At 42.4% G+C, this 283,924-nt stretch overlaps 1 protein-coding gene and 2 pseudogenes across 2 annotated transcripts; 1 reads left to right on the forward strand and 2 right to left on the reverse strand.

The window, feature by feature from the left end:
• Window positions 1–72,031: 72,031 nt before the first annotated feature.
• Window positions 72,032–72,874, reverse strand: LOC140713212 (small ribosomal subunit protein eS4, X isoform-like; annotated as a pseudogene).
• A 25,958-nt stretch (window positions 72,875–98,832) lies between these two features.
• On the reverse strand, window positions 98,833–99,631 carry LOC103240754 (mitochondrial transcription rescue factor 1 pseudogene; annotated as a pseudogene).
• A 35,771-nt stretch (window positions 99,632–135,402) lies between these two features.
• On the forward strand, window positions 135,403–243,380 carry CNKSR3 (CNKSR family member 3). Of its 2 annotated transcripts, none has more exons than XM_008007652.3 (13): window positions 135,403–136,067; window positions 195,383–195,546; window positions 203,652–203,854; window positions 204,872–204,959; window positions 212,827–212,868; window positions 215,710–215,829; window positions 218,118–218,177; window positions 223,321–223,389; window positions 223,650–223,796; window positions 232,307–232,431; window positions 235,886–236,094; window positions 236,589–236,678; window positions 240,588–243,380. In XM_008007652.3, the coding sequence occupies exons 1-13, from the start codon at window positions 136,016–136,018 to the stop codon at window positions 240,884–240,886; spliced, it is 1,668 nt and encodes a 555-aa protein (XP_008005843.3). In that variant the 5' UTR covers window positions 135,403–136,015; the 3' UTR covers window positions 240,887–243,380. The 2 variants fall into 2 exon arrangements, with proteins under 2 accessions (XP_008005843.3, XP_037857054.2); XM_038001126.2 differs by lacking the exon at window positions 135,403–136,067 and adding an exon at window positions 136,102–136,265.
• The last annotated feature ends 40,544 nt before the right edge of the window (window positions 243,381–283,924 follow it).

Consider the following 283,924-nt stretch of genomic DNA (forward strand, 5'->3'; position numbering starts at 1 on the left):
TTATCCTTTTAGGAAGCTGCAAAACTGTTCTCCAAATGGCTGTACCATTTGTATTCCCAGCGGGAAACACATTCTCACCACCATTTGGTATTATCTGTCTTTTTTAGATAACCGTGCTGATCAGTGCATAGTGTTATCTCATAGTTTCTAATCATCTTTTTAAAACATCTATTAAATTTGTTGAATGAGGCTAGTTTTTTCTCTGTCCCAGATGACTTTTCTAATTTCTAGGTATTACAAAAAAATCCTGATTTAGTAATTAATGTGCTCACCCCCATGCATTAATGAAAACTTTCAAACATTTAAAATGAGGTGCCTCTGTCTTTTCCCTCCACTCCCTGCCCCCACACAGCTAAGGCAGGAGCCTGGGGGAAGGCCCGCAGGTGGCTAGGTGTGGCTGGCTTTCCTTCTTTTCCTCCTTCCTCATTTGTTTTTGTTTTTTGCTTTTGTTTTTTGTTTTTGTTTTTTGTTTTTTTTTTTGTTTTTTTTGAGACGGAGTCTCGCTCTGTCGCCCAGGCTGGAGTGCAGTGGTGCGATCTTGGCTCCCTGCAACCTCGGCTTCCTGGGGTCAAGCAATTCTCCTGCCTCAACCTCCTAAGTAGCTGGGATAACAGGTGCTTGCCACCACGCCCGGCTAATTTTTGTACTTTTAGTAGAAATGGGGTTTCACTATGTTGGCCAGGCTGGTCTCAAACTCCTGACCTCAGGTGATCCGCCTCCCTCGGCCACCCAAAGTGCTGGGATAACAGGCGTGAGCCACTGTACCCAGCCCCCTCCTTACTCTTAACCTCTCCCCTTAATTTGCTACTATGAAGGTGAGATAGGGAAGAGGCAGGGAGCAAACAAGTCCTTTCTCATCTGGGACTGTCATGAGGGGCACAGCGTTTCCAGGGCTGTTGGGTTTTAAGGTTGACTCTATGTTTACCCTCATTCCATTCTCCTCTCACAAGGCTAGCTGCTTGCTTATTCCCTTGGGGGCTAGAAATCTGATAATTACTTCTTTTCTTTGTGGAGCTATTTTTTGCCCCTGTAGTTTACCCTTGTGGGTAGGACCTAAAATAACCCCCTCATATGAGGCCCACATCTATGCCTTAGAAAACATGAACTCATCTTTGCCCTCTAAATTCTGTAACCACTGGTGACCCAACCCCACCATCACTTCTTTAGCTCTTCCATCTTAGCCAGCCGTCTCTTCTCTCTCACTTGAGGTTTCTCAGCAGACATCAGGAAACAGTCACTGACAGCCTAAATCAGGAGATCCCAAGGGGCTTGGGGTGAAGGATGGGCATCTCCAGTGCTGCCACTTGGCAACTAGGCAGGGGGTAGGGGTGGGCACAGGGAACACCCACATCTGAAATATTCCAGTCTCCTTTCTTTTATATCCTTAGTGAGGTGAGGGATTCAGAGTTATATGCCTGTTTTTGTGAGAAATCCTTTAGGAATTTGCATCTTGTTTGATACTTCACTCTGGTGTATCGATTGTATCTTGAGATAGGTCTGGGTGATAAGATAAGTCACTCTGGCGTATCTATTATATCTTGAGATAGGTCTGGCTGACCTAGTCACAGATAGGTCCTCTGTGTGTGTGTGTGTGTGTGTGTGTGTGTGTGTAAAAAAAAGTGTATATATATGTGTATGTATGTGTGTGTATATATATAACTATTCCTATTCAATCTTCCTAGAGTTGTAAAACACAATTATTCTGACGGCATAGAAACAATTATTTTTTCTATGTTGAATATGTATCTGCATGTATGGGTATATATACATGCATGTATGTTACATATATTAATATATATGATATATATGCATATACATCTATAAATTCCCCAACAGAAAAAGAATGTTCTTTTTCAGTCAAATAAAGGGCAGTGGTTGAAGTCAGAATAACTGTGTTGGACACTTCTAGGAAGATAGAACAGGACAGCAGTGGGTCATGAGCTTTGAGTTTGCTGTCTAGTTCTATGTGACTTAGATACACTTCTTAACCTCTCAGGGTCTAGCTTTTTGTTTGTAAAATTGAGGAAATCGTACATTTCTTTTTGGATATTGTAAGGAATTTTTTAAAAAGCACATGAGGCCGGGTGCAGTGGCTCATGCCTATAATTCCAGCATTTTGAGAGGCTGGGGTGGGTGGAGCACCTGAAATGAGGAGTTCGAGACCAGCCTGGCCAACATGGCAAAACCCAAACCCATCTCTACTAAAAATATAAAAATTAGCTGAGTGTGGTGGTGCACACCTGTAATCCCAGCTACTTGGGAGGCTAAGGCAGGAGAATCATTTGAACCCAGGAGACAGGTTTCCATGAGCCAAGATTGTGCCACTGCACTCCAGCACACAACTCCGTCTCAAAAAAAAAAAAAAAAGATAAAAAAAGCACGTGAAGACTACTCAGCCCAGTGCCTGGCGTGTAGTATCTGCTTCAATTACTGTGAGTTACAAAGTCTGATGACTGCATTAGTCGGCCAGGGCTGCCATATAAAGGACTAAAGTCTGAATGGCTGAAACAACCAAAATTTATTTCCTCAGAGTCCTGGAGGCTAGAAGCCCCCACCTCACTAAGGATATAAAAGGATAGAAAGAAAGCAGACTCAATGATCTTAGATATGGATATTCCATGTGCCTCCCCACGCCCCGCTGAGTGGAAGCCTTGGAGATGCCTGTCCCTCTCGCCAGGCCTCCTAAGGTGGGGCCTCAGTGGGGTCTCTCAGTTTGGGCTGTCAGATGACTGCTTGTTCTGTGATTCTCACTTGAGAAATCTAAAGTCTAAAGAGAGAGAGAAGAGATGCCTGGCTTATGGATGGAAGAGCCAGAACAGATGGATTTTGGGGGAATACAATTCAGCCTATAACAACGATTAAAAAGGAAGAAACAAATCTGTTGTTGTTCATGGACTACATGGTTGTTTAATAACAGAGCAAAAGGCTCTGTGGTTAAACTATTAGGATTAATAAACAAATGTATTGAGTTGCTGTATATAAAGTCAATATACAAAAATCATTTATGTTTCTATAAAACAGCAAAAAACAGAACTAGAAAATAGAAATAAAAAATATGATTTACATTAGCATAGAAACCACCAAATGCCTTGTAATAAATTTAATAAATGAAATACAAGACTTTCTCACTAAAAGAAAATTTATTCATAGAATTGAGAGAAATGAAAGAAGATCTAATACATCCTGTTAATGGATGAGAAGACTCAAAATTGCTGAAATATCAGTTCTTCCAAATAGACTTAGAGAGCAAATAACGTCCTAATAAAAATCCCTGCAGGTTTAATTTTGTGGAAATTGAGTTGATCTTAAAATTGATACAAAAATTCAAGGGGGAAGAATAGCCAGGACCGTCTTAAAGAAGAACAAAGTTGCAAACTTCCACTGCCAGATAGCATGACTGTAAAGTTATAGTAACTAAGGCAGTATGGGATTGATACTGTGTTAAGATTTCCTAAGGCGAAGACCAGGGTTCCTCAGGTTGGGTAATTCACTAGGAATACTCACTATTTAGTTGTATTCGTGGCTGTGACTTACCACAGCAAAAAGATACAAAGCAAAATTTTGTATTCCAGTGAAGGGATACAAAATAAAAGGACACCAAGAGCAAAGGGAAAGGTGCATGGGGTGATGTTTGCAGGAAAATACGAAAAACTTCCAAGAATTCTCTTCAGTGGATGCGCTGGGGATCACACAGGATGTGTTTAACTCTCCCGGCAAGTTACGACAACGAATGTAAAATGATGTTGCCTATCAGGGGGGCTCATCAGAGACTCAGTACCCAGGGTTGTTGTTATTGTTGTTTGTTGTTCTTTTTGTTTGTTTGTTTGTTTTTGTTTTTGAGACAGAGTCTCCTTTTGTCGCCCAGGCTGGAGTGCAGTGGCATGATCTCAACTCACTGCAGTCTCTGTCTCCTGGGTACAAGCGATTCTCCTGCCTCAGCCTCCCAAGTAGCTGGAATTACAGGCGCCCACCACTATGTCCAGCTCATTTTTGTATTTTTAGTAGAGACAGGGTTTCACCATGTTGGCCAGGCTGGTCTCAAACTTTTGGCCTTAAGTGATCCTCCTACCTCGGCTTCCCAAAGTGCTGGGATTACAGGTGTGAGTCACCACGCCTGGACCCAGGGTTCTTCTTAAGGGCTTTTCACGCACCCAAGTTCCAGACTCTCAGAAGGAAAGCAAGTGTTCGGCAAAAACTGTACTGTTTGTAAAAATACTTCAGGCGGAGTGAGCCAAACTTATCCATTCTGAGAACGGTGGGAACCCTCCGCAAATCTAAGTTCCCAGATTCTAGCCAAAGGCCAACCTTCCATGCAAGCCTATCAAAGGGTAGCATTCTCAGGCCAGCTTTGTTAACTCTTTTATGAGCAGGTGCAAAGATGGAAAAGTAGAGCAATAAAACAAAGAGTCCAGAAACAGTTCTATACATATATGGTCACCTGACGTATGACAAAGGTCATTCTGATACAGTGAGGAAAACATGCTATTTTAAATAAATGATGCTGGATCATTTGAGGATATATATGAAAAAAGGAAATCTTGCCACTTACTTTGCATGAGACCCAAATACCAACTTCAGATGGGTTAAGAAAATAAAGTTCGAAGAAAACAACATGCAAATGTCTTTACGACTTTGTAGGAAGGTGTGCTTAAAACTGCAGAAAAAGCTCTAACCGTAAAGGAAAAGATAGATACATTGGACATGATTATAGTTGAGAACTTATCAAAACATACCATTATGAGAATAAAAGAAATCAGTGGTGGAATGGGAGAATATAAGTATCGTCTATAAAAGATTGAATGTAGAATATGTAAAGAACTCCCACAAAGCAAAAGCAAAAGAAAGACAATGTGATTTTTTAAAGTGGACAAAAGACTTAACCAGGCAAACCTCTAACAAAAGAGGATATCCATGTGGTCAACAAACATACGGAAAGGTGATTCGATTGCGTTTCCTATGCCGTTGTAACAAGTTGCCACAAACTTAGTGACCTATGGCTGACTCCTTAGAATATTCCCAATAGAAATGTGCACCAGCGTTCACCAAGGGGCATGTTCTAGAGTATACACCGTGGCTCTATGTATAATAACTCCCAACTGGAAACTGTCCAAATGAATACATTGTCAGTACAGTAAATAAATAAATAAATAATAAATAAATTGTGGCACGTTCGTACAATGGAATACTAAGCAGTAATAAGAATTAAGGAATTGCCACTATTACATGGATAAATCTCCTGGATACAGTCAGGTGTCAATAAATGATGAGACTGTTTTCGTTTCCTTTTTTTTTTTTTGAGACGGAGTCTCGCTCTGTCACTCAGGCTGGAGTGCAGTGGCACGATCTCGGCTCACTGCAACCTCTGCCTTCTGGGTTTAAGCGATTCTCCTGCCTCAGTCTCCTGAGTGGCTGGGATTACAGGTGCCCGCCACTATGCCTGGTTAATTTTTGTATTTTTAGTAGAGACAGGGTTTCACCATGTTGGTCAGGCTGGTCTCGAACTCCTGAGCTCATGATCCACCTGCGATGAGGCTATATTCTGAAAAATGCATTGTTAGGCAATTTAATCATATGAAAATCCTGGAGTCTACTTAAACCTAGATCATATAGCCTACTATAGATCTCGGCTATATAGTACAGCCTAGTGCTCCTAGGCACAAATCTGTACATCAGGTTACTATAGTGAATACTGTAGGTAAGTATAACACAATGGTAAGTATTTGTGTTTCTTTCTTTCTTTTTTTTGAGACGGAGTCTGGCTCTGTCGCCCAGGCTGGAGTGCAGTGGCCGGATCTCAGCTCACTGCAAGCTCTGCCTCCCGGGTTTACGCCATTCTCCTGCCTCAGCCTCCCGAGTAGCTGGGACTACAGGCGCCCGCCACCTCGCCCGGCTAGTTTTTTGTATTTTTCAGTAGAGACGGGGTTTCACCGTGTTAGCCAGGATGGTCTGGATCTCCTGACCTCGTGATCCGCCCGTCTCGGCCTCCCAAAGTGCTGGGATTACAGGCTTGAGCCACTGCACCCGGCCAAGTATTTGTGTTTCTAAACATAGAAAAATACAACAAAAATCTGGTATAAAAGATTAAAAAATGGTACATTTGTATAGAGGACTGACCATGAATGGAGCTTGCAGGATTGGGCGTTGCTCTGGGTGAATCAGGGAGTGAGCAGTGAGTGAATGTGAAGGCCCACGATGTGACTGCAGGTTTGGACTGTAGCCTTTATGAACCCTGTACTTAGGCTACACTAAATTTATACAATTTTTCTTCCTTCAATAATAAATTAATTCTAACTTACTGTAACTTTTTTACTTTATAAATATTTAAATAAAAAAATTTTTGACACTTTTTGTTTGTTTTGAGATGGAGTCTCGCTCTGTGCAGTGGCATGATCTTGGCTCACTGCAATCTCCACCTCCCTGGTTCAAGCGATTCTCCTGTCTCAGTCTCCCGAGTAGCTGGGGCTAGAAGCTTGCACCACCACGCCAGGCTAATTTTTATATTTTAGTAGAGATGGGGATTCGCCATGTTGGCCAGGCTGGTCTCAAACTCCTGGCCTCAAGTGAACCGCCTGCCCGGGCCTCCCAAAATGCTGGGATTACAGGTGCGAGCCAGTGCACCTGGCCAACTCTTTTGTAACAACACTTAGCTTAAAACACAAACACATTGTACAGCTGTACAAAATATTTTCTTTCTTTATATTTGTACTCTATAAGCTTTTTCTATTTAATTTTTTTTTTAATTTTTGGTCTTTTACTTTTTAAACTTTTCTGTTTTAATAACTAGGACACAAACACACACATTGGATTAGGACTACGTAGGGTCAGGATCATCCATATCATTGTCTTCCATTTCCACATCTGGTCCCACTGGAAGGTCTTCAGGGGAGCTCTCATCTCCTGTGATCACAATGCCTTCTTCTGGATGCCTCCTGAGGGACTTGCCTGAGGTTGTTGTACAGTCACCTTCTCTTTTCTTTTTTTTTTTCTAAATACATAGAAGGAGTGCAGTCTAAAACAACAATAAAAAGTATAGTCTAGGCCAGGCACAGTGGCTCGGGCCTGTAATCCCAGCACTTTGGGAGGCCGATGGGGGCAGATCATGAGATCAGGAGATTGAGACTATCTTGACTAACACGGTGAAACCCCATCTCTACTAAAAATACAAAAAACTAGCCAGACATAGTGGCATGCGCCTGTAGTTCCAGCTACTTGGGAGGCTGAGGCAGGAGAATTGCTTGAACCCGGGATGTGGAGGTTGCAGTGAGCTGAGATTGCACCACTGTACTCCAACCTGGGTGACAGAGTGAGACTCCATCTCAAAAAAAATTTAAAAAATGTATAGTAAGTACATAAACTAGTCACATAGTCATTTATTATCAAAGTACTCTGTACTGTTGAATGTGCTATCCTTTATACAACCGGCAGCAGAGTAAGTTTCTTTATACCAGCGTCACCACAAACATGTGAGTAACTTTTTGCATTATGATATTATGATGTCACAAGGTGATAGAAAATTTTCAGCTCAATTATAATCTTATGGGACCATGGTCATACATGTCATCTGTCGCTGACCTAAATGTTATGTGGTGCACAACTGAAGCATGAAGCAAAAGCATTCAGACACACAAAAGAATATACTGCAGTTATACAACTTTCAAAAGCAGGCAAATTTAGTATATGGTATCGGAGGTCAGAAAAGTGGACCCTTGGGAGGCGGTGATGAAAAGGAAGGAGCAAAGAAAATGTGGCACATATACACCATGGAATACTATGCAGCCAAAAAAAAAGGATGAGTTCATGTCCTTTGCAGGGACATGGATGACACTGGAAACCATCATTCTCAGCAAACAAACACAGGAACAGAAAACCAAACACTGCATATTCTCACTCATAAGTGGGAGTTGAACAATGAGAATACATGGACACAGGGAGGGGAACATCACACACCGGGGCCTGTTGGGGGGTGGGAGGCTGGGGGGGGATAGCATTAGGAGAAATACCTAATGTAGATGACAGGTTGATGGGTGCAGCAAACCACCATGGTACGTGTATACCTATGTAACAAACCTGCATGTTGTGCACTTATACCCCAGACCTTAAAGTATAATAAAAATATAAAAAAGAAAAAGAAAAGGAGGGAGCAATGGGGAGTTTTGTCAGTGCTGGTGATGTCCTACATCTTGATTTGGGTCTGGTTACACAAGCGTGTTCATTCTAAAAAATTCATCAAGTTCGCTCAGAAATTGTGCAGTTTTTACATGGATGCAATACTTCAGTAACAAGTTGTTTACTTACAAAACACATCATAAGTAATTAATATGCATAAAGTCTTTTGGAGAAATCTTTGAAAGGGAAGCAAGTCATTATCAAGTAAACTTTTCCACTTCCAACCCCACCCTGAAGTTTTTCACTTGAAGAAAAAAAATTATTTCCTTTTCGGAATCGTCATACTCTCCAGTTGAAGGCTGAGTCCAATTTTAAGTTTGCAGAGTAGCTGGAAAGTTGAGAATATCCTTTCAGGAAATGGGTCCTGAATTGTTTGAATGTGTTTCACAGGTTATAAAAACAGTCTTGGTGGGAATTTTAGCTTCAGTATTTAGTCTACTGCCAACTGCACTTGACTTAGAAACTCCAGTGACTAATCATCTCAGGTCCTGACAGTGAGAATTAAGATGAGTTTGGAAGTTCAGACAGAAAAGGGATCAGTTACTAGTAAGCCAATTTCTCTTTGTTGTGGCTTTTCAATAATGCAGACATGCCCAGTGGGTTCCCCCGACGTGTGAATGAAGATATTCTCTAATTACAAGGTTCCACACAACACTTGAAAGTTCCTTTTTATCTCACTGCACTTATTTGTTTTCTTGTTTATTTATTTATAAATATACCTTAAGAAATCCTGTGGTGAAAGATAGAAAAAAAAAAAAAAAGGCCAAGTTCCTTCCTTTGGAATCACAGAATCTAAATTTATGGAAACATTAAGAATCATTTAGCTGGCCGGGCATGGTGGCTCACGCCTGTAATCCCAGCACTTTGGGAGGCCGAGGTGGGCAGATCATGAGGTCAGGAGATCGAGACCATCCTGGCTAACACGGTGAAACCTCGTCTCTACTAAAAAATACAAAAAAAAAAATTAGCCGAGCATGATGGTGGGTGCCCATAGTCCCAGCTACTCGGGAGTCTGAGGCAGGAGAATGGTGTGAACCCAGGAGGTGGAGCTTTCAGTGAGCCGAGGTTGTGCCACTGCACTCCAGTCTGGACAACAGAACAAGACTCCGTCTCAAAAAAAAAAAAAAGAAATCATTTAGCCAGCCATGTCCATGCCTCCAGAGTGTTGGGGGAACCATATTTCTTTCTTTTCTTTTCTTGTTTTTTTTTTTTTTTGAGACAGGATCTTGCTCTGTTGCCCAGGTTAGAGTGCAGTGGTGCAATCATAGCTTACTACAGCCTTGGCCTCTGGAGCCCAAGTAATTCTCCCACCTCAGCTTCCCGAGTAGCTGGGACTCTGGGTGTGCACTACCATGCTTGGCTATTTTATTTTTTGTAGAGATGGGGTCTCACTATGTTGCCCAGGCTGGTCTCGAACTCCTGGGCTGAAGCAATCCTACCTCGGCCTCCCAAAGTGCTGGGATTACAGCCATGAGCCACGCACTTGGCCTGGAACCATATTTCTAAATCTTCGTGTTTGCAATATAAGAAAACTTCCATTTCAGTTCCTTAAAGGGAAGATTAGAAACATTAGGAGGATAACGTCTGCCCTTCTCTCATTCACCTTCACCTGGTGCCTTATCTGTTTGGTGTGATTGGGAGAAGCACTGAGTGGTTCCCTGTCTCTGGAAGCAGTGTATCCCAAAGCCGCATTTGCCGCTGGTGTGGTGAAGCGCTTCCTGACAAGGGTGCTGTCTCTGCAGGGAGGTGGGTTTACAAGTGTGTGAACGGAAACTCATGGCCATAAGTACTTGAAGATGGACTGGGGCTACAGATCCAAGCTGCCTTCTCCAATCTGCTGTTGTCTGTAATACAGCATCCATTTTAATCTCTTTCCTCCTAATTTTGTGTCTCATTCTCGACTGGGCTCATTCCACCTCGATTTCAGATGGCCATATAATGCCCGGCCACTGGAATAGGCTGCTCCTTCTATGAGGCTCAGGAAGCGTGTATGTATTGCCCTGCATAGTGAACAGATTACACTGCTAGAAAGAAAAGACTTGCTAAGTATTAGGGAGGAGAAAAAGGAGAGCGGAAAATATACAAAGAAAAACAAGAAAAATAAAGGAGTTTGTCTCAGTTCCAGCTGCTATAACAAAGTACCATAGCCTGCGTGGCTTTTCAACAACGATCTTTATTCTCTTACAGTTCCGGAGGCTGGGAAGTCTGAGATCAGGGTGTCAGCACGGATGAGTTCTGGTGAGGGTCCTATTCTGGATTATAGACTGCCAACTGCTCATTAGATCATCTTTTATAAGGGAACTAATTCCATTTATGAGGCTCCACCCTTATGACCTAATCACTTCCTTTTCTTTTCTTTCTTTCTTTTTTTTTTTTTTTTTTTCAGATGGAGTCTCACTCTGTCACCCAGGCTGGAGTGCAGTGGTACAATCTCGGCTCACTGTGACCTCTGCCTCCTGGGTTCAAGCGATTCTCCTGCCTCAGCCTCCCGAGTAGCTGGGACTCCAGGCGCCCACCACCAGGACTGGCTAATTTTTCTATTTTTAGTAGAGACAGGGTTTTGGCATGTTGCCCAGGCTGGTCTCGAACTCCTGACCTCAGGTGATCTGCCCGCGTCGGCCTTCCAATGTGCTGGGATTACAGGCGTGAGCCACCACACCCAGCCTGACTTAATAATTTTCTAAAGGGCCCACTCCTAATGCCATCACATTGGGGGTTGCAGTTTCAACATATGAATCTCCAGGGGTGGACACAACATTCAGAGCAGAATAAACATTGAAATGCTGGATTCAGGCATTCAGCTGCCTGAAGTTCTCATTAGTAGTACTGCTGTCCAAAAAGTCTACAAGAAAGTTGGCTTTATTATTTTTTTTCTGATGATACAAGTAATACAAAGAAAACTTGAGCAAGAGAATAGTATAAAGAAACAACTGAAAATGCACCTTAAATCTCCTCAACAGGGTGCCCACTAAATGTTTTGTGAAGGATTCTTCAGAGAAGGGACTTGAGAAAGTCTTCCAGAGTCCTGGAAATATACTATATTTTTATCTTGCTGGCAATCACATGGGCATATACAAAGTAAACTGTATCAAGCTGAACGCTTCAGATTGGTGCACTTTACTGCATGTATTTTATGTATTAATTTAAAAATACTCCAGATATCTCACTCTCTACGTACAGGAATATAATTCAATTATCCATACTGTTTTGTTAAGTGTTTCCCAAGGAATCCTACATTACGGAACTTTTCCTTAGTAGTACCTTCACTCATACATCTTTGTCTTAGATAGGGATATTTGGTGGCAAGTTTCAGAATCTTACTGCAGCTGTGCTATATGGTCTCAATTTTTGTGTCTCCCCATCCCCCAAACATTCATGTTGAAGTCCCACACCCCAAGGTGATGATATTAAGAGGTGGGGCCTTTAGAGAGGTAATTAGATCAAGGGGCCAGAGACCTCACAAATGGGAGTTTTTAGGGCCCTTAAAAAAGAAACTCAGGTGGCCAGGCGCGGCGGCTCTCGCCTATAATCCAAGCACTTTGGGAGGCCGAGGCAGGTAGATCACCTGAGGTTAGGAGTTTGAGACCAGCCTGGTCGGCATGGTGAAACTCCATCCCTGCTAAAAATACAAAAAAGTAGCTGGGCTTGTGTCCGGAGCTGCGTGGCCCGGCCATAGCGATTATAACTGACGACTGACGCCTGAGCTCTATACATTTCCACTTTATGCCTCCTCCCTAGATTTACTTTCTTCCTTATTCTGCTGTCTCATACGCCAGTACAAAATGGTGCTCTTCCGGGTTCTTCATCACCCATTTTCCCGCCGGGAAAATGATCAACTTACAGCGCAGGCGCCATCCCGCGCCGGGGAACATTACCAACCCACGGCGCAGGCGCAACATGACGTCCGACTGAAGAAACCAATACCTACCTGGCCACACCCACTGCAGGGCCACCATCATCGCCCTGGCCCAACCTCCACCCCGCCAGTCTATATAAGGCATTGCACTGCCACCAATAAACGAGACTTGATCAGGATACTGTCTTGTCTCCATTTCTCGTGTCTCTTGTCCCCCCGAGTTCCCACTCCCTCTTCTAGGGCCTACATTGACGATCCCGCGGGTCAGGACAGGCTTGGTGGTGGGCGCCTGTAATTCCAGCTACTCGGGAGGCTGAGGCAGGAGAATTGTTTGAACCTGGGAGGTGGAGGTTGCAGTGAGCCGAAGTCACACTGTTGCACTCCAGTCTGGGCAACAGGAATGAAACTCTGTCTCAAAAAACAAACAAAAAAGAAAGTTGAAGGAACCTGTGTGACCCTTCCACCATGTGAGGACTCAGTGAGAAGGCACCATTTTATTTATTTATTTGAGACAGAGTCTGGCTCAGTCACCCAGGCTGGAGTGCAATGGTGCCAGCTTAGCTCACTGCAACCTCTGCCTCCCCAGTTCAAGCAATTCTCCTGCCTCAGCCTCCCGAATAGCTGAGATTACAGGCGCTCGCCACCACTCCCAGCTAATTTTTTTGTATTTTTAGTAGAGACAGGGTTTCACCATGTTGGCCAGGCAGGTGTCGAACTCCTGACCTCAAGTGATCCGTCCGGCTCAGCCTCCCAAAGTGCTGGGATTACAGGTGTGAGCCACCTCACTGGGACGAGAAGGCACCATTTATGAGAAAGTCGGCCCTCACCAACACCAAGTCTGCTGGTGCATTGATCTTCGACTCACCAGCCTCCAGAACTGTAAGAAATAAATTTGTGTTGTTTTTTGTATATACCCACTCTATAGTGTTTTGTTGTAATGGCCTCAACAAACTAATACGAGCTAGTTTAAGAAAGCAGAGGAATTAATCTAACAGGCATTCTCACAGCATGTTAGCCTAATTTTATTTCTTATTTTTTAATTTCTTAATTATCTTTTAACAGATCTTCTGAGCCTTCTCCAATTTATTTTTGAGGAAAGTTAGGATTTCTTGATGATCTCAGGGTAGCTTCATGGTTTCCATCAGGCTGTTTTCTCACTGAAGGGGTCATTTAATGAAGTTTCAATTAACCCACGGAGTTCACTGTGTGCACAGTCTGTACTGCACAATATGGCTATGCCTGCAAAGTGCAAAGCAGGAGGATAAATATCAGAGAAGGTGACTTGTGTCTTACCAACACATCAAAATTGTCTAATTATGTGGGCAAATGGCAAAAATACCTTTTGTTACTGTCATTGAATTTCATCCAGTGAATATTGGATTGAAAATCTAATATGTGTGACATTGTGTTGGATTCTGGGGATACAACAATGAACGTGTCGTTTATACTGATCCTCAGTGAGCAGTGTAAAGTGGAATGCAGAGTCTAGTGTAAAGTGGAATGCCCCTGTTGAAATAAGTCCCCAAGCTGGCTATCTCTTGAGTTTCTGCTTGGCCACGGGTGAGGGCTGCACCAGTGTAATCTCACTGACCATTATGGTAGATGCCAAAAAGGAGGGACATGAATGGAAGTAGAAAGAGTGCAGGAAGGTAGAGGTCTGGAAACCAAGGGAGACATTTGGAGGTTGGCATAAGGTGACATGGGCCAGTAGCAGATCATGAAACCAAGCATTGATGCCAGAAATCTGAGACTTGGGTCAGAAAAAGAAGTGAATCTGGGGTATAATGTGATAGGGAATTAAAGTTCTAAAAGAGAGTATGAAGGGTGTAGAGGAGTAGGAATGAAGCCAAGGCAACTGCTGGCATCGGAGATAAGAGTGTCAGCATGGCTGGGGTCTGGTGAGGGCCCTCTTCTGGTTTACAGACTGCCAACTGCTCATTAAATGATCTTTTATAAGGGCACTAATCCCATTCATGAGGGTTCCACCCTTATCACCTCATCACTTCCGAAAGACTCCACCTGCTAATGCCATTACATTGGGGGTTAGGATTTCAACATATGATATTGAGGCTGAATACATTTAGGCTTAATGGCCAGGGGAATAAAAGAGAATAGACACTGAAGAGGAAAAAAGTATACATAGTAAATGTAGTGGTACTTCTGGAACCAATAAGAACCTGGTTAGGCCTAGCTGCAATCATAACAGCAGACCAAGATAAACTGTATTTGATTGTTTTATGTACCACTTCTATTGGGATTAAAAAAAGATAGAAGATTTAGTTTCTGGGTACTGGATACATAAACAAGGTTAGTCATCCCTTCCAAACAAAATATTGTATCTTCTGGTATTTTCCCAGGCACCCACTCCTGTCCACTTAGGTCACGTCTTGAATAGAAATGACAAGCAACTTGAGTTTTTTCATGATCAGGGTATAATTGTTACTGAAGATGCATTAAATATGCAACATAAGGCCGGGCGGGGTGGCTCACACCTATAATCCTAGCACTTTGGGAGGCCGAGGTGGGCGGATGACTTGAGGTCAGGAGTTCGAGACCAGCCTGGCAAAGACGGTGAAACCCCATCTCTACAAAAAATACAAAAATTAGCTGGGTACGGTAGAAGGTGCCTATGATCCCAGCTACCTGGGAGGCTGAGGTTTGAGAATCACTTGAACCTGGGAGGCAGAGGTTGCAGTGAGCCAAGATTGTGCCACTGCACTGCACTCCAACCTGGGCTACAGAGTGAGACTCTGACTCAAAACAAACAAACAAACAAACAAAAACCATAAAATACATCAAAGTATAACTCAGAGTTACTGGCAGTTGGTGGGTGGTCTGGTTTGTTAATTGTTGTAGAATAAGTCTGTTACTATCAACATGAAAAATGTGAAAACCAAACAAAAACTGTGGTCCAAAATAGGATATGGAATGCTGATCATTAAGAATGAGAAAGAGTGTTTGAAGAAGTAAAACACAGGTTGATTACTCTCTGGTGATCGTTCATGTTTAGTATAATGGTCATGGACTCTCTTCTCCTAACCCCTAAGCTGACATCTAAGCCAAATACCTAGCATGAAAGAGATGCTAATAAGCTGTGTTGAGCTTGATCCCAGTGGAAATTTCATTTCTATTGTTTCTTAGAATAAGTAGATTTATCTTGGCTTCCATTGTTCAAGGAAATGCTTTGATTCCTGCATTCTTTCCAGCCAAAGGCACAGGGAAGAATTCCAGAGTAGGAAGCAAGCTGTGTGTGTGTCTCTGCTGCAGACTTGGACACGTGCTAGGAATTTTCAATTCAGAGCTGATGTGGGAAAGTGGAAGACATCTTACTGTGAAACAAGCAAGTAAAACCCAGAAGCCCACTTCTCTAGCTGGTTCAGTAAGGGCCGGTGATACTGAAGTTTTGACTCTGTTGCTTTCAGTGTTCCATAGATGAAACACATGCATTTTAATTAAATTTCTCATTCGCAATATCTTATCAGAGAGAGACACAGAGAAAGAGATAAAGAATGATTGGTAGATAATTGGATAGACAGAAATAGAAAGGTTTCTATTGTATTTCTATTACTGATGAAGTAATTTTGATATTATTAAACATGGATACTTCCTAATTGCTTTGTAGTCAATTTGTTAGCACCATATATATAGTAGGTGGCCGTATCCAGTGCTTTAGGTACATAAGAATGAAATCATACTCACTGGAAAAATACTTGGCCAAAACACAGAAAAAATAAAGACTTCATTCTACACTTGGGAACATGCTGGAAGATTACTGGTGGTTGGGGTGTCCTTGCCTGCCATCAAAGTGCTTGAAAGATCCATGGTCATGAAATATGCATGTTAAGAACCCCAGTTGTGAAGAAGTAGAAAAAGAAGACAGAAAGTGAGCTGTACGTGGTGGCTTGCTCCTGTAATCCCAGCACTTTGGGAGGCCGAGGCAAGAGGACCGCTTGAGGCTAGCAGTTTTGAGACTAGCCTGGGCAACACAGTGAGATCCTGTTTCTACAAACAAATATAAAAAATTAGCTGAGCATGGTGGTGTGTGCCTGTGGTCCTTCCTAGCTACCAGGGAAGCTGAGGTAGGAGAATCACAGGAGCCCAGGAGTTTGAGGTTTCAGTGAGCTGTGATCATGCCACTACACTCCAACTTGGGCAACAGACCCTGTCTCAAAAAAGAAAAACAAAAAAATTAAAAAGAAAGGAAGAGGCCGGGCGCGGTGGCTCATGCCTGTAATCCCAGCACTTTGGGAGACCAAGGTGGGCAGATCACCTGAGGTCAGGAGTTCGAGACCAGCCTGGCTAACACAATGAAACCCCATTTCTACTAAAAATACAAAAAATTAGCTGGGCATGGTGGTACACTCCTGTAATCCCAGCTGTTTGAGAGGCTGAGGCTGGATAATTACTTAAACCCAGGATGCAGAGGTTGCAGTGAGCTAAGACTGTGCCATTGCAGTCCAGCTTGGGCAACAAGAGCAAAACTCCATCTCAAAAAACAAACAAACAAACAAACAAAAAAAAAAAAAAAAAGAAAAGAAGAAAAGGAAGAAAGAGAAAGAGAAAGAAATAATTAACTCCCATTAGTGGAATTCCTGACCCAGACACCTCTGGGCTTTTCAACGCCAGCTCAGATGTCGCCTTCCCCATCAGGCTTTCTATCTGTCTCTAGCTCCTTTGTGTGTCTGCCGCATTTACAGTTAGGGCCAAGAAAATTAACAGGTCGGGTGTAGTGGCTCATGCCTGTAATCCCAGCACTTTGGGAGGCCGAGGCAGGTAGATTACTTGAGCCCAGGAGATCGAGACTAGCCTGGGCAACATGGGAAAACCCCATTTCTACAAAAAAATACCAAAGAGTTAGCTGGGTGTGGTAGAGCGTGCCTGTGGTCCCAGCTTCTTGGGAGGCTGAGGTGGGAGGATTGCTTGAGCTCAGGAGGCTGAGGCTGCAGTGAACTGTGATCCCACCACTGCACTCCAGCCTGGGTGACAGAGTGAGACCCTGTCTCCAGAAAAAAGAAAAGAAAAGAAAAGAAAATTAATATATGGTGGGCTTCTAGTGTTTCATAGACTGTCGCTTCATAAGGGCAAAAAATTCTTCTTGTTTATCACAGTGCCTGGTAATAATATGTGAGCAATAAGTACTTAAATGATCTACAACTTTTGAAAAGTGACACTTTATTTTTCTTGTTCCCCAGTCATGCAGGTCCCTTCTTCAGAGGCAACTGTGACCAGTTTCTTGTGTATCCTTCCAGAGATATGGCTGGCATTTTCAAATAATCACATATGTAATTCTTCTCCCTTATTTCAACTTAAATAATAGTGTTCCGCATCTTACTTTTTTTCCTTCTGAAAATATTTCTTCTTCTTGTTTTTTTTTTTTTGAGACGGAGTCTCGCTCTGTCACCCAGGCTGGAGTGCAGTGGCGCGATCTCAGCTCACTGCAAGCTCCGCCTCCCGGGTTCACGCCATTCTCCTGCCTCAGCCTCCCAAGTAGCTGGGACTACAGGCAACCGCCACCTCGCCCGGCTAGTGTTTTGTACTGCTTAGTAGAGACGGGGTTTCACTGTGTTAGCCAGGATGGTCTCGATCTGCTGACCTCGTGATCCACCCGTCTCGGCCTCCCAAAGTGCTGGGATTACAGGCTTGAGCCACCATGCCCGGCCTCTTTTTTCTTTTTTTTCTGTTTTTGAGACAAGGTCTAGTTCTGTCACCCAGGCTGGAGGGTAGTGGTGTGATCACAGCTCACTGCAGCCTCAACTTCCTGGGGTCAGGTGATCCTCCCACCTGAGCCTCCAGAGTAGCTTGGACTACAGGTACATGCCACCAAGACTGGCTAATTTTTAAAGTTTTTGTAGAGGCAGGCTCTCACTATGTTGCCCAGGCTGGTCTCAAACTAGGCTCAGGGGATCCTCCCACCTCAGCCTCCCAAAGTGCTGGGATTACAGGTGTGAGCCACTGTGCCTGGCCTATGTTAATTTCTGCTGCACATTAGAACATAAGGAGCCTCCTTAATTTTGTTTTCGTTTGTTTAAACAGCTCTTTTGCATTCTATTCCATTATATGGAGTGCCATAATTTATTCAACCAACCTACTCGTGATTGACTTTTAAGGTACTCCTGCCATTTTGCTACTTTATATTATAATGGTATTAATGAATAGTCCTAAACTTATCACTTTATAAATGTGTGGATATAAATGTGGGCTGTGTGTGTGTGTATGTGTGTATAGTTGGTCAGGTTCAAAGGTATGCACATTTTAAATGTAGTAGTTATTATTAAGTTGCTTCTCTATGGGCATTGATTACATTTCAATCAGTGATATACAAGAATGTGCCGATATGCTACATTATTACACTTTTTATCTTTACAAATTTGACATTTGGGAAAAAGTATCTCAGTAAAGTTTAAATGAGTATCTCCTTCATCTCAAGCGAGTCCTCCTGAACATCTTTTCATATATTAGAAAGCTATGGCCGGGCGCGGTGGCTCACGCCTGTAATCCCAGCACTTTGGGAGGCCGAGGCGGGCGGATCACAAGGTCAGGAGATCGAGACCATGGTGAAACCCCGTCTCTACTAAAAAATAGAAAAAAAAATTAGCCGGGTGCAGTGGCGGGCGCCTGTAGTCCCAGCTACTGGGGAGGCTGAGGTAGGAGAATGGCGTGAACCCGGGAGGCGGAGCTTGCAGTGAGCCGAGATTGCGCCACTGCACTCCAGCCTGGGCGACAGAGCGAGACTCCGTCTCAAAAAAAAAAAAAAAAAAAAAAAAAGAAAGCTATGTATATTTCCCTTTCTGTGAACTGTCTGTTAGCATTTTTTACCCATTTTTCTGCTGACTTGTTCTTTTGCCTATTCATTTCTAGGATACTCTTATATATGAAAAAAATTAGCCTTTTGTCATTGATAGGAATTACAAATATTTTCCAATTAATCATTGTTTTTATGCAGTCAAGTTTTTTTCCTTTTTTTCCCCAACTTTATGGAGATATTATTGGCAAATAGAAAAATGTAATATTTAAGGTGTGCAATGTGGTGATTTGACATAAGTATGCCTGTGTAATGACTCCCACAATCAAGCTAACTAATATATTTATCATCTCAATAGTTACTTTTTTGTTTGTTTGTTTTTGTGATGAGAGCACTTTCCTTGTGTGAAGATCTACTCTCTCAGCAAATTTCAAGTATACGATAGAGTATTAACTCTAGTTGCCGCGCTGTACATTAGATGTCTGGAACTTAGTCACTCTATCAGCAAACGTTTGTACCCTTTGACCAACATCTCCCAATTTTTAGTCAAGTTTAGCAGCTCTTTATTGCATGATTTCTAGATTTTTTGAGTCACATTTGAAAACGTTTTCTTCTTTTCCCCAGAAACCCATTGCTTGCTTGCTTTAAAAAAAAAAAAAAAAAAAAAAAAAGCCTTCTTATCTAGAGATCCAATGAGCAACAGGAGGACTGTAATTATAATATTGTGCTGTGTACGGGAAACTGGCTAAGAAACTAGATTTTAGGGGCTCTTACACATACACAGAAACACACACACAGAATATGTGATATAATGGCTATGCTAATTTGCTTGACTATAATAACCATTTCACCATGTGTATCAAAACATCATGTACATCTTAAGTATATATGATAAAAATTAAAAAATAAAAAGGCCTTCTCCACTATGAGTTTTATTTTTTAATTCTTTCACATTTAAAATCTCTCCCTCTTACCGTATTAATTACCTTGCCATTGTGTCTATTGTCATAAAGCTAGTTGCTATATGAGTGATATGTATGACCCCACTATGGCTCTTCAAAGGAGCAGAAAATTAAATCTAATAACAGAAACAAATCAGTGTGCCCAAGAAGGTCACAAAATATTTAAAGTACTACCTAGTAGACTGTTAACTGTGTAAATGTTGTTTTACATAGTACAAGGTCTCCATTAGTTACTTTAAAATAAATCTCTATATTACCACTTGAAAAATCTGTTCTGCATAATTTAAAACTGAATTTAATTACACCTCTCAAAAGTAAACACGTTCGCAAAATCTCAGTGTTCAACATATTGGGTAAAGTGATTCCTTTTTTTTGAGACAGAGTCTCGCTCTGTTGCCCAGGCTGGAGTGCAGTGGTGCAATCTCGGCTGCAACCTCTGCCTCCCAAGTTCAAGTGATTCTCATGCCTCAGCCACTCGAGTAGCTGGGATTACAGGCATGCACCACCACATCTGGCTAACTTTTTGTATTTTTAGTAGGGACCGGGTTTCACCATGTTGGCCAGGCTGGTCTTGAACTCTTGGCTTCAAGTGATCCACCCGCCTTGACCTCCCAAAGTGCTGGGATCACAGGTGTGAGCCACTGCGCCCAGCCAAAATAATTCTTATTGATGTATTTTAGGATGCTTTTCCAAGTGAAGGAGGTCATTTTATAAGTTCAGATAATACAGAAGTTTTTTGGAACTTTTAAGTCCACCAGCGTGGGAACGTGGAAAGGATTTCACAGAGGAAAGACGGAAAAGCTCGAAGATTCTGGGGCCAAATTCAGAATGAAAATTGTTAATTTTCTCTGGCATTTTCATTACTTTTACAGAAACAAATTAAGGACTTTGAAGTAATAGCAGATAATTCAACTGAGTAAAAAATTTTGGTGTGTGTCCACTGAAGAGTTGACATCTACTGTGTCTTTCATTAAAATGCAGTGTAGGACAGACATGGAGTACTTATGGTAAGGAAGTTTAAGTTTTCTTAAGTAGGATTTCCACTGAAAATTCAGTTTAACTACAGAAAGTTAACTTAGAGATCATCATTAGTCAATCTTCTCATTTTGTTGATTAAAAACTCAAGAATCAAAAGATCAGATAACATGCAGACAATATTACTAGTGAATATCTTCTAAATGAAATATTTATGGATTCATAGAAGTGCATAAAATACATAAAATAAAAAGAAAAAATAAAAATGATTTAATCCATCATTCTTCCTAAGGGAAGGTAAAATGGGTTACCTTATAAAGAAAACATTTGAAGGCCGGGCACGGTGGCTCACGCCTGTGATCCCAGCACTTTGGGAGGCAGAGGTGGGTGAATCACTTGAGGTCAAGATTTTGGGACCAGCCTGGCCAACATCATGAAACCCCATCTCTACCAAAAAATACTGGGGGTGGTGGTGTGCACCTGTAGTTCCAGCTACTTGGAAAGCAGAGATGGGAGAATTGCTTGAACCCAGGAGGCAGAGGCTGCAGTGAGCCAAGATCATGCCACTGCACTCCAGCCTGGGCGACAGAGTGAGACTCTGTTTCAAAAAAATAAAAATAAATAAACATTTGAAATAAAATTTCAATATAAAAAATGTAAAGGCGTCCTTGAAAGCTCAACTGAGTTATTTCAGAACAAACAAAAATGATTTTACTAGGTGAAGAGTAAGTACATGGAACGTATTTTTTCCAAAAGTGCTCTCTATTAAGTTTCAAAGAGGATCATAATTTTCAAGAAAACCTAGGGCTTTCTGAGTACATTTTTGAGTTTTGAGTTTGACTTCTTGGAAGTCAACCATGGCTTTCCAGATAACATTCTTGTCAGGAGAGCATAAGAGGCTGGTTTAATACAGTACGAGGTTTCCTAATGAAAGTCAGTTTCAATAGAAATAACATTATATCCTTTCCAGTCACCAAACTGCCTTCCAGAATATGTACCCTTAGAAATGAAAAACAAGTATCGGGAACAGTCAGAGATGAATGGAATTCTTTTGGCCCAGTGTCCAGATTATTAGAAAACCAATAAAGTCAGTTGCCCATTTTGACTACTGGAATACTGTCAAGAAGCAAATTCAGGGAAATTCATCTTTGTGGGATTATTAAAAAAATAAAATTTTGAGAGCCAGGGTGCTGTGGTGAGAACTAAAACTGATGAAAATATTTAAACACAAAAAAGACTGTTTAGAATTTGTCACTGTTTCGTTATTTATATTGATTGCTTTTCTTCTTAATAAGAAAAAAAAAAAAAGGAAACTTCTCCAAAAGTCATTCGCTCTAAGCTTTAAATTAAAGTGGCCCTTGGAGCTAACTAAGGGGTTTTTAAAAACTCAAGCGAAGATTATTGAGCCACTGATTTCATGACTTGGGTTTTCTCTTTATCATTTGTTTATTAAATGGAGAGCAATGACAATTCAGGAAATTGAGGATAGATTGTGTGCCAAATATGAAAAAGGAAATAAGAGAGCAGAATTCTTCTGGGATGCATTCCTAGTGTGTGTGTTTTTTTTTTTTTTTTCATCTCTTGTTTCTAACAGAGTTGAACCAGCTCTTGTGGCATGAATCCCTTTAAATTCAAATTCTGGATTTTACTAAGCCAGACTTCCTTCTGTGAGAAAGATACTGTGTATTTAAATAGACTTTTATATACCTATTTATATACTTAATCAAAGAAAACATTAAATTTTCTTTCAAAATTTTGTTCTAATGAATTGAAGTCTGCAGTAAATGAAATAGGTCTTCATTTAAAAAATAACTTAAAATTTCCTTTTGCGCCTACTTGCATTCCTGTCTCTGCTACCAAAATATATTAATATAGTATATATTGTATTCTAAATTGTATATTGGATAGATACATTCAAAAAGTAATTTGGGAATAACATAATTTCTCTTTCTCCATGTTTGGGAACAAAATAAGAAATTCTAGCCACTATTTTTTAGGGTGGAGCAACGTGAGTTTTGGTAATTGGGTCTTCTCTGTTTACCGACTAGTGCTATTATTGGAATATAAACTCAAATAGCCTATACAGTCAGGAAAATGCTAAGGGAAGAGACAAAGACAGGAGTTCTCTGGTTGCAATTGTATCTCTATATCCCTTAGAAAGAAAAGATAACCTCAATTTGGCTGGCTTAACAATGCATCCATAATATAGTCATTCTTTCCTTCTCCTCCAAGCTAGAGATGTAGAGAAGAATAAAAATACAAGTTTGTTTCATTTTGTTTTTCCTTCTTGTGTGTTTCATAAAATCATCTCTGAGTTAATGTTTGAGTATAACATCTCTTGAAAATCATTCAAATATTTGAGAAGTAGAATGGAGTAAGGACGTTGTATTAGTCTGTTTTCACACAGTTGATAAAGACAAACTGAGACTGGGTAATTTATAAAGGAAAGAGGTTTAATGGGACCATAGTTCCACATGGCTGGGGAGGCCTCACAATTATGGCAGAAGGTGAGGGAGGAGCAAAGGCACATCTTACATGGCAGCAAGCAAGAAGAGAATGTGAACCAAGCAAAAGGGGCTTCCCCTTACAAAACCATCAGATCTTGTGAGACTTACTCACTACCACAAGAACAGTATGAGGGAAACTGCCCCCATGATTCAATGATCTCCCACCACGTCCCTCCCACAGCTCACGGGAATTATGGCAGCTATAATTCAAGATGAGATTTGGGTGGGGACACAGCCAAATCATATCAGACGTTTTTATTTTCATTGATTGAGGACTGAAACCAGACAGCTATCTTTCACCAGCATTACCTTGGTACAGTTTAAAAAGAGAGAAAAGGAAAAATATAATCCTTGATTTTAATTTGTCTTCCCACAAACTAGAGCAAAATAGTGAGGTATTTCTAGGCTGAAACAAGTATTCAGAATACAGCTGAATATAGGAAATCATAATATACCTTGAGAATAATTAGACTATTTATTCTCAAATTTGGATCTTTCACTTATTTTACTTCCTCCCTGTCTCTCTCTGTAGTCTTTGGAGTGATATTTGTAAATTGTTCCTTGTCAGCATTTCAAGTCCCTTGGCATGTTGGAGAGTTAGGCACACGTGAGTTTTGGACACTGCAAAGGTCACGTTTGTGCTTTTTGTTGACTCCTGGCAGTTAGAGAACAGGCCAGCAGCTCAGGAATTCAGAGGCTCCTGGACTTGGAGAGGCAGATGATGGGGTGGAGTCTGGCTGCCTGGGCTTGCATACCAGCTTCCCCACTTACCAGCTATATGACCTCAGGCAAGGTACCCAGTCTCTGAGAACCTCAGTATCCTAACCTGTCAAACGGGATAACTACTTTCTTTCTTTTTCTTTTTTTTTTTGAGATAGAGTCTTGCTCTGTCACCCAGGCTGGAGTTCAGTGGAGCAATCTCTACTCATTGCAACCTCCGCCTTCCAGGTTCAAGTGATTCTCCCATCTCAGTCTCCTGAGTAGCTGGGATTACAGGAACCTGCCACGACGCCCAGCTAATTTTTGTGATTTTAGTAGAGACAGGGTTTCACCATGTTGGCCAGGCTGGTCTTGAACTTCTGACCTCAAGTCGTCTGCCCAGCTTGGCCTCCCAAACTGCTGGGATTACAGGCGTGAGCCACTGTGCCTGGTCAAGAGGGTTATCATATGATAGAGTTTGGGTGTCCCCTCAACTCTTATGTTGAGATGTAATTCCTAGTTTTGGAGGTGGGGCCTGGTGGGAGATGTTTGGGTCATAGGGGTGGATCTCTTACGGCTTGGTGCTGCCCTCAGGAACTGAGTGAGTTCTCGCGAGATATGGTGGTTTAGAAGTGTGTAGCAGCCCCAACCCCTACCACTCTCTCTCTTGCTTCTGCTCTGGCCATATGATGTGCCTCCTCTCACTTCACCTTCCACCCTGAGTAGAAGCTCCCTGAGGCCTCCCTGCAAGTGGAACAGATGCAGGTGCCATGCTTGTACAGCCTGCAGAACCCTGAGCCAATTGGACCTCTTTTCTTTATAAATTACCCAGTCTCAGGTATTCCTTTATAGCAATGCAAGAACAGCCTAACACATCATAAGTATGAACTGAGATAAAGGTAGCTTGCTTAGAACTGGGCTTCATAGGCAGTAAGCTCACAGTAGGTGCGAGCTCTTAGTGCTGAGGCAGGCAATGCCACAAAAGAAGGACACTGTAAAATTCATCCAGATCTTGGCAATGTCTTGTACCTGATATCTGGCGGTGACTTTGCACCCAAGCAGTTCCTTGGATGTTACCCTGGTTGTGAAAACCTTGGGTTTTTTGCTGTTTTCCAAATGTAGTCCTTCAGCCTTCCAGTTAGTTTTGTGAGCTACTCAGTAACTTTCCAGAACATTCCCTTTCTGCTTTACGCTTGCCACTATCCATTCAGATGTGTACAACGTGTGACAATCAAATAAATGCCTGACTATAGTGTCAGACTGTTTTATTTCATGTATATATAAGCCTTTTCCTGATAAAAAGCGAGTTAGCTTCTCAACAACAAAGACTCTATCTTACCTTTTGTTTGTATCAGCCATAGAGCCTCGGGCTGTACTAGGTCCCAAGCCAGCACTGTGCCATGGTCTCCTAGCACCTGGGCTGGCACAGGGGAAGCCCAAGGGCATATCTAAAGACATGTTGAATGAAGAATGAATAAAGTATTCACTGGATATTACCTGACTCAGAGCTGACACTGCTGAGCTTCGGTATCAGCCCTGTACCATCCTACCTTGTAACAGGCTTCTGGTTATAGGTGAGATAGAAATTCCTATATTACTTGTTATTTTTGATTGGGTATTCTGTAATTGTAGCCAACACATCCGGACATTAAGGTGAAACATTGTTTCCCTAGGATCTAACCTTTCTTTCTTGTTATCCATCTACTGCCAAAGAAGTACTTCTTTCCTTTTTTTTTTTTGTGAAGGGATATATTTATTGAGTGTACTCTCTACAATGTTATCTTGGAAACAAATATTAACTTGCAAAGATTTTGTGTAGTTCATCAAAACGAACTCCATCTCCTTTAATTCAGGAGAATCTCTTTTCTGTGTGATGGACAAACATCACAACACACAGAAAAAAGATGAAAAACAAGATGGAGGCCGATGCTTTTATTTTGGAATATAACCTTTTATAATGTTTTTGCATTAGGTTTTGTACTAGTCAATTATCCCATTCATTAAGGGCTAACAAAGTGATTTGAATTATACATTGTCAGAAAGTGAAAATAAATGAAAAAAATTTTTCTATTCTGAATTGCCTCAATGGCCTGTTTTTACAGAGGTACTTTAGCTTGAAATAACAACTTGAATCAACACAGAAGAAGAAATTTGAGCATGCACAGAAAATCCTTAGAAAGAGTTCTCTCAGAGCATTTATCTGACCACCAACCTGAAATACTGATCACAAGCCAGATCATCTCTCTATGTTGTCTCTCTTCAAGGGGTGTTAAACTGCAGAGCAGCCAGGATGGAAAAAATTCAGATTTTAATAATATCCAGCTTTAGATGCCATCAGCAAGATGACATTTCCTGGAAAGAACTATGTTATTAAAGTATTATTATTTGGAGTGATTTGCGTGATATGATCAACAAAGAAAAAGTAAATTATCCAAATGGGACTTCTGGCAAGAAACTGCATTCTCATTAAAGGGGAAGTATTAGTGGGCCAGACACATTTGAGTAAACACTGAAGATGAACTTTTTTTTTTTTGAGACCAAGTCTTCCTCTGTTGCCCAGGCTGGAGTGCAGTGTCGCAATCTTGGCTTACTGCAACCTCTGCCTCCTGGGTTTAAGTGATTCTTCTGCCTTAGCCTCCTCAGTAGCTGTGATTACGGGCAAGTGACACCACACCCAGCTAAGTTTTGTATTTTTAGTACAGACAGGGTTCCATCATGTTGGCCAGGCTTGTCTTGAACTCCTGACCTCAAGCGATCTGCCTGGCTTGGCCTCCCAAAGTGCTGGAATTACAGGTGTGAGCCACTGCACCTGGCCAGAAGATGAACTTAATGTTAGAGAGGAGGAACTGCTCATGGAGACCAAAATAATTTGTAAGGCCAATAATTCTGGTTTCGCCCACTTAGAGAGAATCAAACCACGCTGACCATTGCCAAACTTCTTGGCAACCTTAGCCAGGATTTATATGTAAGGAGAATTTAAAAGTCAAAATAACAGAGTGTATATGATGTCATGTGCTTTATCATCACCATCTTTTAGATACTCAGACATAATGGCATAAACTCCGGAGCTCTGGCATTTCAGAAAAATACCAGAAAGTGTGTGTGTATGTGGTGGAAGGGAAGGCAGATAATTTCAAATTCATTACCAGGATGTCATCAAGATTCAAATATACTAAGTTAGAGCGGATAGACTTTGAATATATTACCAACTCTCATTTTGCCAATAAAAAAATACAATACAAAAACTTTAACAATGTCATTGTTGGGTTATAGTTATAAAAGAGACTACAGATAATTTAACGAAATGTATTCATTTTCATTTTTATAGTTTGGACAATTACTTTTGAAAAATATATAGATGAAAAAACAAGGAAAATTTAAGTTAGGTAAATGAAGTTCTGATACAGTTTCTTTTTTTTTTTTTTTTTTTTGAGACGGAGTCTCGGTCTGCCGCCCAGGCTGGAGTACAGTGGCCGGATCTCAGCTCACTGCAAGGTCCGCCTCCCGGGTTCCCGCCATTCTCCTGTCTCAGCCTCCCGAGTAGCTGGGACTACAGGCGCCCGCCGCCTCGCCCGGCTAGTTTTTTGTATTTTTAGTAGAGACGGGGTTTCACCGTGTTAGCCAGGATGGTCTCGATCTCCTGACCTCGTGATCCGCCCGTCTCGGCCTCCCAAAGTGCTGGGATTACAGGCTTGAGCCACCGCGCCCGGCCTCTGATACAGTTTCTTAACAAATTTCTGCCAATTGCTGCTTTATTAAATGCCAATATTATTTCCTTAATTATTCTATAAGCATAAGATTTCTAAGTCTTAGATGTTCAATGATCTAACTTCAGTAGTATTTGACCCAAATTATAAGTGAAAGACATTAAACCATTTAGAATTACTTGAAGTAGGGTATGAACAGTATTACTGAATAACTATGAAAGTACTGAGATACAACTATTATTTTTCTCTAAAAAAATTATTTTTAGTAGATAAGATAAAATACATTTTATAATCTAATTTAAAAAATATTGATAAATTATATGGCTGCTCATCTCCCAGGTTTTTTTTTTTTATTTTTTTATCCCTTTTTTGTTTTTTTGAGATGGAGTCTCGCACTGTTGCCCAGGCTGGAGTGCAGTGGCATGATCTTGGCTCACTGAAAGCTCCTCCTCCTGGGTTCAAGCAATTCTCCCATCTCTGCTTCCCCAGTAGCTGGGACTACAGGCGCATACCACCACACCCAGCTAAATTTTTGTATTTTTAGTAGAGACGGGGTTTCACCATGTTGGTCAGGCTGGTCTCACACTACTGACCTCAGGTGATCCACCTGCCTCAATCTCCCAAAGTGCTGGGATTAGAGGCCTGAGCCATTGCTCCAGGCCTATCTTCCAGGTTTTATACCAAAAAATATGAATGTCTTGAATTATATTCTTCATCTGCAAAAAAGTGGTAGTTTCACTCAGGAATTTGCTCGAAAAATTAAACTTTATGCCAAAATGCCCCCAAATCTAGCTGACGAGATGGATCCAAGAGTCACATTTTAACAGAAGAGGTGTGTTAGGAATTTACCAATTGGCCATAGGCTGCAGGTGGTGATGGTTGAGGACATGTGAGATGCAAAGAACCTTTGGCCAATCTTCGAAGTTTCTTTCAAATTTGTACTGAATAGATTCCAGTGGATTATCAGAAGACAGCCTTTCCTACACTTCTGTGTAAAATTCTTTTTAGAGCAGTCCAAGACACTAAGAAAATTGAATTATGTTCACAGATGTCAACCTCCCTCTCCCTCTCTCTCTTTTTCTCTCTTCCCGGCTCCCTGCCCTGCCCTCCTCTGTCACATTCCCTTCATCCCCTTGCACAGGATGCAGTGCCAGGTGATGCTAATTCTGAGTCTCTTTTTTAGCCCTTGGCCCAAAACTCTCTGCACCTGGGTTAATTTTTCTTTTAAACAATAACCTACACATAGTCCAGAGTCTTTGACTAATATTTGTTGAGTTGAAATATAAAAACAAATTGTTAAAAATGGGATCTGAGCCTTTAGGGCTGTTCATTTGCATTTGTTAATGCTGTTTGCAGCCAGTCTTGGCTCTGGTATCATTAGGTGAAGAGCAGCCTGTTCAGGTTTCAGTAACTGTGGTTGTAGTCCAAGACTGGAGCTCCCAGAAAATCAAAAGGCAGCATGGAAAAGAGAGGTCTGGGAGTTATTTTTTGCCTGGTTGTTTCGCTTTTGACTGGAACAATGTGTTCTTTCCATAGACGGAAAAAGATTCTGAATTTCAGAATTCACTTAGGGAGTTTTCTAACACCTGCATTAGGAAACATTTATGCACACTCAAAAATTTCCACATTCTTCTGCATTTTCTTCACCTCCTATATAAAATATGGTCTCCCACTGGGGCTTTCCCTGCTCGTTGTGCTAAACTCAAAGCTCAGTTGTTACCTTTATAATGGAATCTTGGGAAAGTTTCCCTTTTCAGGAGTGAGGCTCCACCTAGAAGCCAAAAGAATTCACCAAAGCTAGAAGCTGGATGTCCCCTTGTAAACTTCTGTGACCATATTTCATTGATTCTGAGGCACACGCTTTTTCAAATTATTATTTCCAAAGCTGGGATGTTTGTTTCAATTGGTGGCATCTTACGTTCTATAAAATACGGCATAACAGCCAACAATTTCTGTTAACAGCAATAATTTCATCTCTTTGGAGGTTTCCAAAATCACACTGCGATCCACAGTTATGGGGGTCTGAAATGCCTCACAGTAGCTGTCTTTGCCCTATATACTTAGAGCCCTGTGAATCACTATATGGCTTCCAATCCTCTTACGATTCTGTGACTTGGCTGGGCGCGGTGGCTCACTCCTGTAATCCCAGCACTCTGGGAGGCTGAGGCGAGCGGATCACAAGGTCAGGAGTTCGAGACCAGCCTGACCAACATGGTGAAACCCCGTCTCTACTAAAAATACAAAAAATTAGCCTGGAGTGGTGGCGTGCGGCTGTAATCCCAGCTACTCAGGAGACTGAACCAGGAGAATCCCTTGAACCCGGGAGGCGGAGGTTGCAGTGAGCCAAGATGGTGCCACTGCACTCCAACCTGGGCGACAGAGCAAGACTCCATGTCAAAAAAAAAAAAAAAAAAAAAAAAATCCTGCGACTTGGGGTAGGACTGTGGTATATCATTTGAATCAATGAAAGCTGGTTTTTGTTTTGTTGTTGTTTGTTTATTTTTGAAGACTAGCTCCTCATTCTTTACCTGTTACACATAAAACCCACACAAAATAATTACGGTTAATACTTACTTAGTGTGGACTATCTAGCAGGCAGTGTTCTAAATATTTGAAATATATTGTTACTGACTCTGTGCAACAACATGAGAAAGGTTCAGTTATTATCTCTGTTTAACAGATGCTGAAATGGAAACCTAGAGAGTTTAAGTAATCACGTTTAATAATAAGTATAGGAGCAGGGGTTTCAGGCCAAGCAGGCTGGCTCAAGGGCACATGCTCTTATCATGCATTTATGATAATGTAACTGATAAGCACATAGGCTACAAGGAGACAAACCTCAAGCTAATATCGCCAAGAGAGACTACCGTGGTGTTATTATCATATTATGTGATTTAGTTCTGAGCTCTGAACTTCAGGGATACAATGAAAACTCAATAGAGTTTACCATCCAGCTGAAGAAAAACCAACATGGAGACGCTCAGAGATAGACAACTGCGTCAGGATGTGGAAGGCAGGATATAGTGACCACCTTTGTTTTAACTTCTCTATGCTTGAGTGTTTTTAGAAGTTACCTCACATGTGTCATTGCCTTAACTATCCAACCCTATCATTCAGTTTTCCTCAGGCTTGTCTGAAAATAGGTGTTGGCTGTTTTTGAAGGTCGAAGCCAACCTCAAAGAGTAAAGATTTTTCACCACTGAAACATTTCAAAAGAATATGCTGTGGTCTGTGAAGGTAATTCTAAAAGAAGCTCTCCTACATTTTTAAACAATGGAAAGCTCACTGGAAAAAGCGGATGTTCTCCTGGACTGACCCCTTTAAATGTAGACATGCTCTTTAGATGCTCTAGTCATGGATATTTATTTTTAAATATGGTGTGTTTTATGGTTAGAGTTCATAGATTACTTAAAACAGGATTAACCTCTTAATACACTGCGGAGATGATTAAACTACATTCCTATCCTTTGCTTGCATTCTTCAAGAAAAGTAATGCAATATATTTTCCTGTTGGTTTTGAAACCACAGTTGGTAAGGATACCATTTGGTTTTCTATCCTAAAATTCCATTTATATGTAATTATTCTAGATCAAGATTGTGCTGTAGAATATATTCTCCTGACAAAAGAAAAACTCCAACTTATCCCATGAATAAAAAATAGATTCTATTTGAATAATTGAACAACATGCCAATATTTTCCCTTTATTTCTCATTTTACTTTATTAATCTATTAATCTATCAACTAGACTTCCAAAAGCTCAAGTAAAATGTCAATATATTTTTGTGTATTATTGTCATTATTATTTCTTTCTTTCTTTTTTTTTTTTTTTCTTGAGACACAGTCTCACTCTGTCCCCCAAGCTGGAATGCAGTGGTACGATCTCAACTCACTGCAATCTCTGCCTCCCGGTTCAAGCGATTCTCCTGTCTCTCCTGAGTAGCTGAGAATACAGACATACACCACCACACCCAGCTCATTTTTGTATTTTTAGTAAAGATGGGGTTTTGCCATGTTGGCCAGGCTGGTCTCGAACTCCTGACCTCAGGTGATCCGTCCACTTTGGCTTCCCAAAGTGCTGGGATTACAGGCGTGAGTCACCGCACCTGGCTGTCATTATTATTTTATACAAATGTTAATCTTGCCCTCTAGGTACATTCAGAGATGCAAAGTATCCTTTTGGTACCCAGTGAGGCTCCACTCTTTCCTGTGGGCCACAGGACAGGATTATGGAGATGGAGCCCTTGTGGAATTTTCAGTGACTGGCTGAAGACTGGAGTGTGGCCCAAGCTCCTTTCTTCCTATTCCATAAACCTATATGTTTTACTCCTACATGTTAAGTGGGTATTCTGATTCCAAAAAAAATTACCTAAAAGTCACAGAAACATTTTTAAACATTCAACGAGCAGCCACTTTGATTCTTGAATTGGGCATTATTTCCAATCAAGTAAATTTTGGCAAAATTTTTTTTAGTTGTGAAATGTTTATTAAATACCCACCATGTAGGCCAGGCATAATAATTGCATTTTATCCTTATTTCTCTGCCTTGGAGCTTGGATATTGCTGTGAATCTGAACAACATTTTTAGATTTCCTCATACCTGAACTGGAGGGTAGGGTGGGACGGGTAGTGAGCTGTTTTTTTAAAAATATATATTAATTTTTAAGTTTTCAAGAATTTAAGTTTTAATCAACTATAAATTTATATGAAACTGCTCCTCATTAGGGTAACCAAGGGTTTCAGGCCTGAAGAGAGTGATTTACTTATCTTAAGCAAGTGATTTATTGAGAGAGAAGCCTGTACCGAAGTGATGACACAGCAAGAGAACAAGCAAAGACGCGGCTTTTACGGAAGCCCAAGGGTGGCTCTGCAACGTGCGGGGCGCCCCCTACGGGGCCCCCATCCCTTAGCGGGGTTGTGCTCTGCAGCTCTGCCGGGGCCTTGCCGGACGCACATCACGTCCTGGAGGCAGCAACCTCCCAGGAGCGGAGCACGGTTCTTCCGAGAAGGAGGCAGCTGTGAGCCACCAGCAGCTGCCACTCACCACAGCAGTGAGGTGAAGGCACTGCCTGGTGAAGGAACTGGGCAAGGCGCCAACAGTGTCCACAACAGGCTCCAAGGAAGCCGGAGAGGGAGCGATCAGCAGTCATCTCAAAGAAATGAGAAACCGCCATTCGGCTGCCTGTTGACTTTTGGAATTATCCAGTTTAGATAATAAAGAGACATTAATTGTCTATTGATTGGGAAAAGTGAATCTGCACATAACTGTGTTTAAAAAATCAAGAGGCAAAGGGGACTTGAATAGTCTCACCATAGACTTTTGAGAAGCTGAAGTTTATTGCTAATTTAGTGAACCTGAGATCAAGTTGTCCATCTTCTCCTAAACTGCTTCAGGTAACTTTCTGGGGGAAGTGGAGGCTAGTTGAAGATAAAAAACAATGACCAGCAACCAACATCTGTTTTATTAGCAACTAAAAGGAAAGTTTTTTTTTTCTTTTTAAAAAGTAATAATTTGATTTATTTGATAAAATACCAGAACAACTGCATGCTCATTGGTATAATTCAGAGTTATAAGAGGTAAAGAAAGACAATCATTTCATCTCTACACACCCTCCTGAGGTTACCAGCATTAAGGGTTTAGTATTATTTTACCCATTTCACAATGTGAATATAAACACAGAAAACATGCAACATTCTTAGGGCTTCCTTTTCTATTTTTTAATAAAACAGAGTACTTTTTTTTTTTAAGTAGATACATAACATGGTCTGACCCAGCGTTCAGTGAGTGGGCTTTGTGCTTACTCTGCTTTCAAATGATTAAAAATCAAATTCCATGCGTAGGGACACGGAGGTAAGGGTCGTAGGATATCATGTCTGGTCAAGAGGAAATGTGGCCCTTGGTCAGGGGAAGAGGACTGAAACAGCGGCACTGTGAGGTTGATGCCCTTGACCGCAAGGTCAGTCTTTAGGGTTTTGAACTACTTAAGATCCTGACTATTTTGAAGTCACTTTGGCAGAGAGCTGACATGTTTTATTTTTATGTTTTGGACCATATCTTTGGAAGGCTATCTGTTGTTCTTCCTTATGACTCTATGCAGAGGCAGCATAAACATTTCCCTTCTTGAAAACAAGCTGGCCGGGCGCGGTGGCTCAAGCCTGTAATCCCAGCACTTTGGGAGGCCGAGACAGGCGGATCATGAGGTCAGGAGATCCAGACCATCCTGGCTAACACAGTGAAACCCCATCTCTACTAAAAAAAAATACAAAAAACTAGCCTGGCAAGGTGGCGGGTGCCTGTAGTCCCAGCTACTCAGGAGGCTGAGGCAGGAGAATGGTGTGAACCCGGGAGGCGGAGCTTGCAGTGAGCTGAGATCCGGCCACTGCACTCCAGCCTGGGCAACAGAGAGAGACTCCGTCTCAAAAGAAAAAAAAAAAGAAAACAAGCTGGTGTTTTACTTTAGTAGACATTATCCTGAATCCCTGAGTCAAGGAACTGTTTAGAACTGAAAGGAGATCACACAGATAGGGCCACCTCACTGTAGGCCAGTGAGTGTGAGACACGTGCCCTTGTCCACGCAGCACGTCGTTTTGTGGTTCTGATGGCTTGTCCAACTTCCTGGCACTTCATTGGCCCCACTTATGTTTTACTACTTTACTGATGAGGAAATAGAGGCTCAGAAGTTTACATAACTCTCACCAGGTCACACAGTTAGAACGTGGGATGCTCTTGAGTCTGGGTTTGTTTAACTCCAGGTGCCATGTGTCTTTCACTGCATCACATCCACCCAAAATCTTGTGCCCGGATGTTTTACCAACTGGTGGAAATGACGCAACTATCCACATGAAACAACTCTATCCGATACAGAGCTCAGAGAAACAAAGTGAGTCAAGATTGAAGTGGATATGATTAAAAGAAGGTAGGATTGCAAGCCACGAGATTTGAATCCCAGTGCAGCTATGTGGTCTTAGACAAGTCACCTAACTTCACTGGCCTCAGTCCCTCATTTGGTAATTAAGGGTGTGAGCAATAGAGTAGAAGTTCCAGTGCTGACATTTCGGATTCTGGTTGAGGAAGCTGGAAGGAAAGCCATATGAACTTGGTCTTAAAGGGAGAAGTGAAGGAATGGCTGAAGGACAGTCCAGATTGAGGGAGTAACTTAAGCAAAGGCTCAGAGATGAGTTCAGACACGCTATAATCCTGGGACTGTGATAGATGTTCTAGCATTTGTTCACAAAGTAAGTTAGTGCACTTGGACAAGGGCTAGACATACGCCAAGTAGGAAGTATTTGGAGACACGTACTTACCTCACTCATTGCTGTGGATCTCATAACCCACCCTGCCACCCCACCATAAAAGCTTTCTTGTTATCCACTCTGAGAAGGTGAATTGGAAGTTTAATAATTCTTAAGAGAAGCTTTTTCTTGTTGACAAGGAAAAAGATCTAATGTGGACTAGGGATTTGGGAAACTTGTGCACATGTGCTGAGTTAGGAGGTTTGAGCTTATCTCTCCTACTATCTGGTTGGGTGTCAATTCCACTGAAGCAATAATTATGAAGGGCTGATTATACACATGACGTTATGGCTAAAAGCAGCCCACGGCCTAATGAATCATGGGCTAAAGGACTGTGAAACTCCTAAGAGCTGTGAGCAGGAGCTATGGGAAGTGAGTGGCTAAACGAGGCCAGAGGCGCCGGAGAAGATTTCCCATAGTAAGCATTATTTGAACTGTACCTTGAAAGAAGGAAAGAGGAAGGAGGGAAAAACAAACCAGATGAACGGAAGGGCATGAGGAAAGGCACAAAAGCATGACGTACGCAAAGTGATCAGGAAATGACAAGCCCTCTCTGACACTGCAGGATCTGCCACATGGAGGGTTGGAGAAGGGACGTCGTTGAACATGGGCTAAGGTCTCATCGTGGCTCTTCGTGTTGGGAACAAATGTTTCTGAACTGCTAAGGCATGTGGATGACCACACCATGTCCTGTGGCGTAGTGTGGGATTCTGGGATTGTACCTAGACTTGTCACATTATGGTTACAGGACAGAAAAAATGAAATAAGCCATCTGACTGAAATTAAATGGCAAACTAAGCAGGTTTATTGAGGTTAATGGGCTAAAACACAGAAGGGTGTGGAACTGAGTAGGGAAAGAACTAGAATGTGGTTTTCATAAACACTTTGGAATAAAATTGTTTTGTACAAATAAATTCAGATCCAGTCAGAATCATCAGAGATGATTCAGTAGTTCAGGAAATACAAAAATCAATTTTTATCATGTTGTTCTGTGTTGAAACCTTGTTAATTGGTCTTTAAATTAAAACTAATTAAATGGACACACCCCACTTCAAAAAAGGCAGAGTTAAGTGATGGGTGTTTCTTAAAGTGGGTTTAGCACTATTCTTGGACTGGAGGGTTAGGGGTGCCCCCTTATGAAAATAATTTCAATGAATACTTAAAAGGTGATTCACTGTTTAAGAGTAGAAGTTTACACATTTATATTTTTCATCTGTGGGCTCGGAAAATTATGTATTATACATATCTAGGTTAGTGCTCATTCATTCATCAACCATTTATACCAAGTCCTTACTATCCTTGGTACTTTGCTGGTAAGAGGAAGAAAATTTCTGGGTAGAATGCCATGGGGTTGCTTAAGAATCTCAATATGAAGACCAAACGTCCAAGCCACACTTTAAAAGTATTATGTGAGCATACGCAAATTTTAATTGTATTAAATATTTCCATATGTAAATATTGGAGAAGTTGGGGCAAAAAATCGCACAGTTCCCCGAAATAAAGCTCTGAGAGCTATTTTTAGCTCTCCTTTCTTCCTTTATCTGCTCACAAACCACCCCACCCAACCCAACACGAATTCAGTCTGTCACCAATTCCTACGAAGGCTACCTCTGAAGTGTAATTGATTGGTGGTTTTTCTTCTCTTCTGTCTCTGCTTTGGGCCTATTGTCTAATGGGAAATTTGTTTACCTGATGAGACATATAAAGTCATGAATCTCCTTATTTGTAGACATTTCTGGATTTGTATAAAATAGCATTGCTCAGCACAATTTTACTCACTTTGTTCATCAAAGTACATACTAAATGGCTTTTGATCTTTTTCAGTCACATATCCAGATCAATGGTTCTCAAAGTGTTCCCAAGATCCCTGACATCCATGAAACCTTTTCAGGTGGTCTGTGATGTGAAAATATTTTCATAGTAATAGTAAAATATTATTTTCCTTGTTTACTTTCATTCTTTAAGAAGTAGAAAGTGGAGTGTTTTAGAAGCTACAGGACATGGGATGTCCTATCTCTGATGGCTAAAGGAAAGTGCCCTTAGGCATTCTTGTGTTTTAAATTTGTCTCAAGTTTTACTTATAATATATTAAAAATAGATATAACCCACATCAGTGAAAATTCTCCGGGTTCCCAGTAGTTTTTAGGAGTGTAAAGGGGTTATGAGAGAAACTGTGAGGATTGCAGGCCTACGTGAATGCCCTTCCATAACTGGGCTTCCTTCTTCTCATGCTTCTCTGATCTCACCTTTATTCTGATCATCCTCTACATGTCCTCCACACTGACGACAGAGTCATCTTCCTGAAACCCAGGTCTGGTAGTTGCTATGAATTTAGAAACTTCCAACAGCTTCATGTTTTGTTTTTTCTTCACAGAATGACGCCTTAGACCAGCACTGAGGTGCTGTCACAGTCTGGCCTAAACCGTTTTTTCCAGTTTCAACTTTCACTACACATCATCTACACTATCCCCTAGACATACAGCTGAGGTTGGCCAAAGACAGCAATTCAATGAGTATCCTTTCTTATACCTTTCCAGTTAAGATGAACAATTCCAGAATCTATAGTCCCAAAGTATAGCGTTTACACCTTTATTTGTCACTTACTTCAGTTTGACTAGTGTGATAACTGTGTAGCTCTTCCTCCACTCCTCGAATGTGAGTTCCTTAGGGACAGGACCTTGTCTTTTTATTCTTGAAATACCTCAGATCTAGATAGTGCTAGGCTTATTACATTTAATAAAAACAACTTTGTTGAATACATGGTTGAACAAATTATTGCAATAACCAGATTCTATTGTCTACATATGTAAGCATTTTGTAATAGGTGTGAATTTAGTTATACCATATTAAGACTGATTTTTTTTTTTTTTTTTTTTGAGACGGAGTCTCGCTCTGTCGCCCAGACTGGAGTGCAGTGGCCGGATCTCAGCACACTGCAAGCTCCGCCTCCCGGGTTCACGCCATTCTCCTGCCTCAGCCTCCCGAGTAGCTGGGACTACAGGCGCCCGCCACCTCGCCCGGCTAGTTTTTTGTATTTTTTTTTAGTAGAGACGGGATTTCACCGTGTTAGCCAGGATGGTCTCGATCTCCTGACCTCATGATCCACCCATCTTGGCCTCCCAAAGTGCTGGGATTACAGGCTTGGTGCCCGGCCAAGACTGATTTTTGAACCTATTTCCCTGATGAGACATATAAGGCCATTCATCTCCTTAGTGGTAGACATTTCTGGACTTGTATAAAATAACATTGCTCAGTGCATTTTTACCCACTTTGTTCATCAAAGTAGGTACTAAATGACTTCGATCTTTTCCAATCACATATCCAGCCTCAAAGCATTGAGATTTGCTAGCACTGAGATTATTAAATGGAATATGTCTTATGACTTTGGACTTAATTACAGTTCTGTTCCATCCCATTCAATTCAACAGGCACTTATTGAGCTAGCAGCTCTGTGGGCAGCTGCGGATATGGAGATGAACGATACAAGGTTCCCGCCTTTGAGAAGCTCACAGGCTAATCTAGAGAACAGCGAGATACACATGTAGACACAGCTCATCACGATAAGGGTAAAAATAGGGAACAAATGCGGACCAAAAAATGATGAATTCTCTCTCAGGGAGGTGGTGATATGACAGTAAGAAAAGGGTTTTCAGGGAACATACGTCTGAAGCTAGGATTTTATGGAGAAATTGGAATTTCTTAGATGGATGAGGAGTGGGAGTATAAGGGGGAAGGTTTCCAGCAAGAAGACATTTGTCTTGAGGAAAGTGGTTTAAAACAGTTGGAGGCCTTGATCACAAAGGTCTCATTTTACTTGTCTGGACCTGATCCTCTAAGTGCTAAAAAACTTTAAGTGAACAATTCTAAAATTATCTGGAGTAGTAACATCAGGGTTGGATGAAGTGTATGCCCGCCAGGAGTACTAATTTGGAGGGCTTACACTCAGTTGAGTAGATGAGCTTTGATATATTTATTTTGAAAATCAATTTATTTTTCATTTTCTGTATTTTTAATAGACCATTCATAATTGTGCATTATAGCATTTTAGACCACATTTCATACAACAGACATCTTTTTAAAAGCTAATTTCTTACTTAAGGCTTTCACTTATTTTACAGATATTTATTGACCATCTACTATGTGTCAGACACTTTTTCTGTGAACTCATGAAACACCAGTGAACAAAACAGACAAAAATCCCTGCCCCCATGCATCACACATTCTAGTTTCCTTACTCTACAGTCCCTTCTTAAGGGTTTGTGTGAACAAACTGCCCAGATATTAGGATGGGAAAGATGCTAGTGAAGTTAAAGCATAGTGGCTTCTCTTCCCTTTCTTATTAAGAAAACTTTGAGAGGTGCATTTGCAGGTGGATGGGTGGGGAAAAGGACATATTGTGGCAAGCCAGTAGGTCAACGGGGTACAACAGAAAACCCTTGCTTTTTCTCTTGACCCCTTTACCAGTGATTTAAAAAATCATAGTCTTTAGGCCAGGCACAGTAGCTCACACCTGTAATCCCAGTATTTTGGGAGGTCAAGGCAGGTGGATCACTTGGGGTCAGGAGTCCGAGACCAGCCTGGCCAACATGGTGAAACCCCATCTCTACTAGAAATACAAAAATAATTTAGCTGAGTGTGGTGGTGCACGCCTGTAGTCCCAGCTACTCGCGAGGCTGAGATGAAAGGATTACTTGAACCCAGGAGGCAGAGGCTGCAGTGAGTCCAGATCATGCCATTGCACTCCACCCTGGGTGACAGAGCGAGACTCCATCCCCCCCCCCCACTTAAAAATAGTGTATATTTTTTAGAACAATTTGAGATTCACAGGAAAATTGAGAAAAAAGTACAGAGAATTCCCGTTTACCCTCAACGGGTTTTCCCTATTATTAACATCTTACATTAGTATGCATATTTGTCACAATTAATAATCCAATATCCATTACATTAGTTAAAGTCCATACTTTATTTAGATTTCATAAGTTTCCCCCGATGTCCTTTTTCTGTCCCAGGATCCCACATTACACTTAATTGTGTCTCTTTAGCTCCTTTTGGCTGTGACAGTTTCTCAGGCTTTCCTTATTCGGGGGAGTTTTGAGTAGAACTGATGAAGTATATTGTAGAATGCCCTTCAGTTGAGATTTTCCTGACATTTTTCTTATGACTGTACTGGGGTTTTGGGTTTTCGGGAGGAAGACCACAGATGTGGAGTACCATTCTCATCAAATCATATCCATGGTACAGACTACCAAATGACTTAGCACTGTTGGTTTGACTTTGATCACTTGGCAGAGGGGCCGTTGGTCAGGTTTCTCCACTGTGGAGTTACCCCACACCCCCTTTCCATACTCTGCTCTTTGGAAAGCAGTCGCTATGGGCAGCCCACATTTAGGTAAGGAGTTTGCTTCACCTCCTTGATAGTAGAGTATCTATATAAATTACTTTGAATTCATTTGCATGGGAGATTTGTCTCTTCTCCTTCATTTATTTATTTATCACTGGTGATTTTTTATAGTGTCCATGAATCATGTACTCAAAAGGCATATTCACTGAGGGCTTACTATAAGAAGGCATTAGTAGTACATTGTTACTGAGCAATATTTCGTTTTATTTTTTTCAGAGACAATTCACTTAAAAATGAAGAACTTGGATTTCTTGTTCCACCTCCGACACTACTCTACTAGGAGGCTTCAGACAATTAATTTCACACCCAAGCCTCAGTTTCCTCTTCTGGAAAATTAGATGATGGAAAGGAATGAATTCTGACATTTTTTCCAGGATTGAAATTGTAGGGTTATATAATATATTCATAGACTAGGCTTCAAATTGTCTACGAAAGGAAATTATTAATATCTGTAGTGGGCAGGCCCAACTCAGTGAAATCTGCATTTCAAATCTTCCTTCTCATTGCCTTAGGAAATGTATATTTTGTCTGCCATATTATTTTCTTATGACTCAGAGTTAAAATATATATACCCAGTGAAAATATCAAGCGGATGAAGTTAACCTTGTTAGTAGCATATAACATTTTATGACAAAGAAAAAAATGCCAGACCATCTGCAAATGACTGTTTTATGGATTTAATAGAAACCACTACTTATGGAAAAAGCACCATGGAAGAAAAACAAAACAAAGGAATTCAAAATCTGTTCTGATATCAAATGGAGGTGGTATGACCACGAGAAGGCTCACGTGGACTCTTCCTCACTGCCATCTCTGTTGGGAAAAAGAAATATGAAAAAAGTGAAAAAAAGCAGGGGAAACCTGGGGGATGAAGAGCATTGTTTAAACTTGAGAGAAAAACGTAGAAACATTCATTTCTTGTTTCTTCTGATGCTCCTCTTTGGCCTAAAGGAAGGAGGCCCCGAGGAGGAGGTCTCAGTGTCGAGTGCCAGTTGGCACTTAGCTTTACTTTACGGAAAAGGCAAAGTAACTTTTTTTCTACTCTTTGCGAACTTCATCAGGCATTTCTGGGCAGCTGGAGTCTCTCTTTTCACTGATGAATGTCTTTTAATGCATTTCTTGCAAATAGCATTCAGTGGATGTTCTTGCCAGTGGTTTCTGGGAAGATTTAATCTAGTCAACTCGATAGTTGTCAAGGCAAATTATAGTTCAATATAATTCAAAGAAAGAGCACCATGACAGTCCCTGCCTCCACCCCGCCTTTCCGTTCCAGCTGTCCCACCTTGGGCAGGTCAGTTACCCTCCCTTGGCTGCAGTTGCCTCTGTGGTCACATTTTTCCTGCCTGTTCTGAAAAGAACGACACAGATGACCTCTGGAGGTCCCTTCCATGCCTGTGTTTCCTGGGGAACAGGTCCAAAGTAGCAAAAGTCAGGGCCCAGGTGATGCAGCCAGTGTCAAATTGTCACAAAGTGCCTGTGACATGCAAAGTGCTTTACTGTGCATTATTGAGGAGAGGTAAGTAAAATAGAGTCTCCAGGAACTTACACCTTGGTAAAAAATAAACAGTAACTCAGAGCAGCCTAGAAGAGGGCTGTGGTAGAAGGACAGGCACTCAGGGAGCTCAGAAAGCCTTTCTGTCCCCTCCCCTGAAGGCCCAGCCTGTCTGCTCTGGCTGGAAGGCGGTTGGAAGGGGAGGAAGGATGAGGGAGAAAGTGAGGAAGGAGATCGAGCTGGGAGGAGCACTGAAGGGTGCGTATTTTTTCCATCTAGCAACGATTGTGGGGGCCCGGAAAAGTGACTCCAACGCCCTACAGCAGGGTAGAAACTGGAGATCAGGCTTTTCTCAGTCTTGTTTTTGGCTCAGAACTGAAGTTGCAGGAGGAAGGCTGAAGACAAGGGGCTGTCGCCATCAGACCAGGGAAAGTCCCTGCACGTCAGGCTTTGTCACGATCACCAACCTCACCCAGACACAGCCAGCAAATGGGTGGTTCCCCAACATGTGGGCATGAGAAGAAAAGACCTTCTGTGCTAATGCAGACCAAATTCCCCCACGAGTCTGTGTGGGAGGCGGGCGGGTGTGAATGACAGAGAGAAAAGAAGCTGTCACTGCTGGGGGCTGTGAGGCAGGGCGCATGTCCTCTCTAGGTGGAGTAGGAGGTGAGCGAATGGGGAGGACCCCAATACTAAGGCGTCCGCTCAGGGCTGGGTGGTTCACATGACAACGAATACATGTAATTCTCATGAGGTAACATTCCCATTGGATTGATGAAGAAACACGAGGTTCTTGGGCCCTAAATAATTTAGTTCCCAGAGTTAATGGCAAAACCGGAAATTAAAACAAGATCAGTCCAAACCCACAGCCCAAGCCTTTTCCACTGCTCTCCACTGCCTTCTGTGATGGTCGCCTCCATGTTGTTTGAGGGACGCGTCAGCCCTCTCACTCACGCAAGGGATGCGGGGGTGTGTTTCTCGAATCTATCCACCTGATGTGCAGTCGGAAATTCCATTATGTGACATTCATTTTTCAGGGGTGGCAGAAATAATCTCTCTTTAACTAGTCCCTTTTTAACGTGCAAAGACTCCCCCGCCTCCGCCCCTACTTTTCCTGCCTCCAGCTGACGCAGAAGTACTTGCAATCTCTGCTTTCCCTCTCACCCAGTCCCCTGCAAACTTCCTTTCTATCTGGACCTGGCGAAAATGGTTTCTGAATAGTAGGGTAGCAAGAAGGTCCACCTGCCGTCAATGAGGTGGTGACCAGAGACTAAACCATCAATATTCACAATCTCATTCACAGAGTGGCTTCAAGAAGCGGGCCCCTTGGGGCACTCAGAGAGGGCCAGAAATTCGTCCTGAAGGAGAGGGGAGCTCCCATTATGCACATTCATACTAAGCTCAGCAAAGCTTTCCAGGCCAAAGGAATGAGGAATGTCCCATGCCACGTGTGGTTCAGAAATGAGCCAAACAAACTCTGTACATTGGTTACGTATGCACCTGTTGCCACTTTCAGAAATCTACAGTCAGTGTAAATAAGAACTGAGTGCTGATTGTCAAATAAGTTACACAGCTTAAAAAAAAGAAAGAAAGAAAGAAAAGAAAAAGAAATAATCCTAAGGGAATGACGCATCAATGTGATCACTCATTTTGCTGAACGTCATCTGTTTCCTCCCACCCCTTCCTGGACCCAGTATCAAGAACTGTGATTGTTCTGAGGTTTTGTCTTTCCTACAAGTTAATGAATTAGACTGTTATAGTTGTGTGGTTAATGGCAGAAGACATGAAACTTCAGGGTGAGAGACAAAAGACTGTATTACTCATTGCACAGTAAATAGTGTAAGCATCATTATGCTTGTGTGAGTTCCCTTGTCCCCAAGTCCCAGGGGGGTAATGTGCAGGGTCCAGATAGATGCTACACAGATAGTGGGTTTGTGTTCAACTGAGCAATAGTGAGGACCCCATGATTTTGTAGCAAGCAGTAAGAAAGAAAAACACTTTCACTTAGATTGAGACTTTACTTCACTCCTCAAAGTTGCTCACTGAAATACACCCCTCAGAAAGGATTTGGGTAGGCTAGGTGTGGTGGCTCATGCCTGTAATCCCAGCACTGAGGAAGGCTGAGGCGGGCAGATGGCTTGAGGTCAGGAGTTCGAGATCAGTCTGGCCAACATGGTGAAACCCCGTCTCTACTAAAAATACAAAAATTAGCTGGGCTTGATGGCACACGCCTGTAATTCCAGCTACTTAGGAGGCTGAGGGAGGAGAATCGCATGAACGGGAAGGCAGAAGTTGCAGTGAGCTGAGATCGCGCCACTACACTGCAGCCAGGGCGACAGAGCGAGCGAGACTCCGTCTCAAAAAAACAAAACAAAACAAAAATGGGGAGATCTGGGTCAAGACAATTTAGGACCTTTCTGTGTTCTTGACTAGATCCTTTTCACTTCGGAAGGGAGGCTTGTTGGACCCTTCCCATCTTGTTAGTTACTGAGTCTGAGTTGACCCAGTGCCAGATGGTAATACCACAAGACCTCCAGCTTCAACAAGTGCTCAGTACGAGGTTAAGAGCTACTTTTTTGTTTTTAAAAAACCATGTTCTTAGTGACTTCCCTTTCCCCTTCTTCTGACCATCTGGGAGGGGACAGTGAGGCAGGTGTCCAGGAGGTAGTGGGGTGATGTCCCGCTGGCACCTTTCTATATGCTGCTGACTCTGAAAGGGAGAACCCCTCTGACACTTTTGAGGGATGGAGAACTGCAAGCAGGTAACATATCCATTCCCTATACATTCAGATGTGGAAGCCACAACAATACATTGAATTGACCCAAGGGACCTCACACACAGTCACTTTAATTTCACTTCCCCACTGCAAGCCCTGTCCAGACTCTATGAGTTGAAACTGGCACTGTTTTCCCCTGCAGGAGTATGGCCAAAGGAGCATGTGAGTTAGTGGCTACAGCTACAGTGGCTGGGAGATCAGTGCTATCCCGTGTAGGAGAACAAGGAGTGCAGAGTGGAGGGGAGGCTGGGTGACCTCCCTAATGGAGTTGTTTTTTTTCTCCCATGAGTCCTTGCTCCAAGATTAGTGCCTGCGGACTGGCTCTGCTTCCTCCCCCAAGCACCTCTGGGCATTTGATGGGTGCTTGAGGTCACAGGTCCCAGTTTTTCTGTGCCCCGCATGTTGCCACAGTTCTTAGTACCTTTGGCCTCCACTGTACCCTGTACACTATCCCTGTCCCTGGCCAAGTTGGGCTGTGGCAGAGGCCAGGCACGTGAGCATGGCTAGCTTTGCTCTGTCTGGCAAGGCCATGCATCCACTTTTCTTCTTGATCAGCTGCTTGCCTGTGGCTCAGAAAACAAACTTCCACTGTTTTTTATTTACCCAGGGGTCTACAACGAGTGGCAATGTCCTCATTGCTTTTTTTTTTTTCCACATTGAGGACTCCTTGACGCAGCTGTCTCAGCCACGTTGCTCTTCACGGGGCCGTGGGGCTTGCTGTCTCATTGTCATGATATCATCTCTTCCACTGTCTGCCTGGAAGAGAGAGTGAGCCATGGGGTCATGTGGGGGGTTTGTTTCAATCTCACTTCTCACCCCGTCTTCAGTTACATGGTGATCATGGGAGACTCTTACTCCCTCACCTGCCTACTGCTGGGATGGAAGTGTCCACACTATCAGCCCTATGGAGTCCTCTCATACGCCTGAATCCAGCTCGTGGGGTCTGGATTGTCCTCTTCTAGAAAGTCATGACTCTGTCAGCATCTCATCCTCATTGCCATCCCGCTCAGATTTGGGCCATGTGTGGATGCGGATTGTCAATGGGGAAAATAAAGAGAAGAAGCCAAGTCAGGAAGGGCAGGCACTTTGGAGGGGGTGTAACTGCTGGCCCTACTTTGAGCTGCACAGAGACATTGATATATGGGAATAGAATTGAAACATTGAAGATGGAGGTGAGAATCAGGAGTAGTCATTTGTCTAAACGCCATTCTCTTTCATCTTCCCTTGATCAAAATTTACCTTATTCCTGTAAGAGGATGCCCTAAATTAACTGTCTTACTAGGTTCTTTCATTGACAAACACAGTAGATGATATCCTCGTTTGGAGATCATTTATTGAATCATTAACTTAAAAGTAAACCACTATGTACTAGACACTATGGTAGGCCCTAAGGATACAAGGAGCTTAGAGTCTATGAGGAGAGAGAACCAAGAAAAGATGCAGAGATGAGTCAGGCTACTGCAGGCTTCATCCCCACCCAATCCATACTCCTGGAAAGTAGCCACAGTCAGACCAACCTCTGTGATGGAGATGGGGTTGAAACTGGAGTGTCAGGCAAACGGTTATTCTCCTAATCATATCTTATTCTGCTTGGGGTGTATTACACAGTGCTTACAATGAACTTAAAAACACAGTTCCCTATAATGAAATTTGTAGGAGTCATTCTTATTTATCTTCCTATTCAGGAAGTCTAGGGAGTCAAAGGCAGTGTTTATTGTTTGACGGAAAAATAGGGAGGTATCTTTAACCACAGGCAAAATAAAAAGCAATTATAGAAATTCTGAGGCTCATGAAGTAAAAACATTCCACAACATTGGTTCTCCTCCACACCGAGAAATCAAGTTTGAAAACTGACGTAAATGTCGGGAATGCTGCTTTGATGGGCCCGAGTTCTTCACAGTGAGGTTAATGAGTGAGAGGCAGTGATGACAAATAAACATATCTAAGCTGACAGTAAAGAGAGGGTGACGGAATCCCTCTGGCTGGCAACAGACACGTTTGTAAACTCAGATTGGTCACAGAGGATAAGATGGCAGATTTGGTCCAGAATAATAACTTCCAAAAGAAATTGGGAAACCTAGGGAAGCTCTCCCGGTGAAACGCGTTCTTCTCTCTTACCATTTTCCTTTGTTCAGCAACACAGGCCTACTTGCCATTTCTTAACTGTACCTCCTCTATGGAGCCACCAGATATTCTGGTCCGATTGCCCAGAGCGCCCTCTCGCCCAAACACTCATTCTGTTTGGTAAAGGACTTTTAATCTTTCAATACTTACATTTTCATCTCCTTGATGAAGCCATGCCCTAATGCTCCAGCCAAAGACAACTGGATTTAAATCTCGATTCTGCTCTTTGCTACTGTGTGACTTGGAACAAAACTTAAACTCCTCAGGTTTGCTTTTTTAAATCTAGAAAATGGCTATAATATCTATTTCCCAGGACTGTTATAAGAATAAGTGAGCTACCCACTAAAAAGCATCCCGCACAAAGCAGCCATTGGATAAAAGTGAGTTCCTGCCCTCAGGGTGATCAGAACTTTCTCAACATCTCTATTTTACATGGATCCCACTCCACAGTGATTTTTGGATTGTAGGCTCCATAAAGATAACAAATATGTTTTTATTTATTAATTTACTTACTTGAGACAGGGTCTCCCTCTGTTGCCTGGGCTGCAGTGCAGTGGTGCAATCTCTGCTCACTGCAGCCTTGACCTCTTGGGCTCAAGTGATCACTCCTCAAGTGATCCAGCTCCCCAAGTAGCTGGGACCACAGACCTGTGTCACCAAGCCTGGATAATTGCTTGAAATTTTATTTTTTTTTTTGTAGGGACGGGGTCCCACCATGTTCCCCAGGCTGGTCTTAAACTCTTGACTTCGAGCAATCCTCCTGCCTTGGCCTCCCAAAGTGCTGGGATTACAGGCGTGAGCCACTGTGCCTGGCCTATTTTTAATCTTTGAATCACTTGTACTACCTAAACAAGCACTTGGCAGGACAAGGGACTCAATAAATGTTTAATAAAGAATAAATAAGTCAATAAACTAATAAAATAAATGAGTAATTAACTGAGATACCCTAATTCAGTAGGTGGGTTTTTTTTGGTTTTTTTTGTTTTTTTTTGAGATGGAATCTTGCTCTGTCACCCAGGCTGAAGTGCAGTGGCACCATCTTGGGCACTGCAACCTCTGCCTCCTGGGTTCAAGGACTGCAGGTGTGTGCCACCAGGCCTGGCTAATTTTTGTATTTTTAGTACAGACAGGGTTTCGCCATGTTGGCCAGGCTGGTCTTGCACTCCTGACCTCAAATGATCTGGCCGCCTCGGCCTCCCGAAGTGCTGGGATTACAGGCATGAGCCACTGCACGCAGCCTAATTCAGTAGTCTTTAAGGTGTGGTTTTTCAAGGGACTGCTTGTTGAGCCACATTGGTGTGCGTGTGTATGTGTGTGCACGCTCATGCACGCGTGTGCACACATGTAGGTATATGTGTGCTTGAATGCACATGCACAAACGTGTGTGCTGAAGACTCAGCCTTTAGAAGATGAGGTCAAAGGCTTGTCTATGTCAAGGTAGAAACTGGATTGGAGAATTAACTTCCACTTGTGACACAGATGTAAAGAAAGGCAAATATGTTTTTATGAATGGGCAGAGGACATATAAGGGTGGTGATGATGAGATTTTTATGGTATCTGTTTGCTACTAAGAGATGTATTTTGTTCTCACAAATATTGGGGAGTGACAATGACAATGACAACTGAGCTATGACAATAAACCCAGGCTGTCTATGACTAAAATATGAATGTTCTATATACTAAGTAAGACTGTCTTAGACTGTTAATGTCTGCTATGGGTTGCTGACTGTATAATCTTTTATTTAATGTTTTATAGCACTAGATCTAGATAATCTGGGGGCATTTGGTCTCAGATGGCCCTATGGTTATCCCTTTCACACTCACTGCCTGTGGAGCCTGACAATGAATAAAATATACAACAATAATTTAATCCCTTTAACCTACTAGAGGGAAAGCTCATGTTCCCCAATACCGAAGGTAGGTCTGGCACATTGGCCTTGCATTGGCATTCATGCATTCATTCCTGTTCATTAAGCAAATATATCTTGAGTCTATAATGTGTCAGGCACTGTTTTGGGTGCTGAGCAAATACCTGTGAACCCGGCAGCTAAGTTTAGAGGTTAAAGTTAAATATATTATTACTGAGCACCTACTAGGTTCCAGGCAGCATACCGCACTCTGCAGATATATCAAAAAAAAAAAAAAAAAAAAAAAAAAAAAAAAGAGAGAGAGAGACAGACAGACAGAGTGAGCGAGAGAGAGAGTTCTTGTTCTCCAGAAGTTTACAGTCTAGTGAGAGGAGACAAAAATAGGCATAGAAAATTATTTTTACTGCTGGGAATGGTGGCTCACACCTGTAATCCCAGCACTTTGGGAGGCCGAGGCAGGTAGATCACTTGAGATCAGGAGTTCGAGACCAGCCTGGCCAACATGGCGAAACCCTGTTTCTACTAAAAATACAAAAATTAGCTGGGTGTGGTGGCACATGCCTGTAATCTCAGCTACTCAGGAGGCTGAGGCAGGAGAATGGCTTGAACCCAGGAGGCAGAGGTTGTAGTGAGCTGAGATGATACCATTGCACTCTAGCCTGGGTGACAGAGCAAGACTCCATCTCAAAAAAGAAAAAAAGAAAATTATTTTTAAAATAGTTAATGCAATGATTAAAGACACGTGCAGGGAGTAAGTGAAGGATGGAACATATTGACCAGTGGAGGGAAGGTGGGTATCTTTAGAAGAGAATGCTCTGGTATCATGAGTGTTAATACTTAACAATCACTGTTCTTTCTTGTGTGGTTACTTTAAGCCTCTGCTTTTACCCCTAGGTCCCCAGGCATTACATAAAAGTTTCTACTGGATTTTCCAACTGTTCACAACTTTAATTTTGAAATACTTGCCTTGACTTGTTCTACGCATTGCATTCTTCCCCTTTTTGGTTTTTCAGTTTCTAGATTAGCTTCAAATCTTAAACTTGATGTTCAGATCCTGGGTTCTTCTGGACCACAGTCAGTTTTCCCTCCATCTGCATTTAGATTGCTTTAGTTTAACTCCTGCCCCAGTTTAGCCAGGCCCAGGATTGGGGATGGTCCAGCCCACAGCCATTTTCTGGGGCCACCCCAAATCCACGAGTAGGATTTGAACAAACCCAACTGATGTCAAATTTTGTTTCTCAAAATCTCTCCAAAACATATATTTCCATTTTAGACTTATGAATATAGATAGACAATATATTGAATTGCATCTTTAATAATTAAGGCTCTCATATTCTCTTTGGGCTTTATCAGTTTAAACGCTTGTTCTTATATATTACAGTAAATCTATATAAAATGTTTATTATATTTAGAAACCAGCCTATACACCATCAAAATATTTATTAATACTCTAATTTAATTAATCAAAGTGAATTTATTAAATGCCACTGTCAACGAACTAAGGGGGTGGCTGTAAATGACATCAGAGTTCCAAGTAGGTTAAAAAGAGTAAGAAAGTTGATTTCACCAGAAAATCAGCAAACAAAAACAACACACGATAGATACCAAATGAATGACATGAACAGCAAGCACTCTCGGAATTCAGAGCTGTGAGAAAGATCCCCACCAGATGGGGTGGAATTTGAGCTGGGCCTCGAAGAAGAGCTGGGATTTCAATAGGAAGAGAGGAGGGGCGAAGCCACTGGGCAGACTTGATGGTATGAACAAAGATGGAGGGGTCAGGAGGTACCTGTGGCTGGAAAACATCAAAGAGCTCCAGTTTTATTGATATGGCAAGAGCCTGTATTGCTTTCAGATCGTCATTGTGTTACAGTAAAATTTGAGTTCCCAGATAAGAATGACTGGCACTTTCTGAAGACCTATGTTGAAAAGCGGAAAGAAATATAATGGCACTGGGAGGTAGTTTGTTTAACTACACAAAACTTTAACCACTTTTTCACCATGAAGGAGAGGTATGGCTTTGGGATTGGACTTTTTATGTTTAGCTTCTCTACCAGGAAAAAAAAAAAAAATCTCTTTGGTTGCCTTACTCAGGTCACTAGAGGTCTTCTCTGGAGAATTACTTTGTGGATAATTTCTCACTGCCTAGTCAGATTAAGACCTTAAACTGAAGATAATGACATTTTCCCTGGCTTGTTGCTTCTGTCAACTCCATTGTGACAGCTTATATTTAAAAGGTGAATTTCATAAACTATGTGTCTGATGGGATTTTTAAGTTTGGTGTGAAATGTGTTCTGTACAGCGTGACTCAGAGGGTTTTGATTCTCTACAATTTAGCAGCCAAATGGTTTCCAGTTTTGTATCGAGGGAACTCTGGAAAGCCATATGACATAGATAATCTGGCTTTGAGGGCAGGTGATAGCCTGGAAGTCCAGACTTTTGGGTGGGTGCTATAGACACAAGGTCAGGGCCAAGAACACAGGTAGTGCTCCTCCACTGCAGCCCCTCCCTTATCTTCCCCCTGCTCTGTCCTTTACACAGGAGTGCAGACCCTCTAGCCACATGCTCTCCCTGAAAAACAGTCACCCACTGACCATTGCTCAGTTTTCAGAGTGTCCCCCCCAATAATACCGTTTTTGCTCCCTTAGGAAAAGGCCTGTATTGACCCTGGAAGTAGGCTCAGGATCATTTGGGCAGGCAATTAATTCTGGGTCCTGGATGCCTGGTGCATAGGCTACAAAGAGTGTATGGTGTGGGCTGAGAGTGGGGCCATCCCGTTTGTCCCCTGGTGTCCTCACCTGGTGAGGATGGGTGTGGTCAGAGAAGGGCCCTGTCTTAGTCCGTTTGTGTTGCTCTACAGGAGTACCTGAGACTGGGTAAAGTATAAAGAGAAGAGGTTGATTTGACTCATGATTCTGCTGCCTGGAAGACCAGGCATCTGATGAAGCCTCAGGGACTTCATGGAAGGTGGAGGGCAGCCAGTGCATGCTGAGACCACATGGTGGGGGTAGGGAAGGCCAGGCTCTTTTTAACAACCAGCTCTAAGGGGAACTAACTGAGCGAGAGCTCACTCATGACCACAAGGCCGGCACCAAGGTATTCAGGAGAGCTTTGCTCCCATGACCCTAACACCTCCCACTAGGTACCATCTGCAACACTGGAGGCCAAATTTCACCATGAGATTTGGAGGAGACAGACTTGAAAACTGTAGCAGGCCCGAATAGGACCCTCTAAAGCAGGGGCCTCAGAGCCCGGTTCTGTGGAACTACATGAAATTACAACCTTGAAGGAAAGGGGTCACTGAATCTAGCATTGCTACTTGGAGTGGCTGCAGGGAGGTAGCAGATCTTATGCTCATGAGGTATCAGGCCCTCTTGAAATCATGTCTTATCCAAAATAGAGTTCTTGCTGTCACACGGCAGAAGTGGTTTTGGCAAGGTCCACGGTAACAGCTGTGCATACAGGCATATGCTGTTAGACACTCTTCCCTCCCCTCCTCCACTGCCCTGTATCTGTTTGGGGAATTACCCAATTTATAGAAATCTGCAACCCCCTTTATTACAGAAGTAGAAAGTAAAAATTGGTATGTGTTTTCCCTGCTCCCACTGCAAACAGGGCACTAAGTAACGCAACTGTTCAGGGCAGAGCTTCTTAACCAGTGTGCTGTGGCCATGAATGGGTGAGAGGAATACTGAGATATGGAATGCTGCAGCCGTTGGAGAGGCCTGGTTAGGGCTTGGGGTGGCCAGTGCTCCTGGACATGTCAAAATATAATTCTCTATAGTGCCATGGCATCAAAAAGGCTGGAAAAGTGTTGACTAGGGCCCTGAACTCGGAGCTGCTGACACGTAAAAACAGAGACCGGGAAGATTCTCTCTGGGGCATGCTAGTGGTTGCTGCAAATGATGCATCACAAGTTACTCCAGGCTAAATTGTGGCATCCAGGACCAGCAGTATTTTCTCACAAGAGCAGTTCTGTGGCGTGGTTCTCCATACTTTCTGGCAATATTTTAAAATTTCAATAGATTTGTTTTCTGTTTACATCATCTGGAACTGTATAATAGCTCTACAACAATAGCTATTGTAATACACAGCCTTCCGCAGGGAAAGGCTATGGGAAGGGAAGCTTTCTTAGGGTGAATGCTTTTCTTCTTTGCACTCCTGGGTAAATCTTAACCAGCGGAGCCCCTTTGTTGGACGAAGATATCCTTGACAAGGTCCCAGCCTATGAAATGTAGAGCTTGAAGGACTGTGAGGATTCTTCTAGTTCAGTCTTCTCATTATACCAAGAAGAAGCTGAAATGAAATGACTCGTATGTGGACCCACGTAGTTAGCTCATGGAATCATCTCTGGACACTCGGAAACGTGCTTTTCCAAACGTTTCCCATCACTTACAAAAATGGATTCCCTCCCTACTCCCTGCCCTAGCGCAGATGCAATCCAAACCAAGAATACACTTTGAGCATTGTTTTCAAAGCTGAAGTTTCCAGTTAGTTAAAGTACTGCTGGAGAAGCTGCTCTACAATTGATAGCTTTGTGGAAACAGAAGGCATTCCACTCAGGTGAAACAGGATTTATTTCTATTATCTAAGAAGGCATTTCCTTTAGCAATGCCATCTCTCGCTTTTTAATAAAAACTTGGACCATTTCAATGTCTAGCTGTTCCTGGCATTCTCTTTTCCATAGGAAAGAATGCTCTCGATGGCTTTAAGCTAAAGCAAATACTTCTTTTCCTTATGCTTGTTAAATAAGCCAAATACACTCTTTGCTCCCTTGGAATTTTCTTGTATTTTATTTGTTCTTTTTTTTTTTTTAATGTGAAAAGTGTGCCAGACAACTAAGCAGATTGCTGGTTGTGTTTCATATGGATTAGCAAGAAACCTTACAGCTTCAGAAGGTTTCAATTAGGCAATTAAAAAAGAATTTGAAAAGAAGAACTTTTAAAAAAGTTTCTTGTTTGTTTTGTTTTGTTTCAAGCCAAAAGAAAGATGGCTGGGGATGGGAGCTGGGGAGCATGAGTGGGGAAACGGAGGAGTGACCAGCGGGCAGGAAAACACTTTAGGGGTGATGGATATGTTCATTATCTTGATTGTGGTGAGACTTCATAGAAATAAACATGCCTTAAACCCAATTAAACTGTAATTTAAAAAATATGTGCTATTTGTTCTATGTCCATTATACCTCAGTAAGGTTGTTCTTAAAAAATAAAACCAGGCTTGGGGTGTGGTGTCTCACGCCTGTAATCCTAGCACTTTGGGAGGCCAAGTGGAAGGACTGCTTGAGGCCAGGTGTTGGAGACCAGTCCGGGCAACACAGCGAGATCCCAGCTTGCCAAAAAAAAAAAAAAAAAAAGAATTATCCAGGTGTGGTGGTGCATGCCTGCAGTCCCAGTTACTCCAGAGGCTGAGGAGGATCGCTTGAACCCAGGAGTTGAAGGCTGCAGTGAGCTATGATCATGCCACTGTATTCCAGCCTAGGTGACAGAGTGAGACCCCCATCTCCAATACATACGAACATACATAAAAAATAAAACCAGTGAAACATCAGTTCAGAGTCTTCTGTAAAAGACTCAGGAAAGGAGAAAGGGCCAAAGGACCAGAAACTGCTGAATATGCTGTTCAAAGGCCAGAAAGGATGAGGAAATCATTATTAGTAACATGCTGTCCACTCAGCTTATAGGTAGGAGCCAGATCAGATGACTGATAGCATGGCCAAACGCCTTTTTTTTTTTTTTTTTTTTTTTTTGTTTGAGACGGAGTCTTGCTCTGTCATTCAGGCTGGAGTGCAGTGGCACGATCTCTACTCACTGCAACCTCCGCCTCCCGGGTTCAAGCAATTCTCCTGTCTCAACCTCCCGAGTAGCTGGGACTGCAGACCTGCAGCATCACGCCAGCTTTTCTTTTCTTTTTTTTTTTTTTTGAGATGGAGTTCTGTTGCCAGGCTGGAGTGTAGTGGCATGATCTGGATTCACTGCAACCTCCACCTCCCGGGTTCAAGCGATTCTCCTGCCTCAGTCTCCCAAGTAGCTGGGACTAGAGGCACGTGCCACCAAGCCCAGCTCATTTTTTGTATTTTTAGTAGAGATGGGGTTTCACCCTGTTGGCCTGGCTGGTTTTGAACTCCTGACATCGGGTGATCCATCCGCCTGCCTCAGCCTCCCAAAGTACTGGGATTATAGGAGCCACTGCGAACCGCTGGAACTGGTTTCAAATGCAAATCCGACCTATCACTCAGCCTCTGTCTCCCGGGTTCCAGCGATTATCTTGCCTCAGCCTCCTGAGTAGCTGGGATTACAGGAACATGCCATCGCACCCGGCTAATTTTTGTACAGACACGGCTAATTTTGTACAGACTCCTGAGTAGCTGGGATTACAGGAACACGCCATCGCACCCGGCTAATTTTTGTATTTTTAGTACAGACAGGGTTTCACTATGTTGTCCAGGCTGGTCTTGAACTCCTGACCTCAGGTGATCCCCTCACCCCCACCTCGGCCTCCCAAAGAGTTGGGATTACAGGTGTGAGACCCTGCGCCAGGTCCCAAACACCATTTTCTCATAAATGGTGCTTCACATGACTTCTTCCCAGGTCTGCTTTCACTCAACGCTTTGCCCTAGGTTTTCTGAGTTTCTTGATTACCTTTGCTTGGGATGGGAGATGGGCCTTCCTTAATGCTTTAAACAATTACCTATTTATTTTTTGGAGGAGTGCAACAAGGATTTATTAAATGTAATTATATAATTCATCTGAAGGTTCCTGGAACACATAAAATTTAGGCCAAACTCTCAACCATAATCTCTAGAGTGTTTCTCAAATTCTTATGTTTTACTGGAATTCACGGGAGTTCCATTGTAGAAGCTGCTCTGTGGAATAAATGGGAGAGAGGCTTGCAAGCAGAGGTAGAACTCCTGCTGAAGGTGGTTAGAAATTGGGATTTATATTGACAGCACAGACACCACCTGGGACTGTGCCTGGTCCCCTAGGAGATCTGGTCACCCTAGCAATAAGAGTCTGTGACCTTCATAAAAGTAGAAAGCAATGTGCCCAGTTCACCGTCTGCATGTGTGTTAGAGGCAGAAGCAACGTTCTCAAGGGGAAAGAGAGCCAGATCTGAGTTTGCTGGCTGAACTTACCTTACATGGTGCTGGGGAGAGAGCTGGGGGAGAGAAGGCAGGCGGGGATTACTCACAAGGATTTAGAATCCACCCCGTGACACAGATTGATAGCTCCCTATGGGGCTTTGGTGAGCCCTACACCTCTTAAATTTTCACATAAAGCTTCGACTGGAGAAGCATCTGAACCACATACCAGCAAATCTCTGGACACAGCAACACATTCAGACTCTTCTGTATGAGGAAAACATTGGGCAAAATAAGTAGGGCTTTTCTTCAATTCAGCTTCCTAATGGTCGTGATCTTTGCAGCCCAGAAAGCAAAACTGAAGCAGACTTTTTTTGGCGACTTGTTTTGTTTCGTTTTAAAAATGGTATAGTTGTTTTTTATAGCTTGTACTTCCTTTTTGGCACTCTTACAGAATTGCCACTAGGCCTAAGAGCTAGAATGGGAAAATGAAAGAGTAGATGACAGTGTCACAGAGATGCGAATTAGGGAAAGGTTTTCAATATGGAAATATCTTTAATATCCTGCCAGGGTATGAAAGCGACATGACCTTTCTTGGATAAGCGCTCATGAACCTACAATAATTAGGTTTTATTACATCATATTGAACAGCCTTTCCTAATACGGCAGCCTTTTCCTAATGCGGTAGTGCTCAAGGCTCTCTCTGATTTTATTCCTGCTTATCTCTCTAGCCTCGTCTCTCAACCTCACTTCAGTCATAGTGTATGTTCTAGATATATTCAACCTCTTCTAGTGCTCTTCCCCCAACGACCCACATAGAGGACAGTAAAGACATTAAGAAGAGTTATTTTAGTTCTCCAGTTCCTTTTTATTGCTCTGTTCTCTGTAGAGAATGTTCTTCCTTTGACCTCACTCCTTCTCTGGTTTGAACTCTCAGTGGTCACTGCTTCCAGGAAGCCCTCCCAAACTCCCTCTCTTACTCCTCCCCAGGCTGGGTTAGGATTCCTTCTCTTTGCTTCCTTAATATCTATGTAGCTAGAACTTTGTGCTGTATTATTTTATAACTACATATAAAATTTTATAACTACATAGTATTTTATAACTACATATAACTACATTCATGAGTGGATGAATCAATATTTGTCACCATTGGGCTAAAAGCAAATTAATTCTTTTTTAGACCACATCTGGCTCTATCACCCTGGATGGAGTGCAGTGCTATAATCTTGGATCACTGCAAGCTCCACCTCCCAGTCTCAAGCCATCCTCCCACCTCAGCCTCCCGAGTAGCTGGGACTATAGGCACGTGCCACCACGCCTCGCTAGGTTTTGTATTTTTAGTATAGATGGGGTTTTGCCATGTTGCCCAGGCTGATCTTGAACTGGTAAGCTCAGGCGATCTCCCTGCCTCCACCTCCCAAAGTGCTGGGATTACCGGCGTAAGCCACAGTGCCTGGCCTAGCAAATTAAATTTCTTAATGTATGAATTTCATCCAAACTTTATGTTTATTTTTTTAAAAATTAAAAAAATTTATCCCTATCACGGCTCACTGCAACTTCTGTCTCTGTGGTTCAAGTGATCCTCCCACCTCAGCCTCCCAAGTACTTGGAACCACAGGCGTGAGCCACCACGCCTGGCTAATTTTTGTATTATTAGTAGAGATGTGGTTTCACCATCTTGGCCAGGCTGGTCTCGAACTCCTGAGCTCAAGTGATCTTCCTGCCTCAACCTCCCAAAGTGCTGAGATTACAGGTGTGAGCAACCATGCCCAGCCTAAACTTTATGTTTACGTTAGATTACAAAATCATAACTGTATGACATTTAACAATTTAGAAAATTATGTTATTTGAAGAGTCACCCACTAAACAAAAGCATTCCTTCTCTAACGTTCCAGAGTCTCCATTTTATTACCACACTCTTTAGAGACTTTGCTCCAAGTCTGCGGTAAACTTAAGCCAATTTATTGCTTAGAAGTCGAAGTAGAAAGTTGTTTACTGCTGTATCTTTAAAGACTGACACAGGCCTGACATACAGTGGGTGCTGAATAAATGAAGCTTTATCCTAGTTTTTCTGTACGTGGTCCCATTTCTCTATTTCCTTTTTTTTTTCCTCTTCATTTTTAAAAATCAAAATTCCAATCTGTAAGGATGAGGGAAGGGCCTTCAGAGAGTACTATTTCAAAGGTGGTAAAAATCAACCTTTGGGAGACCATTGGTGCATCTGAAACAGTCACAGACTTGGTTTCCACACCAGCCCTTTCCCACCTTCTCACTCAGAAGCAAACTGGACTCTCATGGTTGGCACCGTGAATGTGGAGGAGGTGTTTCCAGGGCCCGATGAAATTGTACATGAACCTGAGAAAACAACTGGTTGACACATTTCCAAGAAAGACAGGTGTGCAAACGATTCCTGCTGAGCGTAGGTGCGACGCTGTTTACATTACTACTCTTGAGCCCAGTTTTGCTTTCCCATTTCCTCAGAGTAAATATGTGCACATATTAGATAGAAGCAGATGCATGGGATTTATGTGCAACTGTGTTATCAGACTGAGTAACACAGGCTTTGTTGGCCCCACAATAATGGATGTATTTAACTCTCAATTTATTACATGTCAGCTTTAGTTTTCTTGGAACTGAGAAATCCATGTATTTGAATGATTATTTTGAAGGAAAATGGTGATCATATAATGAATAGGAAGTGTCACTTCCAAACTGCCATTAGTGGGCATACAAGGACATTTTTTCCAATGTCCTTTTTAATTAAGCAAACACTGAAAGTATTTGAACAGCATCTTTATTTTTGAAGAAGTGCGTCATCTCAATTAGTGGAGGTCTGTAAATACTGAGGGAGAAAGTGGTTAGCAAAGTTCAAATATATTTCATTTTTCAATCTTCTGAAATATTGGTGATTATTATATGTTCAAATGGTAAACTTAAAAAAATCATAATTCCAAAAGCTCGGCATTAGAACTTAAAGTTTATAGAATCTGTCCCCCAAATTAATATCACTAGAAATTTAGCAAAAAGCAGGGTAACCTACCTTTTGATTTTCTGAATGCAGGCAAGAATGCGAAGCAGTCTGATCTGTTCATTAACAGCACATGAGTGTAATTATTTTTAGCTATACAGATAAACCAGTGGAATTTGACATGGATGGCTAGAATATTCAGGCTAGATTTCCTGCTTAATTATTCAAAACACAACTGAATACTCGAACAAAGGAAGATGGTTGTGAATATATCATTCAAAGTACAATAGGGTTGAGTTTTGTTAAAGTTTTCTTCTGTAGAAGCCCAAAACTTGGGAATTACTAATTCAATGTACAATAAGGAAGTATCATTGGATAAAATCCTTTCGTAGCTATCCAAGGCTGAGGCACGTGTGACTTCTGATTATATATATATTGGACATGTTAATTACAGTGCCTCCTGTCATTTTTTTTTTTTAAACAGTAGAAAACACACTGGCCATAGCCCCCTGCTTAGTGAGGCAGTATCTGACTTAGCTGTGCAGGCATGGCTTCTGATGGGGCCAACTTAGAGCATAAAACCCAAGGTCAGATGTGAAGGTTTTGCCCTATAGGAGGTTAGTAATTAGCTAAGCCAACCTCATTAATTTCCTTCAAAACTATTTCTTCTTCTTCTTCTTTTTTTTTTTTGAAATAGAGTCTCACTCTATCGTCCAGGCTGGAGTGCAGTGGCACGACCTCGGCTCACTGCAACCTCTGCCTCTCAGGTTCAAGCGATTCTCCTGCCTCAGCCTCCAAGGAGCTGGGATTACAGGCGCCTGCCACTGTACCCAGTTAATTTTTGTATTTTTAGTAGAGACGGGGTTTCACCATCTTGACCAGGTTGGTCTTGAACTCCTGACCTCTTGATCCACCCTCCTTGGCTTCCCAAAGTGCTGGGATTACAGGCATGAGCCACTGCACCCGGCCCCAAAACTGTTTCTTGGGGTGTAAGTCCCAAAATTCCTGGGGAATACAGAGTAGCTTCACAGAAAGATGGGGCAGACAGAGAGAGCAAAGCAGTGGTACTTTGAAAGAGAGACCACATGGGCCGTAAGAGAGGTGGAGAGGAGAGTTGTCTCAAGAATTACTTAATAGTCTCATGGCATTTAAGCTCTGGTACCCACCTATATTTATAATATATCCCCATTTTTACTAAGGTGGCCTGAGCAAATCTCTGCTCTTGGTAATCAAGGGTCTAATGACTATACTCAAGGGATAAAAATTAGCTGCATAAAACCCTACGGCCACTGAAGAGAGAGCAGTTGCTAACTAGAGGCTCTTAATAGAAGGATAAATGGAGAAAAGAGACAGGCTGGAAGTGCTAATGCCTTAAAAGCTCCAAACAAATGGCAGAGACTCTCCCCAGCCAATTCATGAAGGCCTCATGAGACAATAACCATATTGAGATCAACAATCATCGAAGAGGAGTTTCCTAAGATAATGAAATAAAAGTTCTAGCAATTATTTGTTTCTGTAGGAATTCCCTTCCCCATAATAATACATTTGGTCAAAAAGCTTTTGATTTTTTTGGAACTGCTATTTAAAATTTCAAGTACCTGGGTATAAATTAGAGGTACTAAAGATTTAGCTCACATCGACAGTTTCAAACAGATAATTAACATATATTCCTTTTAAATTATTATTTTCTCGAAGGCAGTAAATATGCACTTGTAAAACTTTTCTTTGTGAAATGTACAAAGAAATATTTAATCAATGCTTTGCATGGTAACAGTGGTGGTAGATGAGGATAATAATGAGAATGTAGATAATTATGAAGAAGAGCATAATTTCTGTCTTTTAAGTGCAGAACCAATTTGGCTCTCTCAACTAGAACTATTGCCTAATCTGTCAAATCAAGAGCCAGAATGACAAGGGGATGGATATTTTATTAAGGGTGTCATAGATGTGTGCTAATCTAAAAATGCTCTTAGTAATAGGTTTTTGGAATTCACAGAACTTAGAGAAGTAATGCATTGTAAAAAGAGATCAAAAAGATCACACAAAATTAATTGTGTACAGATTTATAAATTATATAGTAAGGCCATGTGCTTCAATTACATTGGTAATGTTAATTACACATAATTGCATTTCTAGTTCATGTGCTTATGTAATTTTACTAAAGCTTTACTACAGTGGAACAAGTTTCAGCACATGGAAATAATTTAAAAGTAAATCTCTAATAATATTATATAATAAAAAATTTAAAAATGCTCTTGCATTTTGATACCACTCCATCCACTTCCAAACAGTAAACATGTTCAACCAATTTTCTAATCTACAAATCTGGTACGTTTTTCCTAAAACCAACCAGAAATGGTGTTTTTAATCGTACGTAAGTCATGCATCAGGATGAAAACTATGTTGGTTTTTCTGACTTAGTTCCTAAAATCATCTTTGCACAAAAATTATTAGCTCTTCTCCCAAATATGAATATGACAAAATATACACATGAATACAAGTATCCAGACATGACATATAACCTCATTATCTTGTGTTTTCAATTCAAAAATTTGTATCCCCTTTTATATAACTTGAATCCTTCTGGCCAGGTTTGAATTTGAATTCCTTCAGACTTGGGACCTGTAAAACTCTGTGACCCCATGAACCTCGATCATCACAGTCTCTGTTGTAGGTAGACTCACCACTCATCAGCTGTGTGGCCTTGGGCAGCTCTCTGTATCTATTTCTCAGTTTCCTATCTATGATATAAAATGATGGGTTCAGTAGATCGGGTGTTCTCAAATAATGCTCCATAAGGCCTTGGTGTGTCTGTGAATACTCCCTGAGGACCACTGGGTCGGGTGGGCGCAGTGGGGCAGTAGTTGCTTGGGCTCTGGACTTTCTGAGGTACCTGCTCAAATGGAGTAGCTTTACTCATGCCTACCGGATTTATTGGACTTCTATATGAACTTTCATTTGACGAAAGAGCTAGAAGGCCGAAAAGAAGTTTGTAAACCACTAGTCTAGATAAAAGTTCAGACTCCTGCTTTGTCCTAGAATTACATTATCCAACTTTGAGTTGAAGTAATATAAAACACCTGAATGAGTCTAGCATGAAATAATGTTCAACAAACACCTATTGGATGAATGGAGTTCCTACCCTTAAGGGATTTATAGTCAAATGGAAAATCTTCTTCATCCTAGAAAATACTATAGTTAAAATACTACTTCTTTTATCCTATGGCCATTATGCTTTTAATTGTTTCTTCATATTTTAATTTTGTATGTAGCAATTTTGTATGTCTAGGGATTCTAGGAAGATGGCAGAGGAGAAGGCACCAGGAATTTCTCTCCCCATCTAAGCAAGCATTGTAATGGCAGAATCTGTCTGATGTAACATTTTGGAACTCAGGAATCTATAGAAGGTTGCAAATTCCAGGGGTAGGCTTAGGCAGTAAATTGCATTTAATGTTGGTCAGTTTCAGCTCTTAGCAGGTAGCAGCAGTACTCATCCTCCACCCCAGCTACAGGACAGGCACCTGTTCATGAGTTCCTGGAGTGACTTGTAGGCAGCTTGTAGGCGCTGGGGTGGGCAAAAAGGATCCTGTCCCCCAAACATCAGGGATCTGTGTTTGGATCACTGATTGCTTCTTCTGATCACAGACATACGGACAAAGAGGCTAATGGCCATTGTGTTTGCACCTCCCCCCCGTTTTTGCAAGCCCTTCCCCTCTAGCAGAAGTGATTTCCAGGAGATTTAAAAGGCTGGTGCCCTTTTCTGTCTCCCTTCATTTTTCTTTTTTCTCTCTTTTGGGTGCCAGACGTTGAAGACTATAACATTTGAAAACAACTGCATATATGGGGAGCATTAGAAAGTGACCGCACAGACCCAGGAAAAGACCCAGGTTCAGAAAAGGCCTGCAAAGACCTAAAGTTTACAACTGACACTAATCTTTGGCACAGCGACAGCCTAAAACATCAGAAACACAAGCAATAAAACATAAACACAAAAAACAGAAAATCCTGGGAAAGGGGGAGAACCTGAGTTCCAGAGTTAGCATATTATTAGATTCAGATGCCTGGTTTTCAACAAAAAATTGCAAAGCATACAAAGAAGCAGGAAAATATGGCTTATTCAAAGGAAAAAAGAATAAACAGAAACTGTCTCTGAAAAAGACCTGATGGCATAGCAACTTGACAAAGACTTTAAAATAACCATCTTAAAGATGTTCAACAAACTACAAGATGTAGAGAATGTGAAGAATAAGATGTATGAACAAAATGGCAACCCCAACAAATAGAAAACACAAAGAGAAACCAAAAAGAAATTCTGGAGCTGAAAATACAATAACCAAAATGAAAAACTCAGTAGAGTGATTCAAATGTAGATTTGAGCAGGCAGAAGAAAGAACCAGCAAACTTGAAGATAGGATAATAGAAATCAAGTCTGAGGAACAGCGAAAAAAAAAAAAAAAAAGTGAAGAAAATTGCACAGAGCCTAAAGGATCTGTGGGATACCATCTAATGGACCAATGTACACATTGTGGAAGTCTCAGAAGAAAAGAGAGACAGAAAGGGACAGAGAGAATGTCTGTAGAGATAATGGCTAGAAACATCCCAAATTTGATGAAAGACATAAATGTAAACTTTCAAGAAGCTCAAAGAACTCTAAGTAAGTTAAACTCAGAGACCCACAGTGAGGGACATTATAATCAAACTTTAAAAGCCAAACACAAAGAGAGAAAGCAGTAAGAGAGAAGCAACTCATCATATACAAAGGATCCATGATAAGATTATCCACAGATAATCATTGGGAACTTTAGAGGCAGATGACAGTGGGCCAATATATTCAAGGTGCTAGAAAAAAACCCAAATGAATTGTCAATCAAGAATCCTACATCTGGCAAAACTGTCTTTCAAAAGTGAGAAAGAAATTAAGACATTCCCAGATAAATGCGGAGGAAGTTTGTTATCACTAGACTTGCCCTCCGAGATCAAGGGAGTCCTGGAGGTTGAAATGGAAAGACACCAGATAATCACGTGAAGCTATGTGAAGAAATAAAGCTATAAATACAGGTAAATATATTGGCAATTACAAAAGCTAGCATTATTGTAATAATGATTTGTAACTGCATTTCTTGTTTTCTACATGATTTAAGAGACAAAAACATTAAAAGGAACAATTATTAGTCTAAAAGCTATTATTATTGTAAACTGATTTGTAAATTCACATTTTGTTTTTCATATGATTTAGGAGGTTAATGCATTCTGAAGAATTATTAGTTTATGTTTTGGACACACAATATGTGTCACACAAAATTACACAAAGATGTAATTTTGTGACACCGAAACACAAAAGAGGTGGGAATGGAGCTGTTAAAGGAGGAATGAAAAAAGACCTAAAGTTTACAACTGACACTAATCTTTGGCACAGAGACAGCCTAAAACATCAGAAACGCAAGCAATAAAACATAAACACAAATGTATGTTATTGAACTTAAGCATGTTAAGTATGTTATTGAATTTAAGGTATAAATTCAAGTTAGAGTGTTACAACTTTAGGATGTTAAATATAATCCCCATGTTAACCACAAAGAAAATAGCTATAGAATACATATAAGACGAAATGAGAAGGGAATTTAAATAATTCACTGTAAAAAATCAACTAAACACAAAAGAAGACAGCAATTCAGGAAGTGAGGGACCACAAAAAAGTGTAAGACATATAGAAAACAAATAGCAAAATGACAGAAGTAAGTCGCTCCTTATCAGTCATTACTTTAAATGTAAATGAGTTCAATTCTCCAATCAAAAGTCAGAGATCAGCAGAATGTATTAAAAAACAAAATTCAGCTGTGTACTGTCTATAAGAGAGTTACTTTACATCTAAAGACACAAATAGATTGAAAGTGGAAGGGTGAAAAAGATATTCCATGCAAATAGTGTCCAAAAAGGAGCAGGAGTAGCTGTACTAATATCAGACAAAATAAACTTTAAATCAAAAATGTTTGCAAGAAACAAGGACACTATTTATTAATAAAAGGTTCACTTCAGTAAGAAGACATAATAATTATAAATATTAATATTTACACACCTAATGACCGACCATCGTATATGAAGCAAAACTTCACAGAAACAGAGAGAAATAGTTCTATGATACCAGTTGGAGACATTAATACCCCACTCTCAAAAATGGACAGACCAAGACAGAAGCTAAATACGGAAACCAAGCACTTAAACAACGCAATAAATGGACTAGATCTAACAGACATACAGAACATTGTATACCCAACAATAGTATACACATTCTTCTCAAGTGCACATAGGACATTTTCCAGGATAGACCATGCGTTAGGCCACAAATTAAGTCTCAATAGATTTAATAAGACAGTTATATAAAATATCTTCACTGACCACAATGACAAGAGAGTTTGGAGAATGTAGTTTGCAGAATTCCAGTTTCCGTGGTACAGAGGGCTGGGTGTGGAGCTGAGAGACAAAGGTCACTAAGGGACTTTCAGTGTGCTGCTCCTGGAAACTCCCAGCTTTGGAATCTATAGTGCTAAATATATTAGAGGGTTTTTTTTTTTCCCCCACAAAACAATCATGATTGACTAAAAGGCATAAATGTATCAAAGACTTTTTTTTGAAATATCAAAGATATTTCACACCCTGCTAAAGGCATGCTAATCAAATTTATCCCTGACCCTAAACCAGAGGAGGCAACTCTATAAAGTTCGTCAGAATTGATATTCAAAATTATCTCAGTGGAAGAACTACGATTCACAAATCACCACGGTAAAACCTAACAAGAACAGATAAATGCGGGGTTTTCATTTGGGTTAAAAGAATCTTGTCTATTCACCCATTTTACATAAAGAAAACGTATGAACCATAAATATGATATGGACCATATGATGGGGCTCCTAGAAAAATTAACTGCAACTGTCAGCTGTACTAATAAGAACATACTTTCTATATCTAGGATGGTCATGCCACTACTGTACTCAATTTTATTTGTAATACTAGTAATTCCTTTGCAACTGTGAGCTCACTGCATACAAAGTTCAAATTTATAGAGGCCTACCTTAGCATATCATTTGGACAAGTGGAGGAATTTGTAGTATGTAGATATGTGAAAAATCCTACTTCACTTGTAGGTTTTCCATCAGAGTATTGGTAAAGATAACAGGAACATCAAAACATTCCTTTGTGTTCCAGACAAGTGATTTCATACTCCATCAGATCCAAAGCCCCTTTTTATAACTAGCTTATAATAATCTTTTCTCTGCCATGAAAATGATTTATTGATAAGGTAACTTAAACACAAATTGTTATACAATTAAATATGATGTCATACATAATATGAAAGAAAAATAAAAGGTATTTCAGTGTAGAAATTCTCAGTTGCTATATAAGAAAATGTTATCAAGTATTAATAGTTAGATGCTTGCTCCTTGTTACAATGAATAATTTCAGATTTATAATAAGTAAGAACAATATTCTACTAAATATTTCCTACACTCTGTCCTTACATTTGAAATTTAAAAATAAGGGTTAAATAAGTATATTTCTCTTATGACCCAGAATATAATTTATCTTCATGAATGTTCTATAGTTGGGTGGAGTGATCCATAAATGATGGTCAACTTTTCTTATAGTGTTGTTCAAATCTATTTTCTTATTGACTCTCTACTTGTATCAATTACTGATAGAAGAGTGTTGAAATTGCAAAATATTTTACTTCTCCTTTTGGTTCTATCAAGTTTTTATGTCCCTGGTACATAAACATTTAAGATTATTATGTCTTTTAGTAGGTGCATAAACATCTAAGATTGTTATGTCTTCTTGATGAACTGACATCTTTACCATTAAGAAAGTCCTGATTTTGGATGGCCTTGGTGGCTCATGCCTGTAATCACAGCAATTTGGGAGGCTGAGGTGGGTGGATCACCTGAGGTCGGGAGTTTGAGACCAACCTGACCAACAAGGAGAAACCCCATCTCTACTAAAAAAAAATTAGCTGGGCGTGGTGCCATGTGCCTGTAATCCCAGCTACTCGGGAGGCTGAGGTGGGAGAATCACTTAAACCCGGGAGGCAGAGCTTGCAGTGAGCCGAGATCGTGCCACCGCACTCCAGCCTGGGCGACAGAGTAAGACTCTGCTTCAAAAAAAAAAAAAAAAGAAATGCCGGATTTTTACTTCTAGGAATATTTCTTGTTCTGAAATTTACTTTATATGATATTAATATAGCTCCTTCAACTTTTGTTTTGTGTATTCATTGTATGTCTTTTTCCATCATTTTATTTTTACTCTTTCTGTTTCTTTATATTTAAAATGTTTTTCTCACAGGCAGCACAGTAGTTAGGCCTTGCTTTTTTATCTGACAATCTCCATCCTTTAATTGGAGTGTCTTTGTTTTATTTTTTAGTTGTTGCTCTAATTTTTATAATACATATCTAACTCATAGTTTGCCTTCAAATTATATACATATAGTATAAGCACCTTACAATAGTATGTCTTCATTTTCTTCCTTCTGTCCTTGTGCTGTTGTTTCTTACGTGTTATTGTCATACATTATGCTGTTTTGTCCTACATGTCTCCACAATACATGCTATTATTGTTGCTCTAAATAATCTGTATCTTTTAAAGAGATTAAGTTTGGAAGAAAAAGTATTTTATATGTTCCTACACACTCATCATTTCCACACTCTTCGCTACCTTGTGTAGATGCAAATTTCCATTTATATTATTTTCCTTCTGTCTGAAAGACATTTTTTCATGTAGCTTGTAGTGCATTCTTCTGGTGATAAATTCTTTCAGCTTTTGTGTATCTAAATAAGACTCTTTTATTTTCACTTTCATAAGCTATTTTATCTGGGTATAGAATTCAGAGCTTTTTTTTTTTTTTTTTTTTTTTTCAGTAGTTTAAAGATGTTGCTTCATTGCCTTCTGGCTTGCAAAATTTCTGATGAGAAGTCTGCTGTCATTTTTACCTTTGTTCCTCTTTGTGTAACGTGTCCCATCATCCCTCTCCTGGAAATTTTAAGATTTTTTTCTTTATGACTGATTTTATGATCTTTCTTAGTTTGAATTTCTTCATGTTTATTTTTCTTGAAGTTGCTTGAGCATCTGAATCTGAGACTTTAGAGTTTTCATCAAATTTTGACAATTTCAGCCATGATTTCTTTAAAGGTTTTTTTTTGTCTTTCTCACCCACTCTATTTGCTACTCCAGTTTTACATGGTTTAGACCACTTACCTTCTGCTATTCCTCCATACATCACTGATGCTCTGTTAATTTTTTCTAGTCATTTTCTCTTTGTGCTTTATTTTGTTGAGATACTATTGCTATGTCATCAACAACACTGATCTTCTCTTCTACAGTGTGTAAATTGCTATCTATCCTGTCTACTGTTTTTTCTTCCCTATGAGATATCATATTTATTAGTATTTAGTCAAAGATTTGAGAGAACGCTTTGCAAATCTTGAGAGTGAGCTCTCTTTCTCCCTCTTTCTCTCTGTGTAGCTTTCTCCTTTCCAGTACTTTGTCCCACAAATCTAGCCGCCTTGCCTTCCTTAACTTTGATCTCTGTTTCCTTAACTCAGTGAGACTGTTGGCTGCATGCTGTGGTTTGAAAACTGCCTCCAGGCAGGAAGCTGGGGCAATCATAGCATTCAGCTCAATTGATTCTCTTCTTTCAGGGTTCACAGTCTAGCATTACCAGTTGTTTAATGTCTGATAACTGTTGTTTCGTATATTTTATCTCGTTTTCAATTTGTGCATGGAAGAAGGATAATTCCTGTGGCCATTAATCTTTCATGAATGGAAGTGAAAGTCTAAGTAAATTTGAAAGTTAATATGTTATCATCGTAAATGCAATAGTTACAAAAACTGAGATAGCTGCTCTTTCATTGGTGCCTCCAATACCATAAGCATTTGTTGATGGTGATTTTCTTCAATAGTCCATTACTTTTGGTAAATTTCCAAACAAAACAAGTCTCAATCTTTCCTCAATTTACATATTTGCATTCCTGGAAATTCCATATATATTAACAAGGAGCAAAAATGCTTTGTGTTCATATGTAAAATGGAGTTAAGTTCTAGGCTCAGATAATATAAACAGGTTTTTCCTTATAGAAAAGTCACATAGAATGTGGAACCATAACCCCTTGGGTAAGACTGTGATATGGGATCCTTGACCCTTATTGAAAACTTCCACCTACATAATTCGTACCTTTCACACGTAACATATTTTATCTGTTGTATGCATAACCATGGAGTAGTCTTGAGGCCTACATGCTCTTGGAAAAGCAATAAATAAGGTATGTCTTCATTACAACTTTCATCATCAGGGAAAGGGGGAAGATACATGATGTTTTGCCAAGATAATTACTGTATTTTATAATAAGGGAATCTATTTTTAGTTAACATTTTAAAGAAGTACCTCTTTCTGCCAAAAGGCAATGTAAAATGTCCCCACTATGCATACAACAGATAAAAATATTTATTGAGTTCTGTTATGTGCTAGGTATTGAGGATTGATAAGTGACTCAGAGAAGAATCCCTGTCCTCGTGGAGCCTACGTCTACTATGGTTTGTGGAGAAAAACTGGCAATCAAAGGAAATGCCCACACATCCCTCAAATTCTAAGAGCTGTAACATCAAACATTTCCATTAACTAGTAAAACAAGTTATGAGAATTTTAGAAAGTATAATACAAAAGCAAAGCCTCTATCAAAATCTTTCGGTCAGGGTTCCACACTTAAGGACTTTGAGGAAATGCATAAACAAAGCTGCAGATGATTTATTTCGACTCTATTTTTTTTTTTTTTTTTTTTTGAGACGGAGTCTCGCTCTGTCACCCAGGCTGGAGTGCAGTGGCCGGATCTCAGCTCACTGCAAACTCCACCTCCCGGGTTTACGCCATTCTCCTGCCTCAGCCTCCCGAATAGCTGGGACTACAGGCGCCCGCCACCTCGCCCGGCTAGTTTTTTGTATTTTTTAGTAGAGACAGGGTTTCACCATGTTAGCCAGGATGGTCTCGATCTCCTGACCTCGGGATCTGCCCGTCTCGGCCTCCCAAAGTGCTGGGTTTACAGGCTTGAGCCACCGCGCCCGGCCTATTTCAACTCTATTAATAGATTCGAAGACATTTTCAACTAATCCTGTTCAACCCACACTTTGTGCTTTACTGAAACTGAGGAAAAAAGCTTCTCTCTTACTTTTGCCTAGTAAGAGAACACAGTTACCCAGGATCACCTTGGCTTTTGAGACATTATTGTTTTGGCTGAGATCCCACTTTCAGACCTCATTTCCTTAGATTTGGCAACTTGAGTTCTGGACTGATGACCACTTGGTCTATTTGGACTGATTCTCTGAGCTACCTACTCTCTATGTGGTGATGTGGCTTCAGCCCAGAGCCACAGGTAGAATGCACTTTGTCCCACTCCCATCAGGCGGCTGCAATGCCAATGTGGGACTATATTTGTCAATTAAAGATCCACAACAATATGAAATGTGTAGCCACAAAAATAAAACGTGGTGTCAGGAGCCCAGGGTCCAAATCTCTGCTCCCAAATCTATTTCATGTGGATCCTGGTGTAAATCAATTAATTTTTTTTCTTCTGAGTCTCAATGGCCTCACCCTTAAAATGAGGACAATAATAACCTTGTTCATCAGATTGCTATGAGGATTGTAACAAAACCATGTGTTCCAGAATGCTTTGCAAGCTACACAGTACCATAGTAACCTACACTGCTGTTGTGGTAAGTGATGAGGAGGAGGGTAAGTGGCTGGATGAAAGGACCCAAAGCCTGAAAATTCTATAGACCACTGACCTGCACATCTGAATGCAATGTACGTTTTGCTGCTTTTCCTGATTAGACAACAACAAGCTTTTGCTCTTAATGCTATTTCCACTTTTTACTTTTCTTTTGGATTTGTTGTCATTGATTCCAGTCTATCTAAACATAATTTAGTTTGGTGCCCAGGAGATAGTGAAAAAGCTGGTGCCCAACTTTTTCTTCTTTGGTGTGGGAGCTTCTGCCTGGGGCTGACCTCCTTCTCCGGGTTAAGGTCCTGTGTAGCTGTCTTAAACTGACCGACCTGAAGTAGACCCAGACACACCTGTAAACTACTTACCTTGCATGGGTGGTGCCAGGCCTGGGGCTAAGAGGGCATGCCTGCTCCTGTAATCTGTAAGGCCTGGTAAAACATGATTAAGGCTCTGCTTGCTGTGTGGGAGTCAACAATGCCATTATAGCCTCCCTTGGCAGATGGTGGGCAAGAGTTCCTGCACTAATAAGAATTTCTTGCTGGATCATCAAAATGCATTATCCTTTTGGGGTTTGGACCTTGTAGAACCTTATTCCTGTGTTTGAGGCTTCAGCATCTGTGTCTCATGGTCAGTCTGACCTCTCTCTAAACAAGAGATCTGGAAAGAAACACTTTTCCAGGAAATCATCCACAGGCAGTTGACTGACCTTCCACCATACCCCTTTCATTCCACCCCCAGCAGTTTCTCATGGATACTAAATATGTGCCTTGGGATAATTGGACTAAACAGGTTTGTCCGATTGTTTACAAGCTCCTTTCAGTTTACTTGTTTACTTGTTTCAATTTTGCATGGGCCATTTTAATATTTTTTTGTGGTTCAGACAAAAACCACATATATCACAGTGTTTTAGATTAGTTAGGATTCTCTATGATGTGATTAATATAATAATCCATTTTTGGCCTCTGTTGTGAATCAGATGCTTTATATACATGATCTGATTTCATCTTCATAATGCTCCAGAGTAGGTATTATTATCCCCCTTTTAAAGCTGAGGCTTAGAGGGCTAAACTCATCTGTTTAAAGCTATGTAGTTAATCATTATCAGAGCTGGAACTGGAACCTACCTGTATTTCAGTCCAAGTCTGTGCTGTGTCCACTATACCATACTGGCTCTTGACTCTTTACTTACTCTTTGGCATGGCAGCGGAAATCAGTACTATTAATATATGAGTTTCAGGTTAAGTTCCCTTCAACTTTTCTGTGCAGGGATAGAGGATAGGGTACAAATAGTTCCAGTTTTTTTTTTTTTTTTGGACGGAGTTTCGCTCTTGTTGCCCAGGCTGGAGTGCAATGGAGCAATCTCGGCTCACTGCAACCTCTGCCCCCTGGGTTCAAGCAATTCTCCTGCCTCAGCCTCCCAAGTAGCTGGGATTACAGGCATGTGCAACCACGCTCGGTTAATTTTGTGTTTTTAGTAGAGGCAGGGTTTCTCCATGTTGGTAAGGCTGGTCTTGAACTCCCAACCTCAGGTGATTTGCCTGCCTTGGCCTCCCAAAGTGCTGGGATTACAGGTGTGAGCCACCGTGCTCAGCACTTTTTTTTTTTTTTTTTTTATCATGCCACATTACTTTTAATTATGTACAAAGATCTAACATGTCACCCAGGGACCATTTCACCCACTGCTCTGTTTGGCCGCCGGTCTTTGTCTCTTTCTTCAGCAATGGTGAGGAGGGTACCCGTTCCTCGGGGAAGAGAAATCCATGGTTTGTTGCTCTTGCCAGTAACAAAAATGTTGGAAAGTCGAGTGGCAAAGCAGTTGCCATTGGCATCTTTCACATGAACCACGTCAAAAGATCCAGGGTGCTTCTCTCAGGGTGCTTCTCTCTGTTGATGATCACACCAATTCTTCCCACGTTGGCACCTCCAGTCACCATACACAGGCTACCAGTGTCGAACTTGATGACATCAATACTCTTGCCAGTCTCCAAATCAATCTGAATGGTATCATTCACCTCGATGAGGGGTCAGGGTAGCGGATGGTGTGAGTCTCATGAGTCACAAGATGAGGGATTCCTTTTGTGCCCACAAAGATTGTTCTCACTTTGCACAACTTGTACTTAGCCTCCTCAGGTGTAATACGATGTACAGCAAAGCAACCCTTGGTGTCATAGATCAGATGGAAATTCTCTCTTGTCTTGTCAATGCTGATGATATCCGTGAATCCAGCAGGGTAGGCTGCATCAGTTCAGACCTTGCCATCAATCTTAATGAACCGCTGCATGCAAATCTTCTTTACTCCATCTCCTGTCAGGGCATACTTAAGTCTGTTCCTTAGGAAAATGATGAGGGGGAGACACTCTCTCAACTTGTGGGGACTGGTGAATGGACGAGGAGCAAACACACCAGTCAATTTATCCAGCATCCAATGCTTTGAAGCTGCTACCAGCTTCAGATGCTTCTTGGGACCACGAGCCATGGCTGCGTTAGGCAAGGAAAGAGGACCTCTGTCTGCTGGTGAGCATAGAAATTTCGTAGTTACAGTTTTTACAAATCAATATGTTTCTTGAAAACATGCCAGGAAGCAGATTGCCATGAAGCAGGCTGAGCATCCAGGGCTACGTCCAGTTATTGATAGTGAGAAGTAAAGGAGAAAGCAATGAACAGTGTTGAATGATAGACAGACACCAAGCATCGACCCTCTTCAGTCCCTCTCCTCATAGTAGATGTGTAATCATTAAGAAACACAAATTCAGTTATGCCTTAACCACACTGTATACATTTGCTTTGATCTGTTGATTGTTTATGAAGTTAATGACAGTTGCCCCAGTAGACTACGCTCTACAGGGCAGGGAGCATGTCTCTTTCACTTACCACTGGATCTCTGTGCTTGACTGTGTCTGGCCCTGATCCTTTAACACAGCAGGGTTGTTCCTGACTCCAGATCTTTGTACAGCATTTTCCCTGGGTCTGGAAAGCAGTACTGCTGACCCCGCCACTGTCCGCCTACATGCCCCTCTTGCTCACTTCTTGCAAGATTGTGCTCAAATGGCCCCTCATGCAAGCAGCCCTCACTGACTACTCTTTCTAAAATAAGATTCTTTCTCTGTCCCTACCCCACATTCATCACCTCCTAATCGTTTGCCTTTCTTATTTAAATATTTTTTCCTACCACAAATCACCTACCCACATTATATTATTATTAATTTTTAAGACTCTGTCTTCTACTAGAATATGAGTTCATTGAAGGCAGAGACTTTACTGCTGTGTCCTTAGTAGCTACAATAGTGTCTGGATATAACACGTTTAGTAAATGTTTCATCTAATTGGTTAATACATAAATCCTTATTGAGTTAATGAACATCTCCTAAAATTCATCCCTCAGTTCTGTCCATAGCAGATGTTACGATGCCCTGAGCCACCCATTCTCAGCCCGCCTCTGCTTCAGCTGTGGCTGTGGTGGACAATTTCAGTGCATGTCAATGTTGGTTCACCTCAAGTGCAGGCAGAGCCCCTGGCTTTTCTCCACCAGCTTTCTCAGATGATGCCCGGGAAGGTGCCTTGCCGCCTAGAAATGCAAGGAGTTACTGTCCTCAGGGGCAACACTCACCAGGAGGGACGGTGCAGGATCTCCACTTCAGAGGGGCAGGTGTGCACCATCTACAGAGGGGCTCAGAGTCCCCATCAGCATTGACCCGCAGGGAGGAGGACAATAAGCTCTACCAGGTACCCTTCATGACCTTTCCCTTCTTCCCCCACCACTCCACCTGCGCCGTTGCTCTGGCTTCCTTGGATCATCTCTTAAATTAACCGTCTACCTCCAAGTCCGCATGGAAAAAATCCAATCCAAGAGACTGTCCTTTCCAACACTATGATCAATAACACAGGTGTGAATAATCATGGCATATTTGTCAAATTTGTTTAAAAATATTAGCAAGAGAGTTTGTAATTTTTTCTTTCTTCTTTTCATGTTTTCTTTCTTTCTTTCTTTCTTTTTTGAGACAGAGTCTTGCTCTGTTGCCCAGGCTGGAGTGCAGTGGCACGATCTTGGCTCACTGCAACCTCTGCCTCCTGGGTTCCAGCAATTCTCATGCCTCAGCCTCCCAAGTAGCTGGGATTACAGGCATGTGCCACCTTTCCTAGCTAACTTTTTTTTTTTTTTTTTTTTTTGTATTTTTAGTAGAGATGGGGTTTCGCCAGGTTGGCCAGGATAGTCTCAATTTCCCGGCCTCAGGTGATCCGCTTACCTCAGCCTCCCAAAATGCTGGGATTACAGGCGTGAGCCACCATGGTCAGTGAGTTTATGGTTTAAAAAAATTTTTTTTTTTTTTTACTTTTGTAGAGATGACAAAGTCTCACTATATTGACCAGGCTAGTCTTGAACTCCTGGCCTCAAACAATCCTTCTGCCTTGATTTCCCAAAGTGCTGGGATAGCAGCCATGAGCCGTGGTACCTGGCAAATAGTTTATGTTGCTAATGGGGTTTATAGTTTACCAAGTGCTTTCACTCAGGTTGATTCACAGATTGCCTAACAGAATCACGATTCAAATGAGAATTGAAAATATCTGGAAAATGAGTTGAATTCAAGAAATAAAATCTAATAGGAAAAAGTATAAAAGCCAAGCCTTAGGTTAAAAAAAAAACAAACCCACATACATAAAGGAAAGAAATAACCCAAACCTCACCCAGGTAGTTTTTCTTCATTAGGCAGTCTTGGCACTTTAACTCTTAAGTCTTGGCGGTTTCTACATCCCAAGTGGCTCTTGAATCTTTACACAGAACTTGTTGCAGCAGGAAAGTCCAGCGTGGGTCCAGGCTGTCCAGAAAGCCCCACTGTGGCAAACATGCACCAAATGACATCAGCTTTCCGAGGGAGTCCTAGACCAGGGGGGTGCCTGTGAATGCTCCACATGCAACTGCCCGGGAAAATTAATCCCTGATTCGTAGCAAATGCCTATTCCCGTGGTGTAAACTTCCACTGTAGCTGATTTTAAGCTGCCAACATGACAACACCAAATGTGGAGTTGGGAAGCAATGCACACAATTGGCTCTCATGAACCTGTAAGGGCCAGCTCCCGCATTTTAAAAGTAGAGAGCGTCATTTTGCTTCTTTATCAAGTACCACCCCAGTTTATTAGGGAGTAAAGTTTTGATCAACTAATTCAATGAATGACCAACAACATGCATACATGTAGAAATAGCTAATGAGGCCAGTCACGGTGGCACATGCCTGTAATCCCAGCACGTCAGGAGGCTGAGGCAGGCGGATAACAAGCTCAGGAGTTCAAGACCAGCATGGCCAACATAATGAAACACCGTCTCTACTGAAAATACAAAAAATTAGTCGGGCGTGGTGGCACACACCTGTAATCCAGCTACTCAGGAGGCTGAGGCAGGAGAATCACTTGAACCTAGGAGATGGAGGTTGTAGTGAGCCGAGCTTGCGCCACTGCACCCCAGCCTGGGTGACAGAGCAAGACTGTCACCCAGAAAAAGAAAAAAGAAATAGCTAATGAGTATGAGTTTGGGCAAAATTTGGTGAGTGAGCGTGAGTTTCCCAAAGTTTGGTGGCAAACTTTCCGAAAGTTTGCCTGGTTTTAGGGTCAGCCGTCTTTATAGTTTTTCTTTTGTCTAAAATCCATGGCCTCTGTGCGATACCCTAGATCTTTAAAAGTAGATTTACTCATTCGATATGTGAAGCCTGGGGTTATGCAAATGAAACAGAGAATTCTCACACAGGAATTCCAGGAAAATGAGACATGTTAATGGAAAGTTAATATTCCAATTCATTGGAACTTTCCATAGTACATATTCCTCAAAGGACCTGAGCTCACTTTTCGTAAGAGCACACAGCACTACAATGTCATTTAAGTATTGAAGGCTCTGTCCTAGCAACAGCTGTGCCTCTTGTCACTAATAGACACATTCTTTGGAACCTCTGGACACATTTTCACATGGACCACACCTCTGTGTGTTTTCTGCAAATGAGCACATGAGCATGTACCTGGGGATATGGCTGTGGCTGTCACTGTGAACACGTGTTCCTGGGTCTGCCCACGCTGGAGAGTTATCTCTGAGCACCCAGACATGCCATGCCCTGTAGTAAACTGCCTCACGGTGATGAAAACCCCAAAGACAGATGTTTCCTCCCGAACAGGGCATATCACAGAAAGTTCCACGAGAAACGTAAATAAGCAGATTTAAAAATAATACTCAGTTTATGAAAGATTTCTCCAGAGTATTAGTGCCTCATTACTGAAACCAGAACGTGAAAGAAGGACAACTGTTGGAGCAAATGTTTTAATTTAGAAGTTTTCCTCATTTATCCCAGATTGAGAATGCAAGAGATATGTAAAACAACAAAAGCAGCTCATTGTAAGACCACCCAGATATAAAATCAATGATTAAAAGGAGCCTTTGGAAGAAGGCTGTGAATATTCTTAATTATTATCAGGTCTCTAGGACTTTGTGTACTTTTTATTGAACTTGATGATGAACAAGAAGCTGATTGTTTAAGATACAGAACTCTCTTGACAAAGGTAACATTGATTTCTTCCCCTCTTTTAATAAAACACTTCTCTTGAAACTCTGAAAACCATGACTCTTTCACAACACCCTATTTAAATTTATTTTTCCTGAAAAAAAAAAAAATACCCAGTACAAAGCCTGTTAGCAAATGCAAGAGCAATATAATAATAATTCTTGACGGGGTACAGTGGCTCACACCTGTAATCCCAGCACTTCGGGAGGCTGAGGCAGGTGAATCATTTGAGGTCAGGAGTTCGAGACTAGCCTGGCCAGCATGATGACACACTGTCTCTACTAAAAATACAAAATTAGCCAGGCGTGGTGGCACATGCCTGTAAGCCCAGCTACTCAGGATGCTGAGGCAGGAGAATTGCTTGAACCCGGGAGGTGGATATTGCAGTGAGCTGAGATTGTGCCACTGCACTCCAGCCTGGGCAACAGAGTGAAACTCCATCTCAAAAGAAAAGAAAAGAAAAGAATCCTTAACATGTTTGAGGTACTTGCCTTATGCATTATTCATTGTTTCATTTAAAGTTCACACACAATTTCTAAGATGAATACTGTTGTTTGTAGACTCCTATTTGTTGCTGAGGAAGGTAAAGCTTAGGGAGGTTAAATGACTTGCTCAAAATCAACCAGGTAATAAGTGGAAATGAGGAAGGTTAGATTTGAAAGCGTGAAGTTCTTTTCTCAACTACTACACAAAGTCTCCCTAAGAGGTTTAAGGAGCCCCCCAAAATAACATCATGTGGGGGATCCCTTGTCCCTGTTAGTGACATTTTGTCCTGCTGAAATCTTGTTCAAATCGAAGGTAGCAATAGTGGGGAAAAGTAGCAGGGAGAAAGCAATAGAGTTTGAGTTGTCAGTGAGATTGGAAGAGTTTGAATTCAGACACCTTTAGTTACTATTAGTTTGGTGTAAAAGTAATTGCGATTTTTGTCATTAAAAGTAATGGCAAAACATCGTATTTGAATGAGATATTGAAAATGTCTTAGATATCTTATATTTGAATAAGTATGTTATTGAAATAAGAATATTTTGACACTAAAAGTAATGGCAAAAGCTGCAATTACTTTTGCACATACCTAATATTAATATTTTATTCCATTAATTTTTTCTTTTTTGAGATAGAATCTTGCTCTTTCACCGTGGTTGGCATGCAGTGGCACCATCTCAGCTCACTGCAACTTTGGCCTCCCGGGTTCAAGCGATTCTCCTGCCTCAGCCTCCTGAGTAGCTGGGATTATAGGTGCGCACCACCATACCTGGCTAATTTTTGTATTCTTAGTAGAGATGGGGTTTCACCATGTGGGCCAGGCTGGTCTTGAACTCCTGACCTCAAGTGATCTGCCTGGCTCGGCCTCCCAAAGTGCTAGGATTACAGGCGTGAGCCACTGTGCCTGGCCAATTTTGTCATCTTCTGATCTCCTTCTCCCATCCCATAAAGCTGAGTTATATCTTTGGCTACCGGGTTTTTTCAGGAGAGCATGAGTCCTTTGCATCCAAGCGTCACTGGCATTCTGCTTGGCTGGCTGTACCCTGGGACCAGCCCTCCCATCTGTAGTGTGACTGACTCACCCTTGGCTCCAGCAGCAGACACAGACCTTCACCATGCCATTATTTTCTTCTGTTTCCTGAAGGATATTATCCAGGGGCCAGTTTGGCCAATTAGACAATTCCACCATTGTTGAAGTCATCAAAGTTTCATTACCTAGAGACAGATGAGAATTAAATATAATTCTTGCTTGATGATGATAGTAATTGATAAATCCATTTTTTTTTTCCTGTGTCTCTGCAAAATTTGAGATAAGTTCTCTAGCACCTAATTTGAAACAGGGTAGCCATGTCTCCAAGGCCTAGGAAACTCCTCAGTTGATATCCTGTTCCCTGTGCCAATTATTGACCAAAGTAACATTTTCTCACACTGTTGAGATGCCTCAACTCTTGGCAAACAGGAATCACCTCAGTTTTTTAGCAGGTCTTTGGAAAGGTACCACACGGAACAGTGCAAGGCAGTTCAGAACTGGGTAAGTAGAATTATTTTCTACTGTATTTTCTATAAATGGACTTAGTTATTGTGGCTGTGATTGAATTATCTTCACAGAGTAGTATTTGAGGGGGGGATTATGAAGCAACATGGATTGTGGGAACTGTGTGTGTGTGTGTGTGTGTGTGAGAGAGAGAGAGAGAGAATGGAACAGGATGGGTGAGGCAATGTCAGCAGATATTTAACACAGAAACCATGCATCAAAAGTTTTCCTAGTATGCACTACTTAAGCATCCCTTTTATCTTGAAATTGTTAGAATTAGAGGTAAGAATTTCTTTCCTTGGGAAGGTCCCACTTATTATTTCTCCTCTTTTTTCCCCCCCTTTTTCTCCTATGTATCCCTGCCACTTGGAATGCTAATTTACACTTCTAATAATTTGTAGTTGATAAGTCACATCCACACTCATTATCTTATTGCTCTTTGCCCTGACCCTATGAATCAGAATAGACTGGCACCCTTGTACCCTCTCAATAAATAAGGAAACTAAAGGTCAGAGCTCTTGTGATGGGATTAAGCTCACATACACAGCAAATATGCCACCCACTGGAAGTCAGGTCATGTGAGTCTTTCTCAGTCCCCTCTCTGTTAGACACAGGGCCAGCTGCTCTGTTAGTGGCTGGGTTTGGGGGATTTTGTTTTTGTTTCTTGAGGGATGAGGTTTTGGCCTAAAAAGTAAGAGCACAATATCAGCCAGCCATAGAAACACAATCTGAAAAACAAGTATTACTTTCCAGGATGTTGGGAGAACAAATGTTCCATGCCACACAGAATTATACTGTTTGCAACTCTGTTTGGCACTTAAACGGAAATGTATTTTAAAATGATGGTGTCATCACTCTCCTGACATTAAAACTGACCAGATATGGAGTAATGCATTTGGGTAGCTCCAGATGTTGTTCGTCTAGTGGGTCATTTGCCCTCATTGTAGCCACAAAGTGGTTGCTGAACAACACTATCCTTGTGGATTTCTGGTACCTGATTGAAATTTTCCTGGACACTTTTCTACTTCCTGGCTGCAATTTAATTGATGCAGAAATATAAACTGAATGCGGCTTCTGGCTTTGACGTGTCCCCAAATTACAAGATGCTTTTCCCCTAAACCTAACAGCTGGCATCCACAGAAATATCTGAAAACATCCTTCAATAAAGTTTACCAAAAAATATCCACCGCAAAATGCTATTTTGACAGCTGTTCAAGTGACAAGCATCTAAAATGAACTTACTTAAGCCCTCTAAATTTTATATTTTTAAAAAGATGGATTGAATGAAATTGCCTCACCTGAATTGATTTATCTTTTATGAGTTCACACTTTCAAACCTAAATATTTGTCCTGAATTACATCACAAAAACCTATAGAAATGCTTAATTGTTCTTTTCTTGGGAATTATGATGAATTTTAAAACATATATTGAATTTATTTTCTTACAGATTCATTCATCTACCTCCCCATTCATGATCCATATTTGAACTTATATATAGCTTCGATCCTTGGTACTGTCAAAGACTACAGCTCCATGAAGTCTTTTTAAAAAAAAACATGTTTATAGATATGTAACATATATCATACAACATGTAACTTATATATCATACAATATGTAACATATATATCATACAATATGTAACATATCATACAATATGTAACTTATATATCATACAATATGTAACATATATCATACAATATGTAACTTATATATCATACAATATGTAACATATATCATACAATTCACTTATTTAAAGTGCACAATTCAATGGTTTTCGGTATGCACATCCATAACCACAATCAATTTTAGAATATTTCATCACCCCCAAAAGAGACCTCACACCCATAAGTCGTCCATGAGATAGTCTTTTTTTTTTTTTTTTTTTGAGATGGAGTCTCCCATCTGGCCCCCAGGCTGGAGTGCAGGGGCGTGATCTCCTCTCATTGCAACCTCAGCCTCCTGGGTTCAAGCGATTCTCCTGCCTCAGCCTCCTAACTGCAATTACAGGTGTGTGCCACCACACCTGGCTAATTTTTATAATTTTAGTAGAGATGAGGTTTTACCAGGTTGGCCAGGCTCCTCTCAAAACCTCAGGTGATCCACCCACCTCAACCTCCCAAAGTGCTGGGTTTATAGGCGTGAGCCACTGCGCCTGGCCCCAGCAGATTAATACATGTGTTTATCTTATAGAAATACTCAGAATAATGTTTCATCAAATATCTGTGCACCTGTGGCCCAGGCAAGTCAACAAATAAATTTAACCATCACGAGTCCATCCTTTATTAACTTGATTCCTATGTGCATCTCATTAAGCCATATTTAACCTCCAAACGAAGACAATAACAAGGTCATAATTCTGTTTAACATAATACAACTATGACGTGTACAACTCAGTATGCACCAATCCCTTCCCAGAGAGGAGGTAAAGTCCTTGAGTGATGTTTACTCTTCTCCTTCATATAACTTAAACACAATGATGTAAAATTAACAATACATAAACACTATGACAGAAAGTCAATATGTCTTATGTTACATGACAAGGAAATAAGAGAGGGAAGAAAACAAAGGTATTTGCTTTATTGTATACACACACATTCATAACAAAATAAGGAGGAAATACTCATGGCAATTACAGTCCTTGTTTTTGTAGCTGGTCATGTGATCCTAGCTGGTATTTATAACAACCCTCTTTCAGTACTCACATTTTGTATTTCCTTTTACCTTCAGCAAGCACCTTAGCTGGTCATGGTACGTTACCTGGTGGGTGGCCAAGACCTTTATTCCTGAAGGGTCTGGACCATTAGTAAAACTGCCTGGATTGGGTTGTTGTATCTTCCTGTTGACCTTAATCACAGGATATGTGATGAAGAGGCATCACCTTAAACACTAAGAGATGCCCTAAGGAATCTGCTATATTCCAGACATACTCTTCCTTACATCCATTGTGGAGCAGCAGTCCAATTTCCTTGTGGTTGTCAGGATTATTCACTGTAATCAAAACAGTAACTCCCTGTTTGCTTGTTGATTCAGAGGCATGAGGAACCCAAAGTGGCTGGGTGGGCATCTTAACTTCCAGTTCAGTGGAATTGTTGTGTCTTCTGCTGGAAGCATTCCCTCCTTTGGAATCAAGACCTCTAGACCTTTAGATCGTACAGTCTCTGGAATAGGAAACACAAACTTTGCTAGTAGGTTACCAGGGGTAATAGTGAGTGGTGCCACTCCCATCTCCATCCCTTGATTCCTGGACCCATGAAACCTGGCTATGGAAGAAATAGCAGCGTATATTGGATGCTGATTCAGAACATATATAGCCTTCTGGAGAACTTTGCCCCAGGCCTGCAGAGTATTACCACCAACTGGCACAGAAACTCAGTCTTCAAAAGGCCATCCTACTGTTCTGGCAAGGGAGCTGCTTCAGAATGCTAAATTCCATGAGCTTGGGTCCACTGCATACTTCATTTGCTGAGAAGTGAGTTCCTTGATGAGAAGTAATGCTGTGTGGAATACCATGATGGTGGATAAGTCATTCCATAAGTTCATGGAGTGAAGTCGTGGCAGAAGCATTCCACGCAGGAAGGCAAATCTGTATCCAGAGTAAGCTTCTGTCTAGTAAGAATAAAACCCTCAGCCAGGTAAGGTGGCTCATGCCTGTAATCCTAGCACTTTTGGAGGCTGAGGTGGAAGGATCCCTTGAGTTTAGGAGTTCAAGATCAGCCTGGGCAACAGAGGAAGACCCTATCTCTATTTTTTTTAAAAAAGAATAGAACTCTGCCCCTTCCATGAGGGAAGGGGTACAATGTAATCAATCTGCCACCAACCTGCTGGCTGATTACCTGGGGACTGATGTCGTATTGGGGGCTCAGTATTAGTCTCTGCTGCTAGAAAATGGAGCACTCAGCAGTCGCCTGCAGCCACACTGCCCTTGGTAAGTGGAAGTTCATGTTGTGGATCCCATGTGTTACCCCCCATCCTTACCATCATGGACACTTTGTTCAAGAGCCCACTGGGCTAGGGAAAGTGACTGACTGGTATCCACAGAATGGGTCATCCTATCTACCTTATTATTACCCTCTGCTGAGGTCACTTTTTGGTGAACATTCATGTGGGACATAAATATCCTTACATTCTTTGCTCGTTCAGAGAGATCTGTCCACATATCTCTTCCCCAAATTTCCTTGACACAAATTTTCCAATCATATTCCTACCAATTTCCTGGCCATTCAGCCAACCCGTTGGCCACAACCCATGAATAGATATATAATCACAAGTCTGGCTATTTCTCTTTCCAAGCAAAGTGCACAGCCAAGTACACTGCCCAAAGTTATGCTTCCTGGGAGGGCTTTCCTTCACCACTGTCCTTCCAGGGATGTCTCATGGAAGGGCTATAGTGTTGCAGCTATCCGTTTTCAGGCAATGCCTGGCTATCAGGAGAACTACCTGTAAACAGTAGGTCAAAGTCTTCTCTTCCTCTGTCAACTAGTCATTGGATACTCTATGAGGCCATAGGTGCAGGCTGAGAGAGAAAGACAGTATCTTATAGTAGGAAGCGGGACCACAGGCATTTGGGCACCTTTTTCATGTAACTTACTTGTGCCTTCAGGACTTGCATGGACTTAGTTACATATATACCACTCCCATTTGATGGCGGTATATACGTGACTTCAGGTGGTCCTTATTGACAGGTATGGAGAAAAAAGCATTCGTTGGATCAATAGCTGCATAGCAGGTTCCAAGATATGTGTTAATTTATTCAAGCAATGAAACCACATCAGCAGCACACCCAACTTTATGGCCTGATGTATTAGATAACACCCAGTTCATGATGGTAGCTCAGGTCACATGGTAACTTGGTGGCCCATGGTTAATAATTCAGTCTCTACTAGGGCTCACGAGCAGGCTAAGAACTGTTTTTCAAAAGGAGGGTAATTATCAGCAGAGAATGGCAGGGCATTGCTTCAAATCCCAAGGGCCAGCACTGCGATTCACTGGCAGAGGCCTGCCAAAGGCTCCAAACAGCACCCATATCTGCTGCAGACACTCCAGGCACCATCACATCTGCTGGGTCACATGGCCTGATCCAGCGGCAGAACAGCTGGTACAGCAGCCTGTTGCAGAACCTCCCCTTGTTCTGGATCCCACTCAAAACCAGCAGATTTTTGGGCCACTCGGTAAATGGGCTGGAGCAACAAACCAAATGAGGAATACGTTGCCTTCAAAATGTAAAGAAACCCATTGGGCACTGTGCCTCTTTTTGGGTTGTAGGCTGGGCCTACAACAACTTGCCAGGTACAACAAGTTAACCTTCACCTTAGAAAGGATATCTAGACATGCCCCCATGCCTCTGGACCCCTAGAAATTTCACTGACATAGAAGCTTCCTGAATTTTTGTCAAATTTATTTCCCAATCTCTGACACACAGCTGTCTTACTAATAAGTCTAGGGTAGTTGCAACTTTTTGGCTGGTAGTCCAATCAGCATAATGTCTTCAACGCCTGAAACAGTGTTGTTGACTGTTTGTGTACCCCACAAATTCACATACTGCACCCTAATCAGCACCCTGATGCGATGATATTTGGAGATGGGGCCTTTGGAAGTTAATTAGGGTTAGGAGAGGTCATGAGGGTTGGGCCCTTATGATGGGATTAACACCCTAATAAGAAGAGGAAAATGAATTCTCCTCTCTCTGTCTTCATGAATGTACCAAGGAAAGGCCATGTGAGGCCATAGTGAGACCCTACTGGGAGTCAAATCAGCCGGCATCTTGATCTTGTATTACCCTGACTCCAGAAGAGTGAGAAATAAATTTCCCCTACTTGAGTCACCCAGTCTACAGTATTTTGTTATGGCAGCCTGAGCTGACTAAAGCAAGTGTGGTATCTTGCAAAAGGGAAAGAAGATCATGATCCCTGCAGACAAAATTATGACATAGGGCTGGAGAGTCTTGATATACTCCTGAGATAGAACAGTGAAGGTGCATTTCTGGTCTTGTCAGCAAACTGAAAGCAAACTGTGTCAGGTGGTCCTTATTGACAGGTATGGAGAAAAAAAGCATTTGTTGGATCAATAGCTGCATACCAGGTTCCAAGATACGTGTTACTTTGTTCAAGCAATGATAATTCACTGTCACTCTCTGAGATTCATCTTTCCTTTGCCCAGCCCAAATAGGTGAGTTGAAGGGGGATGTGGCGGGAATACCACTTCTGCATCCTTTCAAGTCCTTGATAGTGGTACTAATCTCAGAAATCCCTCCAGGAATGCAGTATTTCTTGGTTACTATTTTCCTAGGTAGAGGCAGTTCCAATGGCCTCACCTTGGCCTTTCTCACCATCATAGCACTCTTTCCAGAGGTAGCTAGAACAGTGTGGGAATTCTGCCAGCTGATGTGTATATCTCTTTCAGTGATGCATTCTGGAACCGGGGAAATCATTACAGGATAGATTCGGAGACCTAATGGACTCCCTGTGAAATGGACTTGAGCTACAACTACATGGATTATCTGACCTTCACCTGGTCTATTTTGACTGGTGGGTCACAGTGACATTTTGGGTATTGTGGAATCAGTATTCAGTAGTCCCTAGAACGTTTGATTATTTCCTTCTTCTCAGTGCACCATTGGCAAAAAGCTGTACGTCCCTTTGGGTAAGACTGGAAAAAAGATTAACGTTATAATTTTTTGCAGGCCAGGAGCAATGGCCCATGCCTGTAATCCCAGCACTCTGGGAGGCTGAGGCAGGAGGATCACTTGAGTCCAGAATTTCAAGACTAGGACAACATAGGGAGAACTTGTCTCTACGAAAATGGAAATAAAAAAATTAACCAGGTGTGATGACATGTGCTTGTGGTACCAGCTACTCAGTAGGCTGAGGTGGGAGGATCACTCGAGCCCAGGAAGTCGAGGCTGCAGTGAGCTGTGATCATGTCATTGCACTCCAGCCTGGGTGACAGAGCAAGACCCTGTCTCAAAAACAAACAAAAGCCTTTTTTTTTTTTGCAGTATACTTGGATTCTTCTTCTAGGGGACCTGGCCTACCCTTCATTCAAGGATTCTGGGTCTGTAAACTGACTCAAGGCTGGAAATTGTTTGAGGGGCCATGCTCTTGTTATGATTCAGGTTAGGCTTTTGTTCACTTGACTTAGAACTTTTCTGTTTATAAGGTCAAGTAAGAATTTAGTAGGCCTATTATCTATTCAATTCCAGAAGCATCATCTTCATTGAGCCAGTCATAGGTCTGTGCAAGTCAAACCATTCTGATTGCTGCCTGGACCCTGTACGGTAACCATTCCCATCTTGCCTCTGGTGGTTGAGTGCTGCCCCTTGGCTCCTGCCACCCTGGAATCTAACTACTCCCATTCCATTTAGGTTTTCTAGTTAGTGTTATGGCTCCCACCGTCAGGTCTGGACCACTGAGAAGAGCAATCACAGAGTTCTTCAAGGATGCTGGGCTCCCCTCACAAATTTATTTCTCACAACAGTGGTGAAAGGTATATGTTTTGGTGGGTGAGCAGGTCTTAAATGACAAATCTACTATAACATTCCAATCTCCTTACACCTTTGAATCCCTTCCTCTTCGTAAAACCAAGGCAGATCTGGCATTTCCCACTTGCTCACTACGGGTCACCTTCTGGTCCACATTTCAGTCACACAACCAAACGAACTATTAGAGCCCTTTCTAATTTCCCAAGACACAACATTAAATTCAGACTCTCTGCTTTGTGAGTCCATATCAATAAACTTGATCTGATCCAGCTGCACACTCCTTCCACCATTATCCCACATCCTTAGTATCATTCCAACATATGTTCCCAGATTTCTATTTGTATAAATTAGAAAACTAAAGTAGTTCTTTTGCAGTATAGAATACCAACTCTTGGATCACATTTTGTGCATCATCTGTAGGGGCCTGTTGGCACTTTAGTCTAGTTGTAGGTCTAGAAGCAAAGAGGGATGATGGGACGGTCCTGAAAAGAATCAGCATTGTCTTGCATGACAACTGCCTCAGGGAGGTCATTAGTTTCCTCAGGTCATGCAGGATTAATTCTCTCAGATGGGGGTATGGAAGCCGCTGCTTCCACTGGGGGTAGAGAGGCTGTTTCCACTCAAAGAAGACTCCAAAGAAGACTCATCAGAATTTAGGGGCTCAATGTCCCCATTCAGTGTCTTCCATCATGTCCACATTCCAACTTGTAGGACTCACGCCTTCTCCATCAGTGTCCTCACTTTAACGGTAGACACCTTGTGATGCTGGGAGTTAATTTGTGTCGTAATCCAGTGAGTTGCAGGTTGAGATTCTGGGTTTGAGTTTCAGCAATCTCAGTTCTGCTGTAGGAGATAAGGGTCTCTTTCACAGCATACAGAGAAGCTCTTAGGTCATTTATGTGGTGCATGAACTGCAAATTTGAATCCCTGGACTCATTCTATCCCACCCCCACCAGTTTGTCCAGCCACATTAAGAGCCATCGGCCAATCTCACAATACTCATTATTTTGACAAAAATGTTCTAACGTATCGTATATGCAGTCACATATAGCTTTGCTTCTTGTAAGTAGTTGATTAGAAGTAGCCAGTGGTGATAGTTTGCATATCTCTATTACCAGAGCATGCCATGGACTATCAGTGCACTCTTTACTTCTGGAAATAGAGTCATGAGCATCTTTAAATCTAATTAGAGAAAACTGCAAATATTCCAGAAATTAAAACATTGTTCCTTTAGAAGCACGCTTGGCACCAAAATCTGTATTAGCCTGTGTTCTCCAGAGAAACAGAACCAAAAAAAAAAAAAACCCAAAAAATGTATCTCTAAAAAGATATTTGCTATAAGGAATTGGATCATGAAGTTATGGAGGCTGACAAGTCCTGAGATCCTCATTTAGCAAGCTGGAGATCCAGCAGAGCCGACAATGTAACTCCAGTCTGAGTCTGAAGGCTTGAGAACCAGGAGAGCCAACGGTGTTGTTCCAGCCCAAAACTCGCAGGTGGAGTCCCAAGAAGAGCCAATATTTCAGTTTGAGTCTCAAGGCAGGAAAAAATTAAAACAACGTCCCTGTTCTGAACCCCTTCTCAGGCAAGGGACGTTCTCTCTTACTTGCAGGAGGGTCGGTCTTTTATTCTATTCAGGCCTGAGATTGGGTAAGGCCCATCACATTCCAGAGGGGGCAATTTGCTTTACTTGGTTTATTGATTTAAATGTTAAACTCATTCAAAAACACTAAGAACAATGTTTGATCAAATGTCTGTGTATCCTGTAGTCCAGTCACGTTGACACATAAAATTAACGCTCATGGTCACCCTATTTTGAAGCCCACCGGCACTGAGAACTTACAAGAAACATTTAGTGTTTTATGTCTAAATATGAATAGCCAGGGATCACTAAGCATCAGAGGCCAAGCCTCTAAGATGAAACACAGAGTCCAAACAAGAGTAAGTTGAAGGAAACAGAAGAAATTGTCGAAAACAAACTACTTACTATTAGTTAATATCCTCAGAAAAGGTGAGAGTCAAGGTGCATGTAAGAATGAGAGTGATAAAACAGTTAACATTCAGAGAACAAGAAAGAGCCTCCTGGATATTAAAACAAAGATGGCACAACCGTAAAACTAAATATGAAGGGTGACATTGAAAAAAATCTTCCCCGAAGCAGGACACTGAGGCAGGAGTAGCAGCAAACAGGATAAGCAAATTAGAAGATCCATCAATAATTATATCAGAGTGAGATAACAGAGAAAACAAGAGGACAGGGAGATTATTTAAAGTTCAAAAAACCAAGACAGGCTGGGCAGGGTGGCTCACACCTGTAATCCTAGCCCTTTGGGAGGCTGAGGTCAGGAGTTTGAGACCAGCCTGGCCAACATGGAGAAACGCAGTCTCTACTAAAAATACAAAAATTAGCCAGGTGCGGTGGCGCATGCCTGTAGTCCCAGCTACTTGGGGGCTGAGGGAGGAGGATGTGTGGAACCCGGCAGGTGGAGGTTGCAGTGAGCCGAGATCATGCCATCGCACTATAGCATGGGCAACAGAGAGAGACTCCTTCTCAAAAACAAAAACAAAACAAACAAAAAAATCCCAAAATCTCAAGACAAACGATATTACTTTTGCTGAATTAAAGGACATGAATTTTCCTACTGAGTGGCCTACTAAGTGCTCTGCACAAGAAATGCAGTGGGGGGCGGGGGGTGAGGGGGTAAGTGACCCAAGCCAGAAGAGAACCCTTCTAAAGGACAAAATTACGATCAAGACAAGATGACTTTTTTCTGTGAAGTCAGGAAGACATGAGCTCAGTGTTTCTGTTGGCTGTTTCTCTCCATCTGTCTCATCCGGAGCAGAAATAAGAGATGGAGAGAGAGAGATGGAGAGGGAGGAAGAGGGAGGGAGGGAGAGAGAGAGAGAGGGAGGGAGGGAGGGAGGGAGAGAGAGAGAGAGAGAGAGAGACACTATGTTGGAATCTCTTGTTTTTGTCATTTATGAGACCAGACTCACCCTTCAGCACTTTCTTCTCTAGTATGTCTAGTATGATGGGAACTGATACTAATACGTGTGTCTTTTGGCCAAAACGTTTTGAGACTGTTTTCAACAGGAGTGAGATGGGTGGTCTGTAATCCACAACTTGCAGGAGCTTGTCACTGTTCTAGCCAAACCCAAACCCACACACGCACACACACGTGCAGGTTCTACTCCTCATCTGCAAATCACTGCTTAGAGGAAAGAAGTTCATTTACTCATTCGTGAAAGCTGATGTTCTTGCCCACTTAGTGCATTGCAGACACTGTGCTGGCAAATGAAGGAGGATCAGTCTCTGCCTTTAAAGGGCTTTTTGTCGAAAAGCATCCTGGTGAAGGCAGAAAAACAGGCAATTTCATGTGGCTGAGATGTTGGGCACAGCGCACAAGAAAGAGAGAGAGAGAAACCTGCCTTTCTTTCCTCCCTTTCCTTCCTCCTTCCTTTCTTCCCTCTTCCTTTCTCTCTCTCTCTGTTTCTTGTGGTAAGAGTACCTAAAATCTATTCTCTTAGCAAGTTTTCGTATATTAGCTACAGTACTCATGTTGTACATTAGCTTTCCAGATTTATTAACTCTTTGTACTCTTGTTTTTTTGAGACAGAGTCTTACTCTGTCGCCCAGACTGGAGTGCAGTGGGACGATCTTGGCTCACTGCAACCTTCGCCTCCAGGTTCAGGTGATTCTCCTGCCTCAGCCTCCTGAGTAGCTGGGATTATAGGTGTGCACCACCACGCCTGGATAATTTTTGTATTTTTAGTAGAGATGGAGTTTCACCATGTTGGCCAGACTGGTCTTGAACTCCTGACTTCAGATCACCTGAGATCCACCAACCTTGGCCTCCCAAAGTGCTGAGATTACAGGCATGAGCCACTGTGCCGGGCCCTTTGACTGCATCCTTTGACCCTTTGACCTACATATCCCCATTTCTCACTCCTCCCTAACACCTGGTAACCACCTTTCTACTCTAGGTTCAATCAGATTATTGCAAATGGCAGATCCTCTTTTCTTTTCTTTTCTTTCTTTCTTTTTCTTTCTCAGAGACAGTCTCACTCTCATCCAGGCTGGAGTGCAGTGGTGCCATCACAGCTTATTGCAGCCTCAAACTCCTGGGCTCAAGGGATCCTCCTGCCTCAGCCTCATGAGTAGCCGGGACTACAGGCACATGCCACCGTGTCTGGCTAATTTTTAAATTTTTTTTGTAGAGATGGGGTTTCACAATGTTGCCCAGGTTGGTCTTGAACTCCTGGCCTCAAGTGATCTTTCTGCCCTGGCTTCCCAGAGTGCTGATATTACATATGTGAGCCACTGAGCCTAACTCGCCTGTTAGAAACTTTAACAAAAAAGGTTTCTTATTGTATGAAGACCTCTGCAGCTTGCTTTTCTCATTCACCTTTAAGCTTCTCAAATGCCTGTTTTCATGAATGATATTTATCATCGAAGAAAACTGCAATGAGTAGAGACATAGTAAACCCATCTCAGCCACAAACCAGCATGCTGGCCTATGGGCATTTTCTTCCGGGGTCCCGAAAGTGCTCATGGGGCATAAAGATGTACATTTTCAGGCAGTTATTTTGGACGGCTGATCATTGGTCTTATACATTGATAATTGTTTTTCTCCCTCACATTAAACCCACCTTTATTTTTTAAATTTTTAATTGTATTATTTTAAATTTTAAGTTTCAGATACATATGCAGAACATGCAGCCTTGTCACATAGTTCAAGACCAACCTGGGCAACATAGTGAGACCCCATCTCTACAAAAGAAATTTAAAAATTAGCCAGACACGGTGGCATGTGCCTGTAGTTCCGGCTAGTCATGAGGCTGAGGCAGGAGGATCCCTTGAGCCCAGGAGGTAAACGTGTGGCGTGGTGGTTTGCTGCACCCATCAACCCATCACTAGGTGTTAAGCTCCACATGCGTTAGCTATTTATTCTGATTCTCTCCCTCCCCCCACTCCCCCACAGATCCGGGTGTGTGTTGTTCATCCATATCCCTGCAAAGTACATGATCTCCTTCCTTTTTATGTCTGCATAGTATTCCATGGTGTATATGGACCACATTTTCTTTTCCAGTCTATCATTGATGGGCATTTGGGTTGATTCCAAGTCTTTGCTATCGTGAATCGTGCTGCTATAAACATATGTGTGCATGTATCTTTATAATAGAATCGTTTCTATTCCTTTGTAAACCCACCTTTAAACATGGAGAATGTTTATTTAAAGTCCTCATAGAATCCTTACATAGTAGTAAAAAGTAGAAGACATTTAAATCTGAAGATTAATTATAACTTTTAAAACTCTGATTTGCCAACTACATACCTGGTCAGAATATTTATATAGGCTGGGCACGGTGGTGCATGCCTGTAGTCCCAGCATGTTTGGAATAGCAAGGTGGGTAGGTGGGTGGATTGCTTGAGGTCAGGAGTTTGAGGCCAGCTTGGGCAACATGGTGAAACCCCGTCTCTCAATAAAAACAAAGCAAAACAAAACAAATAAAAAAACTACTTATGGAGCAGTATCTGCTTGTATGAAAGAAAGACAAGTAATAAAATCTTGTCTCTTTCCCAGAAAATAATGATAATCATAAGAACTGCCAGTTTAAACCCTAGAAGAAATTTTATAAGGACACCCATCTCCCCTCTCAGGTTCTGGGAGAACACTTTTTGAGTACTGCCAGGCCTAGGGGTGGAATGGGGTTCCCAGGGTGCCCCAGCTGTGCCTGAAGAATTCAGGAATGTTAGATTACCCTCAGTTACCAAAACAGTCCTGTGTCAGCTAGGCCTGTGCAGAAAGGTGAATGAATGCCTGTGCTTTGGAATTCCACCCCCCACCCCACCCACCAGCCTTCTCTCTCGCTCAGTAATAAAGCAGAGCTCATGCTCATGCTCGCTGTGGGTGTTACTGCTCTTCAGGATTACACATTAATCCATACTGTGTAATTACTTTACAGCAACTTTGTTTTCTTAATTGTGCTGAGGCATCTGAGGAATTTGACACTGCTGTGGTGAGGTTGGCATTTGTTTATACCAACAACACACACCAGTAAGAAGCTTAAGCTAGCAAAAGCCTAATGCATTAGAGATGCCATGGCTCAAATATGAAATCATATCACGTAGCATATCTTAACCCGGGCACCAAGCTGTGATGTTTTATCATGAGTAAAAGGAGTCACTCCCCTTAGGCTAGGGCATGGTTAAGTTGAACACAGAAATGACATCACCTTGACTTTGCCTGGGCATTTGGCCACGTACCTCATATATGTTGCATCTTTAATAATGGGAAAAGTTATTCTGTGTCTTTCACCATGAGAAGGACAAGAGGTCAGAGCTAAATTGAATTAAATGCAAATCATCTTGAAAATCTGAAAATTGTGCCTCATAGAATTGGACTATAAAAACAGTCTTTATCTGAACCAGTGCAGAGAAGATCGAGATTGTCCACATTTCTCCCATTCTCTATCTCCGGATGACACTGTAGAGACCACTGAATGTGGGGCTTGTGGGAGAAACGGAAGCCTAGCTCCCCAAAGCCTCTGCAGAGATAGCAGGGGAGTGAGCAGAGCTCTGCAGGTGGACCTGTGGCTGTGAAGTTAAAACATTAGCCTCCATGGGCCCCAAAAAATGCACTACTGCTGTTTCCCATATACACTTTGCTCAGTAAAGTAAGGTCAAGGGTGCATGGAAGAAACTCAAAGTGGAGGCAGAACCCCAGGGCTAATCCTGACTCACTATTAACTGGGCTCTGTGGCATTGGGCATGAAGTAGAATCATTCGGGAAGTTTCAAAACATACGGATTTGCACCTTTAAAGAATACATTGTATAGTACTCTCTTTCCAGAGGCGTTAAGATAATGGGAAAACAACTGCTTCTGGGAATGGAGAGATGAGGATCTGAATCTTGGCTCTGTGATGGAATTTCTGAATTGCCCAGGCAAGTTACTTACCTCTTAGGACTCCCATTTCCTCACTCTGAAATAATGCCAGCCACGTCACAGAGTTAGCTCTGAATTAATGAGATGATATTTGTAGTGCAACTGGATCATTGCCTAACGTTGTAGTCCACTTGTGCTGCTATAACAAAATATCGTAGACTGGGCGGCTTGAATAACAAACATTTATTTCTCACAATTCTGGGGGCTCAAAAGTCTAAGATCAAGCTGCTAGCAAATTCGCTTTCTAGTGAGGGCTGGCTTCCTGGCTGGTAGACAGCCACCCTCCTTGCAGTGTCCTTATACAGACTCTTCTCTGTGTGTGCTCATGGAAGGGTGATCTCTGTCTTCCTCTTCTTAGAAGGGCACTAATCCCATCAATGAGTTCCACTTTGATAACGAAATCTAAACTTAATTACCTCCCGAAGGCACCACCTCCAAATACCATCACACGGCGGGTAAGGGGTTCAATACACCGATTTTATTTATTTATTTATTTATTTATTTATTTATTTATTTATTTATTTATTTTGAGACAGAGTCTTGCTCTGTTGCCTAGGCTAGAGTGCAGTGGTGCAATCTCAGCTCACTGTAGCCTCCACTTCCCGGGTTCAAGCAATTCTCCTGCCTCAGCCTCGAGAGTAGCTGGGATTATAGGCGCCTGCCACCACACCTGGCTAATTATTGTATTTTTAGTAGAGACAGGGTTTCGCCATGTTGGCCAGGCTGGTCTCGAACTCCCAACCTCAGATGATCCACCTGCCTTGGCCTCCCAAGTGCTGGGATTACAGGTGTGAGCCGCTGCGCCCATGGGGCCCAATAGACCAATTTTGAAGGGGCATATTTGGTCCATAACACTTCACAAATAGGAAGTACTCAGTAAACAGTAAGAATTATTACTGTCTGTAAAATGGGTAGGCTGGCTAACATGCTCTCTAGGGTATTTTCTAACTTAGAAAAAAATTCCGGATAATGTTATTAGCAACTCCTTTGCCCCTGCGTAATATCTTCCTTACTTCAGACTTCGCAAGAACGGCACTCCCTTCCTTTCTGTCTTGGAAATTCCTTCTATGTCTGTGAATTAGCGCCTCCTTTTATCCAGCCATTTAATCAAACACAACGTGCTTGTTCTATCTAATTGGTATCCTTCAAATCCATTCATTTCTCCCCATATCTACTGCTATGAAGAACTAATGTTTAGGCAATTATTATCCCTTGCATGAATTACTAAAATTGCCTTTTAACTAGCTTTCTGCCTTCCAGAATTGTACTTCCTGCTTTATCCGTGGGTAACCATGAATGGATTCCAGGTGTGTTCATTCCTTCAACCCTCATGGCGGCTGGGCGGGGTCTGGGGCCACCTCTTCCTATTCCCCCATTGTACCATATAATATTACCATTTTCCATGCATGTTGTGGGTGCAAAATCTGGGAGGCACTAGTGTCTAATCCACACTGTATACTGCAGCCAAAATGATCTTTGAGAGGAAAAGTCAGTGGCTCTTCGTGTTGCCTTTAAGATCAATTAAAATTTCTTAGACTGATAGATTCAGTTCACTTCATCAGCTTTAATTTATGTCAGGCTCAACAGGCTATCTTGAGAAAATATTTTCCGAATTCCTTTAATTCCTTTTTCTTTTTTTTAGCCTGCCAATAACTTAGCTTGGAGTAGTGAGCTTCTAGAATTTTCCCACAGTGTAGAGGAGACGCTCCTGCCCCCAGTTATAAATGGAGTCAGAAAAGGGAACAGGATGTGGGGAAAGTAAGAGAGCCCACTGGGCCGGGCGCGGTGCCTCACGCCTGTAATTCCAGCACTTTGGGAGGCTGAGGAAGGCAGTTCACGAGGTCAGGAGTTCGAGACCAGCCTGGCCAATATGGTGAAACCCCGTCTCTACTAAAAATACAAAAATTAGCTGAGCCTGGTGGTGGGTGCCTGTAGTCCCAGCTACTCGGGAGGCTGAGGCAGAAGAATTGCTTGAATCCGGGAGGTGGAGGTTGCAGTGAGCCGAGATTGGGCCATTGCACTACCGTCTGGGCGACATAGTGAGACTCCGGCTCAAAAAAAAAAAAAAAAAAAAAAGCCCACTGTACTTGGGTGGCTGAGGTAGAAGGATCACTTGATGCCAGGAGTTCGAGGCTGCTGTGAGCTATGACTGTACCTCTGTAGTCCAGCTTGGGAGACAGAGTAAGACCTTGTCTCTAAAAACAATAAAAAGAAAAATTTAAAAAAGAAAACCTACCAGTCTTCTGGTTCTGAGGATTCTTGGGAGGAGAAGGGAGAAAGAGTGTTCGTGCAAAATGGAAGAAGAGGGAGGAGAGGGAAGTTGCCAGTCCTTAAGTCTCTGGTGGTGGAGTGGGGCGGGGACGGGGGACAGGGATGTTAATTAAATTAGTGGGTTACACCAAGAGGAAGGAGGGGAGCTATTGCCATAGGCTTTCTAGGGCACAACCTCAGAAATATTATGGCAGTGTGGATATTTTTTAAGGCTCAACTTCAATTCCTATGTGGAACACAAGCCAAGTCAGTCGCGGGGCCTCCTGAGGCAGGGGGAGGTGAGCCTGGGGCAGGGGCCACTGGCAGGCTGGACACCAAGCTCAGGGGAAAACAGCCAGCAGAGCCTAAGTGAGGTGGAGTCCTGAGCAAGCTGGGAGGCCCAGCTCACAGGCTGCACCAACAGCTCACATGACAAGCAACTCCAGAATCATGACGGGGTCTGAGAACCCCGGTGTCTCCCTGAAACCTCACAGGTACCTCTATAACACACCCTTCCTCCTGTGCACCTGGACAGCCTCTCAAGAAAGAATCAGGGTCAGGCACGGTGGCTCACGTCTATAATCCCAATACTTGGGGACGCCGAGGCACGTGGATCACCTGAGGTCAGGGGTTCAGGACCAGCCTGGCCAACATGGCGAAACCCTATCTTTACTAAAAATACTAAAAATTAACTGGGCACGGTGGCAGGCACCTGTAATCCCTGCTACTCGGGACGCTGAGATAGGGAGAATTGCTTGACCCCGGGAGGCGGAGCTTGCAGTGAGTTGAGATTGCAGCACTGCACTCCAGCCTGGGAGACAGAGCGAGACCCCGTCTCAAAAATAAAAAAAGAAAAAGAAAAACAGAATCAGAAGAGGGGAGGCTTCTCTGAGATTGAGCATTTTTTTCCAAGAGAGATGTGGCATTCCCTAAACAGTCTATTTAAATCATTGGATTGTATTATGCATTTAACAGACTTGAGCATTAATTTACTTTTCCTTTGACAGTTGAAGACTGAGGAAAAGGACTAAAATAAAGAAGTTACCATTTTCTGCACATCTCAATTGGAGTGTGTGACACCCTTTGCAAACCTGTTATGTTTGTAAAGCTCAAAGCAAAGCAATGATTTAAGGTAGCATGCAAAACTGACAGTTCTCTTTTCCCATTTCTCCTCTTTACTTCTGCTTCTCATGTTTTGCAAAGTCAGCACAGAATGGAAGGCAATGTTCTGAGATTCCACATTTGGGCAATTGATTGAATGATGCTGCTGTAACACACAAGACTGGAGTGGAGTTGAGACTGGGAACCTGATGATGAGCTACATTTTGGACAAGTTTAATTTGACGTGATTGTGCATTACCAATATCAAGCTATGTCTTGCAAGTTGGGGGTATCTACTTGGAGCTAAAGAGATTGGGACAGGAGATATAGATTAGAGAGTTTTCAACATATGAGTGATAAATGAAGCTGTTGATATGTATGAGATCCCCTCCAATGAACAGTAAGAATATGTATTTTTGGTAGAGGAAAGGGCCAATGATAAAGACCGAGAAAAAGAATGTTTTTAGTAAAATGGCCAACTGGGAAAAAGCGACAGAGTTGTGGAAGGCAAAAGAAGTTTCTTTCTTTCTCTTTTTTTTTTTTTTTTTTTCCGAGATGGAGTCCCATTCTGTCACCCAGGCTGGAGTGCAGTGACATGATCTAGGCTCACTACAACCTCTGCCTCCCCAGTTCAAGCAATTCTCCTGCCTCAGTCTCCCAAGTGGCTGGGATTACAGGCACATGCCACCACGCCCAGCTAATTTTTGTATTTTTAGTAGAGGTGGGGTTTCACCATGTTGGCCAGGCTGGTTTTGAACTCCTGACCTTAAGTGATTCGCCCGTCTCGGTCTCCCAAAGTGCTGGGATTCCAGGCGTGAGCCACCGTGCCCCGCCGCCAAAAGAGGAATTTCAAGAGTTGGTGATAATCTGGGTCAAATTAGCTAATTAACTATTAATTCACTCAATGAATATTGAGCTGGCCATGTACCTGGTATAGTATTAGACTTGGGGGATACAAAGATGAAAAGACAAAACTAGCAGGGTGGTTGGGTAGGATGGGAGCTGGGGGAAGCCACTGGATCCTGACACCAGGAAATCACCCTGTATTTTAATAAAGTGATGAGATCGGGGTAAAGTTGTGGTAGCAGAGGAGTGGCTGGAAGGGAGAATCTTTCTGAAGAAAGTCTGTGGTGAAACGCAGGAAAGCAAAGGGGTTCCACAGGAACTGACATTGGAAAGAAGACATTTGAGAGAGCGGGAAACGTGCGTGCATGTGTAAGCTGAGAGGATCACACTGATGGGCTCAACGCATTCTTTCAGCAAGGGTTTATTAATAGCTATTTGGGAGCAGACACAATTACTAGGGGAGGGGAGGGTAACTGAGCAGTGAACAAAACTTCACCCTCAGGAGGTTTCCACTCTAGCAAAGGGAGACAGACAGAAAGCAAACTCAGAACACATAACGTGCTCATGTGTTGGCAAATGCTATAAACAACATGAGCACCAGGTGGTAGGGGAGAGGGGTACTTTATTGGAGGCCAGGCCTCTCCATGGTGTACGCTTGCACTGAGGCCTAAGTCACGAGGCGAGGGGCACCTGCACCGTCCTGCGGATGAACAGCCCTCCAGCAGAGGGAGAAGCAGGTGAGGAGGTGGGAGTGAGCCTAGGATGCTGGAGGGAAGGCAAGGCGGGGAGGCAGGTTGCAGGAAGTGAGGTTCATAGGTGGACAGTGGTCAGCTCCACAGGGTTTTGCAGGTCAAGGCAAAGGGATTAGCTTTTGTTTAATCGAAGTGCAAAACAACCGAAGGCTTTAGGCAGTGAACTGATCAGACTTCTTCTTTTTTTAATGGTAAGAGAACTTTATTTTAATAAAAATGTCCTCTTTTTCAATTCATCCCCTCCTCTACCACTAGAAAGTAGCTTTATTGCTAAAAAGCAATCCGTTTATTTTATTTATTTATTTATTTTGAGATGGGGTCTTGCTCAGGCTGGAGTGCAATGGCACAATCTCAGCTCACTGCAGCCTCCGCCTCCCAGGTTCAAGCGATTCTCCTGCCTCAGCCTCCCGAGTAGCTGGGATTACAGGCGTGTGTCACCCTACCCGGCTAATTTTTGTATTAGTAGAGACAGGGTTTCACCATGCTGGCCAGGCTGGTCCTGAACTCCTGACCTCAGATGATCCGCCCGCCTTAGCCTCCCAAAGTGCTGGGATTACAGACGTGAGCCACCGTGCCCGGTGAAGCAATCCATTTATTTAGACATTCTCTTCTTAGGCATTTTTAAGTTTTTCCACCGCTGTAACACCACTGCGTATTTTTCACTTTCAGTCTTCTCTTCAAACACTTTTTTTCCGGGAGAATCTGCATCACTGTCTCTGTTCCTGCTTCCTTATCCTCTCCAATGAGAAGATCCAATGTATCTCCCATTTTCACCATTCTGCTTTTCTTCCATAATTTTTCCCCATTCAGCCTGAGTTCACCTTTGCAGAATGCATCTTCCACTTTGTTTCTTCCAATATCCCGGCTTGTCTTCAGGACAGCGTCATCCTGAAAAGATCGCATTACTATTTCCAGGTCTTATAGTCTTTGACTATAGTAGGGCCATCCTCAATCTCCTCTTCCTGCTCACTCATCTCGTTCTGATCACTTTCTGCATCAGAGTCCTCTTCATCTTCTATGTTTTGCAGAGACTTTTTAGTAGATTTTTTAGAGCTTATATTACTTTTGAGTCTTATGGAAAATGGGAAAATATATTCCAGAGATATTAAAAGCCCCGGGAGTCTCAGTGAGAAAATATTATGGAAAAGTGTTTTATAATTTGGTGCATGTAACTTGGTACTAGAAAAATACAAGTATTGGTTCCAGGAAGTACAGGGTTTGTGTGACGAAGGTGTCCCTCAGAGAACACCCCAGAGTCCAATCCAGGTATCTGGCTTCCTTAAAACACCAGCGTGCGATTCAACACTAGTCATTGCCATGGCACTTACAACCTGTATGTCAGGGCCTCCGAATAGACTCCTTTTTTCCTCTGAGGTCCACAGCGCTTACTGTTGGCGAACCATCTGTTGGAGATGAAAGGAGACTCAGCGAGAAGAGTCAGGAGGCCTGCGGTGGGCGGGGCAGGAGCTGCTGGTGCTTGGACCAGCCCCAGGGTTTTGGCAGTGAAGATGCCGGGAAGTGGTAGAGCTGAGGACGGTTTGTGAGTGGAATTCCATCAGGACTTGATGGGTTTGGATGTGGCATTAAAGGGGAGCCTGGCTCAAAATAAAAGTGAAGTTGCAAGAGGACTGAATGATTGATAAAGAAGTCCCCAGAAAAGGAGGGAAAATGGGATTCAGCATTGGTGTGTGTGTGTGTGTGTGTGTGTGTGTGTGTGTGTGTGTGTAGGGAGGTTAAGACTTGATCAAAGTCTGGGCAACAAAGCAAGACCTTGTCTCTGCAAAACATTTTTAAAATATTAGCTTGGCGCAGTGGTGTGCTCCTATAGTCCCAGCTACAGGAGGCTGAGGCAGGAGGATTGCTTGAGCCCAGGAGTTCAAGGTCGCACTGAGCTGTGATCATGCCACTGCACTCTGGCCTGGGCAGTAGAGCAAGATCCTGTCCCCTTCCTGAAAAAAAAAATACAAAGAAAAAGTGAAGTTGCTGGAGGACTGAACGACTGATAAAGAAGTCCCCAGAAAAGGTGGGAAAATGGGATTCAGCATTGGGGTGTGTGTGTGTGTGTGTGTGTGTGTGTGTGTGTGTGTGTGTGTATGTGTGTAGGGAGGTTAAGACTTGATCTGATTGGGATGCTTCTTTTTAGGCCCAGACAAGAAGGAATGGAACTTGTAAACAGAGAAACAGTCTATGACTTTGACAAATTCCGGGATCTCTCTGAGCCTTTTCTGTAAAACAGAGGCTTGTTGTTGGGATTCACACAGCTCGTAAGTGCCCAGGGCCTGGCATAATGCCCGGCACCATAGCAGGTAGGGAGAGAAAAAGAGCTTTGCGATGGGGACAGAGGCGGCTTGAGGGAGCCCCTTTCTCTGGATGACATTCTCTTGGTGAACTAGGAGAGGAAATGATCCAAGGGCAGGGGCCTGGGGCAGGAGTAGCTTTGGAGGCAGGAGAGTGATAATATTTAGAAAGCTGCCGCCGAGGAGGTTGAGGAAGATCAAGGGCTACGACTTCTGAGATCCTTGCTGCGATTCAGTTATGTTTTTTTTCCCCTTGAAGTATTTTTTTAAGCCAACTGTTTCATTGAAAACTGAAAGTCTCTCTGTACAGCGTCCAAAAACAACAAAAGTCATATTACAATGATAAGACTTGACAGGAAAACAGCACTCGAGGGAGCTGTTCCTGGGGCACCCCGGGTAGGAGGCTTCTTTAGTGACACTGTCTTTCCCCGTCCACTGCAAAGACCGACATGAGCCTGGTCCAGGATGGGGACTCTGAATTGACTGTGCTATGTGAAAGGGACAGAAGGGTTCTGATGCCAGTTTACTTCCAATCCATATGTAGGTTTCTTTTACAGAGGGCCATGGGGCTAGGTCACATCCAATAAGAGGGAGTGAGGAATAGGCTAGCATGCAGTGTTTTGATATACAATTTATATGGCAGCTGAGCACAGTGGTTCATGTCTATAATCCCGCCCATTTGGGAGGCCAAGGCAGGAGACCGCTTGAGTCCAGGAATTCAGGAGTAGCCTGGGTGACATAGTGAGACCCCATCTCTATAGAAAAATAAAATAATTTTCTGGATACGGTAGCATGCACTTGTATTCCAAGTTACTTGGGAGGCTTAGGAGGGAGGATCGATTGAACCCAGGAAGTCAAGGCTGCAGTGAGCCATGATTGGGTCACTATACTCTAGCCTGTGTGACAGAGCAAGATCCTGTCTCAAAATAAATGAATGAACGAATGAATTTATAGGCACTGGGTCCCAGTTAGGATTTATTTTGATAGATTTTGTTACCCAGTTCATTCTTTTTCTACCTATTAAGAAAATATATATTGACAGCATTTAGTATGCATAAAATATTCCTGTCCTAAAGAACTGCTTAAAAATCCTAAAGAACTACTTACAAATTTCACTTCTAGGTAGTTTCCTTTGCACAACTAGTATGCATAATAGCACCATTGAAATACTGTGCTTTTATTTTCTCAAAGTCCATTACTTTTGGATGATGTAATTCAGTGAATTAAACATATTTGGTACTTCTTAGTTTCTTTCTATAAGACAATAAAATGACTGGGAGCAGTGGCTCATGCCTGTAATCCCAACACTTTGGGAGGCTGAGATGGGAGGATTGCTTGAGCTCAGGAGTTCAAGACCAGTCTGGTTAACATAGCGAGACCCCATCTCTATTAAAAAATGATAATAATAAGTAAAAGAAAAGAAAATGTATAGCGTTTTCATGTAGATATTAACAAAAGAAGCTAATTTAATCCATTGTGATACTGATTTCAGTTTTTCTTTTCTATAAATCACTATAGCTTATTTTAATGAAACAACTTGTGAAATTTCCTGAAGTACTGTTATTTTTCCTTCCCTTTGTTAATTTCACATACTTTCAAATTTAGTTTAGAAACTCGAGACTTCATTAACTTATTTCTGTATCTGTTAAAGTTTTTTATCCTTAAAAAAGGTTTGGGCCAGGCGCGGTGGCTCACGCCTGTAATCCCAACAGTTTGGAAGGCTGAGGGGGGCAGATCACGAGGTCAGGAGATTGAGACCATCCTGGCCAACATGCTGAAACCCCGTCTCTACTAAAAATACAAAAGTTAGCTGGGTGTGGTGGTGCATGCCTGTAATCCCAGCTACTCGGGAGGCTGAGGCAGGAGAATCTCTTGAACCAGGGAGTCAGAAGTTGCAGTGAGCCAAGATGGCGCCACTGCACTCCAGCCTGGCAACAGAGTGAGACATCATCTTAAAAAAAAAAACGAAACAAAACAAAACAAAAAAAGGGTTTGTTCCACAGAAATGAGATATTCAGAATGAATTTATGACTTTAGACTTGTGTTTCAGTTAGGAAGTAATGTCTGTGTTGACAAGTAGAAAAATACATCTTCAACAACACAGCTCTTTTTGGCCTATCTTGGAAAGTGTCCTTTTCCTGTTAATAGCAGTTATTAGAAGACTCGTAAGAAGAGATGGAAAGATATTGTGTGAGAGTTTATTAGTGACACTGTCTCCCTGATTTAAGATACAAGAAATGCATCCACAATCCAACTGTTCATGTTCTATCCAGATTCTAGGTTTGAAAATATGATCAGAGAGCAACGTGATTGCAATCCTTGGAATGTATAGTCTTCTCTAACTGTGTTGCTGTGACTCTCTTTGGCAGTCCAGGTGATACTGTTTTCCGTATTATTCCTGTTCAGTTAAAGTGAAGATGTAAGTTATGTAGATGTCAATGACACCTCTGTGTTGAGTTCTATGTCTATCAATAAATGATGCCACACAAGCAAGCTGGAAAGCCCTTTGCCAATTGCCAATGTTTTAACCTATATTAGGACAGTATTTGCTTTAAGTAATTAAAAATAATTTCTTGCTGTTTCTTGGACTGTGGTCAAATCCACAGAGTAAACGCTGAGAATATTAATTCAGATCGAACCTCCAAGCATGTTAAATTTCCATTCTTGAGGAAGTTAAAATGTTTATTATTTGGCAACCTTTATCTCCTGATTAATTTTACGATTCCTTCTTTAAATTCTGCCTTCATAATCACAGCCATATTATGGTTCGACATTTGAAAAACGGTAGCACATCAGCCATTGCATAGAGCATAGGCTGGAGATGGAGGAAAAGTGGGAAAGAAAAGCATTAGGAATCCAGATGTTCCGGTCACCGGAAAATGGACTTATAGTATCTGACATGGTGACAATGAGAAAACTTGTTTAGCAGTCAGGCTCGGGGAATCATGAAATTTCTGAACTCTAGATATTTCTTAAATTTGCATACTGTACAATCTAATACATCTCTCCTATGTTCATAGACGATGTAAGAAGAGGGAGGTGTTGTGGTTAGAGACAGAACCAGAATGGAACCCTCCAGGGTTCAATTCAATACTCTGTTTACTATACAACAAATCCTGTAAATAAAAAGAACTGGGGCAGGATTTTGCAAACAAGTGTCACCAAGTTCTCTTTGCTGATTCTCGTTTTGTTTGGAACTTGGAAACTCTGAACCAGGTATGGCTGCTCAGGTAGGGTCAAAGCGGGGAAGGAGTTGAGATTTTCTTTGATGTGTTTCACAGTGGTAGAGTCTGCACACTGGAACTAATTGAAGTTAAGAGACTTGGAATCTAATCCCAATTTTGACGTTAACAATTTTAGGCAAATCACTAACCTGTCAGTGGTTTAGAGGCTTCCATTGTAAATGAGTGATTTAGCCTAAATCAGTGGTTCTCAAACTTTCTGGCGTGCATCAGAATCACCTGGAGGCTTGTTAGAAACGACTTGGCTGTGCCCAATGTCCCCTAAGTTTCTGGTTCACCAGGTTCAGGTGGGACCTGGGAATTTGCCTTCCTCATCAGTTCGCGTTTTGTCTGAGCACCCCATGTTGAGAACCAGTGGCCTACAGATCATCTCAAAGGTCTTTTCCTGTGCGAAAAATTATTAATCTTTTTACCTCAACCTTTTCAGCAAAGGGAAGTTTATACTTTCATGGTGCTTGGAGTGGGTAGGGCAGGGAGGTGTTTGTTTTAATTTTTATTTTTTGGTGAGACAGAGTCTCACTCCTTCACCCAGGCTGGAGTGTAGTGGCGCAGTCTCGGCTCACTGCAATCTCGCCTCCCGGGTTCAAGTGATTCTTGTGCCTAAGCCTCCCGAGTAGCTGGGATTACTAGGTGTGTGCCACTACACCCGGCTAATTTTTGTATTTTTAGTAGAGTTTTGTGAGATCTTCCGATGAGAGACACAAGTGATTTGAAGTATTATTTTAATACAGTGTTATGTAGAAAGCCACAAGGTTGTTGTAAGGGGAATGTGAGATATTCTACGTATCTGGCGAAAAGAAAATGTGGAGGAACTCTATCATACTGAGTGCATTATCGACTTTAAAGTAGTGTCTTACCATGGAAACTCATCTCAAAACAAACTTTATTTATTTAAGTTGGAGTCAGTGGGAGTCGCCAACAAGAAAAAATAGTTGTGAATCAGAACATTAAGTGAAAAAACATAAAACAAGTATTTGATGTTACTGCTAGCTAAAGAATTCTTCAAGTAAGAATTTTTCAGTTACGTTTGATTGATTGGTGTTCTTTCATAGTTAAAATAGCATGAAGCCATGGTTTTAATCCCGTCTTACTCCTTTTTCGACCTTGAATGCAAATATGCTTGGCTTTTTTTTTTATTGCATTAAAGGCAATACTTTAATCATAACAAAGTAAAATGGGGAGTCCAAAGGTATAGTCAGTTCTTTGTTCCTACTAGAGATCAGTTTGGCTTGTAGCAATCTCTCTTCAGGCGTATGTATTGGCTGAGGTTAGCTGTGTATACTGGGAGTTTTAGGGATTACAGTTACTTTCTGTACTATATGGTAACTTAGTTGATAAGTGGACATACCACTTGCTTTTTACACACTGCTTATTTGTTTTAGGACCCGTTTTTAATCACAGATATTCCCAAGAGTTGGAAAGCATCTTGTAAAACGTAAAAATTGTATTTGAGATAGAAAAATATTCCCTGATATAAAATAATGTATTTTACATTTATTTAATCTAAAAATGACCTCAAATCTTATGCAGGTCACTTAAAAAGATATGACTTTTTTCTGGTCAAAGTTAAATGCACTGGTGATCTACTTTTGTCTCAATGAGATATGACCCTTGTAAAATGTAAATTTATAGAAAAGAAAGAAAATGAGCATACACCCCTCTGAGGCTTTCTGTGGGCTGATAGCAAAGCTAGTGTTTTACCTTGTTTTCATTGACACAGCAGGAGGGAAGCCGTGGGAGGAAGGGTCTTGCCATGAAAAGGAGCCTGGTTGATCATTTAAAGACCATCTGGGAAACTTGTTTGCAAAGAGCTGGTGGGTGCCCTGGACATTAAGTGCCTGGTAGGGCACAACCATTGTCCTCACAGAAACACAAAGAGGAGCTCTGCAGCCTGCGTCGAGGTTCATCAGAGCTTCAAGTTAAGACTTTCTTTTTTGTTTTAAGTCAGCTCGATTTGACATGATTCCATGGTTTTGTTTTAGAAATAATTCTATCAGAAATTTAAAATGCATCTCAGCATGGCTACAATCAAAATATTAGAGAAGTGTTGTCAAGGATGTAGAGAAATTGCACCCCACACACTTGGTTGGTGAAATACAAAATGGTGCAGCTGCTTTTGGGAAACAGCCTCGCACTTCCTCAAATGGTTCAATACAGAGTTCCCACAGAGTGGATTGGCCGTTCCACTCCTCTTTCTTCCCCTTTCCCTCTTCCCACATACTTTCGGACCAGAGTGTAGGCTCTGTGAGAACAAGGTCTGGTCCTTTGCGTCACTGTCTCTCTGCAACACATGGAATGAGTTCAGTACACAGCAGTGACTCAACATATTTTTAACCCAATAAATCAATAAGGAAGAGGCATACAAGTGAGGTCATTAAGAGCATGGGCTCAGCCAGGCGCAGTGGCTCACGCTTGTAATCCCAGCACTTTGGGAGGCCAAGGTGGGCAGATCACCTGAGGTCAGGAGTTCAAGACCAGCCTGACCAACATGGTGAAACTCCATCTCTACTAACAATACAAAAATTAGCCAGACGTTGTGGCACATGCCTGTAATCCCAGCTACTCAGGAGGCTAAAGGAGGAGAATTGCTTGAACCCAGGAGGCAAAGGATGCAGTGAGCTGAGATCCCACAACGGCACTCCAGCTTGGGCGACACAGAGACTGTCTCCAAAAAAGAAAAAAAAAAAAAAAAGAGCATGGACTCTAGAGTTCCTCTGCCTTGGTATGAATTCTGGCTCAACTTTTAACTGCAGGGCCTTGCATTAGTTTACTAGGCCTCTTTGAGCCTCAGTTTATTCATCTGTGAAATGGAATGCAAATAACACTTGGATTTTTGAGTGACAAGCACTCAGCAAAAGCTTATTAAAAGTAAAGAAAATTCATTTCACAAAGGGTTAATACGAATTGACTGCATGACCCTTTTTACCATGTAATATGGGGCATCATCTTTATAGATGAATAAGATGTGGTCCCTGGCTACAAGATTATAAGAAACTTTCACCCTAGTAGGAGAGAAATCTATAAAAGCCAAGAAACGACCTAGGTTTGTGAAGAATACACCAAGGCAAATGTACCACATTAGAAATCACACATTCCAGTGTTCCCAAAAATGAACACAAAGAGAGACATAGTAATTTTGAAATAAATTTCTCTCTCAAAATTATTGTGTCACCAGTGAAAATGTTGATTTCTATAAGTTTCAAGTGGATAGGTTTTGGTCATCATGAAAATTTTATTTCATGCCTGCCTAATGTATCTCATTAAAAAACAATAAAAAATTAGTACATTGAACTTAATGTGTCAGAATGAATTCAAAACTACAATGCATTTTTGTCTTCCACTCTTCCTTTACAATATATTCAGAGGGAGTATTTCCCCCCCGCCATCCCTAGATCGTAACTTGGGCCGGTCCTGTGATTATGGGGTTCACTGTTAGATAACTGCAGTCCTAGTAGATTGCGACCCCAGTATCTCTATTAGGTTGTCTTCTTCCTCCTAGACTTAGGCCATAGAAAACACTATAGTGGGCTGGGCAAGAGTGGCTCATGCCTGTAATCCCAGTACTTTGGGAGGCCGAGGTGGGTGGATCACAAGGTCAGGAGTTCAAGACAGCCTGGCCAGCATGGTACAACCCCGTCTCTACTGAAAAAATACAAAAAATTAGCTGGCCGTGGTGGAGGGCGCCTGTAATCCCAGCTATTCAGGAGGCTGAGGCAGGAGAATTGCTTGAACTCGGAAGGCTGAGGTTGCAGTGAGCCAAGACCATGCCACTGCACTCCAGCCCAGGCAACAGAGTGAGACTCCGTCTCGGGAAAAAAAAAAAAAGAAAAGAAAAGAAAAGAAAACACTACAGTAAAGAATTCACAGCTAAGAAACTTAACACCGTATGGGAAAACAAAATACAGATGGGAGACTGGGGCTATGACTTAATATATTCTATCCTTAGATTTACTAACTGTAGCTAATGACAACCAAATTAGGAAGAGTAGTTGGTACACAAGCTTCACAAACTTCTGCAGGAGTTGAAAGATCAATTATAGTTTGAGAATTGCAAAGTTTCTCAGAAGATTCTGAAACTCTACAGATGTTTTTAAATGTGTGGAAAATGGAATCATTGCAAGATGTGCTAGTTAGGGTGCTCCTAATTGGCTGTCTAACCACAGAGAAGTGTATCACCAACATCCTTAAAGGAGAGGAGATTCCCATGGGAGGAAGGGATGGAGGCATGGGAGGGGGCGTATTCTAAATCTCAAAAGATTGATATAGGAACTTTTGTAAGGAAATCATGGCTATAGCTTTACAAATAGTTTTAAATTTTTTAATTTTTTGTTTGCTTTTTTGGGGGGACAGAGTCTCACTGTGTCCCCCAGTCTGGAGTGCAGTGGTACGATCTCAGCTCACTGCAACCTCTGCCTCCCAGGTTCAAGCAATTCTCGTGCCTCAGCCTCCTGAGTAGCTGGGATTACAGGCGTGCACCACCACACCTGGCTAATTTTTTGTAATTCTAGTAGAGACGGAGTTTCACCATGTTGCCTCCTGAGCTCAGGAGGCTGGTCTCAAACTCCTGAGCTCAGGTGATCCTCCCATCTCGGCCTCCCAAAGTGCTCGGATTACAGGTGTTGAATCACCATCCCCAGCCACCAACAATTTTTAAAAGATCCTTTGAAGGAAATAGCTAAAGCAAAAGTTGACTGTTGTTAAGAAAATCACTGTAACCATAGGCTGTCTAAATAAAGGTTTACTGTTGTCATGATCAAAGTATATATATATATGTGGCTCCTTTGTACATATTTTATATATATATATATGGTGTATGTGTGTGTGCGTGCTTATCTTTCTATAGTCCTAATATTGGGCAAAGGAGCCAATTATCAATATTCTTCTCTCGACTTAAATAGTGGAGGTATTTTCACGACTCTTCTGTTAAGACTGGAATTTCAATGCTTGCCTTGTCTATAAAAGAGGCTGATAAGAGGTTTTTCTGTATAAAGCAAGTCTAATTCTGTGCAAATCCAAGAGAGATTCAGTTAAGTAAAAACCTTTGTGTGATAAAAATTTACTTAGCATTTATATAAAAACATCCCTTTACATATTTTTACATTTAATAAGAGTACACCAAATAAAAACGTTTTTATTAACATCTTATCCATTTTCAACCAATAATGAGTAATGAACCATTTCTTGTCATCCGATGCGCTTTCTCTCCTCCTTTCCTAAGATCTCAAATAAATTAGTTTTACTTAATTAAAAAAATAGATCCTACAGTATGTTTTCCCCTTTCTGGTCCTCCCTGCATTTGTTCAGTTGCCTCTCTGGCTTCACGACCCAGAGCTGTTATGGTCTCTTAGATTTCCAGCATGGTCCCCGGAGAGGCAGACCTGAATGCCTGAGATGGAAAAAGTTCCGACAAATATTTCCTTCAGCTATTTCATACAGTTAGGCATTGCTCAGTTTCCCAATCCCTGTGTTTAGCTGCTCCCAGGACACGAGGTTGTGTAGCCTTAGCTCTGCCCGTGATAGCTTCATGCCAGCATGCACGAAGCTCTGTAGTCCATCTCAGTCCCTGCCCTCCTAACATACAGAAAGACAGTATTGAGTATTAGGTTTGCTTTCCCGTGTTCTCTAACATTATGTCCGTGATCTATATAAGGCTTTATTACAAAAACCTCAGCTTCTGCTTTATCTATGTTTTCTCTCCCTAACTCACAATATCTATTTTTCCAATTATTCCCCAAAAGATGTTTTATAATTCTTGTGCAGTGCACCCACGTTTTTTGCCACCATATAAAAGTAAATCCACTGTACCAGAATCTGGCATAAAGAAACTTGTGGTTGGGGAAAGAATTTAATATTTAGAAGCTAAAAGCAAAGAAACAAACATACAAAACAAAACAAAGAACTCTTATTTCACTGATGAGCTTCTGAAATGTAGGATTTGCTGTTTTAAAATTATTAGTGGTTATGGCTAAATCTGTTCAGCAGAGTTTAATAACATATCATATAAGCATTCTCTGTCCTCCTTTCCTTTTTTAACCTAGAATTTTAATGAAAATACAAAACTTTTTGTTCCGCAATGTCGCAGTGCGTTGTTAAACGGGCAAAGGCCGTAACATCTCCTTATATCACAGCTACAGTGCTTGCGCTGCCTGACCCTTGGACTATGTTGTAATGCCTTTGAAATCTGGGCTGGATTTTATTTATTTTTGTATTTCCCCCAGCTTTTAACTTGTCATAAAATTTATTAGGGGCAAAAAAAACCTTTCTTATTGCTTCTGAAATTTTCCCCTGCTGGAAGATGATTTATGAAAGTAGTAAGGTCATTGTCTGCATATACTCCAAAAAGAAATAAAATTTAAGTTGTGCCATTAGTTGTTTATTTCAATAACATGTAAGATTGGGAAAAATAAGAAATGTGGTACCAAGACGGTCTTTCTAGACCCCTTTGTTACTAAAAATCACACAAAGGCCCTTTTGTTTAAATGTTTTGGTTGCTGCTGATGTTAAAAGAACTCTGAAATCACTACTCCAGATGCAGTTACTGTGGGCAAGTATTCAACACCCACCAACCTTTGGTCTTCTTTTAACTGCAGCGGCTCAATAAAAGGGGGAGATAGAAGACACAGAGAAGGGAAAACACACATGCACTCACACACCTCCCAAACACATTAACACGGGCTGTGCGGCCTCTGCGACAGCCTTGCAGGCTCAGCTGGGGTTTTATGGCCTTTGCTGGTCTTGCTGGGGACAGGGAACTGATGAGCACGGGTAAGAGGAGCACGCAGATGCAGCTGTTTGCTATTGTTGTCAAAGAAAACAATACAGTTGAGCTCCCGCATCTCTAGTGAGCAGCATAATCATCACAGGGACACACGGTCATTAGGCATCTATGTTTAACATTTCATGTAAATTGCTGTAATTAATATCATTGTAAAAAAAAAATCTCACACACACAGGTTCTTGCTTTGGCGTATTTGTAACCAGTCCGGAATGTTCCCCTGTGAAACCTACCATTACTTTCTGTCATTATCATCACCACCAGTACCATCTCCCCCATGTCACATGATCTAACTGCATTTACTCACAGAGGATTCGACATCCCCTTGCCTTCTGAGGCATGCCCAAGCTTAAATTCTGCCCACGAACTCCTCCCACAGTTTGCCTCCCCCATCCTCCCGCACTGCCCTGGCCACCGGAGCCCTTACACTGTGCTCTGGTCCCCAGCACTATAGAGTGGAAGGCTGCTGGCTGCAGAAATTCGAAGTGTTGGGCTGTTGAACTCAACACTGTGTAGGTAAGAGGATAACAATTCAATGGTGAAACAGGGAAGGGAAGTCAAAGTTCAGGGCTGGTCCTACAGGAATAAGAGGATCTATGTAGATAGAGGGCTGGCTCCCCCAGTCCTTGAGTGGTGATCAGCTATGTTGAAGAAGATGAGTGAGGAAGAAAGGAGAGCCTGGCAAAGCCCAGAATAACCCTCTGGCCCGGCTTTTTCACCCACCCACACAAAGCCACTGGGCTTCTGAACTGGTTCCCTTTCAGGACATCCAGGGTGCCAGGGGCATTTCTGACACCCTCTCCTAGTGTGGGGTCTGCCTCACATAAATATTCTATGTGGATATAAATGTTAGGGGGTTAATAATTTGACAGTTTTGTCTGGAGCTATATCATTTACAAAAAGTGTTTTCATTTAATCCTAATAACCTGGGGTGGCAGGCAGATTATCATTCCCATCTTATAAATGAGTAAACTGAAGCTCAGGGGAGATGTGGCATGGCTTAGGTCCTGCCAACAGCCAGTGGTTAAGTCAGAACCCGACTCAGTTCAAGAAAGCAGAGACTGCTGGGGGTCAGGAAGGCGGTGAACTCAGGGATAGAAACAGGGTGGGAATGGAAGGAGGAACTGCTGAAGGTGAGGGAAAGGGAAAGGAAAGACAGGAAATCCCCGAGACAAAACTGCGTCCTTCCCCATTTTGTTGCGTTAGACAGTTTATCTCCATCTCTGCAGTCAGTGAAAAGCTATGCACCAAGGTAATGTGGGCTCTTTGAGTGACTGCTTTTTCATCTCAGCAAGAATTATTAGCTGCAAATTTTAAAACCTGAAAAAAAAAGTCTCTTCTATTTTGGGGAACCCTTTCCTTTGGTTTCATTCTAGTCATATCATCAATTTCTGTTTATAAATGAATTTGAAGGGATCATGCAAATCCTTCAACTGCACGAACATCTGGCGTCCAATGTTGCTTCTCCGGGAAGTCTTGGAAGACTCTCTTTCTCTTGGAATAGCTGAGTTCTGTTGTTCTTATATTAACATCATCTATAAAATATTCTGCCATAAATTATTAAATATTGGACTGCTTTTCTGCTAATCTTGCTCTTTTCTAATTTTAAAATAAAAAAAAGTTCATTGAAAAATAGAATAAAACAATCTGTTGTTTTTAGCTAATAAAAGATTCTTGCCCTACTCTTAGCAGTTAGAGAATAGTTGTTCTTCTTTGGGACTTTTTTCTTGCTTCTTGCTCTTCCCTTGTGACTGCCAAGTTTAGATCATTCTTCAGTAAGTAGGGCCAAGATTATGCTATTTATAATGTATAAACTAGACCTCTAAGTCACTACATCAGTGGTCCTCAAACTTCTTAGTCTTAGAATCTCATTATACTCTTGAAAATTATCAAGGACTCCGAAGAGCCCTTATGTGGGTTTATGTGGGTTATATCTACCAATATTTACCCATAATAGAAATTAAAACTGAGAGAGTTGTGAAATATTTATTTATAATTCATTTCCAATAGCAGTAATAACGTCAACTGAAATAACATATTTTTTAAAATAAAAGTTACTGTACTAAACAAAAAGAATGTATGAGAAGAATGGCATTGTTTTGCACATTTGCAAATGTCTTCTGTCTGGCTTAATGGAAACAGCTGAATTCTCATATCTGTTTTACATTCAGTCTGTTGCAACATCACACGTCATGTAGGCTCCAGAAAACTCCATAGCAAAAAAGACAAATACCATCTTAGTATTGTTATGAAAATAATTTCGACCTTATACAGCTCCTGAGAAGGTCTTGGGGACCATCATGAGCCTCCAAACTATATACCCTTTGATAATTGCTATATGAAATCATGATAAGACTCAAAGGAACCTGAAGAGATCACTCTAATAGTATGAAATAGTGTCAGTATTAAATCAGGTTTTGATTTTGTGTGTATTCTTGTACTGAATGTATCACTCACTTCCTCCCTAACCTAATATCCATATGATTATTTGCTGCCTGCTTTCTGTCCCATTGTTCAGGTTTGATCCTTGTGGTCGTCTCAGGGGTATTCGTCTCAGCTTCAACTGAGAAAGTAGAATAATATATTGTTCCTGGCCCACAGAAGCGTATGTTTTACTTATTATTATTTCTTTTTTTTTTTTTTGAGACGGAGTCTCGCTCTGTCGCCCAGGCTGGAGTGCAGTGGCCGGATTTCAGCTCACTGCAAGCTCCGCCTCCCGGGTTTACGCCATTCTCCTGCCTCAGCCTCCCTAGTAGCTGGGACCAAAGGCACCCACCACCTCGCCCGGCTAGTTTTTTGTATTTTTTTAGTAGAGACGGGGTTTCACCATGTTAGCCAGGATGGTCTCTATCTCCTGACCTTGTGATCCGCCCGTCTCAGCCTCCCTTATTATTATTTCTAATTATAATTATCATTACTTTATAAATCAAAGGTTTATTTTGAAAGTCAATAATAATTTTTAAATTTTCCTTTTAGTGGGTGATTATGAATGTTCATTAGAGTATTCAATTACAATCATGATCTGCTCATTGAAGGTCATTCAAACAGTCTAGACTCTGTTTTCTAAAAAACTGGTAGAGTCGAAAACTCTACCAGTTTTCGACTGCATTTTCTGTTCACTCTGATGATAGTTTTTGCAATTGCTTTTGATGTTTTTGTCATGAAATCTTTGCCTATGCCTATGTCCCAAATGGTATTGACTAGATTTTCTTCTAGGGTTTCTATAGTTTTGGGTTTTACATTTAAGTCTTTAATCCATCTTGAGTTAATTTTTGTATAAGGTGTAAGGAAGGGGTTCAGTTTCAATTTTCATGGCTAGTCAGTTTCCCAGTACCATTTATTAAATAGGAGATCCTTTCCCCATTGCTTGTTTGTGTCAGGGTTGTCAAAGATCAGATGGTTGTAGACGTGTGGTCTTATTTCCGAGATCTCTGTTCTGTTCCATTGGTCTATGTGTTTGACTGTGTCTTCTTATTTTTCTGCCTAATGTTGTTTGTGCTAGACTTCCATAATCACACTTCTCCACCTTGCACCTGTCCACAGTCAGCCTTAACACAGGGTCTGGCTCCTAAATCTGTGATTTCTTTGCCATGAGGCAGGATACCTAGCTCAAGGTCAGCCAGTTTGAAATGGCCACGTGCCCTATCTTTTTATGCTTGATCCATCTGCCCTGTCATTCCTATACTGGATTCGGAATCATCTGTTTTTATGAAACTTCTTATCTCTTGATTCTTCTGCTCAGCTGGGATAATGGTGTAAGTTCTGATTCCCCTGGTTTTGATTTTGTGTATTTTCTTGTACTGAATGTATCACTCACTTCCTCTTTTACCTAATATCCATATGATTATTTGCTGCCTGCTTTCTGTCCCGTTGTTCAGGTTTGATCCTTGTGGTCATCTCAGAGGCATTTGTCTCAGCTTCAACTATTTATTCTTGGTGCTTAACAAATCTAAAAATTCTCATGTCAATAACGTATAGGTTTATATAAGAAGCCACTGATGGCTAAGTGTGGTGGCTCAAGCCTGTAATCCAAGCACTTTAGGTGGCCAAGGTGGGAAGATCAACTGAGGTCAGTTTTAAGACTAGCCTGGCCAACATGGTGAAACCCCGTCTCTACCAAAAACACAAAAATTAGCTGGGTGTGGTGGCAGGCACCTGTAATCCCAGCTACTTGGGAGGCTGAGGCAGGAGAATCACTTGAACCCTGGAGGTGGAGTTTGCCGTAAGCCGAGATCGCACCACTGCACTCCAGCCTGGGCGACAAGAGTGAGACTCTGTCTCAGGGAAAAAAAAAAAAAAAGCCATTGATGAACAATAGAGAACATAGAAATATCAGTCTCTGATATATGTGAAACGCATAGTGTACTCTAGCCGAAATGGGTCTGGTTAAGGCAGCATTATATAAAGGTGTTGTTAATTAGATTTTTCCAGGATCTTGATAGCAATTGTCATGAGTTCACCTAGTACAGATATCAGTGTAAAATAATGGCTATGACATTATTCAGAAGATGAAAGGATTTGTTGAGTATGGAATGAGAAATAAGTGTACTTTTCTACAGACCTGCAGTAAACAAATTCTAGTGGATTTACACTGGTTCAGATATCAACCTTCAAGTCCTTTTCAATAAGGAAGTGGTGATAAAACTAAGGAGTACAGTTTAAAAAATGTCTCTATTTAGTCTAGTTCAGTGTAACCTGGGCACTATTGACATTTTGAGTGGATAATTCTACATTGCTGAGTTTGTCTTGTTTATTGTAGGATAGTTAGCAGTATCTCTGGCCTCTACCTGCTAGATAGCGCTCCCTTTGACAATCACAAATGTCTCCAGACTTTGCCAGATGTTTTCTTGGTGGCAAAATCCCCCCCATTAAGAACTACTGGTCTAATCTTTATACATTTATTACAGTGTAGCCTAATTTTTGATTTATTTATGAAATGGCTACAAGGACATTGCACTTAATTTTATTTTTTTCATTTTTATGAAAATATTTTATTACTATAACTTATTTTCATTCTTTTATTTTTTCACCCCCTTTACCAGAATATGAACTTATCATATTTGCTATATATTCTTGTGTAGTTATTTTATTGTTATTAATTGTTAATGTTAATCATTATCCACTTTTCCCAGTAGATTTTTTTTTTTTTTTTGAGACAGAGTCTTACTCTCATCCAGGATGGTGTGCAGTGGTGTGATCTTGACTCACTGCAACCTCTGCCTCCTGGGTTCAAGCAATTCTTCTGCCTCAGCCTCCCGAATAGCTGGGATTACAGGCGCCTGCCACCATGCCTGGCTAATTTTTGTGTTTTTAGTAGAGATGAGCTTTCACCATGTTGGCCAGGCTGGTCTCAAACTCCTGACCTCAGGTGATCTGTTCGCCTCGGCCTCCCAAAGTGCTGGGATTACAGGTGTGAGCCACTGCGCTTGGCCATTCCTCAGTAGATTCTAAGTACCATGAAGGAAAAAAACTTTTTCCAAGGCCTGGCATGGTGGCTCAAGCCTGTAATCCCAGCACTTTGGGAGGCCGAGATGGGCGAATCACGAGGTCAGGAGATCGAGACCACCCTGGCCAACACAGTGAAATCCTGTCTCTACTAAAAAAACACAAAAAACGAGCCGGGCGAGGTGGTGGGCACCTGTAGTCCCAGCTAGTTGGGAGGCTGAGGCAGGAGAATGGTGTAAACCCAAGAGGCGGAGCTTGCAGTGAGCTGAGATCTGGCCACTGCACTCCAGCCTGGGCGACAGAGCGAGACTCCGTCTCAAAAAAAAAAAACAACTTTTTCCAGACCAATGTATCTCTTTGTCTATATTAGTGGCTGCCAACTGGTGGGTATTTAATGGATATTTGTAAAGAGAGTGAAAGAATTAATTTTTATGCTTGGATCAAGAGGCAATCAATATGTTATTGTTTATGGAAAACTGGAATAAGAGTCAGGTCTGGATTCAACTGTTGGCTGTACTGTGAGGACTTTGGCAAATCTTTTTACTTCACTGACTGTTTCTGTTTGTTTTTGAGTTTGAGACAGGGTCTTGCTCTGCCACCCAGGCTGGAGTGCAGTGGTACAGTCATGGCTTACTTCAGCCTTGATCTCCTGGGTTCAAGTGATCCTCCCACCTCAGCCTCCTGAGTAGCTGGGACTACAGACTTGCGCCACCATGCTCAGCTAATTTTTTAGACATTTTTATAAAGATGGGGTCTCTCTCTATTGCCCAGGTTGGTCTCAAACTATTAGGCTCAAGCTGTCCTCCTGCTTTGGCCTCCTAAAGCACTGGGATTACAGGTGTGAGCCACTGGCCAGCTTCACTGGCTCTTGATCCTCTCATAGGTAAAATTAGGACCCATTAAAGGTACCGTCTTAGTTTCCTAGGGCTGCTGTACCAAAGTACCAAAGTACTGGATGGCTTAAAACAGGAGTGTACTGTCTCACAGTTCTGGAGGCTGGAAGTTTGAAATCAAAGTGTCTGCAGGGTCACACTCTCTCTGAAGCCTGCAGGGGAGAATTTTTCCTGGCCTCTTCCAGCTCCAGGTGTTTGCCAGCAATCCCCGGAGTTCCTTAGTTGTAGATGCATCACTCCAACCTCTGCTTCCAATATCACATGGCCATCTTCCCCCTGTGTGTCTTTCTCCTCGTCTAAGGACATCAGCCATATTGGATTAGGATCCACCCTAATGATCTCATTTTAGTTCAGTTACATCTGCAAATCTGTTCCCAAATAAGGTCACATTCACAGATACTGGGGGTTGGGACTTCAACATATCTTTTGGGGGGACACAATTCAACCGATAACAGCTCTCATTCAGCCTTTTTTTTTTTTTTTTTTTTGAGACCGAGTCTCCCTCTGTCACCCAGGCTGGAGTGCAGTGGCACGATCTCGGCTCACTGCAAGCTCCGCCTCCCAGGTTCACACCATTCTCCTGCCTCAGCCTCACAAGTAGCTGGGATTACAGGTGCCCACCACCACGCCTGGTACTTTTAGTAGAGACAGGGTTTCACCATGTTAACTAGGATGGTCTCGATCTCCTGACCTCGTGATCCGCCTGCCTCAGCCTCCCAAAGTGCTGGGATTACAGGCGTGAGCCACCACGCTGGGCTTCATTCAGCCTTTGACTGTTTGAATATTGCTATTATGATTTTCTGTCTTTGCTCATTGTTCTTAAGTTATAGACCACCATCAATATGTAGAACAGAAGAATAGTTTAAATCCAGTTTAGTATTTAGGTTCCTGTGAAATGAACAGCTCAAATCTAATGGTGCCACGGGAATGTCTGGAGACTGACTTTGTTGAACTGTCACCTACACTTCAACGCTGTGTATGCCACATTGCTTTGCCTCTGTATATGGCCAACACCAAACCATGACCATCCATAAAACTTCTTCTGACAGTGATTCTGGCCAGTGGCAAAATCTATGCTCATTGCCTGACTGCACTACAGTCTGCAACAAGTTCACTTAAACTTTAATTACAAAAGAATATTGCAATGGTTAATTTTATGTGTCAGTTTGACTGAGTAACAAAGTCTAGATATCAGTTAAAAATTTCTGGGTATGTCTGTGAGAGTATTTCTGGAAAAAATTGACGTTTGAATCTGCAGACTGAGTGAAGCAGATTGCCCTCCAACCCCCACCCTGCAGTGTGGATGGGCCTCATCCAATTGGTTAAAAGCCTGAATAGTACAAAAGGAAGGATAAGGAAGAATGTGCTCTCTCTGCCTGACTGCCTGGGTTAGGACATTGGTCTTTTCCTCTTCTCAGACTGGAACTTACACCATCAGTGTTCCTGGTTGCCAGGTCTTGGGACTCAGACTGGAACTGTACCACTGGCTTTCTTGGGTGTCCAGCTTGCCAGCTGCAGAGATTAGACTATTCAGTTTTGATATGGTTTGGATGTGTCTCCACCCAAATATCATCTTGAATTGTAGTTGCCATAATCCCCACGTGTCATAGGAGGGCCTGGCGGAAGGCAGTTGAATCATGGGGGCAATTACCACCTTGCTGTTCTCGTGATATTGCATGAGTTCTCATGAGATCTGATGGCTTTATAAGGGGCTTCTCCCTTTTGCTTGGTACTTCTCCTTGCTGCTGCCATATGAAGAAGGATCTGTTTGCTTTCCCTTCTGCCATGATTGTAAGTTTCCTGAGGCCTCCCCAGCCATGCAGAACTGTGAGTCAATTAAACCTCTTTCCTTTACAAATTACCCAGTCTTGGATATGTCTTTATAAGGACAGTGAGAATGGGCTAACACAAGCCTTCGTCCCACAAGTTAATCCTTATAGCAAATTTCTCTCTCTCTTTCTCTCCACACACACACACACACATAAATTATATATAGATGTAAAAGTATTATCTCCTATTCATTCTGTTTCTCTGGAGAACCCAAACTAATACAAGTATATATGTAATATTATCTGACACAGTTAAGACCTGTAAAGCTAAAGCTGGACATATTCTTGTCAATAGTGAGTTATTGTAGTGTTGAAGAGGTTAAGTTTTGTAAAAAAGTTGCCTAGACTTTAATTCCATTTCCATCATTTACTGTGTACCTGTGGGCAGAGCACTTAACTGCAGTAAACCCACCTGTAAAATGGAGATAAAAATATCTACATCAAAGAATTGCTTTGAGGATTAAATGGCACAGACACAATGTCAAAAGGACTTGGCGAGACAATCTGAAGCTCTCACTGGCCAAAGATGGGAAAATTTGAACTTCTATAAGAATAAGAATTTCAATGGATTGAAACCTATCAAATGTGTTTAAAACCATAACTTTGAAAATTAGTATAATGAATATAAAAAGTAAGAAACTCATCACCTTCTAAGGATAATAAAGACCCAATTTTTATCATGAAAACCACATAAGGGGAACACTTGTCCTGCTTTTCCCATGTGAACCACACCACTGGTGACCAAATAGATGACAGGAAGAATCATCTTATAAAATTATTCCATTGCATAAATAAAAGCAAAGTAGTAGAATTAGAACATTACTAGTATGCAAACCTAATTAATTGATAGATCTGGGCATTGAGCACCAGCAGCTGCTACCATTAAAAAAAAAACAGTGAAAACCAGATATTGCTGCTGATAGGAAACCAATATACCCGTATAGATTTCCAAAGAGCTCCTACCTGCCTCTGAGGCTTCCTAGGGCTGCCATGACAAAGTACCACAAGCTGGGCCGCTTAAACCATGGAAGTTGACTGTTGCACCGTTCTGGAGGTGGAAGTCCAAACCAAGATACCAGCAGGGTTGGTTTCTTCTGAATGCGGTGAGGACTCCTTCCTCGTCTTGTGGATGGCCATCTTCTCCTGTGTCTCTTCATACAATCTTCCCACATCAGTCTCCACGTCCAATTTCTCCTTTTTATGAGGACACTGGTCATTTTGGATTTGGGCACATCCTAATGAGCTCATTTAAAATTTTTTTTTCTTTTTTGAGACAGGGTCTCACTCTCTCACCCAGGTTGGAGTGCAGTGGTTCAATCACAGCTCACTGCAGCCTTGAACTCCTGGGCTCAAGTGAGTCTCCTGCCACAGCCTCCTGATTAGCTGGGACCACAGGCGTGCATCACCAGGTCTGGCTAAATTTTTTTGTAGAGACGGAGTTTTGCCATGTCATCCAGGCTGGTCTCGAAATTCTAAGCTCAAATGATCCACCTATCTTGGCCTCCCAAAGTGCTGGGATTACAGGCACGAGTCACAGTGCCCAGCCTTAATGTTTTTTTCTTTTTCTTTTCTTTTTTTTTTTTTTTTTTTCAGACAAGGTCTTACTTTCTCACCCAGGCTGGAGTGCAGTGGTATGATCACAGCTCACTGCAGTCTCTAACTCCCTGGGCTCAAGTTAGCCTCCCGCCTCAGCTTCCTGAGTAGCTGGAACCACAGATGAGCACCACCATGCCCAGCTAACTTATTTTTAATTTTTTTGTAGAGATGGAGTCTTGCTATGTTGCCCAAGTTGGTCTTGAGCTCCTGGACTCAAGTGATCCTTCTGCCTTGGCCTCCCAAAGTACTGGGATTGCAGGCATAAGCCACCATGCCCAGTCTTATTTTAACTTGATTATGTCTGTAAAGATCCTATTTCCAAATAAGGTCACATTCTGAGCTACTAGGGGTTGGACTCCAATGTATTTTCTGCTGGGTGAAAAAATTCAACCCTTAACAGGAAGGAATTTTGGGATTCCAGCTCCTTGAAGCATGGTCTAGAAAGGATTGCATGTGATCCAGGTGGCCATGTCCTCTTACCTCCCCTGTAGGGAGGGCCATGGCTGAGGAAAGTTATAGGCACCGTCGCTAGTGTGCCTGTGGATAAGGCACTCTGTAACGTAGCATGTATAATTATAAACTGTGGCAAACTCTGCCCGGTCTTTTCCTCTGAGCCCTCACCATTTGAGGGCAAGCTGGCTCTATGACCTACTGCTAAGGGCTACAACCCTTTGCCTGAGGGCTTTCTCTGGCCAAAACAGTTGCTCTAATTCAGGAAATTAACAATTCCCTGGAAGCAACTCTCAATCAATGACTGCAGGGAGCTGATGTATAAATACCCCGCCTTCCTCACTCCTTGAAAAGGATAATTCTGAGGAAAGGCAAACATGTGGACCAGTATCAAAGGCTTTCCCCTGTCCTTTTAAAATTTCATTAGACGATATTTGTTTAATGTGAGAAAAATTAATGGTGAGCTGCTATAAACTCAACATTAATTTTATGTGTGCATATATACACATATATCTAAAAGTATGTGTATATACATACACATATATACATACATATATCTATATGTATGTGTATATACACACATATGTATATATACATATTTGCACACATGTATGTATATATACATATACACACACACACGTGTATATATAAAACAACTCCTGGACCTTACTTTTTAAGGTGGTAGAGGCAGACAGTAAATGAAATACATGAAGAAGGGGGATATCCATGTGACAGCGATTCTTGCCTGTTTGGTGCACCACTGTGTCCCCCAGCCAACACAAGGCCTGGTGCATGTGTGCATGAGTGATGCCTATTGAAGATGTTAACAGTAACAGAGCAGGGAACTGCAGCACCCATGGGGTGGGAAGGGGGATGAGACGGTGCTGTGGTTTGGCTATTTTTCCCCTCCAAATCTCATGTTGCAATGTGATCCCCAATGTTGGAGGTGGAAGTTGGTGGGAGGTGTTTTGGTCATGGGGACAGGTCCCTCCTGAATAGTTTGGTGCCTTCCCCATGGTCATGAGTGAATTCTCACTCAGTGTTCAAGTCAGTGCTGGTTGTTAAAAAAGCCTGGCACCTCCTTCTCCTATCTCTCTCTCGCTTCGTCTCTCCCCATGTCATCACATGCTGGCTTCCTGTCCATCCTGCCATGACTAAAAGCTTCCTGAGGCCTCACCAGAAGGTGAGCCGATGCTAGTGAAATGCTAGTACAGCCTGCAGATTTGTGAGACAAATAAACCTCTTTTCCTTTATAAATTACCTAGTCCTGAGTATTCCTTTATAGCAACACAAAACGGACTAACACAGGCGGCAGAGTCAAGATTACTTATGATGCTGTACTTCATTATCTTATTTTGTTCTTACCATGATTTTCCTTTCTCCCAATATTATGATTCTTTGAAAGCTGTCTATACCTGGCACGTGATGTTTCTCTACATTTATTTTTTAAAACAACTGAGCAAGGGAGAAAAGTGGATGTCACCTGACTAGACCCAGGCCAGTGACAACATATCTCACAAGCTCCAGCTTGCCATTGCCTCTTAAACAGAAGAGTGTCAGACAATTATTATTTTCATTGTCCCAGGCATCAATAATTCATAAAACATTCAACTGTCATTTTTTCTATTAAAGGTGGAATCCCATTATTAAGTCAGTTATTATGTCCCTGATTTATTCATGCACTATTATTTTCTCTGTTCATTCTCTTTTTCTCTTTTTATTTTCTGGGATTGCTTTCTTTAGGACATGGAAGTCAATCTGCTTTTAGCTCAAGCAACCCATACAGACCTGGTATTAACCTTGCTTCTGAAATCTTTACCTATTTCTGATTTCACTGAACTTCCATAGTTTCCATCTCTGGGATACAATTCAGCCAGGAAGCTGAACTCATACATAGTTTTACCAATTGCCTAATATAAGACTAGTGTGATAATCTTGTTCACTACAGTGCCATCTTTTTGTGGTGAATTATATTTTCTTTTGGAAAAGATGATCTAATTTTCAAAAATGTTATCTCATTTACATCACCTAGAACAGTAGGAGCTGGTGGTAGACATTCAACTCCTTGTTGGATTGATCAGGAGATAACTACAGGCTTTTTAAGGCTGTTTTAGACCTGAATGGTAAAATACAGAATAGCCATTTACTAGGCACTTCTTTAATGTCCAGTGAATGCAAAGAAAGTAAAAGATACAATGACGACCGTGGAAGAACACAGAGGAAATTGTACAGCTTGAATAAAGAAGCAATTTAGTAGAGAAGGATTCAATTGGACATGGTGGAAAATAATTAGATTGATTAGATGGGTCTTTAGATGCAAATAGGAACGCTGCTGAAAGAAAGAAAATGTACTGACCTGTCTGCTCCATGGCACACATAGGAAAGCAACAGCTTTGTGAGTGTTGAAAATGAACACTACACTATTTATTTTGGCTCATAGAAGACTTACCACATTGTACTCAGGTTACAGCTCCTTAGCATTTTGAAGTTGTTGATAGAGTTCATCATGTAGAGACCTTTTAGTACACTTCCACACCAGACTCTGGGGTGTTTGTGTATGTGTGTTACGTGTGTGCGCTTGGTAATTGTTTTTCTATAGTGCTTTCTCTTCTCATACTTGTTTGTTAAACACTATGTGTAGAAATTGTAGAATTTTATCTACACTTGAACCTTTTCCTTTTGTCAACAAATAGATTTCACTGGTACTGTATCTAAATAACAAAATCAACAGTAGAAAAGTTATTCCAGCTTTCAACTATAAATATGATGACTTTTTAACCCCTTTGCTGAAGTTTATTTAGCTGACCACTGATTAAGCACTAATCCAAAAAGTTTTTTATTCTCCACTTTTTAATCTGATACAAAGTAGGATGAATTCATCGAGTAATTCATACATTCAAGAAATATTTATTGATTTATCAACACTGTAAGTCTATGGCACTGAACAAAACAAACTTTTGCTTTTATGCAGCTTACATTCTAATGGGATGGGATTGACAATGAATATATTAACACATAGTGTTTGATAAATACAGTATTGTATAGTTATGTGACAGCAATCTTCATTTAGGGCCGGGAGCGGTGGCTCACGTCTGTAATCCCAGCACTTTGGAAGGCCGAGGTGGGCGGATCACGAGGTCAGGTGATTGAGACCATCCTGGCTAACATGGTGACATCTCTACTAAAAAAATACAAAAAAATTAGCCGGGTGTGGTGGCAGGCATCTGTAGTCCCAGCTACTCAGGAGGCTGAGGCAGGAGAATGGCGTGAACCTGGGAGGCGGAGGTTGCAGTAAGCCGAGATCACAGCACTGCACTCCAGCCTGGGCGACAGAGTGAGACTCTGTCTCCAAAAAAGGAAAAGAAATATTCATGTAGAAATGAGTGAAATATTCTATATTAGTTATCTCTTGCTGTGTAACTTAACAGCTTGAAACAGACTTAACAGCTTGAAACAATAAATGTTTATTATCTCACCCCATTTCTGTGAGCCAGGAGTGGCTTAGCTGGACAGTCCTGCTCAGGGTCGTTCATAGGTTGCAGTCAAGATGTTGGCCAGGGCTGCAGTCATCTGAGTGCTTGACTGGGGATGAAGGATTGCTTCCAAGGTAGCTGACTCCCATGGCTAGCAAGTTAGCATGAGTCATCGGCCAGGAGGCCTCAATTCCTCACCATGTGGACCTCCACGAAGGGCTGTTTGAGTGTCCTCGCAACATGGAGGTTGTCTTTCTCCACTGGGGTGTGATCCAGAAGAAAGACAGGCAGAAGCCACAATGTCCTTCATGACATAGTCTCATAGTCACATATCTTTACTTCTCCTATATTCTGTTGAAGCAAGTCACATCTTCACAGGGAGGGAAATTAGGCTTTACCTCTGAAAAGGGAAATATCAAAGAATTTGTGGACATATTCAAAAATTACCATAATTACCCTGATGCATTAAAAAACAAACGGTGTGCTTCAGAGACCTTTAAATTAGCCATGCCTTGTTTTATTCATATTGTTTGTTAGCATATAATACCATGTTATGCCTTGTTTTACATCTGTTGCTTATTATTGATTAATATTATTGTTGGATAAAGAATTATTGGCAATTTCAATTTCTTGAGCCTCATTCTTCTTACTACTTTGGTCACTTCTAAGCTGCCACCATCATTTAACATTTCCTTAATAAAAACATTTGAGATTTTTCTTTTTCATTTCTGAAATTGTGGATGAATTTAAGATCACTTGTTGTTACTTTACATTTGTATCAAAGACTATTTGCCTAAATGACAGCTATACTGGAATTACATGGTCCAGGGTAAAATAAAATCCCCTCTTAGTTTGATTTAGCCATTCCACAATGTGTGCATATATCAAAATATCATATTGTACACCATAAATATTTACAACTTTCATTTGTCAATTTGAAAAAATCTCCTCCAGTTCCCAAATAAGTTAATTTTGTGGTGCATATATTGTCTGTAGAAGTGCAGCTCCTATGTGAAGACCACTCAGGATTGTTTGTACATAAATACTGTAAGATGAAGTGAAAGTTTCCATTTTTAGTCAGCTACATTTTAGCCCAAAAACCTGGTGGGAGATTGTGCATGGTTGTTCTGAGGATATCAATAACATCTAAAGAAATGTGGGTGAAGGAGTAATTTTTTGGCTACTTGGCTATAATATTTGCATACTTGACTGGAACAAATAAGAGACTCTTCTTTTGTGGCCCACATGTGATGACAGTTACAAGGTTTATCTCTAAGTGACTGAAATGCTGAATTTGGAATTCATCAAGCTCGACTTTTCTCCATGACTGGACATCTTCTTTGAGCAGTCTTCCATGAGAAGCCCTTAGGGAGTCTTTAAAAGTATGGCAGCTCTACTGGAGGTTGACAATGATTAAGCCTTTGGACCTTTTAGGATAAAGGACTTTTGTCAACTACATAAGGCTCCCTTTTCCCAGAAGGGAATGCTTTTAAGTTTCTTAGTGGATTAATTAGTAACTGAAGAAAACACCATTCCTTGAATTGTTGCCACTTTTCCAACAAATAAAACAGCAGAAAAAAATGCTATCAGAAGAAGAAATTTTAAAAACCATATAAAAGATAATCAGTCAAATTTCAGACCTTGTCAATTATGTAGAGATTTCATTTGTACTAGATTCCACACTCAATAGAAGAAGCTGCTGTGGAGCCAGATGTTAAAGAGAGAAGGAGGAGTAGGAAAAGCACTGGTGAGGGAATTAGCATCCTAGTTTTACAGTGACATAGATTGAAGAGGATGGAAGCTCTTTGTCTTAGAAACATCTAATATTTTACACAAAGAGCCCTAAATAAACAAAGGCCAAGTGCTGATTAAAGCAATACTTACATTTGAGAATCCTTTTGGGTGAGAGGATGCATACCTAAGATGTATTTATGTTGATGTTAAGCAGCATTGCATTGGTTGAATTTATGATGACAGGACTGAGAAAGACATTGTAGATGATTTAATTATAGATGAAATGATTTGGTGGATCATTACTTGATGAAGGGATATGGGAGAGCTACTAGAACCTTCCAGTACACTATTCTGGGGGGAAAAAAAAGCCTCCACTGGTTTTGGATATTCAGTCTTTGTAAAATAATAACTTCGTTAGAGGTCATTTTGTAGTTGTGTTTTCATTATGAGAAAAAAAAAATGAGAACCACAGAACTAAACAGAATACAAACTGTAAAAATCCAGTGAAATTAAAGCTCAAACAACATTTGCCTGTGAGGTTTGTTGGGAAGACAGAGCAAAGGGGGCCAGAAGGCCAATAGTGTTTTGGTCCTAAGTGAAATAGGAGCCCCTCTGTTTACACCAGGTGTATTAGGGGTCTTCAGAGAAAAAAAACCAATGGGAAACATATATACATACATGTATATGTATCCATATACATGTGTATGTATGTGTGTGTATATATGTATGTGTATATATGTATGTATATATATGTGTGTGTGTTTATATGTGTGTGTGTATATATATAAATACTGTGCAAAATATTAGGTTTTTCTGAGACAAAGAGCTTCCAACATCTTCAGTCTGTGTCACTGTAAAACTAGAGATGTCTCAAATATCCAAGATGCTAACTCTTCCCTATATATATATACACACGTATACATACATATACATACATATATATATACATACATACATATACACACATATACATACATGTACACACACAGACATATATAAGTATATATTAGTATGCTTAATAATTTTTTAATTTGTTATGGGAATTGGCTCACACGATTATGAAGGGTGAGAAGTCCCACCATCTGTCCTCTGCAAGTTGGAAAAGCAGAAAGACCAATGGTGTAATTCAGTCCGAAGGCCTAAGAACCTGTGTGTGTGGAGGTGGAGGGGGTGGTGAGGGATGGGGGTGTGGGCTACTAGTGTAAGTACTGGAGTCTGAATGCCAGAGAACCAGGAGCATTGATGTCTAGGATGGGATTTGACAGGTGCTCTGGCTCAAGGAGACAGAGACAAAATCCACCCCTTTCTCTGCCTTTGGTTTTATTTGGGCCCTCAGTGGTTGGATGATGGTCGCCCACATTAGTACGGGTGATCTTTACTCAGCCTACTGATTCACATGCTAATTTCATCCAGAAACACTCTCACAGACACACCCAGAAATAACGTGTTACCAGCTCTCTGGGCATCCCTTAGCCCAGCCCAGTCAAACTGACACATAAAATTAACCATCACACCAGATGGTGTCTCTTTCTTGGGGAGCCAAGTAGAGCCTGAGTTGGCATCTGATGACCAATAATGGCAACAAGTATTTCTCTGTGGATGTAATATTTTTATTTTAATAGTGACAGAAGTGCCTCAGTTTGACATGCAAAGTATGATTTGCTATCATTGCATTATTGATAGCTTCTGATAAATTGCATATCTTCATTCTCTATTAAAATATATAAACTATATACAGATCCCTGAATCTCCTTTCTATCCCATTGTCACCATGCCCTCCCTCCCTCCCTTTCCCCCCTTCCCTCCTTCCTCTCTCTCTCTCTCTTTTTTTTTTTTTTTGGAGTCTCACTCCGTCACCCAGGCTGGAGTGCAGTGGCGCAATCTCAGCTCACTGCAATCTCCTTCTCCTGGGTTCAAGTGATTCTCTCTTCTCAGTCTCCCAAATAGCCGGGACTACAGGCACCCGCCACCATGTCCAGCTAATTTTCTTCTTTTTAAATTTTTTTTCTTAGTAGAGACGGGATTTCACTATATTGGTCAGGCTGGTCTGGAATTCCTGACTTTGTGATCTGCCCGCCTTGGCCTTCCAAAGTGCTGGGATTACAGGTGTGAGCCACCGTGCCGGTTTGCCTCTCTCCCCCTCCCCCAACTCCACTCCCCTCCCTTCCTCCCTCCCTCCCGCCCGCCTTCCTTCCTTCCTTCCTTCCTTCCTTCCTTCCTTCCTTCCTTCCTTCCTTCCTTCCTTCCTTCCTTCCTTCCTTCCTTCCTTCCTTCTTTCCTTCCCTCCCTCCTTCCCTCCTTCCCTCCTTCCCTCTTTTCTTTTCTTTTCATTTCTCTTTTCTTTTCTCTTCTCCTCTCTTTCTTTTCGGAGATGGAGTACAGTGGCACAATCACGGCTCACCACAGCCTTGACTTCCTGGGCTCAAGTGAGCCTCCTGCCTCAGCCTCCTGAGTAGCTGGGACCGCGGGCACACACCACCACATCTGGCTCATTATATTTGTTTGTTTGTTTATTTTGTAGAGACGGGGTTCCACCCTCTTGACTCAGCTGGTCTCAAACTCCTGGCTCCAGTGATCTACCTGCCTTAGCCTCCCAAATTGCTAGGATTACAGGCATGAGCCACCACGCCTGACCATTTCCAATTTTCAAACCTACTGTCTCCAAAACCAGTTCAGCAAGTGAGTTTATACAATTACAGTAAGCCGTGGGAACTCACGGCAGACAGGAAGGGATTCATTAGTTCTCTCATTCGAAAATGCCTTCTTGGTCAGGCAGGGTGGCTCACACCTCCCAGCACTTTGGGAGGTCAAGGCAGGAGTATTGTTTGAGTTTAGGAGTTTGTGACCAGCCTGGGCAACACAGTAAGACTCTGTCTCTATAAAAACAAAACAAAAAAGCTTAGCCAGGCATGGTAGCACATGCCTAAAGTCCCAGCTACTCAGGAGGCTGAGGTGGGAGGATTGCTTGATCCCAGGAGTTTGAGACTGCAGTGAGCCGTGATCATGCCACTGCACTCCAGCCTGGGTGACAGAGCCCTCTCGAAAAAATGAAAAAATAAAAGCCCCTTCCTTAGCTGCCCTCAACAACTGATATCTCAATATTAGAAAAGAGAATGTTACAGCTAGAAGGATCCTTAATATTCCTTTCCACCCAAAGCAGCTAGCTTGCTCAAGGTTACAGGGCCGGTTATGGACTGGGTAAGAGATCGGGATAATAAAGTTAGTTGGGAATGTCAAAGTGTTCCTCTTGGAAACATGAATTTTCCAAGAAAAGGGAAATCTTAGGCCAGTACTTTAGTGGAAATGAAGTTATCTCACAGGAAGACATGGACGCAAAGGCAGAGGAGGTGATTCTGGAAAAGGAGTGACACAGTCGGCACACTTGGCCCCCTCGATGACACTGCCTGGTCCTTCCAGGTGAGACCAGCATTACGTTTGTATTCCTGTCCTTCTTAAACCTTAAGAAGGCGCTTTATGAAGTGGGCCCTATTTCTCTTGTCCTTTCGTACTAGGAGAAATATTAAATAGACAGAAACCCCATACCCCATCTGGCTGGTCACTGAGCTTCACACCCAGGAGATGTAACTTGGAGCAGGACAGAAGCGAAGGCTGTGGCCTTAACTTCCCAGTGTTATTCAGGTTCTCCCTTGGGTTCTCTCCACTAGCAGCAGAGATTTCCTCCGACTCAGGTAGAACTGGTTTAACCATCCAAGGGCTTTCTGTGGCTCCCTAAACTGAGGTTCCTCCAGCTCCTGAAATCCCTCCCGCCACCTGCCCCTTACCCCACCTGTTTCTCTAGGACTAGGCCCAGGAGAAGGGGAAAAATAGTGGAAAAGAATGGATAGAAGCCCATCCCTCTGTAACCAAAAGTGAAAGTTCTATGGAACTCAAAAGGAAAAAATGATTTGATCTGGGAGTTTTCCCAGAATGGAATGCGAATGTATTAAAACAATTACTGTAAAACAATGACGGTCGCTATCATTTGTGAGCTGGTTGTGGATTTCAATAATCGTTTTGCTGACTTTTTGGCAGCAAGTGTGAGTCTTCCTGTTCTATGAGACCTTTGGGAGTGCTCTCAAAATCCTATGGAATCACCTTACTTTCTACAGGAAACCCTGATTGGTATTAATTTTCATCCTTTCCCTTTTGATGTCGAAGTAGACTGAAACACTTCCTGCTTTTCTACGTTCTTTTTCTTTCCACCGCTCTCCCATCCCAAATGGTTATTATAGTATTTCCAAATGCAAGGAGCTAGTTGTGGAAAATTAAGGCATAGTCTCCTGTTACAGGCTCAGATGTCTAAGGATCCCAAAGGGGAAACATATATGTGCCTTTAGTAAAAATCTGGAGGTGTTGATTAGCAGTGGCTGCAGAATTTAAATACCTTTGGTAGGTTGAAACTAGAAGAAAATCTCTTCCTCTGTATGGAATGGTAGTTAAGTAATGGAAGAGCAGACAACTTTTAGACTGAGTTCAAAGTTAATTAAACTTGCTTAATTATAGTCTGGGGCATTTGTGTATATATTTCTATTTTATTTGAAATAGGATTATTAAATACTTGTTATGCCAAACTGAAGTTAGGAAAATATAAAACAAAACATATTTTTAATTTTTTATTTTTTTTTACTAGAAGTGTCTTGTATACATAAAACAATATATAAACAGTTATTTTTATGTTCTTCTTGTTAACATTGTAGAGATTTTTTGAAATTTCAGCTTAGTGTGTTTAGGATACTCAAATCTGCATCTCCCTTCCTTCCTTCCTTCCTTCCTTCCTTCCTTCCTTCCTTCCTTCCTTCCTTCCTTCCTTCCTTCCTTCCTTCCTTCCTTCCTTCCTTCCTTCCTTCTTTCCTCCTTCCCTCCCTCCCTCTCTCTTTCTTTTTCTGTCTTTCCACACAATTTCGCTCTTCACCCAGGCTGGAGTGCAGTAGCATGATCTCTACTCATTGCCAACTTCTGCCTCCTGAGTTCAAGGGATTCTCCTGCCTCAGATTCCCAGGTAGCTGGGACTACAGGTGCCTGCCACCACACCCGGCTAATTTTTGTATTTTTAATAGAGATGGGGTTTCACCATGTTGGTCAGGCTGGTCTCAAACACCGGGCCTCAAGTGATCCACCTGCCTCGGCCTCCCAAAGTGCTAGGATTACAAGCGTGAGCCACGGCACGGGGCCAAATCTGCATTTTATTTCCAAATGTTATATTTTTACATTGCCTAACTTAATTATTGGTTTATTTTTAGGTTTAGAGTGACGTTCATTAATCTTTTTTCACCCTGAGACTTTGTCCTTATCAACATAGGAATTATGATTGAAACAAAAATCATTGAGTCTGAAACTCTTGGTGTTATATTGACTTGTTCTGAGATTAGGAGTCCATAAAGTTAAATTGGAACTGTAAGAACAGCTGGTGCAAATGGCATTCTGTTCTTTTTGGATACTCCGCAACTTCATAGGAGGTACAAAAAGTAACAGAAATCCACAGGAAAAAAATGTAGGCTTGATTGTTCCCTCTTTGCCTGCAGCACCCTCCTTCGTTAGTAGCTTCTGCACTTCAGGGCAAGGACATACAGTTCTTTTGTGGGTACTGCCTCATCTATCAACTCTTCCAAGGTACAACGATAAGGCCTTGAAAATAGAATTTAGCAACGTCAAGGTTTCTCTTTTTATTAGAAAAGATTAATCAACTTTTCCAAGTACGATTTAAAGTAGGTGAGGTTTTTGAATATTTATCTAATTGACATTGATCTTTGAGTTAGAGATAGGGCTCAGTAAAAGAAAGCCAAATACCAGCTTTCCAACTGTAGAATGACTTAATGTTCCTGAATGATCAGAAGAATTTGAATAAGGCAGCACTTGAAAAATAAAAAAATAATAAAGCTTGAAGTCTTTACTACCTGAATTATCTGATAGGGAACCTGGCATGTTTAGGGAGATAACTACATTACTGTGGTGTGAAGAATTCAGACCAAATGGAATTAAATGAAAGACAAGAGCATGAGCAGTCAGGATAATTTAGTTAACCAGTGATGACTTCGCAGTGATGTAATGTCATAGATAAGAACGCTTAGCTCTGACTGTAGGATATTTTCCAGGCAGAAAACTGCAGGATTTTTTTTGGTATCTCTCAAGATAAAAGATAACTTAAGAACATACACGAGACAATTATATGTGAAAAAATTAAATAATTTTGAATATTCTGAAAATAGTTAAAAAGAAATGTGAGGGAAAGAAAATAAGAGAAGAACCTCAGATTGTGAAATAAAGTTGAATATTTAGAGCAACTTGATTTATTTTTTTCTTTTATTCTGGAAAACATTGTTTTTAACTGGGGAAGGAGACTGGCTTTTTACAGATTAATAATTTGCTTAAAAGTTTGCTTAATTTGCTCCTCTGTGTTTATCAAATTATAGTTATAACCACTAATCCAAAATACTCCATCCCTTGTTCTCACATAAAGAAGTAATAAATTTTGAACAAGCTTAAAATGTTAATATCACGTTGGTCCTCGAATTCCCTTGTTTGGGTTTATTTACCAGATCACTTTCCTTGGATGAAAGACTACAGAAGAAATCCACCCTTACAAAGTCACATAGTGTTTTTGATCTAAAAGGTTACTCATCATTTCTGAATCCTCCTGGTGCTTAGTTTAGTGCCTAATAAGTACCTAATACGTGTTTCATCAACTGAATAAATGACTTAAACATGCAAGAAGGAGAAGAGTCAGAAAAATGAAAGAGCTGGAAAGAAATCTAGAAGATCTGGGGTCTAGTATCAGTTCTACATATTAATTCAATTTTAAGAAGGCTTATTATGTATGTATGAGGAATTGTAGTAAACATCAAGGCACAAAGGAAGAGTTCTTATCTGGAAGATGGCATAGCTGCAGTTTGGTGTTGTGCGTGAACATATGGTGTAATAGCTACAGATTTTAGCTAGCAGAGATAGAAAAGTTAGCAAATTTACAAATTATCCTTTTATATGTACTTAATTTTTAAAGCCATTTACTTAAGGTTCTGCCTTTATTAGCTTTGTATGCCATTAATAGCTTTGTATGTCCTCCAGTTTGCATTTCAGCTAGGAAGGCAGGCCTCCCTAAAACTTTCACAGGCTAACAGCAGTAATTAAGGTAGAAGGCTTTATTTAAATAGTAATTAGCCTCCAGGAGTTGAAGTGCAAACAGAATGCTAATTCATTTAGATAGTTAATTGGTCTTCCGGGTTAGAGATCTTAGCGTGGCCTTCCTCTTTAGCTATGCTGTATTTATGTATCAAGTGTAGATAGTGTGTTGGCTCCGTGGGATGTTTTGCAAACTCTTGCTTGACTCGCAGAATTTTAGTGTTTTAGCTCTTCTGGTAAAGACTACTGCCAATGAATCTGAAGACGTGAAAACATCAAGTAAAATTCCATGGCAAAATCATTAATATTTGACCTTTCTTTATAATTGTGTGGACCATATGGCCCAGTTTATTCATGTTATTCCAATGGAATTCTTGATAGTCTCTTCTTTCATGCTCAAGAATATTTTGATTTGGAGGTAAGTTATGTGGTCACCCTAATCATAATCAGAAATGACACAACAGGCAGTGATTGCTGAAACCAAAGGTGTGCATCAGGTTGCTGACACTTTCCAGTGAACCAATGTCAAGGTCCTTCTCCCTGCTGACTGCTGTAAAGATGGTTAATGCCACATGTCATTAAGTTTAAAGGTCATTTTTTTTTTTTTTTTTTTTTTTTACAGGACAACTACTGTATCAGGAATTTTGTCATTGCCTTTGCCAACTTTCGTGGTCTCCCAGTCACTTTCGCTAGATGAAAAAAAAAAATCACCATATTTGATAGTTGTGTGTCTCTGTGTTGCCCAGTCCTTTAAGGGAGTTGAATGGGAGGTGGGTCTGATGTTTTGCTGTTTAAAAATGTTTCTTTTGCTTGGTTGCTCCAGCTCATCACATGCTAGGCTGGCTGCTAGCCATTTTTCCACATGTGCGTCCAAACAGACCTGTGTAAGCAGCACATATCACACGACTTCAACAAATACTGAATACAGTGGCTGGCACATAGGAAGCAGTTCCAGATATTTATTGAATGAATAAATACCAACCTTGCCTTTGGTCCCGTGCTGGGTGCTACAAGTTAGGTGGTAGAAGAAAGGGAGGAAAGAAAACTCTATATGAGATCAAGTAGGTTCTGCCCTCACGGGGTTAATAGTCTCGAAGAGGAAGATGTAAATAAATAACCGTAATTGAAAGTAAGAATCACTCAGTGCCAAAAAGAGTGGGAGGTAGAGGTTGCTGGGGGGACGGCGGGGGGGTTGGGGTGGGGTGTTGGGGGGTGAGGGGAGGGGTGGTGGCGAGGGTGGCGAGGGTGGCAGGGGTGGGGGTGACGGTTAGGATGCAGGGAGAACTTGAAGGAGAGGCAGGCATTCAAATTAGATTTTCCCCCAGTTTAGCGTTAACTCTGTCCCCAGTTGGAGTCCATGAATATGGAAGGACCCTCCCCCTGCCAGGCGCTGAAATTGTGCACGAGCTATTTTTGTTGTTGTTGTTGGCTAACAACTTTCCTTTCACGGTTAATGACTAATCCAAAGGAGCATTAGCTCACGCTGTAAATATGAAATTATAATATAGCAAAATATAACGCTAAAAGCCATCAATCTAATTTTAGTCGCAAAGTTGAAATTTCATAGCAATAGCATTAAAAGAGTTACATTGTTACGATTTCAGTCAACACATAAATGAAAAAAAACTGTTCTGGCCTGGCGCGGTGGCTCAGGCCTGTAATCCCAGCACTTCGGGAGGCCGATGCGGGCGGATCACCTCAGGTCAGGATTTCGAGACCAGTCTGGCCAACATGGTGAAACCCCGTCTCTACTAAAAATACAAAAATTAGCCGGGCGTGGTGGCGGGCGCCTGTAATCCCAGCTACTCGGGAGGCTGAGGCGGGAGAATCACTGGAACCTGGGAGGCAGAGGCTGCAGTGAGCCAAGATCGTGCCACCGCACTCCAGCCTGGGCGACAGAGGGAGACTCCATCTAAAAAAAAAAAATTGTTCTACTTTAAGAAACTTAAAATGACGGCTTAATGGCAGAGTAGTATTACGACATAAAGCATTTGAAATGAACAGAACATGCAGATCTTACTTTTTTTTTTTTTTTTAAGTGTATTGTTGCTCACAGCGAGACAGAGTGTTCTGCTACCCACAGGGCCAGGGCCTCACACAAGCCAGCGGGCTCTCCAGGGTGCGCGCGCGATCTACAACCCGCCCCTTGAAAAGAAAAGCAGGGCCCAGGACGCTGCGGGTGTGAGCCAGACCGGCTTAGAGAGGGAAAGTAACCAGAGTCGGCCGCTTCGGGTGGACCCGCCCCCTCCCACGAGTTTCCCTGGCCCCTCGGCCCCGCCCTCTCTTTTATTCGGTTTGCAGTGACCGGAGCTGAAACTTTGCAACCCCAGCGCGCACGCTCTGCGCTCTTCCCTGCCAGTGCGGCACGGGAGGGCGGCGCAGGAGGTGGGACCTGCGCCGGGAAGGCTCCGGGACGCCAGCGCACGCGGAGCGGGGACCTCGGGGAACCAGCCGGCGAGAAGACCGGCCGAGGGAGAGCCGATCGCGCCTCAGGAGAACTAAGGAAGTAGTCCCGGGCCGGGAGGCTCCCGTGCCGAGCCGAGGCCAGGGGTCTGGGGTCGCAGCCCGGCGTGCCTGCAGCTGCCGTCGCCCAGGAGCAGCAGCTGTGCCCGGGATCCCGGCGGCGGCGGGGGAAGGAGGAGCTGCAGCTGGACTGTGGCAGCTGGAGGGAGAGGGCCAGGCTCCCCTGGCGGAGCTGCGCTGGGACGACCCGCTGACCGCGGCCATGCAGCCTTGACGAAGTCGCTCGGGCGCAGGGGAGCAGCCGTGGGCGCGCCCTCCCGGGAAGGGCCACCGGAGCACAGGCAGCAACACTTTATCTCCGACTCTTCAAACCAGCGAGAGGCGAAGCCGTTTACCATGGAACCCGTGACCAAGTGGAGCCCCAAACAAGTGGTGGACTGGACTAGAGGTGCGCGGGCCTTGCGGGGGGAGTGTCCGGAGTCCTCCAGCCTCGGGGATGGTTGGGCGGGGAAGTGGGGAAGGGGGTGATTGGCCCTTCCTCCCGGCGAGAAGCGGTGAGGGCACAGCCCGGTGACAATGCAAACTTCTGCCGAGTGGCCTGTGCGCCCGTATCTCTCATACCTGCTCGGAGCTCTTCCTTTCTGGGGTGCGGATTGTGGCAAGCCGAGGGGAGCCCCATCCTTAAACCAGGGAGTAGGGGTGGCCTTTCTGTGGAGGTTGAGGGCTGGTGATGTGGATCTCGGGACTCGGCACTCGGGCCGGGGGGCGCTCTCCCTGCCTGGCCCGGGTGCGGTGCCCGGCGACTCGGGGACCCGAGCGCAGAGGCACAAGGCGCCTTTGTGTGGGTGACTCCCGCCGGACCTCGTCCATGCCGCCTGCCCAGAGCCGTCCGCAGGCGTGACGGGGGGGAGTCGCACAGGTAGAGGGAGACTCCGGCGGGTCGCCAAGCCTGTCTGTTTTTGTTGGAGAAGGCGAGAGGGCGGCGCAAGAGCCAACACCGTGGCATTTGCGCCGGAGCGAAACCTCCAGCCAGGACTCCCGGGAAGGCAGTGACTTTTGCTGCGGGAGGCGCCAGTATCCCCGGTGGCGCTGCATTTTCAGGTCACATGGAAGCCCTGGGAAGGAGAAATCTGATTGTTTGGAATCACTGTCTTGATTCATACAGTATTTGGGATGAGGAAGGCAGTGGGACTGGGGCGGTGGGGAGAATGAGCAGAGGTAGAAGCTTGTCCGCCTAGCCTGCTCGCTTACTTTTCAGTGTCTCCCACGATTTCGAGGGAAAGGTACTAGAGTTTACTCAACCTTTTTCTGTACTTGCAAGAGAACAAAGTCCACCAAGAACAATCTGTATTTTCATGGTTTCCCCCTACCCCCAACATCTCTGTTTCGAGATGGTATTTGTTTTTCTATCTGCTCTTCCAGGTAAGGAATGGTGTTCTTTCTCAGTACTAACTAGAATTTTATAGCGCTTTACAGTTTGCTAAGAGCTCTCTCTGTTACTGCCCTTGGTCATCACAGTAAGCCTGCGAGGTAGGTAATACTGGTAAGACCAGGTCAGCTTTCAAACCGTCCCACCCATAGCTGCAGCATAATGAAAGCTGATCACCGCTACATCTCATTTCTCATGCCTGTGACTTACACATAGACCACGTGGAATAGGATGTCCGAGGTGTGTGGGGTGTGTCAGTGGGTATGTCTGACCATTTCCTGCTCCTCTGGGAGAATTCCTTGAGAACGGGTTTGTCAAGTGAGCAGAATTTCCTGGACTCCTATGTAAAATGAAGCTAAAAACAACACATGCTTTTGCATTGGTGACTAGGTTTCCCAAAGAGTAAGTGGCATTGCCAGTACTTGGTAGGAAGCATTAGCTTAAAAGCCATCCATGCCCACACTAGTTTGAAATGAGGTGTGTTCCTTCATTGAAGATGCTACCAAATTCCCTAGGCTGGCAACTTGGTGAAACTGAGTTGATATCTATTTTATCTGTATATCCCTCATAAAGTCAACTTGAGACACTGCAAATTTCAGCTACTATTGACTTCTAGAACCGTTCTGTCCAGCTTAGTAACCAGTACCACTTGTGGCTCTCCAGCCCTTGAAATGTGGCTGGTTAGAATTGCAATGTGCTGTAAGTCTAAAATACACATGGCATTTGAAGACTTGGTATGAAAAAAAGAACATGAAATATCTTAATACTTTTTATTATATGTGGAAATGATAGTATTTTGATAGGTTAAATAAAAGATATTACTAAAATAAACTTCACCTGTTTATTTTTACCTTCTTACATATGTTTCCTAGAAAATCTAAAATTACACGTGGCTCATATTTGTGGCTTCCACTATATTTCTATTGGACAGTTCTGCTGTAGAGGAAAGAAAGGGTTACATCTTATCACCCTGGCTTTTCTGAGCCTCTGCCAGCTTAGTTGATAATGTACAACCAGAAAAATGGTAACAGGCACACAGGAAGATGATGGAGTGAGATCTTCACACCCTCAAGACTTTGTCTTTTTTTTTTTTTTTTTTGGTCCCTCTTGGGATTGGAAAAGGAGAAGTGTAAAATTACATCCTGTTATGTTTGTTGAGTATTTAAAAGGGAGAGTAGATTAAAGCATGTTTTTGTTATCCAGTTGCCTTGACGTTATGAGTTAGTTGAGATTACTTTCATCTAGGAAAAGTTTTCTCCCAACCTGAAATGAATATCTATGGCTGGCTCAATACCTACGATACTTATTAGGTTACATACCTGTGGTTGGCCCTTGGCTACATTACACATTTGCCTGTGCCCTTTTGGACCCTGAAATACAGCCTTGTAGAAAGATCTGGATACTTTCTGTGTTCCAATCTAAAAAAGATGGCTAAGATGATAAGAGGCTGCAATCTTCCAAGTTGCATGACCCATTACTTGAATATTTCTCACAATAATGATGCTCAAGTATTGACTTTTTAATGAACTGTCGACTTACAAAAGCTTGTTTGCTTATAGGACTATTTTTAGTGCTCTTTGCTAATCTCTTTACCCAACCTTTATTTTATAAATACATGCTACTGATAAGCAGCTCTTCATGTAGACTTTGTGACTCTTGGTATTGCATGAATCTGGGTAGGGCGATTATGAGAACCATTGAATGCCTTAGATTTAAAACTGTCTAAACCTGGCCACAGTCGACAACTGTATCTCATGTCCTTGTTATTTGACAGATGTGTGCCTTAGGAAATAAGTTGTTGTCTACAGAATGAATGAATCTGTCTGGCTTTTATTATTAGTGTTTAGCTACACTGTCACCAATTTTACCATAATGTTAGTGGATCCTCAGTAATTATTAAGCAGTGTATCAGGCACATGTCTAAGCATTGTACAAATATCAGCTCATTTAACAGGCACAACCACCTTTGAGGTTAGGAACAGTTATTTCCATTTTGCAGTTGAGGAAACTGAGTCACAGAGTGATTGACTGATGTCACCCAGCAGAGCAGGTAGTTTGGCTTCACTCCATTCCATTTTCTCAGGAGTTTCTTCCCAAGGCCACACCTAGACCACACCGAGAATCTTTACATTTGTGAATAGATCTTCAGGATTTTGTGTGAATAGCATATGTTAGTGGAGGAGACTCATCCAGTATATGTCTGTGTTATTCTCTGTCTTTAGTTCATGTCAGAAAGTTATTTGTAAATCAAATTTATTCCTAGTTCATGGCGCCTTGCCAGTCAATTCAGTAAAAGCCTTTGCAAAGCAAATGATCTTTTACAACATGTAGGGGGTTCCATGGCGCTGCCGTCTTGTTCACCCATTCGTAGCACATGGCATAGGGTATGGCCTGGCACATGGTGTTCATTTTCATACTTAGTGCTTCAGTGCAAGGTGGCGGCTCCTGCATGATTGTCTTCCTATTCCAGGCAGAAGGGAGACTCATGGAAGACAGAAGACAGATAGCAGCCAAGTATTCCCCTTTAAAGAGTTCTTTGAAAAACATCAAGTGACCTGGCTTACATCTCAGGTGCCAGAAATGTGACATGGCCACCTCATGCAGCAGGGAAAGCTGGTCGCTGTAATTTCTTTCTTTTTCCTTCTTTTGTTTCTTCTTTCTCTTTCCCTTTCCTTCCTTCCTTCCTTCCTTCCTTCCTTCCTTCCTTCCTTCCTTCCTTCCTTCCTTCCTTCCTTCCTTCCTTCCTTCCTTCTTCCCTTTGCTCCCTTTCTTTTTCTTTCCTTTTCTTCTTCCTTTTTTCTTTTTCCCTTCCTTTCTTTTTTTTTTTAAGTTTGGTACATTGTGACCCTGAAAAAAAACTCAGAGTTTGGTCAGAGAGGAAAAAGGGGAGAATAGATATTGGTAGGCAGGCAACAGGGATTTACATGCACTGATTTTCATAGCTCAGTTCTCAAAGTAGACATGTGCCACATTCCCTACTTACATCCAGCCGTGTTTTAGAAATAGAGTTATATCTTCATTCCTGTTCAATCTTCTTAGGTCAAAATTGGAACTTATATGAGGTCCTTTTCTCTAAGCTTGATTTAAATATGAGAAATTTCATTGTAGAATGCAGCTACCACAAGTCATGTTTCTGCTTTAAGGCCACTGGGGAGTGCCTTCGACGAGGAAGAAGTGGGACTGGTTGTCCCGGCAGAACTGTCCTAGCCTTGGCCATTGATCAGCCTAGAGTGGTAGGCTGTCATAACTGTGTAGTTGGCCGGGTGCGGTGGCTCACGCCTGTAGTCCCAGCACTTTGGGAGGCCGAGGCGGGTGGATCATGAGGTCAGGAGATCCAGGTCATTCTGGCTAACACGGTGAAACCCCATCTCTACTAAAAAGTACAAAAAAATTAGCCGGGCGTGGTGGCGGGCGCCTGTAGTCCCAGCTACTGGGGAGGCTGAGGCAGGAGAATGGCGTGAACCCGGGAGGCGGAGATTGCAGTGAGCTGAGACTGCACCACTGCACTCCAGCCTGGGAGACAGAACAAGACTCCCTCTCAAAAAATAAATAAAAAAATAAATAAATAATAATAAAATAATAATAATAATAAAATTGTGTAGTTGAGTCAGCACGTCTATAACACCCAGCTTTGGTCCCAGGAGAGAAGTTTCTCTGGCCAGCTTCTGGTGCTGCTAGTTTTGGTAGCAGTCCCCATCACCAACCAAGAGAAAAGGGGACTTGCTTGCTCAAGGTCTAAGCCACAGGCCCTGCTCTTTCCCTGTCATGTCTATGTGTTTATGACGCATAGCAATCTTAAGGTGCTTCACTATTTGGTCATGGAAAGGCTGGAATTTCCAAGTTAACTATAGAGATCTGATACATCATAGGTCAACTGCAATGTACTACTTTGCACGGTTAGGCCCCTCTTGCCGCCGTCCAGACAGAGGCAGTTCATTTTGTTACCTTGACTCGAGTTTATGTTATACCTTTTCTTTTAGCCTCTGTGGTCCCTGGGAAAGGGAGGCCTTTTTCTTTTAGCAGCTGTAGGTCTACCATTTGGCCATAGTTCAGAAAAGCTCTTCATTCCACCCTCTCCTTGGTTCCATTCTCTCTCCTGCACTCCACTGATAAAATTCTCTTAGTAACAGAAAAACATTGATTGATGCATTTATTATCTTGGCAGATGCTGTTCTAGGTGCTTTATTTAGGCTCCCTCATTATAAAAATTGTTTACTTATTATTATTAATTTTTAATGCAGGATGGGGTCTCACTCTGTTGCCCAGGCTGATCTTGTCCTGAGCTCAAGTGATCCTCCCACCTCGGCCTCCCAGAGTGCTGGGATTACAAATGTGAGGCACTGCCCCTGTCCAGCCTCTTTCATTTCATCCTTAGAAAACCCAGTGAGGTGTATGAATCATTTCCAGCCCATATTAAAGAAACTGAAGCAGAGAGAAAGAATTTGCTCAGGGTCCCCTAATTATTAGTGGTGGTCTCTCTGGGGCTCTCCCCAACTCCATCACTTTGTCACTTTGATTACTTGTACCAGGTGGTCGAGCTGAGTGGTTCAGAGCATGGGCTCAGTATCCCAGTTCTGGTTTTGACTGTGTGATGTTATGTAAGCTCTCTATAAATTTCTACTCCTTGTTTTTATTGCTTCCTCTCTTCCTTTTTCCTATAGCTCCAGGACACAAACTGTTCTCTCTGAGCAGTCAAGTCTTTCATAAGGTGCATTCTTATCATCCAGGAGCACCTGTCAGTGTCAAAGAGATTTTTCTGCCGTTTGCCAGCTGGTCAGAGGATCGGGGGGGGGGAGGGGGCAGAACTTGCAGCTGATCAGGAAGGTTCTTGGTTACTGGAGTGATAAATACCTCTTGCAAATATCATGAACTTTCCTTGGGTAAATTAGTTGGAGCCATATTTCCGCACTTTTAAAAAATTGTACCTGGGCTTGCAGTGAGGATGGCATAGGATGGTTTTTGCTGTCAACTGTTGGCCCCTGTCTGGCACCTGGTCTGTGACCAGCAACTTCAGCATCACCTGGGAGCTTGTTAGAGATGCAGAAGCTTGGGCCTGGTGAATCAGAATCTGCATTTTAATAAGATCCCCTGGCGATTCATGCACCCATCCCAGTTAGAGAAGTTCTACCACGTAGCTGCAGACGTGTTTTCAAAGTTTGCTGGAGTCCTGCTACTGTGGTGTTGGGCTATCTGGTCTGGTATGTACTCCAGCTGTTTCATTTACATTCTGGAATGATGACACTTAATTTGAGGATGCTTGACTTGGCCACTAATTATGGCAAAAAACCAGTCTTACGGTGTGTGCTTATATTTATAAGCACCACCTAGCAACAGCATCAGGCAATTCTTAGTAAAATAAATGAGACATTTCCCTTGAGATTTCTTCCTTATTCCTTGAAGAGTTCTTATAACAGCCTTAAAAAAAAAAAAAAAAAAAAGACCAGGCGTGGTGGCTCACGCCTGTAATCCTGGCACTTTGGGAGGCCGAGGTAGGTGGATCACGAGGTCAGGAGATCGAGACCATCCTGGCTAACACGGTGAAACCCCGTCTCTACTAAAAAAATACAAAAAATTAGCCAGGCGTGGTGGCGGGCGCCTGTAGTCCCTGCTACTCGGGAGGCTGAGGCAGGAGAATGGTGTGAACCCAGGAGGCGGAGCTTGCAGTGAGCTGAGATCCGGCCACTGCACTCCAGCCTGGGCGACAGAGCGAGACTCCGTCTCAAAAATAAATAAATAAATAAATAAAATAAAATAAAATAAAATAAGGGCAGGGTCTTGCTCTGTTGCCCAGGCTAGAATGCAGTGGCACGATCATAGCTTATTGTGGTCTCAAACTCCAGGGCTTGAGGTTTGAGTGATCGTCCTGTGTCAACCTCCCAAGTAGCTGAGACCACAGGCACATGCCACCACACCTGGCTAATTAAAAAAAAAAAAAATCTTTGTAGAGATGCGTCTTGTGGTATTGCCCAGGCTGATCTCTGAACTCCTGGTCTGCAGTGATCCTCCCTGCTCAGTCTCCCACAGTGTTGGAATTACAGGTGGGAGCCACCATGCTCAGACTGCCCCCTGCCCCGCTTTAAAAAAAATCTTTAACACAAGTAGCCAGAAGGGAGTTGTGGGGTGGTCAGTGGTCACTGTGGTTGAAGTTTGTTCTCAGGATCCTCAGTAGGACCTGGGAGGATGAGATGGGCTTTTGGCTAGTCACACCATCCTATAGTTGGTGACCACACGGCGTTTACTACACTGAGCTGACTTTTGGTGGAGATTTTATTGTTGATGGGAAATGACACCAAATATCTTTTCAGGAATAAATAACCATGGCAGATCTCAAAATTTGGCACAAATCTATGTGTCGCACTGAGGCTGGGGTGTCTCCATCCTTTATCCATGGAGATTGGCGAGTGACAGGTCCTGCTTTGGCTCCTTTGTGCATTCCCCTTGTTGTGAGGAACCGAGAGGGGCCCTCCCGTCTGTGTCCCCATGCCTGTGTCACTGCCTCTCTTTTCACCCAGACTGTCATCTTCTAGCTCCCGGACCTGAGTGTTCTTGCCTTGCTTTCCCTCTGTCCTCTCATTTATGTTATTTCTGGTGTGTCATCACTGGCTTACCCATTATGTAGGCTTTAAGTGAAAAAGTCAGATGTTATTTTCATGAGCTCTGCAGGGCACTTCTGCATTTGTTCTCATTGGACTCTTCTCAAGCCTGGAGATGCACAGGAAGGCAGTTTCCACTGCAGATGAGCAGCATGGAGGAGGCTTTTGGAAGTGAAATGAGTTGTCCAAGGTCCAGAGGTGAGGAGCTGGGACCAGGCTTCACAGAAGGCTTCTGTTTTGTGGTCCTGTCCCGTCTCTGGTTCCTCCTCTATCCAGATAGTGCCTTCTAGTTCCTTCCTAACCAACAAGTGTGGGAGGCTGGGTGTGGTGGCTCACGCCTGTAATCCCAGCACTTTGGGAGGCCGAGGCGGGTAGATCACCTGAGGTCAGGAGTTTGAGACCAGCCTGGCCAACATGGTGAAACCCCATCTCTACTTAAAAAAAAAAAAAAAAAAAAAAAATTTGCTGGGCGTGGTGCCATGCGCCTGTAATCCTAGCTATTCAGAAGACTGAGGCAGGAGAATCTCTTGAACCCAGGAGGCAGAGGTTGCAGTGAGCTGAGATCGTGCCATTGCACTCCAGCCTGGGCGACAAGAGCGAAACTCCATCTCCAAAAAAAAAAAAAAAAAAGGGAAAAGCCCTTTGTATAACGTATGGCATATGTGTGGAATTAAAAGAGGAAATAAATACAGGGAACGCCTCTTGCATAACGTATGGCATATGTATTCACCCACTTAACTGGTAGTGTAATTGGGGTATTTTTATTTAAATATTTAATATTGTTGTGGCTGTCACCCTTCACGTGCTTACTAATAATTTATGACAATTCTATTCACCCTTTTGTTGTTATACAGAGGTAAGTTAAATTAAGTCCGTCTTCCGTTTTCTCACTGTTTCCTTGGACGCTTTCGCCCTGTTCTTAGGAGGACCTTCTCGGTTTTAGGTATTGTCCTAAGTGCTAGGAATCCATAGTCCCTGCTTTAGTGTGGTAGATGTGTGGGTGACAAACGCCACCACCAACCACAAAACAGATGAATAAGAAAATTTCTAATGATAAGCATAAATCAGAAAATAAAGCAGAGAGGTGAGGGAGAGGGACTGGGTGGGGGACTCCTTTGGATGAAGTCATTTCAGAGGTGACATGTAGGCATGAAAGGTAGGAAGGAACCGGCGATCAGGAAATTAGGGAGAAGGGCATTGTAGGAGAGGGAATAACTCATGCACAGGCCCTGAGGTGGGAATGAGCTTGGAGGGTTTGAGAAAAGGAAGTTGTGGTGGGGTCATGGGAGCAAGGGTGGGGGTGGTGGATGAAGAGCAGATGAGAGAGAGACACACAGGGGCCAGATCATGTAGGGTCTTACAAGTCGTGGTCAGGGAGGTGCAATATTTTTTATAGTTGTGTTGGAAAGCGGAGAGTGACAGTATTTGATCTGTGTGTTGAAAGATCAGTCAGGCTTTTGGTGCAGAAGTGAATTCAGGAAATCCCGCTGGAAGGCATTGCAGTATTCTGGAGGTGATGGGTTCTTGGATTCAGGTGTTGGTGGTTCCAGCCTTTGTGAAACGAAGTTCTAGTTGCAGCTGGGTCATTGACAACTTCCAATCTCAGTAATGTAAACGTTAGATTTGAAGTTGGGATGTCTACCCATTCTTTCCCCTCCTGCCAGGGCTAAGGTAGGTAGATGCTCTCCTTTCCTTTCCCGCTGGCTCCTCTCTGGCTGTGTATGATGGTCATTTAGAATAGAGAGCGCCCTCTGTCTTTTGCCTTGTTCATATCATTGTTTTCTGGCACTTTTTGCTGGGGCTACAGTTTCTGAAGCTGTTTATTCATCTATGAATAGGGTTTTTGTGAAATTGGACTTAGCCTACTTTGTTTTCTTTGACATCAAATGGCTGATGGAACATTTTTAAACCTGGGATCAGAAGGGCAAATGCGGTTGTGTTTATTAAGGCAAAGCAGCTCCTTAGAATGTGAGTCAATAAGATGGAGAAATTAGAAAGCTTTCTATGTGGTAACTTTTAAATTATTTGAGTAAAGAAACTGGTATATCTGACTTAAAATATTTTGCTCTACTGACAGACTATCCTAATTTTTGCTTTAGAAACTGTAGCTTCCATACTGGTGGTGGAATAGATGGTATTTTGATACATTTTCAACAAAAGCTGGGCATAGTTTTAAACACATAATATATCTCTTCTCCATAGCGGGGAAGGAGTGGGAGAGGGAGCTGAGGGAGGGGAGGCTGATATTAGAATAACCCGGAAGCCTTAATCTCTTGCTCACACCCAGCTGTGAGTCCCCCAAAGGAGCCAGTCTGTCAGTTCCATCAGAGGAAAACCCCTACGTGCTTTCTATCAGAAAAGGCGGCGATTATGATAATCTGAATCATGCTTTCCTGAGGATAACCTTTTAGTGAAAGGAAGCGTTCTATTTCCTATTTTCAGAGATTTGCAGAGAGGGGAAATTCAGTGCTTTGGGTTTGGGAGTGGATGTGTGTGTGTGTGTGCGTGTTTCTAATTTTACTTACATACGCATTAATTGAACAATTTGCATGTTCTTTCAGTAATTTTACATTACAATGTCTTCCGGAGAATCAAGTCAAAATACTAGTTGGAATATGATCTTTGAAATAGAGGAAAACTAGCTTAATATGTAGGGTGGATCAGACTTCATGTAACACCTGTTAAAGTTGTCAGCACCATCTTAACAGGGATTCCAACTGGAGTCTTAAACTAACCGTGAGCAGATGACACAACTGTGGGTGGCATTTAGGAAACAACTATGTACACTAAAGCCTTAAATTGTTACTAATAAGTATTTAAGAAAACATAAATACTCTTTGCCAGTAAGATGCCTAGAGACACATGGTTTGAAGTGGTTTGATTCTAAGCACCTCTAGGCCAATTTGAAGAATTTTACATAAAGCTGATTAAAGAAAAACCCTTCCTAGACCTGGAGAAATTCTTCATTCTTTCTTGGATCAAATCAGAGATGGACAGGCCGGGCATAGTGGCTCACGCCTATAATCCCAGCACTTTGGGAGGCTGAGGCAGGAGGATGGCTTGGGCTCAGGAGTTCGAGATCAACTTGGGCAACATAGTAAGACCCTGTCTCTACTAAAAGAACCCCCCAAATCGGAAAAAAAAACACAAAAAACACAAAAAACAAAAAACCCAGCAGAGATTGGCACCATGGAATGGAGAAACTTAATGATCTAGGTACTTAAAGTACCTATAAATATAAGACAGTTATACCTGACTCCTGAAGTGTTTAAACCAAGCTTTTGAAGAGACTCCCAGGCACGTACATGTGGGGCTTCTCAACATCCTGTCACCATTGTTATTAAACTCGTTTCTTCAACACCAGCCTCACCTGGGAATATAGACATGTAAATTCCTGGGCCCCACCCCAGACCTGCAGAATCAGAAACTTGGGGGTGGGATCCAGGAAGCTAACAGACTCCTCAGGGAATTCTGGTACAGGCTAAAATGGGAGAAGCAGTGGTCTGCACCACTCATGTGGACTCTATGGAAATAGGTGTTATAAACCAGACTCTTCCTCATAATGCCTGTCAACAGTTTTTTGCCAATACGTCATGACTGATTAAGAAAGACAATGTTTCCAGTAAGGACAGTGGTGACATATTTAAGTGGATGAGTAATGCACCTTGGCTTGTAAGTGTCCTTTCTGCAGAATAGACAGGGAAGAGTTAAAGCTGGTATCCCCTCGGGCTCTTAGCCACCTGCTAAACCCCAAGCCCAGGGCATCCTTCCATTGTGTCCCTGTGAGAGCTCAGCCCAGGAACACACAGGAGGGGCATTTTTCATGGGTCTGAAAGGACCTGTTTAGCTTTCACGTGAATTTCCAGACCTGACTCGAATAGGGGAGCAGAATGTAACACCCACCCCTGCCAACTCCATTGCAAGAAGATAGTTGTGCTTTCTCACTTAGCACTCAGGATTTGGCTTTGAACAAAGCATGGAGATGAGAAGTGAGGGAAAGAAAAATCGGAAAAGAGAAATACTGAGTCACAAACATGTTGCATTTCAAAGCAAAAAGCTCTTTTGTCTTAGTAGGTAGACGTTGTGAACGTTGAATCAGTGTAGATGGAATTTGAACCTGTAGTTTTGTCAAAACCCATGAGAATCCGGAATAAAAAAGACACTACAGAAGTGAACACCAAAGACCGGGAATGGCCCTGAGACTTGTAACAGGAATTGCAAACACGGATTCCTACAGGGACTAGGAGGCAATGTCAGAAGTTGCAGTCTGGGGGCATGTGACAGTAGGGAGTGGTGGAGACTGCGGCAAACCCAAAGCCATGTGTTGTGTGGTTTCTGCTGATTGTGGATATAAAGTTTCCAGAGCTTCTGATTTTTGTCATTTTTTTGTTCTTGTCAAATGAAGCTATAAATCTGGGTTTCTATGTGACATTTCCCAGTGTTCACAAAATGGTCTATAGCTTTTATTTTGACACAGACCAAACAAAACGTATCTGCCAGTGTGCAGTTTCCTCTGTGGACAGCAGTGGTCAGGTGTTAATTGTCCAGTGAGAAACGTACCTGTAAGATGGGAATAAAATTGGCTACATGGTAATTCATCAGCTATTTAGTAAACCTTTTTTAATGTGTAATTTGTTTTTCCTGTTTACCTAATTCCGTTATTCCTAAAATTGCAACGTGTAATTCCATGCAGGTATTATTTAGCCAGAAACACTCATGTCCTGATGTACTCAGCAAACCACTTAATAGTTACTCTTCAGGGTAAAAACAGGAATTTGGCTTCTCTTGGTTGAGTTTACCTCCCCGTAGTGGTCGTATAATATTGGCCTCTGACAGGAGCTGTCTGTGTTTGCACAGAAAGTTTTCACATATCACCTAAAACAGGAAGTGTGCCCCCCGATCTCCATGCTGGTTAGCGGGGTCCTGTGTAAATTAGTAAGTTAACTGTTGACTCAAGGTTCTTTCCATCTTCAGGGTGCTCTGCATGGGGAAATGACACAAACAAGAAACATACCAGCTTCAGTTCTTAATCCAGAATAGTACTCACCCCAAAACACAATTTATAAAACTTCTTAAACACTAGAGAATATTGTAGCCTTTCAGTTTGCATTGTAAGTATATAGACTATGTAGATACCTAAGTCTATATACACACATATATAGATAAACGTACCATACGTATTTATTGTGGATGACATTTTGATAAACCCTCATTAGATTTTTATTTCAACCATTAACTTCCTTTCTAAAAGCTAAAACCAAAAAAGTACAGATTTCCTTTTTTGTACCAATTACTCTGCTTTATGCTAGGGACAGGCAGGTGAGTAGGTGTAGGTGAAATCCATGTCCAGGAAGCTGGCAATTTAGTAGGGAGACACTGATGAGCAGCTGAGATGTGTGGCATTTTTTTCTCTCTCTCTGTTTTGCTTTTGAGACAAAGTCTTCCTCTGTCACCCAGGCTGAAGTGCACTGGCACAATCAGGGCTCACTGCAGCTTTGACCTCCGGGGCTCAGGAGATCCTCCTGCCTCAGCCTCCTAAGTAGCAGGAACCACAAACATGCATCACCACACCTGGCTAATTTTTTTTGCAATTCATTAGAAACGAAGTCTCATTATGTTTCCCAGGCTGGTTTCAAACTCCTGAGCTCAAAACGATCCTCCTGCCTCAGCCTCCCAAAGTGCTGGGATTGCAGGAGTGAGCCACTGGGCCCGGCCTTTATCACGATTCTTTAAGGGCCAGGCTCTTGCTAAGGCTTCTCATGCATTATCTCATTTCGCCTTCACAATGCTTATTTGATATCGTGCTTTTATCATCTTCATCTTAGAGTGAAGGAAACCAAATCCTGATGTGTCTGAGCTTGCGGAGATAGCAAATAGGGTTTGAATCAAGAGGCATTTGATTCCAGAGTCTGACCTCTCCCCTAGAGGCACTTAGGAGGTACCAACGTAAGTTTGGCCTGATAAAAGGTTTTGAGGACGAGGGAAAAACATTTACATCATTAGCATTACGAATCAAATCGATCTACTTAATTTTAACCTGTAATCTTACCACTCAAAAATCTAGGGAATAGTGTATCTACTTCTTTTCTCTTTTTGATATACGATTGGGCTCTTGTAAATGGGACAAGGTGGATTTTAAAATATATTTAATGGGGACTATTTGACCTTTGGGTAGTCAATATTTTTAGGTTCTAATGCTCTCATGTGTTAAAATTCTGAGATTATGTGACTGTACGTTTAAAAAAGACTAGAAGGAAATACATCAAAATGCCCGCATTGGTTATCTATAGAGGACAGAATGAAAGATGGTTTTATTCTCTTGTTTGCTCCTATTAAAGCAATCAGATGGTGCCTCTCCTGTACTCAGAGCCCTGGCTGCTTCCTGCCTGGCCTCTCCTCTGGGCTGCTGTGGAACCAGAAAAGCCTTTAAAGGGAAATGTGGGAGAGAAGGTTGGATTCACTTTCATGTCTTTCCAGGGTTGTGGCCCCTCAAGTCCTGGCTGCCTTAGCTGTTCTCTGTTACCTTCAAACAGCCAGCTCGTCTTTATTTCTTTTTTAGTTTTGTCAGGGTTGGCTTGATAGATGTTAGTCCATCGTGGCCAGATGTGTCTAGCCATGTCTTTTGAATGCAAGATTTAGGGTGTGGGTACTTAGCTGTTAGTGGACATCAGAGTCACTAGTCAGGATGAAACAGTTCTTGGCTTTAACTCCCAGAAATTCTGGTGACGTCATGTATAGTGAGGGCTGCATGTCTAACAGGTGGCCAGGTAAGTCTTTTGGGGTGATCTGTGAATCACACTTTGTGAGACACTGACTTTTTGTGAGACACTGAAGTTTGTTCTGAATTTACTAGATAATAGGGATATAATACAGAGCTTTGAAGGGTGGTGTCTTGATGACAGAGCCATGGCAATGGGGAGGGTTGAGGAGGTGGCTGTTGGACCTGTCTCCTGGTGAGAGTTGAAAGGGCCTGAACTCAAGCAGAGGCCTCAGAACCGAAAGGTCGGGAAGGATGCAGAGAGAGGCGCCGCATAGGAGTCCTCTGTGTGCCCTGGCAGGGCCTGAATGCACGTGGGAGTGGTGAGAGGGAGAACTGTAACTCCAAGTTTTGCGCCTCAGTGACTTAGTGTGGCCATATCATTAGAAATGCGTTGAGGCTGGGCACAGTGGCTCAGGCCTGTAATCCCAGCACTTTGAGAGGCTGAGGCAGGAGGATAGCTTGAGGTCAGGAGTTTAAAACCAGCCTGGACAACATAGTGAGACTCTGTCTCTACAAAAAAAAAAAAAAGAAAAAAATTGAAAGATGAGTGGGTGTGGTTGTGCACACCTATAGTCCCAGCTACTTGAGAGGTAGAAGCAGGAGGATTGTTTGAGCCTAGGAGTTCGAGGATACAGTGAGCTATGATCACATCACTGTACTACAGCTTGGGCGACAGAAAAGCCCAAAAGCTATCTTTTAAAAACAAAACAAAACAAAAAAAGGATTGAATTCTGGGAAGGAACTGTTATGTGGGTTTAAGAGTGAGGACAATTTACAGATACCAATCTCAAAAGCTGTTCTAGTTTGTAGATGATACATCTTCCTTGATAGCAACAAGGAAACTTCCATGATTCAAACATTTAAGAAAATGCAGTGCCCTCTCTTACTACAGCATTCTAATTGTGTCATGTTTTAATGAGGTGCAAGTATCATGCAGCCTGGCACATGAAATGTGTTAGAATAGGGCAATGTTAGTTGAAATTCAAGTCCTCAAGCTTGAGTGTGAAATGATGCAATATACATGAATATGACACCCAGAATTATTTCTGTACAGTGCATCCTAAGTCATAGACTACAAAATAAAATCAGAGGATTAGAGACCTACAGGACAGCATGTCAATGGAGATCTAAAATCAGTGCTGATCAATGCAAAATGCATCTTGGCATAATCCCTGAAGTCTTGTCCAGTGCTTGGTGAGATAAGCAGTTCTGGCTAACATAACTGGCTGCAGTTGCTGTTTGGGTGGGTGAGCCACTTCCCTGGGATTTGTGCCTCCTTAGGATTGCCAAGGCAAGAGGGTGAATAGAATACTGACGGGAGGATCAGGGGTGTGTAGGGCTCTTCAAGGTTTGGTGCTGAAGGAAGAGGGTGGAAGAGGGTGGAAGGGTGGCCTGTTTTCTTATTCATCATTGGCCCAACAGGCCCTTAGAAGTAGAGGTGATTTCTTCTATGCCTTCTCTCAGGTTAGGTTAATAAATCCTTTACTTAATAGAATTAGCTATAAAATGATAGATTATTTTTCTTATAAATTATTTTTCTTATATTTCTCTTCCCCCATGTTCTGTTTCCTTGACAGTTCTATTAAAACTTGCTAATTTCTCTTGTCTGATTTTAAAAATAAAACAAACCCCATTGATACGGTTTGGCTGTGTCCCCAACCAAATCTCATCTTGAATTGTAGCTCCCATAATCCCCACGTGTCATGGGAGGGACCTGGCGGGAGGTTATTGAATCATGGGGGCGGTTTCCCCCATGCTATTCTCGTGATAGTGAGTTCTCATGAGATCTGATGGTTTTATAAGGGGCTTCCCGCTTCACTTGCCTCTTATTCTTCTCCTTCCTGACATAATGTGAAGAAGGACGTGTTTGCTTCCCCTTCCGCCTTGATTGTAAGTTTCTTGAGGCCTCCCCAGCCGTGTGGAACTGTGAATCAATTAAACCTCTTTCCTTTATAAATTACCCAGTCTCAGGTATGTTGTCATAGCTGTGTGAGAACGGACTGATATACTAATTTACCTGGTATTCTGAAATGATTTCTTACTAATCCTAGCTAGCTCTGGAAGTGAAGCTTTCATTGGAGTTCAGTGTCACTGGAACACATTAGGGGCTGTGATATGGTTTGGTTCTGTGTCCCCACTCCAATCTCATCTCGAGCTGTGATCCTTAGTATTGGAGGAGGGACCTGGTGGGAGGTGATCGGATCATGGGGGCACATTTCCCCCAGGTGTTCTCATGATAGTGAGTGAGTTCTCACGAGATCTGATTGATTGACAGGGTGTAACACTTTCCCCTTGGTGCTCTCTCCCCGTTGCTGCCATGTGTGCCTGCCTCCTCTTCGCCTTCTGACATGATTGTCAGTTTCCTGAGGCCTCCCAGCCATGCCTCCTGTACAGCCTGCAGAACTATGAGTCAACTAAACTTTTCTCTATAAATTACCCAGTCTCAGGTAGTTTTTTATAACCATGTGAGAATGGATGAATACAGGCTAACTCCAACTCCATTGCCTGTTAACTAAAGTGCTTAGTTAATTGGCACTTCCACTAAGGCTGGAGAAGGTTGCTATTCACTGTGCATTCATTAAACACATATATTGAGTGACTACTGTGTGCCATGCATTGTCTGAGAGCTAAGGATGTGGCAATGAATGAAAGGGACAGCAGTTCCTATCTTCTCGGAGCTGATATTCTGGTAGGGTAGAAGGGTGATTGTAAAATTCATAGCACGTGGATGTGATAGATGCCATTGGGAAGGGCCACAGGTGGATTTGGAGGAGTGGGGATGCAGTTTTAACTAGGGTGATGAGGGAAAGATTTCACAGAGCAATGTGGGTAATGGGGGAAGAATGTTCTTGACAAAGGGAACAGCGAGTGCATGTGCCCTGAGACGGCCAGTGTTCCTGAGGCATCGTGACCAAGGGGAAGCCGAGAGTGTGGAGCCCTGGAGACCTGATCAGTACTTTGGCTTATAGTCAGTGTTTGGGGAGCTATTGGGGGACTTTGAGCCAAGAAGTGTTATCAGATTTACATTTAAAAATGATAATGGTAGCTGTGCAAGGGTGGGATCAGGGAACCAGTTCAGATGCCATGGCAATAGTCACATGAAAGAGCTTGAGAGGTGGCCAGGTTCTGGGTATTCTGAAAGGCCAGTAGGATTTACTGGGAGATCGAATTTGAGTGTAAGAGGATACCCTTGAAGTGTTTGAGGAATTGGAAGGATAGAGTTGCCATCTCCTGAGAGGTGGGAGAAACAGGTTAAGGAAAGATTTTTTTTTTTTTTTTGGGACAGTCCCACTCTGTCACCCAGGCTGGAGTGCAGTGGCACAATCCCTGATCACTGCAGTTTCCGTCTCCTGGGTTCAAGAGATTCTCCTGCCTCAGCTACCCTAGTAGCTGGGATTACAGGCATGCACCATCACGCCAGGCTAATTTTTGTATTTTTAGTAGAGATGGAGTTTCACCATGTTGGCATGCTGGTCCCAAACTCCTGAGCTCATCAAGTGATCTGCCTGCCTCAGCCTCGCGAAGTGCTGGGAAGATCTGGTTTTTAATTTTGCAGTGCCCATTCACCCACCAAGTGAGGGAGACGGTGGGATATATGTGTTGGGATTAACCAGAAAGGTTGATACTGGAGACAAATTTGCTGGCCATTGGGGTTCAGATGGTATTAAATCTTTCAGACTGGATGACCTCACCAAGTGAGTGAGAGTAGGGAGACAAGGAAAGGAATCTAGGGCATCGCAGCCTTTAGAAATGTGGGAGCTGAGCAACCAGCAAGGATTGCAGTGAAGTTGCTGCCAGTTAAGTAGGAAGAGAACTAGGAGAGGGTGATGGCCAGAGGCAAGCGAAGGAGGTATTCCCAGAAGGAGGTAGTGATCAACGAGGGTAAATACTGCTGTGAGGTCAGTGGGAGGATGACTGAGAATTGACTATTGGATCTAGTTAGCTGTGTGCAGGTTGGTGAACTTGACAGGGTGGTTTTGGTGGGTTGGTGGGACAGGGACACACAGCTGATGAGTAAATTCAAGAACAAACAGGAGGAGAGGAATTGATGTCCTAAGAAACCATCTGCTCGTGAAACAGCTCCCTGAATGCACATAGCTCTTTGTATTCTCAGGATGACATTTGTGCTGAATGCCTTTTAATTCCTTTAAAATCTGTAATCAACTGTTTGGTAACTAGATATCTGATAAATGGGGACATGTTATGCCCTCCCTGAACTGGTAACAGGACACTGTAGATTATACAATCCCTTATTTTAATACTAACAATGCCATTCATTTAGTGAATGACTATGTACTGGTGGCTTCTACAGAGAAGAGTTATTCAGCAGAAATTATCTCTTCATTTTTTTTTCACATCATTTTTGAAACGAAGAGCAGGAAATGAGTAAATAGCTCTCTCTCTGAGTTTGATGTTAGTCTATACCTTACCCATGTAAGTAGAAAAGATTTGTTATGGACAGATCCAAAACCTTGGAAGAATTCCTTGTTACTAATGATTTGCCTTTATATCTTTCAAGATTTATCTGAAACATTCAGAATGCCATGAAATCATATACATGTCATGTTTGGTACAGACTCTAGGTGGAAGGCATTTGTTAGCAGGAAAACTGGTGGGACTGGAGAGAAACCAGTCAACTTGAAATAGAATTTACCAACTGTTTATTGAGTACCTCCCATTTGGCAAGTTCTTTTCCAGGTGCAATGAATAAGACAGGGGCCCTCTTTGTTTGGTGCCTTCAATTAAGTGGCATACAGACAAATCAATAGGCATTTAGGCTACAGGGCATCATAGAAGTGCAGAGGAGGAGAATCTCATGCATATATGAATGGGTGCTGCAAGAGAAGGCTTCCTGGAGGAAGAGACATTTAAATTGAGACCTGGGCCGGGTGCGGTGGCTCACGCCTGTAATCCCAGCACTTTGGGAGGCCAAGGTGGGCGGATCACCTGAGGTCAGGAGTTCAAGACCAGCCTGACCAACATGGAGAAACCTCATCTCTACTAAAAATATAAAATTAGCCAGGCATGGTGGCAGGCTCTTGTAATCCCAGCTACTCGGGAGGCTGAGGCAGGAGAATCGCTTGAACCTGGGAGGCGGAGGTTGCAGTGAGCCAAGATCAAGCCACTGCGCTCCAGCCTGGGCAACAGAGCGAAACTCCGTCTCAACAAAAATAAAAATAAAATAAATAGAGACCTGTGGGATGAGCAGGAGGTAGCTAGGTCTAGGGCAGGAGAGTGTTCTTGGCAGAAAACTGGGAGGCAAGAGACAGCATGGCGTTTTGACATTTGTCAGCCACTGAAAGAAGCCAATGTGCTGGATCTGTTGTGAGGTGAATGGAAATAGATGAGGCTGGAGAGTCGGGAGTCGCGTGTTAGATCACCAAGCCCCTCTGTAAGCCTCCAAGCAGGTGGGATGCAAGGAAGGAATGAAGATCTTTTCGTGGCCTTCCTTTGTAGAGGAACTGTGTATTAGTATGTATGTATTGTGTGTGCACACATATAATAGATACATTATACATAGTAAATACGTTGTACACATATATACACACACAATACATACATACATATATGTATATATCATAATACGTGCATAATACATAAATACAATGATATATATGCATGTAAACATATACTTAGATATATACATATAAATATGCATATATGTGTATTTATTTTTTAGGGCTCATTATTTGATTCAGAATTCTATCAGGCAGGCACTGTCCTCTCTTCAATGGGATGTAGCACTAAATGGGTTTTAGACCTGGAGTGGCCCAGTCACCCTACTGTAGGGGAAGCTCCTGGATCTCCGAAGGAAAAGTCACTTAAAGGCTCTGTGCAAAAAGGAACTTGACTGACTGGGTATTTATTTCCTTTGATCTGTGAAATGTAAAACTGAGCTGACTTTAAGCATAAGAAAACATTAAAAACTCTTCATTAAAGAAAGAAGGAACTACTAACACATTGACCTAAGCTGAAAAAAAGAGATGGGAGTTTGAGCTGACAGGGAGTGGGAGAGGAAAGGGGAGCCGTGATGAATGGAGAGGAGGGAGACTGGGGCGGGGAGGGCAGAGGAGCCCGGAAGTTTGGAGGGAAGTGTTCCCTGGAGGTCACACCTTGGGCTGTGGGTGTTTTCTGTGTTATCACCTGTGATCCGCTGCCCATTGCTGATGAACGGTTAGTAATTGTTTCTCGCTCAGGATGTAATTTAATCTTTATATGTTCAGAGACTTCACTCTAGTGGGAGAAGCCAAAGCATAGCCTTGGTTGGTATGTTTTCTCTGGAAGTGGTCAGAAATATCAATCATCTAAGGGTTAGGATTCCCCCACCCCATGCCCCCAAAGAAGGGTACACTTAAGATAAACAACATAGTCCAGTATTTCCAACACAACACTGCCCACCCCCCCCATTTCACTATACCTAGTATTTATTAGTATTTACACACATATGCTAATATACAATAGAGCGACTATTTCTTTTTTTTTTTTTAAGATGGACTCTTGCTCAGTCACCCAGGGGGAGTGCGGTGGTGGGATCTCAGCTTACTGCAACCTCCACCTCCCAGGTTCAAGTGATTCTTGTGCCTCAGCCTCCCAAGTAGCTGGGACTACAGGCGTGCGCCACCACGCCAGGCTAATTTTTGTATTTTTAGTCGAGATGGGATTTCACCATGTTACCCAGACTAGTCTTGAACTCCTGACCTCAAGTGATCTGCCCACCTTAGCCTCCCAAAGTGCTGGAATTACAGGCGTGAGTCATTGTGCCCAGCAGCAATAGGGTGATTTTACACCGAAATCTTGAAAATACTGAGTGAGCATCTCAGACACAAGCCCGGGGGAATCATATATTTGTTGTACCAGATCCATAAGCAGCCATGTGAGTATTTATTTCTGAGTTCCTGAACCCTGTAAGAACACACAGGTTATACTTGAAATAAATGGGAATTGATTAGGCAGAATGACGAAAAACCCCAAACCCACAAGACCCCACCTCTGAAGGGTGCAGCCGCTCGCCCTCCACTTTGTGTCGTTTTCCAGATTGTTCACGTGGTCGGGGTTGTCGCATCATTCCCGGGGTTAAACGTACGGTCAGTTCTGGGAAAGCTTCCATTTTCAACAGTCCAAAGTTAGAATTCAGTGGAATGTGATTTGAAAGTAATTTCACAAGGTACATTTTAAGTTTTTAATAGTTACCTTTTTAAAAAACAGTCCCAATTTTTCTGCTCCTGTCACCCCCGACCCCAGTCATGATTTCTGAATATATGATCTCTTGGAGGACATGGATAGCTGTTATTTTAACTTTGAATTTAGCATCCTCATCTGTATATTTTAGCAATTTGAAATTCTGTTTTGTAACTTTTTTTTGGTATCAGTGGCCTTGTTTTCACATCCTGAGGGTGTTCTTGTTTCTCCTCTTTCATCTTTTAAAAAGATCCATCCCTAGAATGAATATTGAAAAAATATTTCCTTAAGATAGCATGTGTATTAGTATCTTTTTCCTATTTTCATATTTTAAAATGAACTTTTAACTTGATATGTAATGTTCCAGTCGTGCTGTAGAAATCCCATCTCCTAAAATCATGGTCTAATGAATTAAGGAGAAGAGGAATATTTCCTAAGAGTAACTAATAACAAAGAAATAAAAAAGTACAAATATCCATAAGCAACCTTAGGAATTCAGGAAGAAATCTAAGAAGAATCTGCCTTGTTAAATGGAACTGTGGTAGACTTCCTGGGAGTGGTAAATGATGTGGAATCAATCTGTTATAATGACTTAATTGTCCTCAAAAGATCTCACACCAATTTTGTGGGTTAAGGTTGGTAATTATCGTCTTTGGTGGTAATTATGTAACTATAACATTCTAAAAACATTTTAAGACTACCTTACTTTTCTTATAAAAGCAGATTGCATAGTTTAGATCTTATCGTTGTTATTGCTGGTTTTGTTTGCGCTTTACAGATCTAAAGTTGTAGTGAAAGTGACATACTGTTGATAAGATGTTTAGATTAGAGTTGTTTGGTTTGTTTTTTGTTTCATGTAGTTAGCATTCTTTTTCTCTTTTAAAAATGATTGTTTTCATCTCAAAGCCAAATGATAGTAGTGTTAACTTTGTCCTTGAGATGGTCAAAGATGGCATCTGTTTATTCAAATTAAGGCCCTCCTAATAAAGGTCTTTGGTAAATATTTGATAGGGAAGAAGGTAAACCCCTAAAGTCTCTTTGTCCAACAAAGTTGGAATCAGCCTATAAAAACCATGGCTCCGGCTTCGGCGCGTCTGCTTTGGATGAAGGTGGGAGCCCATGCCTGTAGTTAATTGCCTGCAATAGAGAATAATTGTTTTACTTTTAGGGATTTTGCCTGGAGAGAAAATGTATTCATGTATCCATTCATTCATAGTCTCTTCCTGTCTCTGTTGGGGCTGGATAAATCCCTGTGTTTGTGGGTGGGCCAGTTCCTCATTCTGAAACACTGTGGCTACTGCAGGTGACACAGTACTGGAGAACCAGGGTTCTTCAGGAGCTGCCCAAGTTTGGATCCTTTACTGCCTGTCATGGTTGCCTGATGTTGGCCAATTTATGTACATTGTTTAGTCAAGTAGCTCATCTTTAAACTTGGAATCATGCTGTTACTAAACTTTCAGGGTTTGTTTTCAGCGCTAAATGAGATAATGTGAGTGAAGCATTTATCATAATATCAGCTATATTTGAAGTGCTTAATAAAGCACTGGGTGCTGCTTTTGTCGTTTAGAACTCAGGCACATCCTGGAAAAAAAATTCACGTCTTCCAACAGGGTAGTTTCAATCTCAAATCAAACAAGGATAAATTGTAAATAGTAAATTGCCCATCGGTGAGAGGAATGGTAAAGAGAAAACTGGATCCCACATCCTTTATGCAGTGTGTTAATATGAAATGGTGTTGAAACTAAAAATACAAAAATTAGCTGGGTGTGGTGGCACGTGCCTGTAGTCCCAGCTACTCAGGAGGCAGAGGCAGGAGAATTGTTTGAAATGGTCCCCCACCCCCCCAGAAAAAGAGAAGGCTGGGCACAGTGGCTCACGCCTGTAATCCCAACACTTTGGGAGGCTGAGGCAGGAGGACTGTTTGAGCCCATGAGTTCGAGACCAACCTGGGCAACAAAGTGGGATCCCTGTCTCTATTTTAACTTAAAAAAGTAAAAATTTTTCATTAGAAAATATTTTAAAAAGATGGCCAGGTATAGTGGCTCACATCTGTAATCCTAGCACTTTGGGAAGCTGAGGCAAGTAGATCACCTGAGGTCAGGAGTTCGAGACCAGTCTGGCCAACATAGTGAAACCCCGTCTCTACTAAAAATACAAAAGATTAGCTGGGTGTGGTGGTAGGCGCCTGTAATCTCAGCTACTCGGGAGGCTGAGGCAGGAGAATCGCTGGAACCTGGGAGCGGGAGATTGCGGTGAACCAAGATCGTGCCATTGCATTCCAGCCTAGGTGACAGTGCAAGACTCCATCTCAAAAAATAAAATAAAATAAAATAAAATAGAATGAAATAAAATAAAATAAAATAAAATAAAAATTAGCTGGGCATGGTGGCCCGTGCCTGTAATCCCAGCTACCCAGGAGGCCAAGGCAGGAGAAATCACTGGAACCCAGGAGGCAGAGGCTGCCGTGAGCCGAGATCTCACCACTGTACTCCAGCCTGGGAGATGGAGTGAGATTCCGTCTTAAAAAAAAAAAGAGAGAGAAAAGAGAAGACAGTTATACCTTTTTAAATGTCATGATGTGGAAGGGTGATGGTAAATGAGTTCTTAAATGTCTTTCCTCAGTTCTTCCACTAGCATAAAGAGACCTGAGGGCTGGTGATATTGACATGTAGAGTAGGCATTACGTGGCAGAGGGGAGGCATCCACAAAGGCACGCCCTTGAAGTCCATATCTATTGTTTTATCATAGTTAATGCCCAACACTTACTACATTTCCTGCTTTACTGCTGCTTTTGATAACTGGTGGGTGTGACAGTAATACATGGGTGTGTCCACAATGTAGTGTGTATGCCACTGAGTTATTGTCCTGGCAGAACAACCCCAGATGGAAGGTGTCCCGTCATGCCAAGCCCAATTAAGGAAACCAGCCCAGTTCTTCTTGGGAGCCAAGAGGTTATTTCGAAAGATCTGCTCCTATCAGCGCTGTGGGAGTAACTTACAGGAGCAGATCTTACAGAAGCAACCATCAGAAGGGTGATTACCCCTGTTCCTTAGTCACCAGAGTTGCTTCCTCCGTTTCCAAATCACAGAAGGTCTCACACTTCTCAAGGGACTTTTAGATTGCCTGTGCGACGAGGAGAAATAATGACGCCCACTGTGGCAAACAGGCGCCTTGCAGATAGTAACCTGGAGCGACGTGAATCACGCTGTTAGTGTTAAGTGGAGATTTGGGCTTATGGTGAGCAGGACTCATCATACCTGATGCATTTTGGGAAATGCAGGGTGTTAAATAAAAAACTTGAAAGTTGACCTGATTTGCCTTTTTATAGATGAAGGAGACTTTTTGTAAGGCATCTTTGAGCCAGGGGAAAAAAACTGTTTCTATATTTTATTCAGTGTGTGCCTGTTTCCGGAACAGAGCTTTAGCAAGTGATTAATGTAGAAAAGTCCTTTTAAAACTGGAAAAATCTGTATGCGCCAAAGAAGCCCCTTTCCAACCCTTTAGAAACACATATAATTTCTTTTGGATCAGTTTCCAAGTTAATATTTGTCTAATTTTTGTGTGTTGAGTAGCACTTTTCAAAAGATATTTGTAAGATACCTAGACCAGTCCTCCTCCTCTCAAACATTGTAGGTTTGGAACTCTGTGTAGGGAGATGATTCGTAATTGATGGATTCATGTACAGCATATTTTAGATGCTGTCAGTTTTCAAACTTGTACATTGAACTTAAAAGTTGAAAAAATTCACCAAAAATTCGCATATAGAGAAGTTAAAATCCAAGCTAATTGGCAACTCTGCCTTCAGTGGAATTGGCAGGCTTGCTGTCTGAGAAAGCAGTGATGATGAATCAAGCTAAAAACCACCTCTCCAAAGGCCTGAGACAGGGAGGTCAGTAGCAGCTGCCAGACCTGTGTGGCTATTCAAGCTTTCAAGCCTTAAAGATCCAGTGTGGGCTGTCAGTGTTCCTGTGCTGGTTAAACTTTCAAAGAAGCTTTGCCTCCATCCAGATGGCAACATTTGATTTTTATTTTTAAGTATTTATTCATTTTCTTTCGGGGAGGAGGGAGGGGATAATCATATTTAGGTTTGAGATGATGGAGACAAGGAGTATCTTTTTTTTTTTTTTTTTTTTTTAAGACGGAGTCTTACTCTGTTGCCCAGGCTGGAGTGCAATGGTGCGATCTCGGTTCACTGCAACCTCCACCTCCCGGGTTGCAGCAATTCTCCTGCCTCAGCCTCCTAAGTAGCTGAGATTACAGGCACACACTACCACGCCCCACTAATTTTTGTATTTAGTAGAGATGGGGTTTCACCATGTTGATCAGGCTGGTCTGGAACTCCTGACCTCGTGATCCACCTGCCTCAGCCTCCCAAAGTGCTGGGATTACAGGTGTGAGCTACCGCGCCTGGCCAGGAGTATCCTTATAGTGAACAAATACTGGGTATGAGGCAGTGCTCAGATACAAATCCTGTTCACATCGATGAACCAGACGACAGCCTGTGTATTAGGCATATTGAGATGTTTCTTGACTTCGGTTGGTTATATAACAAGAGCACGCATTTTTCCTGGGACTGTGGTTTCAGCACTATGGATTCCATGTTTTTTCTTCCATCATTAACTCTGATTTTGAGGGTTGATAATGACCTTCAATCATTCAGTCCAAATACATCTTCTTTTGTGTGAATAAATTATTTTGTCATAAATGACATTGTGGCCCAGAGATTTAAGTGGCAGGACCTAGACCAGAACCAAATTCTCTAGACCCCCAGTTCAGAAGGTTTGTGATTATTCTATTTTCCCACCTTGCCCTAATTGGTCCCCTTTCCCCAAATCCCATAAAACCTATGGCTTTGTAGGGCCCATCCACCAGCAGTAATGTGGCACATCCTAGCATTTTTCCTGTTCTGTAATACACTCTCAATCAAGAAGCCTTATGAACCTTCTGTGTGATGGACTAGACTAGACTCAGTGTTGGGTTTCGAGGATCCACTGGTGAGGACATTCCATCTAGCAGGAGAAATGCCAGCACTATTTATTACACAATATGATCTGATGCATTCAGATGTACTTACAGGTCTAGGAGCTGTTCAGAGGAGCACAAATGAATGACAGAGAGAGAGAGAGTTGTTTGTTCCACAAGGAGCAGTAAAGTATTTTAAAAATAAAAAATAATAAGGCTGACTCTGTCCTGCCTAGGAGTTGGCCATGCTCCACAAAAAGCAGTAAAGTTTTTTTGTTTGTTTTTTTTTTTTTGGAGACAGTTGCTTGAGGATGGTTTTAGAGGATAAATGCCAGCCAGATGAGGGGTGAGGGTAGGGGACATCTAGGTGAAGTGATTTAGAAAACTAGGAGGATTCTGCCCATTGGTAGTGCTGGGCAGTGAAGTTGGTCGTGTGTGGCGAGTTGCAGAATCACTGGCAAATTGCAGAAATCACTAGGTGTACTCCCACTGTTCCTCTTCTCCAGCCTGATTGAGAACGGAAAGAGGCTGCCGAGAGCGCATCAGTGATCCTCTGTTTTCTTATATGAAGAACGCTAAATGTCTGCATATGATGGCTGATGTGACGATGAACAGGCCGTGACTAGTGTGGATTATTGGGTACCTAGAGGCTCAGTGGCCTAGGTGTGATCAGGAGGAAGGCTTAGGGAGAACGCTTTGGTTAGACTCAGAGATAGAAAGACAGCAGGCTCTGTGGAGACTTCCTGTCCTTTGTCCAAGATGCCATTGGGGTAAAGGTGTGGATGCAGCTTTGCATGTTCAGCTTCTGGAACCAGACAGAACTGCCTTTCAGTTTTCATGGCCTTGGAGGAAACAGATAATGAATGATAGGAAACAGCTGCTTCTAACGTGGCAGGCAGAAATGCATCCTCATGGAGCAATGTGGTCATCACAGGAATATTAGTGGAAAATCGTCTCTGATTAAACATTCAGGAGCTATGGAATGTGATTTACTTTCATATATTCATCCTTCCCCCCATTGTCTTTCCGTTGCCTGTAGATTTTATTTTTATTTGTCAAATAATACAGAAATGCTTCTTGTAAAAAAAAAATTAAACAACAGAACTCTAGATGGGTTGGAAAAGATAGTCCCCTTTCTGCTATACCCTTCTCCTTTCCCATAGTTGGAGGTCAGCACCTTCTGGAACCCTTCCTAGACATTTTCGTACATGTTTGTTCTTATTTACACATAATCGTTGTCTTTTTATAAATGGATTTCTGCACAGTTGGGATCTGTTTCTTTTTACATTTAATACTGTCTTAACGATTTATCTGAATCACTATATTTAGATAAACCTCAAATTTTTAGAAGTAGTGCTTATGCAGTCAAACTTAATTAACTTTATTAATCTAAAAATCTAAAAATCTAAGTGCCTCTTAGGAACAGAAAGGTGTCATGGCCCACCCACATTGGGACTGGACGGTGGATTTAGGATGTTTTGTGGCAGGCTGGCTTGCACCTGGCAAAATATCTTCGGTCAGTCTAACAAGGGAGAACTGATCTCCTGCCCTGAAAGTTTATTACTGTGGCACCAGTTGTGCTTAAAACAAACATTTAGTCTTCTTTTTAAGGCCAGGATTATATTAAAGTGGGAGCTGGCCTGATAAACAGTCTGTGAGATCTCTTAGGCACAGGGAGAATGTGGGACTTGTATCTTTCTCCAAAGCTTGTTTCATAATTTGACAAAGCCTGTTTGAGAGAAGTTGGTAAGGTTGACCCAAATGGCAAGGTAACTTCTTTGGATTTTAGTGCCGAGAAGGAGGACACAGAATTAATAAGGGGGAATCTTTTGGAAGGGGTCATGGGGCAGATCATTGTTTTGTTACATTCATGGGCTGATGACATCATCGGAAAGTACTTGATGACAGGTTGGTAGAACTGTACTGTGCCTTAGAGCTCGCCACCCCAGCAAACCCACCAGTGGGACTTGGTGTTTCAGTTACTCCCTGAAGTGCAGTGGCAGTTGTTCCGGGAGTAGAAGATGCTCTTGGAATGCTGTCATTATTACCTTGGCTCACGTTATTTAGAAAAAGAGGAAGCTGCCTTCTTGGCCTGACAATGTGACAGCCACCTGCTGTCAGTCATTTTCTTCAGTGCTCTGAAGGTGACCAGAACCTGGTCATCAGGTCTCCTTTAAAAATAACAAAACACAGACATGCATAGAATCATACAGCATAAAAGGATGATGTCATTCCCAGGGAGACAGGACAGCATGTCCCTATGTTCCTCATCTACTCTTGAAGGCATCAGGTCTCTGATAGTTCACACTGCCAGTTGCCACCAAAGAGGGAACTTCTTGAGGAGAGATGGACATGATTTCATGCTCAGTGACTTAGAAACTGTATTAGAACTGACTGCTATCAAATAAGCATAAGACTGCTATAAATAAAATAAATATCAAACAAGCATAAATAAATAAGCAAATAAATACGTAAGCAAAATAAATAAATATCAAATAAGCATAAGACTGCTATCAAATAAAATAAACATCAAACAAGCATAGATAAGTAAGGAAATAAATACATAAGCAAAATAAATATCAAATAAGCATAAAACTGCTATCAAATAAAATAAATACCAAATAAGCATAAATAAATAATAAATATTAAATAAGCATAAGACTGCTATCAAATAAATTAGAACTGACTGCTATCAAATAAGCATAAGACTGCTATCAAATAAATAAGCATAAGACTGCTATCAAATAAATTTCTGAAAGATATGGGATCACGCCTGGCTTTAAAAGAAATCATGATTGTGAGACATGGTGGCACATGCTCAGTGAACTGTTTTAATCTGGGTTTCAAAGAAACTGGGCTTTATGGGATCATAAGGAGGTCAGGAACATGGTATATCTTCTGTTGGATGTGAAATTGATGTTTATAGTTCAGTGGTGCCACTTTGACAGTGGGCAACGAGGGACATGCTCACACGATGGTTAATAAAGGCTCTTCAGACACTAGATTTAAATTCTGTGTTCATCCATGTAGTAAGCATTGACTAATTTAATCGCGTGGAGAATGAGCCAGGGAGCCAGCTTTGTTTCCCCATAGCCGTCCTGTTCATGAGACTCTGCTGCGCTCACAGGCTTTACCTGCCTGGGGAAGTCACACGCCAGAACAGGTGCCCCACCTGCTGTAGGGAGAAAGCAGAGCCAGACTGGGGCAGAGTGAAATAACCCGTGTTGAATCCTCACTCTAGCACTCAGTGGTAGTACGACCTTGAACATTTAGCCCTTCGGAGCTTGCTTTCACATCTGCAGAATGGGCATGATAATATATCACATGGTTGTTATGAGCATGAACGAAACACCAGGAGAGAGTGCCCAGCTCATGTTGTGGAATACAGAAAGGCTCGGGAAATGGTACTTGTTGTTTAGACATTTAAAAAAAACCATTCCTTTTCATGAAATGAGACGGCCTCAGCCCCAGACATCTGGTGCCTTATTCTCAACACTGTACACCATAGATAACTTTCCGTTCCTGACAGCCAACAACGAGAAAGTTTACTTCCCCCAAAATTATTCTTCTAGAATTACAGCCGTTCTGTGATTTATTTGCCCCTTTTCCTCCCTCACAATAACCACTGCAGTACAGTTAAACCCCCAGTCTGTTCAAGGACAGAACGAATCTTAACCACCGTGTGAGGGAATCTGGGGGCTGGGAGAAAACACTAATGTACAGTTACAGTAAGTTGCAAGAATAAAATCTCACATGACTTTGGGACAAGTTTTACATTTTAAAGTCTCTTCCAGGTGCTTTCTCTGGAAGAACAACAACGAAAAAGGTAAAAGCTCACGTAAAAGGACGCTTTTTTTTTTTTTTTACGAAGCCATTTTGAAATATGTAAGCACAAACATTTCCCAATAGAGACGTCCATAGTTTTCGTCCGGTGTTGCACATTCTCGTCTTGAATTGTAGCGGGGGGCTTGATGTGTGCAGTAATTATTGTCAGTCCTTGGTTGACTCATGCATTCCTAACTGTCACAGTGAGATCTAAGTTTATGTGAAATATGGAAACGATTTCTCCCCCCTCTTCCTTTTGTGCTCGAGTTCGGACGGAGCAGCTGAATTCTCTTTCTTTGTTATTTTTAGGGGGTCTTCAGTTTTGGAGCTCTAGTTCGGGCTTGAGGAGGGCCAGCTGTCAGCGTGGCTTGGCGACTGGTCTTTCTGAGATCTGGCTGGTGTTTCTGCAATTAGAACCTGGTTCTGAATCCAGCTCCCTTCCTCCGACATGGGAGGCTCTCACTTCTACAACTCTTATTTGCCCCACATTGAAAACAGAATGGAAACTAAAGTAACAATAGTGGAATCTGCACTGAAAGAAGAATTTTTTTTTTCTCTGAATTCATCTCCTTTATTGGGAGCTGTATGTCTTGCGTCCTGGCCACTTGCCTTTTTCCCCTTTTTCCCCTTTTTCCTCCAACTGACTTTCTCTTTGGGTGTCTTAAGGATGGGGAGGTGTAGGCTGTGTTTTTAAAGCTCAGAGTTTAACTACACAAAAACAAAACCAGAAAAGAGTATGTTCCTCCCCCTTTTTAAACAATTTGTCCTCCTTGGAAAGAAAGTTTTACTATGTAGGATTTAGGAAATGTTTGTGAAAATGGTCACAGGCTATAAAGGAGTGTCCAAGCTGCTTTCATTGTGTCCAGCATGACATTCTCATGATATCTGTAGCAAGCAAGCCTTTCGGTGTCTTGGCAGATAGAGTTTCTTCTTTCACAGTATAATGTTTTTCCAACTGCGATGTTTGTAGCTGCTTCATGTGCCGTGATACATGGCTAGGTGTCAAGATAGTTTTATAGGGGGAAGAACCCAAAGGACTTTTACGACATGCAGGTTTCAGGGAAAAAGGAGAGTGATTTTTACAAAGGGAGTTTCAAATAAAAAGGCATTTGTTTGTGCTTTCTCCATGGGCAGACCTTTTCAAAGATGGCATTGTAAAAGGAGGATGTGCGTTTTATTCCTTTCTTAACGGAGGCCCTCGGGGGCGGCTGTCTTGAAGGACCAGGAGCTGCAGCTATGGAGATGAGTGTCACAGCTCCGGGACCTTTAGGAGCTCCACTTTGCTCAGGCGTCAGACACATGAATAAACACGGTGCGGGCCAGAGGGGCAGAAGGGAGAAGTGATGGATCTTGCTGGTGAGGAAGCTGGTATGTGGTTGGTGTCCAGAGAAGGCCTCAAAAAGGAGGAGAAGCTTCTGGGGAGCCTTGGAGGATCAGGAGGAGTTGGCCAGACCAGATAGGTGTGTGGGTGATGTTGTAGGCAGAAGAAGAGCAAATGCAAACGCATGGAGTGTGAAGCAGTGAGGTGCGTTGGGAGAAGGAATCCCAGCTTCTGAGGCTGGAGTGCAGGTTGCAAGAGGAGGACGGGCGGAGTAGGAGCTTGGCCAGCAGGCCTCGGGCCAGCTTTGGGAGGCCTTTGCTTGTCATGTGGTCATGTCATTTCTTTCAGGCTATACTCACCTTTCTTGAGAGGCCTTCTTGGATGAGTGCCATTCTGTAGCCCCTGTGCCTGCCTTAGCCTTCTTCCTAGCACTTACTGCCTGCCCTGTTCTGGGTTTGGTGTTCGCTGCCTGTCTTCTGTCATAAGGACGGAAGCCCCAGCAGAGCAGGGACGTTCTTCTGTGATGGCTCCCCAGTGTCTGGCAGTGAGTGATGTTAGGGGATTTGGACTCATCTTCGTAGTGAATGATGGGAGGATCACTGAAGGTCTAAATCAGGGGAGTCACCTGAGTGCATTTGGGTGTTTGAAGAGCAGTGTGGATGGCAGGAAAGCTGAAGACAAGTATTTAGGGAGTGCCTCCATGCACATTGAGGGGAAGGGAGTCCGTTAGTGGTCACGCTCTTCAGGCTACCTTGGGTGGGCCCAAGCTTCGCTGGCCTAGTTAATTACCAATAGCTAGTATCAATGTCATTCCATCAGTGACATTCTGAAACTACTAAAAATTACAGAGAAGCAGCTGGGCGCCATGGCTTACTTCTGTAATCCCAGCACTTTGGGAGGCTGAGGCAGGTGGATCACCTGAGGTCAGGAGTTCGAGACCAGCCTGACCAATATGGTGAAACCCTGTCTCTACTAAAAATACAAAAAAAAAAAGTTAGGCTTGGTGGTGTGCGCCTGTAGTCCTAGCTAGTCAGGAGGCTGAGACAGGAGAATTGCTTGAACACGGGAGGCAGAGGCTGCAGTGAGCCGAGATTGTGCTACTGCACTCCAGCCTGGGCGACTCCATCTCAAAAATAAATAAATAAATAAATAATAAAAATAAAAATTATAAAGAAGCTCAGAATTTTTTTTTTTTCCACTCTGCAAAGCTGATAGCTGCACAGGGATTCCAATAAAAGTCATGATATTATAATGTTACAATTATTTTTGGTAGTTCAGTGATTGAAAAATCCGAAGGAATTGTCTTTTTTAAAAATGCTTTGAAATAAAGTTGGTTCTTTATGTAAAAATAGGTTTTATTAGGTTCTTAAATTGGCTTCAGGACAGCCTGACCCCACAGCCATGTGCACTTCATAGTTGGGCTATTTGCAAAGTTAAAAAAAGATAAGAAAGTAGGCATTCTGCAGTTCTTCTGAGAGAAATGGTATGAGGTCTCATCCTGTTTGCTGGACCCATGAGGGAATGAACTGTTTCATATATAGGAATTTTCCCGATAACTGATCCTTAAGACCTGGTTTAAGGTCTTTAAACCTGGATATTTTTAAGACCTGGGTATATTTAATTTTTCCCTGTAGTTTTGGATAGAAATCTTTCAAAAATAAATTTTTATTTTTGGGGGCTTACAGAGTGCATTCAATATAAGTTAATGATTCCTTGCTTATGAAAGAATGAATTATTCAGAATCACTGAAGTGGGTGGTTACTATAATGATAGGGCCTACCGATACTTGTATGACTATTTTGGCGAGTGACCCCAGCATGCCCTGTTTTCTCGGTTATTGTCCTTGGCTTTTAGGTAACCAGTGCTCCAAGCAGCATACACACTGGCTACTCTTGTGGATTTACTCAGCTTGTCTCTCTTGAAGGCTGGGAAACAAAAGAACTTTTCTGCTTTCTAAAATGAGAACAAACGGACCTTGGATGAAGGTCTGTCTTAGAAGGCCTTAAGTCAAGCCAGTATACTTTACCGCATAGGTTTTACCACATCTTTAACATTTCAAAGAAAGAGGCCTCATTTTGTTTTTCAAGTCTTTCTAACACTGAACCATCCATATCTGAAAAAAAAAATTATATTATTACTTTAACTGGCATCACTGCTGGGTTCGCAGGGTAAAAGCAACACCCCCACGCCTTCTTACCCTGTTTGCCTAGAGGCCCCCTGGCTTGCCTTTTGGTTCCAACGTGTGTGAGGTGAGGTGTTACTGTACTAAAGGATTTTTTTCATCAGCTTTGACAATGGTGGTTATTTATTGATCGTCTACCACGTGTAAGGCACTACAAACAGCACAGGGAAGTGACTTCTTTCTAGAAACTTAAATTCTAGTTTGGAGGAGGACATAGTGGAGCAGAGCTAGCCACAGTACTTGGAATTTGTCCAAGGTGCAGCAGGGTAGCTCAGCCCTAGGAAGGCCTAGGGCTGGGGAGTCCTCCTCTCCCCAGAAGGCTGGCATTTGACTGAGAGTGCAGCTTTCAAGGGCACTTGATGGAACTGAGAGGGAGCAAGAGGCCCCGGGAAGTGCACAATAGCAGAATCAGCCCCGTCTGTCAGCGGGTGGCATAAGGTGGCCAGAACACCACACCTGAGTTGAAGCTTGTCTACACATGCCAGGTGGGTAGGGAGGACAGCAAGGGCTGCAGCAGATGGAGGAGGTGACCATTTCCCCTGGGGAGGGGGCGTGAAAACTTCATGGATGAGAGTGGATTAATGCTGGGTCCTGTCTACTGAGCACAGTGCTGGGTTGGAGAAGGGGAGGGAAGGGCGGCCAAGGGGAGAGATGGTGGCCAAGAGGGGCGAGGTGGAGAAGGGCCGGGTGTGTGTTGTAACTCTGAGGTGCTGGCTTCTCAGCAGAGCTTGTTCTGCCTCCTGGCTTCTCTGGCTGAGCCTGGCAGTGGGAAGACAATGGGTTCTGGAATCGGATAGGCCTGGACCTCAAGACCAGTTCTACCACTTTTTAGCTCTGTCATCCTCAGCAACGTTCCCGGTCCCTCTCCATCAACTTCCTCATGTGTACAAGGGCGACCAGGAGTGATCTTGTAGACTCTTCAGAAGGAGAAAACAAGACTTAGATTTAACCATGAACAATGTAAACATAGTATATGTTCAGTAAATGGTAGTTTCCTTGGGTCAGCACTTCCACAGGGCCCTGGTCTGGAGCCTCCTGAGACCCACAGTCTCTGCCCACTTTCTGACTCACTCACAGTCACTGTCAAGTCAGCAGGCACAGGAGGAAACGCATGACCGCATCTTCTTCCCACACGTCTCCTCTCTCTTTTGTGCCACGTTTTCTGTCTGGTATAGAGTTTGAACCTGGTCCAAACCCTTGGCACCCTCTTTGGCTAGTTTTTGCCTTTCACGTGATGTCACAGTCCGTCATCTCATCCTGTCCATTTCTTTCTCCTGTGACACTATAGTCTGTGGCTGTGCTGGGTGCACTTCACTCCACATCCAGATAGCCCCGCTGCCTTCCCGAGGGCATCTCTGACTTTAGCAAGCCCCCGTCCATCTTGCACATTCTTCAGACCCTGCTGAACTCAATCCTTCCACGGTCCTTTGCTTTGGCCATATTTTTCCCATCTAACCTTGTTTTCTATTAGTTCCAAGAACAATAATAGCTAATATTGATGTGCGCCGGGTATGCTTTAAGGACTTTATATTGGCCCCCCTTTTATTTTTTGAGATGGAGTCTTGCTTTATCACCCAGGCTGGAGTGTAGTGGCACGATCTCGACTCACTGCAACCTCTGCCTCCTGGGCTCAAGCGATTCCCCTGCCTCAGCCTCCTGAGTAGCTGGGACTACGGGCACCCGCCACCACACCTGGCTAATTTTTTGTATTTTTAGTAGAGACAGGGTTTCACCGTGTTAGCCAGGATGGTCTCCATCTCCTGACCTCGTGATCCACTCGCCTCGACCTCTCGAAGTGCTGGGATTGGAGGCGTGAGCCACCGCGCCCAGCTAGCCCATTTTTTTTTTTTTTTATAACCTCATGAGGTAGGTATGATGGCTATTGCCATTCCCAGTGGCTCACGCCTGTAATCCCAGCACTTTGGGAGGCCAAGGCGGGCAGATCACGAGGTCAGGAGATCGAGACCATCCTGGCCAATATGGTGAAACCCCGTCTCTACTAAAAATAATACAAAAATTAGCTGGATGCGGTGGCGTGTGCCTGTAATCCCAGCTACTAGGGAGGCTGAAGCAGAAGAATCGCTTGAATCTGGAAGTCGGAGGTTGCAGTGAGCCGAGATCATGCCACTGCACTCCAGTCTGGCAGTGTGGGCAACAGACTGAGACTCTGTCTAAAAAAAAAAAAAAAAAAAGTGGAGGGAACTGAGGCCTGGGAAAATTACGTGATTGTCTAAGTTGCACAGCTAGTCAGTGTTTGAATCCAGGCAACCTGACTCCAGACCCTGTACTTCAGATCCACTCTGACTTCACTGTGTTCTAGATGCTCTAGAAGAGCAGGGCTCTGTCATTCACCTCTACTCATTACCCTGTTCCATCTGGACGTAGAGTAGACACTCCCTAAACGCACGCACTGCAGAACGCCCTCATTCCCTGTTCTGTGTCTCCTTTATGTCACTCTCCCCCTGCATCGTGGCAGGAGGTGGAGGTAGGGGTCAGGGCTCTGAATGTGAACTCAGACAGCTTGGGCTTCAGATTTCAGCCACTTTCCAGCCATCAATTACCTTGTCCAGGTCTCTCTCTTAAGCTACAGTTTCACCCTAAAAAAATGGTGATAAATCATTGTGCCCACCTCCTGGAGCTCATATGATGAATACATAAAATTTTGTGAGTCAATGCTTTAGTCCTATGCTTAACGCATAGAAAATGGTAAACTAACAATAACATCACCCCCCCCACCCCATTGGCTCTATCATCTAACTTTGTCCATTCTTTCTGGCCCCTTTCAAGGTGTATGTGCCCTCTGGCACTTGTGTAAAACGTCTTCGGCTTATAACGAATTGATACTTGTTCCTGTTTGACCATAGATTAGCTGTGTGACTTTGAGCAAGTTACTACATTTTATAAGCCCAAGATGTATCATGGTGATCATGAAGGGTTCTTTGGGGACTGAAGGAGGAATATGTGTATCATGGTAAGCACTGAGTCCATTTTAGTTTGTTTGTCTTCTTCCTTCCCTCATCACCAACTTCCCTCCACTGACAAACGGGCCCTCCATAAAAGCTCACTGATAGACTCAATACCTCACTTAGTCTAGAAGAAAGGGAGGTTCCTATCTTATGGGATAGCCTGGGTTGTAGTCAGTTCGCAGGGAACTCTAGAAAGTTGTAGGGTCCTGCCCTATATGTTTTTTTGTTGTTGTTTTGCTTTGTTTTTTGTTTGTTTTTTTGCCTTTTTGAGATGTACGCTTAGTGGTAGTTCCAAACATGGCCAGACCTTATAAAATTCATACAATTTTGACATCCTCTGAACTCATCCATTCAGCAAATAATTCTTGAATTATCTCCTCTGTCCCAAGAACTGTTGTAGCTGTTGGCGGCATGATGGGGACCAAAACAGTCCTGGTTTTTGTTTACATGGGGCTTTGTTGTTGGGAGACAGACACCAGCCATCCATAGAGTAAACTACATAGCGAGATGTGCTAGGAAAGGAAATGAAAGGTATCCCGAGATATGAAACAAGGGGGATTTAGAGTTGAGGGCCAGGGAAGTATTCCCAGTGAAAAGGACGTGTGAGCAGAGATCTGAGGGCCCAGGAGGAGTACCCAGGTACAGAGACAGTGGAATACCTTCAGATTTAATCATCACTCCTTTTCTTTTAATGTAATATACTATTTAGTATTTTATTAAGCTTGGATGATGACAGATGATAATTATTCTTAAAATCTGGAGGCACCCAAATATGCTGTCACTGGCTGCTTTTATCTCACTATAAATAGTACGTGTGTTGGGCTGGGTGAGGGAGGCTGAATTGTATTTAAGCACAACCGGTGCATTGTGTGTTTTTTTTTAATTATACTCGGGGCCAGTTCTGTCAGTAAAGCCCATCCAGGCACTTTGTCACATTATGGATAGCACTGCCTGGGCTTGCCTGCCCAGGGCAGGTGCTCTTTATTTTAATTTGTATTACGTGTATTTGCTCTGAAAGTTGTTTTTGTTGAAACTTGAAAAGCCAGGTGCTTGCAGCTAGAGAATGGGCAGACTTATTGGAAATTTGCTGAACAAGGTTTGTTACCATGAAGTAGTGACACCCTCAGCCAAGTGTAATGGGCTATGTAGAGAACTGTCCATCAAAACCCCCAGTGTGATGACCACTATGGAACTGGCCTTCTCTTTCAGGACCGGTATTTCCCGAAGCGTCATAGCAGGGTCTCTCAAAGTGATGCACCTGGGATAGTAAGAGGTTACACCGTAAGAGACACAAACATGACAGGGAGCTACTCTGTCACTGATGGTGCCAGCACCTTGCTGTCCAGTCTGTCTGATGAGGTCAAGGGAAGATTCTCTCTGTAGCTGTCATTTTTCCAGCACCTTTTATTTGCAAATTTTTCTTTTAACATGAAGAAGCAGGCCCTGGGAGACAGTTCCATCTAGCTAACTTTGCTTTGCTTTCATATTTATATTCATGTTATTTATCTATTTATCGAGAGAGAGTCTTACTTTGTTGCCCTGGCTGGAGTGCAATGATGCGATCTTGGCTCACTGCAACCTCCGCCTCCTGGATTTAAGCAATTCTTCTGCCTCAGACTCCCAAGTAGCTGGGATTGCAGGTGTCCATGCCACCATGCCTGGCTACTTTTTATATTTTTAGTAGAGATGGGGTTTCACCATGTTGGCCAGTCTGGTCTTGAACTCTTGACTGCAAGTGATCCGCCTGCCTTAGCCTCCCAAAGTGTGTATTCATGATATTTCTATTTATGGCATGTGACACATATTTATAGCATTGACTTAAAGATTCTTATAAAAATGAAATTAAAAATGAATTGATTTGTTAAATAAGTAAATAATAGTAGACATGACACTCAGATTTGGTAAAATCATGAGGGTAGTACTTGAATGACTGAAGTTTGGGAATACTGACTTGGCGTAATGTGGATTTTTTTTTCTTCCACTGTCTGGTATTTAGTTTCTGTTTCTGAGGACCTACTAAAAATTGGGTCGTTAAAATCTGATAACACAATAATATACTACTTCTTACCCACTATTATGGCTATACTAAAAACGATGGATGATAACTAGTGTTGGTGAAGATGTGAAGAAATTGGAACCTTCATAAATTGCTGGCAGGACTGTAATATGGTGCAGCTCCACTGGGGAACAATTTGGCAGTTTCTCAGAATCTTAAAGAGTTACCACGTGACTCAACAGTTCCACTCCTAGATATAACCCCAGGAGAATTGGGAACGTACATTCACCTAAAAACCTATACATGAATGTTCATAGCAACATTATTTGTAATAGCCAAAAAGAGGGAACACACCCAAGTGTCTATCAACTGATGAATGGATAAAAATGTGGTATATCTATATAATAGAATATTAGTCAGCCATGAAGAGGACTGAAGTACTGGTGCAGGCTGCAACATAGATAAACCTTGATCATCTGATGATATATGAAATAAGACAAAGATAAAAGGTTGCATATTGTATGAAATGATTTATATGAAATGTTCAGAACAGGCAAATCATAGAGATAGATAGAAAGTAGATTCATTCTCAGCACTTTGGGAGGCCAAGGCAGGTGGATTTCCTGAACTTAGGAGTTTGAGACCAGCCTGGGCAACATGGTGAAACCCTGTCTCTACAAATACAAAAATTAGCTGGGCATGGTGGCACGCATCTGTAGTCCCAGCTACTTGGGAGGCTGAAGGCAGGAGGATTGCTCGAACCTGGGAGGTGGAGGTTGTGGTAAGCTGAGATCGAACCACTGTACTCCATCGAGCCTGGGCAAAAGAGTGAGACCCTGTCTCAAAAAAAGAAAAACAAAAAAAAAGAAAAAGAAAGTAGGTTCTTGATTACAGGGGTTGGGAGAATAGGAAATAAAGAATGATGTCTCATGAGTAGGGTGTTTCTTTTTGGGGTGATGGATATGTTCTCAAATTACAACTGACCCTTGAACAACATAGGTTTGAACTTCACAGGTCCACTTATAAGTAGATTTTTTTTTTCAGTAAATATATTGGAAATTTTTTTGGAGATTTGCAACAATCTGAAAAAACTCTATAGTCTCAAAATATCGAAAAAAATAAGAAAAAAGTATGTCATGAATGCATAAAATACATGTAGATATAAATCTGTGTTAATAGACTTTATGTTATCCGTAAAAATTCTGGTCAACAGTAGGCTATTAGTAGTTAAGTTTTGGGAAAGTCAAATGTTACACGTGGATTTTTTACTATGAGGGGGTTGGAACGCCTAACCCCAAGTTAGTTCAAGGGTCAGCTGTAGATAGTGGTGATTGTTGCATAACCTTGTGAAAATAATAAAACTCACTGAATTGTACACTTTACAAGAGCAAATTTTATGGTTTGTGAATTACATCTGAGTAAGAAAGATCTGGTAGCAGAAGAACACATGACTGGTGATAGAAGTCTTTTTGTGGAGGTATTGTCTAGCGTTGCCAACGGAATGGGACTGGTGGCATTGTCCCATTGTTTAATAGGATGGTGCTTTTTCCCAGTGGTGCCCGTGTAGCCTTTGGTGCCAGAATCCTATTGTAGGCTGACATTAGCAAGCTCCAACGGGCTGGACAAAGAGTAATATTAGGTTTTTATCATCACAGTAGCACTCTGAGATCTCTGGATTATTCGTATATTTATTATTCATATGTGATGGTGCTGAGGGAGGAGGGCTTAAAGTTGGATCGTAGAGTAGGGAGCTGAACCCTGGTCTTTATACTTTCTTTCTACTGTTATTTGTAAACAAACTGTCACACACTTGAGAGGTAGCCAATCAGTTGCAAAATGGGATCGAAGATGAGAAAGTTCACTTGCCAGATTAACTCGCTTATTTAAGGATTTATGCTAATGAACTTTTTCTTTGATGCCACTATCAATATTGACTCAAGATGTCATTTACAGCAATAATAAAGTACTCTTTAATTTGCAAAGAACTGTCAAACACAGTACTTCGCATTTTCTTTCTTTCTTTCTTTCTTTAGAGATTTATTTAGAGATGAGGCCTTGCTCTGTTGGCCAGGCTGGAGTGCCAACTGCAGCCTTAGCTCACTCTTAGCTCACTGCAGCCTTTCAGTCCTGGGCTCAAGCGATCCTCCCACTTTAGCCTCCCAAAGTGCTGGGATTACAGGCATGAGCCACCGTGCCCACCCTATCTTAGTTTAAAGCTGAGGAAACTGAAGTCTAGGGACTAAGCAACTTCTCTACCTATATAGGAAATTAAGAAGTCAAGCTCGCTCTTAAGCCCAAGTTGTATGACTCTGTGTCCGCTCTATTTGAGTTTTTCCATAATGCCTTCCTTTTGCTTTGGTGTGTGGTGAAGCATTCGTTCTTCATTCATTCAGTAGTTACTTACTAAGTGCCTCCTATCAGCAAGAATCTGTTCTAGGAGCTGGAGATAATACTGCAGGTAATAAGAAAGAGGAGATCCCTAATTCTACGGTGCAGACGTTTTAGAGGAGGTGACAGACAGGAAGCCATTATCCTAATAGAGTCGGTAATTTCAAAAAGTGTTGTCTTCAGAAGAAAAAGATTTAAAAGGCAGTATGATAGAAGGGACTGTGATACACAGGTGGACTTTTTTAGGGTTAGATGATCATGGGGGGGAGTGTGTGTGTGTGTAAAATATATATGGGCCAGGTGCAGTGGCTCACGCCTATAATCCCAGCACTTTGGGAGGTCAAGGAGGGTGGATCCTTGAGGCCAAGAGTTTGAGACCAGCCTGGCCAACATGATGAAACCTTGTTTCTACTAAAAATACAAAAATTAGTTGTGTGTGGTGGTTCGTGCCTGAATCCTGGTGACTCAGGATGCTGAGGCAGGAGAGTCTCTTGAACCTGGGAGGCAGAGCCTGCAGTGGGCCAAGATCGAGCCACTGCACTCCAGCCTGGGTGACAGGATGAGACCCTGTCTCAAAACAAAACAAAACAAAACAAAAAACGGGTGTGGTGGCTCACACCTGTAATCCCAGCACTTTGGGAGGCCAAGGTGGGTGGATCACCTGAGGTCAGGAGTTTGAGACCAGCCTGGCCAACATGGCGAAACCTTATCTCTACTAAGAGTACAAAAATAAGCCGGGTATGGTGGCGGGCGCCTGTAATCCCAGCTACTTAGGAGGCTGAGGCAGGATACTTGCTTGAACCTGGGAGGCGGAGGTTGCAGTGAGCCAAGATCGCACCATTGCACTCAAGCCTGGGCAACACGAGTGAGATTCCATCTCAAAACAAACAAATATATACATACATATATATATATACACGAATGCATATATATTAATAATGGGCCTAACCACATACTTTACATACTTATATGGTATATGTATATAAGTAAAATACGAACATAAACTTGAAATGAAATACTTCTTTTTCAATAGAAGACTGTCATTCTAATGTGTGATTTTCCCATCAAGGCATAAGCCTTGTGCAAAATCACTTCAAGGAGTTACCTCTTAGGAATATGACCTCTGCTTCTTGCTTAAGTCACTAAACAGCTGTGACGATCGTAAGGAGAAGATGGCATCTCCAGTTGTTGATGCTCTTCAGGACCACCTGTTGACAGTGTGTATCATGAGAACCCCTGAAGGCATCTGTAAGCCCTACACGGGGGAGTGTTACATAGTTGTAGCATCTAGTAGATGCATATGAACTGGCTAAATAAATATAAGTTGGTTCAGATGGAATGAATTCTTTGTTTTGGGGAAAATGTCATTCTTTTAGGACTCCCAAGCAGAAAGCTTTTATATAGTTGGCAGCGCTGTGCCTCTCCAAAACATGAAACGGGTCACGAGGGATGGAGGTGATTTAAATATCCCTGACTCCCGGCCAGTATCTGGGGAGGATGGGGTGGGTGGTTCCATGGGAAAGGTCTCAGTAACTGTTGTTTCACTTAAAGACTGCTCTTGGGAATGGCTGTGGAAGCCATTTGAGGGCTCTAACTGGAAACAGAGTGGCCTTCTAATTTGCTTTTCATCTTCCCCAAAGTTTGACCTCCCTCTTTGCTGCCTCCTGCCTGCCTGTCCTGTTTGTTTTCCCTTTGCTTAGCTCTTTTCCTTGTAGTGGCACTCCCATATTTTCTTCTCTTCCATAAAAAAATATAAGTAGGCCGGGCTCACTCCTGTAATCCCAGCACTATGGGAGGCTGAGGGGGGCGGATCACTTGAGCCCAGGAGTTTGAGTCAGCCTGGGCAACATATCGAATCCCTGCCTCTACAGAAAAATGCAAAAAAAATTATCTGGGTATGATGGTGTGTACCTGTAGTCCCAGCTACTTGGGAGGTTGAGGCAGGAGGATCGTTTGAGCGTGGGAGGTGGAGGCTGCAGTGAGCCATGATTGTGCCACTGCACTCTAGCCTGGGTGACAGAGCTAGACCCTGTCTCAAAAACAAAACACCGAAAAAGCAATTGGAGGACAATATCTCAAGAGGTCTTTTTAACTCCTCCTTCCGTTCCCCCCATCCCCCCATCCCCAACATGTTTTCTGTAAGGGATCACCTAGCTGTTTCCGTAAGGGCCAAGGCTGGCTCCTGGACTCTGGGAGTGTGAACCCTCAGGTTTTACAATATTTCCAAAATTTTGCCGGTATTGCTGCTCACGCATGTGCGTGTTTCTGTGGGGCAGGCACTTCCTTTGTTTTTGTTTGTGTGGTGAAACACAAGTCAGTACGTGAGCCAAGGGAACTGGCCTTTCTCTACTTACGAGCCACTAGTCAGGTATTTTGTTTCTGGAGCCCTTAGGATATACAGGTACATGGTGACCTGTGGTGACAACTACTTGACATTTTCTCTTTCTCTAGTACTGTTTCTCTCTCTCTGCGTTTGTCTATTTCTGAAATGTGAATGGCACCCAGAAAACTTGAAGTACACAGCCTAAAGTACCATATTTTTATTCGGTCCCAGAAAGCGGTAACTTGCCCTTTTCTAAAGTTTTTTCAAAATAAATTGGAACATATAGGTAGAGAGTTTGTGAATTCCACAAGTGTTTCATCCTTTGGAGGCAGTCAATTGCATATGGCCGCTTAGGTCCCTACTGGCCTGGGGGGCCAGTTTCTAGAGATACATTCAAATACGAAAGAGCTAGAAAAGAATTCCATCCAGATTTCCTGGAAAAAATCTACAGAATCCCTCTCAGCTGTATTGTTGAGTGTTATTTAGAAACTTGGGCTACCCGACTCATCACGTACTGGCTTTTGATAATGTCTTTAAGTTAAAAGTATTTTCTCGTCTGACCCATCCAGGTGGGAGAGCCATTTATATTCACATGGCCATGAAAATTTCTGATGGCAGTCACAGACAGTAAGCTCAGTTAGCTTAAACGATGTGTATAATTTCCTGTTATATAAAACTGTACTTTCCAGAGATCAGCTAAAGAGACATCTGTGAACGTTTCTGTGTTGGAGGATGGGGGGTAGCATCTGGCAGTGAGGATGTGAGTCCCCTGGTGTGAGCTGGGCTCGGTGAGGCTGTGAGCAAGCCACCTCCTTCTGGGTGCCTCAGTTCCTCAGCTCCAGGTGAGACAGTTATAGGACACGTATGAGGGGATGCTAGGACACTTAAGGGGTTATATATATATTAAGTCTTAGAGTACCTGCCATACAGAAAACAGTGCCTGTTTTCTGTAATTAGACATGTAATTTTATAGGTTCATTTCCCCAAATTTTTGTTGATCCTTTTGAATATTAGAGGAAATTTGAGTTCTTGTTAACCATAATATTTGGTAAGATAGATCGACTCTATTGTATTTTGCATTAAAGACTTTAGAATTTTATTTAAGCTGTCAATTTTGCAGATCTGAAGATGGAAACTCTTGTATGTATTCACCACAGACCACTTTTTTTTTTTTTTTTTTTTTTTTTTTTTTGAGACAGAGTCTCACCCGGTCTCCCAGGCTGGAGTGCAGTGGCACAATCTTGGCTCACTGCAACCTCTGCCTCCCAGGTTCAAGCGATTCTCCTGCCTCAGCTGTGATTACAGGCGCCTGCCACCATGCCTGGCTGATTTTTTGTATCTTTAGTAGAGATGGGCTTTCACCATGTTGACCAGGCTGGTCTCGAACTCCTGACCTCTTGATCTGCCCACCTTGGCTTCCCAAAGTGCTGGGATTACAGGTGTGAGCCACAGCGCGTGGCCCACAGACCACTTTGAAGTTTTCTCCTACCCTCTGCCTCCCGTGCCATGACGTCACTCTTGAGAGGGCAACTGGTAGCCTGGGCTTTATGGCTCACTAAGGCCTTTGACTTTCTTTTTTTCTTTTTTCTTTTTTTTTTTTTTTTTTTTTTTTGAGACAGTCTTGCTGTGTCACCAGGCTGGAGTGCAGCAGTGTGATCTCGGCTCACTGCAACTTCCGCCTCCTGGATTCAAGCGATTCCTCTGCCTCAGCCTCCCGAGTAGCTGGGATTACAGGCACGCACCACCATGCATGGCTAATTTTTTGTATTTTAGTAGAAACGGGGTTTCACCGTGTTGGTCAGGATGGTCTCCTGACCTCATGATCCACCTCAGCCTCCCAAAGTGCTGGGATTACAGGCGTGAGTCACCGCGCCCAGCCCAGGCCTTTGACTTTCTTTAGCGTGCTTCTTAAATCCACGATGTATATTGTATGTTAGTGTGAATGTTTCCGAGAGTAGAATTTTTTTTCTTTTGAGAACCTCAGTGGCATTGCCTGCTCTTGCCCTCTGTGGGAAGGACAGCAGAGGGGGCACTGCTGTCCCTGCTGTGACAATGTGCAGTGATCACAGGGAGGCTTTCACCCTCCACCCTAACGTTCAGTCCCAGCTGAGCCAATCCAGGATCTGGTTTTCTGTGTATCAGATGCACGATGCACACAACTCTGTTTTATTAAGCGTGAAACAAAACCAAGAAGTGTAACAGAGCTTTACAATTCTTCTCTAATTCTGGTCTTGTATAGTCTTATAATATATTAACCTCGGAAACAGGACTTTTGCACGTCAGTTAACTGTACACAGAGAGTGCCAATTCCTGCCCTGTTGATGGGAGCTGGCTTTGCTATTAGAGAACTTTCTGCTCTCGGGGGATTGTCATGAAGGTGGTGCCTGATTAGTTTGAAGATGGGAGAAAAGGTAGCACTTTAAGACATACAGAATCATAGCAACGCAGGACCAGTGGGAACCACAGGGTCACCTTCCCAGCCCCTGCATTTTACACGGCGGTGAAGAGGCCAAGTGATCCGACTGAGGTCACTTAGCTCAGCAGAGCCAGAGCCACGGGCCTAGATACTCTTCCTCCAGCACAGCAAAAAGGTGACTCTGTAAGATGAGAGGGCCCTAGAGATTCATGTCACCCAGCTTAGGATCTGGGGAATGTTGTCTTGGCCCCTGGAGTGTAGTAAAACCTGGGTTTTCTGGAGAACAAGAGAAAGCTTCAGTTAAGTCATTGTGGTAACCAGGGCTGATATCCCATGAAGCCACGGGTGTAGCAAACTTGTGGGAATTTTGTGTTGAAGAACTTGAAGGATTCTTCCTTCCCCTGCCGTAGTGCAGGCTGTAGGATTGGGATCTTCTCTTTCTCACGTCCCACGGTGAATACCCCCGGCGCATGTGCCAGGGGGTTGCATAAATATTTGGTGATGTGTGTATGAAAGAAAGGTGAGAAGGTGAGGGTCAGACAGGTTCACCCGAAAGAATACTGACAGGGTGGGGGGAAATTATACAACTTGATTGATTTACACGTTTCCAAACTGCTGTCTTCAACCTCAGCTGAACTTTTCCTTCATTTTTTTCTCTTTCATTCAACCAATCCCGAAGTGCTTCCTTTGTGCTGGGCAATGCAGGTGGCGAAATGGTAAATAATGTGGCCATGCATGGTCCCGGCCCTCTGTGGCAGGAGGCAGGGGACTCGCGGCAGCATAACAAACACAGAAATAGTCACAGGTTTGGAAAGGCTTGTGGAGGGCACAGCGAGTAATGGAGTGCTGGGTTCCTTCCTATACGGTGGTCAACTGAAGCCTCCCTGCGGATGTGAAGGGAGCTGACACTGAGCCATAGGAGGTGAGCACATTCGAGGTAGACGGAACCTCACAGGGAAAGGCCTCGAGATAGGAGCCCGAGGTGCTTGGCCAGCATCCAGCATAGTGGTTAGGGCAGCATGTGGCCAGAGATGCGTCCAGGAAGATCACACTGGACTTTTTTGGCTGTAGATTTGATCCCAAGTGCAGTGGGAAGCCAGCGGGGCTTGGAGCAAGGGAAGGGCATTGAAGTTGTGTGTTAAGAAGGCTTTAAGGAACCTCAAAAACATGATACTAAGTGAAAGAAGCCAATTACGCAAAACCACATACTATATAATTCTGTTTATGTGAAATGTGCAGAATCCATTACGGGAAACATCCAGGCAAATCCATAGAGACAGAAAATAGATTAGTAGTTGTTCAGGGCTGAGTGTCAGACAGGTTCACCCAAAAGAATACTGAGAGGGTGGGGGGAGATTATACAACTTTATTGTATAATTTCGGGGGGAGGGACTTCTAATGAGTACAGAATTTTCGTTGGTCGGGGGTGTTAAAAATTCTAAAATTGATTGTGGTTAGGGTTGCACAGCTCTGTGGATATTCTAAAATCCACTGAATTGTTACTTTAAATAGGTGAATTGTATGGTATATGCATTATGTCTCAATAAAGCTGCTATTAAAACATTTTAGAAAGACTTTAATGCTGCCTGGCAAACCTGCTCCATTGTCCCAGGCGGCTGTCCCCAGCTGTTTCGGCCCTTTTCCAGCCTCCTTGTATTGGAGCACCCCCTCCTGCTCCAACTCCTGCCACTTCAGGAAGTAAAAGGCATCAGTTGAGGGTAATGTCAGATTCCTGCCATCAAAGCTCCGAATCTCCCAAGCCCATGCTGGGTCCATGCTCTCCTTTCACAGTTCTGGGAAATGACTTTAAATCGTGACTCTGCCTATTATTGGTTGTGCGACTTTAGGCCAGTTACTTACAAGCTGAGCCCCAGTTTCTTTCATTTTTTAAATAATAGCGCTTACTGTATACCTGGCAATTTTTATAAGTGCTTTAAGAATATTAACTCATTTACACATTTTAACACATTTAATCATCCAGTTAATCCCATGAGGTGTGGGGACTGCTCTCCTCTCCATTTTGTAGATAAGGAAAGTGAGGCACAGAGAGGTTAAGTAACTTGCACAAGGTCACACAGCTGGGAAGTGGTAGAGCTGAATCCAGGCCATCTGGCTCCACAGGCCATACTGTTTCTCCTGGCCTGTATAGCTGGCATAGAGCTTCTTCTTGCTTGGTTTACAATTGTTTAATCTTCAGCTACTTGAACAGCCACTGTAAATTATGCCATTTCCACAATGCATTGCATGGTGCCAAAAACATAGTAAGTACTCAGTAATAGAAGGTCTGCACATTAACGTACTTAATTGTCTTCCCCTCCACTTATTTCTTCATTGACCAGCTCAGAACCCACAGGGATGTATGTTTGCCCAGGTGTGGTCCGGATTCTGTCTTACCTTTGCCTTTTTCCCGATAGTCTCTGGGATTTGCTTTCCTCACCAATAAACTGGAGATGATGACAACCTGACTCTCCGTGGGGTCACTGCAGGGATCCATGAGCCACTAAATCAAGCCGCCCCCTATTCCTGCAGGGGTTTAATTTGATACAAGACCTGGCTGTTTGGACCAGGCACTTTGAAATGATGATGGCAATGTTGGGAGAGGGCTGGCTGAATGGTTTTTCCATGGAAATCCTGACGGCTCAGATGGAGCAGAAGTGATGGATGCGCTCACCTCCATATGGTAGAACTTACCCAACTTGACCCTCAAGCAGTGGCTGCAGCATCACGGCCACTGTATGTCTCTTCTCTGTGCTGAGTTGGTTCTCCCCAGTGCTGTAAACGTAAACTTGCTGTGTGGCAGGGGAACTAGTTAATTCTACCCGTTGTTCCGTGTAAGCATGAACTGACAATCGTTTTGCCGGTGTTTGGCTTTTAGACCAAATCAAATTTACAGTTTTGGCAAAAGTAGGCTGCACTAGATGAGGCAAAAAGTACAGCTTCCTGGGTAAAATGCATTCCTTTCTTCTGTTTCACATGTGGCTTCTCTCTTCCCCTCCCCTCCCCTTGTTTGGTCCAAGGTCTGTTACAAAATTGGATACAATGGTTTGGTTACTGAATTACAACAAACAACCTTGGAAAGTACATGTTTACCAGAGTGTTGCGTAGGCTTTGTATTCATCCCTACAATTGTGTTTTTGTCTTTAGAATCTCTCATTTTGCATTTTTAATGTCTGCTGTGAGATATAGGTATATGCTTATACACACATATGCACACACACACACATAAGTCAGTGTTGTATTTCTTCCCTGCCCTTAGTATTATCTTTCAAGCTCCTCATACATTGTTTTTCGAGGGAGGAGCAAGGAAGGAGGACTCAAAGGAGAATATTGAGGGCTGCCATTATATTCTGAATTCTGATGACCTCTTCAGTTTACCTAAGATTTGCATATCGGTTCTTTTTTTGTGATTTAGATCAGCATAAACTCCTCCCTCCAAAAATGCTTTCACACAACACCAACTTCTATTCTTTCGCCTGTCCCTTCTCTGGGCACTTCTCCCGCCATGGCTAGACTTTGTTCAGCAGCTCAGGGTCCCGGGAGGGGGCCAGGCTGCGTCCCTTTCACAGTGGTCAGAAGTTGCACAGAATCTGTTGGGGTTGGGGCAGCATAGGCTTGGGAGCCCTGCAACTTGAGAGCCAGAGGTTCCCAGTTAAAGTTTTCAGCTGGGACACATTACTTACCCATTCAGAAACCTCAAATGAGGGCAGCCCATCTGACTGTTGTTTTCTGGTTAACTTGAATCCTTGAGCTAAGGTAGTCCTTCTATTTTTACTTTCTTAAATTGTCCTGGCATGGATGTGTTTGCTAGCTCCAAATTTTGTTTAAATAATATGTCTTCTACTTATGTCATGAAACTCAAAGTGTGGTTGTTCCCTGGTTACGTCTTCTGATGTCTTCAGGGTGACCTAAGTCTCAGAGGACTTTGGTTACTAGCAAGAAAGTTGAGTTTGCTTTGGGAACAAGAAAGTGCTTTAGCGTCGACTGTCCTTGCATTCCGCCTGTTTTTGCTTTTTGTAAGAAATTGAAGCTGTGGGTTCGTTACTACATATTTGGTAGCTCTTCAGCAATGTGTAGATCAGCTTTTTCAAACGGGTAAGAGTCTAAACTTTGATTTTCTCTTCTACGTTACTGTTCTTTCAGCTTGGTACCCCCAAAAATGGCCAGTGGGGTGTCCCTTGTCCTCAAAATCAGTCATTCCATTTCAGAAACAAAGGAAAGAACTTTGCTGGTTCTAAATTGGGCTTCCAGAGTTCTTGGTGGCTGGATCTTTATTATGTGTTTGGATTTCACGTGGCCACTGCTTCCAAGGGAGCAGCAGTCCCAGCTCACAGCTCTGATCAGGGTCAAAACCCTCACTTATACGTGCATCGTTTTTATATGGTTTTTCTCAACACCAAGTTCATTCATTTGCTAGTCTGTCTTTCCTTCCTTCCTTCCTTCCTTCCTTCCTTCCTTCCTTCCTTCCTTCCTTCCTTCCTTCCTTCCTTCCTTCCTTCCTCTTTCTTTCTTTCTCTCTCTCTTTTTCTTTCTTTCTTTCTTTCTTTCTTTCTTTCTTTCTTTCTTTCTTTCTTTCTTTCTCTTCATCTCTTTCTTTTTCTCTCTCTTCTTTCTTTTTCTTTCTTTTGTAGGTTTGAGAATATTTAGGATTTAAGTTTCTGGGCAGTTTATTTCCTTTTTCATACTCTGCTCTTGTAAGTAAAGGTAACTTCTGAGTAGCTCAGACATATGTTGGAACCATGGATCTTTAGACCTGTAAGAAACACTGCAGCTTTCCAATCCAGTTTTCAGACATTATGTTTCATCATGGTCCCCATTCTTCAAATTAAATTTAACCACAAACCTCGAAGGATGGCTGATAAAATCAGAGCTGCAATTAGTAGTGTGCGTGGGTGTCAGTTCTAATGGAAGCCTGCTAACGAAGCCTGAGAACCGGAACTAAGTGGGTTAGCCAGTGTTACCCAGGCAGGACAGGGAGTACAGCCAGGAGGAGAAATTGGGCTCATTTAGGTAGAAATCAGATTAGTGGCAGCTGGGAATGGGGCTGTGGGGAGGGAGTGGGCAGCTAAGGGGCCCAAGGGAACTCTTTTGGGGGGCAATAGGAATGTTTCTATCATGATCGTAGGGCGGTTGCATGACTGCCTATTTGTCAAAGCTCATAGAGTTGTACACTGGAAATTGGTGACTTTTAATGTCTATAAATAATGCCTCAAGAGAACTGACAAAAAGAAAATAATAAAGTGGCTAAAAAGTTGTAAGGAACCTCCTAAAACATTCAGGTCTTTCATTGGGGGAGGGGAGGTAACATTTTCTATACTTTTAAATTCAGTGTAACTGTATGAAATGATTCCTTAAAAAATACAACAAAAGAAGAAAAACTCACGTTCCCTTAATTCCAGACTGGACTGGTGGAGTCTATTTTTCTGGTCGGCAGAGGTCATCATCACTCTGTACTCATCGCTGCTGTCAGTTCTACCAAGGGCCTGTAAACCTGGGCCAGGTAGTAAATATTTTAGGCTCTGTGGGCCACACGGTCTCTATCACAGCTATTCAGCTCTGCCATTGTAGTACAAAAGCAGCCAGAGGCAATATGTAAACCAAGGAGTGATGGCCGTGTTCCATTCAGACTTTGTTTGCAGAAACAGGCAGCCAGCGGGATTTGGCCGGGGTGCTGTTTTTGCCAATCTGTGAGTGACATTTTTGTTACTTTTGGAGAAACTCAGCGGAACAGGTGCACTTACTGTGTCCTCACCAGTAGGGTGAGTTACAGCATGATGGGACTGCAGGGAGGTTTGGAGGAGGACGGGTCCCAAAGGGCTTGAGATGCTGTGTTGAGCTAATGGACTGGGATCTGTAAAGGACAGGATGGTTTTGCTCAGATGGAATGATAGAGGATGAATTAAGAGGAAGGAGGGAGTGAGCATGGCCGCCACTTTCTAGGTTATTGCAGAAATCCGGGAAAGAGAGAAGTTCAGCCGTGACAGTGACCACGAGCAGAAGGGGACATGGTGAAGGGATCCTCTGCAGAGACAAATGACAGAACAGAAGGCAGAGAATGCCTGTAGCTGGGATTACAGGCCACCAAGCTCTGCTGTTTGTATTTTTAGTAGAGACAGTTTCACTATGTTGGCCAGGCTGGTCTCGAACTCCTGACCTCAGGTGATCCCCTCCACCCTAGCCTCCCAAAGTGCTGGAATTACATGTGTGAGCCACTGCATCTGGCCCACTCCTGGGTTTCAAACATAGTATTATTGAACAACCTCAAATTGCTATATTTAAATCAACTCTTTATCAAGTAGTCCTGAAAATTAAGGCCTAAAGACATCAACAAAACGAGTGACAGACGAAAGGCATTTCCAAGTGATGTCATTGGGTGACTCATCTCACAAAAGGGCACTCGGAGGCCTACCAGTAGACCACCTTTCTGGCTTTTGGCGTGCCCTGACATCAGCTTTGCTCGCTCCATTAATCCTACTGTGCTCACATAGAAGCCAAACCATGTCACGCTTCTGTTTGAAAACTGTCTTTTTGTTCTTAGCAACATGTCATGTTTGGGGAAAGTTATAATATACTGGACAGTGGTTATCAGTAAGTTGGGAAGGCTAAGGAGCTTTGATGTCAGGTCTTTACCATTTAATGGTTTTCAAAGTATTGGGAATTCTGAGAATATTGTGGTCAGGTGTAAATGTACCACCCAAATCTTGTTTCCTTCCCTCTGGTTCAGATAATAATAAAGTGACCTACCCCTGAACCCCATCTCCTTTGTAGTGGAGGTTGATTCCCAGTAGAGAGTATCTTACATGTAGTAGTTGCTTCATAAAATTTGTTGAATTAAATTGAATTTGTGTGAGTCTGTGATGATTCTCCTCGTGGAAGAACATAGTCTACCAAAATCCTGTGGGAGCAAATTTCTGTATCACATGTCACTTTATTATTATTTTTCTTTTTGGAGACAGTTTCATCCTTGTCACCTAGGCTGGAGTGCAATGGCACTCCTGCAACCTCTGCCTCCGCCTCCTGGGTTCAACTGATTCTCCTGCCTCAGCCTCCTGAGTAGCTGGGAATGCAGGGGCCCACCACCACACTCAGCTTTTTTTTTTTTTTTTTTGTATTTTTAGTAGAGATGGAATTTCACCATGTTGGCCAGGCTGGTCTCGAACTCCTGACCTCAAGTGATCCACCCTCCTTGGCCTCCCAAAGTGCTGGGATTACAGACAGGAACCACCGTGCCCGGCACATGTCACTTGTGGTTCTTAAAAGTCTTGAGTGAGATGAGCGTCTGCAAGCTTTAGCTAAACTGATTTCTGAAATTAAACATTAAAAAAAAAAAAAACAAAACAAAAACCAGAAAGCAAAAAACAATCTAAAAGCACAAAACCCAACTCAAGTGGAAGTACTCAATGCAAAATGCTGGAAGAACCACTCTGGGCTCCTGTATTTGAAGAACTGTAGCTTCTGCCAACTTGAGCTTGCCAAGCTCTTGGAAGCAAAGCCACAGAGGGTGTGGTCTGTGGGACACTGTCCACTAAAGTTATGATGACCATTTGCTTTTTGGGATCTAGTTCATGATCTGATTTTACTCTTTTACAGAAAATGAGAATAGCCATAGGTTTGTTGTTGTTGTTTTGTTTTGTTTGTGTGTGTGTGTGGTTTTTTGTTTGTTTGTTTGTTTGTTTTTTGCATTGGGGCATTTACTTTAATTTCTTATTCTTCAGGTATATAATCCTTTCTACACTTAGGGGAGATTAATTAATTAATAAAAATTCTTAGTACGAGGCAGGTGTCTTGTCAAAGACTGATACTGAGAGGCTTGGAGTTTTATTTTGTTTATGATATTTCTCTTTGTGTAGAAATGACCTCCTTTAATCTTGAAATGTTGAGAGGTGTAGCAAATATCTGTAACTGATATCACAATCAACAGTTTATCTTTAGTTGCTTATTTGTATAAGAAAATAAAAGCAGGCCAGGCATGGTGGCTCATGCCTATAATCCTGGCACTTTGGGAGGTCGAGGCAGGTGGATTGCTTGAGGTCAGGATTTTGAGACCAGCCTGGCCAACATGGTGAAACCCCGTCTACAAATACAAAAATTAGCGGGGTGTGTTGGTGAGTGCCTATAATCCCAGCTACTTGGGAGGCTGAGGCAGGAGAACTGACAAGAGTAAAACTGTCTGGGGGGGGAAAAAAAAAAAAAAAAGGAAAGAAAGAAAATAAAAGCAGATGACTTTTGTGCATTGGTGTGATATTAATTTTTATGTGGAGTTCTTTGTCTTTCTTCATACATCATGTGTTTATTTTACAAATATTTATTGAACACCAGCAATGTTCTCCACGCCAGTGGAGGGAGTAGTGAATAAAACAAAGTCACTGCCCTTTTTTTTTTTTTTTTTTTTTTTTTTTTTTGGTTTTTTGAGATGGAGTCTTGTTCTGTTGCCCAGGTTGGAGTGCAATGGCATGATCTCGGCTCAGTGTAACCTCTGTCTCCCGGGTTAAAGTGATTCTTCTGCCTCAGCTTCCCGAGTAGCTGGGATTACAGGCATCCGCCACCAAGCCTAATTTTTTTTTTTTTGTATTTTTAGTAGAGACAGTGGTCTTGAACTTGCTTACCAGGCTGCTCTTGAACTCCCGACCTCAGGAGATCCGCCCGCCTTGGACTCCCAAAGTGCTGGAATTACAGACGTGAGCCACTGTGCCCAACCAAAGTCACTACTTTTATGGTGCTTACATTCTGCTATAAATCATAAAATTTTTGTAGGTGAAATCAGTGATGATTACCAGCTCTCACATTTGGGAACACTTTCTAGGGAAGGTAATAACATGGCCACCTAAGCATTTGGGAGTTTCTGTGTCTCTTTAGCAACTTTCATTCTCTTTCAAAAAATTAATTAATTTTTTTTTTTTTCCTGCCAGGTATAGCGGCTCACACTTGTAATCCTAGCACTTTGGGAGGCTAAGGCAGGAGAACAGCTTGAGCCCAGGAGTTTGAGACCAGCCTGGGCAACGTAGGGAGACCATGTTTCTACAAAAAATAAAAAATTAGTTGGGTGTGCTGGCATACACCTGTAGTCCCAGCTACTTGGGAGGCTAAGGCAGGAGCATCACTTGAGCCCAGGGGTTCAAGGCTGCAATGAGCTATGATCGTGCCACTGTTCTGCAGCCTGGGTGACAGAGTGAGACCCCGTCTCAAACAAACAGTTTTTTTTTTTCCCTTAATAGAGATGGGGTCTTGCTATGTTGTCCAGGCTGGGCTCAAACTTCTGGCCTCAGGCAGTCTTTTTGCCTTGGCCTCCCAAAATGCTAGGATTATAGGAGTAAGCCAGCATGCCCAGCCATCAACTTTTATTCTGAACATTTAGAAAACTGAGGACCTGAATAAATCACATTTTAAAATTTAACCAAATTTACAGAGTATTTACTGTGTGTTCTATGGTGTTTTAAGCTCTTTATAAACATTAACATTAAATTTTAATTACAGTTCTCTGTAGTGGGTAGTATTAGTATTCTCATTTTACAAATGAGACAGCTGAGTAACTTGCCCCAGGTTATCCAGTCAGTGAGAAGGAAGACTGGTATTGGATTGTGGGCTCTTATCCGTGTGTGTTTCTGTGTGTGTGTGTGTATGTGTGTGTGTTTGTGTTTTCATCTTGCATTTGGGATTTCCTTGAAGGTTTAGGATTATATACAGCCAGATTTCGTGACAATAGAGTAGGCCTGGGACCTGTGGCTCCCTTCTGTGAGAATTTCTTCTGTTTTTCCTTCACATTTAATTGTGTGTTTAATTTGTATAAATGGAATGTGTTTCATCTAATTTTACTGAATTATGTGTTTCTCTTGGTCTTGCTAGACTTTCTGTAAATTGCTTGAAGCAAGAAACTGGCAGATAGATCCATCTGACAAATAAGTAAAAGAGTATGGTTTATTGCAAATTCTAAAACTATTAGATCAGTTTACTAGAAATTGAGGCTTTTCCCTCCTTTGTGGGACTGCGTAATAGTTTAATTTAGCTGTTTATAAATGTTTAATTGTATTCTAAACAATAGGACTGCCGAACAATAGGTCATAATGTATTGGAATAATAAAACTCTGGGAGGCAACACTATTTAAAACCTAGCATATTCAATATATGTGTGCCTTGAGGACAAAGTCTTGAGGCTACAATAGATTCTATTCTTATAGGGGTAGTAACGTGATGTTTCTGCTTGATAATTCTACATCTCAGGGAACTTGTGATTATTCAAGGTTACAATGCTTATATTCTCTCATAATCCTCAAGGAGATTCTGGTTAGTTTCTCAAAGAAATGCTCTGTATTCTTCAATTCTCAATGTCTAATCATTTGTAGCCTGCACGCTGTCTAGAACCCTCACCATTCCTTCCATCTCAACCTTTTCAGTGCTCCAAACATTTCCTTACTATTCTAAAGCTACTTCTGGAATCCCACTTCTTCCGTGAATTTTTCAGTTCATTAACAGAGAAATGATCTGGCCTCATCTTTATTTCTCCTTAGCATTCAGGAATGAAGCTTAAGGAACATCCAATATACTTTTTCACTGTAGTTTTAATGGACTGATTTATTCTGTACATGAAAACGAATGTGAATCTCTCAGTGTTATGCTTTGTATTATGAGCAGTGAGCTTGTTTAGCACAGTAAACATCACTTGTTCCATTGGTCACTGGGCCTTGTTTGAGAGAGTCCATCACGTGTGGATTAATATGAAAGAAAATGTTATTACATTTGTACTGGGTTGCTTGGACTGCCATAACAAAGCTCCATAGACTGGGAGGCTGGAACAACAGAAATTTGTCTCATCACCATTCTGGAGACTGGAAGTCTGAGATCAAGGTGTCAGCAGGGTAGGTTTCTTCTGAGGCCTCTTTCCTTGGTTTACGATGACCGTCTTTTCCGTGTCTTCACATATCTTTATTCTGTGTGTGTCTGTGTTGTAATCTTCTCTTCCAATAAGGACATGAGTCATATGGATGGAGCCCACCTTAACGATGTCATTTGAACTTAATTCCTTCTTTAAGGATTATCTCTCCAAATGCATTCCAGGGTACTGAGGGTTAGGACTGTAACATATGAATTTTGTGGGGACACGGTTTAGCCATAACAGGCTTTAAATATATAACATAGTTGTCCTAAACTTGTATGACAAACTAAAACAAAAAAATTCTTTTTAAAGCTTAAAAGTAGGCTAGGGAGGACAGCGTCCTGAGAGAGAGGAGAAGATCATGATCAGGCTTAGAACTGGCTAAGTGATTCGGGGTAAACGTCACAGTAATTTCTGTTTTGTCTGTGTTTTCTCAATTTTTTGTACTCATTGGGATCTGAAGTGCCTTTTAAGTGACTCTAAGATTCTGTAATTCTATTTTAATAACTGTCTTGTGGTTAGACTTTACTGCTGATTTAAGAAGTTGTTGGAGAAGAATTTTTATAATCCTGGGTTATAATCTCATGTTTGTGAGAAAATGGAGAAGAACGAGGCTGTGTCCAACAGACCCTAACTTGCACTTGACCTCTTTTCTTCTGCATCAGCCCTTTTCTTGGCATCTGACCAGCTATATGACTGTGGACAGGTTATGTATTCTCCGTGAGCCTTAATTCTTTCATCCACAAGATGGGAACAAAATAGTTAGGAGGCTGTCCTTCAATCTTGTCCCTTGTCATGGTTGCCTGCTACAGATAGATACTGCCCTCCCCTGCAGACGATTGATTCTGAGTGTCCTGATGCTGAGGTTGCATTTGCAGCCCAGGTAGGGTGTCGGTCTCAACACCTGCTGACTTGCCTGGGCTCCACTGCCTGCCCGACTCACATGCCACGAAGGCCACCTGTAGCTAAAGGCTGTCAGAGCGGAGCTGGGTTTATATCAATATTCCCAACCTCACTTGCTGTGTAATGTCTAGCCCCTGGGCTAGACACATGTCATTTCAGGGAGGATGAGTTGGGTTCCAAATGGTTACCATAGATTTTTTTTTATTACTTCCTCTTCCTATATTTAATAGCCCCAAATGGTTATCAGAAAACTACTCTTCTTCCTATATCTTATTAGGAGGAAAATGGTGAACATTTGTAGGGCAGAGATGTAGTTTAGCCTCACACATCAGATTTTAATATCCATAGACTTTAGTATTACAAAAAGTAAGTGCTAGCTCAGAGAGATACCCACATGACACAGGTTTTGTGAGGGTTAAATGAAATAAATGTGTGCGTGTGTATGCATGTATGGGCGTGTATGTGCGCGCGCACATGCGTGCATTTGGTGGGGAGGGGGCGGCAGCATGCTTTCTACATACTTTTCCAGTTAAATGGAGTGTTCATTCTTTGTGTTGGGATTGAGTTTATATAACTCGGGTCTTTTAAAACACCAAGGTGACTTTTATTATTAGGCTTAAATAGATCAATTGATTCAGGGTAACATGTTATTCCAGTAAAACTATTAAAACAAGTTCTCTGTACAGCAATAATAATTCTCAAGTTCTGTTTGGCTTACTCATTTTAGTCATTATATGCAAGCATTAAAATATGGCACTTTTGGCCATAGCGTTTGACCTGGAAAAATTGCCATAAGCGAACCCATTTACCATGCCTTTTTATATGGTACCACTGCTGGTACCCGTCTCCTTTAGAGTCTTTTTCAGTTGCGAGGGACAGAGATTCGACACAAACAAGCTTAATCTAAAAAGAAAACTTATTTAAACTTAAGTGAAATATTCTAGGGCTAGAAGTATCTGTATTAAGCAAAGTTCTATCCAGGGGTATATAGGATATTATTGGGGCATTTTCTTTCTCTCTTTCTCAAATGGATTTATTCTCAGAAAACTGATGAGAAAAATGACTGCCAGCATTGCCAAGGTTTATCTTTTGACTTCTGATTGGAAGGTAAAAAAGAGCTTCTCAGTTCTTGTAGCCATATGTCAAATATCAAGGAAGATTTTGATTGGTTCTGCTTGAGTCACATCTCCATCCCTAAACCTATGACTGGCTGGTATATAGAGCCCTACAGGAGACCTGGCCATGTGCCACCCACTGTGGCAAGGCATCTTGAGTGGCAAGCTCCCTGGGATTACATGGGATGGGAGGGATGATGTCCCAAAAGAAGGGTTGCTTAGCAAACAGACAACATGTCTGGTCTAGATAATTGAGTTTTAAGTCAGCAGGGGTTTGGCGTTTATTCCTTTAGTTTACAGGGAATGAAAAGGTAACTATCATAAAAGTCTGCTGGATCACTTGAGAATGTTAAGCTGCACTTGAAAACCTGTTTGAGATGTCATGCAAAGGTGCCCATTAGGTGGAATAGGCCTCACATGGATAATCAGATAGTAGCATCACAATTGGTGATTACTGAGATTGATGTGACATGCAGGCAGTTTGGTGGGGGTAAAGGAACAGAATGACAATAATGGGACTTCTGGTTGTTTTCGGCAGGGTTGGATGACTGCCTGCAACAATATGTCCACAAGTTTGAACGGGAGAAGATCAATGGCGAGCAGCTGCTGCAGATTTCCCATCAGGATCTGGAGGAGCTGGGGGTCACGCGGATTGGACACCAGGAGCTTGTGTTGGAGGCTGTGGACCTTCTCTGTGCACTGGTTAGTTCAGGAGAAGGTGATCTGTACCGTGATGACATTCTTTAGAGCCTTGTTCTCTTAAGCTCTCATTGTTTGTGATTTAGCATATCACTGTTTTCTTAATGCTCCATTGAAATAAAACATGAGCCAAAGATACTATAGGAAGGGGAAAAAATGAATTATTTTCTACATTAAGGGTTGGCAAACTATGGCCTGTGAGTTAAATCTGGCCCGCTATCTATTTTTGTAAATAAAGTTTTATTGAAACACAGCCATGTCCATTCACTTGTGTTTGTGGCTGCTTTCTTGCTACAGTGAGAATTGAGTAGTTGTAACAGAATCACATGGTTCCCCCAAAGCCTAAAATATTTATTAACTTTTCCTTTACAGAAAGATTTGTCTTTTTCAGAAAATCTCTGTATTAGTCTAAGTTAGTCTAGTTTTCTTTTATAAGGAAAAAACGTTGGAAATAGTCCTGAATGAAAATGTCACCTTCTGGTCAGGCGCAATGGCTCATGCCTATAATCCCAGCACTCTGGGAGGCCGAGGCGGGTGGATTGCTTGAGTCCGGAAGTTTGAGACTAGCCTGGGCAACGTAGCAAAACCCTGTCTCTATTAGAAATACAAAAAGTTAGCCGGGTGTGGCTAGCATGCACCTATAGTCCCAGATATTCAGGAGGCTGAGTTCAGAGAATCACATGAGCCTGGGAGGTGGAGGCTGCAGTGAGCAGAGATTGCACCACTGTACTCCAGCCTGGGCGACAGAGTGAGACCCTGTCTCAAAAAAGAAAAGAAAATGTCATCTTCTAAATTGAAGTGAGAAATAGGTTCTGATTTTCATGTCTGGTTTTGTTACTATAAAAAGCGGTTGAGTTTCACAGATATTTGTGATATTTAAATAACTGATATTTGCACTTGACATGACCTATGAAATGGGAAAAAAACGTGGCCTTCATTACATTTTGTAGATGATGGATTTTGGTTTTAACACGAATGAGTAAAATCCTGCTGGGTCCTGACACTAGAATCACATGGGTAGCTTTGTTAGGTGTGGGCCAAAAACACCTGTAAGGACATTTTGTTTATACATTGGTTAGTGTGGGTGGGATTCAAGTCTGCCTGCCCCGGTGCCAGGCTAAAGATGCAGTTTACTTAACTGTCAGGATTTGGACAAACTCGACAGCATTCAGGCTGGGTTAGTAATGCCCTGAACCCCAGCCAGGGGTATATACAATTACATCACTGAGAATGGTGGGAAAGAATGTGCTGCTGATGATTTTGCCATCGCTGGTCTGCGTACTGTTGATTATATAACACTTGCTGCATTGTGTGTATTCTTCTTCTTAAAATGGACAGAGCCTTGTCTTCTGCTCTGAGATGCACTGCTCTTGTTTAGGAAAGTAATGGGGAAATTATTTGTAGTTGATAAATGAGCCGCCGCCTGGGAGACGCTACAGCCAAGTAGTCTGAGCACGGGTCTGGGAAGCAGGAATTTGCATTCTAATCCCGGCTCTGCTACATGCTACTCCCTCTGTGACCTCTGGGGAAATGGTGGTGTCTGTTTTTCCCATCTGTACAGTAACGCTCACCTTAGATGTGGCTGTGCACTATTGTGTAAGTGCTTTGCACTGCCCAGACGTCTAAGCATCCTGTTTATTACTGAAACTGTATTTTTTTTTGTACAAACATGTTTGAGTTTACTTGTATTATACTTTCTGGGAACATGGCTTTTCCGTCTTTTCTGCTTGATGTTTTGCAGATTGTCTCTTTCACTTTGCAGTAATACTTGGAGGACAGGTAAATTTACTTGGAAATCCAAAGTAAGAGAGGCAGGGCAGAAGGGTCAGCTAGAGATGCATCATGTACATCGGGTGGGATGACAAACGTAACAGCTGCCCCTGGGCATTCTCTTTGCTTTTTCCCCTTGTCTACCTCTTAGAGCATTAGACTAAAATGAACAAAGCTGGACAAATGCCAGAACCTAAAGCTGTGTTTTATCTCCTACAATTTCCTTCTAATTTCCTTTGCAGACCAAGCTTTGACCTCAGACTCATTCTGGACCTGCTCTGTGCCACTGACTGCATTGGACAGGGGGGTCACGTAGGGGTTCACAAAAGTGTGTGGATTATTTTAGTGAGCTTTACTAAAATGTCTTTAGTCTTGATATAATCTCCTTTTTGAATATTCTTATTATAATTCATATACTAATTATACTATCTTTTTAATCCATTTGTAGCATATAGATCTTTGGATATATAAACTGGTGCTGCTTTGAACAGACCATCTCCAGGGCAGTTGATGTGTAAATGCAGTTGGCCTTGGTGTTATAAAAGAGGTTTCTATGTAAACTTAGTTTAGTGGATGTTGATTTTATGATAGACAGGAAATGAATAGAATTAAAAGTAAGGAAGAGGGAGGGGAGAAACAAAACCACTGGAAAGTATCAATGCAAAGAGAGGGGCAGATAGATGGACAGGATAGGAAACAGCTATTAATGAAGATGCCAAAACTGGTGAGCAGTGGCTCACAAATTAGCTGGTTGTGGATAGAGAGCAATGAGAGAAACCGCCCTTCGTGAATATTGACTTTGACTGGCAGTCATGGCTTAGGAGAGTGATTTGTATTGTACGATGAGACCAGAACCACCTTCTAGGATTAAATTAGAATCTGTATCCAGTTTTTCTTCCTCTCTCTGGGTAGAGGGTACCTGAGACCGATTATAGAGCTGCTCTTTTCAGTAGGATAGCTGTTACTCAATGTGACTGTCTAAATGAAAATCAACTAAAATAAAATAAAATTCAGTTCCTCGGTTGTACTAGCAACACTCCAAGTGCTCAGAAGCTCCATGTGGCTAGTGGCTACGATGTTGGACAGCACAGAAAAAGAACATTTTCATCTTTGTGTAGAGTTCTGTTGGCCAGTACTGGTTGAGAGGGTGTGATTGAGAATAACCACTAAGAATAACCAATGAGGGTAAGTGTGACTGTGGCCAGGCACGGTGGCTCACGCCTGTAATCCCAGCACTTCGGGAGGCCGAGGCAGGTGGATCACAAGGTCAGGAGATTGAGACCATCCTGGCTAACACGGTGTGAAACCCTGTCTCTACTAAAAATGCAAAAAATTAGCTGGGCATGGTGGCGGGCACCTGTAGTCCCAGCTACTCGGGAGGCTGAGGCAGGAGAATGGTGTGAACCCAGGAGGTGGAGCTTGCTGAGATCACGCCACCATACTCCAGTCTGGGTGACAGAGCGAGACTCCGTCTCAAAAAAAAAAACAAAAAAAAAAAGGATAAGTATGACTGTAACCTGTGTTCTTTGCCAAGTCAGTGAGGCCTAGTTTACTGAACACCAAGGCATGGGCAGCTGTGTTTTGAAGGTTGAAGGAGGTTGAGAAGTGAACAGTTGGAATTGATACATGTGTTAAGTGATGCTACCTAGACTTGGGGTTAAATGAAGTACCTGTAATGAATCTATGGGCCTAGAGTGCATTTGCACACTGGTATACCTCTGAGATTGTTCGTTGCTTATTGTTTACCCACGGCAAATCATTTAAACATGTTATCTTTTTTATGAGAAGAAATGCAGGAACAGGAATTTTTGCTGGCAAATTATATTTAACTTGATCTTCCTTATGAGCTTATTTAAAAATGCCTTAGGAAGACTGTGAACTATATTTCTTAGGCTGTCTCTTAATTGACCCAAGTCAATAAGATGACTTTGATTTTGTGTCTCTGGCACACCTTAATAACACATGTTAGATCACAAACAGAGCTAGTAGGAATGGAGAAGATGGTAGAGAAGAAGTTATATAAGGTTTGTCCTTAGCTAAATGTGTATAATTTTAAGACTCTTTTTGCTTTTCTTTTCTCCCATTTAGTGTATGATTTCTCTAGCCAGGTCAGGAAAGGATCCCTGATGGTGAACCCTAGGAAGTGAGATCTCAGTGGAAGGGTTTTAGTATGTGAATAGATTTTCCGAAACTCACTTTGTATCTTAATCTGTATCTTTCTGATGCCTTATCTCGAAGCAGTTTCTGAAGGAGACAGGTTTTGGGGACAAGATTGGTGAAAATAATCTGGTCTGAGAAATTATTTATTTTTGGTCTTTCTTTGTGGGGCACTTAAGTCAATAATCCTTTCCTGATTATGCTTCTACAGTAGAGGTTCTTTTGAGCTAATATAATCAGTTTCTTGTTCTCTCTTTAATGTGGAATGGGGTCGAAGGGAAGGAACTTTCCTTTCTTCTTTTCCTCCTTCCTTCTTTTAAAAAATCTATTCTAGCTATATTTATTCATCTTTCTAGGTCCATTATTTGTTTTGGGTGAAAAAAAGAGCAAACTGAGTGGAAAATGAAGAGAACCAGTTACAAGAAGCCACTCTCCCCCTTTATTTCAGTATTAAAAGTGGTACGTTTTTAGAAGATGGAGGTTTAAAGTTTCTTGCAACAATAAAATACACTTAATCCTCTTTGAGTTCAACAAGTAAACATTATATATATGGTCATAAAAGTTCCAAGTAATTTATGGTGACATTGGTTATTGAAAGCTGAGTTTCCTGCTTTTAGTCCGAAACGCTTCATGTAAGTTGGCAGGCTGAGTAACTGACTGAATGAGGGGGTCCTTCCCTTTCATCATAGTTACAAGTCCTTCAAAACAAGCTCTGTCTTGTGGCCTCTTTATCCATTCAATTGTGAGTCTTTGATTCTTTGAATTTAAAAAGCTATGATGCAGATCCATCTTATTTTTGTCTCTCTATTGGAGGACAAGATTATATTTTAGTCTCTAGAAAATAACATTAAAAAATGAATATCACATTTAGATAGAAAAATACTGCCAATATAGAATATTCATTTATATTTTGAAATTCAGTTTTTTTCAAAAGCTTGGAAGAGAAACTTTTCAGCTAATTTTTGCTTCTTTCAAAATTTCTAATCTTTTAAATATTATTTTTTATTTTACTAGGAGGTAACATAAATTTAAACTTCAAGTAAAATCTATTTAAAATTAGAATTGTTTTTGTTAAAGTCAAAGCCTTTTATTGTTGTTTTTAACTTACCATTGTTCATCTTGCAAAAAAAAAAAAGTTTCTTACATACTTCTGAGTATATTTATGCTTTATGTATCTTGATTTTGACACGTGACTTGCCTCTCTCTGGCCCACATGGCTAAAGCCAGCTAAAAGAAGTTTCTCCACAGCCGGGTGCAGTGGTTCATGCCTGTAATCCCAGCACTTTGGAAGGCCGAGGCGGGCGGATCATGAGGTCAGGAGATGGAGACTATCCTGGCTAACATGGTGAAACCCCATCTCTACTAAAATATTCAAAGATTAACTGAGCATGGTGGTACTTGCCTGTAATCCCAGCTACTTGGGAGGCTGAGGCAGGAGAATGGCTTGAACCAGGGAGTCAGAGGTTGCAGTGAGTCGAGATCATGCCACTGCACTCCAGCCTGGTGACAGAGTGAAACTCCATCTCAAAAAAAAAAAAAAAAAAAGTTTCTCCACTTCAGAGGGGATGTGTAGAATTTTGAGAAGCAGAATAGCTATTCAGCTTGCGCTGGATCCAGGATCGCTGGACAGTTTTCCTTGTCCTTGTCTAATGTCCATCTTGTCATCTGTCTTATCACGTGGCCCTTTTTTGGGCAGGTTGTGTGGAAGGGGACATACACAGCAGAGAGAGTAATCAAAAGCTTGTGCCCTAGATGCAGATTGCCTTGGTCAGAAGCCCAGCACTACCGCTGATTAGCTTTGTAACTTCAGATAATTTATTTACTGTTTTCATGCCTCAGTCTCCTTAGTGGTAAATTAGAGATAAAAACATTTCTACCTTCTTGGGCTGTTTTCCTGAGATAATACACGTCAAACACTGAGTCCAGTTCCTCGCATAAAGTGTTCAATAATATTAAGTATTCTGTTAGTCTCGGTTTTTAAATGGTACCAGATTCTTGCCTTGGGATGCTATTGAGACAGCATAATCTATCTCAAGAAATATGGGTTTTTTTTGAAAAAAAAATGATAAAACAATTTAGGACCCACAGAGGCAATTGAATACAGAAATTTGTACCCCACCTCTAATGTCGCAGACTTACGTGTTGTTTCCCAGGATTGGCTCTTGTCTCTGAAAGGGAGTCTAGGACCGTATTAGCTCATGAAATTAATTTTTTTGAGGCACCCATGTAAGCTGAACGTTGTTCAAAAAGAACACAGGTTAGAAGCACAAGAGCAAGAAATTAATTTTATGATTGATTGAGACAGGGTCTCTCTCTGTCACCCAGGCTGGAGTACAGTGGCACGATCATAGCTCACTGCAGCCTCAACCTCCTGGACTCAAGTGATCCTCCTACCTCTTGAGTAGCTGGGAGTACAGACAGGAGCCGCATCTTCAAGCTCAGGAGATCACGCTTAGTGAATTGGTGTTTAGTTAGTGCTGCTGTGTTTTTTTTTTTGTGAGTGTCTTGCCTGGTGGAAATCCATGCACTCCATGACTATATGATTGTCCGCTGTGCTGGAAATACCGTAGTGGGCATACTCACAGAGCCGTGCTTCTGTAGTCCTCACATCCCAGTGGAGGAAGAAGGCTGCAAACACGGTGCTTCAGATGGGGCAGAAGTGGGTGACGGGCTAGAGAGTGAATCGAAGGGGCGATTCTGCCACCAGGGGACACAGGGCGATGTTGGGAGACATTTTTGATTGTTACACCGGGGGAGGAGGCGCTACTGCCATCTGATGGGTAGAGAGCAGGGATGCTGATGAACATCCTGTAATACACGGAGACCCCCAACCCTACAAGCATTATCTGGCCCCAAATGTCAGTAGGACTGAGATTGAGAAACCTTGTTCTAGATTAAGTAAGTGATCAGGAAAGCCTTGCAGGGGAGGGGACATTTGGGTCAGCGCCTGAGTGATAGCAATGAGTTGTTGGCTGGGCTGGGTGGCTGACGCCTGTAATCCCAGTACTTTGGGTTTTTTTGTTTTTTGTTTTTGTTGTTGAGACGGAGTCTTGCTCTGTAGCCCAGGCTGGAGTGCTGTGGCTGGATCTCAGCTCACTGCAAGCTCCGCCTCCCGGGTTTACGCCATTCTCCTGCCTTATCCTCCCAAGTAGCTGGGACTACGGGTGCCCGCCACCTCGCCCGGCTAGTTTTTTTGCATTTTTTTAGTAGAGACGGGGTTTCACTGTGTTCACCAGGATGGTCTCGATCTCCTAACCTCGTGATCCACCTGTCTCGGCCTCCCAAAGTGCTGGGATTACAGGCTTGAGCCACTGCGCCCAGCCAATCCCAGTACTTTGGGAGACTGAGGCGGGCAGATTGCCTGAGCTCACAAGTTCAAGACTAGCCTGGGCAACACGGTGAAATCCCGTCTCTACTAAAAATACAAAAATTAGCCCGGCGTGATGGTGTGCACCTGTAATCCCAGCTATTCAGGAGACTGAGGCAGGAGAATCTCTTGAACCCATGAACCCAGGAGGAAGAGGTTGCAGTGAGCTGAGATGGCGCCACTGCACTCCAGCCTGGGTGACACAGTGAGACTCCATCTCAAAAAATAAAATAAAAATAAAAAAAGAATGAGCTGTCCACAACAAGCTTTGTAGGAGGAGCATTTGGGGAAGAAGAACTGTCAAGAACAAAGTCCCTGAGGCTAAAGTGGCTGTGGAAGGAGCAGAGAGAAGGCTGGTATGACTGGGATGAGTGAAGTGGGCTGGGGATAGATCACACAGGGTTTTGTGGTTGTTGTAAGAGTTTTTCAAGTGACTAACTGGGCTTTTGCGTTATCAGAGAGTTTGAATATTGTTTTTTGTTAGTTTGTTTTTATTGTGAGACAGAGTCTGGCTCTGTTGCCTAGGCTGGAGAGTATTGGTGCAATCTTGGTTCGCTGGTTCACGCCATTCTCCTGCCTCAGCCTCCCGAGTAGCTGGGACTACAGGCACCCACCACCATGCCCGGCTAATTTTTTGCATTTTCAGTAGAGACAGGGTTTCATCGTGTTAGCCAGGATGGTCCCGATCTCCTGATCTCGTGATCCACCCACCTCAGCCTCCCAAAGTGCTGGGATTACAGGCGTGAGCCACCAAGCCCCGCCGAATATTGTTAATTGTTTTGAACTTTTTCCCCTTTGATTTTATTTTCCACAGAATTATGGCCTCGAAACTGATAATATGAAGAACTTGGTTCTGAAACTGAGAGCATCCTCCCACAATTTACAGAATTACATAAGTAGCCGGCGGAAAAGTCCCGCTTACGATGGAAACACCTCCCGCAAGGCCCCCAATGAGTTCCTGACCTCCGTGGTGGAGCTCATCGGCGCCGCCAAGGCCTTGCTGGCCTGGCTGGACCGGTAAGTTGGAGCTGTGCCTTTCACTGCCCTGCAGGAGCAGAGGCCAAGCTGCATGGTAGCTGTACTTTGTCTTAGGAAAAGGAACCACTGTTCTTTCCATATCATTTTTGCCGGCGCCCCCCCTTTTTTTTTTTTTTGAGGCAGAGTCTCTCTCTGTGGCCCAGGCTGGAGTGCAGTGGCGTGATCTCGGCTCACTGCAAGCTCCACCTCCCGGGTTCACGCCATTCTGCCTCAGCCTCCCTACTAGCTGGGACTACAGGCACCCGCCACCACGCCTGGCTAATTTTTTAATATTTTTAGTAGAGATGGGGTTTCACCGTGTTAGCCGGGATGGTCTCGATCCCCTGACCTCGTGATCCACCCGTCTCGGCCTCCCAAAGTGCTAGGATTACAGGCGTGAGCCACCATGCCCGGCCTTTTACCGACTCTTGAGGAGTCCTCGATCGGTGGTAGATTTTAGGATTCCTTTGCCAGTTACTTAAACGGTTAATAGCAGGAACAAATTAACTTCAGCTTAGAGAAGAGTGAAATTGTGTTAAAGGTTGTGTTTTACTGAGATTAAATATTAATGGCTGAGGATTTGATTGGTATGAAAGCTGTTAGTTGACTTCAGAAGGGATGTTAACTGTCATTTTTGATTTGTTTTTTTATCTAGTCCTTCTCTCTTTCTATTCAGATTCCTATTTTATGTGTCACTTGAGAGAAACCAGTTAAATAAAAAGTGATTTAATACAAAACTTAGCCAGGCGTGGTGGCGCATGCCTGTAATCTCAGCTACTCGGGAGGCTGAGGCAGGAGAGTTGCTTGAACCCAGAAGGCGAAGGTTGCAGTGAGCCAAGATTATTCCACTGCACTCTAGCCTTGGCAACAGTCTCAAACAAAACAAAACAAAGCAAAACGAAACAAAACAGAAAAGAATTTAGAGTAGCCCATGGGGTTAGCTATACTCACCAACATACAGTGGGATCTCAGTGGATTCTCCCTACGCCTTTTAAGAGGATTGTTGTTACCTTCCAGGGCTCCGTTTACAGGGATCACTGATTTCTCAGTCACGAAGAACAAAATTATCCAGCTTTGCTTGGACCTGACCACTACAGTCCAGAAGGTCAGTAGTATGTCATTTTCACTTTCTAATTCTTTTTTTTTCCTGCTCTTCCTCTTCTTGAAAGGATTTTCATGCAGGTGTGAAGTACAACTCTCCTCTCCCCACCTCAGTTTTTTTCCCATCAGAATTGGGGAGAGATGAAAGGCTTTAAGTTAGATCCATTGTAAAGATGGTTTCTGTGAAGACTGACCAGTGGCCTTTGAATTAAAGATTACCTTTTTGTGTGTTTTAAAATAGTCAAACTAATAATTCCTGTACTTCCCCTAAAATGTTAGAACACTTAATTTTTTTTAATGAAATTTCTGGAGTAACTAAGTTGCATGATAGTCTTTGTTCTGAGTACTTTACTGTATCTGCTTCTTAATTTTCTTTTCATTTTGGCCTCTCGTTTTTGGATTTACCAGTCAGGATGGGCTAGGTTGTGGTGCAGTAACAAACACACCCCCAAACCTGAAACCTTGGCAGTTTATTCCTTGATTATTTACATCCAAATGGGTCAGGGGCAGGGGACAGTCAGCTCTGACTTTCCTCATTTCAAAATGTATAGGACATAGGTTGACAGAATCACTGGTATATCATGTTGCTTGTCCCCAAGGCAGAGAGGTAAAAATCATGAAGGTCTACACACTGACTGATGTTCTGAATTGCAAGTGACACATGTCAGTTTCACTCATGGCTCATTGCCCAGAACTAGGTATCTTAGTAAAGGCTCAGGAAGTTTTATATTAGCCAGTCTGTAACTGATTGAGCTTCTGTGATCTTAACTTTAAAAAAAAAATTCTTCTTGTACCATCAGCTCTTAGGACTACCTTCTGTCCTGTTACTTGGCATGCAGCAGATGCTTGTCAAATATTTTTGAAATGAATTGAGACTATGAAATGTGAGGAAGAGCTGCTTGTTTTTTCATGTCCCACTTGGTTCTAAAATTCTGTGTTTCCACATTTGTTTCTACTGCTGATTTGGCAAAGCAAAGAACATCCTCCCTTCTGTCCTGACCGTGCCATTACAGAGATGCAGTTCTGAAAAGCCGTGTGTTTTCTGGTTGTTTCTGGAATGTGAATTGTGAACTTTGTCTCTGCACGTGGCAGTTGTTTGCTCTCGTCCTCAGCAGCCATTGTTCTCAAGGCACGTGGATTTTTGAGGTCATGATCTTAGAAAGGTGCTCAGAGCAACTAAAGTAGCTTCTGAGTTTTTTCTCTTTTTTATGATGCATAAAGTAATTTTGACAAAATAGTCTGATACCAGTTGTGATGCGTTAGTCATACAACCATGAAAGCATGGCATTTGTGGTTGAAGGCATTTCCCTGATACCTACCTTGAGTGTCCTTTTTTTCCCTTGCTTCCCTCTTCCCATAATATTTTGCTCATATTTTGATTTTTTTTTTATTTTTAAGAGATGGGGTCTTACTCTGTTGCTTGGGATGAAGTGCAGGGGTGTAATCATGGTTCACCGTAGCCTCAGCCTCCTGGCTCAAGCAATCCTTCCACCTTAGCCTCCTGGATAGCTGGGACTACAGGTGCATGCCACCATGCCCAGCTTGTTTTTAAATTTTTTGTAGAAACAGGGTCTTGCCATGTTGCCCAGGCTGGTCTCAAATTCCTGGCCTCAAGTAATTCTCCTGCCTCGACCTCCCAAAGCGCTGAGAGGCATAAGCCACTGCACCTGACCCTGTTTTGATTTTTAACCGAGTTTACTAGCAATCAATTAAATGAAAGAGGTGAATATTGTGATTAGCAAATGGGAAAGTTTTGCTTGTTGGTACATTTGTGTTTTATTGTGAAGGGTCCTTGACTGTGTGGCTGATTGAGGCCGTCCCCACTGCAGTGTAGGGAGAGGAGAGAAAGGGATGAAAGTGAAGGCAGAGGGGGTCATGTTTGTTTCATGGGATGAACTTCTGTCTAAGCAAGTTGATGTTGGCTTTCTAGGTATTTGGACACTTCTTTCAATACATTTTTGTTTAGCACTTACTCTGTGTCTGCTGCCCTGGGATACCGGAGTGAATAAACAGATAAAAAGTCCCTGACCTTCTGGATCTTGCAGTCTCTGGGAGAGAGAAAATGGATGGATAAGCAAACTTTTATATATGAGTATATGTGGTTATATAAAGGTAAAGCAATGCTAGGGAGGGAAGGTGCACAGGAAGGAGTGAGGATACAGTTTGAGATATGTGCCTGGAGTCACCTCCTTGAGAAGGTGACACTTGAGTAATTCAGCCAGAAGTCTATGCTTGTCTGATGGGATGGGCTTATGCATCATCTCAAGTGCTACTTTTCCTGGTAATTGGAGAGAGGGGTCGATCGTTAGGAACTGATGATTACAAAAAAAAAAAAAAAAAAAAAAAATTCTCCCCGTAGGAAGTACACATCCTGATCTGGTCACATCACAGGCGTACCTGTGAGCGTCCTCATTGCGCCTCTCCAGCTTATTGAGGCCGAAGAATGCCTGGGACATGATGAATGGTGATTTTTAAAATGTGTGTTGTATGAATGAAATAATGCTTTGGAAAGTTAGGCTGCTGAGAATGACTTTTATCAGAACTCAGGGGACACAAGAGGTATTAGTTTTGCTTCTGCGTTCATTTTCTGTTTCTCTTTTTCCCGTGGTGCTCACCGAGGGAGGTTAGTCTAGTGGTTAAGAGCGTATTCTTCACAGACACTATAGGTTCAAATCCTATCTCTACACATTAATTAGCCCTGGGGCCTTGGACAAGTCACTTACAAGTTTTGAACCTCAATTTTCTCATTTGCAAAATGGGAATACAAATATTTACCTTACCAGATAATTTGGTGGGATTTCTACAAGTTAATGTTGAGTTAAAAAAAAAAAAAAAAAAAAAAAAGGCAAAAAAGTAAGTGTGGTATGAAGATAAATGGTTACCATAAATACCTAAAATGCATGTGTGTGTGTGTGTATATATAAAAAACATACATCCTATGCAAACTTGTATATAAGTTAATATGTAAATACAGTGGACAGTTTACCTTACCAGATAATTTGGTGGGATTTCTACAAGTTAATGTTGAGTTAAAAAAAAAAAAAAAAAAAAGGCAAAAAAGTAAGTGTGGTATGAAGATAAATGGTTACCATAAATACCTAAAATGCATGTGTGTGTGTATATATATATATAAAACATACATCCTATGCAAACTTGTATATAAGTTAATATGTAAATACAGTGGACAGTTTGGAAAAAAAGTTGTATTTACTCTGGCAGAGGGAGAGATAGGGAGGGAATGTAGGAGCCAAGCCAAAAAAAGGGAACAAAAGTTTTTTATTTACAAAAATCATGTATATGACCACATTTATGTAAAATGAGATACAGATAAATAATATAAAATACTTAAAATAATACCTACTCCAAAAGATTGTTATGAAGATTAAATGAGATATAACATGTGGGCCGGGCGCAGTGGCTCATGCCTGTAATCCCAGCACTTTGGGAGGCCGAGGCGGGCAGATCACGAGGTCAGGAGATCAAGATATAACATGTGAAAAGCACAGTGCCTGCTTCAGAAGGAGTAGACTGTGGGAGGAAATACAAAAATCTTGCATTGTACTTGCTTTCTGAAATCAAATTTGATAGTTTGAGGCGAAGAACTGGCCAAATATATTGCCCTCATCCTCTGGTTTTTTTTTATTTTAAATTTGAACAGTTTTGAAGGAGTAAGACTGATGCGTAAATATTTATCAGGATATCATTTTCTGAACTTAGATTGAAAAATATGTTTCTTAACAAGTGTTGTTGACAAGCACATGTTCTGTAGTAATTGAAGTGCATAACCGGGCGTGGTGGCTCACGTCTGTAATCCCAGAACTTTGGGAGTCCGGGGCAGGTAGATCACCTGAGGTCAGGAGTTCGAGACTAGCCTGGCCAACGTGGCGAAACCCCATTTTGTATTTTGTATTAAAAATACAAAAATTAGCTGGGAATGGTGGCAGACACCTATATGTCCCAGCTACTTGGGAGGCTAAGGCAGGAGAATCACTTGAACCCGGGAGGTGGAGGTTGCAGTCAGCCAAGATCGTTCCACTTCACTCCAGCCTGGGCGAAAGAATGAAACTCCGTCTCAAACAAAACAAAACAAAGAAAGAACATAGGTGGTTTGGCAAATGGTGATGTTTGCGCACATGTGCGCTCAGATACACACGAATTAGAAATCACAAACTTGATGAATGATTTGAGTGTGGCTTACCCCAGGTGCGTTGTGGTGGTAGCAATGAGACTGAACGTGCCAGGGAACTTCACATTCTCTTGCAGCTGCTTGACAGAAGATCTGTTGACTGGGAAGACATCTGTCTTTGCCATTTACTCCTTTTAACTGGGGAATTGGAGAAATAAAAGTTGTATTTCTTTCCAGACAAAGAACATGTTCTGCCTGAGCCTTTATTCTTGGTGTCCCTGTGAAGAGACATCTGCTTGTCCCGTCTTTCTTCTACATCTTGCCGTCCCCCCTTCTTATTGTGGTGACATCCTTTTCCTTCCATCCATCTCTGCATCCTTTCTTCCAATAATAATTTATGAGTCCTCTAATTTGAAAGATACGTATTGCTGCTTCTTTTCTCCTGCAAGGAAACCGCACATTTCTTTTAAGAAATTTCTTCATTTGTTAACATTTCTTTAGCTGTCATCCTATACCAAGTATAAGGATAGATCTTCCCATTCAGTGTTGAGGCTGTAATTTGAGATGAAGGACCCCAAGGTGGGAAGGGATTGAGATCTGCATTTCCATTGTAGTCTCCTCATGTTGTGATGCCATGAAAACTGAAATAGGGACGGCAAGAGAGACACAATGGCACTGGCAGGTGCTGAGTTTCAGTCTGGAAAGAAATAGAGAATGAGGCCAGGTGTAGTGGTGCACGCCTCGAGGCCCAGCTACTAGAGGCTGAGATGGGAGGATCTCTTGAGCCCAGGAGTTTGAAACCAGCCTGGACAACATAACAAGATACTATCTTCACAACAACAATAAAAAAGAATTAGGAAAATGAGCAATATTTGTCCCTGAGAAAACTGAATGGAAAGAAAGCAAGCCTGCCAGGCTGAATGTCTCACTTCTTTAATCCCACCACTTTGGGAGGCCAAGTCGGGAGGATTGCTTGAGACCTGCCTGAGCAATATAGTGAGAATGCTATATTAAAAAAAAAATTAAAAAGCTAGGCAAGCATGGTGGCGTGTGCCTATAGTCCCAGCTACTTGGGAGGCTGAGGTGGGAGGATTGCTTGAGCTTTGGAAGCGGAGGCTGCAGTGAGCCATGTTCGTGCCATTGCACTGAGGCCTGGGTGACAGAGCGAGACCCTGTGTCACGTCCATGAAAAGAAAGCAAGCCATGGAAGCAGAAGAGGAAAAGACCACTGCTGAGTGCTGACTGCGTCTCAGGTGTATATCCATGCTTGACGCGTGTCATCACACCGAATTCTCAGCAGGTGTGCATCCACGCTTGATGTGTGTCATCATCACACTGAATTCTCAGCAGATCTCAGAGGCAGGCTTTGTTATCACCCCATTTTAGAAAGAAGACAACTAAGGCTCAGAGAAGTTGAACCTGCTGCGCAAGGCTGCTCGGTTCCTGAGAAGGCAGAATAGGAGGAGAGGCTGGGGGGTGCTGAGAGCCACCTAGGCTGGGCCTCTGCTGCCAGGTGACCCAGGGCTGTGAGAAGCTCAGCTCACTGTCCAGTCTCTGAGGGGGTGGCTTGGTTTCAGCACTCATTTTTCCATTCCATTGCCTTCACGCCAGAAAACAATGTGAAGTCATGCCTGCAGCTGCTTCCTCTCGGCAGGAATGGGTGTGGGAACCACGATCTCGGTGGCGGGAGGTGAGAGGGAGCCCTTTCACACGCCAGCTGGAACAATTTGGGAGGCGGAAAGCTCCTCGTGCTGCTGGCTCCATCACCACTGCAGTCACCACCGCAGGGAGCTGAAATTCTTGGTGACCTCTTGGATCCCTCAAGGAATCAAGTTGTAGGAACCATGCGGTCACAAGTCTACCTTGTTCTTGAGCTCTGGTGTATTGAGAGTTGCTCTCTGCCTCTAGGTGATGGTCTCCCCAAAGTGACAGTGCTTGTATTAATTTAGAGATCTGTGGGCCGGGCGTGGTGACCCACACCTGTAATCCTAGCATTTTTGGAGGCCGAGGCGGGTGGATGGCTTGAGTCTAGGAATTCAAGATCAGCCTGGGCAACATGGCGAAACCCCGTCTCTACAAAGAATACAAAAATTAGCCAGGCGTGGTGGCGTGCACCTGTGGTCCCAGTTGCTTGAGAGGCTGAGGAAGGAGGATCAGTTGAGCCCGGGAGGTCAAGGCTGCCAGTGAGCTGACATTGCACCACTGCATTCCTGCTTGGGCAACAGAGTGAGACCGTGTCTTTAAAAAAAAAAAAAGAAAAGAAATTTGTGATGAAAGATAGACACAAAGACAAAGTATTAGTTTTATTTCTAGCACACAATCACATATGTATACTGTGTTTCTAAGGTTGAAATTTATTTAACAAATCTGTCAGACAGTATTAATGGGGGATGAGCCATAATGGTAGTTGATGGTTTAGTTTTAACTATAAGATAGAATTGGAAAAGCACATTTTAGCTATAATTATTCCTATTTACAGAGGTTGCTCCTGTAGTTTAAGTTAATATCAACTTCACACATGTAAAAATACATTTCTAAATTTATTTTTTTAAAGTCTTTTCTCCCCGGGCTGCTCTTTTCCTGAGAGTCAGTATAAATTTTAGGAGCAGTCCTTACTATTGTTTCCTACATTTTTATCTAGTAGAAAAATGTTTAAACAAATTTAAGAAGACAATAAAAGTCTGATTATTAAATCATATAGAGTAGAAACTGGTAGCCATCTTCCTTCCTCAGAAGTAGTAAAAAAATAACCTAAAAATGACTTTTTGATTGAAGTGAAAAATCTTCGCCTGACAATTCCAACACAGTTGATTAACATTTTTTCATGTACATAAAAGAATTAGCATTATCTTTAAGGTTGTCCTAGCTTGGGATTACAGTTAATAGTGCTGAATAAACTCTATAGAATCTAGTTGTATTGACTTTTTTTTTCTGCATGCATTCTGCAGTATAGGTTGAAATCCTTTGCTACGGATGAGTTCTAGAAGGTTAACTGTGAAAGTTTCACATTGGCAATTTCACTTTGGCAGCTTTGAGACAGGACAATGGTGGCTCCTATAATCAGCTAACCCAGTTCATACGGTGTTCCAAGCCTTTTGTTCTTAAGCTGAATAAATAATGCTTTGCATTCCAGCCCTTTATTTCGTGTCATCAATAGCATACCTCAAGACCACTTTTTTGGCAGTGTGTTAATGAATGTTTTGTTGAACTCTTTTCATCTATCAAGGACTGAAATATCTGATTTAATCTCAGTGGTGCTTAAAATAAACGTTTGTGGCTGAGTTTACTCAAGCCCTTATTTGAAAGCTATTCTTGTAGGCAGGTCCAGAGCTAAAGACTGCCAGCTTGTCGGCCCACTGCTATCTGTTCCTGGGGGCACACTGGGAGCCATCGTCAGGTTTCTTGACTTGGATTTCTGACTTACTACTCTCTGGACAGTCTGGAGAGTAGGTGGATTTCAGTGCAATGATTTTTGTAAGTTTTCAAATTCAGTAATTGGCCAAATGGGTTCCTTGGATGAGAACTCCTTGGGTCAGGGGAGAGCGGGACCTTCAGAAGGTGAGAACGTCAGCTCTGTTCCTACTGTGCCCTCCCTTTCCCATCCCAGTCCCGCAGGACTGTGCAGGCTGAGGGCTGTGTCAGAGACCACCTTGAGCTGCAGAAAATATCTAGAAAGTTAAGCCAACAGTTCTGAGGGTTTTTAACTCTTGTACTCAGTGTTCATTTTCTCCATCCCCTTCTTTAGGATTGCTTTGTAGCAGAAATGGAGGATAAAGTTTTAACTGTGGTAAGTATGCGTTCTAAAAGTTACTGTAAAATTCCTTTTCCAAAGGCAGTGGGAATCACATTAAGTAAATGCACTGTGGCTAATTACTTCAGGAGATACTTTGAAATATTGGCTTTTGGGACACGAGTTTTTAAATTTAGGTGGAAGGGAAAGCACAAAAGTTACTTAACAAGACCAACTACTGTGAAAATTCCTGTACTTAAATTAGCTACATTGAGTCTCTGTTTTATTGTTACTTTTTCTGAACATTATATCAGGATACAGTTATACGTACATTGCTAGCTAGCCTGCTAATCACGATTGAACTGGTGTGCAAATTTCACTTTAGGACCGTTTTGATTTAAGAAAAAAATTCTTGGCAACAACCTTATGATGGAGGGGGGATGTGCTGGAACTGTTTAAGGAGCATTTTGTAACTATTCATCATCACTTCCTCCTTTTGGCATAAGCCGGCCTGTGCTCTTTTGATAAGACCTTCCTCCTACTGATGTTGAGGAATTTAGCAATGAAACTGCTATAAATATATTTTCCATAAATAGGGAGGCCAAACAAATTGGAGGAATGTAAAAAGTATCACTTCTTGGATTCTCCCCCTTGGAAAGAAAAATCACTCTTTGGAATTTCCTGATTTCTTTGGTTGTTTAATTTTGAAAGGTTAGATGAGTCTGATTGGGGAAATACCACACGTAACCACTGTGACTTCTACAAGGAGACCACTTAATAGGGATCCTCTCATTGTCTCTTTAGTTTTACCTCGTCGGTGTTTGGCATTCAAAGAATGTGAGTGATCACTAAAAAGATGATAACCTAAATGTAAAATGCAAAACTATAAACCATCTAAAAGATAACATAGGAGAAAATGTAGGTGACTGTCAGTCAGGTTTGCAATGAGTTTTCAGATAGAATACCAAAAGCGTAATTCATGAAAGAAAAATTGATAACGTGGACTTCATTAAAATTAAAAACCGCTATGTGAAACGCACTGGTAAGAGAATGAAAAGACAAGCCACAGACTGGGAGAAAATGTTTTCAAAACACCTAGCAGATAAAGGACTTGTATCCAAAATATACAAAGAACTCTTAAAATAAGAATAAGAAGACAAACAACCCAATTATAAAGGAGGCAAAAGATCTGAATAGGTACTTACATACACATGGCAAATAAGCCTATGAAAAGATGTTCAATGTCATCCGTAATTAGGGAATTGCAAATTAAAACAACGAGATACCACTATACACCTATTATATAGGCTAAAATATAAAACACCGACAACACCAAACGCTGCTGAGGATGTGGAGCAACAGGAATGCTCATTAATTGCTGGTAGAAATGCAAAATGGTGTAGGCAGTTTGGAGGACAATTTGGAAGTTTCTTACAAAATGAAACATATTCTCTTACCATATGATCCAACAGTTGTGCTCCTAAATATTTACCCAAAGGAGTTGAAAATTTACATCAAAAAATGTGCACAGGATGTTTATAGCAGGTTTACTCAAAATTGCCAAAAAAATTGGAGGCAACCTTAGTGTCTCTCAATAGGTAAATGGATAAAGAAACTGTTGTACATCTATAAAATAGAATATTATTCAGCAATAAAAAAGAAATAAGCTATTAAGTCCTGAAAATATATGGAGGAAACTTACAAGCATATTGTTAATTGAAATAAGGCAGTCTGAAAAGGCTACATGCTGCATAATTCTGACTATTTGGCATTCTAGAAAATCAAAACCACAGAGATAGTAGAAAGATCTATGTTTGCCAGGGGTTCGTGGTGAGGGATGGGGTGGTGGGTAATTAGGCTGCGCACAGGGGATATTTAGGACGTTGAAACTATCCTGTATGAGACCGTAATGATGGATACATGACATTAGGCATTTGTCAGAGCTCGTAGAATGCACACCACAAAAAGTGAACCCTAATATAAATTAAAGATTTTAGTTAATGTCTGAATATTAGTTCATCATTTGTTTTTGTTTTGTTTTATTGGAGACAGAGTCTCGCTCTGTCACCCAAGCTGAAGTAGAGTGGTGTGACTCGGCTCACTGCAGCCTCAGCCTCTGCCTCCGAGGTTCAAGCAATTCTGCAACCTCAGCCTCCCGAGTAGCTGGGGTTACAGGCACCCGCCACCATGCCCATCTAATTTTTCTATTTTTAGTAGAGATGGGGTTTTGCCATATTGGTCAGGCTGGTCTTGAACTGCTGACTTCAGGTGATCCACCCACCTTGGCCCCCCAAAGTGCTGAGATTACAGTCGTGAGCCGCTGTGCCCAGCCTAGTTCATCATTTGTAACAAATGCATTGCACTAGTACAAGATGTTAATAATAGAGGAAGCTGGGAATGGAGGGTGGTGGTGGAGGGGATATATGGGAACTCAATGGACTTTTTGCTCAATTTTTTAAATAAACCTAAAACAGCTTTAAAAAGTAAAGTCCATTAAAAAAATGGTTTAGGCCCAAAACAAATTTTTTTTTTTTTTTTTTTGCCTTGTCAATATTTGGTGTTCAGAGACTGTGAGCAATCATTGAAAAGTCAGGTAGGTGGCCTTGGAGAAATGATTCCATTTCATTGCTGAAAGGGGATTTCTGCCTGGCCTGTGTTCTTCGGTGGTCATGAAGGAGTGAATATAAAAACTGCCCTTTGTAAACAAAGCTGAAATAGTGGCACTATTCCCACGGATGGTAAACAGGAAGTCTAAATGCCATGCATTCATTGAGCAGAATTATCAGAATGATTGCCGACCAGAACTAAAGATTATAGGTGAAATGCATTTCTCTAAAAATCAGCTTGAGATAAACTTGGTCAATGATTGAACTTTCCTATTTGCTTCTCCAATTCTAGGTCAAGGTTTTAAATGGCATCTGTGACAAAACAATCCGATCTACCACAGATCCTGTGATGAGCCAATGTGCATGTCTGGAGGAAGTTCACTTACCAAACATTAAACCTGGGGAAGGCCTGGTAAGTTCTAATAACACTGGTTTTATTTTCAGATAACGTATATCATCATTTATTAAATTTTTAAAAAAAATTCCTTATTGCTTTCACTATAATTCTGAAAAGTAGAATTAAGTTAGACCACCTTCCGTGATGTAGTTAGGAATGTGCTATCTTGAATCCTGTTGATATGTTTTCTATCTTCAAAGTATAAAAATAAATACAATTTAAAAACTGTATACTCATATTTTGAAGATAACACTTTATTTTTAGGACTTAGCAATGCAAGGAAATATAAAACATTTACACAAAGGAAATATGGTCTCTGGCTACAAAAGCAACATCTGTCTGAAAGTCTCTATTAGCACTTAGACAAATGTGAGAAGAGACTGGCTGAAGGCAGTGATTCTTAAGAAGGGTTTAGAAACGTTTCATAAGTAATATACGAGCTATATCATAACAGGCTGTGGGACTATATACAGGTAGTCTCCGAGTACCTAGCGTGCATCCTGTGGGATTAATTTGCTGAAATTTTCGTGAAGAAGCTGTGAAGCCCATTAGTTAGTTTAGAGGCTTTGAGTCAGAGAGAGCTGGGTTTAAGTCCCGGCTCTTTAGGGACTTAACCTCTTTACGTGTCAGTTTCCTCATAGGGTTGTTGAAAGTATTGTATTACATTGTGAGTGCCAAGTGCCAGGCCCCAAGCACATAGTACGTGTGCATTAATGTGGCTGCAGCTACTGTTGCTGGTATTGATGATGAGGAGGTGAAGGAGGAGGAGGAGAAGGTGGAGGGGGAGAAGTATCTAATGTATAGGTAGCTGTTGGGAGCTATTAAGGTAGTCTCTGCTCTTAGATAGAAAAAAACAAAAATCAACCGACTGTTTTAGGCCCACATTCTTAGTGAGCAGAAATTTGCATATTGGTACTGCTTGACTTCAAGGCAAATGATGGATTATAACAGATTAAGTTTAAACAGGGAGGACTTCCTGGAGGTAGGTTTATAGTCAAATATTTAAGCAGATAAATGCCCTGAGCAGGCAGAAATGGAGTTGTCATTTCAGATGGTAGAGTTATACAAGCAGTGCCCTGGGAGGGGGAGTACCATGTGTAGGGGAGAAGCTGATATAATCTGTGAGTGAAAGTAACAGGATAGGAGAGGAATGGGCAGAACCTGAAGGCATTGGTGTTTGATGGGTCTCTCATCATAAATTGGTGTAGGTTAATGAGCAGGCTGGGTGCAGCGTAATGTCTGAGGAGGGTCCACATTGTTACAGCATAGATACCAGGGTGAGCAACTACTTTTTGCCCGTTCTACTTTTTGCTCTCTTTTCCCATCTTGTAGCAGTTTAATTAAACAACATTAAATGTGGTGAGTCCAACTGCAGAAATAATTCCTCAATGTTATAGTCGGTGTATCACTCAGTGAGGCATGGCCTCTGAGTTTGCCTCTCAGGCCTCTTAGGAGAGAGAATATTCATTCATCTTTACATTTCCCTTAAAAGGAAAGATGTCTGTTACTAATTTGCTCCCTATGCTTTGTTATTTAATAATCTTTGTTCATATATCTTTGTGTGATTATTAGTAGCTTTAATAGTTACTCTGAGGTTATTTCGGTTACCAAATTTAAATGAATATATTGTGTCCCTAGACCAAGAAATGGTCAAGAAAGAACTGTTCTTTGGCTGGGTGTGGTGGCTTACTCCTATAATCCCAGCACTTTGGGAGGCCGAGGTGGGAGGATCACTTGAGCCCAGGAGTTTGAAACCAGCCCAGATAACATAGCGAGGTCCTTTCTCTATTAAAAAAATAAAATAATTAGCTGGGTGTGGTGGCACACACCTGTAGTCCTGGCTTCTTGGGGAGGCTGAGGTGAGAGGATCACTTGAGCCCAGGAGTTCAAGGTAACAGTGAGCTGTGTTGGCATCGCTACACTCCAGTCTAGGCAACATAGCACGACCCCGTCTCATTGTCAACATAATAGAACCGTTCTTGTTTGAAGTGCCTCCCTCATTCACTCATTCTGTAGGTCTAAGAAAAAGCCCACATCCTCGGAGTTGTGGCATAATTCTGTGTGCCTGGTACACAGATTATAGTATCAAAGAGATCACACGTTTTACTGCTTTCACCAGTATTTCAGTTTGCTTAGCTCCCCTTCACCACCCTTTAGATCTTGTTTCTCGATGTTTCGGGAGGCTGAAAAACGAGTATTGTTCTGAAGGGACTGTTGTTAATGTTTTATAAGTTTAAGTCTTGCTTGGGGTGATGTCTGTAAATGTTGGAGTAATGAGTTAATCTGTTTGTGACTCACTCCAGGGCATGTACATCAAATCAACCTATGATGGGTTACACGTGATTACTGGAACCACAGAAAATGTAAGTGTATATTCATTAAGTGTAAAAGCTGTTGTGTGTTTAAACAAATTTGATCCACAGTCTCTATACTTTGAATTTAAATGTGTGCATGTTGTTTGATTATTATGAGAGCATGGGTACCTGCTTTGTTTATTTCTGTTGACAGAGTACTGCTTGTCACCAACTGTTGTCAATTTATTATTTAAATCGTCCTTTATTGCTCTTGTTCATACACCTTGCCCAGTTTTTATGCTACCCTTGTGTTAATTACTGCTTTTGCACCCTGGAAGTGTTAAGCCATAAATACAAAAGCAGTGATCTTTTTGTTTTTGAGAATCACTCTTATAACAACTGGGATTGGTAACCATGTGTATAAAATATATATTTTTTGATTTAATGGAATTTTTATGTCTCCAAAGCAGCTATTTCAGGATTTTTTTTACAACATATTTTTATAGTTGTGTTTCACAATATTTGGCATGATACTGAAATTTAGTCCTCTCTCCCCGCCCTTTGAATAGGAAAAGCAGGTCTGTTTTCTACTGTGAGAGACTTGTGTACACTGTGTACTTCCTTCTGGAAATTCTGCTATGTGTAGGGTTGTCTTTAGCCCCTCAACATTTTGAATTTGTGAGAAGTAGAGCTAGTTGAATGCTTTCTTCTTGCAGCCTACAATATGGCGTGCTTTTGAAATACATTGATATGAAACTAAAAATGTTTGAATAGCTTCCCTGGGTCTGTGTAAAAGAACCATGGATTTGGGGGAATTAACCTATTTAATCAGCTAAGACAGGAGGAGATAATTCCTAGAATTAGGGGAAATTTTAGTAGCTGCTTTTCTAATCTGTTTGGTAGAAATATGTGTCTAATTTTGAGCTTCAGCTGCTAGATCTTTCGATAAAGGAAGATGGCATGATCTTTGAGTGTCTGTGATAAGCACTTGATTTTTGTACTGACAAAATGATACTGCTTAAGGCAGTCAATGAATTATAAATGCATTGCATGGTTCTGGTAGATGAATGGGTAGGAAATGGTAGTATCTTTCAGGATTCTCTGTTGAGCTATAGCGAGGAAGCCCTAAGAGTCACTAGGAGTTTTTATACCGTGTCACCTCCTAGATAATAACAGCACAGGAAGCTCTGCTTTTAGGCTGGGGATGGTGCTGAAGAAAAGACACAAGATGCAACACACGATTCTTCCTTCATTCTTGATTGAGACTCAGTATGTTGCAGCTCAACTGTGATAAGAACAGTCATGTCTATTTGTATAGATGAGAAACATGGTGAATGTCTTTCAGTTTTTAGAGTTGAAGTTTTGCAGTCTAGCAATTTGATGATTGCATTGTCTATCTTAACCAGACCAGTGTGTTTTCCAACTCTATTGGGTCTTGAAGCAATTGCCATCTTGGATCTGGAGCACTACAGAATTACTACCGGAAGGCATAGTATTTCCTTCCTCTTGCACCACCCCCCTTTTTAAAGAAAAGAATTCCGGCCGGGCGCAGTGGCTCACACCTGTAATCCCAGCACTTTGGGAGGCTGAGGTGGGCTGATCACAAGGTCAGGAGATCAAGACCGTCATGGCTAACACGATGAAACCCCATTTCTTCTAAAAATACAAAATATTAGCCAGGCATGGTGGCGTACGTGTCAGCCACTTGGGAGGCTGAGGCAGGAGAATTGCTTGAACCCAGGAGGTTGCAGTGAGCCGAGATTGAGCCACTGCACAGTCCAACCTGGGCGACAGAGCAAGACTCCATTTCAAAAAAAATAAAAAATAAAAAATAAAAATTAAAAAAAAGAAGAGTTCAATGACAGACTAAACAAAGCTTCTTTTGAATTAAATGAAATGTCATATGTCATTAATGATATATTCCCTGAATTCCTACCAGAATTGTACCACTGGCTGACAGACTCAGGGTTGGCCCTGGTGTTCCCATGTAAGATTGTATGGAAGTCATCTCAGGGAGTGGTGGCTACCACCTTGTTAGAGATCAAAAAAGAAAACATGTCTTCTTCCATCTGGTAATCCACTTGAAAATGTCACTCATTCCTTTAGTCATTCAGTTTGCATTTATTGAGGACCTGGAATGTGCTAGACACTAGGCTAAGTCAGTCTAAGTCTTCTAGACAAGTGTGGGAAGTTAGGTGAGAGCCCACTTCTCCCCGACTCAATCTGGGTATTTTATTCTTTTTTTTTTTTTTTTTTTTTTGAGATGGAGTCTCGCTCTGTCTCCCAGGCTGGAGTGCAGTGGCACAATCTCTGCTCACTGCAAGCTCCGCCTCCTGGGTTCACGCCATTCTCCTGCCTCAGCCTCCCAAGTAGCTGGGACTACAGGCGCCCACCACCACGCCCCACTAATTTTCTGTATTTTTTAGTAGAGATGGGGTTTCACCGTGTTAGCCAGGGTGGTCTCGATCTCCTGACCTCCCGCCTCGGCCTCCCAAAGTGCTGGGGTTACAGTCGTGAGCCCCCATGCCTGGCCCCTGGATATTTTATTCTTAATGTTGGGTATTATATACTTGAATGGCAGTAGAATGTGCCAGCTCCAGGTCAGCTTTTGGCTATCACTTAAGGTTGCTATGACTTCACTGTCAGAATGTTTTAATGGAAGCCCAGTATGGTAGGTAGCAGTGGATGAAAATCACCCATTGTTTTCACAAGTGAATTATGTCCATATTCTTCAGTCTTGGACTTGAGGCTGAAGCAATGCTTGCTTGAGGCTGAAGCAAGCAAGCAAGGCCTTCAATCCCTTTCTTTGAAGGTAAGTTACCTGAGAGGCCAGGATCATTCCAAAGTCAGACCCAACAGTATCTGATGTTTCTCTATCTTAATTCTTTTTTTGATGTTATTTTAGACCTTGACAAGAGTCTTGACACAACCTCATCCATACTTCTATCCTCCACTCCTCAGATCAAGTGGGAGTTAGATTAGCCTCTGAAGAATGGGTGCATTATTCTCTAGGTCATGACCCTTCTGCAGCAAACCAACACAAGCATCATTTTTCAGTTGTCCTCCTCATGGTGAAGCTAGGCAAGAGCTACTGGCCTGGGTAGAATTTTGGTACCGAACTCTCTCTTTACCAGTGTTCTGCCAAACATAACTCTTAATCACTTGATTGGACATTTGAGAAATGAATGCGAAAGGGTCCTTAGGAAGGGAAGTCAATTCAGGACATCAGAGCATGTTTTTTAAGATTGCACATGTAGAGACAGGGACTTCCTGGCCTTGGGGCTCTCTTTTGTAAAGTGAAGCTTATCTTAAATGAATCCCTTGCCCAGGAAGATTAACTGGACTGGACCGATTAGGATCAGAATTACTAAAGTAGGCCTGTAACTGTGGGTTCAGCATCTGACACACAGAACAAAAAGGAGCATAGATAAATTCATTTTTTAAGTGATGTGAGAAATGTGAGATGGGCCAGGCACAGTGGCTCACGCCTGTAATCTCAGCACTTTGGGAGGCCGAGGCGGGCGGATCACCTGAAGTCAGTAGTTCAAGATCAGCTTGGCCAATGTGGTGAAACCCCGTCTCTACTAAAAATACAAAAATTAGCTGGGTGTGGTGGCAGGTGCCTGTAATCCCAACTACTCAGGAGGTTGAGGCAGGAGAATGGCTGAGCCTCAGAGGCAGAGGTTACTATGGGCTGAGGTTGCACCACTGTGCTCCAGCCTGGGCAACTGAGCATGAGTTAGTCTCAAACAAAACAAAACAAAACAAAACAAAACAAAAAACCAGAAACTTGAGATGAACATGGGCTGGTCTCTCAGGTGAGCACTGCTGGGTACGATAGGAGGTTAAATGTTTTCACAAATAACTATCACAGTTACCAGGGCCTTGTATGGACCTAGATAAAATGAAAGGGAATATTTCTACAGTTTAGGGCTACTTGTTAATTTCCCTTTGAGCCTGTCACGACAATTTAGAGAAACTTCAGCCAGTGTGTCTTGGGTCTTGCTATCCCTCTCTCCATGTTCAAAAGTACTATTTTTTGAATAGTTGGAAATTGTTTGAAGATTCAGCCAGTGATGTAAGTTAGAAAATTAAATACTCTGTTCTAGATAAGGTTTGATTAGAATTTGAAATCCAAAGTTTGTCCTTTCTTCTTCTCTTAGTCATATGTGACATACCTTCAACACAGGAGTTCTAGGTGGCTTATATGAACAAGAACACCGTGAGCAAAATATTTGACAAATGGATTATATCCCTTTATATATATTTTTGTTGCAGCAATGGTAAATTAATAACCAGGCATTATTTGAAGGAAAAAAAGTTCGGGTTTTGTTTTGACACTGAAAACTCATTTTTGAATGTAATCTGAAAATGAAAAGAAAACTAAATTCATTTTCTTTAAAGCAATTTCTATTCCCACCAACTTTCTATTTTAGCAGCATTGCAATAATATGGAAAAGTAGAATAAGAACGACATTTAGTTTTAATAAGGAAACGAGATGACAGAGTTACAAGGATGATTTTCCGTGTTGAACAGTTGGTCAGCTATTTTATGGGATTAATTTTGATAAGGATATGTGTAAGAATTTTTTAGTTAGCCAATAGCTTCTATCAGCCAATCATTTTGACAATATGTCCAGGTTGGGCGCAGTGGCTCACGCCTGTATTCCCAGCACTTTGGGAGGCTGAGGCAGGCAGATCACCTGAGGTTGGGAGTCTGAGACCAGCCTGGCCAACATGGTGAAACATCATCTCTACTAAAAAATTAGCTGGGCGTGGTGGCCAGGTGCCTGTAATCCCAGCTACTTGAGAGGCTGAGGTTGGGAGATCTGCTTGAACCCGAGAAGCGGAAGTTGCAGTGAGCTGAGATCCACCATTGCCTTCCAGCCTGGGTGACAGAGTGAGACTTTGTCTTAAAAGCAAAACAAAACAAAAGACAGTATGTCCAGTCTCTTCCCGATAGATTAGATGAACCTGGCTATTCTAACAGACAAATTATCAGTTATAACAGACACTAATAAAATGGATAACACAGGATTCATGGGGAAGGTCCTATAGACTGTGTAGTCTCAGGGGAATAAAGTGCATTGTTTATTTTTCCTGAGAAAATGTTATTTCAGTTGCTAATTGTCTACAGAAGAAAGAAGAAATAAAAGCAGAAAGAAATAGAAGGTTTAAAAAAATTAAGGCAGGTTATTTTGTTTCTGTACAGTCTCCTGCAGACAGATCTCAGAAGATTCATGCTGGTGATGAAGTCATTCAAGTTAATCAGCAAACTGTGGTGAGTTTGTTTATTGAGACTCAATTTTCCTCCTTAGAACTTTTCATTAAATCTAAAACCATTTTGTTTAAAGTTTTAAAATTTGCCGCTTACATCCCATTTTTCATTATTTTAGGTTGTGCTAACATGAACATACTTGTGCCTGCCTATTTGGTTTCTATGTATTTCCTCACAACTCAGATTGCCTCGAGATAAATTCATAGGTTCGGTTTTTCATTATTCATGAGCAAGTCTTCCCTCTCCATTTTCTTTATTTGAAGGTGGGATGGCAGCTGAAAAATCTGGTGAAGAAATTGAGAGAGAATCCCACAGGAGTTGTGTTACTGCTTAAGAAGCGCCCCACTGGGTCTTTCAACTTTACTCCTGCTCCCTTGAAAAACCTACGTTGGAAGCCACCTCTTGTGCAGGTATCTGGGATTGACTGTAAGCCTCCATCTAGCATCAGCACCTGAACAATGTCGAGTATCTCATTAGTCTCCAAACAAAAAGAGATGGAAATTTGAAGGTGATTGATTGGTTTCAGGAGTTTATATGTAATTATCCTATAATCCTGACTATGTGAACATGTAAATTCTAGGTCTACATGGAACACTATAGTAGCCAGTAACCATATATGACTATTTAAAGAATGATGCCAGGCACGGTGGCTCACGCCTGTAATCCCAGCACTTTGGGAGGCTGAGATGGGCAGAACATGAGGTCAGGAGATCGAGACCATCCTGGTTAACATGGTGAAACCCCGTCTCTACTAAAAATACAAAAAATTAGCCAGGCATGGTGCTGGGCACCTGTAGTCCCAGCTGCTCAGGAGGCTGAGGCAGGAGAATGGCGTGAACCTGGGAGGCGGAGCTTGCAGTGAGCCCAGATCATGCCACTGTACTCCAGCCTGGGTGACAGAACAAGACTCCATTCTCAAAAAGAAAAGAAAAGAAAAAAAAAGAATGATATGACATTAAAAGTTAATCTCTGCAGGATCGCTGGCTACATTTCAGGTGCAGAATATTCACATACGGCTAGTAACTGCCATATCAGATAGGTGGATACGGACATTTCCATCACTGCAGAAAGCTCCTTTTAGTCCTCCTCCTCTCTCGTTTCAAACACATACCTACATAACTGTAGACAGTTTGAACACTAATGCTGGAGAGACCACGTGGGGTCGAGTCTTCAGCAGCACTTTACCAAGGCAGGGTTGGGGGCGGTGAGTGCAGCCCACCCCATGGGGAGCCGTATCACACCGTTATTTAGACGTTATGTAGTATTGCCAGTCTGTGCTGATAATAGAAGACAAACTGACTGAGTTTTATTTAAATGCTTTTCAAACAATATACCCCCTTATTGCTGACACCTGGGTGGATCACACTCACTGGTCACACTCCTTGTTGTGCCATTGGTCCTTAGTGTCTGTTTCATAAACCAAGAATGAAAAGCAATAACCTTATAATGCCCTTTTATAAGATTGAGATTATAGTTTATTTGTAACTATTTTTGATGTTATTGTATGTCTTCCCATGGAAGAGCAATAGTCTTAAACCATCAATTTTGAAACTTTCTGAGGCAAGGTACTGGAGAGATTATGGAAAGATTATGGTGTCACAGAGGAGAGGTTAAAAATAAAAAACTCAGAGGCCGAGTGTGGTGGCTCACGCCTGTAATCCCAGCATCTTGGGAAGCTGAGGTGGGTGGATCACTTGAGGTTAGGAGTTCAAGACCAGCCTGGCCAACATGGCAAAACCCCGCCTGTACTAAAAATACAAAAAGTAGTTGAGTGTGGTGGCATGCGCCTGTAATCCCAGCTACTCGGGAGGTTGAGGCAGGAGAATTGCTTGAACCCAGGAGGCAGAGGTGGCAGTGAGCCGAGATCACGCCACTGCACTTCAGCCTGGGTGACAGAGTAAAACCCTATCTGAAAACAAAAACAAAAACCAACCAACAAACAAAAACTGGCAGAAACAAAGGTAGGGCAAGAGGGGAACATAATTACGGTCAGTTTATAAATAATAACCGAACATATTTTACAATTCACTTTTTAATTGACAGATACAAATTGTATATATTTATATTGTGCAACACAGTGTTTCAAAATATGTTTACATTTTGGAATGGCTAAATCAAGGTCATTAATACATTTATTACCTCACATGCTTACCATTTACATTTATTTGTGGCAAGAACACTTAAAATCTACTCGTGTTATAGCAACTTAGCATTTTCTAGCATGCAATGCATTTTTATTAACTATAGTCACCATGCTGTACAATAGATCTCTTGAACTTATTCTTCCTGGCTAACTGAAACTTTGTACCCTTTGACGAGGATTCCCCAGTCCTACTCCTTCCAACCTCTGGCAGCCACTAGTCTACTCTCTGCTTCTAAGAGTTAGATTTTTTTCCTTAGATTCCACATATAAATGAGATCACGTGGTATTTGTCTATATGTACCTGGCTTATTTCACTTAACACATTGTCCTCCAGGTTCTTCCCTATTGTCACACATGATGGGATTTCCTTCTTTTCTTCTTTTTTTTGTTTTGTTTTGTTTTGAGATGGAGTTTGGCTCTTGTTGCCTAGACAGGAGTGCAGTGCCGCGATCTCGGCTCACTGCAACCTCCGCTTCCTGGGTTCAGGCGATTCTCCTGTCTCAGCCTCCTCCTGAGTAGCTGGAATTACAAGTGCCCGCCACTATGCCCGGCTAAGTTTTGTATTTTTAGTAGAGACGGAGTTTCACCATGTTGGCCAGGCTGGTCTCAAACTCCTGACCTCAGGTGTTCCGCCCGCCTTGGCCTCCCAAAGTGCTAGGATTACAGGCGTGAGCCAACCGCGCCCGGCCAGGATTTCCTTCTTTTTTAAGGGTGAGTAGCATTCCCATATGTATATACACCACATTTTCCTTATCCATTCATCTGTTGATGGACTCTTGGGTTGACTCCATGCCTGGGCTATTTTGAAAAATGCTGCAGTGAACATGAGGGTGCAGATACCTCCTCAGCATACTGATTTCATTTCCTTTAGATGTGTATCCAGTAGTGAGGCTGCTTTTTCATTTTTCAGAGAACCTCCATAATGTTTTCCATAATGGCTCTGCTAATTTACATTCCCACCAGCCACGCGCTAGGATTTCTACATCTCCACGTCCTTATCACCCTTACCTTTTGTTTTTTGATAGTAGCCATTCCAACAGGTGCCCGCTGTCATCTCACTGTGGCTTTGATTTGCATTTCCCTGATGACTATTGACGTTGAACATTTTTTCATATCTCTGTTGGCCATTTGTGTATCTCCTCTTGAGAAATGTCTATTTGGGGCTGGCTGCAGGGGCTCATGCCTGTAATCGTAGCGCTATGAGAGGCCAAGGCAGGAGGATCGTTTGAGCCCAGGAGTTCAAGACCAGCCTGGGCAACAAAGCAAGATCCTGTCTCTACAACAATTATTTTTTAGGCCGGGCGCTGTGGCTCACGCCTGTAATCCCAGCACTTTGGGAGGCCGAGGTGGGAGGATCACGAGGTCAGGAGATCGAGACCATCCTGGTCAACATGGTGAAACCCCTTCTCTACTAAAAATACAAAAAATTAGCCGGGCGCGGTGGCCGGCGCCTGTAGTCCCAGCTACTCGGGAGGCTGAGGCAGGAGAATGGCGTGAACCCGGGAGGCGGAGCTTGCAGTGAGCCGAGATTGCGCCACTGCACTCCAGCCTGGGTGACAGAGCAAGACTCCGTCTCAGAAAAAAAAAAAAAAAAAAAAACAATTATTTTTTAAAACCAACTAGCTAGGTATGGTGACACATACCTGTAATCCCAGCTACTTGGGAGGCTGAGGTGGGAGGATTGCTTGAGACTGGGAGGCTGCTGTGAGCCTTGATTGTACCACTACATCCGCCCTGAGTCACCGAGTAGAGACCCTGTCTCCAAAAAAAAAAAAGCAAGAGAGTGATGTCATTTCAGGTCCTTTACTCATTTTTAAATCAGGTTCTTTGTGGGTTTTTTTTTTTTTTTGCTATTGAGTTCTTTGAGTTCCTTATATAGTGTGGATATTAACCCCTTATCGGATGTATGGTTTGCAGATACTTTCTAGGTTGACGCTTTGTCTTGTCAGTTATTTCCTTTGCTATGCAGAAGCTTTTTAATTTGATGTAATCCCACTTGTCTGTTTTTGCTTTTGTCGCCTGTGCTTTCACGGTCAGAGCCAAAAAATCATTGCTCATAACCGAGCCTATTGATTATATCCCAGCTGCTTCTGTTTGCATTGGTCAGTGTAAAATTTAAACGTGCTTAGATTTTTTTGGATTTCTCAGAATATGATACTTAACATTACAGAGGTGCTAATTCCGCATAGGTAGTTGATGGATTCCTGCCAAATGCTTGCTCTGCCTGCTCATAGTTGCATGAGATAAATGTTGGGTTCTGAAGGAGAGAGAGGTATGGACTGTGAGGTGGGAGCCTGGGAGGGTAGGTGGCATTTGCATTGGCAAATGGGGAGTGTGTATCATAGAGGAGATGAATGCTTTTGTTTAAACGCACTCACCCACAAAACATAGATAGACCACCATCAGAGCAGGGCAGTGTCTTAGATAAGGTTTCCTAGAGCAGAGTCTGAGATGCACATCCTTGTGAGAGCAATTTTTGAGGGTATGTGCTCCAAATAAAACTGGTAAGGGAGAGAGGAAGGCAGAATGATGACAGGGAAGCAGCAAGGATGCCTCTCGGGGCAGCGTAGCCTTGACCTACTATGCAGGACAAAGCATCCTGGTGGAGCCACACAGCTCCGGGCTCTGGTGGCCCTGCTCGGGCGAGGCAGCTCTGTCAGCTGAGGGCCGTTCTTCCAAGAAGGGGCAGCCGTGAGCCTTAGCAGCCGGCACTCCCAGCAGCGGGGGGTGGTAGTGGTGGCAGTGAGACTAGGTGGGCTCCAGAGCTTCTACCAGAAGGAATGAGTGGCTCAGACTCTGGAGCCGAGGCTGGGAGATAAAGTTGGACTGGTTGCCTGAGACTGTCATGGCAGGTATGGAGTGTCAGGCTGAGGAGCAGGGGCTTTCTCCCACAGGTGACAGGTTGACAGCTGCTTTGACATTAATACCTCTATTACTCTGCTAGGGCTGCCATACAAGGTGGTAGAAGGTCAAAGTCAAGGTGTCAGTGGAGTTGGCTTCATTCTGAGGACCCTCTCCTTGGCATGCAAATGGTGGTCTTCCTCCTCTGTCCTCATGTGGTCTTCCCTCCATATGTGTCTGTGTCTTTTTTTTTTTTTTTTTTTGAGACGGAGTCTTGTTCTGTCGCCCAGGCTGGAGTGCAGTGGCCGGATCTCAGCTCACTGCAAGCTCCGCCTCCCAGGTTCACACCATTCTCCTGCCTCAGCCTCCCGAGTAGCTGGGACTACAGGCGCCCGCCACCTCGCCCGGCTAGTTTTTTGTATTTTTTAGTAGAGACGGGGTTTCACCGTGTTAGCCAGGATGGTCTCGATCTCCTGACCTCGTGATCCGCCCGTCTCGGCCTCCCAAAGTGCTGGGATTACAATGTGTCTGTGTCTTAATCTTATGGGACAGCAGTCATGTCAGATTGAGCCCACCCTGATGACCTCCATTTTAACCACCTCTTTAAAGACCCTGTCTCCAAATACTGTCACTTTCTGGGTACTGGGGGTGAGAATTTGAACATAGGAATTTTAGGGGACACAGTTCAGCACATAACAACATCTAAACATAAGAACCACCAGAAGGGAGGCTGCTGTATAAGGGTAGATACAATGTGGTCCTGGGCAAGGCTGGGATTTAGTGAAAGACTAAGAATGCCAGAGGCCTCTGGGAAGCACATCAGAAGGGCTCAGGAAGCAGCACAGCCTGGTGGTTATACATGTGGCCTCTGAGTTGAACCACTTGAGTTCAGGTCCCAGCTCTGCCACTTACTAGCTGTTGTGGGACCCCTCATCAAGGTATGTAATCTTTCTAAGCCCTGCTCTGCTCTTTGATAGTGTTGACTATTAGAAAATGTTTTGGGGTAAGGGTGAGAAAGGCCAGGGAGAAGCAAGTGTCCAATGTGACAGGGAACCTGGGTGGTGACAAACATTGGAAAATCAAAAAAGAGGCCATTTGGAAGGAAGAGATGTTGGGTATTTTGAGCATAATTGAGTTTGAGGCAATAGAGGAAAATTCACGTGGATCTGTTCAGAACATGAGTGAAAATAATTTTTAAGTACAGGCTAGTGTTGGTCCCTGGAAGTTCACTTAAGAAGGGACACTCTGCAATGTTCTCTGGTTTTGCCTACTTTCCTGCCAAGTCCCACTAACTGTGCAGTTTGGGGAAGAGGTGGCGGTAAGAGATGGAGACACCTAATTTTCCCTGTGACCCAGGGAGATAATGACCATCAAAATGCAGACACCATTTTATAGCTTAGCTACCAAGTGTTCTTGTGATGTGCCCAGGATATTTTCAGAATATAAGCTCTGGTAGACAAATACTCTGTAGAGTTAGCCCCCAGCCCTGGGGGTTTCTCTGTGTTCCATTCTTCATTATTCTTTGTGCCTGGACACCCACCCTTCCCAGAAGAGAGCTCTTAAGTTTTTCAACATCATTTCTGTTGACCTGTCATAGAAAAGGCATTCACCACTCTGTTTTGATGCCACACTCCTGGTAAATGAGAGTTACTGATATAGAAGTAATGATCCATATATGTATTTTCAGTGAGTATCAATTTTGTGGAAATGTTCTAGTTTACTTTTGCTTCTAAGATTTGTAGAATCTGGATCCTGGCTTCATGTTTTCAGATATGGTCCAAGATTGACATGTTGAGATGTCAATTATAAATTGAATAGAATTGATAGATTATGCATTAATGACCAACGTTTAAAATATGGGGTTCTACTCTGGAAGACTGAAAGCTCAGTCCCTGCCCCTGTGACTTGGTATCTCTCCTGAAAATGAGCTGTCCTCTGTGAACCTCCCGGTGGCCATGTCTAGCTCCATCACACTGGCCAGTCAGTCCTTTCAATCCTTAGAATCAGGTCACAGTTTCACTTCAGGGAGCTCTTCCATCACAACCAGGCTGGGTAGTGTTGAAGGGTAGCTTTTTTTTTTTTTTTTTAGTAGAGACAGGGCTTCATTATTTTCTCCAGGCTGATCTTGAACTCTCGAGCTCAAGTGATCCACCTGCCTCCGCCTCCCAAAGTGCTAGGATTATTACAGGTGTGCGCCCACATGCCAGGGTAGTTTTTTATGTCTGCCCAGGGCTTAGCACAGGTTCACTGGCCATCACCAAATATTTCCCTGCCTTGACTCCAAGATTTCCTTGCTGTTCTTTACTAACCAGAAAAATCATTGTTGTCATTGTTAGACTGTAGAAAGGTAAGATTGAAGGTCTCACGTGAGACATTAAAAACCATGCCCTTTGAGACCAGTATCATAGTTCAAATTCAGCCGTGTGGATTTGAAATTAAGATTATATACATATATGAATGCATATATGTATATATAGTACTAAAACAAATGGTGTAAGGTTGTGTATTTACTATGGGAAAGCAGTGTTATAAGTTGTTTACATATGTGATCTTAATTCTCACAGGCACCCGATGTTGGTACTTTTCTTGTCCCTATTTATTCTCATTTTATAGATGGGGCACAGAGATATTATGTGACTTGCTCAACAATAAACAGCTAATAAGGGCCGAGCGTGGTGGCTCACACCTGTAATCCCAGCACTTTGTGAGGCCGAGGTGGGTGGATCACCTGTGGTCAGAAGTTTGAGACCAACCTGGCCAACATGGCAAAACCCTGTCTCTACTAAAAATACAAAAATTAGCTGGGTGTGGTGGTGCACACCTGTAATCCCAGCTACTTGGGAGGCTGAGGTAGGAGAATCACTTGAACCCAGGAGGCACAGGTTGCAGTGAGCCGAGATCGCGCCACTGCGCTCCAGCCTGGGAGACAGAGCGAGACTCCACTTGAAAACAAAACAAAACAAAACAAACAAAAAAAATAGCTAGTAAGTCTAGCCAGGGTCACATCCAGAGTTCCAAGCAATACTTCTAGTCAATAGTAGCGCTGCTACTGATCTGATTTCTTTTTCTTTTCCTTCCTTCCTTCCTTCCTTCCTTCCTTCCTTCCTTCCTTCCTTCCTTCCTTCCTTCCTTCCTTCCTTCCTTTCTTCCCTCCTTCCCTCCTTCCCTCCTTCCCTCCTTCCCTCCTTCCCTCCTTCCCTCCTTCCCTCCTTCCTTCCTTCGTTCCTTCCTTCCTTCCTTCCTTCCTTTCTTTTTTTTTTTTTTTGAGACAGAGTCTTGCTCTGTTACCCAGGCTGGAGTGCAGTGGTACACTCTTGGCTCACTGCAGCTTCTCCCTCCTGGGCTCAAGCAGCCCTCCCATTTCATCATCCCAAGTAGCTGGAACTACAGGCGTGTGTCACCACACCTGGCTAATTTTTATATTTTTTTTTGTAGGGAGGGGTTTTGCTACGTTGCCCAGGCTGGTCTCGAAGTCCTGAGCTCAAGCAATCCATCCACCTTGGCCTCCGAAAGTGCTGGGATAACAGGCGTGAACCATCATACCCGACTTGCTAATAATTTTCATGAACGAACTCATCTAATTCTCACTGCAGCTCTATGCAAGAGATATTATCAATATCACTCCTTTACAGAGGAGGAAAGGGAGGCCACAGATGTTTAAGTGATTTCCTCAGAGCTAGAATCATAACCCTGGCACCTGGCTCCTAAGCCTGTGCTTCTTACCACTATACATCGTCTTTCAAATCCCTCAGCTAATTCTAAGGGTTTCAAAGAAGAATGTAAGTTAAATATTGCAAATATCTGTAAACACATGAATGACCTCAGTCCCTGTTCAGACACAGGGTTGGTGTTGGTTTGGGGAAGGGGAAATGAACACCAAGAATCATCTCTGAATTGATCTCCACTCTTTGCATTGCTGCGTTACTCCTGTTTCAGACCTCACCTCCACCTACGACAACCCAGTCCCCTGAAAGCACTATGGATACCTCGCTGAAGAAGGAGAAGTCAGCCATCCTGGATCTTTATATTCCTCCTCCGCCAGCTGTTCCCTACTCTCCCCGGTATGTTGCTGTCCATTGTCATGGTATGCTCGTCTCCTGTTGGTGGTGTTTGTAAATGGTGGTGTGAAAAGAGGATCTTGAGAGAGGAAGTTGCTGAGCCACAGTATGACAGGGCTGAATCTTGAACTACCATTAAAAGTATGATTAGCCTTACTTTATAGGAGTGTAGGGACAGATCTAGGTTCTGTGGGGCTTGAAGCTATACAGTTTGGTGGGGAGGGCCCTTTTGAGAAAAGAATAGGGCAATATTGGCCAGGTGTGGTGGCTCACACCTGTAATCCCAGCACCTTGGGTGGCTGTGGCGGACAGATCACTTGAGCTCAGGAGTTCAAGACCAGCCTGGGCAACATGGTGAAACCTCATCTCAACAAAAAAATACAAAAATTAACCGAATGTGGTGGCAGGTGCCTGTAGTCCTAGCTCAGGAGGCTGAGGCAGAAAAATCATTTGAGCCCAGGAGGTGGAGGTTGCAGTGAGCAGAGTTTGTGCCATTGCACTCCAGCCTGGGTGACAGAGCGAGACCGTGTCTCAAAAAAGAAACAAAGAAAAGGATATAGCAATACCTTACTTTTGAAAAATGAAAGAAAATGTGCTCTCCTGGGACCTTGGAAGGGTCTGTTGGAGGCCCTGCAGGTTAAGTTTCATGAACTCCATGGTAAATTCATCTTGAGGGGGTAGATAATAAGTATTTCTGTGAGATTAATGAGAGTTGCAGCTTGATTTTTCTGAGAGAGATGTGTTCTTCATAGAACTTGAAAAAAAACCTATGTGGCCAGGTATGGTGGCTCACACCGATATTTCTACACTTTGGAAGGCTGGTTCAGAAGGATTGCTTGAGCCCAGAAGTTCAAGACCAGCCTGGGGAATATAGTAAGGCCCCATCTCTACAAAACATTTTTTAAATTAGCCGGGTGTGGTTGTGTGCACCTGTGGTCTTAGCTACTTAGGAGGCTGAGGTGGTAGGATCACTTGAGCCCAGGAGGTTGAGGCTGCAGGACACCTTGATCACGCCACTGCACTCCAGCCTGGACAATACAGTGAGACCTAGTCTCAAAAACAAGAAAACGCAAACCCATGTGACTGTAGGTATGAACATTTCATATTTGTGTGTGTGTGTGTGTGTGTGTGTGTGTGTGTGTGTGTGTGTACCATAAATTCTTAAAGATAGTTGCTTTCTTCATGGCTAACTTAAATACTATATGGTATAATGAGGGTGGTATATAGAGTGTACAGGATGATTTAGGTGTGATCTAGGCTTATTTTAATCAACTTACATATTTATATATGTTGATAAAACTAGACAATCTGGCTCATTTATTCAGCATATCTTTCCTGAGTACTGGGTCTGGGTTACCATCTGACACAAAACAGACTTGGTCCTTGACCCTACAGAACTACCAGGGTCTCATTCAACAATTCAAGCATATATTGAGAAATATATGATTAGGCTATACTATTTCATAAAACAAAGTTCAGGCTGGATTTTATTACAGTGACATTTTACTGTATATCAGAATTTGTTGTTTACTGGTTTTCGTTTGAAGCTGAGGTATTTGCTTCATTGTATTTCTCCTGTTTTGGGTACAGAGATGTTTTCTGTTTCCTTGAGTCTTGGTTTACTCAGAACTTATTACAGCATGTACGAATGTACCTCAGGTGATCGGGGCATCCTGGTTCGCGGGATCTTAAGTGTGTTTAACGTTACAGGTAGTGTTTGCCTCCGCATATAGAGAGCACGGCATTCCACGATGACTAATGTGTGGATTGTTTTATCAGAAACTGGAAGAGGATGCCCTCCCTTGATCCAGAATGTTCTTGTCTGGGTTGCTGGAGTAGTGGCGAGAAAAGGAGTGGTGTGTACATAGTGAGAGGTAAAGGAACCTGGGGCTAGAAAGAGAACTGGATTAAACTGCTTGGGAGGACGCTTTTGAGAGTGCACAAACACACCACTCATGAAGGATTTTCCGAGGAATGAAAAACGTGACTGGATTACCGAGAAACCAGTCATGAGTCATGGAAACTTTGTGAATGGGGAGTTATATGCCAGGTTTAAAGGTATGGAAGGAGATATATTTGTGGGTGGGAGGGGTAGGTGGGTGCCATCCCACCTGGGAATACCACACACAGGCATGGCTGATTAGTAGATTGCTTTGGGACTCAGTTGATTCTGTATTTTGTCTAGCAGTTTTTGTCCTGATTTGCCTAATGGAATTTACCAAGTGCAAAAAAATCTAATCAGCTGGTAACTTGGACTCAAATGAATCCTACACTTTAAACTGACAGGTAGATAGAATTAGGATGGAATCGGTGATCCAACTTTTGCTGGTTTTGTAGTATTTGGTTCAGAAAAGAATCACTCTCCATTGGTTACTATAAAGGTTCCTTTGGCCGGGCGCGGTGGCTCACGCCTATAATCCCAGCACTTTAGGAGGCTGAGACGGGCAGATCATGAGATCAGGAGATTGAGACCATCCTGGCTAACACGGTGAAACCCCATCTCCACTAAAAAATACAAAAAAATTAGCCAGGCGTGGTGGTGGGCACTTGTAGTCCCAGCTACTCGGGAGGCTGAGGCAGGAGAATGGTGTGAACCTAGAAGGCGGAGCTTGCAGTGAGCTGAGATCGCGCCACTGCACTCCAGCCTGGGCAACAGAGCAAGACTCCGTCTCAATAAAAAAAAAAAAAAAGGTTCCTTTGTATCTTTTGACATGGTTTTCAAATATAATAACTTCATTATATATCAAGAGTCTTTTTTGCTGGATTTTGGCAAAGATACAGCTCTTGGCATGAGCAACATGGTTTGCTAGAGCATACCTTAACGTGTGATTGCTGTAGTAAATAGGATATTCAGCTACATGCAGAGGCACAGGAAAACTAGAGCTGTCTTTTCAAAGGTATATTTGTTTAGATATATATTTTTTAAAAACCCTGCATTTACTCTTTTTTTTTTCTTTTTTTTTTGAGATGGAGTTTCACTCCATTGCCCAGGTTGGCGCTCCATTGCCCATAACCTCCGCCTCCTGGGTTCAAGCAATTCTCCTGTCTCAGCCTCCTGGGTAGCTGGGACTACAGGTGCCTGCCACCACGCCCCGCTAATTTTTGTATTTTTAGCAGAGATGGGGTTTCACCTTGTTTGTCAGGCTGGTCTTGAACTCCTGACTTCAGGTGGTCCACCTGCCTCGGCCTCCCTAAGTGCTGGGATTATAGGCAGGAGCTGCCACATCCGGCCTGCATTTATTCTTATATTTCATCACATCATGGTATTTGGCTCTTGTGTAGTAGGATCTGTATGTATTTGAGTGGCAACTGGGGTTGACAAAAGGAACGCTTTTCTTGCAGTGGAAAAGGAGAATTTAAGTTATCTTCTGTGTGCGGAGGTAGCAGGACTGCTGGAATTCTTCAGTATGAGAACATCTTTGTAAACAACTTAAGTATTGTGCATATTATCTTCCAGGGATGAGAATGGCAGTTTTGTGTATGGAGGGTCCAGTAAGTGCAAGCAACCACTGCCTGGTTCTAAGGGTTCAGAGTCCCCGAATTCCTTCTTGGACCAGGAAAGCCGGAGACGAAGATTTACCATTGCCGACTCGGATCAGTTGCCTGGGTATTCGGTGGAAACCAACATTCTGCCCACAAAAATGAGAGAGAAAACACCATCTTATGGTAAGTTTCGAGTGTTTGTTTTGTTCTGCCGTTGGCCTTGACTTCTCCTCCCCGCCCCCTGCCTTAGTTGGAACTGTTGGATGAATTTGGCAGACTTTAAGAGTAATCTGAGGAAAACATAAACCTCAATGAAATTCTAAGTATGAGACCTTTATTCATCTCTCTCAAGCGGATCCTTGTTGAGTCATTACTCTGCCTGGCATCAAAGCCCAACTGGGTGAGATCATGTTACAGTTTCAACTTTCAGTGCCTGGGTTTTTGCTTTGGAGTTGCTTTGCTCTGTAGACTCACAGGCTCAAGTTTAATGTGCCTCTATCTTAACTGCCTGCTATGGAAATACAGTGCTTTAAAATACTTTTCTTATTTTAAAATTTGTTATTGCTTCTGTCTAAGTGGGTGCCATATTGTGAGGTCTAAGTTATAAATAAAGGCAAGGATTCACTAAAGTTCCAGAACTCATCAAACGTGTCACCTTCTCTCTCGTCCCTCTGAAGGCAAGCCGCGGCCTTTGTCCATGCCTGCTGATGGGAACTGGATGGGAATTGTGGACCCTTTTGCCAGACCTCGAGGTCATGGCAGGAAAGGTACGTTTAAGCCATGCGAACCGAGGAGCAGCAAATGGGGAGTGAACAGACCCAGGCCCTAGTTTCACCTCTATTTGTAAATGTGTTATAATAAGTAGACTGAATATTTGGCCCTCTGAGCCCCATTTTCTCATCTATAAAATCAAGACTGCAGAAGATCTTTAAGATCCTACTTATTTCTAGAATGGCAAAATGACGTCATCCTAGTTAGTGATTGTAAATATCCTAATTAGCATTGAGTGCTGTAAAAAGGCTATAGACTTTAATGGTCTTATTTTTATTTTTTCATTTATTTTTTAGAGACAGGGTCTTGCTCTGTTGCACAGGCTGGAGAGCAGTGGTATGATCATACCTCACTGTAGCCTTGAGCTCCTGGACTCAAGCAATCCTCCTGCCTCAGCCTCCCGAGTAGCAGGGACTACAGGTCCATGCTACCACTTCTGGCTTTTTTTTTTTTTTTTTTTGGGCGGGGGAAGAGACAGGGTCTCACTATGTTGTCCAGGCTGGTCTCAAACTCCTAATCATAAGTGGTCTTCCTGCCTCAGCCTCCCAAAGTGCTGGAATTACAGGCATGTGCTACCATACCCAGTCAGTGGTCTAATTTTTTAATAAATAGAAATAAATTATTCATTAAACAATCTTTTTTAAAATTTATTTTTTAAAGTTGAGATGGGGTCTTACTATATTGTCCAAGCTGGCCTTGAACTCCTGGGTTCAAGTGATCCTCCCACTTCAGCTTCCTGTATAGCTGGTGTTATAGACCTGTGCCACCATGCCCAGCTTTCATAAAACAATCTTATTCTAAATTTTGTTACTTTTATTTTTGGAGTCTGTCTGATTTCTGATGAACAAACATGGATTTTTTTCTTCCAAGTCCTTCTTGTGTTAGAAGGTAATTACTGTTTGAAAAGAAATTTGTGTTTAATTCGCCCTGTAATCAAAGTCACTGGTTATTATACTAGTCTTGAGTGAAATGTTTTAAAACATTCTCATTTTATTGCCAGATTGCATTTGATTATCATCATTGGCAGAACACTATAACATTGTTTTTGCAGTTGTTGAAACAAAGGGCAGTTGAAAAGTTAAGTACAATAGGCTTTAGATAGTAAAAGGAAGAAGAAAAAATTCTGGAGGCCTAACCTTCCAAAGGGATTGATTGACCCCTGACCCTTTCTAGGGACTTGGTAAAGTTTGTCACCTAAGTACGCAGATCGCCTGTATTACGCTAAAGTGAAAAAGGGAGAGATGCCTGGGTACCATTCAAGATCCCCTTAGTTAACGTGTGAGTATCTGTGGAGCAGTCAGCAGGTGGCAGGGCTGTCCTTTGTTTAGATTTAGACACGTTAACATCTTCCTTACCGTTCTTCTGAGTCCGGGTTGAGCCTTTTATTTATTTTATACATGGTGAGATGAAGTGTCGGGGTTAGGGGGTGTGAAATTGGGAAGTGGAAAAATACTTGTTCCCCCACACCTCCTTCCATATTTTTCTTGCATGATTGTTTTGGAATAAAGGTATCTATCTATACACAGCCACTTTAAAAATAACAGCTTTATTGGGATATAACTCATTGCATAAGGTTCAGTCTTTTAAAATATACAATCAGGCCGGGCGCGGTGGCTCACGCTTGTAATCCCAGCACTTTGGGAGGCCGAGGCAGGTGGATCACCTGAGGTCGGGAGTTCAAGACCAGCCTGACCAACATGGAGAAACCCCGTCTCTACTAAAAATACAAAATTAGCCGGGGTGGTGGCACATGCCTGTAGTCCCAGCTACTCGGGAGGCTGAGGCAGGAGAATCGCTTGAGCCCGGGAGGCGGAGGTTGCGGTGAGCCGAGATTGTGCCATTGCACTCCAGCCTGGGCAAAAAGAGCGAAACTCTGTCTCAAAAAAATAAAAAATAAAAAAAATAAAAATAAAATAAAATAAAATATACAATCAGGTGGGTTTTAGTATATTCACAGAGTTGTGCACCAGTTGCCACTATTCCAGAACATTTTTGTCGCCCCAAAAAGAAACCTTGTGCCTTTTAGCAGTCACTCCCAATTCCATCCTCCTTCAGCCCCTGACAGGCATTCATCTACTTTGTGGATTTGCCTGTTCTGGACGTTTCATATAAATAGACTTACATAACATGTGGCTTTTTGAAAATGGGCACGTTTTAGATGTGACTGTTTCCCTTTCATTACAAAAGCACAGCAAGTACATTGAAAAACGTGGAAGGCATGAGAAAATAAAACAGCTGGAATCTGTTTCTCCAACCTAAGAAATAATCACTGTGAATGTTTCGTGTGATTTCCAGTTGTTCCTGTATTCACATTTATATACTTAGAAAAAAGTGCAAAATGGGAGAAGTTGGCCGGGCACAGTGATTCACACCTGTAATCCCAGCACTTTGGGAGGCCGAGGCAGGTGGATCACGAGGTCAGCAATTCGAGACCAACTTGGCCAACATGGTGAAACCCCATCTGTACTAAAAATACAAAAATTAGCCAGGTGTGGTGGTGGGTGCCTGTAATCTCAGCTGTTTGGGAGGCTGAGGCAGGAGAATCACTTGAACCTGGGAGGCGGAGGTTGTAGTGAGCCCAGACCGCACCATTGCATTCAAGACTGGGCAACAGAGCGAGACTCCGTCTCAAAAAAAAAAAAAAAAAAAAAAAAGGAGAAGTAAATATTCAATAATACTATGTAAAAATGATTATCATCTAGACATATTTTAAAAGAATATAGCTGTATTAGTATGCCATCTTATGGCTCTAGCGCCTATTTATTCAACATCCACTGTTAGAAATTTAGGTTATTTTTGTTTGTTTTTTTCAAATTCTAAATGTTTCAGTAGGCTGGGTGTGGTGGCTCATACTTATAATCCCAACACTTTGGGATGCTGAGGCGGGCGGATCGCTTGAGCTCAGGATTTTCAAGACCAGCTGGGTGTGGTTGTGTGCACCTGTAGTCCCAGCTATTTGGGAGGCTGAGGTGGGAGGATCGCTTGAGCCTGGGAGATGGAGGCTGCAACTAGCTGAGATGGCACCACTGCACTCCAGCCTGAATGACAGAGTGAGACCCTGTTACAAAAAATAAAAATAAATGTTTCAGTAAGCATCCATGCCTGTAGATCTTTGCATACTTTGGGGTGTAGAATTTCTGCTTCACAAGGATGCTACATGTTACCAAAGTGTCCTGTATTTTAACTTTGTATTAAGTTTCTTAACATTCCATCCCCATCCCAGGGGGTCTGCTGGCAGTTAGGGCAGGATCACTCTTTTCCTTGTTCAGGAATGTCCCTGAATGCCCTGCATTAAACAGAACAGTGCATGAGCAGTTCTTGTTCAGCCATCGCAGGGCACTACCGTCTTTGATCCCCACCCATTAAAGGAGTCCCGTGTGTTACCTCTCAGGTGCTAAAGCAGCCTGAAGTGTGAGGGACCTTTCCGATTTCTGCTTCCAGAGCACCCATTGGTGGGCTCAGCCACACGTGGGACCTTGTGGCCAATCCAGGGAGGAGAGCAGGATACGGTGCCCACATTCAGGGTGGTGGCAGAAGTCTGGGCAGGCTGAGGGCCCTCCAAAGAGCACTGTGCAGGGGATTGTGACTTTTTTTTTCTTTATTTTGAGACACAGTCTCGCTCTGTCGCCAGGCTGGAGTGCAGTGGCTCGATCTCGGCTCACTGCAACCTCTGCCTCCTGGGTTCAAATGATTCTTTGAATAGCTGGGACTACAGGCGCCCGCCACCACACTGGCTAATTTTTGTATTTTGAGTAGAGATGGGGGTTCACCATGTTGGCCAGGATGGTCTTGATCTCTTGACCTCGTGATCTACCTGCCTCGACCTCCCAAAGTGCTGAGATTAGAGGCGTGAGCCACCACGCTCCACCGGGACTGTGATTTTAATGGACTTTGTCTGTCAACAGGGGAGGACGCCCTTTGCCGGTATTTCAGTAACGAGCGGATTCCCCCGATCATCGAAGAGAGCTCCTCTCACCCATACCGGTTCTCCAGACCCACGACCGAGCGGCATCTGGTCCGGGGTGCGGACTACATCCGAGGAAGCAGGTGCTACGTCAACTCAGATCTCCACAGCAGCGCCACGATTCCGTTCCAGGAGGAAGGGACCAAAAAGAAATCGGGCTCCTCAGCTACGAAGCCCTCGTCCACGGAACCGTCCCTCCTGGTCAGCTGGTTTACACGCCTGAAACTGTTGACTCACTGAGAGGGACCCTGCTCAGGCCGCCTGCCTGGCTCCTGCCCCAAGTGCCTTGCTTTTACAGCGGACAGCCTCTTCCCGTTTCAGCCTCAGTATTATGAGTGACCTTATGTCATTTCTTTCTTTTTTTTTTTTTTTGAAAAGTTATCTATTGCCCTTCTTGGAAGTTTGCAGAATTGGATGGGGACAAATTCAGAGGATCTTAGATGCTGGCTTGTGGAGATAAGAGGAGGAAAACGGGTAGAGCCTGTTTGTCTGGCTTCCCCAGAGACAAAATGTGGAGACACACACTAGAAATCGCAGTCCTGGCCAGAGATATTATGATCATTGTGAGGGACTGGTGACATTGTTCCTCTCTGAGGGGCGGGGGGGACTAAAATTGGTGGCTATTTTCACACAGATATGTTGGTTTGTGGTCCAACTTCTTTATCTGAAAAAGCCAGTGAGAAAACATTTTTGATTTGATTTTTCTTTTTTTTTTGAGACCGAGTCTGGTTCTGTCGCCCAGGCCAGGGTGCAGTGGCCGGATCTCAGCTCACTGCAAACTCCGCCTCCCGGGTTTACGCTGTTCTCCTGCCTCAGTCTCCCAAGTAGCTGGGACTACAGGCGCCCGCCACCTCGCCCAGCTAGTTTTTTGTATTTTTTTAGTAGAGATGGGGTTTCACCGTGTTCGCCAGGATGGTCTCGATCTCCTGACCTCGTGATCCACCCGTCTCAGCCACCCAAAGTGCTGGGATTACAGGGTTGAGGCACCCCGCCCGGCCTTGATTTGATTTTTCTAAACTTTATACCATATTTGTAAGTGTAGCAGCTTTGACTTTGCAATAACGTGGCAAGTATCCGATTTCTCCTTTGAGGCAGAGGTTTAAGTATAGGCCTGTTACACTTGTTTGATACCTTTTTCATGACAGTCTCAGTATAGATCAGTTGGTACAGAAACACATGAACACATTTTGATAGGGCTTATTTCACACAAAGAAGTGTATGGTTATTTGTGTGGGGTGTTGTTGTTGTTATATATTATTGTGTTTAAGGAAAAGAAGCGATAAGAGTCGCTGACAGCCAAAGTATCATTTAGAAAAGTGAAGCAACAAGATTTAGGTTGATGAAAGATACATCAGTTTGCATTTTGACCTGTTCAGTGTCTGTCTTCCAGCACAGTGTGTACAGTTCTTCAAAATTGTACGCAGTTTGCTAATTAGAAATATCTTGGAAAGCCTCATGGTCACTAATTTTCAACTAGCATCAGGTATTTTGAAAACGTGTGTCTGGATATTAACTCTTGTTTAAACTGAATGTATGATATTTTGTTAGAATGGAAAAGTACTATCTTGTTAATTTAAGTATTTTAAATATAGTTGTATATTTTTCTTACTCTTAGTCACCTGTAATTGAAATATTTCTGTTTCGCATCATACACGAAGCTAGTGAAAGAGAAAGTGCAAGGTATCTTCAGATTAGCAAGTGATTGTGGCTGTTACCAGCAGGGCACTATTGTTAAAAAAAAAAATCAAAATAAACCCTCCCAAGCATTTTGGGATTTTATGGATTAGAAATGGAAGAACAGGAGAAGCGTGTGCGAAGTGAAATTGCACGAGGGGAATTTTCTGAGGTATCTTCCTAGGCAGAGCTGAAATCCCCTACTCCAAAATGCCCTTTCTCACGCCACCAAATTGTTGAGTTTGCTGAACTGCCTGGAATTCAGCCCATGAAAATCACTGGAGTTAGGAAACGTCTTCCCTTTAAAATGCCTCTGGTGTGGTTAAAGGAACTAGCAACCACTCATGTATTATTACTGTGACTGAATTCAGTCAGGATTTTTTTTTTTTTTTTTTTTTTTTTTTTTTTTTTGAGATGGAGTCTCAATCTGTCGCCCAGGCTTGAGTGCAGTAGCATAATCTCAGCTCACTGCAACCTCCACCTTCCAGGTTCAAGTGATTCTCCTGCCTCAGCCTCCCATGTAGCTGGGATTACAGGTGCCTGCCACCATGCCTGGCTAATTTTTGTATTTTTAGTGGAGATCGGGTTTCACCATGTTGGCCAGGCTGGTCTCGAACTCCCGACCTCAAATGATCTGCCAGCCTTAGCCTCCCAAAGTGCTGGGATTACAGGCATGAGCCACCACGCCTGGCTCAGTCAGGCCGTTTTCCTCTCCACCTCTAAGAGAACTGCCATGAAGATCTAGTATTTCAGCCTGGAGCAGTGACTGATGCCTGTAATTCCAGCACTTTTGGAGGCCAAGGTGAGTGGATCACCTGGGGTCAGGAGTTCAAGACCAGCCTGGCCAACATGGTGAAACCCCGTCTCTACTAAAAATTAACTGGGCGTGGTGGTGGGCACCTGTAATCCCAGCTACTTGGGAGGCTGAGGCAGGAGAATCACTTGACCCCTGGAGGCAGAGGTTGTGAGCCGAGATCAGGCCACTGCACTCCAGCCTGGGTGGCAGAAGGAGACTCCACGTCAAAAAAAAAAAAAAAAGAAAAAAATGTCTGGTATTTCATGGAGACCCAAGGGTGTTTGGCAGACGGAGGGAAGAGCCTTGCACTGTGTGACCACAGGGTGTTCAGCACACTAGGAGGGTGGGGTATGGGCTGGGGAGATCTCATGTAGGGCGCTGGTGCTGAGGAGGGAGCTGTGTACCAGGGGCGAGCCAGCCCTGCCTGTTTTACTCTTGTCTTGAGCTGGCTTTATGCCGAGGAAGTGGGTGGCAACATCTCCTCTTACTCCCCAGATTGTGGGGAGAACTCCAAGCTGTAGTTCTGCTGCATAACTGAGTTCAATCGCTGTGGAGGCCTTAGCTGGCTGGTGAGCTCTTTTTCTGTGGGGAAAATGCCACTTGTGAGTTGAATAGCCATCCTTTAAACGAATGTTTGGCAGGCAGTCTTCATTATAGGCAGTGGCCAACCAGATCGGTGCTTTTAAGCCTTTGTTCCCTGGAATGCCAGGACCTGCGAGAGAAGTTTCTGGCTCCTCTACCTTCAGTCACCCTCCACAGCTTCGGCTTTCTTTTTATTTGAGGTTTTTTCCTGAATTGTGTTTGAAAAATATATTGCTGCTAAAAACAAAACAAAACAAAACAAAAAAAACCTTTGTAAACCTCTACGTATGTACATATATAAATAAGATTTCTTAGAAATTAATGGAAACTGCTTGCCTCAGTAGTAATCCAGGTTTAATTGTGGACATGTGTTGACATGTGAAGTTGCTTGATGATGCTTTTTGACAGGATTCTTTATTTTTATTTCTTTAAAATTTTTTTTTTTTTTTTCCTGAGACGGAGTCTCACTCTGTCGCCCAGGCTGGAGTGCAGTGGTACAATCTCGACTCACTGCAGCCTCTGCCTCCCAGGTTCAGGCAATTCTCCTGCCTCAGCCTCCCGAGTAGGTGGGATTACAGGCTCATGCGCCACCACAGCTGGCTAATTTTTGTATTTTTAGTAGAGATGGAGTTTCACCATGTTGGCCAGGCTAATCTTGAACTCCTTGACAGGATACTTTAAAAGAGTGATTTTTAAAACTCTACCAGACACAACTCAACACCTTACCCCTATTATAATATTTTATAGCATCACTTTGCAATCTTCAAATGAAAATCGTGGATGATAAAGCTCACCTTCACTCATAAAAACATCGCTCCATTTACTATTCTGAAATGAAACTAGCAGGTAATATAACCAGCCTCTAAAACATACACATCAGTGATGTTAAACTGAAACAGATAAAATATTTTATAATGAAATAATTATTTTCATATGCAAATGCTCTAGCATGGTTATATTACAAGACGTAATTAAATTACTGAGTAGGGCACATACTTCGTATGTGTGTGTATAAATATAAATATATGAAAAATCACCATGAATGTGGTAGTCATCAGTTCAGACCCGCTGCATTGGCAGTTCAATACCAGGAACGGGGTTGATGTCAGCAGTATGATTTTCTAAAATGTGGCCGATTCTTGATAAAGTTCCAGGCATACCAAGTCTGTAATGGCTTCACTCATACAGTGCTTGTGGTATGCCTGGCATTGTTCTAATACCTTTCTAATAAATTTATGAGGTGAGTACTGCTGTTAGTCCCATTTTACATATGAGGGAATTATCCAGGTTATTGCTGGTTATCCTGGTTATCTGCTAATAATGGTAGAACTGGGATTAAAATGAAAGCAGCCTGGCTCTGGCTTCCTTGCTCATAATCACTTGGCTGTACAGGCTTCCTTCCATTTACAGAATCCTCTCATTGCATTCTTGAAAAATCCAAAGCATATTAAAACTGGGCTGAAAATTCTCTCTGTGTTTATATGTAAAAAGAAATGAGATCATAGATGTGTCATGGTAAACTGAGTTTCCATCTATATGAATATTCGATGAGGCAGCTGAAAGTTGTGTTGATGGGGTCAGTTCTTTGTTGGGAGGGCTGTAGGCAGTGGGGCTTGTGGAGTACGCATGCTCCAACACATTAAATCTCAGTAGTGGCCGCCCATCAGTGGCACCCCTAACGTGCTCACATTTCCAAAACTGCCTCTTGTTGACGGGGTGGGTCAGGGGGGTACCATCTCTTTCAGAAGAAGTATTTTAAAAGAAATCCTGTATCCTCCTTAAGTAGTGTTTCAGTCTATATATTTGTCCATTTCCTCTCTCTACTTCTCTCTCAGTTGTTTCCACACCAAACCTGAAATTGTCGAATCTATTTTGTGGGCTTTCTTTTTTAAATTTTTTCCCTGGAAGACCATCCACATTCACTTTTAGGTTGTTAGTATTGCAGCAAACCCTGAGGTATTGACACAAAACTTTTCATCCCCCAAAGAGCTCGAGTAAGTAAATCTGTCTGACACTTGAATGTCACCAGCAAAACATGAGACTCAGGCTGCCTTTTTGCTACCACAGGCATGAATGGTATGGAGAAGTAGGCCTGACTTGTTTTCTCCTATTGTAGATGAGATTAGTTTTGTAGATCATTAGTTCACGTTTTGCTCCTACCCTTGTTCATAAAATCACTGCATCATTTCTGTGGGGATGAGACTACTGCAAGCTACTTCCTTGGAGATTCTGTGGAAGATGGGCATCTTAAAAGTAAACTACTTTTGGTATGGCTGTTCATTGGCTTGGCCAATGATACTTGATGTTATTGATTTTGTAAGTTACTCTGTGTCTTAATCTGCTCAGGCTGCAATAACAAAATACCATACTCTGGGTGGCTTAAATGACAGAAACTTCTCACCATTCTGGAGGCTGGGAAGTCCAAGATCAAGGTGAGTTCCTGGTGAGCACCCTTATCCTGGTTTGCAGATAGCTGTCTTCCCATTGCATCCTCACATGGCAGAGAGAGAGAAAGGAGGCAAGCAAGCTGTCCTTTCCCTTCTTGTAAAGGCACTAATATTCATGAGGGCTCCACCCTCAGGACCTACTCACCTCCCAAAGGCCTGCTTATGGTATTAGCCCTGCCTCCTAATACCATTGCTTTGGAGATTAGGGTTTCAACATAGGAATTTTGGGAGGACATAAACATTCAATCCATAGCACTCTGCTTTTGTATTTTTTTCAAACCTTTCATGCTAATCAGCTGGAAGGTGAGTATTTTAAAAGCTATTTTAAAACTGGCTTCAGGAGCACACAAAAGCTGACTTCTGATGTTTCTTCCAATACGTGGAAAACTTTGCATGATGTATTAACCCTAGTTAGGGTCCCTCAACCCTAGCTGAGGACCTCAACACACATTTGGTAATACCTAAGGGAACTTATATATATATTTTATAGCCTATGGCCATATGGAATTAGAAAAAAATCTCTTTACTATAAAATTTACCTTTTAACTATTTGGAAATTTCACAATTGCTAAGTTTCACCTTAGAGTTTCTATTTATTTGGGACCAGAATTATTGCCAGAAGTGTGCTATTTGACAAAGGGTACCTTTTACATAAGTAAAGGAAAAAGTGATTACATCATGTTCAGACCAGCTAGAGGGCCTAGTTTTAGGGGTGTGGAGTCTGTCCCAAACTCTATATATGTGTGCATGTGTGTATATAAAAGATGAATGTTTTGTACTCAAAAATTTTTCTTAAATAATGGCCTATGGCCTGATTTAGATAGAGGAGAGAAATTTTGTCTATAAGCAACAAAATAATGCTTGCTACACAGCCAGGAGACTGTCACACACAGGTTTTCAGAAACTTTGGAGCACATACTCCATATCCCTTCCATAGAAACACACATGGAGTCAGTGATTAAGGACTCAATTCTGGTTGTAACTTGGCCATCCCTAGGCATATTCTAAAGTTCTATGGCAACCTTTCTGAAGCTCGTCTTCTGAGTTGATCACCTGTTCATGCGCTGCCCATTTACAACATACGTCAGGGATTAAAACAAGTGAGTCTACACCTAAGGAAAGTCGGTCCTAATCCTGCATTCCCTCCTGCATGTCGCTGACCATTGGAGTCACTGCTCTCTGAGGAAGACAGCCTGAGCATTCATGTCACGCTCACAGCCAACCTGTTACTCGCTGGCCTCCTTTACCAAGCTCCTTGTTTCATGAAGAAGTTGTGAAACTGAAGTTGGAGGGAAAAAATGAAGAAATAAACCTCAGAGGTATTTAAAAGGGCAATGGAGTAATTACTCCTCACACCTGGGGATAAGGATATTCTCATTTTCTCTCCTCTTACCTGGAGCATTGTAAACATTCAGATGTTTGTGAAGAAATTATTAAAAGGAGAGAGAAAATATCAGGAGAAAAATGATTAAAATGAGAGAAATGTTCTTTCACTGACTAGACCCATTAAAGAGGAGGATTTAACTTTATTGTTAGAGGGATAAAAAGTGGATTTTAAGATATTTCTTCACCATTTTGACATATCTTGGGCTGAACATTTTGATTATTTTAGAGAATCAGAGAGCTTCAGAAATGATCTTTAATATAAAGTAAGATTGTCTCTGAAGGAAGCAATTGTCCTTTTAATTGAGTGTCAGGTTCTGTTTTCTTACTCATATCTAAACTTGCTGTCACTCCAACTGAGACTGCACCAGGATAAGAGAGGAGGGATTTGAAGAATTAGTGCGAATTTAGAAGCCTTTGACTTTTGGAAATTGGCATCAAGAAGATAGAAGCAGGTGGGGACTCGGCTTTTGAAGTCGAATCACCCAGCTATCGTCACTTTGCCACTTACAAGATCTGTGACTTGAAGCAAGTGTCTGACCTCTCTACTCCTCAGTTATCTATGAAATGGGGATAATAATAGCGTCTACTTCGAAGGCTGATGGTGATTACATGAGAGAATGTTTTTAAGGCCCTTTCTTCGCATAGTCTGGCACACAACATTTAAGAGATGTTGACTCGTATTCCTGTAGCAGCGGTACTGACTCCATCTCAGCCTCTAACATCTATTTCCAGCTAACAGGAAATAGATCATTCTTTTGTCCATAAGCAGCAAAATAATGCCAGTGTGACACTGTCAGAGGGCTGCAGTGTGGTCAGTGGCCTAGAGATGCAGTTTTTACTGTTAGAAATCTCACTCAGATGTTTTGGCTGAGTCAGAACTCAAGAAATGACAAAAGTCTATGATTGGACACACATTCAGAATATTCAGAATAATAGGGTATTTTTTTTTTTTTTTTTTTTTTGAGAGAGTTTCACTCTTGTTGGCCAGGCTAGAGTGCAATGGTGCGATCTTGGCTCACTGCAACCTCCGCCTACCGGGTTCAAGTGATTCTCCTGCCTCAGCCTCCCAAGTAGCTGGGATTACAGGCATGTGCCACCACGCCTGGCTAATCTTGTATTTTTAGTAGAGACGGGTTTCTTCATGTTGGTCAGACTGGTCTCGAACTCCCAACCTCAGGTGATCCGCTCACCTCAACCTCCCAAAGTGCTGGGATTACAGGCGTGAAACACCGTGCTCGGCCTAGAGTATTCTTTTAATATTGACTTGATTTGTCATCAGCATATCTTTTCTATTAAATCCCTTCCATTACCTTCAACGAAATGATATATGAAAACAAAGGGAATCAGAGCATTTTTGCCCACCTCCTAGTTGGCTGAAGCATTTTTGCCTCCCGGCCCCATCTTGAAGTGGTATTTCTCAAACTCGTTTCTATGTTTCCTTTGGTTTTGAATAAAAGAATAATGTAGAATGGTATCGATTTTGGAAATTCTCATTGTGAAAAGGAACTCTTCCACAAATACAAAGCCAAGAGATTGTGTTGCCATCATCGAAGCTGAAAAGGACAGCCACTGGATGCCTGCCCACCTAAGGCTTTGGTAGGTCCAGGAAGTGAAAAGGAAAGAGAAACTATGGGAGAGACAAAGGGAAGTGAAAAATGGTTGTTCGGCTCAGCATAACAATCACTTTTGTGCGGTTTATTGGTTGTGCATGAATTTCATCCATTTGGGCACACACACAGATGTGACCCCCAGACCATCAAACACTTGGCTAACACTGATGCCGTCATCCTGAATGTTGTTTCTGGAAGGACTTTCATGAATAGAATCTATTCCAGGTTGGCCGTAAGTCTTGGTTTATTGATCCGCACCCCTGGACTGGGGCGGGGTTGTGTCCACTTTTTCCCGGCCCCTTCCCTGCTTGGGCTCTTGTGATTGTGTCCTCCGTGTGTCAGGCAGAGCCCTATGAAGGTGTGGATATGTGGCCATATTTTACCTGCATAATCTGCAATTCATATGATTCAGCCTAATGGGTTGCAAGTGTCCTGAGGACAGACACCATACTTTTTCTTCCTTTGTCTTTTTAGTGAAATTCAATCCCGTTCTGTGCCTGCACCACAGTTGCAGGCTGTACTGTCTGCCCTGTGCATCTCACACACCCCCACTGCACCGTGCACCTAGTGATGACTGCAGATTTGCTCTTACTCATCTGTTTCCAGGGCCTACCCTGTTAATTCCATCACAGTTGCCATCTGAACTGTCTGCCCTGTGCATGCATCTTACCCACCCATTGGACTGTGCACCTGCTGATGACCACAGATTTGCTCTTACCCATCTATTTCCGGGGCCTGCCACTGTTAATTCCTAGGAAAAAAAGAAAAAACAGTCATGGTGGATTGGTTACATTGGCATTTTATATTATTTTTGTTATGGGCATTTAGATCAGATGAGCAATTAAATCCCCTCCAGCCGGGCGCGGTGGCTCAAGTCTGTAATCCCAGCACTTTGGGAGGCGGAGGCGGGCGGATCACAAGGTCAGGAGATCGAGAGCATCCTGGCTAACACGGTGAAACCCCGTCTCTACCAAAAATACAAAAAAATTAGCCGGGCGCGGTGGTGGGCGCCTGTAGTCCCAGATACTCAGGAGGCTGAGGCAGGAGAATGGCGTGAACCCGGGAGGCGGAGCTTGCAGTGAGCCGAGATCGCGCCACTGCACTCCAACCTGGGTGACAGAGTGAGACTCCGTCTCAAAAAAATAAATAAATAAAATAAATAAATCCCCTCCAAAAAACAGAAACCTACTTTTAGAGAAGAAAAGGATTAAACCAAGATCTGTCAAGATTTTGATTCTCCTTTTGTTTTTAAGGCACTTAAATAAATGGAAGAACATGTAAGCTAACCGTGCTTAGAGCACTATGTTTTACTTGAAAGTGCTACCCTTCTGCAGACTTCTCCTCAATGAAAGAATGCCACTGAAGCGCCTTTAAAGGTGTCCAATGGTCTTATTGAATTATACGCTTTAGCCAACGTAAAACACAAATGCCAGGGTATAAAACTTCATGTATGTGGTAATTTAACAATTAGTGAATTTTAGCTGATGCTTTCCTCAAACTCCTTACTTAGCACTTAGTTCTGGATTCTTAAATCCTGGTAATGGACTCATCCTTCTCGGTCTAGTTACCCCAATAAGTCCCAAAGTCATCCATACGAGATCCTCTTTGATCTTACTCTGAACAGAATTAATTGGTTTCTTCTGTTTTTCCATAGCATTGACTCATCGTGTTAGTTAGACCAGCTTGAATTGTAAGCCTTACTAAAGCAGGGTCTGTATAATTTACCCTTATATTTGCTCTGTAGGCAGAGAAAATATTATTGAAGTAACTAGATGGTAAAATTAACTGTGCAATCAGAAAAGAAAGTTAGAAAAAATTATTGAAATTTTCTGTGAAATTGTTTTAATTTTATTAAAGCATTTTATTAAAGCATTTTACAGACCATTCCATATAGAAATTTTATTACATTGGCTCTCATTTTAAAGAAAACATTATACCAGGTGTCAGAACTCAATCATATTTATAGGAAGAATAGACCTTGGCCATCAACAATGCTTCTTTGGTTACAGGATTACAGGCACTGCTAAGAATGTAAGCACTTTCTGAGGTCCACAAAGAACTCATTTAAAGTTCGTACAGGCAGTTTCAAATTAGCCAGGGAAAAGTTAATGGTGGGGAGGTAAGGAAATAGAATGCTCTATAAATGGAGCCGACGTGGAGGACAGTTCCAGTTGTATAACGTTTGATTGAAGGAGAGGGATTTGGACCTGAGGAAACCAGGTCTATTAATACTAAGGCTGGCTGGGCGCAGTTGGCTCATGCCTGTAATCTCAGCACTTTGGAAGGCTGAGGTGGGTGGATTGCTTGAGCCCAGGAGTTCGAGAGTAGCCTGGACAACATGGTGAGACCTTGCCTCCAAACAAACAACATTAACCTAGTGTGGTGGTGTACACCTGTAGTCCCAGCTACTTGGGAGGCTGAGATGGGAGGATCGCTTGAGCCTGAGAGGTAGAGGCTGCAGTAAGCCCAGTTTGCACCACTGCACTCCAGCCTCGTGACAGAGTGAGACTCCGTCTCAAGCAAACAAGCAAACAAACAAAACGTATAATACATACTGAGGCTGTAGACTAAATAGTGAAATATTACTAAGCACCTTCATCCCAAGGGGCTGAGTGGTAGAACCACTGAGAATATTGTTGCAGCTCTTTTGGAGACAACAAACTACACCAATAGAAGTCTGAGACAAGAAAGTTGAGTTTTCAAGTAATGTCCTTTGCATATTGCTACATAGAGCTCATCTGAGTCTGTGATGTTCTACTTTGTTGATAAAAGGAAACAAGTGGAAATTCTGCTCCCCCACACATCCTGCACTGCAAAAAGGTAACAAGTAGCAGGAGATAGTCAATTATGATGCAGTTCAACAAAGAAAACAAATTAAAATAAAGAGATCCCACATAATTAAATACAGAGAGAGTCTCCTTTGTAAACAGCAATGGATGATAACGGGTGACTATTACCAGGGCTCTGTATGATTGTTTTCCCAATTAATTCTTTGGAGTACTTTTTTCAAAAGCACTCTTCTAGAATTAACTGAAAACATAGACTACGCTTCACTCATTACATGGGAAATGGGATTGAATTCTTTTCTTGGCAATGGAAAATACCTGATGCATGCAAATAAGACAACTCTGCTTTTACCTTCTCTCCTTGCAGGGGGAGCACACGTCCTAAGCTTGCCGGGAAGCCCTGCTCTCCTGCCCTGGGTGCCTCTGTTCCACTTGCCCTTTTCCATCTGTACTCCCTGCATTTTGGTCTCTTGCTCTCGTCTTTAGCCTTCGCATTTTGCTGATGCAGCCCAAACCAGTCACCTCTTTCCTAGATTCATTCTCTGTGCTCAGACCATCTCTTTCCTTTGGTTCCTGTGATGGAAGAAAATGTATTTGGCCATTGGAGGTATAAGTAACAAAGAATCCAACCCACACAGCTTTATAGACGCAGGTTCTCTATACGCTCTTCTTATGAACAGCATGGGGAGAGAAAAATAGACTTGGCAAGAGGACTAAGAATCGGACAGTTCTCTGATGGCTTTCCTGAGGTTCAGGAAAGAACAGTGGTCCCTTTGTTGGGCCTTTCTGTTGTTTCTTTGTTTTCAATTTCACTGATTTCTGCTCTTTATTTTCTCTTTTCTTCTGTTTCCTTTGGAATTCTTCCTTTTTTTTTTTTTTTTTTTTTTTTACTTCTTGTATTAGGCTCATGCTATATAACAAACAACCCCCAAATCTCAATGACTTCACACAATAAGAGTTTACATTTTCCTCATCAAAGTCCACTTTGGATGTTCCAGGTTGGGTAATGCTCTGTGGCTCTCCTCCAGCTGGTGACTCAGGGACTTGGGTTGCTCCTAGTGTCTCCAGTTTGGTTATAGCGTCTCCAATTTTGGACTTCAAGGTGACCCTGGTATTATCCACCTGGTAAATTGGGGGATGGGCCTCAGGAAAATGAATACTCAACCAACCTGGCCTAGAAATGACAATAATAAGGCCGGGTGTGGGGGCTAACAGTCAGAAACCCAACACTTGGGAGGTTGAGCTGGGAACATTGCTTGAGGCCAAAAGTTCAAGACCAGCCTAGGCACCATAGTGAGACCCCAGCTCTCAAAAACATATAACAACTAGGCTTGGTGGTGCACACCTGTGGTCCCAGCTATTTGGGAGGCTGAGGTAGGAGAATCGCTGGAACCCGGGAGTTTGAAGTTACTGTAAACCATGTTCACACCACTGCACTCCAGTCTGGATGACAAAGCAAGACCCTCATCTCAAAAAAGAAAAGAAATGACAATCACAGCCACTGCAACTTCAAGGAAGGTTGGGAGAGTGATACTGGTCGGGATCAATGGTCTCTGACATGTTTCTTAAGTTGGATATTTAGCTTATTAATCTACAACTCTTCTTTTCTAATATTACTACTCAAGACTGCATTTTCCCCAAAACATTTCTTTGGCCATGTTTTGCAAGGCTTGGTATATGGCATTTTCATTACCTTTCAATTCTAACTAATTTTTAACTTCTATTATGATTTATTCTTTGTGAATCATTTTGAAGTTTGTTTTTATAACCTTGGATAGGGAAAGATTTCTTATAGAAGACAATAAAAGGACTGAGTACAAAAGACTAATAAATTCAACTACGCTAAAGCTTAGAACTTTTCCTCGTCATAGGACACCTTAAAGAAAAATTTTTTAAAAAGTTACAAATTGGGAGATTAAAAAATCCTAAGGGTTGGCAGTAAGAATGTGTACATATAATTCTTACAAGTTGGCGAGAGAAAGACAAATCAATACAAAAATGAGCAAAAAGTCATTTTGCAAAAGAGAATCAGATGGTCCATGTACACATGAAGTGATTTTCACTAGCGAGTAGAGAAAGTGAAGTCAAAATCACAGGGAGATGCTGCTCTCTACCTAACTGACTGGCAAAAGCGAAATGATTAGAAAATACTTGGAGGATATGCTAGAACTATCAGTGGGATCTGGTATATTACGGGTACGAGGTTAAATTAGCGTTGAATATTCACATACCCTATGACTCAGCAGTTTCACTCCTAGATATATATCCTGGGGATTAGAAACACTAGGCTGGGTGCAGTGGCTCACACTTGCAATCCCAGTACTTTGGGAGGCCAAGGCGGGTGGATCACTTGAGATCAGGAGTTTGAGACCAGCCTGGCCAACACAGTGAAACCCCGTCTCTACTAAAAATACAAATATTAGCCAGCTGTGGTGGTGGGTACCTGTAATCCCAGCTACTTGGGAGGCTGAGGCAGGAGAATCGCTTGAACCCAGGAGGTGGAAGGTTGCAGTGAGCCGAGATTACGCCACTGCACTCCAGCCCGGGCGACAGAATGAGACTCCATCTCAAAACAAACAAACAAACCACTAACTACCTCAGAGGACAATGCTAACATGTCAAAGTGTTCTACAAGTTCATCTCCCAGAAAAGAGGTCAGGCTCTTGTGGAGCTCCATGGAAACTGGCAATGACCCAAGACTTAGGGCAGTGAAGTCTCATCAAATGCAAGGCTTAGACCCCATTCTGTTGCTGCTGTCAGGGCAGGGAAGGGCCCCTTGTTCCCCAACCATGGATGCTGACGAAACAAATCCTGCTGCTAGTTTGCAATGTTGCCTAGCTGCAAACACAACCTCTGATGATGCCAGGAGAGAGCCTGGTGCCTCCTTCATCATAGAGCTTACAATCCCCACAAGGTTTAGGGAACCCTTTTTGGATTCCGAGAGTGGGCTTCTTTAGCCGTCTATTTAGTGCCCCAGATGAAATAGACAGCAGGGGACCTGCACTCCTACTGCTTTTTCTCAAGGCATCCCCAGCAGAGGGTCTCTAGGGGCCCTGTTACGTGTGCTGTTTGGCCATCTGCCTTTGTAGAACACAACTCAATGTCTGTTGACAAAAAAAAGTTTACATTGTGGTATATTCTTACCATGGAATATTCTGCAGCAAGTAAAAATGAATAAATTACAGCTCTTCATATCAAAGAGATGAGTTTTATTAATACAGTGCTGAGTGGGAAAAAGCGTCAGAAGACAACATACAATGTTACACTCTTATTTTTTAGTTTTTATTTTTTGAGATGGAGTGTTGCTCTGTCGCCCAGGCTGGAGTGCATGGAGTGCAGTGGCATGATCTCGGCCACCTCCGCTTCCCGGTTCAAGCAATTCTCCTGCCTCAGCTTCCCAAGTAGCTGGGACTACAGGTGCGCACCACCACACCAAGCTAATTTTTGTATTTTTAGTAGAGACGGGGTTTCACCATGTTGGCCAAAATGGTCTCCATCTCTTGACCTGGTGATCCGCCTGCCTCAGCCTCCCAAAGTGCTGGGATTATAGGCATGAGCCACCACACCTGGCTACATTCTTTTTAAATATTCAGAAACAGGTAAAACTGAAAAATATATAATTTAGACACAACACTTATGTGAAAAGACCAAGTTTAGGATGTTGGTTACCCGTGGTGAGGCAGCAAGATTGTGGGAAAGGAAGAAAGCCACAGGTATGTGACAGACAGTTGCATTAGCCCAAATCTCTGCAAACAGAGCCAGTGTCAAGGATGAAACTCTTGGTGCTTTATTTGGAAGATACAAGCCCAAGGCGAGGTGAGAAAAAAAGAGAAGGGAGGCAAAAGAAGACACGAAGTGGCACAAAATGGCATGGGCTGATTTACGTTCTGTCCAAATTCACCTATTGAAGTTTTAACCCCAGTACCTGAGAATGTAACTGTATTTGGAGATTCAGTCTTTAAAGAAGTGATTCAGTTAAAATGCAGTCATTATGGTGAGCTCAATCAAGGACATGTGGACACAGATATGTATGCACATGGAGGAAAGACCATGTGAAGTCAGGGAGAAGAAGGTCCCTACATACTAAAGAAAGAGGCCTCAGGTCGGGTGCAGTGGCTCAAGCCTGTAATCCCAGCACTTTGGGAGGCCAAAGCGGGCAAATCACTTGAGGTCAGGAGTTCGAGACCAACCTGGCCAGCATGATGAAACCCTATCTCTACTAAAAATATAAAAATTAGCCAGGTGTGGTGGCATGTGCCTGTAATCCCAGCTACTTGGGAGGCTGAGGCAGGAGAATCGCTTGAACCCGGGAGGCGGAGGTTGCAGTGAGCCGAGATCGCGCCATTGCACTCCAGCCTGGGCAACAGGAGCAAAACTCCGTCTCAACAACAACAACAACAGCAGCAGCAACAACAGCAGCCTCAGAAGAAACCAATGCTGCTGACACCTTGATCAGACTTCCACCTCCAGAGCTGTGAGAAGACACATTTCTGTTGTTTAAGCTACCCAGTCTGTGGTACTTTGTTATGGCAGACCCAACAAACTGATACACAAAATGATGTGCGACGTTACTGACTACCACTTCAAAATGAGCCAAACAGAGACACAATGGGCACTAGGCAATTGTGTCCCACTCAGTGAAACTTCTCTGGAAAGCTGTAAGGTATAGTCTATAGAAGAGAGGAAGGGAAGAGGAAAATTGTCCTCTGGGAGCGTCCCATTTCCTGTCTCCCATTGGTGAGAATTTTTCCATGAGCAGTTAATGTCCCTATACTTTCACAATGTGTCACTTTCTTTTGTTGCTGTTCAAGGTGCCAAGCCTATGCCTTGCAGTGTGGTCTTTTGTCAGAGTCCATGAAGGGCAGGAGGAACTAGGAACTCTGGGTGTGTACGGTTGACCCAGCTGCAGAGTTGACAGTCAAGGGGACAGCTGACCCTCAACAGCCTAGAAGGGAACTGGGTAGCCTAGGTGAGTTGGTCAGGCACAGGCTGGGGCTAAGGCAAGGCAAATGGCTGAGGTCTGAGACATAGGTGGTGCTGAGAAAATGTGGGGAAGCAGACGAGATTTGTGACTGATGAGTAATATTCTAGTTCTTGGTTAGGATAATGGGTATGTGGGGTGTTCCTTTTATTATTTTCAAAATGAAATAAAAGAGGGATATGCATGGACTGATGATGATGATGTATAATGAATCAAAGATTAAATATGACTAACTTAACTCTGCATACTTGAGTTTGCTTATTTTTCTATAAAACGAGAATAGCAATAGTAAGTCTTGCAGCCCAGGAATGAAATGTCTTTCCATTTGTTTGTGTCTTCTTTAATTTATTTCATCAGTACTTTGTAGTTTTCAGTATACAAATCTTTTGCCTCCTTAGTTAAGTTTATTCCCAAGTATTTTATTCTTTTGGGTGCTATTGTATATGGTATTATTTCCCTAATTTCCTTTTTAGATAGTTCTTTGTTAATGTATAGAAATGCAACTGATTTTTGTATGTTGATTTTGTATTATGCAACTTTATTGAATTCCTTTATTAGTTCTAACATGTTTAAAAAATGGAGTCTTAGGGTGTTCTATATAGGAGATGATGTCATCTGAAGATTGGGACAAAACAATTCTACAGTTCATATGAAATCACAAAAGACCAAGAATAGCCATATCAATCTTGAGAAAAACGAACAAAGATAGAGGCATCACATTTCTTGATTTCAGAATGTATAACAAAACTATAGTAATCAAAACAGTATGTTACTGGCCAGCAGATAGACATATACATGAATGGAACAGAATACAGAGTACAGAGATAGATTCACATGTATGTAGTCAACTGATCTTCAACAATGGTGCCAAGAATACATAATGGGAAATCATAGTCTCTTCAACACATGGTATTGGGAAAATCAGATATCTATGTGCAAAGGGGTGAAATTGGACTTTTATCTTACATCACATACAAAATCCAATGCAAAATGGATTAAAGACTTAAACATAAACTATGAAACTGTAAAACTTCTAGAAAAAACACTGGGGAAAAGCTCTTTGACGTTGGTCTTGTCAATGATTTCGTGGATATGACCCCCAAAACACAGGCAACAAAAACAAAAATAAGTAAAGTTACATCAAATCACAAAGCTTCTGCACAGCAAAGGCAACAATCAACTGAGTGGGAAGAAAACCTACGAAATGGGAGCAAATATTTGCAAGCTATGTATCTGATAAGGCATTGATATCTAAAATATGTAAGGAACTCATAACTCAATAGCAAAAAAAAAAAATTTTTTTTAAAAATGGGTCAAGAATCTGAATAGCATGGGCTCTGGCATCTTGAACGGCAATGAAAGAAGCTAGTTGACACATTACGAGAGTATAGGGACATTAACTTCTCATGGGCAAATTCTCATCAATGAGAGACAGGAAATGGGAGGCTCCCAGAGGATAAAAGGTGCTCATCATCACTAATCATCAGAGCAATGCAAATCAAAACCACGGTGAGATAACAACTCTCACCTGTCAGGATGGCTATTATTGAAAAACCAAAACACAACAAATATTGGTGAGGATGTGGACAAATTGGAATCCTTGCATACTATTGAGAATGCAAAATGGTGCAGCCACTAAGGAAAACAGTATGGATGTTCCTAAAAAATGTAAAAATAGGACTGCCATGTGACCTAGCAACCTTATTTCTGGATATTTATCCAAAAGAATTGAAATCAGGATCCCAAAGAGGTGTTAGCATTCGCAGGTTCATTACCACATTATTCACAATATTCAAGATATATAAACAATCTAAACGTCCATCAGCAGAGGAATGAATGAAGAAAATGTATACATACATATGATGGAATACTGTTTAACTTTTAAAAAGGAGGAAATTCTGCAATCATTCAACAACATGGATAAATCTTAAGGACATTACGCTAAGTGAAATAAACTATTAACAGAAAGACAAATACTGCAGGATTCAATTTATATGAGATATTTAAAATAGTCAAGTTCATACAACCAAAGAGTGAAATGATGGTGGCCAGGGGCTGAGGTGAGTGGGGAGTTACTAATCAATAGGCATAAAGTTTCAGTAAAGTCAGGTGAATAAGCTCTAGAGATTTGTGGTACAACATTGCACCTCTAGTCAACAATACTGCAGTGTACGCTGAATGATTTGTTAAGATAGTAGATCTCACCTTGTGTTCTTACTGAAAAAAAAAAGAAATAAAATAGAAGAAAAAAGCAATCAGATTTTAATTCTGGAAAATCCTTTCTCTTCCTTACGTCCAGGAAATTTGCTGTTTATTTTGAAAAGCAAATTTAAACCTATTTGAGGGAGAGAAAGATCTCTTGTAAAAATTCATTTATTAGTTCTGGACCGATGTTATTTATAAGCTATTATTTCAAATGATAAAAAAGAAATGCCTAATACATTTGATGATAGAACATTTTTCTTTTTAAATAAGGCCTGGTTTTTCAAAAAGCATTGAATATGTTTGTTTCTAATTTCCAAAGCTTGACAGTTTCTTTTTTCTTTTTTTTTTTTTTTTGAGACGGAGTCTCGCTCTGTGGCCCAGGCTGGAGTGCAGTGGCCGGATCTCAGCTTACTGCAAGCTCCGCCTCCCGGTTTGCGCCATTCTCCTGCCTCAGCCTCCCAAGTAGCTGGGACTATAGGCGCCCGCCACCTCGCCCGGCTATTTTTTTGTATTTTTTAGTAGAGACGGGTTTCACCGTGTTAGCCAGGATGGTCTCGATCTCCTGACCTCGTGATCCGCCCGTCTCAGCCACCCAAAGTGCTGGGATTACAGGCTTGAGCCACCGTGCCCAGCCGACAGTTTCTTATGTTTCATTAAAAGCGGAATTGTTATGTGTGCATGTTCATATCACTTTTGAATGACTCATGTGGCTACAAATGCAGCAGCCATCTGTGGTTATCATGGACCATGAACTAGACAAACATTCCTGCTTTTCTTAACATTCCTTTCCTGTGCCTCATTAACTAATGTACATAATAAAACATCTTTATTTCATTTTCTTTGCAGCAAAATGCCTAATACATTTTATTAGTTATGTAAAATTGTGCACTCTGCGGTTAGCTTATTTGTAGTTTCCTTTTCATTTGGGAAAGAGTGAAATGCTAGATGCACTGATGTGCAGGCTAAAAAATTCAGTCATGCAAAGTACTGGTCGTGATCCCTGCAGGAAACAGATGATACTCTCAAACAGGGTCATCATTGAGTGTTATGAAGGTGTTATTTACAAAAGTGTAGGTAGACTTGGAGATTCCACAAAGGACTGGTGAAGCATCCCAGCAACAGCAAGGAGGAGTGAAGGGGTTAGGGGAAGAAGAGGTCCCTGGAACCCAGTATGAATGCAGCAATAGGAGAAGGGAGGGGATCCCCATTAGGAGTCATGATCTTTGGGTTTGTTTGTTTTTTAGAGACAGGATCTTGCTCTGTTGCCCAGGCTGGAGTGCAGTGGTGCAATCACAGCTCACTGCAGCCTCAAACTCCTGGGCTCAAGCAATCCTCCTGCCTCAGCCTCCTGAGTAGCTAGGAATGCAGGCATGCACCACTATACACAGCTAAATTTTAAATTTTTAGTAGAGACAGGGTCTTGCTAAGGGGCCCAGGATGGTCTCAAACTCCTGGGCTCAAATGATCCTCCCAAGGTGCTGGGATTACTGGTGTGAGCTGCAATGACCAGGCTGGTCCTGAACTCCTGGGCTCAAGGGATCCTCCCACCTCAGCCTCCCAAAGTGCTAGGATTACAGTTGTGAGCCACCACACACAGCCAATAACTCCTTTTCAACTAGAATGAAGTAATTTACCCTCCATATTTTGATAATTGCCCTATTTATTTGGAGGCTTTTTCTTTTTTCCTTTAGAATGTTGAGCTTTGATAACTTAATTCCATTTTATTTTGTTTTTGAGATGGAGTCTTGCTCTGTCACCCAGGCTGGAGTGCAGTGGCATGATCTTGGCTCACTGCCACCTCCACCTCCTGGGTTCAAGCCATTCTCCTGCCTCAGCCTCCCCAGTAGCTGGGATTACAGGAATGCACCACCACACCCAGCTAATTTTTGTATTTTAGTAGAGACGGGGTTTCACCATGTTGGCCAGGCTGCTCTTGAACTCCTGACCTCGTGATTCGCCCACCTCGGCCTCCCAAAGTGCTGGGATTACAGGCATGAGCCACCATGCCTAGCTGCACTTAATTACATTTTATGAGAGAAGAGGTCTACAGGGGAAGCTTGCCTTTGGACTTGTGGGCTGTCCACTGTCATTTTGATCCCAGGGATGGACAGATGAAGGGTGGTGGAGAGAATGTGTGCTCTGTGCTAGGGAAGAGGGACAAAGGAGGGAGAAATAGAAATACAGAGACCCAGAAAATTGTGGATCTTTGTATCTATGTAATCCATAACGCTGTTTTGTTTTGTTTTTTTAATTTTTTGAGACAGTGTCCTGCTCTGTTGCCCAGGCTAAAATGCAGTGATACAATCATAGCTCACTGTAACCACAGACTCCTAGGCTCACGCAATCCTCCCACCTCAGCTTTCAGAGCAGCTGGAACTACAAGCATGCACAACCACACCTGGCTGTTTTATTTTGTTTTATTTTATTATTGTTGTAGAGACAGTCTCGTTATGTTGCCCAGGCTGGTCTTGAACTAGTGCTGGGAATACAGGAGTGAGCCACCACACCTGGATTCATAGTGCTTTTAAATTGCTTTTACATGGAAGGTTTTAGGACTGTCAGTCCATAGTGTAGAAAGATGCCTTCAGGAGGCTTGGACATTTCATTCAAGGAGGAATAGACTAAGTGATCTGCTTCAGAAATCTAGCTGCTTATGTATTGTGTCTTGTTCTTTCCAAAGAATTATGAGTGAGTTGAGGGACAGGGAGGCGGCACTGGGGAGTTCTAAATAGGATAAAAAGGATCAAGTGAGTCCTTAGTTTGGATGGGGTAGGATCATGTTCTTTTCTTCCTCAGCAAAAGAAGAAAGGCCCTTGGGTGTAGGAAGCAGAGCCCATTTAGAAGGAGCCATTGCTTCTGCTGCCCTTCTTTCCCAGAAAGGTGGTGGCTCTCCTGACACCAGGACAGTGGCTCCTGACTCTCCAGGCTGTATTGCAAGGTAGGACCCTGTTGTGCAAATCACCGGGGGCTGAGATTTGCTCCAGGTTGCTGCTACACCGCAAAACTGGAGCACTGGCAGAACGAAGGGTCTAAGACCCGAGAGTGAAGTCTCAGCAGTCTCACAGTGCACGGATTCGGAGAAAACTTAAGAACTACTCTCTGAACAGACAAGATTGGGAATGAGAGACATTCCTGCTCCCAGGAAGCTAACACCAGGTTGGGGAGAGGGGAGGAAGAAGAGGAAGAGTGAGGAAGAGATCTTCTGATTGAGTCCCTGTTCCACAGGATTTTATGTCTATTTTTTTTTTTGAGACAGAGTGTCTCTCTGTTGTCCAGTCTGGAGTGTAGTGGCGTGATCCCAGCTCACTGCAACCTCTGCTTCCCGGGTTCAAGCAGTTCTTCTGCCTCGGCCTCCCGAATAGCTGGGATTACAGGCACATGCTACCATGCCCAGCTAATTTTCGTGTTTTTAGTAGAGACAGGTTTCACCATGCTGCTGGTCTCGAACTCCTGACTTCAAGTGATCCGCCCTCCTTGGCCTCCCAAAGTGCTGGGATTACAAGGCATCATCCACTGCGCCTGGCCAATTTTATGTCTTATTGCAAGTTCATAAGGGGCGGGCATATACCAACTCACTGCTCAGCTCAAAAGGTTTTCCATGCTGAGCAGAGACCTGCTGACTCCTTGAGGGCAAGATCTTTGCTTTCTTGATACCTCCCGGAAGCCTGGGAAAATGTCTGACACGTGCTGCTGGTAGATTCTCTCATACGTTCATCTTGAATTTGATTATTCATGAGGAAGAGAGGGCTTAGAAAACATTACTGGATGGTGTCGATGCACCCTTTGGAAAAATCCACTCGTTCTTCAGGGGTTTGGCACTAAACAAAGGTTTACATAAATATTTTTAAACTACTGCTCTGTTGAACTTTGCCAGGTTTCTGGCTTGCTAACCTAGCAGTAACAAGGCTAACATTGTTCTATAATTAGACTTATGGCTCTCTACCTCGTTAGAAGATCATAAAGAAATTCCAGAAATTCTGTGGGTGCTGTCATTTCGGGCATTCCAGAAAGCAAAGTGAAACAAAACAAAATAAAATGTAGTTTAGCATTATTCTATGATGACAGTTACTGTCAGAAGTAGAAGTGCAAGAAAACTCTTCGTTGAATGGAGCTTATTATTCTGTGAAAATTAACAAAACCCAAGGACTTTCAAGAGGAAAACTTCAGAACCTTTGAATAACAACTTTCCACCACAGCCCCCCCATTGTTTCTATCCACGCTGTTGTTCTTCACTCTTTAGTCATGAAATCTAATTTTATTTTTGGAACCTCAAAAAAGATGCTGCAGAGTCTCTCAGAGCCTACTCTGAGCCCAGGAGGCTGCCTGATTAAAAAACAAAACAAAAACAACAAAAACAAAAAGTGCCGTCAGCCCCCAAACTGTCAGATTTCTTGCCAAAAAAAAAAAAACAGAAAACAAAAAACGAAATCCATCTTCTTCTGCATAGGAAACGCAAAAGTTTAATTTCTATTCTTTATTCAGTGCATTGGTTTAGTTTACGAACTATCAAGCTTCAGATTTGGGGCTATTTGGCTTTGCACTCTTTCAAACGAAAAATATTTGCTGAGAGTGGTGGTCAGCCTTCAGGGGAACCCCAGTGATCCCCACCAATTGGTGTTCATTTTCTTCTGTAGATTCTCCCACATTGAATAGAGATGATCTGTGACACCGACGGGGATATTGTGTGACTTTCAAGGAAGGTTTTAAAAGATGCTGAGGTGTCCGCCTTGATCTCACAGGCGCCATATTGTAAGGATACTCAAGCTGTCCTATAGAGGGGGCCAAATGCTGGGGAACTGAGGTTTCTCACTACACCCAGCACTGACTTGCCAGCCATAGGAGTGAGCCGGTGTGGCAAGGGATCCTCTACCCAGTCAGGTCTTTGGCTGACTGCAGTCCCATTTGACATCCGAACCTTATATGAGGTCCCCAGTTACTCAACTAAGCCATTCCCCAGTTTCTCACTAACAGAAACTGGGTGAGAAAATAAATGTTTGTTGCTTTTTCAATGAAAATAAATGTCACTTTTTCACTCTGTTAAATTTCAGAGGATTTGTTACACAACAATAGATAACTGATATGCCGGGTGGTGATTATTAACTAGAAATCAGAATTAATCATTAAAAATTGTCAGAATAGGAGCTGACACGATGCAAAAATTCAGATAATAAAGTCCTTTATTGCATAATTTTTGCCAGAGTTTAGAAAATCAAAGCTGATTCAAAGAGATTAAATTTGGGGAGACTTATTGGCCGGCCTCTGAGCCCAAGCCAAGCCATCGCATCCCCTGTGACTTGCACCTATACGCCCAGATGGCCTGAAGTAACTGAAAAATCACAAAAGAAGTGCAAATGCCCTGCCCCGCCTTAACCGATGACATTACACCACAAAAGATGTGAAAATGGCCGGTCCCTGCCTTAAGCGATGATATTATCTTGTGAAATTCCTTTTCCTGGCTCATCCTGGCTCAAAAAGCTCCCCCCCTGAGCACCTTGTGACCCCTACTCCTGCCCAACAGAGAACAACCCCCCTTTGACTGGAATTTTCCTTTACCTACCCAAATCCTATAAAACGGCCCCACCCTTCTCTCCCTTCGCTGACTCTCTTTTCGGACTCAGCCCGCCTGCACCCAGGTGATTAAAAAGCTTTGTTGCTCACACAAAGCCTGTTTGGTGGTCTCTTCACACGGACACGCATGACACCCACTACCAATTATTTAAAACTGTCCCAGGTTTAATAAGCTTTTTCTTTTCTTTTCTTTTTTCTCTTCTTTTCTCTCCTCTCCTCACCTCTCTTCTCTTTTCTTTTTTTCTTTTCTTCTTTTCTTTTGAGACTGAGTCTCTGTTGCCCAGGCTGGAGTGCAGTGGCATGATCTTGGCTCACTGCAAGCTCCACCTCCCAGGTTCAAGTGATTCTCCTGCCTCAGCTTCCCAAGTAGCTGGGATTACAGGCGCATGCCACCAGGCCAGTTAATTTTTTTTTTTTTTTTTTTTTTGTATTTTTAGTAGAGACGGGTTTTCACCGTGTTGGCCAAGGTGGTCTTGATCTTCTGACCTCGTGATCTACCTGCCTCGGCTTCCCAAAGTGCTGGGATTACAGGCGTGAGCCACGGTGCCCAGCTACCATTTTCAAGGGTAGCAGCAGTGAAATAGGATTTGTTGTAATCCTTCCTTAGAATATAGCAAGAAGGAAAGATACTCTCCGAAGGCCAGAGGCAAGAATTGGGAAACCGTAGACTTCCACTCAGAGCAGTATGGGCTCCTAGATACCATGAGGAACCCTCTCCTGCTACGCTACCACTTAATCTTGGACAAATCATTGTGAAGATATTTATCAGGCGTTGCTGGGTTTGTTAGGAATATACGGTACTAACAACCATGAGCTGAGAGAGATGCATCCTAAATGAACAGGAGAGCCAGTGCTCCTGAGGACAAATTCTTGCAGCAACTCTGGGATGATGCGCCTTGCTCAGATAACACAAAGACTCACACATAAGACTCAATGGGGCAAAAGTGGCCCCATTTGCAGAGTAGTCATCCAGCTCTGTAAATGCAAATACATCTGTTGGATGCAAATCCAGCTAACTCTGTAAATGCAAATACATCCCCTGGAAGAGGTTTAGGGGGAAGAAAGGGGATGGGATCAAGCAGCAACACAGACATAGCTTCAATGACAGTGTAACATTCTACTTCTTTTTTGTTTTTGGGACAGCATCTTGCTGTGTCACCCAGGCTACAATGCAGTGGCACAATCTTGGCTCACCGCAACCTCTGCCTCCCGAGTTCAAGTGATTCTCCTGCCTTAGCCTCCCAAGTAGCTGGGATTACGGGTGGACGCCACCACACCCAGCTAATTTTTGTATTTTTAGTAGAGACAGGGTTTCCCCATGTTGGCCAGGCTGGTCTTGAACTGACCTCAAGTGATCCGCCCACCTTGGCCTCCCAAAGTGCTAGGATTACAGGTTTGAGTCACCATGCCCAGCCCAATATTCTACTTCTTAAGTTGCAGGAGGTATTGTGTGTGTACCTGCATCATTGCTTACATATATTTTGCATCCACGTGTAACTTTTTTGGTTTAAATCAACTACAGAGGAATACATAAATAAAGCAACACAGTGTGCTTCCCTTACCAGCTTCTCGGAAGAATCCAGAAGACAGATTTAAAAGTTTGGGCAGGCGGATCAGATGTAGGAGTTGAATTGCCTGGTTCATGTTGCTCAACGTTTAGTGATCTTCTTTGCTTGCTACCCTGACTACTTCCCTTTTGGGGAAAAGTAAGGCTCCAGGGTCAGGAGAGGAACCTGAACAGGACAGGGCCATTGTGATAGGGCTTCCTAATTGAGGGTAAAGGTCTTGAAAACTTTTGAGACAGGCAAAGTTTATAGTTGGGAGATTTACTTAAAAGAACAAATAGAGTTGGGGAACAAAGGAGCCTTGCATTAGTAATAATGGGACACGTACTATTTCTTTCCTTCCACTGCCCACTGCTTGAGAGTCAGGCTCTCACTTCCATACAGTTGTCAAGAGTTGTGTATTTGCTTCGTTCTGTTGTATGACAAAGGTTAGTGAGAAACCTTGTTTTTTTTTTTTTTTTTTTTGCACTTAGTTCCATTCCAATAAATACTCGGATTTTGTGATTCCACCTCAACAACCCTGAACTCCTCGATGCCTCATACCTTTTAAAATTTGATTTAAAAAAATTTTTTTTCGAGACAGAGTTTCGCTCTGTCACCCAGGCTGGCATGCAGTTGCAGGATCTTGATTGACTGCAACCTCTGCCTCCTGGGTTCAAGCGATTCTCCCACCTCAGCCTCATGAGTAACTGGGATTACAGGCGCCTGCCACCGCGCCCAGATAATTTTTGTATTTTTAGTAGAGATGGGGTTTCACTATGTTGGCCAGGCTGGTCTTGAACTCCTGACCTCAGGTGATCTGCCTGTCTTGGCCTCCCTGAGTGCTGGGATTACGGGCATGAGCCACCACGTCCGGCCCCAAGTATGTTTTTAAAAAGTGTGCGTGCCTCCTTTCCATTTCACTCTCCTTTGATGAAAGAATTTTTACTCACCTGTAAGACTAGGATGAGTGGTGGTCTTCTCAGGGAAAACATTTCCTTTCCACTTGCTCTGTGGGTAATGATGAGACCCCTCCCCTTTGCTATGGAAATACGCTGTCTCTATCCCTTTCACTGCATTCTCTGCATTGTACCGCAATTATCTGTTTGTGTGTCTCTCGGCTAGTGCATGTGGCTAACCTTTGAGAATAGGGCCCTCAACTTGTTCATAACATGCACAATGGATAAATTCTCACTGAATGAAGGAAAGAATAAACAAAGAATGTCAACTAAGGAGTTTGAACTGTATCTGAGGGACTGGGGACCAAGGAGAGGATTTTTTTTAAATGAGGGCAATCAATGATAGTATCTGGTTTTTTGTTTGTTTGTTTGTTTTCTTTTTTTTTTTGAGACAGAGAGTCTCGCTCTGTCACCCAGGCTGGAGTGCAGTGGCGTGATCTCGGCTCGTAGCAAGCTCCGCCTCCCAGGTGCACGCCATTCTCCTTCTTCAGCCTCCCGAGTAGCTGGGACTACAGGCGCCCACTACCATTGAACGTGGTGGCAGGCACCTGTAATCCCAGTTACTCAGGAGGCTGAGGCGGGAGAATCACTTGAACCCCGGGGTCAGAGCTTGCGGTGAGCCGAGATCACTCTACTGCACTTCAGCCTGGGCGACAGAGTTAGACTCTGTCTCAAAAATAAATAAATAAATTAATTAATTAATAAAATAGAGTACAAACAATCGTCACTTTGCACAGTAGTGCAGGGCCACAAAAATGACCATGCAAGCTGAAACCGTGCAGGGCAATCTTAATTGAGTAGAGACGGAGTTTCACCGTGTTAGCCAGGATGATCTCGATCTCCTGACCTCGTGATCTGCCCGCTTTGGCCTCCCAAAGGCCTGGGATTACAGGCGTGAGCCACTGCACCCAGTCAATAGTACCTGTTTTTGAAAGATCAAGTATCAATCAGAACAAAGGTAGGGACGTACAAGCTACAGAGGAGAAAATGCCCGGTCCATTTAGCGGAGGCAGGAAAGACTCAGAGCAGGTGTGGCTGGAGGTGAGACTTGAGGATTCATTCATTCATTTCTTCAAAACAATTTACTGAGCATATACTGTTTGCCAGGGCTGTGGCAGAGCCTACAGTTACAAAGATAAGCATGAAAGGCCTCTGAGTTAGACAACCAGATAGTGGGGGTGGGGAAGGCATTCCAGGAAGGGGAAATGTGAAGGGGTGGCCTACCCCTCCACACCTGTGGGCGTTTCTCGTTAGGTGGAACGAGAGACTTGAGAAAAGAAATGAGACACAGAGACAAAGTATAGAGAAAGAAAAAGTGGGCCCAGGGGACCGGCGCTCAGCATACAGAGGACCCACGCCGGCACGGGTCTCTGAGTTCCGTTAGTGTTTATTGATAATTATCTTTACCATCTTAAAGAAAAGGAAGTGGCAGGATAATAGGATCATTATAGGGAGAAAGTCAGCAGTAAGACATATGAATAAAGTTCTCTGTGACATGAATAAGTTTAAGGAAAAGTGCTGTGCCTTGATATGCATATGCAAACATCTCCATAAACCTTTTTAGTGCATAAAGAGCAGCATTGCGCTAGCAAGTCCCGCGTTTCGCCCTAAGGCGGTTTTCTTCTTTCTCAGTAAACAGAACATACAATCGGGTTTTATACCGAGATGTTCCATTGCCCAGGGATGGGCAGGAGACAGATGCTTTTCTCTATCTCAACCGCCAACAACCGCCAAGAGGCCTTCTTTCCTCTAGTACTAGTCCTCCTCAGCACAGACCCTTCACGGGTGTCAGGCTGGGGGATGATCAGGTCTTTCCCTTCCCACGAGGCCATATTTCAGACCATCACATGGGGAGAAACCTTGGACAATACCTAGCTTTCCTAGGCAGAGGTCCCTGCGACCTTTGGCAGTGTACGTGTCCCTGGGTACTTGAGATTAAGAGAAGGGTGATGACTTTTAACTAGCAAGCTGACTTCAGGCACTTGTTTAACAAAGCACACCCTGCACATCCCAAATCTGTTAAACCTTGAGTCACCACAGCACATGTCTCTTGCAAGGACAAGGTTGGGGGTAGGGTCACAGATTCACAGCATCTCAAATACAGAACAAAATGGAGTCTCTTATGTCTACTTCTTTCTATATAGACACAATAACAGTCTGATCTTTCTTTCTTTTCCCCACAAATGACCAAGTGGATACACCAGGCACTGAGAGCGAAGTGTCGAGCTACACACCGCAGAAGTATGAAATAGCCAAGTGCAGTATGTGAGACTAGACTAGGGGAAGGGGTAGAATCCCTAAAATCCCTTGTAGGAACCTAGTTTTTAGATTCCTTCCTGGGCAGGGGTCGTCGCGAGAGACCACTCGACACGGAAGTCACAGCGGAGAGATTTATTGCTAGCGCGCTAGGGTCCTATGTCCGAAGTTGGCCACAGGACCCTGAATGCTTGTTACAGACAGTTTATAAAGGCAAAAACCACAAAAATTCACAAAGCTTGAGGCGCAAGATGATTGGAGCAGGTTATGGCCTGAGCAGGGTGTCTTACTCTGATTGGTTGGTTTGAACCTGGTTTGAACCCGCGAGGGGTATTTCCCGGACTTGTTCTTCTGTTTGAGTTCCAGGAATTTGGGTGGGTGTTTTAGATAGCCACACGGACATCGGGCGGGTGCCTTAGATGGCCACCTGGTCATTGGGTGGGTGCTTTTAGATGGCCACCTGGTCATTGGGTGGGTGCTTTTAGATGGCCACCTGGTGTGGCTTTTCTAAGCTTCTAAGTTTCTAAGTCTCTAAGTCTCTAAGTTTCTAAGTCTATAAGTTTCTAAGCTTCTAAGTCTATAAGTTTCTAAGCTTCTAAGTTTCTAAGTCTATAGGTCTCTAAGTTTCTAAAGGTTTCTAAGTTTCTAAATCTATTTTCACCCTCATTTTAAGACTGAAAACCTGCATGAAAATGGCAGCAACACTCCAGCTGTGTTCCGTTGCTCTGAGAAAAGGTACTTACTTGGGCAGCGCTCACAGTTTTAGAAATCAGTCTTCAAATTGCAGATAATCCTGGTGGGGTGTTACTGAAATCGTTGTTTTTACTTGTGAAATAATGATGATTGCTAAAAAGGAGGCATTCATTTTCAGCACATGAAGGAGGTCAAGGCTCCAGTGAGCCGTGACTGTACCACGACACTCCAGCCTTGGCAGCAGAGTGAGACCCTGTCTCTAAATAAATAAATAATAAAATAGGGCGGGGCACGGTGGCTCACAGTAATCCCAGCACTTTGGGAGGCTGAGGCGAATGGATCAAGAGGTCAGGAGTTCAAGACCAGCCTGGCCAAGATGGTGAAACCCCATCTCTACTAAAAATACAAAAATTAGCTGAGCGTGGTGGCAGTCACCTATAATCCCAGTTACTCAGGAGGCTGAGGCGGGAGAATCACTGGCACCCTGGGGTCAGAGCTTGCGGTGAGCCGAGATCACACTACTGCACTTCAGCCTGGGTGACAGAGTGAGACTCTGTCTCAAAAATAAATAAATAAATAAATAAATAAATAAAATAATAAAATATACAGTACAAACAACCCTCACTTTACACAGTAGTGCAGGGCCACAAAAATGATCATGAAAGCTGAAACCGTGCAGAGCAATCTTAATCAATGAGAAAAATTGAGATTGTTCTGTGACCTTTAAAAATCTGTGTGAAAACTCTCTTATTATCTGTAAATGTATCAGGAAATAAAAAATAGTAAAATAAATGTTCATTGAGTATCAGGTAACTCAAAATGTTAGAAACATTGAGTATTACAGTGTTTTATTTCTCTTTAAAAAAATAATTGAGATTAGTTTGTACAGCGATGTCTTCTTCTAGTAATACAACTTACGATATGAAGCAGCATCTGTTTTGGCACCATCTTGCCTCACTTTAGCCTTGACTTCCTGGGCTCAAGTGATCCTCCCACCTCAGCCTCCCAAGAAGCTGGTACTACAGGCAAGGGCCACCACTCCTCGCTAATTTTTGTATTTTTTTGTAGAGATGGGATTTTGCCCCATGGCCCAGGCTGTTCTCAAACCCCTAGGGCTCAAGTGATCCTCCTGCCTCGGCCTCCCAAAGTGCTGAGATTACAGGTGTGAGCCACTGCACTCAGCCGGCTGTATTTTTTCTATGTCTTGGAGAATTGTCATACTTCTAAGTTTGTGTCTTGGAGAATTGTCATACTCCTAAGTTTGAATCAACTTCCAACATTTTGTCTTTTGTGATTGAATGAGAAATATTTCTGAGTTTCTTTAATGTGATTATTTTTATCCACCCATGTCACTCCCTCTGGAATATCTTTACGCTTTGTGTCACAACTGCGTTCCTCACTTACGTGGCCAAGTTCATGTTCACCAAGTTCCTGGGCTGTACATCTAGTCTCTGGAATAGCAGTGGTGCCCACATATCCATGCTTGGCTACTTCTTCCGTAACTCCATTTACGTTTCATTGGAAATGCACTGCTAGCCTGATTACTTTTCATTTCTTTGCTGCACATTTTTTTTTTTTTTACCAGATAATTCCCTCTTTTTAAAGTTTTTATTTTTATTTCCTTTTCTAGTAACTCATTTTTGTATACACCTCACTGTCTGTGTGTGAACTGAATAACAGATGTTCAGTGACCAACAGCAGACTATGGAAGAAGTGACATAATTCGTCACTGATCACGGTGTGCATGTTATTTGCATCGTGATTTAGGGACTGAAGAGCTAGCAGTCAAATTTATACTTTATGTAATTACTTACAGTTAATATATTTTAGTAAATGCAATTTGCACCATGTTGTGTTAGGGGACTGGTAACAGCATTTGTGCATATCAGAACTATGCAGGCTGGGCGTGGTGGCTCACACCTGTAATCCCAGCACGTTGGGAAGCTGAGGTGGGTGGATCACCTAGGATCAGGAGTTCGAGACCAGCCTGACCAACGTGGTGAAACCTGTCTCTACTAAAAATACAAAAATTAGCGGGTGTGGTGGTGCATGCCTATAATCCCAGCTACTTGGGAGGCTGAGGCAGGAGAATTGCTTGAACCCAGGAGGTGGAGGTTGCAGTGAGCTGAGATTGCGCCACTGCACTTCAGTCTGGGCAACTTGAAACTCCGTCTCAAAAAAAAGAACTATGCAGAGTGTGAACTGCCAATAAATGACTACAAGATACACATGGATTCTATTTCTTAAATTTTGATAAAGACTAGTCATATAATAATGTCTTATTTTTTGATAATGACTTAATCATACAATAATGTCATCTATATATTATCTTAATAAAATTTTAAAATTTATTTGCAAAAAGCTATCGTTACTCATAAACTTTTTTTTTTTTTGGAGACAGAGTCTCACTCTGTCGCTCAGGCTAGAGTGCTGTGCTGTGATCTTGGCTCACGGCAACCTCCGTCTCCTGGGTTCAAGTGATTCTCCTGCCTCAGCCTATTGAGTAGCTGGGACTACAGGTGTGCACCACCATGCCCAGCTATTTTTTGTAGTTTTAGTAATGACAAGGTTTCGCCACGTTGGCCAAGCTGATCTCAAATCCCTGACCTCAAGTGATCTGCTCACCTTGACCATCCAAAGTGCTGGGATTACAGGCATGAGCCAGCACTCCTGGCCTCATTACTGACAAACTTTTTATTAGATTAATTAATCTGTGGCCGGGGGTGGTGGCTCATGCTTGTATTCTCAGCACTTTGTGGGGCTGAGGTGGGAGAGTCACTTGAGGCCTGGAGTTTGAGAGTAGCCTGGGCAACATAGTGAGACTGCAGTCTCTCCAAAAAAACTAATAAATACATACATACATAAATACATAAATAAATACACACACACATACATGCATACACACATACATACACAATCTCTGACACAATTTCTTTCCAAACTTTTTCTTTTTCTGGGTAAAATTTATCCCAATAGTATCTTCCTGCCTGTACTCTTAATTTTGAAAGTGGTGGTGAAACTTAAAAATATGATCTTAAATTTACATTCAACTGCATGTTAATTTATCCCTAAATGCGTTTAGCTGTCAGTCATGGCCTTTTAGTTATTATCTTAGTTTGTACTCAGTGTCTCAAACAAAGCCTTTGTTTTCCTTCTCCCAGTGCCTGTGAAGTTCTCTTTGGAAACTCCTGCCAGGGGCAGGATGTGCTGGGGCATTCAGGGAGAGAGGCTTACACCCTGCAAGAGGGCCATCTGATGTTGACAGCACAGCTCTGGGAAGCCCATATACTCTCTGGTGGAAACAGAAGTTTGACCTCGTACTCAGTGGTGATGCTTGGGTGTGTTTCGTGAGTTTAGCCATGTGCCTGTTTCCTTTCCTCAGAATAGAGTAATAGAATAGTCCAGAAGTATCTGAGGATGAAAGCAGGGAGTCTTCAGAAAGATGCTCTGGTATTTTTTTTTCCTCTTTGAAACGCAGAAACTGCAGCAAAAGTCAAATATGTAAAAAACAAAAACGAGAACAAAAACAAAAAACAGCGTTATATTGACCCATCGTGAGGATGTTGATGATAAGGAAGGTGGAACTCTTTTTTTTTTTATTTTCAACTTTTATTTTAGAATTAGAGGGTACATGTGCAGGTTTGTTACAAAGGTATATTGCCTGATGCTGAGATTTGGGGTAGGATTGAACCTGTCACTGGGTAAGTAAGCCCATAGTACCCAATAGGTAGTTTTTCAGCCTTGCCCTCCTCTTCCTCCTGTTCTTGTGTTCCCCAGTGTCTATTGTTCCCATCTGTATGTTCATGTGTACCCAGTGACTAGCTCCCATTTATAAAGGTGAACACGTAGAATTTGATTTTCTGTTTTTGTGTTAGTTCGCTTAGGATAATGCATTCAAGTTGCTGCAAAAGGACATTATTTTGTTCTCTTTTATGACTGTGTAGTATTCCATGGTGCTCTTCTTTATGGCTGTATAGTATTCCATGGTGTTCTTTTTTAAGGATGTATAGTATTCCATGGTGTTCTTCTTTATGGCTGCATAGTATTCCATGGTGTTCTTTTTTATGTCTGTATAGTATTCCATGGTGTTCTTCTTTATGGCTGTATAGTATGACACAGTTTAAAAAAAATCCGACTGGGCGCGGTGGCTCAAGCCTGTAATCCCAGCACTTTGGAAGGCCGAGACGGGCGGATCATGAGGTCAGGAGATCGAGACCATCCTGGCTAACGCGGTGAAACCCCGTCTCTACTAAAAAATACAAAAAACTACCCGAGCGAGGTGGCGGGCACCTGTAGTCCCAGGTACTTGGGAGGCTGAGGCAGGAGAATGGCGGGAACCCGGGAGGCGGAGTTTGCAGTGAGCTGAGATCCGGCCACTGAACTCCAGCCTAAGCGACAGAACAAGAGTCTGTCTCAAAAAAAAAAAAAAAAAAAAATCCATTCCATGGTTGATGGGCAGTTGGATTGATTCCACGTTTTTGCCACTGTGAACAGTGCTGTAATGAACATATGGGTGCCTGTGTCCTTTTGGTAGAATTACTTATTTTCCTTTGGGTAAATACCCAGTAATGGATTTCTGTCAAATGGTAGTTCAATTCTTAGTTCTTTTTTTTTTTTTTAAAGTGAAAGCGAGTTTATTGGAGAAGTAAAGAAATAAAAGAATGGCTGTGCCCTAGATAGAGCAGCCAATTCCTAAGTTCTTTGAGAAATCTCCAAACTACTCTTCACAGTGGCTGGACAAATTGACATTCCCACCAACAGTGTTTAAATTTCCCCTTTTCTCTGCAGCCTCACCAGCATCTCTTGTCTTTTAACCAAATAGCTTTTAACAAAAGTCATTTCTGACTGGTGTGATATGTAACAGAATTGTGTGTGTGTGTGTGTGTTTATTTATTTTTTATTTTTGAGACAGGGTCTCGCCCTGTCACCCAGGCTGGAGTGCAGTGGCACAATCTTGGCTAACTGCAACCCCCACCTCCCTGGTTCAAGTGATTCTCCTGTCTCAGTCTCCCGAGTAGCTGGGGATTGCAGGTGCGTGCTACCACACTCGGATAATTTTTTGTGTTTTCAGTAGAGACGGGATTTCACCATGTTGGCCAGGCTGGTCTCGAACTCCTGACCTCAAGTGATCCGCCCACCTCAGCCTCCCAAAGTGCTGGAATTACAGGCTTGAGCCACCGTGCCAGGACTCATTGTGGTTTTGATTTGTATTTCTCTGATGATTAGTGATGATGAGCATTTTTATCTATGTTTGTTGGCATGCATGTCTTCTTTTGAGAGGTGTCCATGCTCTTTGCTCACTTTTTTTTTTTTGAGATGGAGTTTCGCTCTGTCCCCCAAGCTGGAGTGAAGTGGTGTGGTCTTGGCTCACTGCAACCTCCACCTCCCAGGTTCAAGCAATTCTCTGCCTCAGCCTCCTGAGTAGCTGGGATTACAGGCGTGCAACACCACACCTGGCTAATTTTTGTATTTTTAGTAGAGATGGGGTTTCACCATGTTGCCCAGGCTGGTCTAGAACTCCTGAGCTCAGGCAATACGCCCCCCTTGGGCTCCCAAAGTGCTGAGATTACAGGCATGAGCCACCACGCCTGGCCTCTTTGCTCATTTTTTAGTGGAGTTATTTGTTTTTTGCTTGTTGATTTAAGTTCCTTATAGATTCTGGATATTAGATCTTTGTTGGATGCATAGCTTGCAAATACTTTCTCCCATTCTGTAGGCTGTTTACTCCTTTGATAGTTTCTCTTGCTGTGCAGAAGCTCTTTATTTTAATTAGGTCCCACTTGGCAATTTTCGTTTTTCTTATAATTGATTTTGAGGACTTAACTATATAAATTCTTTGGCAAGGCCAGTATTGAGAAGAATATTTCCTAGGTTTTCTTCTAGGATTTTTATAATTTGAGGTCTTACATTTAAGTGGGAGAAACTTTTCTAAGTGAGATTTCATTAAAGACAGCGTTTTACCCTGTTGCCCAGGCTGGAGTAAAGTGGCATAATCCTAGCTCACTGCAGCCTCGAACTCCTGAGGTCAAGCAATCCTCCCACCTCAGCCCCTTGAGTAGCTGGGAATACAGGTGCTCACCACCATGCCTCGCTAATTTTCAAAATTATTGTAGAGACGGGGTTTCACTATGTTGCCCAGGCTGGTCTTGAACGCCTGCCCTCAGGTGATCCTCTTGCCTCGGCCTTTCAAAGTGCTTGGATTACAGGCTGCACCAAGACAGTTCAGCAATTACTGACAGTTAACTAGAGAGTTAAATGACTTTAAGTTCTGGGTATTTTTTTTTTTTTTTGCCAAACTTGTAGGGGGTGCAGGGGGTGCGTTCCACGCTCCAGTCCCTTTTGGGGTATGTCCTTCTCCTTCTTCTCTGCTGTCTGGCTGATGCAGCCTGCATGAACCATGAACCTGACTAGTTTGGTTATGATTCTCAATTTTTATTTCAATTATCATTAACTTGTAAAAATCTTCCCCCTTATTTGAGTAAGAGATGTCATGTCAAAAAAAAAAAAAAAAAAAAAAAAAGTCACAGCTACATTTTAGCTCATTTCAATCTTTGCTGCTACCTGGATTTCCTGGCTTCTTGACAACCCATATTTAGTACATATTGAGGCTGTAATTGCATAATCATCGAAAGGTCATAGGTGAACATTTTGTGCTTCAGAAATTTCCTGAAATTTCCTGAATTACTAGCTGTGTCTGAAAGGGACTTGATAACTTGGATTTTTAGCAAGCATTACAATTTGAATATACCACAATATTATTATAAACAATTGAAAATCCTAAGTAGGTCCAAACAAGAGAGTAGCAAATACACAAAGGATAATAGGCAGGACCTGTGTAAAAGGGAAAATGAATGATGTTACCATTATGATGCTATGACCATTAGTACGGTCAGTATTTTACAAGGTGTGTATTAGCAGTTTGTAAAGAACTGCTGTTCTGGTATTCTGGTATTCCCAAGTAGCTTAGAGAGGCTATTCTACAGCTATTTCTTCAAGAATGACAGTTTCCAGCCTGTCCTTTTACATGTCAGAATAAGTGTCTGATGTAAAGTAGGAATTAGGATATGAGAATCAGAGTCATTTCGAGTTTCTTAAACAAGACCTCTAAGTCTTAAGCAGGAATCGGCATATCAGTTTTACAGATGGGAACATCAAAAGAGCCATTTGTTTAAACTCTGCATAATTAGAGATAATTACGTGTTTAACAGTCTTTTAAGCTCATTCTCTGGTTTATAAGGAACAGAGACTCATGTTAATTACCCAGAAAAAGGAGGCATGTTGCTAAGCCACGTAAACTAGAACGAGAGCAGAAACGGCATCAGAATGAATTGTGTAATCCAGCTCTCTGCTTCTCTCTGACATGGACATCTCTGGTTCTCCCTCCTCTTTACTTCTATCCGTAACCCCAACCCCTGATACAGACACAGAAAACAGCAGTCAAACTGACGTCAATATATGATGTGCTATATTTGTTATCTAAAACAAATATATACATTGCTTTCTGGTTTTTGTGTGTGACTTGATTAGGCTAAGTCGGCATCCCTGTGGACAGAAAATTCCAAGGCAGAGACAAAACAGAGTTTCTGTGCCTGCAAGGATGGGCCTGCCCCTGGACTGTGGTGAATTTACACTGTGACACCAAATAAGTTATCCTTCTTGGCAGCTACTGGCCTTTCAGGTTGCACCAAGACATACAGCACATCATTTTGTTCAAACTCCTGTTGCAGGGAGGTATCTATACATGCCCATTATGTGTGGCTAAATTTTAAAAATATGTTTTAGTTCTTAAAGACATACTCTTGAGTTACTTTGAAAATGACCTTTCCAAATGTCATATCCCTTTTACTGTCAATAAACAAGGCAACACTGTGTTTATAAAGTTGAAATGGAAAGAAGCAGAAGGAAAAAATAACGAATTTCTATGGTGAAACTCACAAGTATTTTTACTTCTTTTTTCCTGCTTAGATATAAAAATCCTGTTAATTACTCCTCTAAACCTCAGCTCCTTGCTGTTCTGATGTGGGTCTTGGATACATTCCATAGCGTTCGTTATGCGTCGGAGGCTGGAACAGAACAAACGAAGGGAAGAAACTGTTGTGTCCTTGTGCTTTTGGGCTCCAATGACAACATTTGCCACTTGGTGGCAGTGATTGGTTTAGTCCAGGCTGAGCTCATGTATTTCTTTTGTGATATGCCTTTTAATCTTAGAAAGCTATTATTATAAATATGATTTATGTGTATTATGCATGAATTAATTTGCCAGAGAAATAGGCTTCCTTACAAAACTGCCACAGGTAGTGGGTGAAGTCCAATCAAAATAGTCCCTCACAAATGAGGACTGAAGTAAATCAAAGATAATAGGATCTGGTTTGTTTCAAATCAATGTCTATTATCACCAATTCTGTTCAATAAATGTCTCAGGGTGCTGTGCTTGGCTCCCAGGGAGTGGTAGGTTTGTCTTTTAAAGAGACTGCAGAGCCTCTTGGAGGGAGGGGTGGGGGAAATTCACTTCGAGGTGGGGAGACGATCCCGATCGCTATTGCAATTCTGGCAAAAATGAGGCCTAAAGGGGAAGTGAGGTGGCAGGATTGGAAGAAGGAGAGAAGTTTGAGAAACATTAGATAGTTGAGGTGATAAATCTTGGTGATTTATTTGTGAGGAAAATAAAGGGTCTGGAAAAATCAAGTGTCTCCTCTGCTTTGACTCTGTTGATATAAACTGAGCTAGGGATTTGGAAACATTATCTTTTCTTACATTCTGGGGCTTGATGATATCCAGCTACTCATGGAATGTCCAAGCAGGTATTAGGAACTATTGGAATTAGGTAAGGGGAGAAAGTCTGCCCTGGTAGAGTGCTTGTAGGCCAAATAGTGCCCGCCTCTACCACCCTGGAAAAATATCCACATTCTAGAACCTGTGATGATATTATTTTACATGGCAAAAGGGATGCTGCAGATGGAGAGATTATCCTGGACTATCCCAGTGGGTCCAGTGTACTCACAAGGGTCCCTGTAAGAGGGAGGCAGGAACATCAGCGTCACAGGAGGAGATGTGACAGGCAATGGAAGCAGAGACCGGAGTGATGTGGGGCAATGGGCCATGGAATGCGGGCAGCTTCTAGAAACTGGAAAAAACGAGATGGATTCTCTCCTACTACCTCCAGGAGCACAGCCTTGCCAGTCCATTTTAGACTTTGACCTCCAGAATGGTAAAATAATAAATCTGTGATGTTTTCAGCCATTGGTCCCTGACCTTTTTGGCATCAGTGACTAGTTTCATGGAAGGCTATTTTTCCACGGACTAGTGTGGACGAGATGGTTTGGGCATGATTCAGTCGCATTACATTTATTGTAAACTTTATTTCGATTATCATTACATTATAATATATAATGAGATAATTATACAACTTGCCATAAAGTAGAATCAGTGGGAGCCCTGAGCTTGTTTTCCTGCAACTAGATAGTTCCATCTTGGGGTGATGGGAGAGAATGACAGATCATCAGGCATCAGATTCTCATAAGGAGCGTGCAGCCTGGATCCCTCACACGCGCAGTTCACAACAGCGTTCTTGCACCTGTGAGAATCGAATGCCGCCACTTATCTGACAGGCGGTGGAGCTGAGGTGGTAATGCCAGCAATGGGGAGTGGCTGTAAATACAGATGAAACTTCTCTGGTTCACCTGCCACTCACTTCCTGCTGTGACACCCTGTTAGATCTAACGGGCCATGGACCAATACTGGTTTGTGGCCCAGAGGTTGGGGATGTCTGTTTGAAGCCACTAAGTTAGCAGTAATTTGTTAGAAGAGCAATAGGAACTTAATATATATCCCTTTACATCTTTTTCACTTCTTCCATCTTTACTGTTTCAATAGTATTTATGAAGTGCCTACTATGTGCTATGCATTGTGAGATACATTATGAACAAGATACTGACTCTTACTTCTAGCAATTTAGAGTGTAGGTGGAATTATAATCATAGAAACCCCTCAATTTACAATATAGTAAATTGCTGGAACTGTAGAAATTGAAGGAGCTGTGAATAATTCCTCCTTATTTTTTGGTGAATCTTTGATCTGTAACACCTTGACTTCCTGTTAAACTAACCCTAGCTGCTAGTAACATCTTGAAAATCTGACAGATCATCTATACTGGAAACCCCATTCCAGATACATACTTGAAAATATTTTCAGCACCTACTTCATTTACCTGTTTCTGATTCTTCGATCATCCAGTTCGTGCAAGTCTCTTCTTATCACACCTCCAGGATGATTCATCTTTGCAGGCTCCTGAACTGCCTGGCTGGTGGCATTCGTGGTCTAGAAGGTGCAGGGAAGCTGAGCCTTTTCTTAGGCCATGTCAATGTGCACACTCATTGATGGTTCCCTGGGAGTGCCAGTCTGCAAAAAGCACAATCTTATCTGGAAAAGCAGGAGCTGGAGAGAGAGTGCTTAGCAGAACCGCACTACATGTTGCAAGAAGTGATACACTAGGAGAAGCCTGTATGAGTTAGAGATGAGATCCCTACTGACCAAAAGGCTGCTTCACTAACAAATAACAGCCTGACTCGGGGCTCATAGGTGTTGGTTGGGTCTTTACATCACCAGCAGAATCTTAGCTCAGTCATGTCCTCAAAACCGAGGGAGGTAAAAATAGTCCAGGTATTGCATCCTGACCTGGGGGTGGTCTTCTGATCACCTCTGAGTAAGGCTTGATTCAGAAATGGTAAAACAAGGATCTTACCCAACAGTATTGCACACTCTCTGGGATTTATTAGCCAAGAGGTCAAGGTTATGCAACGATCCATGCTAAAATTGCTCCAATTACTATCTCATTTACTGAAACAGAAAGTGACTCTTAAACTTTGGCATTCTTGGGAATACAGATACGTTAGGCTGATACAGTAACCCAGTGATACCAGAATGGAGCTGTTGTTTTTCCTAATAAGTGTATGAGGGGCAAAACATAGAGGAACACAGAGGAGGAAAGACTAACATGTGCACTCTAGTCTTTACTTTTGGAAAAGATAATGAATTCAAACAACATTTCTTGGCCATAACGTGCCATACGTTGCACCTGCAGGTTTAAAGTTTAAAAGAAAAGAAAGTCTTTGCCTTTGAGAATCTTGTTTCTTTTAATAAAAAGAATATTTCTGCATAGAGAAATGATAGAATGTCAGCAAAATATGTGATGTTCAGAATGCTTTTTCTTCAAGGAGGCTGGCATCCTACACACCTCACTTCCATACTCCTGAGTTAGACACTGGGGTGAGCCTCAGCCTAGCCCTCAGCTGCCCCTTTCGTTTTAACTCTCACTTCCTGCTCCTTCATGTTAGCCTCAATTTGCAGTCAATGGTTCTCAGTGCTTCCCATTCCATCATCGAATATATGTTGAAATGCCCCCTTTGCTATTTTGAAATAAAATTCAAAATAATATAATCTGCCGACATACAAGCCAAACAACAACATAGTGATATACAGTAATTTGCCTGAAAGCACGAGGTCTGGAGCCAGCCTGGCCAGACTTGAATCCAGCCTTTGCCATTTACTACCCATGGGATCTCACGCAAGTGACCTCTCTGTGCCTTACTTTTCTCATCTCTGAAAAGGGAGTAACAATACTACCTGCCTCATAGAGTTATTGAGAAGATAGGTAAGCAATATGCACAGCTTTTAGAATGTGTCTGGCACGTAATATGCATTCTATATCCGTTAGCTCTTACTGCTGTAAATAAAATATAAAGGACAGGACAGGCGCAGTGGCTCACACCTGTAATCCCAGCACTTTGGGAGGCTGAGGCAGATGGATTACCTGAGGTCAGGAGTTCAAGACCAGCCTGGTCAACACAGTGAAACCCCCTTTCTACTAAAAATATAAAACTTAGCTGGGCGTGGTGGTGGGCACCTATAATCCCAGCTACTTGGGAGGCTGAGGCAGGAGAATTGCTTGAACCCCAAAGGTGGAGGTTGCAGTGAGCTGAGACCACGCTATTGCACTGCAGCCTGGGCAACAAGAGCGAAACTCAGCCTCAAAATATATATATGTGTGTGTGTGTGTGTGTGTGTGTGTGTGTGTTTATATATAGGAGATATATGTAGGAGAAACAAAAGTCATTCAGTAATAAAATAATATCTACAGTATTTTAATGTATAAATGCTTAGGCATGAGGACACTAGGAAAACAAATGAAATAGTCAGACTCTAATTTATAATGAATAAGTTTTGATTTAAGGCTAATATTCAGTTAAACATTGGTGATACTTCTAAAAATTATTGGCCAGGCGCGGTGGCTCATGCCTGTAATCCCAGCACTTTGGGAGGCCGAGGTGGGCAGATCATGAGGTCCGGAGATCAAGACGGTCCTGGCTAACACGGTGAAATCCCGTCTCTACTAAAAATACAACAAAATTAGCTGGGCGTGGTGGTGGGTGCCTGTAGTCCCAGGTACTCGGGAGGCTGAGGCAGGAGGGTGGCATGAACCCGGGAGGTGGAGCTTGCAGTGAGCCGAGATTGGCCACTGCACTCCAGCTTGGGCGACAGAGTGAGACTCCGTCTCAAAAAAAAAAAAAAAAAAAAAAAAATTATTTAACATTTGAAGTAATATTTAACTAAACATATTCATATGTACATGTCAAATCACAGTGAATGTGACAGCTACTATAATGCAGATTGTTACAAGACTCATAAACAGGGCTATCATGCTAATGTGATTTCTGAAATGGTCAACAATTCTTTGTAAATTGGCAAATAAAACAAATTTACAAGATACATTTTAAACTATGAAAGTAGCATTCCTGGAACAATGTATATATATAGTAAAGCCATGCAAAAAGACTTTGTTTCTAGAGTCAGGTAAATCTTCCATACTCTTCATATTACAGCTGACCCTTGAATCACATGGCTTTGAACTGTATGGATCCATTGAGAGGCCGATTTCTTTTTCTTGAAAGTTACACTGAGTGTGCCTTCCTCTCCTGCCTCCCTTTCATTTTCTCAGCTCTTCCACTTCTGCCACCCTGAGACAGCAAGACCAGCTCCTCTTCCTTTTCAGTTTATTCAACGAGAAGATGATAAGGATGAAGACCATTATGATAATCCATTTCCATGTCATGAATAGTAAACATATTTTCTCTTCCTTATGATTTTCTTAATGACATTTTCTTTTCTCTAGCTTACTTTATTGCAAGAATACAGTGTATTATACATGAAACATATAGAATATTAATTGACTATTCACATTATCGATAAGGCTTCTGGTAAACAGTAGGCTATTAGAAGTTAAATTTTGGGGGAGTTAAAAGTTATATGTGGATTTTCAACTACTCAGGGGATCAGTGCTTCTAACTGCCATGTTGTTCAAGGGCCAAATAAATACAGGTATCTGGCAGGATGTTAGAAATTGTGTGGGACATAGGATAATTCTTTGTTATGAGGGACTGTCCTTTGTTTTCAGGGAAATCAAACGCCCTTTACCACTACCACCATCATCCTCCACCCATCTTACCCCCTGCAAATGCCAGGAACAACTCTCAATCTCTGTGACAAACAAAATCCCACACAAATCTCTAAAATGCCCATTAGGAGGCTGCACCAGCCCAGTAAGAACCACTGAGCTGATTGTCAACCAGCTGATCTGAGCCTCTATTCATGTTAGGGGTTGTCATGTCCTGCTCCTTCTGCCCCTGTCAGTTCAGTATCTCATCAGTGCTTCAAGATCAGGGTCTATGCTGTGTCCTCCATGAAGGACAGCCTGCCAAATTCCCTTCTTCCATCCCTGGCCTCTCAGAGTCCCTT

The sequence above is a fragment of the Chlorocebus sabaeus genome, chromosome 13, assembly GCF_047675955.1.
Source record: "Chlorocebus sabaeus isolate Y175 chromosome 13, mChlSab1.0.hap1, whole genome shotgun sequence".
NCBI lineage: Eukaryota > Metazoa > Chordata > Mammalia > Primates > Cercopithecidae > Chlorocebus > Chlorocebus sabaeus.

Excerpts from the sequence above, each read along its gene's own strand:
- CNKSR3 (XM_038001126.2), top strand. The coding sequence starts at position 136,196 with ATGCAAACTTCTGCCGAGTGGCCTGTGCGCCCGTATCTCTCATACCTG. Across the intron at positions 136,266-195,382 it reads CGGAGCTCTTCCTTTCTGGG|GGTTGGATGACTGCCTGCAA; the intron begins GTGCGGATTGTG and ends TGTTTTCGGCAG. Across the intron at positions 203,855-204,871 it reads TTGCTGGCCTGGCTGGACCG|GGCTCCGTTTACAGGGATCA; the intron begins GTAAGTTGGAGC and ends GTTACCTTCCAG.